Here is a 288,358-nt window from a genome sequence, read left to right as displayed (position 1 = left end):
GTGCTCGTCTCGATTAAACGAGCACTGACCATTAAATTTAATGGAGCCGGCAATACAGCCGGCTCCATTGAAAGCAATGGGCTGCCGGCTAGCGCGGGATGAATTTTCGGGAAGGGCTTAAAAATATAAGCCCTTACCTGAAAATCATCCTAAAATGTGTCAAAAATAAAAATCAAAATATACTCACCTTGTCCCGGCAGAACGATGTTAGCCCATTGAATTCAATGGAGCCGGCAATACAGCCGGCTCCATTGAAAGCAATGGGCTGCCGGCGATCACACAATGAATTTTCGGAAAGGGCTTAAATATATAAGCCCTTCCCTGCAATTCATCCAGAAATGTGTAAAAATAAAAAAAATATATATACTCACCTGGTCCCGGCAGACGGAGTCCAGCTGCGGCCAGCTGGCAGTTCTCCTGAACTGCTCTCTGCAGTATTCAGCAGCCGGGGATTTAAAATCCCCGCCTGTTGAATGAGCTGCCTCTGATTGGTCATAGCTGTTACAGCTGTGGCAGAGGAGAACGATCTTAATGCTGACATAATTTTTTTTTTATTTTTACACATTTTAGGATGATTTTCAGGTAAGGGCTTATATTTTTAAGCCCTTCCCGAAAATTCATCCCGCGCTCGCTGGCAGCCCATTGCTTTCAATGGAGCCGGCTGTATTGCCGGCTCCATTGAATTCAAAGGGCTAACATCGTTCTTCTCTGCCACAGCTATCACAGCTATGGCAGAGGAGAACGATCTTAATGCTAATATAATTTTTATTTTTTTATTTTTACACATTTTAGGATGATTTTCAGGTAAGGGCTTATATTTTTAAGCCCTTCCCAAAAATTCATCCCGCGCTGGCCGGCAGCCCACTGCTTTCAATGGAGCCGGCTGCATTGCCGGCTCCATTGAATTCAATAGGCTAACATCGTTCTTCTCTGCCACAGCTGTTACAGCTGTGGCAGAGGAGAGCGATCGTTATGCTGACAGTGGGGGGGGGGGTCTCACTCTTGCCACTATTGTGGCTTAATAGTGAGACCTCAGAGCCCTGCATGTTGCTCCTCGCCTGCACTATACATTTCTGTGTTTTTTACATGACTTTGGTGATTTGCTAAGATTTTCACAAATGAAAACTTTAGCGGAGCACCAGTCATATACAAAAATGCTCGAGTCGCCCATTGACTTCAACGGGGTTCGATACTCGAAACGAACTCTCGAGCATCACTGAAAGTTCGACTCGAGTAACGAGCACTCGAGCATTTTGGTGCTCGCTCATCTCTAGTGAGTATACATTTTTTTATTTTTACACATTTTAGGATGATTTTCAGGTAAGAGCTTATATTTTTAAGCCCTTCCTGAAAATTCATCCCGCGCTCGCCGGCAGCCAATTGCTTTCAATGGAGCAGGCTGTATTGCTGGCTCCATTGAATTCAATGGGCTAACATCGTTCTTCTCTGCCACAGCTGTCACAGCTGTGGCAGAGGAGAACGATCTTTATGCTGACAGTGCGGGGGGTGGGGTCCTCACTCCCGCGCTCGCCGGCAGCCCATTGCTTTCAATGGAGCCAGCTGTATTGCGGGCTCCATTGAATTCAATGGGCTAACATCGTTCTTCTCTGCCACAGCTGTTACAGCTATGGCAGAGGAGAACGATCTTTATGCTGACATATTTTTTATTTTTACACATTTTAGGATGATTTTCAGGTAAGGGCTTATATTTTTAAGCCCTTCCCGAAAATTCATCCTGAGATCGCCGGCAGCCCATTGCTTTCAATAGAGCCGGCTGTATTGCCGGCTCCATTGAATTCAATGGTCAGTGCTCATTTAATCGAGACGAGCACCTCGAGCACCCTAATACTCAAACGAGCATCAAGCTCGGACGAGTATGCTCGCTCATCTCTAATCTTTATGTATCTTTGTGTGTGCATGGAATGTGTGTACATGTGCCTATACATGTATGTAATGCATGTGTGTTACATGTATGCACATGCCTATATATGTGTGTAATGTATACAAATTACATAACACAAAGGTGCATAAGTATACACATGTGTAATAAAGTATACTTGGTTCTTTTAATGTATCTATGTAGTAACTTCGGTTCTAGTACCATATCTACACAGTAAGTTTGGTTCCAATACAGTCTCTATACAGTAAACTTGGTTCTGTTATCATATCCATGTAGTCGGTTTTGTTCTGTTACTATATCTGTGTAGTAAGCATCAGAACAGTTTAAAATTTTAGAATGGTGTGCGCCAACACTTTTAATACAGTCCAAAGCACACGGTAAACTTAATCTATCCATGCGTGTAATAGTACGATTAGCAGCTTCAGTGATCTAGAAATTACATTTCTACAATTGCATCATTTTAAGTATTTTGAACTGAATGAACAGTTATTTCTAATAAATTAATCCAAAATATTTTTCTAGCACTTTCACTTTAAATGTATAGGCTCATTTATCAAGTATCAAAATGTTACAAATTCAGAATCATTACCAGTCAAGCAGCAGCAAGAGCTATGTCACAAAATCCAATTGAGTGGAATAATTATGCATGATTGATAATTCACAGTAGCAAATTATCACATTACTCTTTAGGGAGAGAAACTTGTATAATCAAAGAATAAAAATATTCTTCTTGTGAATTAATTCAGCTGCCAGGATGATACAAAAAATCTGATTTAGTTTGCATGTTGGATTGCACTTGACATTAACTAAAACATTATTTTGTACCTGTAAAGGTTCCCATAATCTAGAAACAATATCAATCTTGTACATCTACAACTTAATTTAGCACATGTTCTATTAATTCAGCTAATTTGACCTCTTTGTCGTTCACTTTTAAAACATTTTCTACTGTGAAAGCATCACAATGTAATTTTTGCTATATACAGTATTATACCTTTTTCATTTCATTTTCTGTAAGTATGGCATTCATAATACAGCAACTGGAAAGTAATAATGAGATGGCAGCTTAACCAGCTGTACAAGACCAATGAGGAATAAAAAATTCCCAAATGTGGGGATTTCTATGATCTCAGTAGTATTGGTGCCAAAAATCAGTGAGTTTGAATCTTTATATTTAGCAAGACCCGAAAATACTGAGTTCCAAACACATGAAAGGTAGCATCATTTTAGCCCGTATCTGAAGTAAAGCACAGTTAATTTATTGCTATATATTGTTGACTGTGACAAATTTATGACTGCATGTGCCTTCTTTGATATTCTTAAATTGACATTTTTAAACTATTTTATCTAATTGTACACTCTCCATTAAACAGGATCAGTACAGTAAATCTGCCCCTGTGTCTACATTTTGTATATTTATCTTAGCAAAAATCAAATTCTAAACTTAGTATTTACTTCTTGGTGCAGAAAAAAATGTTCAAATATTTATTATTTCTCTATACATTCACAATATCTGTGTGCTGACATAACTCTCAATAATAATTTATCATTGCTAGACTTAAAGTCTACAGATAATTCCACTGACATCTGCTGAAAAATGTAAGGGTGACCCAATTACTGACCTACTCTTCCTTGGAATCAGATATCCCACTGTATCTCACTTCAAAAGATTATTTATCTTCTCAGCCAATGTTGTCCACTTAAAAGTTGATTTATGACTTAATCTTTTATAGACTTTATAATGGCAATCAACAACTTGAAACGGAACACTTACAATGTAGGACTTTTGTATAGAGAGGGAGTCTTAATAGCATCCAACTGTAGTGTAGATATATGTATAGTAGTATATAGGCCAATATACTATAGTGCAAAATCTAAATACTAAATACCCCTATGGAAAAAAAAGAGTAAACTGAATAGAAAAAGTAATAAAAAGAATCGGTTAAACTCACAAATGCACAGTTTTTGCAATAAATACATGTTATTAAATATAAGTCACTAAATTTAAAATAACATACACATATTGGTCATCATTTTAGTTGCAACCAAATGTAGAATAAATTTACAGCATTGTATATAATGATCAGTGTATCCAAAAAAATGTATAGAAATTGTAGCTGAATGGCATTTCTGCATTTTTGCCAATATAAAAATTTGGATAAATCAAAAACTAATGTATATGTACTAAACAATGTAAGCTTTATACAGCTATACAACATTTTGAAAAGTTATGATCGCCAGCATGCAAAAAGGGAAAATTCAAAAATTGTTCTGGTCCTCAATGCTAAAATTGTCCTGGTAATTAAAGAGGATGTTTCAAGATAGAAAGTTATACCTACATTATTATTATTATACTACAAGATAGGGGATTACTTTCTAATCAGTGGGGTCTGACTGCTGGGACCCCCACTGATCCTGAGAACTGGGGACCTAAAGGTGCCCACATGAATAGAGCATTAGATGCAAGTGCATGCTTCTGCATCATACATTCCAATGGAGACTGCATGTGCTTTAATTCAGCAATATCATGAGTTCCCATTGATTGAATAGGATTCATTATACTGAGTGTTATGCCTGCATGCGTATTGTCTTTGTAAATGTTAGCAATCTAACTTGACACATTAAGAATTTCGTGCTTCGAATTTTTTCACTGAAGATTTTAGGCAGAAAAACATCTTGAATTGTAAAATTCACTTTAATTGATCTTATTAGAGCTCGATTGGCGTTCCTGTATTTTTAACAGCAAAAAAACTGATGTAAACTGTTGTCGCTTGTCAAAAATATCAGGAAGCTTGACAGAGTTCTTAAAGTATTGTATAAACAACCTTAGGTAGTGATTTCAGAAAGATACCTATGACAATTAAGAAACTAACTGGTTATATTTTTTTTGTATGTATACTTTGTCATTAAAAAAACCAGCACGTAGAAGGAGTTGTCGTTTTGCTGCAAAACTCGGTATACAGCTACATCTCAGGCAGATATGCAAATGATTAGAGTTGTGGGGTGATTAGATGAACGGTCTCGCGACCTGAAGCGCTAAAAGTGGTTCTACCCTTGGCCTATTAAAAGGCTCTCAGAGGCTGTTTGTGTGTAGTAGTGGACTTCTTTTACACTTGTGTAGGGCTTTTTGATAACTAGACATGCCTCTATGATGCAATCAAAGAGATTTCACCTAGTTAACACAGTTTGAGAGCGGGGGGGGCATTATTGGAATGCGAGAAGCTGGATGGTTGTAGCAACAAATTGTCTGCCACGTGGGCCATTCTGACCAGACTATTAGGTGTTGGGACCAGTTGATGGGTATAGGCACGCACACAAGGTGACCAGGCTCAGGATGCCCTCAACAAACCACCAGTAAAGAGTAACGTCTGATCGCCTGACAAGCGCAAGCAAACTTTGTTGTATGTCATCCAGAGACAGGTGTCACCATTGTTACAGGCCTCTATGTCTGTTGAAACCCTTTCTAGCTAAAGGAAATTTGGTCTCATGGTGCCCATTATGGGTACTACCTTTGACACCCACCCACCATCGCCTCTTTTTGCAATGATGTAATGAACCACAAAACTGGACTGCTATGTATTGTCTTCAGCAATGATTCCAGGTTTAGTTTGGGCCCTGAGAGCCGTGTTTGTGTCTGGAGACCTAGGGGTGACTGCCTCAATTTGTTGGTCATCCCTAGTAGTGATATAAGGCAGAATGACAGTTCAGCAATATGTTCAGGACATCCTGCAGCAACATTTGTTTTGCCTCTCATGGCAGGGCTTCCAAGAGGCATCTTCCAGCAAGATAATGCTCAGCCGCACAGAGCAAGGCTGTCACAGGAATGTGTTTGGGACCATTGTGAATGTCAACTTTGACAGCCTATGATTTTGCACAATCTAGAAGCTCAGTTACAGAAAATGTGGACCGATATGCTACAGGTTACCATACGGACCTTGTATGCATCCATGCCCACCTGTATCCCATCTTGTGTCCAAGCTAGAGGCGGCCCAACAGGGTACTAGAGCCTCTCTTCATGTGTTCAGTTTTCCGCAATAAAGTATTTTTTTGCTCTGATATTGTAGTCACTTACTTATATCAACATTACAATCACACATAGAAAGTTTTGTTTGATTCCAACAACAACTTCTTGGTGTTTGATTTTTTTTTGACAATGGGTGTATTTTGAAAACAGAAAGCATAGAAGTCTGTTCAGTTGTGGTATGGAGATGTGAAAAATCATGATGACATTTAAAAATGTCAAACTAAAGTTGGCATAATCAAAATTGACATTTTTAAATGTTATTATGCACAATTTCTACTCTACCACCACATGGTGAGCTTTCATTTTGGTCAGCCTTTGTAATTGATTGCAGGTGGCATCCAAATCAACTGCTTATGACAATCAAATTCTATCCTATAAACCATCATCATATAAATCATCATCTTTACTGCCATTCTCAAAAATCATGAATTGTGAAACTATAGAGAAATGCAAATACTTTAGAAAGCAGCCACAACTTGTTACTAATGGAAGACTTGTGTATGATTTAGAAGGAAAGTTTTTGACAGCTTGATAAATTATCAGCATGACATAACTGCGTATACAAATAAAATATTTGCTGGTAGTATAATTCTACACCAGAAACTAATAGACATAGAGCAGACATTATACTAGATATGATTTTATTATTTAGGAGACAGTTTGTATTTGACTCGTTCGGTTACAGTTTGGCTAAAACAATTAGGATATTGCATACAGGTCAATATAAAAATAAAATAAATCAATAATTATTTTAATATTCTGTGTTTAAAAATAAATAGCGCAAAATAATATTGGTTGGTTGTGCTAAATATATCTGTTTAATTAAAGGTGATTATTTAAAGGTTATGTATAACTTTGCAACCATTTGCTTACTTCAGTGCATTGAAAATATCAAAATAAAGCAACTTTGTGAACAGTGTTCATTAGAAAATGTCTTATCTATCTACAGATACTATACAGACTCTGTAGTCTAATACTGTTATTAAAGGGAACCAGTCAGTTCCTATAAGTACCATGAGTTCCTTTATTTGCCTATTAATTGTCTCCTTTAACCCCTTGAGTGGCGGGTTTCCTACCACCCTGTCGTGTCCACCAGGGCAGGTTTTTTAAAATGGTCTAATCATTGAATTTCAACTAATTTTGCAGTTGCTTCTCAAGAGCCATAACTTTTTCATTTTTCCATTGACATGGCCATATAAGGGCTTGTTTTTTGCGGGACAAGTTGTGATTTTTTAAACAGGGGGGAGGAAAAAAAGAAATGGGGAAAAAAGAAAAAAGGGGCCATGTCATTAAGGGGTTAAATAATGTATTAACTTCCTTCTCTGGGTCATTACGATGCAAGGATACCACATGTGTGATTGTATTTTTGATTTTTTACAAAGTTAAGGGAGACAAGTGTTTTTATTATTTTTTTTATAATTTTTTTACTTTTTTTATTTATTTATTTATTTATTTTTTTGTCCCTTTAGGGGACTTCCACAGGGACCCATTCAGGACCCCTGATCACATTCCGGGGGTTCGATGGTGACAGCCCTTTACATGCTGCAGTGACAGCCCTTTACATGCTGCAGTCACATAGACTGCAGCATGTAAAAGGTTAACACAGCAGAGATCGGAGGTTTTCTTTGATCTCTGCTGTAAGAGCAGGTACCTAGCTGTCCTCTCACAGCCAAGCACCAAACTCTCCCTGCCACAGAGAACATCGGCTTGCTTCTGACAAGCCGATGGTCTCTATGGCAACCTGTAAACAAAGCAGGAGATTGCCGGCATATCGGCAATATCTTCTGCTGGTTTTTCATAGCCCTTGCTTTGTTCTCTATGGGACAGTGCAGGCAGAGCACAATGTCACAGCTTGTGGCATTGTGCTCTGCAGCTCCCATAGTGATACATAGCCCGGAAATCTTCCAGGCTATGTCGCTATGAGCAGTGGAGCTCGACCCAGAAAATTTCCGGGCGTGCCACTCAAGGGGTTAAATATTGTATTCTTTATAATATCAAACTACTGTAGCATTTTACTATTTTTCTTTTGCATACAGAATGTGTTAACTTAGAGATTATTTAAGCCTTTTTTTGCCTTGTCTGATGTAGTTTGAGATTCCACTGATCACTAGAAAATATCCACAGCAAGTAAAATGTCTGTATTGCTCTCAAGTGTAAAGTGCTTATAAAAGTACTGCCCTATTACACCATAATTGCCACATTGATTATACCAGTTTTGTCCATAACTGCAACACCAAATCTAGCCCTCCCTCATAATTGCAGGAACCAGTCATCATCTGATTATGCCCCTGCTGACTAAATAAAACTGTACATTGGTCATAAGAGACGTGTCCTATCTTGATTACAATAGCTCTGCCTGCACTGATTATTCCACTCCACTAAGTACTATTCAGATTAAAAGAACCAGATGTAAGTGTTAAATCTTGAAAGGTAGAATACAAATGTACAGTATACCAAAGTATAGTAGACTAAATGAAGCAAAGCAGTAAAAGAGGAAAAAAATATTATTTCAGTAAACCACAAGTCGAATGATTTGGATCCTCCCCCATTTAGAGGTCTTCAATGCCCCTTAGGATGACTCATAGTAAAGATTAACTGCAACCACCTGCTGTACCAATAACTAGAGGCTTGACAACCTGGGTATATTTATCTATGTCACTCTTTTTTTGCAGATGGTAAGGTAATATTAGGTTATATTGACATGCAGAAGATTTGCTGCAGAAAGTACTGCGACAATCCTATTCAGGTGAATGGGGCCTGCAAAAACCATCTGCCCGCTGCCGAAACAACTTCATTCAGATTAACTGAAAACCTGTTCCATTTAAGAAATTTCTTCACCCTAAAAGTAGTTTCACACGGGTGACAATGATATGGTCACGAGAAAGTTGCAGCAAAATCGCTTCTTCGTTCACGCTATTTTTGAGTGTCAGCGCTGCTTTTTTTACAAAAACATTGCTGCCACTTTTTTGAGTGAGAAAGATAATAGGACTTTCTAATGCTCAGCAGGGATCCTGAGTGGCGGACTTCCACCAATCAGTTACGGATGGCCTATCTGGAGAATAGGCCATCAATTTTACAAGGTTAGATAACCCCTTTAAGATTTCTTATTGACTTACAGCTAACATCTGGCTATGACATTTTTACCTTTACAAAATGCTGAAAAAAAGCCATAGAAAAGGCACATAAAGTGGTGTTTTGCTAAAAATGCTGAATGTTTAACCCTCTTAGCTATAGACCTATTTCATTGCTATATGTTCCCATTATAAACAGCACTCATTGGCAGTATAATTTGGACACTGCATGATATTTGTAATTGAGCTCTAGAACAACTATTTTAAGTAGTCGTGCTGTGATAGGGCTACTTTTTGAAATCTTTTAATATACAGTAGGTATATAATTTTCATGTTAACCATTTTATGATTAACTATTTGATGGGATTGTCCAGGGGTTAATGCTTGTTGTATATGACTTACATTATAAACATTGTTAGCGGGTGAACATAGTGTTTCTTCTAAGACTGTGCTCTTTAACCCCTTAAGGGTGCCTGTCCACAGACATGATTTCACCAGCGGTAAATCGCCAGCAAATCACGCCCTCTGAAGCTTTCCATAGCGTTGCAATGGAAAGCGCTGGCCCCGTGTCCACGAGCGAAGAATCATTGCGATTCTCCGCTCGTGGCCGGCAATTCGCAGCATGCTGCAAACTGCCGTGATTTTTTTCATGGTCAGCCTGACAGATAGGCTGGCCGGTGGAGATTCATCTGCCAGCTCCTGCTTCCGGGCACCGGAGATCCGCCTTGGGATACCGCAACGCCCGTGGACAGGGGGCCTAAGGGTGCACCCAGTTTTGGTCCTTATGACGCTAGATATTATTTTGTTTTGACTCAATATATTATGTTATAAAACTATGAGGCTCGATTACTAATAAGGTTATTGCCACAATTGTAAACACTCAGCTGAGCATGCATGTGTATGGAGGGGAGTTGAATGGGTGGAGGGATAGCATTTGGCCAAAAGAGTTCTAAAATGTAAGGCATGCCTAACTCCCTGTATGGAATTTGCAATTACTGGTGGTAGTTGTTTGCATATACGTAAGAGTCAAAATGAAGCTTAGTTCTAAAATAGTTTTGCTTTTAAGTCAGAAATAAATTTCAGAAATATATTTTAGCATTACCATCATGGATATATCTATTATTAATGCAATTCTAACATTCACATTTCATAGTCTGTCAAATATGCTGTCAGTTTTGCCTATTTCAATGTTATTACAATAAGAATACTTAAATGCCCATTTCCATTTGTGTGATTTCCAGTAATTTAGATTACACACCTCTTTGGAGACTATAAAGCTGTTATAAATTGTCATAAATGTTTTTATTAACTCTGGAATTATTTTACTGCAGAAAATTGAAGATATCTTAACATTCAGATCAGTGCTAACCCCTAAGCAATATCATTTTTTGCAATATACTTTCTTATAGTTATTAAGGTAGACAAACAAGGCTTTAAAATCTTCATATAATAATTAATTTTCTATTATTAATTCAAGACATTCTCCTATAGCTCAGGGATTTAAATCTTTATTTTTCCTTATTTCCTGGATGAAATTAGTGGACCAATTTTAATTTTGGATTTAAAACTCATTAATGCAAAGTACATTGAACTACTCTGTTTGAAGATTAAACTGACATTAAAATTAGCTAAATGGCTCTTTTGAAGCAAAGGTAAACACTAATCAAAATGTTTTGAAATAATCTTGGTGTTAATGGTGCATTTTTATGAGATCGGTTATTTCATTTTTTCAGTAAGTACTAGAAATATCAGGTCAACTTAGACAGCGAGCAATTATGCAGTAAGGACAGTAGAACATTACAAATAGCACTGGTTATTAAAAACATTCGCAAAGACAAGGAAAGATTGCAAGCAGAATAAACTGTTGCTTAATAATATATGTATAGTGCATTTCACCCTAAAATCATTAAGTCAGCAGTAAATATAAATCTTGTCTTAGTCCTATTAAATTGGTAAAAAATATTATTCAGCCTTTCCTTATATACAACAATATATATCTATTTCTGGGAAAGTTAGGTGACAATTACTATGGCTAACATTAAAGGGGCATTGATTGCTCACATTTATTATTCAAAACTTTAGTGGATCTAAAAGTAACTGTATTGAATGGAACACAACTTTTTTAAAGGGATTCTGTCATCAGTGTGGTACGGAACATTGACATATCTTTGTACACAGGAGAAGATTTATCATTATTGTAAAAACTGACTTTTATATTGTTATGTCTTGTATGCAAATCGGCCTGCCTCAAGTTACTGATGCGGGCTACCTGAGCCCCAAGTCACATCGGCTGGCATCTTCTTATATCCCCTTCACTGTTGCGTGGGTGGTGCAGCAATGACAGACGGTGGCAGAGGTGGCACATTTTTATAAAGGTAGAACTTTACCTAATGGAACTTGCATTACGCATCACTCTATGGAAGGGTATGAATGCTTTTAACATTTCATATAATTAACCTGGCCTCATACTTTTAACAAAACTCTTCCTCTCAATTTTCCATAGCATGGGGGTTAAGTACACCGTAGATGCAAAGGTACATTTTTCTCATTCCTCGGGGTGACAGGACAGTCCTGTTATTGCTCTAACATCATCATCGTATACCTCGTATTACTGAAGGTCATCCTTATTGCCAAATGCACCGTAGGTGCCAAAGTATGTACTAAATTTCAGGGGTCTGCATCAATGCAAATTTGCATGTAACATAGGTACAAATCAATGTCCCAGATACATTGTTTTTTACATTACAATATTATGGTTTCTTGTACACTTGCATCTCACTTGAATCTCACTTTTAGCACACAGCCAAACCACGCACACTACTCCTGGCACCTTCTGCTCTGGCTCTCTCTGCTGCAGTGAAGCAGCTCATCTCCTATATATCTCCTATATAGTGTGCCTGGAGTAGTAAAAGTCTCCCATGCTCAGGTTTGGGGTGGGGCTGGGCTTCAGCGGTCATTATTCCCCTAACAGTGTAGCTGGTCTTCTGAGTGGTGGCGCTCTATTTGTGTCACTATAGGAGGTGGAGCTTCCTGCAAAAAGCCTCCATGAGACTTACCCAAAATACCATCACCCACAGGACTACAATATGGTGCCTAATGCACCTGGTCCTCTACTTCCTCTCCTTGGTGGAGGAAAGACTGTTGCACAATGCGGAGCACTCCCTTACAACTCAGTACATTCCCTTGCCGCTGATGTCAGCGTAAGCAGTGAAATCTTGCACTTGTATTTATATAATCTATATTACTAATTTGCTTAGGTATTCAGGCAGCAAATTACTATAACTTTAAATAATACATGTAACTTTACCTATTAGCCAATAGTAAACTGTATATGCTTATTCTAATAGATGAATAGATACATGAATTAATTAACAATAATTCAGAGTCACATGTAATTTATCAGTCATGTATCAGTCAGGTGTCCCATTTGTAGGCCTCATGAGTCAGAAATCTGACTTAAACTTGATTGTTTGACTCTGACATCAAACAGTACCTTAAAAAGGGAAAGTGTTATATGAACATGATCTACTATATAAATCACATTTTTGGGTTAAACAGAATTAAACAGAATTGTACTGAAAGGTAAGCATCATTGTGTAGGTAAAGGCCCATTTAGACACAACGATTAACGCTCAAAATTCAGTCAAAAGCCATCTTTTGAGTGATAATCGTTGTGTCTAAACGTGCCCATCTTTCCGTTTTCTGTCGAGCGATGGTTTTTACTTTTGCTTGACATTCATCATTCCTCAGAACAGCTGATAAGCAGGACTGCACCCTGTGCTCTGCCTGGGGTCGAGCTGATAACAGTTGATTGCTTTGTCTCAGCTGTTCTCAGCTGTCAGCCCCGAAGGCAGAACAGTTGATAAGCAGGACTGCACTGCTGTCCATGGTGCTGAATTCTCCACACGGAGCTAGAGATGAACGATGGAGTTGATTACAGAGCTTAGATCTCCTGCAGAGTTCTGCAACAGCTCCCAGAAGCTCATTTGCATGCAAATGAAGCTGATAAAGTACTAATACCAATTAGTACTTATTAGTATTTTATGCAAAATGATCGCTGATCTTTCAATCTTTTGAAAGACTATCTGTGTGTTTAAATGGGCACACAGAAATCACCATTCACAATTGGTGATAAGCTGTGATTATCTACCCCCCCCCCTCAAGGCAAAATGACCTCTGCACAGGTCACAGAACATGTCTGGAACAGTCTGACATAAAGGTCAATGGGTCACCTCCTGTCTTCTGTGTGAATGGCCCGTGAAGCTACTGTAACACATATCTCTATCTGTTAAATGTACCTCAGGAAAGATGGCAGCCATGTACAGACAATAGTTTAAAAAAATCTACAATCAGAAAATAAAACATTGGAAAAATAGAAAGTTTCTCTATTTGAATTCAAATAGTAAAAAATGATTGATGTATTCCTTTAAATATGGACAGTGTAGAAAGCAAACACGCATTATAAAGTTAAAATAATCGCATACGCTATATTTACTTTACACATATAAATATATAGCACATACTTATTCTGCAGCATTGTACATCACTTGATGTTCCTTTTGGGGCTCACATTCTAAGTTTATTTATTAGAATACTTTTGGAGTGTGGGGGAAAACCAGAGTACCTGGCTAAAACCCTTGCAAACACAGGAAGAACATTCAAATTCCTTGCAGTTGTTGACCTTGATGGGATTTAAACCCAGGACCCCAGTGCTGCAAGGCAACAGTGCTATACTAAATAAATGTCAGAACATTATGTACAGTGAAAACATTTACAAAACACAATTTAAAGTTATATAACTGTCACGGCTTGGTGGTCGCAACAGCAACGTGGCATGGTTGCCTTGATGCAGGGGCAGACCTGTCGCCTTGTTATGCAGGACAAGGGTTAATTGCACATTGTGCAGAGATTGCTGGTTGCTGCCTCTCTGTGCTACATGGGTGCATGCTGATTATTAGTCATTGTTAGGAGAAGGTGGGAGGTGTAATTCTCTAGTTGTTCTTCCAATCTACAGGTGTGGAGGGCTTTATATTCATTGCTGCATATTCAGTTCTCTAGAGAGGTTGGAGTTTGGTTATCCTCTAGCCGGGGTGAATTGCTTCCTGATTCAGACAAGTGCTACTGAATCCTTTCAGTTGTATTTTGGTTATTTTTATTGTTTTGCGGCATCAGTTCATCTCTCCTAGGATTTCTATAGGGATAGTCAGGACCCAGGAAGAAGACAGCGGGGCTGTCCTTATCAGGACAATTACTCTGCTTTCAAGCAGGGACCCCCTCAACTCCCTGTTAGGTAAGGGACCGGTTTCCATCTTCCTGGAGTGGTGCTCACTGTCCTGCATTGCATGGTGTACAATTGCATTCAGTGTAAACATCACCCTGCATCAGTGCTGAGTGTGGTGCTCTTGTACCACATGGACATGACATACAGGCTTTCATATTCCTGGTGTGGTGCTCACTATCCTGCAGAATGTGGTGTATTACTATAACATTATTTGTGAGCATCAGCCTGCACCTGTGTTTAGTGTGGTGCTCTTGTGCCACACGGATGTGACAATAACACCTTAAGATCTACTCTATTTTGAGTTTTCATGACAGAACTTTATTTTTATTTTTTTATTTTTATATTGATAAAGCTATATGGGGGTTTGTTTTTTGCTAGTACCAAAAAAATTGAAAATTGTTTATCTCCAGGTAAATATGAAAATAAAGTTTTATCAATGATTTATTTTTTTTGGGGGGGGGGGGGGAGGGGGGTTGGAAAAAACTACAGTTATGCCAATGCTTTTTTTTAGGCCACTGATTGTACGGCATAAATAACATGTTACCTTTATTTTAGTTGAGAAAGCTTACTCTGCTGCTCTCGAGGACATGGAGAAAGTACCGAATTTAGGACAAACCTTCCCCTCCAATCGCTGTGGTAGAATCTGCCTATCTCAAATTGGACTCATCAGCTGCCAGCAAGCCTGTGGTAGATGTGGACAACCCTCCACTTAAATCTTTGATCGCGAAGCCAAGACATCCTTAAACTATCCTAGTTGGTACAATTATGGTGATACAAAGTTTATCGTTTTATTTTTACTTTTTAGTACTTTTGATGAGCAGGAGTATGTTTTAAGGAAGAAAAGCAGATTTGTGTTGCCACTTTTTTAACTTATAGCTGCATTGGGTCTTTTTTTTCACCACTTTGGGAAAAACAGCATTCTACTGTAGCATATTTTGATGCTAAGTATAATATGTTTTAAATATTATTTGTGTATTGAAATCATTAATCATTTTTGTCCCTCTAGGGGGGGTTAAAAGTTGTGATTCTTTGTTCACTTGTATAAGGCTTAGGAAACACAGTATTTCAAAGCATTATTGCTTGTGTAATGGCCCTTTTATACTGGATCACAGGAATATGAATAATTATTCAGTGTAAATGCTAGCAGCAGCTGAAGACAAATAATTTGTTAATTATTCAGTTTCCGCATAGCATAGAAATCAAACGACGATCAGTCTGTGTGAACGAGCTGTCATTGATCTATGCAATTGCCTATTTCCTGTGAATAGAGGTGGACAGCTAGAATGAACGCTAGCCTGCCTCTTTGCTCTGAGCTATCCTCTTCCTGTGTGAAAGGACAGGCCTGATTATTGTTGGGACGACTCTTAGGTGCTGAAGCTAATCAGGTACGCACTTCCTGGTACAGATATGGTTAGGATTGAATAGGAAGGGAGTGGAGGAGCCCTGGAAATGCTATCCCTGAGGGAAGGAGCAGACACCTATGTACATTTTAATGGGAAAGTGACACTTCCTATTAGGACATGAATAGGCAGTGCTGCAATGGGAAGTGATTAAACTGAAAACTAGGATTTCCTTTGAACATCAGAAGATAATTAAATAAATGGTAACATTTATTAACAGAGCATAAAGCTCAAGTCATATGGCTGGTGAACATACCAGAGGGTCAAATTTACATATTATTGTGTTCAGCATATAAAGACAGAGAAGGTAATGAGAGATTAGAGAGGTGTTACAGTGTCAAGACTGTTATATATGAAAATCACCCCCGCATTTTTCTTAGTAAGGGTGCTTCATTCACTAGACAAAAAAACTGTGTGCTAATAAGCATAAACTCTAACCTTCCTATATTAAAATATTCCTATTATGAAGAAAAGTCTGAATTTGCACACTACTATACTTGCCTTTTTTCTCAGTAAAACTCAGTTCATACTCTACATGAAATATATACATTTTGGATGTGCTGCCCATGTCTAATCACTATATATGAGCTATATGCTTTATCTTTTGTATTACTGAAATGTAACATGAGAGTTTGGTAAATGTCGAGGTTATCATTCTTTTTCCCACTGGAGGAAAAGCTTTATTAGGAAGGAAGGCTGAGTGAAGCAAAATAGACGCTGTTGAACTGTGATGTTGGAGGAAAATTCTGAGAGTGCCTTGGGCCACAAGAAGATCAAACCAGTCCATACTCCAGGAAATAAAGCCAGACTGCTCACTGGATGGAATTATATTAAAGGCAAAACTGAAGTACTTTAGCCACATAATGAGAAGACAGGATACCTTGGAGAAGATGCTGATGTTGGTGAAAAAAGTGGAAGGTAAAAAGAAGATGGGCCGACAAGGGCAAGATGGATGGATGATATCCTTCAGGTGACGGACTGGACCTTGGTGGAGTTAGGGGTGGTGACAGCTTTGGGGTGGGCTGGTCCACGAGGTCACGAAGAGTCGGAAGTGACTGAACGAATAAACAACAATATACTGTGCAGTCAAGACCTCAGATGACACGTTAAGGCTGGGTTCATATGGGACGGATTTGCCACGGGAATTCTGTGTGGAATTTCTGTGCAGCAAATCTGCCCATGGCTCCTAATTAGAGATGAGCAAACGTACTCGTCCGAGCTTGATACTCGGGCGAATATTAGCGTGTTCGGGATGCTCGGTACTCGTAACGAGTACCACGCGATGTTCTGGTTACTTTCAGTTTCCTCTCTGAGACGTTAGCGCGCTTTTCTGGCCAATTGAAAGACAGGGAAGGCATTACAACTTCCCCCTGTGACGTTCAAGCCCTATACCACCCCCCTGCTGTGAGTGGCTGGGGAGATCTGATGTCACCCGAGTATAAAAATCGGCCCCTCCCGCGGCTCGGCTCAGATGCCTTGTGAGTTAGCTGAGGGAAAGTGCTATCGTGCTGGAGCTGCTGTAGGGAGAGCGTTAGGAGTTAGTGTAGGCTTCAAGAACCCCAACGGTCCTTCTCAGGGCCACATCTAATAGTGTGCAGTACTGTGTTAGCACTGTATTTTTTTTTTTTTTTTCAAAATTGGATCTGCAGAGCATTGCGCCCTGCAATAGGGACAGAAGTGGTGGTTAGGCAGGGAGAGTGTTAGCAGTGAGTGTAGGCTTCAAGAACCCCAACGGTCCTTTCTAGGGCCACATCTATCCGTGTGCAGTACTGTGCTGGCTGCTGTTAGCAGTGTTGCATTTTTTTTTTTTTTTCTCAAAACCGGCTGTGCAGACCATTGCACCCGGCATTAATACTACAGGGATAGAATTGTGTAGGCAGGGCCAGAAGACATACATTATTCATTGAATAGACGCAATGTGGCTTTTCCTTTGAAAAACAAGGGAAAGAATTCTATTTCGCCTGCCTCTGACAGTCCTCAGGGCTCTGGGTACGTGTGTGCTGCGTGCAGAACGTTAAAAAAAATCAGACGCAGCCAGCTACGTTTTACTGCAGGCTTGCGCCAATTTTTTTCCTGCTTGGGAAATCCCTGATCTGCTGTAGCCAATAACTTTGCATCACTGCAGTTCTGTGACACATTTGCAGGGCCACAACACAGTTATTAAACTTAGTAGTATTCATTGAATACACGCAGTGTGGCTTGTCCTTTGAAAAACAAGGGAAAAAATTCTATTTTGGCTGCAGGCTTGCGCCAATTTTTTTCCTGCATGGGAAATCCCTGATCTGCTGTAGCGAATAACTTTGCATCACTGCAGTTCTGTGACACATTTGCGGGGCCACAACACAGTTATTAAACTTAGTAGTATTCATTGAATACACGCAGTGTGGCTTGTCCTTTGAAAAACAAGGGAAAAAATTCTATTTTGGCTGCAGGCTTGCGCCAATTTCTTTCCTGGCTTGGAAATCACTGGTAATACAGCATGCTGAGGGGTAGGGGTAGGCCTAGAGGACGTGGACGCGGCCGAGGACGCGTAGGCCCAAGTGAGGGTGTGGGCACAAGCCGAGCTCCTGATCCAGGTGTGTCGCAGCCGACTGCTGCGCGATTAGGAGAGAGGCACGTTTCTGGCGTCCCCACATTCATCGCCCAATTAATGGGTCCACGCGGGAGACCTTTATTAGAAAATGAGCAGTGTGAGCAGGTCCTGTCGTGGATGGCAGAAAGTGCTTCGAGCAAGCTATCATCCACCCAGAGTTCTGCGCCGTCCAGTGCTGCAAATCCGAATCCTCTGTCTGCTGCTCCTCCTTCCTCCCAGCCTCCTCACTCCACTACAATGACACATGCTCAGGAGCGGGAAGACTCCCAGGAACTGTTCTCGGGCCCCTGCTCAGATTGGGCAGCAGTGGTTCCTCTCCCACCAGAGGAGTTTATCGTCACTGATGCACAACCATTGGAAAGTTCCCGGGGTCCGGGGGATGAGGCTGGGGACTTCCGGCAACTGTCTCAAGACCTTTCAGTGGGTGAGGAGGACGATGACGATGAGACACAGTTGTCTTGCAGTGAGGTAGTAGTAAGGGCAGTAAGTCCGAGGGAGGAGCGCACAGAGGATTCGGAGGAAGAGCAGCAGGACGATGAGGTGACTGACCCCACCTGGTGTGCAACACCTACTCAGGACAGGTCTTCAGAGGGGCAGGCAAGGGCAGCAGCAGGGCAGGTTGCAAGAGGCAGTGCGGTGGCCAGGGGTGGAGGCAGGGCCAGACCGAATAATCCACCAACTGTTTCCCAAAGCGCACCCTCGCGCCATGCCACCCTGCAGAGGCCGAGGTGCTCAAAGGTGTGGCAGTTTTTCACAGAGACGCCTGACGACCGATGAACAGTGGTGTGCAACCTTTGTCGCTCCAAGATCAGCCGGGGAGCCACCACCAACAGCCTCACCACCACCAGCATGCGCAGACATATGATGGCCAAGCACCCCACAAGGTGGGACGAAGGCCGTTCACCGCCTCCGGTTTGCAGCGCTGCCTCTCCCCCTGTGCCCCAACCTGCCACTGAGATCCAACCCCCCTCTGAGGACACAGGCACTACCGTCTCCTGGCCTGCACCCACACCCTCACCTCCGCTGTCCTCGGCCCCATCCACCAATGTCTCGCACCGCACAGTCCAGCCGTCGCTAGCGCAAGTGTTGGAGCGCAAGCGCAAGTACGCCGCCACGCACCCGCACGCTCAATCGTTAACCGTCCACATAGCCAAATTTATCAGCCTTGAGATGCTGCCGTATAGGGTTGTGGAAACGGAGTCCTTCAAAGCTATGATGGCGGCGGCGGCCCCGCGCTACTCAGTTCCCAGTCGCCACTACTTTTCCCGATGTGCCGTCCCAGCCCTGCACGACCACGTCTCCCGCAACATTGTACGCGCCCTCACCAATGCGGTTAGTGGCAAGGTCCACTTAACTACGGACACGTGGACAAGCACAAGCGGGCAGGGCCACTACATCTCCCTGACGGCACATTGGGTGAATTTAGTGAAGGCTGGGACAGAGTCAGAGCCTGGGACCGCTCACGTCCTACCCACCCCCAGAATTGCGGGCCCCAGCTCGGTGGTGGTATGTTCGGCGGTGTATGCTTCCTCCACTAAAGCACCCTCCTCCTCCTCAACCTCTGTCTCGCAATCTAGATGTGTCAGCAGCAGCAGGACGTCGCCAGCAGTCGGTGTCGCGCGGCGTGGCAGCACAGCGGTGGGCAAGTGTCAGCAGGCCGTGCTGAAACTACTCATCTTAGGAGATAGGAGGCACACGGCCCACGAACTGCTGCAGGGTCTGACAGAGCAGACGGACCGTTGGCTTGCGCCGCTGAGCCTCCAACCGGGCATGGTCGTGTGTGACAACGGCCGTAACCTGGTGGCGGCTCTGCAGCTCGGCAGCCTCACGCACGTGCCATGCCTTGCCCACGTCTTTAATTTGGTGGTTCAGCGCTTTCTGAAAAGCTACCCACGCTTGTCAGACCTGCTCGTAAAGGTGCGCCGGCTCTGCGCACATTTCCGCAAGTCCCACACGGACGCTGCCACCCTGCGCACCCTGCAACATCGCTTTAATCTGCCAGTGCACCGACTGCTGTGCGACGTGCCCACACGGTGGAACTCTACGCTCCACATGTTGGCTAGGCTCTATGAGCAGCGTAGAGCTATAGTGGAATACCAACTCCAACATGGGCGGCGCAGTGGGAGTCAGCCTCCTCAATTATTTTCAGAAGAGTGGGCCTGGTTGGCAGACATCTGCCATGTCCTTGGTAATTTTGAGCAGTCTACCCAGGTGGTGAGCGGCGATGCTGCAATCATTAGCGTCACCATTCCTCTGCTATGCATCTTGAGAAGTTCCCTGCAAACCATAAAGGCAGCCGCTTTGCGCTCGGAAACAGAGCCGGGGGAAGACAGTATGTCGCTGGATAGTCAGAGCACCCTCCTGTCTATATCTCAGCGCGTTCAGGAGGAGGAGGAGGAGCATGAGGAGGATGAGGAGGAGGGGGAAGAGACAGCTTGGCCCACTGCTGACGGTACCCATGCTGCTTGCCTGTCATCATTTCAGCGTGTATGGCATGAGGAGGAGGAGGAGGAGGATCCTGAAAGTGATCTTCCTAGTGCGGACAGCCATGTGTTGCGTACAGGTACCCTGGCACACATGGCTGACTTCATGTTAGGATGCCTTTCTCGTGACCCTCGCGTTACACGCATTCTGGCCACTACAGATTACTGGGTGTACACACTGCTCGACCCACGCTATAAGGAGAACCTTCCCACTCTCATTCCCGAAGAGGAAAGGGGTTCGAGAGTGTTGCTATACCACAGGACCCTGGCGGACAAGCTGATGGTAAAATTCCCATCCGACAGCGCTAGTGGCAGAAGGCGCAGTTCCGAGCGCCAGGTAGCAGGGGAGCTGCGGAGATCGAGCAGCATGTACAGCCCAGGCAGTGCAACAGTCTTTAAGGGCCTGGACAGCTTTATGGCTCCCCAGCAAGACTGTGTCACCGCTCCCCAGTCAAGGCTGAGTCGGCGGGAGCACTGTAAAAGGATGGTGAGGGAGTACGTAGCCTATCGCACGACCGTCCTCCGTGACGCCTCTGCCACCTACAACCACTGGGTGTCGAAGCTGGACACGTGGCCTGAACTAGCGCTGTATGCCCTGGAGGTGCTTGCCTGTCCTGCGGCTAGCGTCTTGTCAGAGAGGGTGTGTAGTGGGGCTGAGGGAATCATCACAGATAAGCGTACCCGCCTGTCAACCGACAGTGCCGACAGGCTAACACTCATCAAGATGAACAAAGCCTGGATTTCTCCAGACTTCTCTTCTCCACCAGCGGACAGCAGCGATACGTAAGCAATACGTAGGCTGCACCCGCGGATGGAAGCTACGTTCTCTCTCACAATCCAAAACGGGGACATTTCTGCTTCATCAATCTGTGTCTAATATTCCTCCTCCTCCTCCTGCTCCTCCTCCTGAAACCTCACGTAATCACGCTGAACGGGCAATTTTTCTTAGGGCCACAAGGCTCACTCATATAATTTTTCTAAAAAATTTTTATACGTTTCAATGCTCTTAAAAGCGTTGGAACTTTAACTTGAACCAATTTTTCGTTAAACTGGGCTGCCTCCAGGCCTAGTTACCACTTAAGCCACATTAACCAAAGCGATTAATGGGTTTCACCTGCCATCTTGGTTGGGCATGGCCAATTTTTCTGAGGTACATTAGTACTGTTGGTACACCAATTTTTTTGGGCCCTCACCTACAGTGTAATCATAGCAATTTGTATGTTCTTCGCCTGCACTCATGGTACAGAAAGGTGTGTGGGGTTGGCCTACACTTTAGCTACATAAATGTAACTTGGGCCTTGGCTATACTGCAGCTACTGAAATGGAACTAAGACTGCGCTCCCACTATACTGCTGCTTCGGAATTGTTCCTGGGGCCTGTGTAGGCTGCTACTATTACTTAAATGGAACTTAGACTATGCTCCTCCTATACTGCTGCTTTGGAATTGTTACTGGGGCCTGTCTTGAGTGCTACTATTACTGAAATGGAACTAATACTGTGCTCCCCCTATAATGCTGCTAGTGATATGTTAGTGGGGCCTGTCCTAATGCTACGGCTGAAATGTTACGAATTCTGGGCTCTGCCTATACCGCTGCTAATGGTATGTCTCTGGGGTGTGGAAACAGAGGCTTCCCAAAGACATGATGGCGGCGAGGCCATTTCCCACCAACGCGGTTACTGTTAAGGTGCATATAACCACGGACACGTGGAGAGGACACGTAGTGCCTCAAAAACATCCCCCTCCTCCTCCAACAATGAAAACATTCTTGGCAAATGCCTTTGCATTGGTTCGTCTGGTGGCAGTCCAAGAATTTCACCTTTACCGACACAACAAGAGAGCCCCCCCACCATCCACCCGCCACGGCCCACTTAATCCTGGCCACATTCCGAAAACCAACAAAATACAACTGTGCTACTAGGTCCGCAGTCACCACCACATTACCACCAACGCGGTTACTGTTAAGGTGCATATAACCATGGACACGTGGAGAGGACAAGTAGTGCCTCAAAAACATCCCCCTCCTCCTCCAACAATGAAAACATTCTTGGCAAATGCCTTTGCATTGGTTCGTCTGGTGGCAGTCCAAGAATTTCACCTTTACCGACACAACAAGAGAGCCCCCCCACCATCCCCCCGCCACGGCCCACTTAATCCTGGCCACATTCCGAAAACCAACAAAATACAACCGTGCTACTAGGTCCGCAGTCACCACCACATTACCACCAACGCGGTTACTGTTAAGGTACATATTACCAGTCTGACTGGGGCATACAGACACCTTGACAGAATGAATAGTGTGTGGCACATAGGTTCCCCATTGCTATGCCCACGTGTGCAGCTCCTGATGGAGGTGGCACAGGATGGGATTTCTCATTGCTTCTGTACAGCATTGTGGGCTATCGCCCCACCACTTTTAAAGAGGGTCGCTGCCTAGCCGTGCCAACCCTCTGCAGTGTGTGCCTGCAGTTCCTCCTCATGGCAGACGCACTTATAAATAGACATGAGGGTGGTGTGGCATGAGGGCAGCTGAAGGCTGCGCAGGGACAGTTTGGTGTGCGCTGTGGACACTGTGTCGTGCAGGGGGGAGGGGGGTTGGGCAGCATGTAACCCAGGAGAAGTGGCAGCGGAGTGTCATGCAGGCAGTGATTGTGCTTTGTTGTAGCTAGTGTGGTGCTTAGCTAAGGTATGCCATGCTAATGAGGGCTTTTCAGAAGTAAAAGTTGTTGGGAGGGGGGGGGGGGCCACTCTTGCCGGTATTGTGGCTTAATAGTGGGACCTGTGAACTTGAGATGTAGCCCAACATGTAGCCCCTCGCCTGCCCTATCAGTTTCTGTGTCGTTCCCATCACTTTCTTGAATTGCCTAGATTTTCACACATGAAAACCTTAGCGAGCATCGGCGAAATACAAAAATGCTCCGGTCGCCCATTGACTTCAATGGGGTTCGTTACTCGAAACGAACCCTCGAGCATCGCGATAAATTCGTCCCGAGTAACGAGCACCCGAGCATTTTGGTGCTCGCTCATCTCTACTCCTAATCCCAGGATTAGCCACTCATGTGGATGAGATTTTGCAAAAATCTCATCCACATGGGGTGGCCAATCCGTCATGGCAAAGCCGGGTGGAACAGGTGATGTGGCACGGAATTAACAGCTGCAGCATGTCAATTCTTTTTTTTTTCTTTGCAGCCTCACTCTTCTCTATGGGAAAGGGGGTCGTAATGGAATGCTGTCAGCCGAACTACTCCAAAACTCATGGCAAGATGCCGTGGGTTTTGAAGCTGCAGCTCTCCCACGGAAATCGACAAAGAAAACTAGGGAAGGTAGTGTTAGGACCTATCTGAGATCTTGGTCACCTGGCTGTTGGTAGATGGGCCAATGTAATTCAATCAAATTATATACCAAGAAACTTGCATTATTTAATGTGGTTAGAGTATTGATTATAGGTATGTATACCTCTGATAGTAAATTAATTTTCCGTGCTGTTGTAATTTTTGGTTTTTGCTTCTACCATATGTTGCAGCCATGGTTTAACGTGCACCTATATATTTCTATTGAGATATATTTCCATTAAGTAGTGCTGACCTATTTTATCTTTTTTTGTACAAATATTGTGACGTTTTGGCTGTCTTCACTTGGTCATGCACACCTGCCTCCCATTTACCTTCTATGGCCTTAGTCAGACGGGCTTTTTTTCGCGCGATTTGCGGATCGCATGATGGATGCGCATCCGCAAATCGCGTGACCGATGCCCGAAAATCGCCCGAAAATCTGCTCCTAGCCGCATTTCATTAGAAACGGGCTGGAGCTGTCCAGCGCATTGCATTCAATGGAGCCGGCAATACAGCCGACTCCATTGAAAGCAATGCGCTGCGGGCAAGTGTGGGATGAATTGTCGGGAAGGGCTTAAATATATAAGCCCTTCCCTGCAATTCATCCAGAAAAGTGTTAAAATAAAAAATATATACATACTCACCTGCTTCCGGCAGCCGGAGTTCCGCGCAGCCGGCCTGCAGTGGGTGTGAAGGGGGTGTGAGTCAGACCTGCCCCCTGATTGGCTCAGCGCTGAGCCAATCAGGGGGCAGGTCTGACTCACACCCCCTTCACACCCACTGCAGGCCTGCCACGCGGAACTCCGGCTGCCGGGAGCGGGTGAGTATGTATATATTTTTTATTTCAACACTTTTCTGGATGAATTGCAGGGAAGGGCTTATATATTTAAGCCCTTCCCGACAATTCATCCCGCGCACGCCGGCAGCCCATTGCTTTCAATGGAGTCGGCTGTATTGCCGGCTCCATTGAATTCAATGGGCAAACATCGTTCTTCTCTGCCACAGCTGTTACAGCTGTGGCAGAGAAGAATGATTTGTCTTCTATATGTTCTCAATGGGGTCGGCACTGCTGCCGCCGGCCCCATTGAGCGCATATAGTGAAGAGAACAGGAATCGCAGATCGCAGATAGGTGCGATCTGCGATTTCTGTTCTATAATTTATCGGACGAGCGCATAAAAAGCGCTCATGTGTCCGATACCATTGCAAAGCAATGGTTTTAAAAAAATCGCCGGACGCATGCGCATGCGCAAATCACGCAAAAAAAACGCCCGTCTAAGGCCTATAGAAGTAAATATATGGATAGCGCTCCAAAGCATAGTAGATAAGTGGATTGAAAAAAGAACTCACCTGTGGGGACTGCCCGTCGTCTGACAGGCATCCACAATGCTAGTCCAAGTCGGCTTTTTATGTATTTAAATATCCAAAGCACCGAATCCCTGTAGATATCGTCAACACTCAGGGAGAGCATTGTAGGGGGAACCCTAGGGTATATGATACACCTTGTTGGTATGAAACAGAACAGAAGAAAATAAAATTCTTACATTCTAGTCGAATGATTAATCAATGAAAAATGAAGTTAACTTAAGCTTCATAAAGGAGGCATTCAGAGGGCCTCTGAAATGCATTGCTTTACACCACTTAATGTGACTGTCCCCAGTCCAGTTTGATTTCCTATTTTATTTGTTGTTTTGTTTCTGTCTGACTTGGAACAGTAAAGAAGAAAATTCAATATCTTCCCAAATTTACTTGGATTTACTACAGGCTAGTCTCCTTTGTAAAGGAGTCCCATCCCACACTGGACTCCTCTACAAAGTAAGTTAACTTCATTTTTCATTGATTACCCATTTGCCTACAGCATGCAGATTTTATTTCCTTTTATTCTGTTCCACAGCTAGCATGATATATCAAAATAAGACCCACTCATGCTCACCCTGAATAGTGTCCAGAGATCAATGCTCACTAGAGATGAGCGAACGTACTCGTCCGAGCTTGGTATTCGTGCGAATATTAGGGTGTTTGGGATGCTCGTTACTCGTAACGAGTACCACGCGGTGTTCTGGTTACTTTCAGTTTCCTCTCTGAGACGTTAGCGCGCTTTTCTGGCCAATTGAAAGACAGGGAAGGCATTACAACTTCCCCCTGTGACGTTCAAGCCCTATACCACCCCCTTGCTGTGAGTGGCTGGGGCGATCAGATGTCACCCGAGTATAAAAGTCGGCCCCTCCCGCGGCTCGCCACACATGCCTTGTGACTTAGCTGAGGGAAAGTACTATCGTGCTGCTGCTGCTGTAGGGAGAGCGTTAGGAGTCAGTGTAGGCTTCAAGAACCCCAAAGGTCCTTCTTAGGGCCACATCTACCTGTGTGCAGGCTGCTGCTAGCAGTGTTTTTTTTTTTTTCTTCTCAAAATCGGCAGTGCAGAGCATTGCACCCGGCATTAGGGACAGAAGTGGTGCATAGGCAGGGAGAGTGTTAGGAGTGAGTGTAGCCTTCAAGAACCTCAACGGTCCTTTCTAGGGCCAAATTTAAGCGTGTGCAGTACTGTGCTGGCTGCTGTTAGCAGTGTTGCATTTTTTTTTTTTCTAAAAATCGTCTGTGCAGAGCATTGCACCCTCCATTGATACTACAGGGACAGAATTGTGTAGGCAGGGCCACAACACAGTTATTGTTCATTGAATATACGCAGTGGGTCCTTCCCTTTGCAATAAAGGAAAAGAAATTATATTTGGCCTGCCTGTGTCAGTCCTAAGGTCTCCGTGTACGTGTGTGCTGCGTGGACAACGTACAAAAATCAGACGCAACCAGCTACGGTTTACTGCAGGCTTGCGCCTTTGTCTTTCCTGACTGGCAAATACCTGCTCTGCTAGAGTTAATAACTCTGCTACACTAAAGTTGTGTGTCACTTTTTCAGGGCCACACTACAGTTCTAAAAGTTATTGTTCATTGAATATACGCAGTGGGTCCTTCCCTTTGCAATAAAGGAAAAGAAATTATATTTGGCCTGCCTGTGTCAGTCCTAAGGTCTCCGTGTACGTGTGTGCTGCGTGGACAACGTACAAAAATCAGACGCAACCAGCTACGGTTTACTGCAGGCTTGCGCCTTTGTCTTTCCTGACTGGCAAATACCTGCTCTGCTAGAGTTAATAACTCTGCTACACTAAAGTTGTGTGTCACTTTTTCAGGGCCACACTACAGTTCTAAAAGTTATTGTTCATTGAATATACGCAGTGGGTCCTTCCCTTTGCAAAAAAGCGAAAACATTATATTTGGCCTGCAGGCTTGCGCCAATTTATTTCCTGCCTGGGAAATCAAATCACTGGTAATACAGCATGCTGAGGGGTAGGGGTAAGCCTAGAGGACGTGGACGTGGACGTGGCCGAGGACGCGTAGGCCCAAGTGAGGGTGTGGGCACAGGCCGAGCTCCTGATCCAGGTGTGTCGCAGCCGACTGCTGCGCGATTAGGAGAGAGGCACGTTTCTGGCGTCCCCACATTCATCGCCCAATTAATGGGTCCACGCGGGAGACCTTTATTAGAAAATGTGCAGTGTGAGCAGGTCCTGTCCTGGATGGCAGAAAGTGCTTCGAGCAACCTATCGTCCAGCCACAGTTCTGCGCCGTCCACTGCTGCAAATCCGAATCCTCTGTCTGCTGCTCCTCCTTCCTCCCAGCCTCCTCACTCCACTACAATGACACCTGCTCAGGAGCGGGAACACTCCCAGGAACTGTTCTCGGGCCCCTGCTTAGATTGGGCAGCAGTGGTTCCTCTCCCACCAGAGGAGTTTATCGTCACTGATGCCCAACCATTCGAAAGTTCCCGGGGTCCGGGGGAAGAGGCTGGGGACTTCCGCCAACTGTCTCAAGAACTTTCTGTGGGTGAGGAGGACGATGACGTTGAGACACAGTTGTCTTGCAGTGAGGTAGTAGTAAGGGCAGTAAGTCCAAGGGAGCAGCGCACAGAGGATTCGGAGTAAGAGCAGCAGGACGATGAGGTGACTGACCCCACCTGGTGTGCAACGCCTACTCAGGACAGGTCTTCAGAGGGGAAGGCAAGGGCATCAGCAGGGCAGGTTGCAAGAGGCAGTGCGGTGGCCAGGGGTAGAGGCAGGGCCAGACCGAATAATCCACCAAGTGTTTCCCAAAGCACACCCTCGCACCATGCCACCCTGCAGAGGCCGAGGTGCTCTAAGATCTGGCAGTTTTTCACAGAGACGCCTGACGACCGACGAACAGTGGTGTGCAACCTTTGTCGTGCCAAGATCAGCCGGGGAGCCACCACCAACAGCCTCACCACCACCAGCATGCGCAGACATATGATGGCCAAGCACCCCACAAGGTGGGACGAAGGCCGTTCACCGCCTCCGGTTTGCACCGCTGCCTCTCCCCCTGTGCCCCAACCTGCCACTGAGATCCAACCTCCCTCTCAGGACACAGGCACAACCGTCTCATGGCCTGCACCCACACCCTCACCTCCGCTGTCCTCGGCCCCATCCACCAATGTCTCGCACCGCACAGTCCAGCCGTCGCTAGCGCAAGTGTTGGAGTGCAAGCGCAAGTACGCCACCACGCACCCGCACGCTCAATCGTTAACCGTCCACATAGCCAAATTTATCAGCCTTGAGATGCTGCCGTATAGGGTTGTGGAAACGGAGTCCTTCAAAGCTATGATGGCGGCGGCGGCCCCGCGCTACTCAGTTCCCAGTCGCCACTACTTTTCCCGATGTGCCGTCCCAGCCCTGCACGACCACGTCTCCCGCAACATTGTACGCGCCCTCACCAATGCGGTTAGTGGCAAGGTCCACTTAACTACGGACACGTGGACAAGCACAGGCGGGCAGGGCCACTACATCTCCCTGACGGCACATTGGGTGAATTTAGTGGAGGCTGGGACAGAGTCAGAGCCTGGGACCGCTCACGTCCTACCCACCCCCAGAATTGCGGGCCCCAGCTCGGTGGTGGTATCTGCGGCGGTGTATGCTTCTTCCACTAAAGCACCCTCCTCCTCCTCCTCCTCAACCTCTGTCTCGCAATCTAGATGTGTCAGCAGCAGCAGGACGTCGCCAGCAGTCGGTGTCGCGCAGCGTGGCAGCACAGCGGTGGGCAAGCGTCAGCAGGCCGTGCTGAAACTACTCAGCTTAGGAGATAGGAGGCACACGGCCCACGAATTGCTGCAGGGTCTGACAGAGCAGACGGACCGTTGGCTTGCGCCGCTGAGCCTCCAACCGGGCATGGTCGTGTGTGACAACGGCCGCAACCTGGTGGCGGCTCTGCAGCTCGGCAGCCTCACGCACGTGCCATGCCTGGCCCACGTCTTTAATTTGGTGGTTCAGCGCTTTCTGAAAAGCTACCCACGCTTGTCAGACCTGCTCGTAAAGGTGCGCCGGCTCTGCGCACATTTCCGCAAGTCCCACACGGACGCTGCCACCCTGCGCACCCTGCAACATCGCTTTAATCTGCCAGTGCACCGACTGCTGTGCGATGTGCCCACACGGTGGAACTCTACACTCCACATGTTGGCTAGGCTCTATGAGCAGCGTAGAGCTATAGTGGAATACCAACTCCAACATGGGCGGCGCAGTGGGAGTCAGCCTCCTCAATTATTTTCAGAAGAGTGGGCCTGGTTGGCAGACATCTGCCAGGTCCTTCGAAACTTTGATCAGTCTACCCAGGTGGTGAGCGGCGATGCTGCAATCATTAGCGTCACCATTCCTCTGCTATGCATCTTGAGAAGTTCCCTGCAAACCATAAAGGCAGCCGCTTTGCGCTCGGAAACAGAGCCGGGGGAAGACAGTATGTCGCTGGATAGTCAGAGCACCCTCCTGTCTATATCTCAGCGCGTTCAGGAGGAGAAGGAGGAGGATGAGGAGGATGAGGAGGAGGGGGAAGAGACAGCTTGGCCCACTGCTGACGGTACCCATGCTGCTTGCCTGTCATCATTTCAGCGTGTATGGCCTGAGGAGGAGGAGGAGGAGGAGGATCCTGAAAGTGATCTTCCTAGTGCGGACAGCCATATGTTGCGTACAGGTACCCTGGCACACATGGCTGACTTCATGTTAGGATGCCTTTCTCGTGACCCTCGCATTCAACGCATTCTGGCCACTACGGATTACTGGGTGTACACACTGCTCGACCCACGCTATAAGGAGAACCTGCCCACTCTCATTCCCGAAGAGGAAAGGGGTTCGAGAGTGTTGCTATACCACAGGACCCTGGCGGACAAGCTGATGGTAAAATTCCCATCCGACAGCGCTAGTGGCAGAAGGCGCAGTTCCGAGGGCCAGGTAGCAGGGGAGGTGCGTAGATCGAACAGCATGTACAGCCCAGACAGTGCAACAGTCTTTAAGGGCCTGGCCAGCTTTATGGCTCCCCAGCAAGACTGTGTCACCGCTCCCCAGTCAAGGCTGAGTCGGCGGGAGCACTGTAAAAGGATGGTGAGGGAGTACGTAGCGGATCGCACGACCATCCTTGGTGACGCCTCTACCCCCTACAACTACTGGGTGCCGAAGCTGGACACGTGGCCTGAACTAGCGCTGTATGCCCTGGAGGTGCTTGCTTGTCCTGCGGCTAGCGTCTTGTCGGAGAGGGTGTGTAGTGCGGCTGGGGGAATCATCACAGATAAGCGTACCCGCCTGTCAACCGACAGTGCCGACAGGCTAACACTCATCAAGATGAACAAAGCCTGGATTTCCCCAGACTTCTCTTCTCCACCAGCGGACAGCAGCGATACGTAAGCAATACGTATTATGCACCCGCGGATGGAAGCTACGTTCTCTCTCACCATCCAAAACGGGGACATTTCTGCTTCATCAATCTGTGTCTAATATTCCTCCTCCTCCTCCTGCTCCTCCTCCTGAAACCTCACGTAATCACGCTGAACGGGCAATTTTTCTTAGGGCCACAAGGCTCACTCATCTAATTTTTCGAAACAATTTTTATATGTTTCAATGCTCTTAAAAGTGTTGAAACTTTAACTTGAACCAATTTTTCGTTAAACTGGGCTGCCTCCAGGCCTAGTTACCACTTAAGCCACATTAACCAAAGCGATTAATGGGTTTCACCTGCCATCTTGGTTGGGCATGGCCAATTTTTACTGAGGTACATTAGTACTGTTGGTACACCAATTTTTTGGGGCCCTCACCTACAGTGTAATCATAGCAATTTGTATGTTCTTCGCCTGCACTCATGGTACAGAAGTGTGTGTGGGGTTGGCCTACACTTTAGCTACATAAATGTAACTTGGGCCTTGGCTATACTGCAGCTACTGAAATGGAACGAAGACTGCGCTCCCACTATACTGCTGCTTCGGAATTGTTACTGGGGCCTGTCTTGAGTGCTACTATTGCTGACATGGAACGAAGACTGCGCTCCCGCTATAATGCTGCTAGTGATATGTTAGTGGGGCCTGTCCTAATGCTACGGCTGAAATGTTACGAATTCTGGGCTCTGCCTATACTGCTGCTAATGGTATGTCTCTGGGGTGTGGAAACAGAGGCTTCCCAAAGACATGATGGCGGCGAGGCCATTTCCCACCAACGCGGTTACTGTTAAGGTGCATATAACCACGGACACGTGTAGAGGACACGTAGTGCCTCAAAAACATCCCCCTCCTCCTCCAACAGGGAAAACAAACATTCTTGGCAAATGCCTTTGCATTGGTTCGTCTGGTGGCAGTCCAAGAATTTCACCTTTACCGACACTACAAGAGAGCCCCCCCACCATCCCCCCGCCACGGCCCACTTAATCCTGGCCACATTCCGAAAACCAACAAAATAAAACCGCGCTACTAGGTCCGCAGTCACCACCACATTACCACCAACGCGGTTACTGTTAAGGTACATATTACCAGTCTGACTGGGGCATGCAGAGACACCTTGACAGAATGAATAGTGTGTGGCACATAGGTTCCCCATTGCTATGCCCACGTGTGCAGCTCCTGTTGGCGGTGGCACAGGATTCTATTTCTCATTGCTTCTGTACAGCATTGTGGGCTATCGCCCCACCACTTTTAAAGAGGGTCGCTGCCTAGCCGTGCCAACCTCTCTGCAGTGTGTGCCTGCGGTTCCTCCTCATGGCAGACGCACTTCTAAATAGACATGAGGGTGGTGTGGCATGAGGGCAGCTGAAGACTGCGCAGGGACACTTTGGTGTGCGCTGTGGGGGGGAGGGGGGGCGGTTGGTCAGCATGTAACCCAGGAGAAGTGGCAGTGGAGTGTCATGCAGGCAGTGATTGTGCTTTGTTGGAGGTAGTGTGGTGCTTAGCTAAGGTATGCCATGCTAATGAGGGCTTTTCAGAAGTAAAAGTTGTTGGGAGGGGGGGGGCCCACTCTTGCCGCTATTGTGGCTTAATAGTGGGACCTGTGAACTTGAGATGCAGCCCAACACGTAGCCCCTCGCCTGCCCTATCCGTTGCTGTGTCGTTCCCATCACTTTCTTGAATTGCCCAGATTTTCACACATGAAAACCTTAGCGAGCATCGGCGAAATACAAAAATGCTCGGGTCGCCCATTGACGTCAATGGGGTTCGTTACTCGAAACGAACCCTCGAGCATCGCGAAAAGTTCATTCCGAGTAACGAGCACCCAAGCATTTTGGTGCTCGCTCATCTCTAATGCTCACCTCATTCAAATGAACCTTATCAGTTAACCAGTAGTTCCCATGCCCAGATTATAAGTTGATGTGCCTCACTCCTACACCCGTGTTTCATGCCATATAGCTGTCTTTTGCTGGGTTGCACTTTCGCCTGAGTTCCCAAAAATCCATACCAGGGCCGGTCCTCGACCTAAGACAATAATAACAAAATGCAAAAACCTTAGTGCCAAAACAACATGCAGACAATCAAACATAAGCCCCTCCCCCTTTTATTTTGGCTATTGTTACAACAACTGAGGGCAGATATAAGACTTATATTGCTGGGAACCCTACCTTCCGATCCTCTGAATATATTCTGAACTTATTCCCTACCCTGCTGCCTCAGTCACCACCCCATCTGAAAAGAGTGAACCGCATAACTACAGTCAAGACCCAAAAAGCACAGAGCCGTCCTGAAGACTGTTGTCAATCTGATTGGTCCCGCTGAGCCAATGAGAGGCAGCAGTCACTCACCCATTCATAAATTCATGAATGGGTGTGTGAGTGAGATCTGCCTCTGATTGGTCAGGCTGTGACCAATCAGAGGCAGCTCATTCAGCAGGCGGGGATTTTAAATCCCCGGCTGCTGAATACTACTCACAGCTGTTCAGAGCATTGCAGGAGGACTGCCGCCGGCCGCGCTGAACTCCGTCTGCCGGGACCAGGTGAGTATATATATTTTTTTTATTTTTACACATTTCTGGATGAATTGCAGGGAAGGGCTTATATGTTTAAGCCCTTCCCGACAATTCATCCCGTGATCGCCAGCAGCCCATTGCTTTCAATGGAGTCGGCTGTATTGCCGGCTCCATTGAATTCAATGGGCTAACATCGCTCTGCCGGGACAAGGTGAGTATATATTTTTTTTATTTTTACACATTTTTGGATGAATTGCAGGGAAGGGCTTATATATTTAAGCCCTTCCCGACAATTCATCCCACGATCGCCGGCAGCCCATTGCTTTCAATGGAGCCGGCTGTATTGCTGGCTCCATTGAATTCAATGGGCTAACATCGTTCTTCTCTGCTACAGCTGTTACAGCTGTGGCAGAGAAGAACGATCTTTATGCTGACAGTGCGGGGGGGGGGGGAGTCTCACTCTTGCCTCTATTGTGGCTTAATAGTGGGACCTGGGAATTTGAGATGCAGCCCAACATGTAGCCCCTCGCCTGCCCTATCCGTTTCTGTGTCATTCCCATCACTTTCTTGAATTTCCCAGGTTTTCACAAATGAAAATTTTAGCGAGCATCGGCGATATACAAAAATGCTCGAGTCGCCCATTGACTTCAATGGGGTTCGTTACTCGAAACGAACTCTCGAGCATCACTGAAAGTTCGACTCGAGTAACGAGCACTCAAGCATTTTGGTGCTCGCTCATCTCTAATAAGGAGTTAACTGCATTTTTTATACCAGGAATGTGCACCGTCACCACCCAAGCATTCAGCGACAAACACTGTAATACCAAATGACATAACAGGCAAACCACAGAAGGGAATGATGGTGTTGTACTGTAAATTGCCTGAATCACCCCAAAATTGTCACAGTTAAACCTGAACCTTTTGTTCCAGAACCTCTTGCCCCAAATTGTTACTACCAAGATGATGGGAAAAATTTCCAGAGCAACAAAATTTTTACCAGTCACTACACAACTGAAGATTCTGGCCACTGGGCATCACACTATTGCCCCCAATGAAAGGCACCAAAACTTGTGCTGCACCGCATCTGTAAACAAATCCCAATCAATATTGTCCTATAAGTCAGCCATCATTAAAGATCTCCGGTCGAGAAACTGCCCCCAAACCATAAAGTCATCTTTTTTTTGGCAATTGAATGTAATGATGTGCAGCTTTAACCTCTACAGTTATGCCAACAGAACACCCTCCCCATAAGCATGATCCAACAAGAGAAGTTAAGTCTGCCTAAGAGGGCTTGAAGCTCCCTAAGGGGATTATTTGGAGTCATCAAACCTGACAATCCTCCCTCTGCAAAAATGACAGTTTGTTTTCTGGCAGACGGCATTCCATAGTATTTTTATCAATAGTAATCCCAAAAAAACTGATGCACCTGGAGGGGCCTTTCATCTTTTCAGGTGCAAGAGGAATGCTGAATCAATCCACAATCCACTGCATAGCTTTCAACAGGCAGGGGTATACAGGGAAACTCATTGGGCCTAAACACAAAAAGCCATCTAAGTAATGGGTAGTAGACAACAACATTGCAAACTGATTCAAAAAATGAGCCTCAAAATTGGCACAGGAGCTTGACCAACTCATCAGTATACACTGATCTACAAATAGGACTCGTCCCAATAGCACCCCAATAGTCAAATGCTGTCAGGGTGTACCAGAAGAAGCTGAAAAGCTGACTCAATGTCAGTTTTTGCTAACAACGCCATCATGCCATACTTACGTACCAAGTTAACAGCCACACAAATTGATATATATACTACAAATAAAAGCTCCGACGTTCCCCTGGGATAGAACAAATGATGAATGAGTCAAAACTTGTTTGAATCCTTTTTTTTATACTACACCAAGTAGGGAAACAACCAAATCTGAAAAAGGGCGAGAATGAAAAGGCATGGCCAAGGGGACTTAAACTAATCTCCTTTTTTAACTTTTCTGAGACTGTTACTGGATATTTTATTGCAAATTTGTCATGAAAAAAGCGACCTGATGGAATGGATGTGGAATTCAAAAATAGTACTGAAAAACAAAAAGCAATAAATGAGTCTTTTCTCTATCAAGAAACCTATTTAGATAATGGCCCATCTCTGCAAGTCTCATTGCAGTCATTCTTTTAGTAAGCATTAGTGGATCTCATGCTATATCCCTTTTTGTAACATAGCATGTATGACTGAAAAAAAGACACATGTCCATTCAATTCAGCCTATTATCTTCCCCCAAGGTTGATCCAGGGGAAGGCAAAAATCCCCAATGAGGCAGAAGCCAATTTTCTCCATATAAAGAAAAAAAAAATCACTTCCTGACTCCAATTTAGCAATCAGAATAATCCCTGGATCAACAATTCTTAAGTTATTAGTGATTATAACTCTTTTATCGAATTTGCAATCACCAAGTGCTCAAGGAGAGAGTTCCATAGCCTCACTGCTCATACAATAAATAACTAACTTCTATGTCAGTGTAGAAACCTTCTTTCCTCTAGACCTAGAGAACTCCTCCTTGTTACAGTCAGTGTTCTGGGTATAAATACAGTATTTATATTGGGCAGGAATGACGAAAATAACCCAAATGTTATTGGAGCACATACAATCCTAAGCTAAGAGAAATAATGGAGGAAGAAGGACCCGTAAAAAAAAGCCAAGTGCATTTGCTCGATCAAGAAACTGCAGTCTCCCAAAATGAGGCAGCTACATTGGGTATATTTAATCTTTCTAAAAACATCTTTAAACCCTTAGTGACCACCCTATCGTATTTTTACGTCCTGCCGTTGCAGGGCATGTATGGAGGGAGATCACTCTGCTATCTCTCTTTATACATCGTGTCAGCTGTTTCTTACAGGTGACACCCATGGGCAACAGCCCCAACAAGCAGCATTTAAATACGGATCCCGTATGCCCCCCACCCCACCTCGCGATGAGATCGGGAGAGTCGTGCCGGTGTCATGGCAGTCAGTGTCCTTCTGAAAGGCCCCAGGGCTGTCACGGCAGAATGCCTATCAAGTCATCCCCATGGAATGTTTTATTAATTATTAAAGTTTTATTAATTAATAAAAAATTTTTAAAAAGGTATAAACGTTAAAAAAATACAAAACGTTTTGCCATATTTACAATAAAAAATCTAAATAATAAAACAAAAATACATATTTGGTATCATTGCGTCCGTAAAAGTCCAATCTATCAAAGTAATACATTATTTACCATGCACGGTGAAAAATAAAGAATGCCAGAAATGCAGGGTTTTTTTGGTCACCCTGTTGCCAAGAAAAAAATCTTATAAAAAGCGATCAAAAAGTCATGTATTTAAAAATTCTGCCAATGGAAACTACAGGACGTACCACACAAAATGAGCCCTTGCAGAACTATGTTGACTAAAAAATAAAAAAGTTATTGTGTGGAGAAGATGGAGACAGAAAATAATTTTAAAAAATTAAATATCTTTAGAAAAATATATAAGTAGTACAGCAAAAAAAAAAAAACTATACAAGTTTGGTATCGTAGTATAGTGACCCATACAATAAAGTTATCATGCACCAAAAGATGGCGGAATGTCGTTTCTTTTCTATTTCTCTCCACTTAGAATTTTTTTAAAGTTTCTTAGTACATTATATGGTACATTAAAAAGCACCATTGAAAAATACAACTCATCCAGCCCCCATACAGCTACGTTGATGGATAAATAAAAGAGTTACAATTTTTTTAAATGGGGGAAGAAAAAAATGAAAATGGAAAGAAACAAAAAAGCTTGGTAACTAAGAGGTCCTCTTGAAGGGACTATCCTTTATTTCCTTTAGTGAACCTGACTTGTTTGTACTATGTGTAGACCTAAATCGATTCATTTGTGAACTGACCCTAAAGAGATTTTTTGCACATAAAACGTTAATAATTATATGGTTAATGCATTACACAATATTCAGGAGGCTGCTTAGAAGACACTGCTGAGATTTTCTTAGAAGCTCTAATCACTACTGATTTAAAGTGTTACCACATTTTACCCAACTGAATATAAAGGCCCCAATATAGATACTTTTTATAATAGGGTCCTGTATGATTTTAGAAAATTGTCTGGAACGAAAAAGGGAAAGAAACCCCATAGCACTTAAAATCTTTACCCATAACAACTGAGTCTGGTTAAAAAACTATCTTAAAATAGGAATTTAGTGGTAAAAAGCACAGATAAGGGTGGGGTGGTATAGTTAGAATGGACAAAGAATACTATGATTTGAAAGCCCTTAGAATCTTAGCTCCATCAGTACTATAATAGTCTTCCCTCAGACCCCACCCTGAACCTTTAGGACGCCTTGAAGTGAATAATTGAAGAAGCTTTTAGTATGGAATGTATAGCCAGAGATGAGAGAGATTTTCTATACCCGAAACACCGAGAGACAGCTTATTTCTATTTTCTGTCTAAAATCCATAAATCTCTGAAAAGGCCCCCAGGTAGGCCAATTGTAGCAGGTATGGGATCATTCACTAGTAATCTGTCTGCATAGGTGGATAAACAATTACAGAGATTCGTCAAATATCAACCTACTTACCTTAGGGACACTAACCCTAAGGTAATCTTTTATCCCTGCTACAGGATATCACTTGGGAGAAATCTTACATAAGGGTTTGTCTTGATGTAAGTCATTATATTTAAATATCCCACATGACAAAGGGATTCAAGCAATAAAGTGTTTTTTAGACCAGAACCCATTGATGCCTGAGCACCAGAGGGCTTTTATACTTGAGGCTATTAGCTTTATTTTGAATAACTATTTTTATATTCAGACAAAGGGGACAGCCATGGGGACCAGGTTCACCCTCAGTTATGCCAATCTTTTTATGGTGGCATTTGAATAACAGATAAAATTTTATAAACGATTTATAGATTATATTCTTTTTATATGGGAAGGTACACTTGATGAAGCTAAATCTTTTATTAGGTACCTTAATTCCAACACCTGCGGCCTAAAATTTTTGAAGACCACCAACCCCATGCATATAACATTTTTGGACTTGAAGATTAATGTGATGGATGGGGCTATTCATAAAAAGCCCATTTCAAGCCTGTGGACTCTAACAGTTATCTTGATTTTTTTTAGTTGCCACGTGAAAAAGTGGAAGACAAATGTGCAATTCGGGCAATTTAAGAGAATCAGGTGAAATTATTCCTCCACATAAGTCTTTAGGAAACAGCCTGAGATCTTAATCAACCACTTCAGAGAGAAGAGATACCCTTAGAGCTTGATCAAATCTTCCTATAAACAGACAGAGTTGGAGGGGAGGGAAACACTTACCCCTAAGCCTAGAACGCAGCAAGACTAAAACATTGGAATGTATTTTGTTACCCATTACAACTCCAAACAACTTGAATTAAAGAATGTTGTTAAGAAACATTGGGGTATTTTGAGTGGGGACCCCTTCTTATTAGGGGAACTCCCAGTGAAACCCAACATTATTTTCAGGAAGAAAAAACTCTTAAAAACATTTTGGCGCCTTCACGGCCCTTGAAGAAACCATAATTCTCCCCCCGCTTTCAGCATTCTTGGACCTCCCATTCAGGGTTCATATAAATGTGGAATAAAGGGGTATAAATGCTGTTACAATATTTGCCACAAACGTAAAGAGATTCCATGGGAAGCAGAAAATACCTCTCTAAGTTCGAAACTATTTTTGAATTGTGAATCCAGCAATGTTATTTATATGATCGAATGCTTGTATAATTTAAGATATGTAGGGTGAACGACTAAAGCCTTTAGGATAAGAGCAAATCAACATAGATCAAATATTAAACGCTGATTTTTAAAACACAGCATGTCAAACATTTTTTTTTTCAGCATCACATATATCCATCTGGAATGCGAATTACATCATCGGCCCAACGTGGAAAGTCACAGCGAGCATCAGCCAATCAGCACCTGTGGGTGTCACCTGCCTGTCCCCTGTATCTCAACCCAGCTAACCCATGTCTCCACCACTACTTCCGATGGAGACATAATGCACCAGTACCATTATTGGCTGGGTGACGGTCTGAGGTCCTGCAGAGTGCGGCAAGCTCAGATTGCCTCATAGTAGGGGCTTCCCTGCTTATAGAAATCAAAAACTAGATGAAATCAATGTGCCTAATACAAATAACATAGTTATACATTATTTTCATGAATTAAATCTTGAAAGTTTAAAATAGTAGAGAAAAATTAACACATTTCAAAGAAAATAAACAATGTTAACAAAGCCAGAAATAGAATTACAAATTGCTTAAAGTTTTATCTATTCAGAGAATAGTCTTCAAATGTAAATAGTACAATAATTAACTCTCAAGAGTAGTCTTCCTGAGCTGGTTGAGAGAGATAAGAAAATAGATGAACTGTTGAATGCATTCTTTTTAACAGTGTTTACTGAAGAAGAGAAAATACCAAATGCTAATATTGTACATTTATTTATTAATTTTCAAAAATTTGGTACACTTTAAATATGCTTTCCAAGTGTTTCCATCCATGATGATCTTAAGGAAAATAAACCCACAATGCAATATCAGCATAGCTTTAAAGGGGTTGTCTCGAGGAAGCAGTGAAATTTTTTTTTTGCCCAGTCCCCCTTATTAAGCATACATTACTATGCACCCGTGTAAATGACTTTTCTAGCCGGTTTCTACTTACAGTTCTAGCGTTTCAGCAACTTATAAAAAGTTTCCCTAAGATGGCCGCCGGCTCTTTTCCTGTCGCTTGCTGTAGCCCGACGTGCGCGCTCCCGAGACGCTACCAGCTGTGTCTCCCTGACAACCAGATGCCCCGCAGCCGCCGACCGGACCCACCGCGGCCGCCAACCACGGCACACGCTCTTGGGCCACAGTCACCCACCGCCAGGCAGCAGGTAACCGGCGCTAGGCCCCGGCGCCCCCGCGCTAGGCCCCGGCTCCCCCGCGCTAGGCCCCGGCTCCCCAGCGCTAGGCCCCGGCTCCCCCGCGCTAGGCCCTGGCTCCCCCGCGCTAGGCCCCGGCTCCCCCGCGCTAGGCCCCGGGGTCCAGCGGTAGGCTCCGGGGCCACAGCGGTAGGCCCCGGGGCCCAGCGGTAGGCTCCGGGGCCACAGCGGTAGGCCCTGGGGCCCAGCGGTAGGCTCCGGGGCCACAGCGGTAGGCTCCGGGGCCACAGCGGTAGGCCCCGGGGCCCAGCGGTAGGCTCCGGGGCCACAGCGGCAGTCCGTCACCCCCGTCAGTCCGTCACCCATCACTTGGCTGGGCGGCTGGGCGGCACGGCTGGGCGGCTCAAGTTTCTGCACCTTCCTCTAAGAGAGGATGGTAGCAGAATGGCCACTCCAGCGCGCTCCCGAGAAGATACAGCTCGTCTGCGCATGCGCAGAAGAGCTGTAGCGGCGAGCACACTGAAGCGGCTCGTGCTCAGAGCAGAAGACCGGACAGCGCAAGCGCGTCTAAAAAAGCAAGCCGCCAGCGAAATTAGACGGAACCATGGAGACGAGGACGCTAGCAACGGAGCAGGTAAGTGAATAACTTCTGTATGGCTCATATTTAATGCACAATGTATATTACAAAGTGCATTAATATGGCCATACAGAAGTGTATAACCCCACTTGATTTCGCGAGACAACCCCTTTAAGAAGAAACTAATCACATTAGCTTTCACTTTTCCACTACATTTTACTAAAAAACAGCTTATTTGTTGTAGACATATATTCTATACTGATAGGCTGCCTACACACGGGCGGAAATCCCGTGGCGGGATTTCCTGTGGGATTTCCGCCACTGAAAGCCTGCATAGGAGTGCATTACAATACGCACTCCTATGCAGACGGCCGCGGTTTGGCCGCGCGAAATCTCGCGAGGCAAACAAACCGCGGCATGTCCTATTTTTGTGCGGGGCTCGCAGAGCCTCGCACAGAAAAGTCACTCACCAGGCCGCCGGCTCCGGTCTGCGCATGCGCCGGATGCCCGGCAGCCGGCACATGAAAGAGTCGGGGCCGCCGGGCGCGGGTGAGTACGCGCTCGTCTAGGCAGGCGCTCGGGTCGGGTCCCGCGGCGAGAATTCTCGCCGCCGGATCCGACCCGCTCGTCTGCAGGCGGCCTTACACATAGACAAAACAGTACCTAAGAACAATGGAGGTTTGAATAATGTGTTTGCAAGTAAATAAATGACTAAAAGATATTTAAAAAATAATGACTTGTGATCAAATTTGTCAGAAAAATAATTTTGGTTCTGGATCTGAGATCCCCACTGATGTTAAAAACAGAGTTCTAGATACCTATTCTCAGAAGTGACCAATATGAAATCTAAAATGATTTAACCCCTTGAGTGGCGGGTTTCCTACCACCCTGTCAGATCCACCAGGGCAGGTTTTTTTAAATGGTCTAATCATTGAATTTCAACTAATTTTGCAGTTGCGTCTCAAGAGCCATAACTTTTTCATTTTTTCATTGACATGGCCATATGAGGGCTTGTTTTTTGCGGGACAAGTTGTGATTTTTTAAACAGGGGGGAGGAAAAAAAGAAATGGGGAAAAAAGAAAAAAAGGGGCCATGTCATTAAGGGGTTAAATAATGTATTAACTTCCTTCTCTGGGTCATTATGATGCATGGATACCACATGTGTGATTTGATTTTTGATTTTTTACAAAGTAAAGGGAGAGGAGTGTTTTCATAATTTTTTTACTTTTGTTTTTTTTTTTACTTTTTTTTTTTTGTCCCTTTAGGGGACTTCCACAGGGACTCATCAGGACCCCCTGATCACATTCCGGGGGTCCGATGGTGCAGTGACAGCCCTTTACATGCTGCAGTCACATAGACTGCAGCATGTAAAGGGTTAACACAGCAGCGATCGGAGGTTTCTCTGATCTCTGCTGTAAGAGCTTGTACCTAGCTGTCCTCTGACAGCCAAGCACCAGGTCTCCCTGCCACAGAGACCATCGGCTTGCTTCTGACAAGCTGATGGTCTCTATGGCAACCTGTAAACAAAGCAGGAGACTTAGAAGCAGGAGATTGCCAGCAGATCGGCAATACCTTCTGCTGGTTTTTCAAAGCCCTTGCTTTGTTCTCTGTGGGTCTGTGCAGGCAGAGCACAATGTCACAGCTTGTGGCATTGTGCTCTGCAGCTCCCATAGTGATACATAGCCCGGAAATCTTCCGGGCTATATCACTACCCGCAGTGGAGCTCGTCCCGGAAAATTTCCGGGCGTGCCACTCAAGGGGTTAAATGGTCACTAACTTTACACATTTCTGCTTTTATGATAGCCAGTGGGATAACTAGAAAAAGTGCAATTCACTATATTTACTTAAAATGATGCTTTTGCACTGAAAAATCAGTCTAAAGTAATGTCCACTGCCTGTTGTCAAAGATGGGAGAACAGGAAATGGCATAAGGAGATGATTCATCCTGCTTATTAACATATATGGAGAACAGAGGGGAGGGGAGAGGGCAGAGGAAAAGGTGAGAAGCATACAATTGAGTGTGCAGCTAATGGTAAGTAAGTAATTATTTACTGTGTTTCAGCTACTGGAGTCTCCATAACTCCATATTCTTTATTGTCCGCAATGTTGCTAGATCTGCATTATGCATTACAGACAGGGAGAAGAATCTTCCGTTTTCTCCATGTGCAGTATTTAGAAAACAGCAAAACAGCAGTCGCCTCCCATGAGCTCAGAGACAACTGAAAATCACAGATGCAGTCTGCATATGGAAAAAGGTGATAAATGCATGATACGAGTCATGTATTTGCCACAAACAATGTTATTCGTCATGTACACACATAGCAGCTTATTCTGAAGAGTTATCTGAAAGTCAAGTATGCTGTACTATGGTCTTAAATATATTGTTAGGCACAACTCCTACAGATTAACTTTCAACTTTCTTTTAATGAAGAAAAATAGCAAATGCTATGCAATCATTGACTGTATGTTTGAAATGATGCACTGTGATATTTTTAAAATTGGGAAAAATATGTGATGTTGGGCTTATGGGTAGCCACTTGTCCATGGTAACCCTTCACACGCAGTTCACTATGAATGGCTCTGGTGCTAAAAGATGCTCCAATGGCCTGTGAGTAGAGATGAGCAAGCATCAAAATGCTCGGGTGCTCATTGCTCGAGTCGAGCTTTCCGCGAAACCTTAGCGAGCATTTTTGTATATGACCGATGCTCGCTAAGGTTTTCATTTGTGCAAATCTGCAAAACCTACGAAAGTGATGGAAACGACACAGAAAAGGATAGGGCAGGCAAGGGGCAACATGCAGGGCTGCATATCAGGTTCCCAGGTCTCACTATTAAGCCACAATAGTGGCAAGAGTGAGCCCCCCCCCTAACAATTTTTACTTCGGACAAACCCTAATCAGCAAGGCACACCTTAGCAAAGCACCACACTACCTCCAACCAAGCACACACCGCTGCCTCTTCTCCTGGGTTACATGCTGCCCAAATCCCCCTGCACGACCCTGCATCCGCAGCGCACACAAAAGTGCCCCTGCGCAGCCTTCAGATGCCCTTATGCCACACGCTGGCCTCATAGCCACACCATCCTCATGTCTATTTATAAGTGCGTCTGCCATGAGGAGGAACCAGGGGCACATACTGCAGAGGGTTGGCAGTGCCAGGCAGCGACCATCTTCGAAAAGGGGGGGGGCGATAGCCCACAATGCTGTTGAGAATTGATAATAGATTGACGTTCCATCTTCATTCCAATCCTTTGCCACCTCTGTCAGAAGCTGCAAAGCTGGGCATAAAGGGGAGTCCGCTGCCAGCCCAGCACTTCTACACATCTCCACAATGCAGCAATACTCGGTGTGGGAAGTATGTGAGCGGGCCCTGGGTCAGCCTCAGTCACAGCAAACACCTTGTGTGGTCCAAGGTGCTGCGAGTGACATAGCAATGGGGACTCCATGTGTCCACACACTACTCATTCTGTTTGGGTGTTGAATACCTCATCGACAACGCAAGGGGTAAACCATCTGCACTCTGCACCCTACCCAAGTCTGTCAGTGTTTTGGGGACAGACAGGTACAACTCCGCTATGGCAAGTCTGTGTGCACCCGCAGCATGGGTGGCTAGCAGGTACACACAGATGGTACAGAAAGAAATCCCATTGCAGTGCCCCGGATAGCTGAGGTTACGTGAGAGGGAATACATGTTGGCTGCAACCCACACGCCATGCCCTAGTCAGTCTAGGTTTTTTTTTGGACCAGATAGGTAGAACACCGCAATGGGAAGACTTAGGGCACCCATAGTATACACAAACCCCTGTAATATTCCTGTAGCAAAGGTATAAGCTGACCCCAGTAACAGTTATGTTGCAGAAGTCTAGGGAGACCCCAGTAACATTTCTGTAGTAACAGTATAGACAGACCCCAGTAACATTTCTGTAGTAACAGTATAGACAGACCCCTGTAACATTTATGTGCCAGAAGTATAGGCAGACCCCAGTAGCATTATAGTAGCAGAAGTATACGCAGACCCCCTAGTCACATTTGTGTAGCAGCAGTATATGCAGACCCCTGTAACATTTCAGTAGCAGCAGTATAGGCAGAGCCCAGTATTTGTAACATTTCAGTAGTAACAGTATAGACAGTATAGACAGACCCCAGTAACATTTCTGTAGTAACAGTATAGACAGAGCCAAGTAACATATCTGTAGTAACAGTATAGGCAGACCCCAGTAACATTTATGTAGCAGCAGTATAGGCAGATCCCACCACCATTTCTGTTGTTGAAGTATAGGCAGACCCCAGTAACATTTTTGTAGCAGAAGTATACGCAGACCCCTGTATCATTTCAGTAGTAACACTATAGACAGATCCCAGTAACATTTCTGTAGCAGAAGTATAGGCAGACCCCTGTAACATTCACGTGGCAGCAGTATAGGCAGACCCCTGTAACATTCAAGTGGCAGCAGTATAGGCAGACCCCTGTAACTTTCTCATAGCAGAAGTATAGGCAGGCAGGCAGACCCCAGTAAAATTTCTCCAGTAATAGTATAGGCCAACCTCTGAAACATTGAGATACCATGAGCGTAGGCGAAGGCCAGAAAAATTAGTTGGATAAGAGTGTAGGCGTGGGCCCCAAAAATTAGTGTACCAAGAGTACAAGTGTACCTCTGAAAAATGAAACCCATAAACATTTTTTTAAAGATACAGCTCACTGTTGCTTAATTTGTAACAGAGCTTGTAGGCAGCCCTGTTGAAAAAATTGGTTCATGTTACAGTCTCAATACTTTTGAAACTTAGAAAAATTGTAAAAACATTGGTAGATGTAGATGAGTCTTTTGGGCCGCAGAAAAATTGGCCGTTCAGCACGATGACATGTTGTTTCTGGAGATGGAGTAGCAGGAGGAGGACTAATGTCAGAGACAGATTGACAAAGCTAAATGCCCCTTTTTACCAGTGACAGAGAAGAGTGCTTTTATCTGCGGTTGCAGCGAAAAGAATCTTTAGGTTCCGCTGCTCTCCGCCGGTGGAGAAGAGAAGTCTGGGGAAATCCAGGCTTTGTTCATCTTTATGAATGTAAGCATATCGGCACTGTCAGTTGACAGGCGGGTACGCTTCTCCGTGATGATTCCCCCAGCTGCACTAAACACCCTCTCTGACAAGACGCTAGCAGCAGGGCAAGCCAGCACCTCCAGGGCCTACAGCGCAAGTTCGTGCCGCGTGTTCAGCTTTGACACTCAATAGTTGTATGGTGCAGAGGCATCACGGAGGACAGTGGTACGATCGGCTGCGTACTCCCTCACCATCTTTTTACAGTGCTTCCTCTGACTCAGCCTTGACTGGGGATTGGTGACGGAGTCTTGCTGGGGAGCCATAAAGCTGGCAAAGGCCTTGGACAGTGTTCACCTGCCTGCGCTGAACATGCTGCCTGATCTCCACATCTCCCCTGCTACTTGGCCCTCGGAACTGAGCCTTCTGCTGCTAGCGCTGTCAGATGGGAAGTTTACCATCAGTTTGTCCACCAGGGCCCTATGGTATTGCATCACTCTCGAACCTCTTTACTCTTCGGGAAGGAGAGTGGAAAGGTTCTCCTTATACCGGTGGTCGGCTGAATGCTTCAGATAGGAATAATGGAATAGGACCCTTGTTCTATTTTGTTGGTTTTCGGAACTGGGGCCATGATTAAGAGGGAAGTCCGGGGGCATTCGTATTGTGCCGCTAGAGGTGAAATTCTTGGACTGGCGCAAGACGGACCAAAGCGAAAGCATTTGCCAAGAATGTTTTCATTGTTGGAGGAGGAGGAGAGGGAGGGTTTAGAGGAGGTGGCATAGATGCAGATACCAGAACCGAGGAAGGACCCGCAATTCTGGGTGTGGGTAGGATGTGTGTGGTTCCAGGCTCTGACTCAGTCCCAGCCACCACCAAATTCACCCAATGTGCCGTCAGGGAGATATAGTGGCTCTGCCCGCCAGTACTTGTCCACGTGTCCGTGGTTAAGTGGACCTTCCCAGTAACCGCGTTGGTGAGGGCACGATTGATGTTGCGGGAGATGTGCTGGTGTAGGGCTGGGACGGCACACCGGGAAAAATAGTGGCGACTGGGGACCGAGTAGCGCGGGACCGCTGCCGCCATCATGTTTTTGAAAGCCTCCATTTCCACAAGCCTGTACGGCAGCATCTCCAGGCTGATCAATTTGGTAATGTGCACGTTTAATGTTTGAGCGTGCAGGTGCGTGGCAGCGTATTTGCGCTTGCGCTAGCGACAGCTGGACACTGCGCTGAGAAACATTGCTGGATGGGGCCGAGGACAGGGGAGGTGAGGGTGTGGGTGCAGGCTGGGAGGCGCTCGTGCCTGTGTCCTGAGAGGGGGGTTGGATCTGAATGGCAGGTTGGGGCACAGAAGGAGAGGCAGTGGTGCGACCTGGAGGTGGTGAACTGCCTTCATCCCACCTTGTGGGGTGCTTGGCCATCATATGCCTGCGCATGCTGGTGGTGGTGAGGCTGGTACTGGTGGCTCCCCGGCTGATCTTGGCGTGACAAAGTTGCACACCACTGTTCGTCGATCATCTGCGCTCTCACTGAAAAACATCCACATCTTTGAAGACCTAGGCCTCTGCAGGGTGGTTGGCGCGAGGGGGTGCTTTGGGAAACAGTTGGGGAGTCTTCGCTCTGGCCCTGCCTCTACCCCTGGCCACCCCACTGCCTCTTCCAACCTGTCCTGCTGCTGCACTTGCCTCCCCCTCTGAAGACCTTTCCTCACAGATAGACAACTGTGTCTCATCATCGACTTCCTCACCCACTGAAAGCTCTTGAGACAGTTGCCGGAAGTCCCCAGCCTCATCACCCGGACCCTGGGAACTTTCCAAAGGTTGGGCATCGGTCACAACAAACTCCTCAGGTGGGAGAGGAACCATTTTTTCCCAATCAAGGCAGAGGCCCGAGAACAGTTCCTGGGAGTCTGCCTGCTCTTCAGAATGTGTCATTTCCATGGAGTGAGGAGGCTGGGAGGAAGGAGGAGCAGCAGCGAGAGGATTCAGAGTTGCAGCAGTGGACAGCGTAGAAGACTGGGTGGTCGATACATTGCTGGAAGCATTTTCTGCCATCCACGACAGGACCTGCTCACACTGCTCATTTTGTAATAAAGGTCTACCACATGGACCCAAAAGTTTTGATATGAAGGTGGGGACCCGAGAATTTTTCCTTTCTCGTAATTCCGGATCAGCCGGCTGCGATTCACCTGGACCAGGAACTCGGCCTGTGCCCACACCCTCACTTGGACCTCCGCGTCCTCGTCCGCGTCCACGGCCACGTCCTCTAGGCCTACCCCTACCCCTGAGCATGGTGTATTACCAATAGAGCAGACACAGACCGGACTGAATAATTATGCAATTAGTGTCGTGCAGTTGGAGGCTGACAGCGGTTATGTTACACACACTGCAGTCCGTAAAAAATTATACGCTAGGCTGCAAAAAGGCCTAGCTGGGTAATAGTGAGCCACTACAACTCCCAGCAGCCACGCAGTAAAATGCACACGGTCACAGGTAGTCCTAAGAAGGAGCTTTTTTTCAAATTTTTTTGAAAAAGCAAACAGCCAAGTTAGTGTGTATATGTCTTTTCCTCTATCAGTGGCTGTGGGCGTATGCTGTGCGTGAACTTGACGGGACACACACAGCGGTGTAAATAATTAGGCAATTATTGGCCTGCACTTGGAGGGTCACAGCGGTTATGTTACGCACACTGTAGGCCGAAAAAATATACGCTGGGCTGCAGAAAGGCCTAGCTGGCTAATAGTGAGCCACTACAACAGTAATGCACACGCTCACAGGTAGCCCTAAGGAGGAGTGTTTTTTCAGATTTTTTTGAAACAACCAGCAGCCTAGATAGTGTGTATATGTCTTTCTCTCTATCAGCGGCTGTGGGCATACGCTGTACGTGAAGTTGACGGGACACACAGAGCGGTGTAAAAAATTAGGCAATCATTGGCCTGCACTTGGAGGGTCACAGCGGTTATGTTACGAACACTGTAGGCCGAAAAAATTATACGCTGGGCTGCAGAAAGGCCTAGCTGGCTAATAGTGAGCCACTACAACAGTAATGCACACGCTCACAGGTAGCCCTAAGGAGGACCGTTGGGGTACTTGTTGACAGGATTCTACACTACCACTGTCTCTGCCTGACCAGTACTGCCCCTATACTCTGTATAATTGGCTGCAGACTGAGAACGCAATACTCTGCACAGCCCAAGATGAAAAAAAAAAGAAGTGCAAAACTGCTCCCAGCTGCCACAGCAGTAATGCACACGGTCAGAGGTAGCCCTAAGAAGGACCGTTGGGGTTCTTGAAAACGCTAACACTCTCCCTATAGCAGCAACAGCAGTCTCCCTAATCTCTGCCAGCATGTGTCTGAGGCGAGCAGCGGACGGGGCTGCTTTATATGCTCGGCGGTCACTTTATCTCGCCAGCCACTCACTGCAGGGGGGTGGGATAGGGCTGGAATGTCACAGAAGGAAGTTGTAATGCCTTCCCTGCATGTCTATTGGCCAGAAAATGGCGCTAAACATGCAGGAAGGGAAATGGAATTGACTCGAGTACCGCCTGGTGCTCGTCTCGAGTAACGAGCATCTCGAGTACCCTAATACTTGAGCGAGCATCAAGCTCGGACGAGTACGTTCGCTCATCTCTACCTGTGAGACCTCCTGAGTGAGTGTTTCAGTAGATGATGCACATGATGCCTTCACAGCTTGTACACGTTCTGTCAGTTTACAAGATCTCTCTGTATGTCACTAAACTGCACACACACCAGATGTTTTCCATTTCTGAATAACATTGCCCACAGTGGACTTTGGAAGGTACAAAAGCGCTACAATGTCTCATAGTGATTGGTTGCTCAGGTGACATTCCACCACCATACCCATTAGAATTCTGTCAGCTTTACACCTCATGACATTCTGATTGTTTCTGTACTTGCATGTGCCCATGTGATGCTCTTCTTTATACCTAATGCTCACACATCCGATTTGCAAATCCCCTTCACCGACAGTACAGGATTGGTAGGTGTCACAATACTTTTGTCAGCATGGTGTAATTTTGAAAGATTTACAGATCAGTGACTCTTGACTTTGACACGTTTTATTTGCAACAATGAAAATAGTTTCTTTACAATTATAATAGTTATAAAGATCATTTAAATTTATACAATGTGGTCTTTAAAGGAAGAGTATAATCATGAAAGCTTGCTTTTTGTTTTACTTCTTCAGTTACTCATTGAATGCATTATGTTAATGTCACCGAGGTTTCTTTGTTCTTTCATCTGAGGAGTAAAGTGCCTACTTCTGCTTCTTACATTTTTAGCACAAAAACGTTACTGCACAATAAATATTATGGAAACAGAAAAGAATTGAAAACTGACAAAGGTTTAGCTCAAATGATTTTGTGGAGAAAAACAATTGGTGAATCATTGTTATGCTAACTAAATTTTTAAGAAGCATTTACATCTTAAAAACTTCTTTCATATATTAAATCAACGAGATTGTAATGTCTATACAGCTTGAGTAATAGGAGTCTAAGTGAAGCCTAGAGAGTCTGAAGTGGGCACTGAATTCACAAGAGAGCTGTAGCCTCCCTAAAGAGAACATCTTCTGACCCAATGATATGTCATAAGATATTTAGGCTACTTTCACATCTGTTTCGGGGGTTCTGATTTCTTGCTCCATTATGAGGGTAAAAAAGGGGAATCTCCTGGTTGAATGGATCCGTCTTATGACGGAACTGAACTGCACCGTACGAATCCCATTGACTAAAATAGGGTCTGTTTGGTTTCTGCTCAGCTGACCGGCATTTTAGTGGATGATAGGCTAGGGAAGATGTCCAGCCTTATTGATGTATGTACCCATTAACAATATTTTATTACATTCAAATCACTGCAGATACAATATAACACAGAAGAAACAAACATACAACATTGTTCCACAAAGACATGGTGCAGATAGAGCAATTGCACTGTCCTCTCTTTTATACTGAATAAAGTAATTGCTGAATTATTTCAAAGATTTTATTGTTGAGTGCCGCTTTTTCACTCAAATTTGAAGATTCCGCTTCAATTTGAAGATTCACATGCTTTGTTGTCTTTACTGAGCAGCACTTTTTGCCACATTAAACTGCAGTTTATATCCGGTTGTGTCCATAGTGGTTGGCCGTTTTCCTTCTGCAATTTTTTTTTTGTATAAATTCTTTTATGTGCAACATTATTGTTAACATTTCTGCTACTTGAAATTTGAGTTTTATATCCTTGTCCTATGCTTTGTAACTTATACTTCACATGTTTATTACACTGATATGACAAAAGTCACTGGATATCAGTATGTAAATTAATTATAAAGTGCCATTACCTGAGCTTTGGTATGTTCACACCTGCATAAGTTGTGAGGTGTCATCTTGTGGGTGAGGCTGAACACTTGCCAGTGTACTCATGGCAAAATGACAAGAATTATCAGAGTTTGAAGGAGGCATGATTGTGGGTGCTAGATAGATGGGATGCTCTATTTCATAAGTTGTGCAGGCATTAAAAATTCCTTGATCCGTGTGTAGTGCGAAAATGTGATTGAAGGCACTACTACCCACAGTGGATAGTGCAATGGCCACCTGTAGAAGCTTAAGGATCGCAACCAGCGGTATGTGGCTAGAATTGTCCATGGCAACAGACAACTCTGCAGGAGATCCCTGCAAGAATTGTCCATGACAACTCTGCAGGAGACTCCCCTTGCACCACAGGTCAATGCAGCACATTTTAGTTTCCATGGGATATGAGAACAGATGACTCATCAGAGAGCCTCTGTTAACACCACAACGCCAGACACAGCATATCACTTGGGCTTGTCAGTGGACTTGCTAACTGGAACCTAGAGGACTGGCTACATGTGGTGTGGTTCAATAAATGATGGTAGTGTTTGTGTCTGGTGCAGACCACATGAGCACATGGAACCCACTTGTCATCAAAGCACTGTGCAGGCTGGCGGTGGTTATATACTGGTGTAGGGTGTGTTCACTGGTCAGCCTAAACACTTTATTGACCACTTTCCACTATGTTTCACTGCTTAGTGACCATTTGAAGCCTTTCATGGACTTCATGTATCCTCACAATGATGGGATATTCCAGCAAAATAATATACCGTTCCATCTGGTCCAATTTGTACAGAACTAGTTCGAGGACCTTTCTGGAAAGTTCTTATGAATGGTGTGACTGACCGACATGTTCACCAGGCATAAGCTGAATTGGGCATTTATGGGATGTGGTGGAGAGGTCCATCTGTACCAAAGATTCTGCACCTACAAATACAACAGAGCTATGGGTGGCTATCTAGACAGCATGGCTCAACATCCCTTCAGGTATATTGCACTTGTGATATTAATTAAGGTTGAGTTGCTACAATTTGCTGGGCTAGGTTTCCTATATGATATTAGTTCCTGTCCCCTGACTCTTGGCATGTCAGTGTATATACATACTGTAGTACAGTATATAATATAGCTATATAGCCAAATAAGTTAGTTAAATAAGTAGATAAATACATAGATATTATTTTGAGCTTTTAATTTGTATTGTGTCATTTTGTATTTTACACTGGTCAGCAAATTTTTACAAAGGTCATGTTACTGAAATAATATTAGTCATTTCTTATCAAAGCTGAGGACCCACAAAACTCCCCCTTTAATCTTTGCCTTGCTGAGTCAAGGGAATTTTTCATGAAGGTATCGGAAAGCTGGCGAAGTCCGATACATGGCTTTCGCGAAGTACTTCTTCAAACCTAGTTTGATGTGAAGGGGTTATAGCAGGATTTTGTGAGCCTCGACCAGAGCTTGGAGCTGGATATTCTTCTCTCTAACTGCTACATTTTGTCTGCAAGTCTATTCCTTCCACAAGTAGTGCAATTCCCTTGCTCGGCTATCCCAATCACATAAGAAACACATGTATTTTCTATATTCCATGGAACTGGTTTCAATGCAGATGGAATGTTTGGGGAGAGTATTCTCAACTTCTTTTGCCTCATTATCCCACTTGAAAGAGGAGGAACCAAGCTGAAGTAACAGTAATTTGTATGGTTGCTTGGCTTTCTCCACACCATGGGGACTGCAGATGGCATTGATGGTCTTTTGCCATTCAACCACTGTGGAAGCTGTGTTGCATATATAGCACAACATATATGCGGGGCCCAAGGATTGTCTTGGTCGCCAATCTTGCATCCAAAGTAAAGATGATATGCTTTCTTTACTTGAGAAGTGATACTTTTCTTCTAGTTGGCAAATGTCACTTCCCCACATATATAGCAAAAATTGTCAAGGGTATTAACGCACTTTCGAGGCATCAGTGTTCTATATTGTAACTAAATGGATAAAATAACAGTTTCATTTTTAATGAACTTAAAGTGTAACTTAAACTGTATCCCACGAAGCCTGAAATATTTTAAATGCTCAACCTTTTCAAATGAGCTTTATATAGTACACTAGTGATTAGGTGTTGATATGTAAACTGGTAATGTGGGAGTTAACATGATGTACTGGTTATGTTGGGGTTAGGTGTGACGTAATGAGCTCAGAGGCAGTGACTGATCACATGGTGGTGACATCATCACAAGTCCTGTAAGCACACGGCTGCTGTCTGGCTCAAACTGTAAGGATGTTGTTATAGTCCTGCTGGATAAATTTACATGGTGAAAGACAGAAAATGAACTATATGAAATATCTTCAAAATGAAATCCAATAAAAAAATGTCATGGTCATATTCGTATTTAGCACACCAAGATACTACAGATTGAGACCTTTTTAAGTCAGTAACACTTTCAGTGTTAACTAGTAGAGATGAGCGAGCATACTCGCTAAGGACAATTACTCGATCGAGCATTGTCCTTAGCGAGTATCTGCCCGCTTGGGAGAAAAGGTTTGGCTGCCGGCACGGGTGACAGGTGAGTTGCGGCAGTCAGCAGGGGGGAGAGAGGGAGAGAGAGATCTACCCTCCGTTCCTCCCCACTCTCTCGATCGAGCAATTGCCCTTAGCGAGTATGCTTGCTCATCACTATTGACCAGTGTTATCATTATAGCTATTTATGTCAATAAAGATCGTAAATAAAGATCATCATAGTAGCAAATATTTGAAATGGAAAACATAACATCTCACAATATTGCTGCCAATAACTAGAAGTCTTCAAATTATCAAAAGTACCATATGCTTTAAAAGGCAACTCTTCATTCCAGGAACACCAACATCAAATGTGTGAATGTTTACCACAATTTTTCACTGGCACAGATTCCAAACAAATAAATGTAAAATACATAACATTTGTAGGAAAAAAAAATCACTACATTTTGAAAACTTCCTAAGGGTGCCTGTCCACGGGTTTACCGCTGGCGAATCACGCCGGCCGAAGCTTTCCATAGCATTGCTATGGAAAGCACCGGCCCCGTGTCCACAAGCGGAGAATCATTGCGATTCTCCACTCACAGCGAGCAATTCGAGCCTATCTATCAGATTAGGTTGACCGGCGGAGATTCGTATGCGGCTCCTGCTTCCGGGCGGCGGCTGCCACGGTGGAGATCTGCCGCAGGACATCGCAATGCCCATGGACAGGGGGCATGAGGCAGAAAAGACACAAAACAGTTAGAGGGGTTATCACATAAAAAATATGCTTATTTAAATGCTCACCGCACTTTGTGACACCTTGTGTTAACATGATAACTTGCAAAAATGCAAATCGCTTTATTGACCCAAAATTACATTTTTGTGCTGTCCACTTCCTGTTGTAAGTAATTTACTGCATTACAGCTGCTGAAATCACATCTACATTGCTGATTACTGCTGTACACTGCCCTATATGTTCTTATTTCTCGGTGTTCTACATAGGAGCATAAACTGCCGCCCCATAAAAAAAATGCACAAAGTGCTACAAACAATGTCCAAAGTGAGTGCTACTACATGTACTGCAAGTACCCAGTCATACTCCCTCCAGCATACTTATCTACAAATAAATTCACTGTGGGGTAGAGATGAGCGAATATACTCGTTTCGAGTAATTACTCGATCGAGCACCGCGATTTTCGAGTACTTCCTTACTCGGGTGAAAAGATTCGGGGGGCGGGGGAGGCGTGGCGGAGCGGGGGGTAGCAGCGGGGAACAGGGGGGAGCTCTCTCTCTCTCCCTCTCCCCCCCACTCCCCGCTGCAACCCCCCACTCACCCACGGCGCCCCCCGAATCTTTTCACCCAAGTACGGAAGTACTCGAAAATCGCGGCGCTCGGGTGAAAAAGGGGCGTGTCCAAGTAGGTTCGCTCATCTCTACTGTGGGGGCATGGCCTAGTGCAGGACCAGAACGGAGACTGAAGCAGGAGCTCTTCCATGAACACTACTCTCTAGCTACTTCACAGCACACAGAATCAGCTGTTGGAAGTCAGTAGTAACAGAATGCCTCCTAAAAATAAGCATCGTATACCACGTATGGATGCGGCACTCTATCAAAAGCACCCTCTAAAAAGGGGAGCACTTATTGGCAAAAAAATGCAAGCTTCAACGGATGAGGACCCACCATCCACAAAGTCACGTAGTATAATTCAATAGTGAAGCAGCATGTAGGGTACAAAAAATCTACACAAAGCAGCAGAATTCATCTCACCAGATCCTTGCTTTATTGCCAAGATAAATGCAACATCTTGGCAATAAAGCAAGGATCTGGTGAGATGAATTCTGGTCTTTTGTGAAGATTTTTTTGTACCCTACATGCTACTTCACTATTGAATTTTCCTAAAAATAAGCAGCTTAAAGCACCTCCATGGAAGCTGGAAGAGTTTTTTCTAGCACTGGAGGAGACAGCAAAGAGGGTGTCAGCCATGAGGGCAAGTGCTGCTACTGCTGTTACGGAGGAAAGTGAAGAGGAGGATCTGTGTACTCGATGTCAGAGTCACATGAGAGAGCTCTGCTGGCACAGAGAAAAGAGAGGATTTGCATAATAAAAGAAGTAAAAGTGATGCGGTGCATTTATCCAAGATGGCCCCGCGGCTGGATCTACATTCTAATAAGATTCCATCTACTTCTAGCCTCAAGCCATGCAGAGCTCCCTCACCAGAGCAGCTGAGGAAGGAGTCCCCCCAGCCTCCTGCCAATGTGCAGATACAAAGCCCAGAGCATTTATTAGCAGGAAGGGGTCAGAGTGAACTGCTAACACACACATTCCCAGGCCTGTCAGCCCCTGTAGTTGTAGACGATTACATAAGCCATTTCACACGTCTAACCTACCAGCTACAAACAATTTTATTAAATTAATCGTTTTGGCTTTGAGGGATTCAATCAAAGCTGAAATGATGACTATTTCAGTTAACTCCTCTATACAAGAAATAGAGTTGATCAGACTGAGGGCTCTTTCACAAAAGTGTGTATACGGTGCGTTTGCACTCCTGGACATACATATGCTACAGATGTGAAGCATTGGTTCCCAATGCATTTGATCACATGAGCAATTATACGATGCGTAAATACGTTAGCACCGTGAAAAATTAAACATATGCGACTGAAAAATGCGGTGATGTTTATACGGCGGCCAAATAGATAGATAGTTCTTTTTGCCCAATATACGTTGGCGGCTCCCAATAGACTCCTATGGGAAGAGCTACGGCAGGTGTGGGGGAACGTTCTTCTCGGCTCTCTAGGACCAGGCAAACAAGTGTCACTTTGTGCTTTTCTGCGAGGCGGTTTTTAAACTGCAGGCGTGGCTTTGTGAACAAAGTTTTCAGGCGCCTCAAAATCTTTTGCTATGCAAATGGTCAGCCCTATCTCCCACAGGTGTAGTTACTGCTACTAATTGCCTTTATTTTCCCCTTTCACCCACTATGTGGCCAGTGTTGCACAGCTAATTACTCTACATAGGCGCACGGGTGCGCGTTTGTGGGCGAACACTATCACAGGGCCACCAGGTAATGTCTCCACCTGTGCCGCAAGACATCACTTTACAATTGCTGGTTGTTTTATGTCCAGAGGTATGTCTCTGCTGAGAATTATCCCAGCTGTTGAAGCAAGCCCTGCCCTGTGGGACACCAGCCACAAGGGCTATAAAAACAAAAAAACTTTGAAAGAACAGCTATGGCGGGAAGTTGCATGTGCAGTGCATTTTGTACAGTGGGAGTTCACTGATGCTGAGGCTAGTACAGACTTTGGTAGGTTTTTTTTCCCTGCTGTTTCTTATTATATTAGTGAGTCTATTAGTGAGTCGTGTTTCAAAACGTGCCCCCTTGATAACGTATACTCTGTAAAATGTTACATAGTGTAGTTTGTTCATTATGGGGAGGCATTTTGCAACTTATGTTAAGGGTCCATTGTTTGGAGGCTAGTGTGACCTTGTTCCTAGAGGGCTTGGGGGGGCTGTACTATACCCTCACACACAACTTAGTATTTTTGAAGTGACGTGCCTCTGTTTAATTCTTGGTGAATGTAGCATGTGGTAGTGTTGTGGAGGTTTTTTTTTTAGGGGGTAGGGGCCCATTGGCCACCACATGTTGCAATTACTGATAGTCTTCTCTACCCTATTTTTTTTTCCTTTTTCTTATCTTCAGTGCTGCTGTGGTGTGTGTTTTTTCTAAATAACAGCCGATGCAGTTAATTGGAGCCGGAGATCTGCCCGGGATCAATACTGGCGCAAGTTTGGCCGGCAGCCTGCTCCTGGTCAGTGCCATGAGAAACCACTGCAAATATGCCCACCAGCTTGGATTCCTAGACAGTATGCTGGAGTTAGGCACGTAAGTATATTGTGGTTGGGAGTGCAATAGTTTTGTCTTTTTTCAAAGGACACACACTGTTTGTAGTAATTAACACTTTACTTTGCTAGATTGGATTTTTTGGTCACAGTGATACCCATTTTTTGGGAAGTCTTAACTGTTAAATTCTGCTATTACAGCCCTGGGGGCATTACAGAAGGCCCTGTCTGCCATGCTACCCACAAAGTTCACTGGAATGTCATCACATCGGGCCGTATGGGAACCCAAACAGTGGTTACAAGTTGTAAATGCCACTATCAGATTTGAGAGCACCATTTAAAGGGTAATCTGGGTAGACAACCCGCGCGGCTCATCAGAGCTGATGTTCATGGTGACCAGCTGTAAATGAAGAGCTTACATCTACAAAGTATGGAGAGAGATAGGCGCATACATTTCAAGCATCAAGGACTGCAGTGGCAGGATATGTAAACACTCTAGGATGGTCACTAAAGGGGTTAAGTTACAGCCATGGGCCTTGGGCCCAAACGTATCCAGCCAAAGGCCAACTTAGGCGCATGATTATCCAAAGCTGGCCATTTAAGAAAGAACACCTCTATCCTTTTTTAGGAACATATATGTGTACACATCTGGCGTGACCTGTTTGCATGCAGCCAAAGTGGAATCCCTTAGGCCTTTCAGCAACACATAAGGTGCCCTGCAGCAACTGCCCATGCGTTTATTGCGGGTTTCTTACACCCTCCCACAGCCGATGATTGTTCACAAGCCTTTGCTTGAGCCTGTCTTTTTTGCCAGACACATTGCCCAGGATCATGACAGCAAGACAGGGCTGTGACAGTTAATCTTGCAGACTCTCCTGCACTTGCTCCCCTTTGCCCTGTCTGTGGTTGGTGGCCTAGTTGGATCTCTAATTTTTAACTCCATGTCTCTTTTTCCCGCTGTAGGACCTCAACCAATGTTCCAGCCAGAGACAACGACACTCAAGATGCCTTTCTGGAGCCAGAGCAGCCAGGCTGCCTGCATTACAGTTGTCGCCCTTTTCTGGTCATTCCTCTATGGGAGCTGAGGCAGGGGGGAGGAGGAACGGGTTAGGCCTGTGCAAGGCCAGGGTGGGCAGAGGCCCCCTACTAGGAGCGAGAGTACCGCACGTCCCAGCCTTTCTCCCTGTTTGCAGGTTAACCAGGCCATCGTTCGCTTCCTACAGGGCAGGGAGGAGTACGACTGGGTGGTGCAATACTGAATAGAAAAAGGAGGTTCTCAGCAGCACAGCATATATCCTCATATAGAGCCAGGCAAGACGATATGCAAACGCCAGTCAGGAAGCCTAAACCAGAAAGGCTCCGGGGGTGCAATCCAGATAGAGAAAATAGTGACTGGCAGCATTCAGCAATGTAGAAAAATACAAAATTTATTTCCCCATTACAAAAATTTCAGCAACGTTTCGGTCGCAATGGACCTTCCTCAAGCCAAGGAATAGCTTGGGTGGTGCAATACTGTCTTTCCTTAGAGGACAACTTCTGCTGGCTCCACCCCCACTTCATCAGCAAGATGAAGGTGGAGTTGGAGACTTTATTTGATGCTGTGTTGCAACCTGTACCTACTGAGCAGTGTTTTTTGCTGCTCACAAACTGGAATCACCACAGCCGCAGGAGGTTTACAGAGAGGGACAATTATGACGCTGTCCCCCAACCTGGCCCTGCATAGGCTGGGCCAAGCACGCTGCATTCCCCAGGGCTTCCCAATCTTTGCAAAACTTTTTCTCCCCCCCAAGGGGATGTCGTAATGGGTGATTGCCTTACAGCCCTGCCAGATAGCGGGAACTCTGCCATGTCCTTACAACGTCACGCTCTGCCCCCACTATACCACTGCAAGACTCTCAGCTTTCCCCCCAGGAGACTGTGGTCCATAGGGAGTCTGGTTTGAAAAGCCCCCCCCCCCCCCCCCCACACACCCTCCAGTCACTTTCCTCCCAACCACACTGCAGCCTGTGTGCCCCAAAGCATTGTCTGGCAGCCCACATCTATGACCCTCTCCTACAGAGCATGTGTCTGTGCAGAGATGGCCGTATTTGCATGCTTGCCAAGTCCATCAACCTCTGCTGCCCATTTGCCAGAGCTAAGGAAAGGCCTTGCACAGCCACAGATGGTCATGTGCCCCCCCCCCCAACACCCCCAGCATCTCCAGCAACTGAGTGCGATGCCTCAAACCCATCCTGCGCACAGCAGCCACATAGCCTATCCTGTCCTCTATTGCAACTCAGCTATCCACCACCGCCGTGCTGGGTGGTCATATGTGGAGCCAAGCAAAGAATTGGCTTTAGGCTTGGGGGCCCCCATGCCGTTGGACACAGGAGACACCAGGCTAAGTCAGGCATCAGTAGCAGGGATGCCACAGGCATTCCCCATACTCTGCTGCTCGTGGCTCCTTGTCATTTACAAGTCAGGGACAGGGACCGTTGGGGTAGCTGACCAGCTCCTTTGTTAATGTTGTTTTGTGAGTTGCAACAGCCTGAGAGTTAAGTTCTGTAATGTGGGATAAACATTTACTATGTGTTGTTTGATGTTGGAATTATTTTTTCATGCAAAGTAAAGTTTTGTTTTTTTGTGCAAAAATCTGTTGCCTGCTTACATTTTATCTACCAAACATGCAGGAAGGCCAGAAGTGTTAACAGTTTGGCCCGGTAGCAAACCATCACATTAAATAGGTATTTGAATGGTGACACCCAAAAGGTATACGTGTGGCTACCCAGAGCCTATGCCTTGTTCTTAGGTTGTAGTTGGCATTTGGTGAGCACAATTTCCCACCCTCTCTCTCCCCCATGCGCTTACCCACCATTTGTGAGGTTCAGGGCCACAGCTTGTCTTCCAGTAAACGTGCCCTATGTGCTAATACCATTGGTCATTTCCAAATGAGCACCCCATTGTCTCTCTTTCTGAACTACGTGTTTCTTTAAACGTGTTTAGGCGGGTTTTTTGGTATTGAAATTAAAGTTTCTTGCTTCCCACCAAAGCAGCTATCTGTATTCCCCCAAGCCAAGTTATTTTTTTTGTAAGCTTGCTGTAACATCATGCATTTTGTCAGCCACTAAAAGGTATCATATCTACAAGATTGTCTGGTTTCTCTCACTGAGAACATACACATAAAAGGCAGACCAGCACCCAGGGCAGCCACAATGCTGTCCTAATTTAATGTCTGCAACGAGAAATATGGAATGCCTCTTATTCCCCTTCACGAGTTACTAATTTTACAGATCTTTCACGTGATTAGATAATGAATAGAGATGAGTGAGCACGCTCGGTAAGGTCAGTTACTCGAGCGAGCCTCGCTCATCTCGAGTAACTGCCTTTTCCTCCGAGCGTGCTCGGGGGAGAGGCGGGGAGAGAGAGATCTCTCTCACTCTCCCCCCGCTCTTGTCCGCTCTCCCCCGCCACCCCCGCTGCCCCCCTCAAGCACGCTCGATGGAGAAGGCAGTTACTCGAGATGAGCGAGGCTCGCTCAAGTAACTGACCTTACCGAGCATGCTCGCTCATCTCTAATAATAAACACATTTTTATTGAAAATTGCTAAATATAGCAAAATAATTATAGGGGAGCTAAAGGATTACTTAAAATGGAAGAATATGGAAGATACCAACCCAATTACTATTTAGCTAGCTTAAAAAGCGTATATGAGAAGGATTCTGATCAAGCTAGGCTCACAGTACAAAAAAGACAAAGCATTGGAATTGGACAAATTTATAAAAGATATCAAAGATGTAGAACTTAAATTCAACATCCCCCTCAGACGCAAATTATAACCAACTTTTTAAACTCAGATTGTTACACGTTAGTACCTCACTCCAGCAGTTCTAAAAAACAGAGACCTACACGATGACGACAACTGCTGGAGGAAGTGTGACCATCCAGGCATGCTACTCCACATCTTTTGGGGGTGCACTGGTGTGAAACCTTTCTGGAAAGTAGTATTTAATATAATAAACACTATAGTGAATACCCATGTGCCCAAAAGACCTGAAACAGCATTACTTCTATTAAATCTAGAGGGTTACCAGGCTGGGCTTAGGAAATGGTTAGGTCATATCTTTATGGCAGCTTCTAATTTAATCATCAGGAACTGGAAGGTCAAACTACCACCAAAAGGGGAAGACCTTTACACCCTACTGTCCACTCATGCCACAATGGAAAAATTGATGGCTTTCAGATCAAACACTTTTCACAAGTATCAAAAAGTGTAGAACGTTTGACCTTCTCATTATCCAAATTAATGCCAAAAGAGAGCAGTTATTGTTTGTTGTTATAGTTATTTAATTAAATGTTTATTTACATATAGATTCCTAGGAATAAAGATAAGCAACTGTCAAAAATGGTAAAAATTCTGTGTGGAGAAATGGGAAATGTTGAGCCTTGTGTGATATTGAGATTGTTGTCTCACTTGTGATGTCGACAGAGCATAATTGTTTTGTATGCCCAATGTTTTATATCACAAAATAAAAAAAGGTTCAAAACAAATGAATTCACCAATGTAAACAATCAACAAGCAATAGTAGCAATACAAAAAGATATAGCTCATGCCCAATCCAAAAATGGTAGATATAGTGTAGATATTTTAGAAGACAAACATTATCAAGACAAAAAGTCAGCAATACTTAAGAATAATGCATCCTGAGGGCTCTTTCCCATGAGCATAGGCGTTTTTACGTGTGCCCACCGGAGCTCTGAAAAAAAACGCGTGAAGGGGTGCACAAATCTAACGTTTGTGCACCTGTTCAGACAGCACTGGACTCAGCACATATGTACTGAGGCTGCAATGCCATTGCCTCCCTTTCCCTCCCCCTCACCGGCTCACCTTCTCTCTCCTTCCCTGTGGCTGTTTGCAATGGGAGTGAGCAGGATAGGGGTGGAGCTAAGCACCTGCCTTTTGTCCACAGCCAGAAATGGGAGGGGGTGGGACGAAGCTCAGTCTCCCCCCCCCCCCTCTCCCATGGCAAACAGCCGAAGGAGAGAAGGGGGAGGGAGTTTAGCAGTCACGCTGCTAAACTACCTCCCACCTCTGGCGACTGTAATTGGCTCCCATAGGAGCCTATGCAGAGGCTGACATATTCTCGGCACAAAGATAGTTCCAGGACAATATTTGCTGCCTGGTGCTATATTGGCCGGCAGTGGTCTAATGCATTGGAATCCAATGCATCAGATGGGAGCATATATCAGTCGGCCGTGAAAACGGCGGCCGATATACCCTCATGTGAAAAAGCCCAAAGGTTAACAAGCCAAGCATGCTAATACCCTCATTATTTTTAAACTGTCACATCTCTTTATTGCTTCTTTATATGTTTTAGCTAGTTTGTTGCCAGTTATTTATTCAGCACTGACCGCCTTTTTTCTTTTTATGTTTTTTACTCAGAAGATAAGGTCAATAGTTTTTGCATGAAAAACTACTTTGAAGCTCCAAGGATCCAATTTTCATCAAGGTCACCAATTACCATGTACCACCTATAATACTAGTGTCTGCCATATGGAAGATAAGTGTAAACTTCGACCAACAGGTGAGCCAACATGGCGTCCACGATGGTGCATGCTTGATTGGTTTTTTTTTACTGCATGTAATGTAGACAATGGGGATCTCTATTTTAAATATGGCCCTGCCTGCCATGAAAAGTAATTTTCCTGAAGGTAAATTAAAAATTTAAAAAGTGGAAAATGAAGAGTGAAACACTATGGAAATAATTAAACTCCTGCACTTATTACATTAGTAATACACATCTTTAAAAAACATCTTGGCAGTTTTGGTGCTTGTTTAAATGCGTTATCTCATCAATGAACCCTTTTTTGAATCAGCAATCAGTTTATTTCTTTGCTTCCAGCTTCTGAAGATCCTTGTGATCAGCTTTTAGCGAGATACAATGCATTCAGAAAGTCTTGAGACCCTTTCACTTTTTTTTTTACATTTTGTTATGTTATGGCCTTCTCCAAATTAAAAAAAAAAAAGTTTTTCCCTATCATTCTGCACTCAATATCCCATGATTACAAAGTGAACACAGAATGTTAGAAATCTTTGTACTTAAAAAAAAAAAGAAACATTTGCATTGACATAAGTATGGTATGGTATGATACTTAAAATTTCACTCTAAAGGATTCCGATTTCTCTTGATCATCTTTAAGATGTTTCCACACCTTGTTTGGAGTGAATCTGAGGTGAATTCAGTTGATTAGAAATCATTTTAATAGACATACTCCTGTCAATAAAAGGTCTCACAGCTCACAATGCATATCAGAGCCAAATCCAAGCCATGACAACCTTCTTTTTAATTTGCACAAGGCCAAAACATATCAAAATGTAAAAAAACGTGAAATGGTCTGAAGACTTTCCGAATGCATGATGGATAGAAAGATAGATAACTTATACAAAATTTTATGTGAATAGTTTTATTCTAACTTTTATGTGACTGAATTATTAATTTTAGCAAATGTAAAATTAGGGGGCCACTGTGTGAGCCTGTGCCAGATATGTACAGGACTAGTTATCGTATAAGCATTGTGTAAATAAACTTGGTATTACACAGTCACAGTATTAATTTGTGCCAGGCACATTACGATGTGAACGCAAGGCAGTCTACTGCACAATTTGACAAACTAAAACAATTTAGCATTTATCATGTAATTTCAGGGTTCCCAAAACTTAGCCTTGCCAGCTCTAATCACAATTTATCATCTTCTCTGCCAGTGTGTTGTAAATTTGTATAGATTTTGTTACAATATGAGAGCCAACTTAACAGCTAATGGAATTAAAATAAGATAATTGCCAATAAAACTGGCTTTAACATTGCCAAATCAATGAATCAGTAAAGGAGTCTAGCAGAGGATGTAATGAACATCTTATACCCAGACCTTGCATTACTATTTGCTGTGCAATATAGTTTTCCCACTTTAGGTAATAATGTCAGCTTGATAATAGTAGTGAAGAACTATAAAGGCCTAAAAAGATTTTCAGGACAAGCACATTTTACATTTAGTAGTTGCATCTTAGAATATTTGTGCACAACATGCATTCCTTCTGCAACAATCAATGTTTTTACAAAGTCATAAATGTTCATTTAATAAGTCGTCCTTGAACAGGTCCAACCACTAGAGATGAGCGAGCATACTTGTCCGAGCTCGATGCTCGTTCGAGTATTAGGGTGTTCGAGATGCTCGTTACTCGAGACGAGCACCACGCGGTACTTGAGTCAATTCCATTTCCTTCCCTGCATGTTTAGAGCCATTTTCTGGCCAATAGACATGCAGGGAAGGCATTACAACTTCCTCCTGTGACGTTCCAGCCCTATCCCACCCCCCTGCAGTGAGTGGCTGGTGAGATCAAGTGACCGCCGAGTACTTAAAGCGGTCCCGCCCGCGGCTCGCCTCAGACACACACTGGGAGAGATTAGGGAAGGTGCTGTTGCTCATTCAGGCATAGTGTTAGCGTCTTCAAGAACCCCAACGGTCCTTCTTAGGGCCACATCTGACCGTGTGCATTACTGTTGTGGCTGCTGGGAGCAGTTTTGCACCAAAATTTTTTTTTTTCATCTCGGGCTCTGCAGGCTATTACAGCTATAGCGTTCTCAGTCTGCAGTCAATTATACAGAGTAGAGGGGCAGTACTGGTGAGGCAAGGACAGTGGTAGTGTAGAATCCTGTCTACAAGAACCCCAACAGTCCTTCTTAGGGCCACATCTGACCCTGTGCATTTTACTGTTGTGGCTGCTGGGAGCAGTTTTCCACCCCCAATTTTTTTTTTTTCATCTCAGGCTATGCAGGCTATTACAGCTATAGTGTTCTCAGTCTGCAGTCAATTATACAGAGTATAGGGGCAGTACTGGTGAGGCAGGGACAGTGGTAGTGTACAATCTGTCTACAAGAACCCCAGCGGTCCTTCTTAGGGCTACCTGTGACCGTCTGCATTTTACAGCGTGGCTGCTGGGAGTTGTAGTGCTTCACTATTACGCAGCTAGGCATTTTTGCAGCCTTGCGTATAGTTTTTTTCTGGCTGCAGTTTGTGTTACATAACCGCTGTCAGCCTCCAACTGTATGCCAACAATTCCCTAATTTTTTACACCGCTCTGTGTCTGCTGTCAGCTTCAGACACAGCGTACGGCGACACCCCCTGACAGAGGGAAAGTCATATACACGCTATATAGCCTGTATTCTTTTTCAAAATTTTTTTTAAAAAAGCTCCTTCTAAGGGCTACCTGTGACCGTCTGCATTTTACTGCATGGCTGCTGGGAGTCGTAGTGAATCACTATTGCGCCGCTAGGCCTGTTTGCAGCCTTCTGTATTCTTTGTTTCTGCCTGGAGTTCGCGTTACAATACCGCTGTCAGCCTCCAACTGTACGCAAATAATTCCATAATTATTTACACCGCTCTGTGTCTGCTCTATTCATTATCCACCATGCTGAGGGGTAGGGGTAGGGCTAGAGGACGTGGACGTGGGCGAGGACACGGAGGTCCAAGTGAGGGTGTGGGCAAAGGCCAGTTCCTGGTCCAGGTGTATCACAGCCGGCTGCTGCGGGATTAGGAGAGAGGCAAGTTTCTGGGGTCCCCAGCTTCATATCACAATTTTTGGGTCCACGTGGTAGACCTTTATTACAAACAGTGCAGTGTGAGCAGGTCCTGTCGTGGATGGCAGAAAATGCATCCAGCAATGTATCGACCACCCAGTCTTCTACGTCGTCCACTGCTGCAACTCTGAATCCTCTCGCTGCTGCTCCTCCTTCCTCCCAGCCTCCTCACTCCCTAAAAATAACACATTCTGATGAGCAGACAAACTCCCAAAAACTGTTCTTGGGCCCCTGCCTTGATTGGGAAAAAATGGTTCCTCTCTCACCTGAGGAGTTTGTCGTGACCGATGCCCAACCTTTGGAAAGTTCCCGGGGTCCGGATGATGAGGCTGGGGACTTCCGGCTACTGTCTCAAGAGCTTTCAGTGGGTGAGGAGGACAATGATGATGAGATACAGTTGTCTATCTGTGAGGTAGTAGTAAGGGCCGTAAGTCTGAGGGAGGAGCGCACAGAGGATACGGAGGAAGAGCAGCTGGACGATGAGGTGACTGACCACACCTGGTTTGCTAAGCCAACTGAGGACTGGTCTTCAGAGGGGGAGGCAAGTGCAGCAGCAGGACAGGTAGGAAAAGGCAGTGGGGTGGCCAGAGGTAGAGGCAGGGCGAGAGCGAAGAATCCCCCTACTGTTTCTCAAAGCATCCCCTCGCGCCAAGCCACCGTGCAGAGGCCTAGGTGTTCAAAGGTGTGGATGTTTTTTAGTGAGAGAGCGGACGACCGACGAACAGTGGTGTGCAACCTGTGATGCGCCAGGATCAGCCGGGGAGCCACCAGTACCAGCCTCACCACCACCACCATGCGCAGGCATATGATGGCCAAGCACCCCACAAGGTGGGACGAAGGCCGTTCACGGCGTCCGGGTCGCACCACGGCCTCTCCCTCTGTGCCCCAACCTGCCACTCAGATCCAACCCCCCTCTCAGGACACAGGCACGAGCGCCTCCCGGCCTGCACCCACACGATCACCTCCGCTGTCCTCGACGTCATCCAGCAATGTCTCTCAGCGCAGCGTCCGCTTGCGCTAGCGCAAGCGTTGGAGCGCAAGCGCAAATACGCCGCCACGCACACGCACGCTCAAGCTTTAAACGTGCACATTGCCAAATTGATCAGCCTGGAGATGCTGCCATACAGGCTTGTGGAAACGGAGGCTTTCAAACACATGATGGCGGCAGCGGTCCCACGCTACTCGGTCCCCAGTCGCCACTATTTTTCCAGGTGTGCCGTCCCAGCCCTACACCAGCACGTCTCCCACAACATCAATCGTGCCCTCACCAACGTGGTTACTGCCAAGGTCCACTTAACCACGGACACATGGACAAGTACTGGCGGGCAGGGCCACTTTATCTCCCTGACGGCACATTGGGTGAATTTGGTGGAGGCTGGGACCGAGGCAGAGCCTGGGACCGCACACATCCTACCCACACCCAGAAGAGCGGGTCCTTACTCGGTTCTGGTATCTGCGGCGGGCTATGCCACCTCCTCTAAACCCTCCTCCTCCTCCTACGCAACCTCTACCTCTCAATTAGGAAATGTGAGCAGCACGTCACCAGCAGTTGGTGTGGCGTGGCAGCACAGCGGTGGGCAAGCGTCAGCAGGCTGTGCTGAAACTACTCAGCCTAGGTGACAAGAGGCACACGGCCCCCGAGCTGTTGCAGGGTCTGACTAAGCAGACCGACCTCTGGCTTTTGCCGCTGAGCCTCCAACTGGGCATGGTCGTGTGTGACAACGCCCGTAACGTGGTGGCGGCTCTGCAGCTCGGCAGCCTCACACACGTGCCATGCCTGGCCCACGTCTTCAATCTGCGCACATTTCCGCAGGTCCACCACGGACGCTGCCACCCTGAGGACCCTGCAACATCGGTTTAATCTGCCAGAGCACCGACTGCTGTGCGACATGCCCACACGGTGGAATTCTACGCTCCACATGTTGGCCAGGCTGTATGAGCAGCGTAGAGCAATAGTGGAATACCAACTCCAACATGGGCGGTGTAGTGGTAGTCAGCCTCCCCAATTCTTTACCAAAGAGTGGGCCTGGATGGCAGACATCTGCCAGGTCCTCGGAAACTTTGAGGAGTCTACCCAGATGGTGAGCGGCGATGCTGCAATCATTAGCGTTAGCATTCCTCTGCTATGCCTGCTGAAAAGTTCGCTGTAAAGCATAAAGGGCTAACGCTTTGCGGTCGGAACAGGAGACGGGGGAAGAGAGTATGTCGCTTAATAGTCAGAGCACCCTCATGTCTATATCTCAGTGCATTTTGGAGGAGGAGGAGGAGGGGGAGAAGCAGGAGGAGCAGGGGGAAGAGACAGCTGGGCCCACTGCAGAGGGTACCCATGCTGCTTGCCTCCCATCTGTTCAGCGTGTATGGCCTGTCGACTAGGAGGAGGATCCTGAAAATGATCTTCCTAGTGAGTACAGCAATGTGTTGCGTACTGGTACCCTGGCACACATGGCTGACTTCATGTTAGGCTGCCTATCTCGTGACCTTCGCGTTAGACGCATTCTGGCCAACATCAATTACTGGGTGTACACCCTTCTTGACCCACGATATAAGGAGAACCTTTCCACTCTCATTCCCGAAGAGGGAAAGTGATGCAATACCACAGGGCCCTGGTGGACAAACTGATGGTAAAATTCCCATCTGACAGCGCTAGCGGCAGAAGGCACAGTTCTGGGGGAAAAATAGCAGGGGAGGCGCGGAGATCAGGCAGCAAGTTCAGCGCAGGCAGGGGAACACTCTCCAAGGCCTTTGCCAGCTTTATGGCTCCCAGCAAGACTGCGCCACCAATCCCCAGTCAAGGCTGAGTCGGAGGGAGCACTGTAAAAAGATGGTGACACGTGGCACAACCATGCGCTGTATGCCCTGGAGGTGCTGGCTTGCCCTGCCGCTAGCGTCTTGTCAGAGAGGGTGTTTAGTGCAGCTGGAGGAATCATCACGGATAAGCGTACCCGCCTGTCTACTGAAAGTGCCGACATGCTTACATTCATAAAGATGAACAAAGGCTGGATTTCCCTAGACTTCTTTTCTCCACCGGCGGAGAGCAGCGGAACCTAAAGATTCTTTTCGCTGCAACCACAGATAAAAGCACTCTTCTCTGTCACCGGTAAAACGGGGCATTTAGCTTTGTCAATCTGTCTCTGACATTAGTCCTCCTCCTGCTACTCCTCCTTCAGAAACAACATGTCATCGTGCTGAACGGCCAATTTTTCTGCGGACCAAAAGGCTCCTTTACATCTACCAATGTTTTTACAATTTTTCTAAGTTTCAAAAGTATTGAGACTGTAACATGAACCAATTTTTTCAACAGGGCTGCCTACAGGCTCTGTTACAAATTAAGCAACAGTGAGCTGTATCTTTAAAAAAATGTTTATGGGTTTCACCTGTCCTCTCGGTTGATAAATTTTTCAGAGGTACACTTGTACTCTTGGTACACTAATTTTTGGGCCCACGCCTGCACTCTTATCCAACTAATTTTTCCGGCCTTCGCCTACGCTCATGGTATCCCAATGTTTCAGAGGTTGGCCTATACTATTACTACAGAAATTTTACTGGGGTCTGCCTGCCTATACTTCTGCTACAAGAAAGTTTCAGGGGTCTGCCTATACTGCTGCCACTTAAATGTTACAGGGGTCTGCCTATACTGCTGCCACTTCAATGTTACATGGGGCTGCCTATACTTCTGCCATGTAAATGTTACAGGGGTCTGCCTATACTGTTGCCACAAGGATGTTACAAGGGTCTGCCAATACTGCTGCCACTTAAATGTTACAAGGGTCTGCCTATACTGCTGCCACAAGGATGTTACTGGGGTCTACGTATACTTCTGCCACGTAAATGTTACAGGGGTCTGCCTATACTGCTGCCACAAGAATGTTATTATGGTCTGCCTATACTGCTGCCACAAGGATGTTACTGGGGTCTGCGTATACTTCTTTTTTTTTTTTTTTTAAACTCAAAGTTTTTTATTGAATTTTTTCCGGATAGCATATACAATAACCACAATGCTCGTGAATTACAGATACAGAAAAAAATTATTGGTACTGCATATGTACCACAAATATTTTGGTTAGGTGATGAGTCTCCCTCCCTAGACCACCCCTAACATTGGGTTCGGAACTAGGGGAGGGAGTCAACAGAAAACACTGTGAAATATCTCATTACATGAGTAGGATACATGGGATAATAGTCCCAGGATGAGATATGTAGCGTATAGTTATAGAGGCCATTAGAGGCCAATAGAGGGGGGCAGGTAATGGTAGGGTGTGGGGAGGGGAGAGAGTGGGTCGGTTGGGTGGGAAGGGGGGGGGGGGAATTAAGGGAAGGGTTATGGGTTCCTGGTTATGAAGCGAGGGTGGAGTCTCATGCCAACTCTCTCCGGGGTCTTCCCTCTCTTACCTTCCACCTGTCGAAGCCACATGCTCCAAATCCTGAGTGCGCCATCGCTCAACGCCCGAGGCCAGCCCCAACGCTCAGATACTGCGTATTATCGCCTGACTCTTCCACATCAGGCGGGTGCCGGCGCGGGCAGGTCGTAGCACCTGCTCCGTCCAGATCCGAGACCCGATGTTGATTCTCGGAAGCTTTCCTTCTCAGGTCTCTCCAGGGGTGCCATGTAATGATAAAGTCTTCCTGATTTCCCCTTGACCAGCTCGTGATTTCCTCGAGGTTGCATATTAAGTCTGCTTTTTCCCTCCATTGGTTTACTGGGGGTGGAGTTTGCTGGAGCCAGTACAGTGGAATTAATGCTTTGGCCGCATCGATCAAATGTGCTATTAGTTTGTTTTTGCGTGGGTGAAAATGGGCCGATGGCCTCCACAGGAAGACCATGTCAGGTGTTAGGATGAGATTAGGAGACAATGCTCTCAGGTCTCTCTCTATTTTGATCCAGTATCCCAAGATGACTGTGCATTCCCACCATATGTGGAGGAAAGAGCCCACTTCCCCTCCATACCTCCAGCATTTATTGTGTGGGGCTAGTTTGTAGCTGAAGAGCCATTGGGGAGTTTTGTACCACCTGACTAATAATTTATAATGGCATTCCTGCATAAGGACGCAGGGGGATAAGCCGTAGGCCAGGCTCAAGATTAGTTTGGTGTCAGCAGTGGAGAGTGAGATCCCTAGTTCTTTTTCCCAAGTAATTAAGAAGGTGGGTTTAGCATGCAAAGTGGGCGCTATGAAGCTCTTTCTTATGATGGAGATTTTCTTTGAGCCCGGTGTATTTGTTTTTAGAGCGTTTTCAAATTGCGTCTTAGGTCTGGTTGATATGAAATTAGTCTGGTAGTCGCCAAGTACTTTTTTGACATGTGCTATTTGCAAGAAGGAGAGGGAGTTATTGGGAGCTAGAGTAGATATGATCTCCTCTGGTGACTTGTGTGCTAGGTTCTGGATGTCTTCCAGCTTGCTATTTTCAAATTGTTTCCAAATACTCATGGAACCTGGGTCTTGATGGATCCCCACTAATCTACCTATCCCTCTGATGGGTGTCAAAGGGGAGGGGTCTGGCGCAAGCGATTGTTTGAGTTTATCCCATGTTTCACATGGGCCTCTAAGTAAGGGGTTAAACCCTTTTGCTCTAAATTGACGTTTTATTGGGAACCACAGGTCTTCCGATAGTGTGTTGCTCTGGGAAGCCTTCGCCAGGTTTTGAAGTATTGGGTCTCTCGACGGGTGTGTCAGGTCCACCCAGTAGCTAAGTTGGGTAGCCTGATAGTAGTCCTGGATGTTTGGCAAATCCATCCCCCCCTCTGTTCTCCGTCTTGTCATTAAGCTGAACGCTAATCTGGGTCTTTTACATCTCCAGACAAAGTTTGTGAAAAGCGATTTCAGCAATTTAAAGAAAGATAGGGGAAGATAAATCGGGATCATGCGTAGTTTGTAGATAATTATAGGTAGCACGTAAGACTTTAAGATGTTTTTCCTCCCGAACCATGATAAAAGCGGAAGGTCATAAAGCCTCAGAAGGGATTTTATATGGGGAATTAGCGGTTGGAAGTTATGTAGGTATAGATCTTCTATCTTTTTGGGGAGCTTCACTCCCAGGTAGTCAACCACCGTCTCTGACCATTTGAAGGGTGAACTGGGTCTCAAAGAGTCGCTTTGTGCCTTCGGGATTGAGATGTTTAAAATTATGGATTTATCAAAGTTTACTTTGAAGTTTGAGAGAACTCCGAAATCTTTTAGTATTGAAGTGAGTCTGGGTAGGCTCCTTTCTGGTTTGGTGATCACGATCATTATGTCATCCGCAAATGCCGCCGTTGACAAGGTATGTGAGTGGACCTTCAGTCCCCTGATTACTGGGTCCTGTTTTATCGATTGGAGGAGCGGTTCTAACGTAAGGATAAAGAGCGTTGGGGACAGAGGGCAGCCCTGCCTAGTCCCGTTATGTATATTAAAGGGTGGCGATAGGGATTCGTTCACTTTAAGTCTGGCATGCGGTTTTGAGTAGAGGGAAAAGATAGCTGCGACCAGGGCCTTGGGGAACTTAAATCTAAGCAGCACTCTCTCCATAAAGACCCAGTTCACCCTATCAAACGCCTTCTCAGCGTCAGTACTGACGAAGGCCGCTGGAATTTTACGTGATTGTGCATATTTTGCCACGTGGAGGAGTCTTAGACAGTTTTCTCTTCCCTCTCTCCCCCGTACGAAGCCTACTTGTTCGGATGTTATCAATGTTGGGATGAATTCTCCCATTCTCTTAGCCAGGAGTTTAGCCCATATTTTTACGTCTTGATTTATAAGCGAGATGGGTCTGTAGCTACTACACTGCTCAGGATCTTTGCTGTCCTTCAATATAAGGGTGATATGCGCTTCCTGTGCTTGCCTAGGAAGTTCAGATCCGCTCAGTAGGGCGTTGAACGTTTCGGCCAGTCTGGGGATTAATTGTTTCGGGAAAGCCTTATAGTAGGTTAAAGAGAGGCCATCCGGCCCTGGACTTTTGCCGAGGGGGAAAGATTTAAGAACGTCTTCTATTTCTTTTTCGGTGATCGGGTCTGTTAGTGATGAAGCTTCTGCTGCTTCTAGTACAGGAAGGTTAAGAGACCCGAGGAACGCGTCTATATTTTCCATCATGTTCTGTCCCTTTAGGGGGGTCTTGTTTTCCTCCAGGTTGTAAAGCTTCGCGTAGAAGGTCTGAAATTCTTGGGCGATTTCATGTGTGGAGGAGACCAGGGTCCCTGCTTGCGTTTTTATGGAATGGATTGCATTCCTAGTTCTGGATTTCTTTAGTAGGGCTGTCATAAGTTTGCTGCCTCTATTTCCGTGGGCGTAATATGCCTGTTTGCGGTACATGTGTTTTTTATTGTATTTGTCAGTGAGGAGACAACGAAGTTGGTGTCTTTGGGCGGTTAGTGTATCTAGATTGTTTTTTGTTTGCAAGTGTTTTGTGACCTGTTCCGTTGTAGCTATTAGGGCTAGCAGGTTGTCTATCTGTTTCTGCCTCTGCTTTTTAACTTTGGAGCCCAGCGCAATCAGTAACCCCCTCACGTAAGCCTTGTGGGCCTCCCAGACTACAGGCTTTTCAACGCTCCCCTCTGAATTGATTCTAAAGTATTCCTCCAACAGAGTTTCTATCTTGGATTTTTCCTCCAGGGAATCTAGTAAAGAGTCATTGAGGCGCCATCTCCATTCGCAGGGGACTGGCTGTGGTAAAGAGACATCTAAGTGAATTGGAGCATGGTCAGAGACGGTAATTGGGTCAATGCTGGCGTTCTTGATGTGGGGTAAAAGGCCTGGTGAGGTGCAAAGGTAGTCGAGCCTATGGAAGGAGGCGTGTACCTGGGAGAAGAATGAGTAGTCCCTGGTGGAGGGGTGGCGGAGACGCCAAACATCCAGGACCCCCACTTCTTGCATGGCTCTGTGCAACCTTCTCAGTTTCACCTGGGAGATTTGAGAGCGGTTTGTAGAGGAGTCTAAAAGCGGGTTCAGGGTGACATTTAGGTCTCCCCCTAAGATGATGTGACCTGTCGCAAATTGTTTTAGAGTCTCTAGTTGTCTTATTAACCAGGGAATTTGGTCTTCATTTGGTGCATAAATATTGGCTAACGTTAATTTTGTGTTGTTGATTGAGCCTTTTAAAAATAACGCTCTGCCCTCTCCATCCTGTAGTAGGGAGTCTAGTTTAAAGGGAACTGACTTATGTATCATAATGGCAACCCCTTTGGAAGACGAGGCTGGGTGGGTGCTATTAAAATGTTGTTGAAATCCCAACCCTGGAAGGGTAAAATGTTTATCCTTTTTAAAATGTGTTTCTTGTAGCATTAGGATTTTTATCTTAAATTTTTTGAGGAGGTGGGCGACGGCATGCCTCTTGCTTGGCGAATTCAGACCTCGAGCATTGAGCGACGTGATGCGCACAGGAGTCATAGTGGATCCGATTCCTAAGAGAGGTTCTAGACCTGTAAAATCAAACAATGAGAGAGAAATAGGATAAGGCCTCGACCCAAAGAGTCCGCTCCTTCAGTCGCCTAGAAGCTTCATAGACTGCAGGCGTCAAAGGGGTGCGTCCAAGATATCCTCAAAGAGGGTAGGGGGGGGGGGTGAGAGCAGGAGCAGGAGCCTGAGCAGGGGAGCAAGAGAGGGGGGGGGGGGGCGGAGAGGTAAAGACTATAGAAAGTAACCGACCGATAGGTCAGTTAATGACTACTAAACACTAAAAGGTTGCAAGTGGGACTGTGGTATTGGCGGACTTCTCGAGCAAGTGCCGAGTATGGGGTACGGTGTCTCGTTAACGAGGGGGACACCCGTCCGACAGGGAGTCTCACCTGACCGCAAACCGACTGATGCAAGAAAAGGACTAACAGCAGTCAACAGGTTCGCAACAGTTAGGTTAGGCCTGGACCCAAATGGGGCAGGCCTCGTCACTGCCAACAAGTCATGTTATCAATGAATATATAATATCAAATATTATCAACTCTATAGAGAAACTGTCAGACAACAGGGGAGTGAACATCTCCTCCGTCAAAGTTCTGAACATTAAATTTGCCGTGAATTCTTGGCCAAACAGATACTCAAGTGGCTTCCTGGAGTGATCCCTCTTTGTTTTTCTTTTTCTTTCCTCTAGGGGATCTGGTGTCCCCTAGGTTCTGGTCGCCCTCTGCCAGGTACAAAGAGGGAAGTGTGGGGAACTCCGGGAGCGGAAGCCAAGAGGGAATGTCAATAGGCTCCATCTCTAGGATATGCCAGCATTTCTGTAGGTCTTCCGGCGTGCGAATGTTATATCGACGGCCTTTGATGTTAAGTCCCAGTCCAAAGGGGAAGAGCCAGGAGTACCTAATGTCCCTGGCTCTCAAAGCCTCTAGTAAGGGTCTCATTAGGCGCCGTTTGGCTAGGGTTGTTGGAGCAATATCTTGGAAGAACTGTATTGGAGCTCCCTCATACAGTATGTCCTTGTTGCGCCTTGCTGATTCCAGTACTGCCTGTGTATCTGCGAACGTAAGCAGCTTGCAGATTACATCCCTCGGTGGCTCCGAGCCCCCAGGGGGGGGGTCGCAGGGATCTGTGAATTCGCTCTATTATAATTTGCGCGGCTCTTTCTTGGCCTAAGAGTGATGCAAACAGTTCTGTCGCCACCTTGGGAAGGGCCTCCGCAGCCCATGTTTCCGGGATGCCCTTCATCCTGATGTTATTTCGCCTGTTGCGATTTTCCAAATCTTCTTGTAGCAGTAAGGCTCGGTTTAGCTGAAGGTGGTGTTCTCTGATCGTTTGCTCGAGCTCTGTTGAATGCGAAATTATTGAGGTTGAGGAGGCTTCCAGGGCCTCTACTCTTCTGTTTGTGTGCTTAACCTCTTCTTTAATCTCTGCAAGATCTAAAACAATTGGTTGTAAGGCTTTGGTGATTAGGTCTCTCATGAAGCTTCTGGATACTTGCTCCGTTTCTTCTCCTTCTGATGACGCTTCTTCGTCTCTGTCTATATTGGCCGGCGGTGGTACTGTTAGATTTAAGGCTTTTTTGCTGGAGGGATGTGGGGATCTGGAGGATCTCTCCTTGAGAAATTTCTGCATGTCTGACTGGCCTTTTGTTGGTTGGGGAGTACTTAGAGAATTGCTGCTTTTGTCTCTGTTATTTTTCCCCATGCTGTGGAGGAGTTGATTCAAGCTTGTTTGTGCGACGAGGTCCGCCCCCTAGTGTGGTTTTATTCTCGGTTCATCGGGTGGGCCCTATTGCCCAATGTCGCTGTGAGGAAAACCCTGGCTGGGGTGGTTTGTTTCAGGGTTTGACTGCGTGGATGATGCGGTCTGCGTGGCGCTTTATGGGTTGGGGAGTCTCCACTCGATCGTCTGGGCAGGGTATCAGTTGTACCCGGAAAGAGCTTTTTTAGTGATTCGAGCTCACGAGGGGTCCGTGGTCAGGGTCCCCCTTAAAAAATTCAGGCTGGGCCTGTGTAAAATCTTTTGTGCAAGCTGTCTTCTGGTGCCCTTCTGGCTGCTCTCCCTTATAGGGAGTGAAGAGATGGTGGTGGGAGAGAAGGGGGGGAGGGGAGGTGCGTCGTATAGGAGTGACCTCGTACGAGGGTTACAAGCAGGAGGAGAAAGTCTCTCAGCGCCTTCAGAGCAGCTGGGTTCACTGATGAGTTTGTTTTCTGCTCTGCAGCAGGGGGTAGTTCTGCGCTTGGAAGCTGGGGCTGCTCCACGGGAGATGTTAGAGACCCCTTTATGCTTGGGAACAGGTGCAGTGAAGAGGGGTTGCTTTGCAGTCCCCGGGGACTGAGCTGTGCTGCCTGATGGGCTTAGCCTTTGGCCTCTTTTTATTTATCCCGTGCGGAGAGGGGGGCCGCTTCCAGCCCTCCACTTGGGTCTGGCTGTATTTCTCCTCTCTCCCAGCTTTAGTCGCCGCGGCCGCGGCGCTGCTTAATACTGGTCGGCCTGGGCCTCCCTCCTTCAAACCTTTGTCCGGGTAACCCCTCTGGGGGTTGCCGGACCGTGCCGCTTGTAGGTGTAGCCGCGGGGGCTCCCACCCGCTTCACTTCCCGCCGCGCGCCTCCGGAGCGGCGCAAAAATCTACTCCCCGGCTTCCTTCTCCTCGCTAGGCCCGGATGAATTCTATGGCTGTGCGGGGCCCGGGGCGGCTCGTCTTGATCCTCGGCCTGCGGAGCAGCTTGTGCCGGTATTTGGCAGACTGTACCGGTGTCAGGAGCGCCGACAGAAGAGGTTTTCCTGATGGGGTTGCAGGAACTAAGATCCCACGCGTCTGCTCTCTCCGCTGGCTAGGCCACGCCCCCGTCTGCGTATACTTCTACCACGTAAATGTTACTGGGGTCTTCCTATACTGCTGCCACATAAATTTTACTGGGGTCTGCCTATACTTCTGCTACAGAAATGTTATTGAGATCTGTCTATACTGTTACTACAGAAATGTTACAGGGGTCTGCACATACTTCTGCTACAAAAATGGTACTGGGGTCTGCCTATGCTTCTGCTACATAAATGTTACAGGGGTTAGCTTATACTGCGGCAACAGAAATGTTACTGGGCTCTGCCTTTACCTCTACAGAAATGTTACTAGGGTCTGCCTATACTGCTGCTACAGAAATGTTACTGGGGTCTGCCTATACTGTTACTACAGAAATGTTACTCAGCTCTGTCTATACTGTTACTACAGAAATGTTACTGGGGTCTCCCTAGACTTCTGTAACATAGGTGTTACTGGGGTCAGCTTATATCTTTGCTACAGGAATATTACAGAGGTCTGTGTATACTATGGGTGCACTAAGTTTTCCCATCGCGGTGCTCTACCTATCTGGCCCAAAATAAACCCCAGACTGACTAGGGCATGGAGTGTGGGCCGAAGCCAACATGTATTTTCTCTCACGTTACCTCAGCTATCCGGGGCACTGCAATGGGATTTCTTTATGTACCGTCTGTGAGTTCCTGCTAGGCACCCATGCTGTGGGTGCACACAGACTTGCCATAGCGGAGTTGTACCTGCCTAGCACTTTTAAAAAACCCCAGACTGACTAGGGCATGGAGTGTGGGCCGAAGCCAACATTTATTTTCTCTCACGTTGCCTCAGCTATCCGGGGCACTGCAATGGGATTTCTTTATGTACCGTCTGTGGGTTCCTGGGAGCCACCCATGCTGTGGGTGCACACAGACTTCCCATGGAGGTGTTTTACCTGTCTGTCCCCAAAACACTGACAGACTTGGGTAGGATGCAGAGTGCAGATGGTTTACCCCTTGCGTTGTCGATGAGGTATCTGACACCCAAACAGAATGAGTAGTGTGTGGACACATGGATTCCCCATTGCTATGTCACTCGCAATACCTTGGGCCACACAAGGTGCTTGCTGGGACAGAGGCTGCCCCAGGGCCCGCTCACATACTTCCCCCACTGAGTATTGCTGCATTGTGGAGATGTGTGGAAGTGCTGGGCTGGCAGCTGAGTCCCCTTTATGCCCACGTTTGCAGCTCCTGACGGAGGTGGCACAGGATTGGAATGAAGATCGAACGTCAATCTATTATCAATTCTCAACAGCATTGTGGGCTATCGCCCACACTTTCAACGAGGGTCGCTGCCTGGCCCTTCAAACCCTCTGCAGTGTGTGCCTCCGATTCCTCCTCATGGCAGACTCACTTATAAATAGACATGAAGGTGGTGTGGCTATGAAGTGAGCATGTGGCATGAGGGCAGCTGAAGGCTGCGCAGGGACACTTTTGTGTGCGCTACGGACGCAGGGCCGTGCGGGGGTGTTGGGCAGCATGTAACCCAGGAGAAGAGGCAGCGGAGTATCCCGCAGGCAGTGATTTGACTTGGTTGGAGGTAGTGTGGTGCTTAGCTAAGGTGTGCCTTGCTAATGAGGGTTTGTCCGAAGTAAAAATTGTTAGGGGGAGGGTCCCACTCTTGCCGCTATTGTGGCTTTATAGTGAGACCTGGGAACCTGAGATGCAGCCCTGCATGTTGCCCCTCGCCGGCCCTATCCGTTTCTGTGTCGTTTCCATCATTTTCGTAGGTTTTCTAGATTTTCACAAATGAAAACCTTAGCGGAGCATGGGTCATATACAAAAATGCTCGAGTCGGCCATTGACTTCAATGTGGTTCGTTACTCGAAATGAACTCTCGAGCAAGGCGGAAAGTTCAACTGGAGCAACGAGCACTGGAGCATTTTGGTGCTCGCTCATCTCTACCAACCACCAAACCACCCCACACCGCCAGAACATCGCAACCCAAAGGGAAGACATATTTGTCTGTAGCTGGTTTGTGATGAATATGGATCTATTTAGGCAAATATATACTGTTATCACAACTATGTAGTGTCAAGTGAACTGAAACAGTCGAACTTTACTAAAAGTTCAATTCGGCACAAACTTGAACCTCGGGTTGTCAGTCTTGGCCAAACCTGCTAAAAGTCTTCTTCTACTTTCTTCTTTTTCTCCTTTTTCTTCTTCTTTTCCTTCCTTTTCTTTATATTCATTAACTTTGCCTTAAAAACAGCTCAAAAGTCCTTAAATACACTCCTAAGTGACCTTCTATGTCCCTTGGACAGTGTTATTCAGTTTTAGGGGTATTGGTCAGGTTCAAACTAAACAAAACTTTTTGCTGAAATTTGGTGATCAGGCCTAACTGAATTTTCCAAAAGTTCAATCATCGCTACTGCTAAGGGTTGATACTTTGATGATGAGAGAAAAATGTAAGAAAATCACAGCTCAATTTATTTGTAAAAAATGAATATGAGTACAATGCATGTTTATTTGCCTAATTTTTGGTTCATTTATTTAGCTGTAATCAAGAAGTCTAGAGCGTAATGTAAGCAGTAGGGACACACCAGGAGCGCTCCCACCATTTATGCTAACTGACTAGCTTGTTTTTCTTTTTGAGGCAGTGTTTTTGACTATGCTATGCTGCCTGCCTTGCTGGTCTCTGGATCTTTGGTTGAGCTGCACCACAGTTCCTGGTGAGCGGACCAGAGATAGCAGAGGCTAGACTGTTTAACCCGGTTGCGATAACAGTTTTATCGAATTTTGAGCGATAATCATTGCATCTAAATGGGCCGGCCTTTAGCAATGTATTTGCACAAGGAGTTAATGGCCATTGACAGGTTATCTTCATTTGCATGTAAAAAAAACTCCAGAAGTTCTTTGCTTAGTTGGCCTTGTGGTTAAACACTTGCCCAGCTGTGCAAATAGCTGCCAACACATTCCATTGTTCTCCTTGTGACTAGTGTATGTGTGTATGGGGTTTGTATGGCGGGGTATTTTTTTCTCCTCCACGTCTTTCTGTATTTCCTCCTCTACCATGCAATGAATTAAATAGATTAATAGAATTTTGTGAAATGTGCAGGATATGGGGACAAAACTAAAAGATGCACTGTGTTGTCATCAATTCAGCAATTTTAACCAGTTATTCTTTGTCTATTAGAAACACTTAACAGGAGATACTGTATACTTACTTCACCATTATGTATGGACACATTCTTTTCATTCTGTGTACTCTAGTTATTTGCCAGAAATAAGTGTACCGATATATAAAAATATGTCTTAAGCGTGTGTCATTGTTTATAGATTCTATGGGAAAATTATTTAGTCTTAAATGTATTATATATATATATATATATATATATATATATCCCCTCTGTATTCCAGGGAATGTATTAAGAAGGTGATGTAATTTGTGGATATATCCCCTGCTGTTCTTACATTAATTGTGGGGATTTTAATAATTGTCTGGAACCCTGTTTGGATAGATTTAATAAAGGCTTTATAGTGGCTTCTCCTTCCCCAACTGCTTTTACACACTTATTAATTAAATTGGGTTTATATGATCTTGGTTGAGAAATCTTGAAGCTAGACAACACTCTTGTTATTCCAGTTTACATAATACACTTTCTAGGATAGATCTCCCAATAGGAACTCCATCTATACTTCCTTATGTTCATAGAGTGGAATATCTACCACGAACTGTGTCTGATTACTGCCCACTCTATTTGTTATTGATTACTAGGCAAAAAAATTGTTTTTGTGTGTCCAGGAAATCAGTGGTATTTTGACATTATTCGGAAAACAAAAAAATGGTTATTAACAGTTGTTGAGCCAAAGCTTTGATTGTCACATTGCTGACTAAGATTATATGTACAGTGCAGGTTCATGATTATACATGTACAGTAATTATTTTGTATGCTAATATAATTCTGTTATTTTTTGGGTTTTTTTACATTTGTAGTTAAATTGGTGATTATTTGAATCAAGTATGACATCAAGAGGTCCTGCAGCTGCTTTCTGTTATGTATGTGGAGATTTCATCAAAACATGGGCAAAGCAGCACTCTTTGGCAACAATGGCAAAAATGAATGCAGCCTACAAAGCATATTTTGGGATGGCTGTGGGTGATCAAGATAAGGAATGGGCACCTCAAGATAGGAATGGTTCAGAGGCGAAAATAGACCCGTGAAGTTTGCAATACCAAGAATTTGTCGGAAGCCAACTGATCATTCCACCAACTGCTATTTCTGCATGGCAGACCTCTCCAAACATTGAAGTGGAAAGATGTAGTTGCTGTGATGTATCCAAACATTTCTTCGTCTATGGCCTCGGTACCACATTACTCTGATCTCCCAATTCCAAAGCCTTCACAGATCATGCATAGCATGCAGACATGTTCAGAAAACATCAGCTCAGACAGTGAAGAGGCAACTGATCCTTTCCATGCTGGCGAAGATGACAGAAGACCATACTACCCAAACCAGAAGGATGTTAATGATTTGGTAAGAGATCTTAGTCTTACAAAACCTAAAGCAGAAATTCTGACATACAGGCTGAAACTGTGGAACTTGCTGGCTGATGGCGTGCAAATTACAAGTCAAAGAAAACATCTCCAAATGTTTTCTACCTTCTTCACCCTTCAAGATGGACTCTGTTACTGCCATGACGTGACAGGTTTATTTAGTGAAATTGGGATACCTTGTAATCCACAGCATTGGCGCTTTTTCATTGACAGTTCTTCCAAGAGTCTGAAAGCAGTTCTGCTCTACAATGCAAATCAACTTCCATACCTTGCAGTGGCTCACTCTGCACATCTCAAGGAGGAATACAGTAGTGTCAAATTCCTGTTGCAAGTTCTGAAGTATGATCAGTATGGTTGGGAGGTAATTGGAGACTTCAAGATGGTTGCTTTTTCTAATATTCTTCACAGTGGTTACACCAAGTTTCCTTGCTATTTTTGTCTATGGGATAGCAGAGCCAAAACTCAACATTACCATCAACGAGACTGGCATGAACGTATTGACTTCACTGTCGGACGAAGCAATGTCAAGTGGGAACCCCTAGTAGATCCTAAGATATTTCTGATGCCACCTTTTCACATAAAACTCGGGCTTATGAAACAGTTTGTCACAATTCTAGATAAAGAATCTACAGTGATGAAACATCTACCAAACATCTTCCCGAAGCTGATTGAGGCCAAGGTAAAAGCTGGCATCTTTGTGGGACCACAAATCAAGAGGATCATAGAATGTCTGAAATTTCCTGACATGCTCAAAGTACAGAAAGCAGCTTGGAACAGTTTTGTTGCCGTCGCTCAGGGGTTCTTGGGACATCACAAAGCAGACGACTATGTGGAGTTGGTGGAAACAATGGTGAAGAAATACCACGCTATGGGCTGCAGGATGTCGCTCAAGATTAATATCCTGGATTCTCATCTACATAAATTCAAGCAGAACATTGAAGCATACTCCAAGGAACAAGGAAAAAGGTTCCACCAAGCAGTTTGAGCATCGCTATCAAAGGCAATACAATGAGAATATGATGGATGACTACATCTGGGGGCTGGTAGGTGAATTGGAAAGAAGCACAGTCTCAACGTGTTGATCATCTAAGAGGTGTTGCATAAACATAAGCTTCTAATGAAGCTGAAGATCTTTGAGGGGGGAAGTAGAGGGTCATTTCTTGGCTTGTATTTTAAGGCACAGGAATCATCATCTTATGTTGGAGCATTGAGAAGGCCTAATCACTTTTTGTATATAGGGGAGGATGAGATTTTGGAGAAATTTTTTCAGTATTTTAAAAACCTACAGTATATGCTTCTAAGCTGAGAGTGCTTTGTGAAGATCTTTATTTGACTCAGGTTCAAATGCCAACTTTACAACTAGAGGCTTCTTTGATACTGAATGAGTTAAGGGGTAAAGTAGCAACACTTCATAATGAAAAGACACCTGGGTTAGATGGTCTTCCATATGAATTTTTTAAGCATTACCAGAATATGCTTCTACCTCACTGTCAGGGTTTGAACTTGGGAAATCCCATGCTTCAGGCAGTGTCTCTCCTTAGTGAGCTATTTAGCCTCTTACCGATTCTTAACTTTCTTTGACCACGCTATCTGCCCGCTCAGGTTACAACACGAGGCTTCAAAACAGCTCCTGACCGTAACACACTTATTGACACATGTTTAATGAATGAATGCATGAAGGCATGTTTCTACCGTCAATGAGAGATGCTACGATTGTGTTAATTTCTAAATTACGAAAGAAATCGGGAAGAGAGAAATTCTATCGTCCAACATCTCTGTTGACCACTGATGTTGAAATCTTGGTGAAGGCATTTACAAATAGATTACTTTTAGTAATCACTCATTTAATACATAAAGATCATTCTGGCTTCATGCCAAAAAACCTACTGCTAATAATTTAAGCAGGTTATAGCTGAATATTCAGCAGATCATCTAGTTTGTGGGAGCTGGCCTGTTTTTTTTTTGCTCAACACTGCAAAAGCATTTGACAGTGTAGAGTGGAATTATTTGTGGGCTGTTCTTCATAGGATGGGTTTCGGTGAGAAATTTGTGGCATGGTTTAAACTGCTGTATTCAATGCCAGAGGCAAGATTTAGGGTAAATGGGTAAATGGTCATATTTTGGTATGGTGTTGGAGAGGGAAGCAAGGCAGAGGTAACCTCTGTTCCCTCTCCTCTTTGCCTTATCAAACCAGCCAGTGGCTTGATTGCCAAGGTAAGCCTCACCCACTTTTCCTCACAACTTCAGAAAAGTATAGAGAAAAGGTTCCAAAGGGCAAAAAGTCACACATTATTGTGCAATTATGTCATCCGTCATAATTTGCGACTTTCTATGCCAAAATTGTGGGACACAGCTTAAATTCATGAATCTGACATCATCGCGGCAGGACAAGTAACTGTAGACCAGCGAGAGCAACCGGAGCATCAGCACTGGATGTGACAGGTGAGTACTGGCGGATTTGTTATTTTATAACATTTGCAGCAGATATTATCATTTATTATTCATTCCTGCAGGTACTATCATTTATTATTATTCATTCTCACAGAATCCCTTCAGATTGTAAAGTAGAATTGATTGAGCCTAGATCAATGCAACAAAATCTATGATCGTTGTGTGTAAAATAAAAAATAGGATTTGTCATCACAAACATAGCATCTAAGAGTGAATTACTATATGCACCACGGAGTTTAACAACCTTATATCAATATTGTTGAGTGCAAAGCATTTTTGCTATGCAATGAAAAACTGAGTTCACATATTGAAAAAAAAAAGTTTCATTTTATAGGCTTCCTGTAACAGTTTAAATTATATTGATACTGAGTGTGACCCCTAAGAAAAATCTATACTCACCTTTATGTCTTTGACAGAGGCATTTTAAAACAAATGCAGATCTAGAAAAATGACTATTCTTCACATTTCACCTATTAACAGTTAATCTTACATTTGAAACTGACCTTAACAATATTCAGTACTCAGTGCTAATGCCAGGAATTGTCACTGGACAATTATTATTTTGCAATTGTTTTGTTAATAAGAGAAATGGTTTTCACATCATTTTTTGTAAATTCTATTTTACTTCATCAAATGCATTTATGAATATCTCATGTGCACAGATAAATGTATAACAACTCAAAATGTACTGTAGCTGCCACCAATATAGGCTCTATAACCACACTTATAATTCTGATGCCTATTGCTTGGAGCAGTGTATGTTTGGATTTCTTTTGCATTGCTTGGATTAGAAGCAGGTGTTTTAAGGAACTCTTAGGTCAAAAGCTACAGAAACGTATTTTCAGATTGTGTGCTGTCAGAGTTTATAATGAACTAGACTCAGACAGCACACAAACCCGTACTAGTCAATGTACTAAAACCCACATCAGTTTTTTTCACATAAACACATGGATCATGCAAAAAAAAAACATAGCACACACTGTTCTGATCTGAAGCAGTATAAAGAAAAAAGACCCCCGCGCTCCGAGATCAGGAACTCCGTGACATAAATTAAATGACTTTTATTGCGACGCGTTTCAACGGTACACAGCCGTCTTTCTCAAGCATTCATTCAAGTTGATGGAGATGTAAAAAAACTGACAACACTCAGATACCATGCATGTGTGGTCTGTTTTTCATGAATCCGCTGATAAGAAATGCAGAAAAAAATAATTCTGTTTCAATTTTTTACAGACTTAAGAAACCGATGACATACTGAAATAAAAAAAATGGACACAAGGATGGCATGGGAAACTGTACAAGGATGAAAAAAAGGTCTGTTTTTAGCAAACACAACACAGACAACTTTATATGCTCATGTGCATTTAGATGTAGCATAAGCTGCCAAAATGTATACTTGCCCACACTGCATGAGACACAGTTTAATGGTTGGTTTTGAGTTCCATGGGATCCTGGTAATGTTCTGCAATCCAGCTCTATATTTTCCAAAACATTGCAAAATGAGAAATATGCTGCTGTATAAAAAAGGAGAAAGTTTGACATGTTGAAAATGAAAAGTTTCAAAGTCAGATGGGGCTAGTTGTGTTCAGTAATACTAAAAATAGATCAAGTCCTCCTCGCATAGTTTTGAAAAAGCCAGGTCTCTTATTTCTTAGTTTCTTTGTTTCACAGTAAAATAAAGATGAAGACAGCGCTACAAAATACTGTTTGCCTCCTTACAATATAATAGGCTATTATCATTCTCCTTGTCTTCTCAAAGACAGCACCATACATTGGGCCATATTTGCCACTAGGGACTGGAAGTCCAATGCCTACGGTGGCTCCTTTATGAGGGGCAGCGCCAGCTTAAAGAGATGAAAAAATATATTTTTTCAACCCCCTCAACTGCCTCCTGCTGGCTTTGCTTGTATTGGTGGGGGTGATGGTCAGTGTAGTCTATTCATATACTTATCAGAGAGGCAATACTCTGGTCACCTAACTGTTCTGCAGAACGATCAGCTACTTGTGGAAATACAGAAATTGTTGAACAAGGAATATGGGGGCTTTTATATGGGACAGCAGTCGGCTAAATGACTGCATGAGTGCTGGCGTCACTGCTAAGCTCGCTAGCGCTCGTGTGGAGTGTTTAGACTGACAGACTTTGCCGCTGGATCGCGCTGGGTTCTCACTCAGCTATAGTTTTTATGTTGACTGAAAGTCAGCGATAATGACTTGTGAATGAATAGTGAGCTTTTTTGCATTTACACTGTACAATTATCGCTCAATTTGTTCGTTTGAATGAATTTTGAGCAATAATCGTTACATGTAAAGGCCCTTTTACATGCAAAAGACTAAAAAATAGAAAGATTTAGCAATCTATTTGCATAAGGTGCTAATGGACATTTGCATGTAAAAGGACCTTTAGGAGTTGTTCACAGAGCCCAGTGTGTGTTTAAACACACACCCAGCTGCATTGTTCTCCTCATGGCTGACAGCAGATTGCATTGTTCTCTCCCAGCTAGTGTAAACATGCCTAGGGGAGAACATCCTGCAGTCTATTGAAAAATGAGCGAAATACATTCAAATGGATGTATTTGTTCAGTCTTTCAGAGGTGTGAATGATGGATTGAAGTGAACTGAAATCCATTGTTCAAACGAAAACTGCATGATGCCCGCGTTTACATGTAATGCTTTCTGCTGTGCTCTCTGCTGTTTTGACCCACTATTTGACTCCTCCTTGTTTCACCACCCACCCAATCACCGACCACTTTCTTCCACTGATATGCCCACATTTTTCCTTCTTCCTACTGATCCTTGAGCCAGCAGCTATGTAGTCAGGTCACTGACACTTCTGACACCCACACTTGACCTCTGGCTCACCAAAACCTCCTGGAAGACTTTATACTACCCTAGACTTATTTCTTTATAGCTCCTTGAATGTATATAAACAACCTGTCATCACACAGTTGGGTGAATGATAGTATCTAAGGGACTGTTAATATCTTGTTTGTGTATACCTTTCATGTATAGTGGCTGCCCACATTTTTCTTTATGGCACAAATGCCGGAAGCAAACAAGCAAACAACATTCTGAAGGCTATTGCTCTGTTTCTCAGTGGATTCAGGCATAACTTCGAGACGAAATCTAAAAACGTACAGAGAAACGAGATGTGCTGGTTCCCTAAATCTAGGTTCTGAATTACTTTTAGATCTGGCCTACATTGGAATTCTGTCTGGAGTATGAATTAAGTAAGGGAGTGGAGTCTCGGATATCAATTATTTTGGGGGGTCCGGTCTGCCGTATGAAATATATATGGAGGGCTGGGGTCTTTTTGAATTTTAGAGGCCTGTCAATTTTAGCGATCTGTCTGCAGTCTGAGTTAATTTGAGCATTGTCCAAAGATGGGATCTGAATTAATATATGTGCTTGTGCAGTAAGTGTATGCAAATTAATATCATAACAAAAAAGTATGTCAATTTATAACTTATTTTTCACTCATGAAGTTTAAATGTGTCACTTGAAAACTGTGGGGAATTTGGAAGAGAGCCTTCCAGTGTCATACAGTTTCTAAACCCGTCTCAGGCACATTTAGTGTATAATCACTAGAGATGAGCGAACGTGTTCTTCCGAGCTTGATATTCGTGCGAATATTAGGGTGTTCGGGATGTTCGTTATTCGTAACGAACACCATGCGGTGTTCTGGTTACTTTCACTTCCTTCCCTGAGACGTTAGCGTGCTTTTTTTGGCCAATTGAAAAACAGGGAAGGCATTACAACTTCCCCCTGTGACGTTCAAGCCCTATACCACCCCCCTGCTGTGAGTGGCTGGGAAGATCAGGTGTCACCCGAACATAAAAGTCGGCCCCTCCCGCGGTTCGCCTCAGATGCCGTGTGAGTTAGATGAGGGACAGTGCTGTTTGTACCGGAGCTGCTGTAGGGAAAGAATTGGTAGTTAGTGTAGGCTTCAAGACCCCCCCAAAGGTCCTTATTAGGGCCACTGATAGCTGTGTGTTGGCTGCTGTTAGCAGTGGCAATTTTTTTTTTCTCAAAATCGGCTCTGCAGAGCGTTGCACCCGGCATTAGGGACAGAAGTGCTGCATAGGCAGGGAGAGTGTTAGGAGTGAGTGTAGCCTTCAAGAACCTCAACGGTCCTTTCTAGGGCCATATTTAACCGTGTGCAGTACTGTCCAGGCTGCTGTTAGCTGTGCTGCATTTTTTTTTGCTTCTCAAAATCGCCTCTGCAGAGCATTACACCCTCCATTGATACTGCAGGGAAAGAATTGTATAGGCAGGGCCACAACACAGTTATTATTCATAGAATATACGCAGTGCTGCCTTTTGGTGCAAAAAAACGGAAAATAATTCTATTTGTCCTGCCGCTGTCCGTCCTAAGGGCGGTGGACACGTGTCGGCTGCGTGTGCAACCTGTAAAAATCAGACGCACCCAGCTACGTTTTACTCCTGGCTTCGCCATTTGCTTTCCTTAATTGGGAAAAAAAATACCTGCTCTGCCACAGTTAATAACTCTGCTACCCTCACGTTCTGTGACACATTAGCAGGAAAACAGCACAGTTATTAAACTTAGATTATTCATTCACTAGAGGCAGTGGGCCTTTCGTTTTCAAAAAAGGGAAAAAATTATATTTGGCCTGCAGTCTTGCGCCAATTTATTAGCTGCCTGTGAAATCAAATCACTGGTAATACAGCATGCTGAGGGGTAGGGGTAGGCCTAGAGGACGTGGACGCGGCCGAGGACGCGGAGGGCCAAGTCAGGGTGTGGGCACAGGCCAAGCTCCTGATCCAGGTGTGTCGCAGCCGACTGCTGCGCGATTAGGAGAGAGGCACGTTTCTGGTGTCCCCACATTCATCGCCCAATTAATGGGTCCACGCGGGAGACGGTTATTAGAAAATGAGCAGTGTGAATAGGTCCTGTCCTGGATGGCAGAAAGTGCTTCGAGCAACCTATCGTCTACCCGCAGTTCTGCGCCGTCCACTGCTGCCAATCCGAATCCTCTGTCTGCTGCTCCTCCTTCCTCCCAGCCTCCTCACTCCACTACAATAACACCTGCTCAGGAGCGGGAACACTCCCAGGAACTGTTCTCGGGCCCCTGCTTAGATTGGGCAGCAGCGGTTCCTCTCCCACCAGAGGAGTTTATCGTCACTGATGCCCAACCATTCGAAAGTTCCCGGGGTCCGGGGGAAGAGGCTGGGGACTTCCGCCAACTGTCTCAACAACTTTCTGTGGGTGAGGAGGACGATGACGATCAGACACAGTTGTCTTGCAGTGAGGTAGTAGTAAGCGCAGTAAGTCCGAGGGAGCAGCGCACAGAGGATTCGGAGGAAGAGCAGCAGGACGATGAGGTGACTGACCCCACCTGGTGTGCAACGCTTACTCAGGAGGACAGGTCTTCAGAGGGGGAGTCAAGGGCATCAGCAGGGCAGGTTGCAAGAGGCAGTGCGGTGGCCAGGGGTAGAGGCATGGCCAGACCGAATAATCCACCAACTGTTTCCCAAAGCGCCCCCTCGCGCCATGCCACCCTGCAGAGGCCGAGGTGCTCTAAGGTCTGGCAGTTTTTCACAGAGACGCCTGACGACCGACGAACAGTGGTGTGCAACCTTTGTCGCGCAAAGCTCAGCCGGGGAGCCAACACCAACAGCCTCACCACCCCCACCATGCGCAGACATATGATGGCCAAGCACCCCGCAAGGTGGGACGAAGGCCGTTCAGCGCCTCCGGTTTGCACCCCTGCCTCTCCCCCTGTGCCCCAACCTGCCACTGAGATGCAACCCCCCTCTCAGGACACAGGCACTACCGTCTCATGGCCTGCACCCACACCCTCACCTCCGCTGTCCTCGGCCCCATCCAGCAGTGTAGTTCAGCGCACCGTCCATCCGTTGCTTGCGCAACTGTTGGAGCGCAAGCGCAAGTACGCCGCCACGCACCCGCACGCTCAAACGTTAACCGTCCGCATAGCAAAATTCATCAGCCTTGAGATGCTGCCGTATAGGGTTGTGGAAACGGAGTCCTTCAAAAGTATCATGGAGGCGGCGGCCCCGCGCTACTCAGTTCCCAGTCGCCACTACTTTTCCCGATGTGCCGTCCCAGCCCTGCACGACCACGTCTCCCGCAACATTGTACGCGCCCTCACCAACGCGGTTACTGCCACGGTCCACTTAACTACGGACACGTGGACAAGCACAGGCGGGCAGGGCCACTACATCTCCCTGACGGCACATTGGGTGAATTTAGTGGAGGCTGGGACAGAGTCAGAGCCTGGGACCGCTCATGTCCTACCCACCCCCAGAATTGCGGGCCCCAGCTCGGTGGTGGTATCTGCAGAGGTGTATGCTTCCTCCACTAAAGCACCCTCCTCCTCCTCCTCCGTCTCGCAAACAAGATGTGTTAGCAGCAGCATGTAGCCAGCAGTCGGTGTCGCGCGGTGTGGCAGCACAGCGGTGGGCAAGCGTCAGCAGGCCGTGCTGAAACTACTCAGCTTAGGCGATAAGAGGCACACGGCCCACGAACTGCTGCAGGGTCTGACACAGCAGACCGACTGCTGGCTTGCGCCGCTGAGCCTCCAACCGGGCATGGTCGTGTGTGACAACGGTCGTAACCTGGTGGCGGCTCTGCAGCTCGGCAGCCTCACGCACGTGCCATGCCTGGCCCACGTCTTTAATTTGGTGGTTCAGCGCTTTCTGAAAAGCTACCCACGCTTGTCAGACCTGCTCGTAAAGGCGCGCCGGCTCTGCGCACATTTTCGCAAGTCCCACACGGACGCTGCCACCCTGCGCACCCTGCAACATCACTTTAAGCTGCCAGTGCACCGACTGCTGTGCGACGTGCCCACACGGTGGAACGCTACGCTCCACATGTTGGCCAGGCTCTATGAACAACGTAGAGCTATAGTCGAATACCAACTCCACCATGGGCGGCGCAGTGGGAGTCAGCCTCCTCAATTCCTTTCAGAAGAGTGGGCCTGGTTGGCAGACATCTGCCATGTCCTTGGTAATTTTGAGAAGTCTACCCAGGTGGTGAGCGGCGAGCGTCACCATTCCTCTGCTATGCATCTTGAGAAATTCCCTGCAAACCATAAAGGCAGCTGCTTTGCGCTCGGAAACGGGGGCGGGGGAAGACAGTATGCTGCTGGATAGTCAGGGCACCCTCCTGTCTATTTCTCAGCGCGTACAGGAGGAGGAGGAGGAGCATGAGGAGGATGAGGAGGAGGGGGAAGAGACAGCTTGGGCCGCTGCTGACGGTACACCGCCTGATTGCCTGTCATCCTTTCAGCGTGTATGGCCTGAGGAGGAGGAGGAGGAGGAGGAGGAGGAGGAGGAGGAGGATCCTGAAAGTGATCTTCCTAGTGAAGACAGCCATGTGTTGCGTACAGGTACCCTGGCACACATGGCTGACTTCATGTTAGGATGCCTTTCTCGTGACCCTCGCGTTGCACGCATTCTGGCCACGACGGATTACTGGGTGTACACACTGCTCGATCCACGGTATAAGGAGAACCTGCCCACTCTGATTCCCGAAGAGGAAAGGGGTTCGAGAGTGTTGCTATACCACAGGACCCTTGCGGACAAGCTGATGGTAAAATTCCCAGCCGACAGCGCTAGTGGCAGAAGGCGCAGTACCGAGGGCAAGGTAGCAGGGGATGTGCGTAGATCGAGCAGCATGTACATCCCAGGCAGTGCAACAGTCTTTAGGGGCCTGGCCAGCTTTATGGCTCCCCACCAAGACTGTGTCACCGCTCCCCAGTCACGGCTGAGTCGGCGGGAGCACTGTAAAAGGATGGTGAGGGAGTACGTAGCAGATCGCACGACCATCCTTGGTGACGCCTCTGCCCCCTACAACTACTGGGTGTCGAAGCTGGACACGTGGCCTGAACTAGCGCTGTATGCCCTGGAGGTGCTTGCTTGTCCTGCGGCTAGCGTCTTGTCGGAGAGGGTGTTTAGTGCGGCTGGGGGAATCATCACAGATAAGCGTAGCCGCTTGTCAACCGACAGTGCCGACAGGCTAACACTCATCAAGATGAACAAAGGCTGGATTTCCCCAGACTTCTGTTCTCCACCAGCGGACAGCAGCGATACGTAAGCAATACGTAGGCTGCACCCGCGGATGGAAGCTACGTTCTCTCTCACCATCCAAAACGGGGACATTTCTGCTTCATCAATCTGTGTCTAATATTCCTCCTCCTCCTCCTGCTCCTCCTCCTGAAACCTCACGTAATCACGCTGAACGGGCAATTTTTCTTAGGGCCACAAGGCTCACTCAAATAATTTTTCTGAACAATTTTTATAAGTTTCAATGCGCTTAAAAGCGTTGGAACTGTAACTTGAACCAATTTTTCGTTACACTGGGCTGCCTCCAGGCCTAGTTACCACTTAAGCCACATTAACCAAAGCGATTAATGGGTTTCACCTGCCCTCTTGGCTGGCCATGGCCAATTTTTGGGATGTACATTAGTACTGTTGATACAGCAATTTTTGTGGGCCCTCGCCTACAGTGTAATCAAATTAATTTTTAGCCCACCTGCATTCCAGCTGACGTTACCTCAGCTGTGTTGGGCAATGCAATGGGATATTTTTGTGTACCGCCGGTGGGTTCCAGGGAGTCACCCATGCTGTAGGTGCACACGGAGTTTTTAATACATCTGTACACTTGTAAAGAACCCCAGTCTGACTGGGGCATGCAGTGTGGGCCGAAGCCCACCTGTATTACGCACGACATTACTACCTCAGCTGTGTTGGGCAATGCAATGGGATATTTCTATGTACCGCCGGTGGCTTCCTGGCACCCACCCAGGCAGTGGGTCCACAGGGAGTTTAACCTACATGTGTCCACTTCTAAAGAACCCCAGTCTGACTGGGGCATGCAGTGTGGGCCGAAGCCCACCTGTATTACACACAACATTACTACCTCAGCTGTGTTGGGCAATGCAATGGGATATTTCTATGTACCGCCGGTGGCTTCCTGGCACCCACCCAGGCAGTGGGTCCACAGGGAGTATAACCTACATGTGTCCACTTCTAAAGAACCCCAGTCTGACTGGGGCATGCAGTGTGGGCTGAAGCCCACCTGCATTATGCACGACATTACTACCTCAGCTGTGTTGGGCAATGCAATGGGATATTTTTGTGTACCGCCGGTGGGTTCCAGGGAGCCACCCATGCTGTAGGTGCACACGGAGTTTTTAATACATCTGTACACTTGTAAAGAACCCCAGTCTGACTGGGGCATGCAGTGTGGGCCGAAGCCCACCTGCATTACGCACGACATTACTACCTCAGCTGTGTTGGGCAATGCAATGGGATATTTCTATGTACCGCCGGTGGCTTCCTGGCACCCACCCCGGCAGTGGGTCCACAGGGAGTTTAACCTACATGTGTCCACTTCTAAAGAACCCCAGTCTGACTGGGGCATGCAGTGTGGGCCGAAGCCCACCTGCATTATGCACGACATTACTACCTCAGCTGTGTTGGGCAATGCAATGGGATATTTTTGTGTACCGCCGGTGGGTTCCAGGGAGCCACCCATGCTGTAGGTGCACACGGAGTTTTTAATACATCTGTACACTTGTAAAGAACCCCAGTCTGACTGGGGCATGCAGTGTGGGCCGAAGCCCACCTGTATTACGCACGACATTACTACCTCAGCTGTGTTGGGCAATGCAATGGGATATTTCTATGTACCGCCGGTGGCTTCCTGGCACCCACCCATGCTGTCGGTCCACAGGGACTTCACAATAGGGAGTTGTACCTGCCTGTGTCTATGAATTAAAAAGCCCGGTCTAACTGGGGCATGCAGACACCTTGACAGAATGAATAGTGTGTGGCACATAGGTTCCCCATTGCTATGCCTACGTGTGCAGCTCCTGATGGCGGTGGCACAGGATTCTATTTCTCATTGCTTCTGTACAGCATTGTGGGCTATCGCGCCGCCCCTTTTAAAGAGGGTCGCTGCCTAGCCATGCCAACCTCTGCAGTGTGTGCCTGCGGTTCCTCCTCATGGCAGACGCACTTCTAAATAGACATGAGGGTGGTGTGGCATGAGGGCAGCTGAAGGCTGCGCAGGGACACTTTGGTGTGCGCTGTGGGGGGGAGGGGGGGCGGTTGGTCAGCATGTAACCCAGGAGAAGTGGCAGCGGAGTGTCATCCAGGCAGTGATTGTGCTTTGTTGTAGCTAGTGTGGTGCTTAGCAAAGGTATGCCATGCTAATGAGGGCTTTTCAGAAGTAAAAGTTGTTGGGAGGGGGGGGGCCCACTCTTGCCGGTATTGTGGCTTAATAGTGGGACCTGTGAACTTGAGATGCAGCCCAACATGTAGCCCCTCGCCTGCCCTATCCGTTTCTGTGTCATTCCCATCACTTTCTTGAATTGCCCAGATTTTCACACATGAAAACCTTAGCGAGCATCGGCGAAATACAAAAATGCTCTGGTCGCCCATTGACTTCAATGGGGTTCGTTGTTCGAAACGAACCCTCGAGCATCGCGGGAAGTTCGTTCCGAATAACGAGCACCCGAACATTTTGGTGTTCGCTCATCTCTAATAATCACACATAGTGGAAGATGGTGCGGATTTTGCAACAAAACCACAATAACAGAAAAACGTGTCAAAATCCAAATTGTGCAGACTTTGAGGCAGTTTTTGATGAGGATCTACTACAGATTTCAACCCATCAATTTAAAGGGTGAAATCAGTTGTGGATCCGCATCAAAAACAGTGTCAACATCCACACCACTGGCAGATTTTAATGCTTTTTTGGTGCGGCTTTGATGGGGATTTTGTGGCGGATTTTCAGCTGGGAAAAATCCACACCATTTCGCTACATATCAACGTACCCTGAAACTTTAGGTACCGATGCCAATCAAGTTAAACCTGGAGGTACATTTTAATGGTAAGTCCACATGTACCAGAAAAGCTGTGGCAGTGAAGTCTACCGTAATCTGCAGCAAAATCCACATGTTGATTTTAAGGATTTCTTTGTGGATTCACTACATATTTGCAGCAGAAAAATTTAGTGCATGTAAACCAAAGCTAAATGGGGCAAATGCAGCCTCAGTGCCTAGGGCAACACGAGTTGTAAATACAGCCCTGGCCATACATCATCTTGCAGTTATACTAGGCACAGCCACAACTGTTTATACGGTGATGTACTGGATTATGTAGTAAAGAGTATGTGGTGCTATATGGAGCACCATTCAGTGAGGATGCTGGGAGTTAGAACCTGTGTATGAAAAGAGTATTTTTGCCTCTATACCTTTAATTCATTAACACATGTTTAGAGAAATTCAACATATACTTATAGCTGGAAAGCCCTTATCTTTCACCTAGCACAAGCTGACATTTAAAAACATTCTTTAATCATGGCATGAGTACTGCACACACACCTGTTTAAAAGAACTCTTAGAAACTATGGGTTAACCTGATATTCATGGATTACCAGATTAGTTGAAAAGTTAAGGAATGTAAATTATTCTAACCTGTGCAGTGCTTCTCTAATAGCTGAGGAAAGCTTTGCCTTACAACAGCTAACAGAATGATTGTACAAGATCTAAAAAGGATAATTTCATAGAACTAATATGTAATGTCAGCCATGGTTTATAAGTTCACTGCAGACAGAGACAGGAGGGAGTCCACTATGGAATGGTGTTGGTGATGTCTACTCTCAACCTCTGGGACTTCCACCAATGGGGCTGATGAATATTGACAGATTCCCCCACCACTCAGATTGATTTACCACATACTATGAATGCTAAGCTCAATATTGTTTGTTTTGCTTTGAGTATGCTGCTGATGCAGGCTTTGTAAAAAAAAAAATTAAGCACTTAGAAGGAGTTGTCATTTTGCTGCAAAATTTGGCATGAAGTTACATACAGTTTAAGAGAGGGTGCATTATTAAAATGTGAGAAGTTCGATGGTTGTATTCACGAATTGCCCACCACCTGGGCCGTTCTGACCAGACTGTTAGGAGGTTTTGGGACCAGTGGATGCTTGAAGGCATGTACACAAGGCAACCTCGAAAGACCACCAGTAGAGGGGATCATCTGATCGCTGACAAGCAAAAGCAGCTCCAACTGTTTCATTGTCCACCATCCAGAGACAGGTGGCACCATCGTTACACCCCTGTGTCTGTCAGAACCATTTTCAGGCACCTGGCTGAAGGATATTTGGTCTCACAGAACCCATTATGTCTACGGACTTTGACACCCACTGTCTGCTCTGTTTGCAGTGATGTCATGAATGATGAAACTAGATTGCTATGGAGTGGAACCAGGTTGCCTTAAGCAACGAATCCAGGTTTAGTTTGAGCAGTGACGAAGGCTGTGTCCATGTTTGGAAACCTAGGGGTAAGCGCCTTAATCATGCCTTTTCTGTGGAGCGGCACACTGCTGGTGTGATGCTCTGGGGGGCCATTGCAAATGATAGTCCGTCCTCCCTGGTGGTAGTATGATGGACAATGACAGCTCAGCGATATGTTCAGGACATCCTGCAGCTACATGCATTGCCTCTTATGGCAGGGCTTCCGAGAGGCCAGCTCTGCCTGCCCAGTCATCAGATTTATTGCCAATAGAACATGAATGGAATTATCCAAAATGCCAGCTTTAATAGCCTATAAGTTTGCACCATCTGGGGGCTCAGTTACAGCAAACGTGGATCAATATGCCACAGGATACCATACTACTTCTATGACTTCCATACCTTCACAACTTGTATCCAATCTAGAGGTGGCCCAACAGGGTACTAGAGACTTCCTTCAAGTTTTCCGTTTTCCACAATAAATTATCTTTTTGCTCTGATATTGCAAGTACCATGGTAAAATGCTGACAAAGCAAATTTTCAAGGCTTGGTCCTTTTTTCAGGGATACATGCATAACAATTATGTATTTTTTTCTCAATAAAAAACTAAATAGGAAAAAGGAGAAGCCAAATGACACACGTTAGTAGAAGGACGAATGTGATTGATCACTCTGGCAAGTGCATTCATTCAACAGCACATATGTTTTATTTCTGTTTAGTCGATTAGCGGAATCCTATTTATGTCTGGTTTAAAAACATTTAAAGGTTCTTTTTGACAAAGACCCATGCTAATCCTTTTACATGACATGAATGTTAAGCATTCGTTTTAATTTGCCCGTGTAAAACAGCTCATACTTACCATGTTTCCCCCACAAATGGTGACTCCCCCCCCAACAGTAATTCAGGGATCATAAAACTTTCACTCCCTTATCAGTGCCTAGGCAAAAAAAGTTGGTTTTCTGTTGCAGTATTCATTTTAAGTGCAAACCAATCACATCCATGTCTGTGCCTTGTCATAAGTATGTATGTTATAAGTGTGTATAAATATTCATGCCTCTTCAGATCTATTCCGTTTCAGCCTGACGAAGAGCCCGAGAGGTTTGCAAGCTCGCTATTACATCATGTATTTTTGTTAGCCATTAAAAGGTATCATATCTACAAGATTACGTGGTTTCTCTTGCTGGGTACAATCAAATTTTTCCCAAAAAATAAGACACTGTCTTTGATTAATTTTTGCCCCAAAAGAGGCACACTATCTTATTTTCAAAAGGGGATGGAGGGTCTTATACTCCCCTGGCCCATGGCGTCTGGGTCCCTTGCGCTGGTCTTCGGTGCTGTGGCAGGTGGCCATGTCCTCAGCGTGGACACGGCACTCTCTTTCTGGTGATGGGGCTTTGAATACCCCGCCTCCAGCAAGAGAGTGCTGTGATTGGATCACAAGCGCCGCTGGCTCAGCCAATCAGAGCTGGTGCACAATGAACCAATCACAGCCACTCAGTGATGTCATTCACTGAATGGCTGGGAATGATCGAGCGCCAGCTCTGATTGGCTGGAGCTCAATCTAATCACAGTGCTCGCTTGCTGGAGGTGGGGTATTGAAAGATTTTCATCACCAGAAAGAGTGTGCTGTGTCAACGCTGAGGACACGGCAGCCTGCCGCAGTTCACTGTACAGTATGTTCTTTCTGCTTGCAGTAATATTCTATATACATTGCAATTCCAACATATGCTTATATAAAAGTTTAAAAGGTTATTTTTCAGTGAAAAGAATTTGTGAAGATTATAAAAATATGCTTTTATTGTAACAGATTTTCCTCTTCCTGAAGATTTACCTCTTCACTGACATCAATTATATTCATAGAAACCTATATGTCAATGCTGAGGACACGGCAGCCTGCCGCAGCACTGGTGACCAGCGCAAGGGACTCAAGCACTGCCGGCTAGGTGAGTATAACGTTTTTGGTTTTTTTTCATGTAGTTTAGAAAGGGCTTATTTTCGGGGAGGGTTTATATTTCAAGTCCCCTCCCTGAAATTTAGGGGAGGGCTTATTTTTGAGGAAACACAGTATATGATAGCTATTTGATAAGTAGCAAAACTGCTGTTTATTTACATAAAATGATGTTAGCCACTAGGGGGTCTCACTTCCATCAAGGCTACTTGTCTTCTGCATCCAGCTGATCTCTGCTCAAAGGGCTCAGCTGTTATATAGCTAAGCGCTCCAAGAGGGGTATGCAGAACACAGCTGGACCGCTGTGTTCTTCATACCCCGGCTGTTCACAGAGCGCTCAGCTGGTATACAGCTGTGCGTTCCGTGCGGGGTATGCAGAACACAGCAGAACGGCTGTGTTCTTTATACCCTGTCTGTTCACGGAGTGGGATACAGCTGAAACAATAGTATCAGCTGTATCTCGCTGTGAACTCCTGAGGAGGCTGATCGTTGTCTTTCAGCACGCTGAAAGAGAGCGATCCGCCACTGGTTAACGAAAACTGCACAAAGTTAGTGCAGTTAGACACAATGATTATCGCTCAAAAGACAGCTTTGAGCAATTTTTGAGCAAGAATCGTTGTGTTTAAATCAGCCTTTACAGACAGCTTTCTGAAAAGTAAGGTACACTTTAACATCATCATTGTTCCAATTAAAAGAGACAATGGATTACCTGCCTTTAGGGACTTTTATATATGTGGTTTGCTATATGCAGTTTTTAAAACTCCTACTTTTGGTTTCAAAAACTGCATTGAAATATTGCACGTTAAACCATTCTTTTATGAGTAAAAAGCTCAGTTTTCTGGGCTTTTTTTAATATGGAGTGAGAACAATGTCGTAGGCCAAATCTATTACTATGCTGGCCTAATGTTTCTGAATATAGACTAAATTAATCTATAAGAATCACCTGGAAGAGCTTGCAGCTAAACTGTGTTTGTTAACTCAGCACAAGTCTGAAAGTTCCTGGAGGAAACTGAAGTATGATATTCCAGCAGAGAGATAGAGTTTATGAACTTAATCTGTAGCCAGAAGAAAGACATAGAAAAAAAAGTCTTGTATAGAGAATGAGGACTGAATTACTGGTGAATTTAAGGATACATAGCAGAAGACCAAGTTGTAGTTACTCAATATAAACTTTTCAAGAGAAAGTCGTCAAAATATTAGAACCATGTTAGGCCAGTTTCACACAGGCGATGGCGATATCGCAGCGAGGCAATCACGGCAATATCACAGGTTCGTTCCTGCGAGTTTTGAGCATCAGCGTTGCTTTTTCATGAGAATAATCTTGCATCACACATGCAATTTTTTTTATCGCCGAAGTCATTATGACTTTCTAATGTTAAAAAATGCATCACATGAAAATCGCAAGTTCGGGCTTTGTGATGTAATGAACAAGGAGGCTTCATAGGGAAACATGAGTGGTAAAGTATGCTGTCATTTTTTTTCTCTCAACATAGCATCAGTGAAAACATTGCTAATGTGAAGGAAACCGTTGAATAGCATTGGATTCACAAACATGCGTTTTCTCGCTCTATCACGTCACTGGAAAATCACCTGATTTTATCGCCCATGTGAAACCGGCCTAAGAGCCGGCATTTACAGGCTGTAAACATAAGAGGTATGTTTAATATGCCATAAAATGAATGTAAAAAATTGAATTTTAATAGGGTATTGCCTTTTGGAAAGTATTTAAATTCCATTGACGTTACTCTGCTAACCCCCCAGATGCTTAACTGATGAACAACCAAGAATTGCATACAGATCACATACAGTAGGATAAAGGTGCCTACACTTAAAAGGACCTCCTACATCTCAACTGACCCAGGACACTAAGGTTTGCACAAAAAACACTATTGCAATTGGTGTTAAAGGGGTTAAACATATACTTGATAGCATCAATGAATGTTTTCTAGATACATTACTGCCCACACTGAAGTAAGACTGTATATGGCCTCTTTCACACGGGCGACAGCGATATTGCTGCTAGATGATGACTGCGATATCGCTGCTGTATACACATGATTTTATAGCGTCAGTGATGCTTTTTTCTTGGGAAAAATGCAGCATTGCATTTTTTGTAAAATCACGTGATTTTTTCAGGAGAAAGTTAATAGGAGTTTCTAATGTAAAAATCGCATCGCACGTTCGTGCAATGCAATGCGATAAACAAGGAAGCTCCATAGGGAAACATGGGCTAAAAACAAATCGCGGCTATATAGAGCATGCCATGATTTTGTATTCTTGCAATGTTGCAATTCTACAAAACATCACTAATGTGAAAGAACTCATTGGACAGCATGGGCTTCACATACATGTGATTTGTAGTGCTGTTGCATCACTACAAAATCGTGCAATTTTATAGCCCATGTGAAAGCGGCCTAAATCCAATATGTAACAGGCCTGGAATACTATATACTGCATGTTGTAAAGCATTTTATATAACACTGGGAACCAGAACTACTGTAGAAGAACACTCCCGTAAAAGAAAATGTATATATTATTAGAGACTAAAGATGAGCGAACACCAAAATATTCGGGTTCGCGTTATTCGAAACGAACTTCCCGCGATGTTCGGGTGTTCGTTTCGAATAACGAACCCCATTGAAGTCAATGGGCGACCGGAACATTTTTGTATTTCGCCGATGCTCGCTAAGGTTTTCATGTGTGAAAATCTTGGCAATTCAAGAAAATGATGCGAACGACACAGCAACGGATAGGGCAGGCGAGGGGCTACATGTTGGGCTGCATCTCAAGTTCACAGGTCCCACTATTAAGCCACAATAGCAGCAAGAGTGAGACCCCCCCCCCCCCCCCCGCACTGTCAGCATAACGATCGTTCTCCTCTTCCACAGCTGTAACAGCTGTGGCAGAGAAGAACGATGTTAGCCCATTGAATTCAATGGAGCCGTCAATACAGCCGACTCCACTGAATGCAATGGGCTGCCGGCGATCGCGGGATGAATTGTCGGAAAGGGGTTAAATATATAAGCCCTTCCCTGCAATTCATCCAGAAATGTGTAAAAATAAAAAATATATATATACTCACCTGGTGCCGGCAGACGGAGTTCAGCGCGGCAGGCTGCAGTTCTCCTGAACTGCTCTGAACAGCTGTGAGTAGTATTCAGCAGCCGGGGATTTAAAATCCCCGCCTGCTGAATAAGATGCCTCTGATTTGTCACAGCCTGACCAATCAGAGGCCAGCCCTCACTCACACCCATTCATGAATTCATCCTGCGCATCCGCCGGGCCGAAGAAAGATGATCCGGCCGCGATGCAGAGAAGATGACGCCGCAGCGAAGGGAAGATCCGGAGCGGGCGAGAAGTAAGTTTATTCTTATTTTTATGCCTCATGTCCGCAGGGCAGGAGGGACCCGCTACGGATTCTCCATGGAGAATCCGGAGCGGGCCTGATTTTCCCTGTGGACATGAGGCCTTAGTTTGTTTGCTATTGGTTTTATGCTACAGAAAATACGCAGCAAATCTGCCCCGTGAGAACATGGCTTTTGAGGCAAACCAGCAGCAATTCAATGATTTCATATAGAGACCCTGAAAAGAATTGTGGGAGTTTCAACTTATGTAAAGGGTCACAAACAGGAATAAGGAGGTAATTAAGCAAGAGACTGTGCAGAGAATGTGTCTGAATTAAAGAACTTTCTGGTTTTGCCCATGTAAAGATGCAGTGCTTCAATAAACACCATATGGTTTTTAGCAAAGCAAGGTCTATTGCTCCTTTGAAAATCCCAAGCTCTACAGATTTCTTGCAAAAATTTCTATGATTGTCCTATTTAAGTGAATGGAGCTTGCATGTTGGTGAAACACCGCCATTCAGAGATATGATAAAATAGAAAAACCAAGCACTCCATAGTGCAGAGGGTCACTGGAATGCAGGGAAAGAGGAAGGAATATGAATACCATGGGAGATTGTGCAGCCGCAGAACACTTTAAACAGCCCATATCAGCAGCAGCCTTACCAGCCGAAATGCAGTGGCCTCCAGTACAGTGTCAGTAGAAAAGAAACCAAAGAGCCACAGCTAACTCAGGGATCCAGAGGTAGAACAAAAAGATTTATTTGGCAATGGTGTTTTTGTACCGGACAGGCACCTTCATCAGGCCATTGCCAATCAATATAGACACACTATTAATGGTAATCTTTGTTAATCAAAAAGAGAATCAGATCCCCGAGACTCAAGGACATCTGGGAGAGTAGATTTCCAGAACATGTTATACTTCTGTATAAAGGAGTTATCTAAATTGTAGGAAAAGCCTGCTCAACACAGGCTTGGAAAAGCTAAAACCAAAGTTTTATTCTTTGTTTATAAAAAATTATAATAATTTAAATATATTTATGTGTATAAATTGCAATCACAGCAGAAAAGCTCTGTTGACGCATTTCTGGCACTTCACTGCGACCTTATTTGTGACCAAATATTAATAAAGCGCCTGATGGCTGCCTCTATCGTGATAAGGATAAACATTTGATATCAATGCAGTTCTGTCTAATATCATCAACTATGTTAGCCATTATGCTGATCTCATAGCTTTTGACAACTTTTACTTGATGGGCAAAACTATACGGAGAGCAGAGATTGTAGTCACTGATCTGGCTCAATAGTCCTTCCATCATAAGTGAAAAACAGAATTTGATACAGCATATGATGGCTAAATAGGCACTACTGCAGATTTAGCCAAGAGCTAAGCTCTGCCAGTCAAGATGTAAGGATATTCGAAAGTATTGCTTATATTGTCAATATTTTAATTGTTTTGGTAAGGAAATTATTCCTTTAGAACATTAATAACTCATTGAAGCAGTTTTCTAGAAATAATGTCTTAAAGTGGGTACTATTGAAGTGATCACTTTTCAGACAACTTATATGATAACTAGAGATGAGCGAACGTACTCGTCCGAGCTTGATACTCGTTCGGGTATTAGCATGTTCGAGATGCTCGTTACTCGTGACGAGTACCACGTGATGTTCGAGTTACTTTCACTTTCATCTCTGAGACGTTAGCGCGCTTTTCTGGCCAATAGAAAGACAGGGAAGGCATTACAACTTCCCCCTGCGACGTTCAAGCCCTATACCACCCCCCTGCAGTGAGTGGCTGGCGAGATCAGGTGTCACCCGAGTATATAAATCGGCCCCTCACGCGGCTCGCCACAGATGCATTCTGACAGAGATCAGGGAAAGTGCTGCTGATTCCGGAGCTGCTATAGGGAGAGCGTTAGGAGTGATTTTAGGCTTCAAGAACCCCAACGGTCCTTCTTAGGGCCACATCTGACCGTGTGCAGTACTGTTGAGGCTGCTTTTAGCAGTGTTGCACAATTTTTTTTTTTTGTATATATCGGGCGTGCAGAGCATTGCGTCCTCAGTCTGCAGTCATTGTACAGAGTATAGGGCCAGTACTGGTGAGGCAGGGAAAGAGATATCCAGGCTATATAGGCAGTGGGCTTTTTCAAAAAAATTGGGGAAAAATACTATTTTTGGGCTGCCTGTGACCGTCTTCAGTTTACTGCGTGTCTGCTGGGGGTAGTAGTCCTAATTAATACGCAGCTAAGCGTTACAGCAGGCTTGCACAAAATTGTTTCCTGGGTCTGCTGTCTCTGTTACATCACCGCCGTCATCCCGCCAGAGGGAAACAGCATACATAATATTATACGCTGCCTACAGTATCTGTCTGCTGGGGGTAGTAGTCCTAATTAATACGCAGCTAAGCGTTACAGCAGGCTTGCGCAAAATTGTTTCCTGGGTCTGCTGTCTCTGTTACATCACCACTGTCATCCCGCCAGAGGGAAACAGTATACATAATAATATACGCTGCCTACAGTATCTGTCTGCTGGGGGTAGTAGTCCTAATTAATACGCAGCTAAGCGTTTCAGCAGGCTTGCGCAAAATTGTTTCCTGGGTCTGCTGTCTCTGTTACATCACCGCCGTCATCCCGCCAGAGGGAAACAGTACACATAATATTATACGCTGCCTACAGTATCTGTCTGCTGGGGGTAGTAGTCCTAATTAATACGCAGCTAAGCGTTACAGCAGGCTTACGCAAAATTGTTTCCTGGGTCTGCTGTCTCTGTTACATCACCGCCGTCATCCCGCCAGAGGAAAACAGTATACATAATATTATACGCTGCCTACAGTATCTGTCTGCTGGGGGTAGTAGTCCTAATTAATACGCAGCTAAGCGTTAAAGCAGGCTTGCGCAAAATTGTTTCCTGGGTCTGCTGTCTCTCTTACATCACCGCCGTCATCCTGCCAGAGGGAAACAGTATACATAATATTATACGCTGCCTACAGTTTCTGTCTGCTGTATCAGCTCAGTATTTTAAAAAAATAGAAGCTAAATACTTAAGGCCTACTACTGGCCTTTGGCCACTTGACTGCTTCTGTGCTGTGAATTCCACTAGCTCAGTCATACGCACCTACGTCTCACTACAGGTGTGCGCAAAATTGTTTCCTGGCTCTGCTGTGCGTTCCGTAAGGGAAGTCAGCCTACAATCACAGGCCAATAAGCGGCACATTTAATTACAGCGTTCTGTTTCTGCACTACTGGTAATACAGCATGCTGAGGGGTAGGGGTAGGCCTAGAGGACGTGGACGCGGGCGAGGACGCGGAGGCCCAAGTCAGGGTGTGGGCACAGGCCGAGCTCCTGATCCAGGTGTATCGCAGCCGACTGCTGCGGGATTAGGAGAGAGGCACGTTTCTGGCGTCCCCACATTCATCTCACAATTAATGGGTCCACGCGGTAGACCTTTATTAGAAAATGAGCAGCGTGAGCAGGTCCTGTCGTGGATGGCAGAAAGTGCATCCAGCAATCTATCGACCACCCAGAATTCTGCGCCGTCCACTGCTGCAACTCTGAATCCTCTGGCTGCTGCTCCTCCTTCCTCCCAGCCTCCTCACTCCATTACAATGACACATTCTGAGGAGCAGGCAGACTCCCAGGAACTGTTCCCAGGCCCCTGCCCAGAATGGCCAGCAATGGTTCCTCTCCCACCGGAGGAGTTTGTCGTGACCGATGCCCAACCTTTGGAAAGTTCCCGGGGTCCGGGGGATGAGGCTGGGGACTTCCGGCAACTGTCTCAAGAGCTTTCAGTGGGTGAGGAGGACGATGATGATGAGACACAGTTGTCTATCACTCAGGTAGTAGTAATTGGAGTAAGTCCGAGGGAGGAGCGCACAGAGGATTCGGAGGAAGAGCAGCAGGACGATGAGGTGACTGACCCCACCTGGTTTGCTACGCCTACTGAGGACAGGTCTTCAGAGGGGGAGGCAAGTGCAGCAGCAGGGCAGGTTGGAAGAGGCAGTGCGGTGGCCAGGGGTAGTGGCAGGGCCAGACCGAATAATCCACCAACTGTTTCCCAAAGCGCCCCCTCGCGCCATGCCACCCTGCAGAGGCCGAGGTGCTCAAAGGTCTGGCAGTTTTTTACTGAGAGTGCAGATGACCGACGAACAGTGGTGTGCAACCTTTGTCGCGCCAAGATCAGCCAGGGTGCCACCACCACCAGCATGCACAGACATATGATGGCCAAGCACCCCACAAGGTGGGACGAAGGCCGTTCACCGCCTCCGGTTTGCACCGCTGCCTCTCCCCCTGTGCCCCAACCTGCCACTGAGATCCAACCCCCCTCTCAGGACACAGGCACTACCGTCTCCTGGCCTGCACCCACACCCTCAACTCCGCTGACCTCGGCCCCATCCACCAATGTCTCTCAGCGCACTGTCCAGCCGTCGCTAGCGCAAGTGTTGGAGCACAAGCGCAACTACGCCGCCACGCACCCACACGCTCAAGCGTTAAACGTGCACATAGCCAAATTTATCAGCCTGGAGATGCTGCCGTATAGGCTTGTGGAAACGGAGGCTTTCAAAGGTATGATGGCGGCCGCGGCCCCGCGCTACTCAGTTCCCAGTCGCCACTACTTTTCCCGATGTGCCGTCCCAGCCCTGCACGACCACGTCTCCCGCAACATTGTACGCGCCCTCACCAACGCGGTTACTGCCAAGGTCCACTTAACAACGGACACGTGGACAAGCACAGGCGGGCAGGGCCACTATATCTCCCTGACGGCACATTGGGTGAATTTAGTGGAGGCTGGGACAGAGTCAGAGCCTGGGACCGCTCACGTCCTACCCACCCCCAGAATTGCGGGCCCCAGCTCGGTGGTGGTATCTGCGGCGGTGTATGCTTCCTCCACTAAACCACCCTCCTCCTTCTCCTCCTCCTCCTCCTACACAACCTCTGTCTCGCAATCAAGATGTGTCAGCAGCAGTACGTCGCCAGCAGTCGGTGTCGCGCGGCACGGCAGCACAGCGGTGGGCAAGCGTCAGCAGGCCGTGCTGAAACTACTCAGCTTAGGAGAGAAGAGGCACACGGCCCACGAATTGCTGCAGGGTCTGACAGAGCAGACCGACCGCTGGCTTGCGCCGCTGAGCCTCCAACTGGGCATGGTCGTGTGTGACAACGGCCGTAACCTGGTGGCGGCTCTGCAGCTCGGCAGCCTCATGCACGTGCCATGCCTGGCCCACGTCTTTAATTTGGTGGTTCAGCGCTTTCTGAAAAGCTACCCACGCTTGTCAGACCTGCTCGGAAAGGTGCGCCGACTCTGCGCACATTTCCGCAAGTCCCACACGGACGCTGCCACCCTGCGCACCCTGCAACATCGGTTTAATCTGCCAGTGCACCGACTGCTGTGCGACGTGCCCACATGGTGGAACGCTACGCTTCACATGTCGGCCAGGCTCTATGAGCAGTGTAGAGCTATAGTGGAATACCAACTCCAACATGGGCGGCGTAGTGGAGGTCAGCCTCCTCAATTCTTTACAGAAGAGTGGGCCTGGTTGGCAGACATCTGCCAGGTCCTCGGAAACTTTGAGGAGTCTACCCAGATGGTGAGCGGCGATGCTGCAATCATTAGCGTCACCATTCCTCTGCTATGCCTCTTGAGAAGTTCCCTGCAAAGCATAAAGGCAGACGCTTTGCGCTCGGAAACAGAGGCGGGGGAAGACAGTATGTCGCTGGATAGTCAGAGCACCCTCCTGTCTATATCTCAGCACGTTGAGGAGGAGGAGGAGGAGGAGGGGGAAGAGACAGCTTGGCCCACTGCTGAGTATACCCATGCTGCTTGCCTGTCATCCTTTCAGCGTGTATGGCCTGAGGAGGATCCTGAAAGTGATCTTCCTAGTGAGGACAGCCATGTGTTGCGTACAGGTACCCTGGCACACATGGCTGACTTCATGTTAGGATGCCTTTCTCGTGACCCTCGCGTTACACGCATTCTGGCCACTACGGATTACTGGGTGTACACACTGCTCGACCCACGGTATAATGAGAACCTTTCCACTCTCATACCCGAAGAGGAAAGGGGTTCGAAAGTGATGCTATACCACAGGACCCTGGCGGACAAGCTGATGGTAAAATTCCCATCCGACAGCGCTAGTGGCAGAAGGCGCAGTTCCCGAGACCCAGGTAGCAGGGGAGGCGCAGAGATCAGGCAGCATGTACAGCACAGGCAGGGGAACACTCTCTAAGGCCTTTGACAGCTTTCTGGCTCCCCAGCAAGACTGTGTCACCACTCCCCAGTCAAGGCTGAGTCGGCGGGAGCACTGTAAAAGGATGGTGAGGGAGTACGTAGCCGATCGCACGACCGTCCTCCGTGACGCCTCTGCCCCCTACAACTACTGGGTGTCAAAGCTGGACACGTGGCCTGAACTCGCGCTCTATGCCCTGGAGGTGCTTGCTTGTCCTGCGCCTAGCGTCTTGTCAGAGAGGGTGTTTAGTGCGGCTGGGGGAATCATCATGGATAAGCGTACCCGCCTGTCAACCGACAGTGCCGACAGGCTTACATTCATAAAGATGAACAAAGCCTGGATTTCCCCAGACTTTTCTTCTCCACCAGCGGACAGCAGCGATACCTAAACAATACGTAGGCTGCACCAGCGGACAGCAGCGGTACCTAAACAATACGTAGGCTGCACCCGCGGATGGAAGCATCGTTCTCTATCACCATCAAAAACGGGGACCTTTTAGCTTCATCAATCTGTGTATTATATTCATCCTCCTCCTCCTGCTCCTCCTCCTGAAACCTCACGTAATCACGCCGAACGGGCAATTTTTCTTAGGCCCACAAGGCTCAGTTATATAATTTTTGTAAACAATTTTTATATGTTTCAATGCTCATTAAAGCGTTGAAACTTGCACCTGAACCAATTTTTATTTTAACTGGGCTGCCTCCAGGCCTAGTTACAAATTAAGCCACATTAACCAAAGCGATTAATGGGTTTCACCTGCCCTGTTGGTTGGGCATGGGCAATTTTTCTGAGGTAGATTAGTACTGTTGGTACACCAATTTTTTGGGGCCCTCGCCTACAGTGTAATCCAATTAATTTTTTGCCCACCTGCATTAAAGCTGACGTTACATCAGCTGTGCTGGGCACTGCAATGGGATATATTTATGTACCGCCGGTGGGTTCCAGGGAGCCACCCATGCTGTGGGTCCACTGGGAGTTGTAACTGCATGTGTCTACTTCTAAAGAACCCCAGTCTGACTGGGGCATGCAGTGTGGCCCGAAGCCCACCTGCATTAAACCTGACTATACCTCAGCTGTGATGGGCAATGCAATGGGATATATTTATGTACCGCCAGTGGGTTCCAGGGAGCCACCCATGCTGTGGGACCACAGGGAGTTGTAACTGCATGTGTCTACTTCTAAAGAACCCCAGTCTGACTGGGGCATGCAGTGTGGGCCGAAGCCCACCTGCATTAAACCTGACTATACCTCAGCTGTGATGGGCAATGCAATGGGATATATTTATGTACCGCCGGTGGGTTCCAGGGAGCCACCCATGCTGTGGAACCACAGGGAGTTGTAACTGCATGTGTACACTTCTAAAGAACCCCAGTCTGACTGGGGCATGCAGTGTGGGCCGAAGCCCACCTGCATTAAACCTGACTATACCTCAGCTGTGATGGGCAATGCAATGGGATATATTTATGTACCGCCAGTGGGTTCCAGGGAGCCACCCATGCTGTCGGTCCACACAGAGTTGTAACTGCATGTGTCTACTTCTAAAGAACCCCAGTCTGACTGGGGCATGCAGTGTGGGCCGAAGCCCACCTGCATTAAACATGACATTACCTCAGCTGTGCTGGGCACTCCAATGGGATATATTTATGTACCGCCGGTGGCTTCCTGGCACCCACCCATGCTGTCGGTCCACACGGAGTTGTAACTGCATGTGTCCACTTCTAAAGAACCCCAGTCTGACTGGGGCATGCAGTGTGGGCTGAAGCCCACCTGCATTAAACATGACATTACCTCAGCTGTGATGGGCAATGCAATGGGATATATTTATGTACCGCCGGTGGCTTCCTGGCACCCACCCATGCTGTCGGTCCACAGGGACTTCCCAATAGGGTGTTGTACCTGCCTGTGTCTATGAATTAAAAACCCCGGTCAGGTTGGGGCATGCAGTGTGGGCCGAAGCCCACCTGCATTTAATCTGACGTTAGCTCTGCTGTCCAGGGCACTGCAATGGGATACATTTATGTACAGCCGGTGGGTTCCAGGGAGCCACCCATGCTGTGGGTGCACACGGAATTCCCATTACAGAGTTGTACCTGCCTGTGACTATTAATAAAAAACCGCGGTCTGACTGGGGCATGCAGACACCTTGACAGAATGAATAGTGTGTGGCACATAGGTTCCCCATTGCTATGCCCACGTGTGCAGCTTCTGATGGAGGTGGCACAGGATTGGATTTCTCATTGCTTCTTACAGCATTGTGGGCTATAGCCCTGCCCCTTTTAAAGAGGGTCGCTGCCTAGCCATGCTAACCCTCTGCAGTGTGTGCCTGCGGTTCCTCCTCATGGCAGACGCACTTATAAATAGACATGAGGGTGGTGTGGCATGAGGGCAGCTGAAGGCTGCACAGGGACACTTTGGTGTGCGCTGTGGACACTGGGTCGTGAGCGGGGGGGTTGGGCAGCATGTAACCCAGGAGAAGTGGCAGCGGAGTGTCATGCAGGCAGTGATTGTGCTTTGTTGGAGGTAGTGTGGTGCTTAGTAGAGATGAGCGAACGTACTCGGATAAGCACTACTCGTCCGAGTAATGTGCCTTATCCGAGTACCGCTGTACTCGTGCTGAAAGATTCGGGACGTGCTGCGGAGCGGGGAGCTGCAGGGGAGAGCGGGGAAGAACGGAGGGGAGATCTTTCTCTCCTTCTCTCCCGCCCGCTCTGCCCCGCTCCCCGCTGCGACTCACCTGTCAGCAGCGGAGCGCCCCGAATCTTTCAGCACGAGTACAGCAGTACTCGGATAAGGCACATTACTCGGACGAGTAGTGCTTTTCCGAGTACGTTCGCTCATCTCTAGTGCTTAGCTAAGGTATGCATTGCTAATGAGGGCTTTTCAAATGTAAAAATTGCTGGGAGGGGGGGGGCACTCTTGCCGGTATTGTGGCTTAATAGTGGGACCTGGGAACTTGAGATGCAGCCCAACATGTAGCCCCTCGCCTGCCCTATCCGTTGCTGTGTCGTTCCCATCACTTTCTTGAATTGCCCAGATTTTCACACATGGAAACCTTAGCGAGCATTGGCGATATACAAAAATGCTCGGGTCGCCCATTGACTTCAATGGGGTTCGTTACTCGAAACGAACCCTCGAGCATCGCGAAAATTTCGTCCCGAGTTACGAGCACCCGAGCATTTTGGTGCTCGCTCATCTCTAATGATAACCAATGTGATAATGAGCAAGAGTACAAATCACTTTATTTCCCCAAAATGCAGTTTTTGTGCTGAAAAATCACTCTAAAGTGCTGGCCACTAGGGGGCTCCCTGCCTTTTAAATTAGCTGTTCACTGCCTGCTGTCTAGTGATGGGTGCTTTGCTACTAGAGACCACAATATGGACAGCAGAAAGTGTAGGAGGGTAATGAGTCCTGTTCCTGATATGTTCACACACACTGGATTAGCTGTGAATTTTACAGAGCGGAAAAAATCCTCAGCAAATCCACACCAAAATATCCACCATAAGGAACAGACTGTGAGCGGGATTTTGATGCAGATCCGCCACGTGTGAATATACCTTAAATGCCATCTATTCTACAGTTTAAATGTTTAAACTGTAAACATGTAACTTTATTACAAAAGACAGTTTCAAAGAGGTCAAGAACTAAACAGATGTTTATTTTTATTATACTCAGAAATAGGACATTCTACTATGAAATATAAGCTTTCCATGTACAGTGTCAGTGTTATAATGCATTATTTCCCATTGACTATTTTAAAGGAAAAAGTACATACTGCACTTAGCTTTATTTTACTGTACGGTTGTTTTTCTTTCAAATGAAAGGTGCATGTACACAGCCTGAAGAAAGTGCGTGATACTATTGAAGAGGGACAGAATTGGGTCACCATGTATTGTCATAAAACAAAAGAACAAAACATTCCATAGAGTTCACTGTACAGCATGTTCTTTCTGCTTGGAGTAATACTCTATATGCATTGCAATTCCAACATATGCTTATATAAAAGCTTAAAAGGTTATTTTTCAGTGAAAAGAATTTGTGAAAATTATAAAAATCTACTTTTATTTTAACAGATTTTCCCACATGCGCAGATACCTCTTCACTGACATCAATTATATTCATAGAAACCTATATGACAACAGTATTTTTGTTCTACAGTTTAAAGGAGTTTTCCAAGATCTCAAAAAGATTTCAAGACCTTAAGATAAAGAAAAATTGAATACTCACCTATCCCAGTGGCTCCACATCCAGCGCTGCAGCTCCGATGCCCGGCGCACAGAGCCCGGTAGGGGCAGCAGGCAGTTTTGTGCCATTCATTGTGCACATGACTACACAGCCAATCACAGGCCTCAATGGTGATTCTTCTATGGCCATTGAAGTCTATGAATGACTTAGAGGTCAGGTGCACAATGAATGGCACGTGACCACCTGTCACTTCTTCCGGGTTACGGGTCTACAGTGCTGGACAAGGAGCTGGCAGGATAGGTAAGCATTTGATTTTTCTTTATTTTAAGGCCAGGTAACCTTTTTTTTAAAGTCCTGGTAAACCAATTTTATCTTCCAAGAGTAAATTTTATAACTTCAGTCAGTAACATAAATTTGTAGCTCAATTAGAATACTTGTATAATTATGATATAATTGGACCAGCTATTTTTATATGACTAAGTTTTATAGGGCCATTTCTTTATATAGTGTTCAATTTCTCCCTTATTCTTCTTCTAAATATTGGAAGAGATAGTTGTAGATAAACTAAAGCATAACGAAAGCTGGACCTGTAAGTTTCACTTTGTCATCTTTTTATTATATATGTTTTATGTGAAATTTTATGCACAAAATTTGTGAAGGGGAATTTGAGGACTAAATTCTATCTACTCAACCTATTTTTTATCCAAGGAACCCCATTTCTGAAGCTGCTGCTAAAAAAAAAAAGCATTGAGGTTGTAATGGACACTGTTGTTTCCTATTGCCAAGAGGCGCTTGTATGAAGTGAGATCAGACATCCCCAGCTGAGTTAAAAGAATGCTAGAATTTGAAGCAAAATCTGGAACACTGTTACAAATTATTTTCAACAGTGACACAATATTTTCAGTCTTTCGAAACTGGGTTTATTAAGCAAAATACATCATTCAAACTATCTTTCCCTTTTCCTTTAGGAATTAATTAGCAACACACTTTTTGAATATTACATGCAGTCATTGCTGGACAATCTAGCAATCCTTTTACTGCCTCTAATGCTTTGGTACAATCTCATTGCCTGTTCCAATGACATAAAAAGTAAATGTAATACTTATGTGTAAAACACGGAGCCAACATTTTTATCATTCTGTATTTTGCTCTTTTGTAAACAAGAATAGATTTTTATAATTCGTATGTAAATACATTGACATACTGTAAGCTTAACACTTTTGAAGACGTAAACAATAGCAATAATCAAAATACATCACTCAATGCAAACGATCAGGATTAGACTGCACTGCAGCTCTAAAAATACTATTATAATTATATGTACCCAGATCTGTTCACTTTTATTTTCCTAGAATATTGAACCAAAACAACAGGAGTGACTGAAGATGCTGTTATTTGATTACGTTTGGGTCAGAAAGGGTAACATTTCTCCTTAGGAAGAGCACCTAGAAGGTGTAAAGAGACTTATAAGGCTATCCATGCTCCTCTGGGAATATGCAAATGGTAAGATGGAACAATGCCTTTACAACACCACCTATTGGAAGGCAGCATTCCTGCAAGTCAATATCAGACATCTTAACAAGCCTTGTAACATTGACTTAGAATATTAGCCAAAGCCAGAATCTTCTCCAGAAGGAACAGATAACCATGCACAGACTGACTGTTTTGGGTGATTGCCCCTCATCAGTGTTATGTAGGTTTCTGGCTTGGCTGGTGAGAGTCCTGACCCATGTCTATAGTATGATTTAGCAGAGCCCTTCTTTATTGTAGTGAGCTGCAGGACCTTAACCTAGCTGCTGAATTGCTAGGCTTAAGGCCTCGTTCACGCGGGCTACAAAGTGATCGCTACAAAATGCATGTATGTGAAGCCCAGGGTTTCCAATGGGTTCTTTCAGGCTACAAAACATAGCGATGATTTTGTAGTGAGATTTTGTAGCCCATGTGAACGAGGCCTAAATACCAGGTCCTGTTCCTAGGCAGTGAGTAATGACACAACAGAAAACAGATGTGAGACAAACAGAGTAGTCTGTGTATTTGCATGCAGAAAATGTTGCTGCGATTAAGAAAGGTTTGCTGTTCTGAAGAGGTTGCACTAACCAGAAGAAACTCTGCTGGTGAGAGAATGTTCTTGTTTCAGCAATGGCCTTGAATCGCTTATTGTTGAATTCCTGTACCTTACTGCTAGCTGTTCCGTTAATAAAAGTTACTTGCAAGATCATGTGGCCAAATTCTGGTAACCTGCCTCCCTACCATCTCCTTCCCCTCAACCCATCAGGCTGCCCATTCACAACAAACAGGTAATCGTTCACTGATGAATGACTGCCTCTTTGCACAGGCAACAGTCGTTGATTTTTTGTTCAGCTAAAAACTAAGCAATTCCGACAAGTGAGCAATTTCTCATCAGTGCCCTGTCAGCGGCCATGTGTACAGGGGGTGACTATCGACTGAAGTTGCTGTTTCCAGCAATTATTCGGGTAATCATCACCCAGAGTAAAAGTACCTTAAGGCCTGCTTTGTTTTTCCTATTTAATTTCTTTATCTATTTATTACGTTTTCCTTCAATTTACTGAGATTTAATCAGCATTGGATACATAAGCCCCACCAGAGAAATGTATTCTAAAGCCACCTTTCATTTACAGTATTAAAAAAGCAATGCAAATTCAGTTTTGGTTTTTCATTAGCATTAAAGTTTATATCTAATTATATATAAAAATGCTTATATTGCAGGAGTGTGCATAATAATCATTTTTCTAAATAACTTTTATAGCACATTTTGTTTCTAAAGAACAGCTTGAACTGGCTGAGGTCAATGGTGCAGACTGTTCAAAACTGTTTATTAGGAGGTTTCCCAATTCATGAGAAGAGCTAGTACTGTGGGGTAAAATGAGATTCTACAGTACTCTACTAGAAATGGCAGCCTAGGAGTCAGAGCAGGACACTCTGGCTACTATTAACCCCAGACCAGACTCTTAAACACATAAATATTCTAGAACCACTAAATAAATACAGATTGACAAAATAAATACAGACCCTAGAACAGACTTCCCTTAAATACAGACCCCAGACCAGATTCCTTCTCCTGTTCCCTCTGACTAATATTGCTCTTCTTGATTGGCCGAGCGTAAAAATCACCACTATTTTCGCCAAATCAGGTCAAGTAAGTCTGACCTGATTTTTGGCAGAAATCATGGGAAAAATGAATTTCCCAAAATACCTACTACAGGGTCAGAGTGCAAGCAATCAGCAGCCAGGGTGGCTTGATGATGTCACCAAATATGTTCTCCATCTTGCAAATGAGCCACATCACATGACCTAGCTATATATAACATAGGCACAGTATTACTAGTGTCCATTATACATCTGAGCACAGTACAGAAAAGCTGAATCACATTTATATGCCTATATAAAATGAGGTCTGTTCTTAGGGAGAGATATTCTACGTTGCTGCTGGTGTGAAAGTTTGCATACCAGCAGAGAAATTAAACAGGGTTGTATTCAATTGACCACAGAAAGAAGTTGTATGTCATTTATGTGCCTATAAAAAACATGATCTGTTGTTAGGGACAGATATTCTACAGAGGATATATTGCTGCTGGTGTGAAAGCTAGTAGAAGTTAAATAGGGTTGCATTGGAGGGACCAGAGAAAAAATTCTACATCATAATTATGTGACTATACAAAATATTGTCTGTACATTGGGAGAGGGTATATTTCTGCTGATGAAGCCTTATATAGCAGCAAAGCAGACAAACTATGCTTTTGCAAATTATTTCCAGACGTTACACAGCTACCTGTAGGGTTAGGGGAATTAAATTACACTGCACAAAACATGGGTAGTTCACAAAGATCCAAGCTATACTCTATGGCCTTCTGTTCTCTTATATTGTGCTGCCAAGGGATTGTGGCCCAGTTGGTTGTCGGTATTTTCTGCTGAAAATAAACCCTAAAAGAATCTTAAATAGGGAAACAGCAAACACACAGTGCATGTCAGCGGTCTCAGACATTTACTGTCACTTTTATGGCCATGATGAATGATTAGCAGGCCATATGCAGCTAGCAGTGGGATGAGGGGCATTAAATTAGGCTTCGCAAAACAGGGTCAGTTCACGATACGCAGTTTACACTATTTGGCCTTCTGTTCTCACAAATCGTGCTGCCCAGCCATGGCAGCTCTGTTAGCTGTGGATGGTCTTTATTGAATATAAATAAAAAATAATTTCACATAGTGCGTGTTAGCGAGCCTAGCCATTGCTTAAAGTCGCAAGTTCAGCCACTACAAACTATTTGCAGGTCTTACGCAGCTACCTGTGTTTTTCTGCAAACTACAAACCTAGCCAAAATGCTACATAAAACTACACTAAAAAGTTAACAAAAAAAAAAAGAACTAAATTAAAAAAATAAAAAGGAAACATGAAGAAAGCAATTGGGTAGGAGATGTGTCAGTAGTGGAGGTGTAGAGAAGGGGCCAAGTTGGCACTTCAAGCAGCTTCCACTGACACAACAGTTCTATGTTTTGCAGGTGGTGAGACAAGAACGCTGCCATGGCTTAAAAGGGTTTCTGTCCATGATTTACATCTGCAGCAAGCAGAACAGGTCAGAGTGGATAACACAGCATGCCTCAACTGCCATCACCTTCTCAGTCAGCAATCAGTCTAGACGAGTCAAACATGAGCATTTCCCCTCTACTTCACCCTGTGCCAAATCCCATGCACACTCCAAAGCAGTCCACATGGTTAAGTCTGAGGAGCTGTTTGGTCATTCAGGGCTTCAATGGAGCATTCTGAACAACTAGAGGAAGAAGACCAAGACATTGAATGCATTGATGCCCAACCATTTTTTTCGTTCAAAGAGGAGGATGAGGTTGTGTTAGTGTGTGCGGTCAGCCCTCCACAGGCAATGTGTACTCAGAGGGAAACAGAGGTGCCAGCTTCCAGTGGTCACTGTGACATGAGTTCTCTCAGGAGGAGAAGGATGATGAATAGGAAGAGGAGGTGGAAGATTATAAGGTGCTTGATCCAAAATGGCTGGGAGACGCATCATAGCAATTTGTAGGGAGAGGGGGAAGAGGCAGACAGACATTGCTGGGCAGCACCCTGCTAAGACAGGGAGCAGGATGACAGAGAAAAACATAAAGGGCAGTACCATCACCTACTACTAGTCGCAGCAGCACAAACTTCAGGTCCAAAGCTAGGTCTGCTGACAGGACTTGTGCAGCCTGGGCATTTTTTGAACTGTATTTGATAACAGAAGAGTGGTCATCTGAAATATCTACAGTAAGCATTTAAAATATGGCAAGAAAGTAAGCAACCTAAATAAAATGTATGAAAACTGCCATGTGAACTCCCACCATCTGCTACCTTGGAGAGCATACCTCACACCTGGGCCATTAGACAAATAGTCAGCTTCATCCTGCTTCCTCTTCTACTGCTGTAGCTGCATCTTCCTCCGTCTCCCTCCGTGTTAATGCAGTAGCCTCTGAGCAGAGAGAGGCAGTTTTGTGTAGGGACAGTAGTATGCCTATTTCAGGCCTCTCCTCCTCAATTGAAGACCGGGACATAGGCTTCAGAGCCAGGAGTGAGAAACAGAAAACAGAAGTTGAGCCACCAAAATCTTCAATAGCATTGACATCTACCCCATATTCCAGTGTGGTATCCAAGGTGAGCAGCTAGACCTCCATCCCTCAGCTATGGGAATGCAGAAAAAAAAACACCCAAACCATGCACGAGCATAAAGCCTGAATACAAGCATTGCACTGCTGCTTGCAATGGAAATGCTACTTTTCAGACTGCCTTGCACTGCCATGTGAGTGATAACATGTCCTTGGCATTGCAGAATGCTCTCAGGGGCAGGGTGCATCTGACCGCACACATGAGTTCCAGCATGCATGGCCAGGGGCTTCACATATGATTAACAGCACATTGGGTCAATGTCCTGCAGGTGAAGTATGAAGATGAAAGTGGTGGTTCATGTTTTGTGGTACCTCCAAGACTTGTGGAGCATTTATCGGTGTCTGAAACCTCCTTACTCCCCTTCTTTTCTACCTCTTCATACCAACTTTCAAAACCCTCTACAACAGTACACATATCCGTATGTGATAAAACCTGACCTCCATACAGGACTGCACATGGTAAAAGCCAACATGCTGTCCTAAAACTCATATCTCGGGGAGTGCAGCCACATGGCCGAAGAGCTACTGATGGCTCTGCAAGCTCAGGCTGACATATAGCTGACCCAGAAAAATCTGAATCCAGGAAAGGTCATGTGTGACAATGGGGCCAACCTGCTGGCAGCCATTGACCTTGGAAATCTCTCACACTTACCTTGCCTGGCCCATGTGATAAACCTAGTAGTACTGAGAATCCTAAACATTTGTCCAGGTTTACATCCAATGCTGGAAAAGGCCAAGAACCTGTGCTCACACTTTTGGCATTTACATCCAGCCACCTCTCAACTGGTGGAGGTGCAACAACAGTTTGGATTACCTCATGTCTGTTGCATATGTTGCAGAGGTTAACCAGCAGCAGAGAGTGATCACTGAGTACCAGATGGTGTATGCCATTAACAGGTGCTGCATTGAGGTTGGTCACTTGACTCCTGTGGAGAGGCTGCAGATCAAAAATGTTTGTGCAATTTTAGCCTGCTTTGAGGAAACAATCAAAATGGTCAGTTGTGATGATGCACTGATCAGTGTGACCATCCCTGTTGTCTGCCTGCTGAAATACATGATACTGGGCTTCAAGGACAATGATGTGCTGTTGTCACAGGAAGAGGAGGAGAAAGAGATACCAATCTCCCAACTATCTGACCAGTTTTCTATTACTTTAGACTATAGGGAGAATGGCTTTGGACAAGAAAGGGGGTGTCTTCAACATGTTTCTTTACCCATGGGAGAAGTATAGAGGAGGACAAACAGAAAGAGAAAGAAAAGGAGGAAGATGAAGGTGATATTATAGGTCCAAAGGTAGGGGAAGGGGCTACACAACTTTCCTTCCATCTATCACTTATCCCAGCAGGATGGTGGGACTAGCTGGAGGACATCTTAGGGCTGACCCTGAGGAACGTGGGCCATTACCTTTAGGTGCTTTTAGGCATGAGTGCTTTCATGCTGCAGTGCTTGCTGAAGGACTGTCAATAGCTCACATAAAAACATCAGATCATTAAAACTGGGTGGCCACCCTCCATAATTCCCATTATAAGGCCAAAATATCAATTCTTATTCTAGTAGCGGAGAGGGACCTCAAAATGCAGCAGTATCAAGACGGGCTATTAAGTAGCTTGAGCAGAACATTTCCTACAATGGATTGCAGCTCTACATCTCTGCAGCTCATAGCGGACGGGCAGGAAGCTACCTCAGCAGCGTCACATACGGTGGCAGGGGAAATCTAACAGAGGTGTGGCAGGGTTTTTTCCGGCTGTTGCAACCTGCAGCAGTAGCACAAGGTAGGACTCACAATCCCATGCAGTACTCATCCATCATCCTGTTTGGATGTACTCAGACATGGAGTTGGCCCCTTTGACTTATGGGTGACTAAGCTTGCACAACATGCTTTAGGAGGTGCTTGCCTGCCCCATGCGATATGCTATCATAAAGGGTTTTATGCACAGCTGGGGGTGTGATAACTCACAAAAGCATCCACTTGTCCACAGAAAATGTGTATCACCTAAAGTTTATGAAAATGAACCAGGCATGGTTTTCACCTGACTTCTGCACTTCCATGTGAGATTCCATTGAGTAGTTAGCACACTGGCAATTTTTACTTATACATGATTGAGCATAAATTTATATCAAAGATCAAACTGTGCTCTCAAGGTGCTGGTGGTGGAGGTGCTGCTCCTTCTCCTGCTTATGCCATGTTTCCTCTTTTTCCTCCTCATTTTCTGCAAATGAAAATTTTCTAAAGCACAGGAAACAGTTGTAGCTCTACAGCTTTTCCTTGGAGAAGGCCTGTGCTTGGGTGTTCTATTCACTTGGTAAAATTTGTCATTTGACAAATTTATGACATTGCTTTTAAAACAAGCAGCACACCAGCTATTTTGCATAATGTAATGTTTGGTAACTCTACAGTTGTTCCTTGGATAAGGTTCGTGCTTGAGTGTTCTGTTCAACTGGTACAATTTGTCTTATGAATATTTAATGACATTAAAACATGCTTTTAAAATAAGTACCACACCTGCTGTCTTCCTTGGCTCAATTTTTGATCTAGGAGACCCTATGTGGGCCGCCTTTTGTGTTCAGTGACACCTCTGTGCTACAATTGACCCCTATACCACTGTATACTATTTTTACCAAGTTTTGGGAGGAGCATGGTGTTCCCCACATGTGTGGCTGTATTCCTATGCAATTTGGGGGAACTTTGGCTACATTAAGGACCTTCTAGGGGGCAAATTAGTGAACCTAATCTTTACTCCCCATGACGTTATATCAAATGATTATGATCTGTTAATTGTTCCAGTAAATATCATTTAATTGGCTGGTCTTGAAGAAATGACAAACGTTTTACCTTACTAACCTTTTGCTTGTTAAAACATCTTTTCCCTGTGCCTTTATACCTAAGGCTACCTTTTGTCAGTCTTCCGTGAAAGTGATTTCTAGCATCAGTCATTGAGGTGATGTGGTCAGCTAAATGGGGATGACAGGAAGGTTCGAGTATAAAAATATTCACTTTCCCTGTCCATTGAGACATAAAACATGAATTTACAAATGTGTTTATTACAGAAAGGTTTGAGAAAATCTAGTGCTCTGTATCTCCTCAAGCCTATGTATATCACAAGAAGAACAGTATTTATGTATAACATGTAATTAGCTTTCCTTTTATACATTCCCATCACTGGAAGTGAATAATGGTAATAACAATATTATGTTGTCTCTGCCATAGTTCTGCACATGAGATTGATTGTGGCCTTTGTAAATCATTGCCTTTGTAAATTTTAAACTATTGTTTTCTTCATAAACCTATGGTACAGTGAAAGCATTGCTCGCAGTCTGTTATTTATTTCTGTCATACTTCATTTTTAGCAATGGTGGAATGCAATATTACTGCCGATAAACCTCCAACACATTCATGCCCCATTAGCCATCCATAATTAGTTCAATGAGTACAGTTCCAAATCTAACATTAAAGCATGTATTTGGCTGCAGGTCAATCCTTACATCACTACATGATAAAGTAAATAGAAAAATAGCATTTTCCAAGCTACAGTACCTGAGCTGCCGTCTTCTACCAGCTGCTCATCCTAGCTTTAATTCTTTTCATTTCACCTGCATTTACCAAATGGCTTTTTCCTAGTTACATCAACACTCCAATTTTATGCCCATGATTGCACAGAACAATCATATTTTGTATGCAGAGGTAATTTTTAGCAGATTTTATTCAGTGCAAAATTTTATATGCAATTGAATGGTATTATGAACATAATTAATTCAGCTGCTCACTTTAGTCAGAGCCTTTAGTGATTCCATAGTAAAACCCAGGTCATAGCACCCACTAAATAGCGGATATAAAGTGAAGGCTAATCATTGCTAAAATTTTCTATATTCTGTTGAAAAGCTTCTTAGTTGCTCCTTACTTGCTCCTTTCAACATATTCAACAGATTACAAATGGACAGCTTTTATATTAAACTTAATGCATACACTGTAACTTCTTGTAGTCTGTTGCTAAGATGACAGTAAGAAGCAATCAACATGACCTATACTCAGGATAGGTCAGCAATATCTGATTGGTGGGAGTCTGCCATACATGACCCCTTCTGCCACCTCAGTGTAATAGGCCAAATTAACCCCCAGTCTGGAATATACCCAGGGATAAAAGGGCCTAGGCTAGATTATACCCTGGGTATATTACAGCCTAGGCCAAACTATACCAGGGGGTGTAAAATAGCCTAGGCCAGACTATACCCCCCCAGGCCAGAATATACCCCTCTAATGGGCACTGGGCAAATGATGATCGACACTCGTCCCCACATACACTCACTCTCGTGCTGTTGCACAGAAGCTAGTATCACTGGCTCACTCACAGAGTGGCCAGCAGGGCAATGGGGCGGCTGCAGAAGATTTCTCTCCTCTCACTACCCTGACCCTCTCCATTGACTTAACATAGCGGTTGCTCAGTACAGCGATCAGGATTTTATGCTGCATAAACGATGGACGATGAGCAGATCACTGATTGCTCAGTGTAATTAGCAGCTGTTCAGTACTAAATGGCTGCTATATTAAGTGAGCCAGCGATACTAGCTCCCGTGCATGTGCACAGGAACAAGAATGTGCGGGGACGAGTGCCGGGCATGGTTTGCCCAGCTTTCGTCGTGTCTTAATGGGCCTTTAGAAGACTCCACAGAATACTGAATTCACAATAAGTACGGCTTCAGATGGACATATCTGCGTGCATTTTTTGCACATGCAAAATATACATGCACAATACTGGAGAATAGACTGATGTCAATTTGTGTGCATTTTGGTTGTGTGCAAAAAAATAAGTCCTGCTCTATCTTTCTGCGTATTTGTGTACCAAAAAAAGTCCACTGCTTTCCTACATGTGGATGGCTACAGGAGGCCTCAGGAAGACCAAAACTCCACTTAATAGCAAGGAAAGATCTGTCAAAGACTTCCTAGAAATGGCAACTACCCGCACAAGTATGCATGATAAACAACAACCACCGACAAATCAGCAAACAGATGCGACACTGAGATCCTCCTCTACATTGAGCCAAATGTTCTCTAATCCTTTCTCTTTACCCCCACATAGTCCTGATTCAGATTAACTGTCTCAAGACTTCTTTGTAGAGATGAGCGAGCATACTCGTCCGAGCTTGATGCTTGTTCGAGTATTAGGGTGCTCGAGATGCTCGTTACTCGAGACGAGCACCACGCGGTACTCATCTCGATTAAACGAGCACTGACCATTGAATTCAGTGAGCTTTCCAAAACTACGGCAACTATAACCAAAACCCTCAGGCAGGACCTTTCAGATATTGGGAGAAGACCGGATTCACTGGATTCTAAAGTAGACTCCACAGTATCCAGAGTAAATTGAAATTCAAAGATGGTGATCAACCTACAAGATTGCCTGGAGGCTGCTAATATAAAGATAGAGGATCTAGAAAACAGATATAGAAGAGAGAATTTTAGGATCAGAGGCTTACCTGAAAGTATCACGAATATACTTAAAGCTGTCTCTGAACTCCTCCTATCTCTCATTCCACACATAGCGTCTTCTCATATGGAACTGGATAGAGCTCACTGGGCTCTGGCAGCACAGCATAAAGATGGTCCCCTGCGAGATATCATTGTGAAACCTCACTACTACTCTATGAAAAAGAAGGTGATCAAAGCTTCCAGAGCTAGAAGTTCCATCTCCTTCAGAAAAGCTCCTGCATATGAGCTGAAATGTTGCCGTTCTTTTTCTGTATATGGAGGAATAAAGCTATCTTTTCCCTTATCTGCTGCAGGACGCTCTTTGTCTTTTGGATTGCTGATGTGCACACTTTGTGATTCCTCTGCAGAGGGTGAATCTCTTCTTGTCCAACTTGGCATTCTTTCAAATGAGTTTACCGCACCAGCTAATTCTACTGAGGACTCAAGATCAATCTTTTTTTCTGTTTGATAATTCCCTTTCTATGTTTTTATACAAACTAGATTCATCCCCAAAATTACCCAAGCAAAAATTCTAACATGCCCTTGGTCAGATTATTCTATGTATTTTATATCCTTTACAGAACTGGCCAGTTATAAAACTACGGTATATGGGTGCGTAAATCTCATGTGCTATTAATTGGGAGGCACATAAGGTGGTGGTTAGAGGACGATTCATTCAATTAGCTTCCAAGATAAAGGCTCAGCAGGTTTTGGAGCTACAGCAAAAAAAGGGCGATTATTGTTCCTTGATAGAACGTCATAAAACTTATCTCTAGCAGAAAAACAATAGCTATAAATACTTTTCACAGGGTGACTGACAAGGTAGACCCTTCCTCTCAGCCCTCCCCAAGCTATGTCTCCAGAATTGTACCCAGAGCCAAAATCCATTAGAGAATGGTGGAGCATTTGGTTTCTATAATAACCTATATACTAAAGAACAATTACCACAGCAAATGTGTAGGAAATTGTTAGACAAGGTCCTTTCAAGACTAACACCAGAACATAGGGACATTCTTGAAGGGGAGGTATTCATAGAGGAAATGTGGGAAGCAGTAAAATCACTCAAACCTTTCAGGGCTTAAGGCCAGGGTGGCTTTTTCAATATATATTATAAGAAATTTTTCGTACCTCTGGGCGGTCCAGTCATGGGGATTTTCAGCTCTCTCCTACAAACTCCATACTTATCCACCAATGCCAATAAAGCCTTCATCCACATAGTCCCTAAACCTAATAAAGACCACACAACATGTGAAAATTATCATCCGATTTCCCTAATCGATAATGACCTTTAGATTCTCTCCAAAATCATGTCCATTAGATTTAATACCTTTATCAGACAGTAGAAGTCACAGTGGCCTATAAGTCCCTATGAACGTTTCAACAATTCTTCACCGACAAGAACTTTACTAATGTTAAAATTTAAACTTTTATTAATCTTTCGTTAAAAAAAGGGGGGGGGGGAAAGGACCCCATGCACATTTAAACAAAACAGAAAAAGACTTTTTGAACATACAAATCTATCCTTGTGATGATTAGGATATAATTACATTGGCTATCATGCTGATTTATATATGTAGCCCAATTTATTATTTCTTTGTTCAATACCCACATACATTACGGGTGCCGCAGATAATTTATGTCTGTGACCCCACGTAATGTTTGGGAACTATACACAATCGCTATAGACGTTAAAGCAGATTAGACCTGCTACAACACGTTGTGTATAAAGATTTGCTCTTTTTGTCACATAGCACAGTAAGTAAAGCAATTTTTTAGACTTTCTTCTTATCACCACAAATCAAATGGGTCTAAATTTTTCAATGGAATATAAGCACCTCGTATCGTGCTTTTTGTGTGTATACACTGTCGCATCGACGCGTTTCTATGACACTACTAAAGCGTGTCACTTCCTCAGGATGGAGTGACTGTGTACACTTCAGATCGTACGTGACTTATATTTTCGTTGGTACTCTCAAAATTATTTTACTTTCAGTACCCCAATAGGCTGCACTGATAGTGACAGCTCTAAGTTGGCTGTGTCGGCATAAAAGTGAATCGCAGACGCATTATAGAAAGCAAACCCACGAATCACTATCGCCTGACACTTCCTACTCCTCTTAGCAACCAACTTCTCCAGGGTGAATGACGACCCCGCTTGTAAGAGGTCAATGAAAATGTCCACAATTGATAGCAGTGGACATTCAATACATTCACCTCTATTTGCTAAGGTTTAAGCACATACAAGCTACTAGAGCTGAGCACTTGATTTTGTGTGCATGCTAAAGAAGCACACATTTATGGGGCTTATTGATATAAATAGAGCCTCCACAGGTGTAACCAGAATCACCTGCCAAAGCCTCAGCTGTGTAGCAAACAAAGCTTAGAAAGCCCACATTTACGGGGCAGAGAAGTAGGGAAGCCCACATTTACGGGGCAGAGGAGTAAAGAAGTAAAGAAGCCCACATTTACGGGGCAGAAAGGTTAAAGAACCCACATTAATGGGGCAAAGAGAGAGATTAAAGGCAAGCTGGCCGCAATATGTAACCGACAGCCAGCGTGAGCATGGTGAGACAGAGTTTATCAGACAGTACCGTATATACCGGCGTATAAGGCGACGGGGCGTATAAGACGACCCCCCAACTGTCACCTTATACGCCGGTATTCAGTGGAGAAAAAAAAAAAAATTTTATTACTCACCTCCCCCGGCGTCCTGTCGCGCTCCGGCAGGATGTCGCTCGCTCCGGCAGGCTGTCGCTCGCTCCTCGTCCCCGCCGCAGCATAGCTTTCTGAATGTGGGGCTTGAAATCCCCGCTTCCAGAAAGCTAATACACACGCCGGCAGCCATGACATCATTGAATGGCTGTGATTGGCTAAAGCACACGTGGCTTCAGCCAATCACACTATTCAATGACATCATTGAATGGGTGTGATTGCTAACACGTGCGCCTTCAGCCAATCACAGCCATTCAATGATGTCATTGAATAGTGTGATTGGCTGAAGCCACGTGTGCTTCAACCAAATGGATATCCTATTGTTTCCTGGCTGCATATATTGCAATTTCTTGCTCCTGGAGGAAAACCTCAGCATTGACTTTGTGAAAATAAAATTATCTTGGATCATAGTCAATGAGAAGTTGGCATCTATCCTTATGGATCGTGAAGTATTACATGAGAAAACTTGGTCGTCCTGGTATTATTATTGGCAGTCTATACATCTATGGAACCCCACAGGCAGAGCTTTGTCCCTTCCAGGACAATCCAGTTTACCCTCAAGCATTTAATCTACTCCCCCAATAGACTTAGAAGATACATGAGTTCCAACCAGGTCAATAGAAGAAGTTCTCATCTCAGGTTTACTCACATAAGCCATATTACAGCCTTAATCCTTCCCCCCACCCCTCTCCTGATATTTCCTTATGTGTTCCTCCTACCTTCTTTATCCTCCCCCATTCATTACTTCCGTTTGTGGTCTTCCTGTGTTTTAACTAATTCAGTTTTAGAAGAAGTGGAAAATGTGTGTTTTATTTGAATTTAATTTAATATTTTATTAATTGCACAAGAAAAAGTTTCAGACAATGTAACTCTTGATTTATTTGTTACGTTTTGCTGCATCTTGACTTTACACATGAATGTAATGCTGTAAATCTTGATTGATTTGTTAAGACCATTACAAAATTAATAAACATTTTGTTAACCAAATCCCAAATTTGTACGACACGGGGAAGTTAGAGAATTAGTGGCCAGTCAGTCAGGGCTTTTGCCTTTATATAGATAGATATGGAAACCCTACATCCTTTTTGTCTAAGGCCCCGGGAATCCTACCTTCTCTAGCTGAGAATTCGCCTTGCTTAATAAACTATTGCTTGCACCTTTAATTATTTCTGCACAATGTACCATATCTATCACCCCACTAATCAAGAAGAGAGACAATGAGATTACGATCAAGAACTATATATAGAGGTGTGTTTCCAGTGTACATTGACGACATTGCAAGTCATCAGGCAGTTATTATTTAGCAATATCCCCAGGACACATCGTAAATACAGTTACTGCAACATCTTTCCAGCAGGTGAACATATGTTGAATGGCAGGAATTCTGTTACAATGATGTAGGAATTTAACACCTGGAGCATAAACCTGTCTCTATTCATTCTTCAGGATCTCTGCTACTCCCATTCTTTCCTCAATCACTGACTTAATATTACTTGTTTCTCAAGCATGCCTTCCATCACTGTAAAGACAGTTCAAAATAAAAGCAAAGCTCGGCATTAACAGTACTCTGGGGATTATTTATTCCTTCTCAGCTAGAGATTAAATGGCACTGAATAATCTTCCAGCATAGAGAAGACTGCTTTATAGCATACTGAACAAGGGCCAAAATGGGGACAGAACATATTTGCAACCTTTTGTCATTCATTTGTTCTATATAAACCTTCATGAATATTTCACAACTTAGTGTGAACAGTGGAAATTATACAGTACATTGTGAGGTTTAGTAGACTGAGAATAGTAACACATCTTGTTTGACAGGCACTGTAGGCTTTTTAATTAAAAAAAAAATAGACATTTTATTTGAGAGAAGAGAATACAGCATACAGAAGTGGCCACTCGTATCTTTGCACGAATTGTTTTAAAGAATGTAATCTCTAGCAATACAAAATCAATCACAATATTATAGCATAACCCTCAACAGGCTGCAGTTCATATATTCCATCTCAACCACTGGATGGCCACATATAGACAGAGTATGGTAAAATCATGTTTTGCTTTTTAAACCTAGTAATTTCATGCCACTTATCACATATTTCAAACCAGTAACAGGTTCCACAGGGTTGCAAATATCCTCGATACTCTACTCAACCCATGCTACCGCAGCTCATCAGTTGGTGCCCATTTTGTAGATATGTATGAGCAGATTTCATAGCCCTTTCCAGTATATCCCAGGCATGTTCAATGGGGTTATAGTCCAGTGAGTTTGGGAGCCAAGTCAGTGTCGAGAATTTATTGTTGTGTTCTTCCAACCACTCCCTAGTGATCAGAGCTCAATAACATGGAGTTTTGTCCTGTTGAAAGATGGTACATTGGTCGGGGAAGACTTAACATAGTAACACAGTAGCATAGTAGGTAAGGCTGAAAAAAGACGCATATCCATTCAGTTCATCCTATTACCCCCCAATGTTGATCCAGAGGAAGGCAAAAAAAAGAACCAAAGAGGTAGAAGCCAATTTTCCCCATTTAAGGGGAAAAAAATCCTTCCTGACTCCAATCTGGCAATCAGAATAACCCCTGGATCAACAACTCTTTTGAAATTAATGATTATAACATACAATATTGTATTGCTCAAGAAAGGCGTCCAGGCACCTCTTGAACTCTTTTATTGAATTCACCATCACCACATCCTCAGGCAGAGAGTTCCACAGTCTCACTACTCTTACAGTAAAAAACCCCCTTCTATGTCGGTGCTGAAACCTTCTTTCCTCTAAAGGTAGAGGATTCCCCCTTGTTACAGTCACAGTCCTAGGTATAAATAGATGATGGAAGAGATCTCTGTATTGTCCCCTGATATATTTAAACATAGTTATTAGGTCGCCCCTCAGCTGTCCTTTTTCTAAACTAAATAATCCCAATTTTGATAACCTCTCTGGCTAGTGTAGTCCTCCCATTCTGTTTATTACTTTGCCCTGAAAGTTTGTCATCCTGCTTTACTGCTATGTATGTTGACAGCAGCAGAAATATACCCTTTTCCAATGTACAGACCATGTTTTGTATAGGCATATAAATGTGATATAGCTTTTTTCTCTGTTGCTTCCAATAAACCCAATTTAAGTTCTCTGCTGGTATACGAGTTTTCACACCCAGCAGCAATATACTCTCAGTAGAATATTTGTGCCTAACAATAGACCACATTAGGCATAGAGGCATATGAACATGATGCAGCTTATTTTTCTGGTACTTTCAATATAACCCCAAGATACAAGCTTTTACACTAGCAGCAATATGTCCTCTGTAGAATATCTGGCCCCAACAATTGACCACGGATTATGTAGGGATATAAATGATATGTAGCTTCTCTGTCCTATGCTCAATTGTATAATAGCCACTGGTTACACTGTGCCTATGTTATATATTGCTATGTCATGTGATGCAGGCATCCAAAGATACTGCTGCCCATATGCAAGATGGAGGACACATTTGGTGACATCAGCAAAGTAAACTGGCAGATGATTGGCTGCATGCTAACTTCTGCAGCTCTCTCACTCTCCCCCTGCCGCCTCCCTTTCCCCCCCCCCCCCCCACACACAACAACATTGTGGTGATCAAGGCTCGCACAGAGCAAAAACGCGTCCCGAGTCATCTGGACTTTTGTAAGGCACATATGGAATAAAGTAAGACATTTTCTTACGTATGGAGAGCAGCTTTTCCTCTTTCTTTTCCTGGGAAAGAAGAAATCTATACAGTTGTGAACGCCAGAAGCCTGGGCGATAAAAGCTGCACACATAGAAGGACTTACTTGCTGGAGATGAAGTCAGCTGTAAATGCCGAGTGAGTGAGCTACTCCGTACACATACTTTCTCTATGATAGACATAATCCTGGGCATTTGTTGCCTTGTATGTAAGTTTGGTACAACTTACTTGGTGGTTCAACTCTGTTCTGTTTGCTTTTCTTGCCCTGGAGTCTCAGTGACCTCATTATTTGTCAGGGCCAGTATTTCAACTAGAAATTCGATTTACAATATCTTTAGGGATTTTCTGGGACAGTGGTGTCTAGTGTTCAGGTTAGCATCAGAAAAAGCCTAAGGAAGAACTTAGGAAATGCTAGAATTAGGGTTATTGTCCATTTGTTGTTATCTGTTCACTATCCCCCATTTGCTTCATTATGTGCTGCCATCATTTATTTGTGCCATCATCTGACGAGCATGACCATTCTGTTCCTGTCAGCTGTTAACGAGTGTCTATTTTTGCATATACAGGACATAGTAAAAAGGTCCCCATGCTCAGGATGGTCCTTAGAAGAGCAGTCATATAGATAAATAGGAAAAATACACTTACTTGGGGGGAGAGTTTAATTGTACAAAGAGACCCTCCTGATGGGATTCCTAGAGGTGTATGGATAACCAGTAGAACAGAGGACTTCCAATTTAAAGTGGTTTAATAAATTCAATAGTCATGCAGTGGGACAAACAAAGCCTATAGAGTCATATACAATGCATTTCAGGGTCCACCCTCTTTTTCAAGCAAATATATTTTTGCATATAAGACTGCCTGTCCACAGGCGAGGTGTCATAGTGAGATCCGCGGCAATAAATTGCCCACGGAGCTCGCATGACACGCTTTCCATAGGATAACTATGGAAAACACAAGCCGACATCTACAAACAGAGAATCATAGCGATTCTCCATTCGCGTGATTAAAATCGCGGCATGTCGTGATTTACCGTGATTCTCTGTGGTGAGCCTATCAATTAGATAGGCTCACTACAGAGACCTTACAGTCCGCGACGGAATATTGCTAGCGATATTCCGTCGCAGCCGTGGACAGGCGGCCTCAATGTGTTTCATATTGTTGCTCATTGGACTGTTGATTGTTACATAATTTGGCCCCAACTGTAAGTGCTGGGGGTATCAGAGTACAGAGAGATACTATTAGTACCAAGCAAAGGCAACTGCTTTGATGAAGTCAAGTTCTCACATCTTGAATCCAGTTGCCATCATTACAGGGGTGCTGCTTGTGTTTGAAGGAAGTGCAGTTTCATCACAAAGTTTGAAAGCTTTACTTTACCATCCCAACTGTATAGGTATGGAACATGTTTAGGAATGGCCATGGTAAGTGTGGATTCATTTACAAAACGGTTAGCCAACTTTATTGAAGAACACATTATATACAGTGATTGGTATTAATGTAGAATGTTCTCCGATTGCCAGTAGGCATCAGGTAGGATTTTTTTTTCCAAATGAAGGCACATTAGGTTTATTTATACAATTTAAAACTGTGTTTGCCTTTCACTGCATCAACTGAGGTTTGTTAGTATAAAAGGTTGTACTTAGGTCTTTTTTCACGCACTAACTATGCAAATATGTAATTAGCTTAATTATACATTAATGAATATAAGGTACAGGAAATTAATTCTGTAAAATCCGTTAACATCCATTTACAGTAAATATTTGAGATATATGCAGGAAGGCTACATATAGGCTAAAGATTATATTGTTAATCGATAATGCAAACACCAATATGTCATACTTGAAATAAATTTGTGTATTACATTGTTGGGCAACCCTTTATGACCTAGCGGCTGACCACCACAGGTCCTCTTTTGTCATTTTTGTTGAGGGCGTTAATTTCTGCTCAACTGAATTTTTTCATGCATTAATGCAATAAGCATTTTTCTGAAATCGGTACTATAGGAACTACAAGTATAGTCTTGAGTGTTGTATTAGGAGTGGCTAAGAAGATGTCATCAAAGTATTCAAAGGTACCATTTACATATGAAAACCCATGCATCACTTGTTATTTCCATTTTACTTTCCAGGAAGCAAAGAGACTACAAATCAACCCAACTACAGCTCTATACAATTAAAGTACCTTTACATGAGTTGATTATTGCCCAAATAATTGCCGGAAACAGCAAATTCAGGTGATAGTTGTCTCGTGTATACATGGTCTCCAATAAGGTACTGAGCGCAAAATTGCTCACTTGTTGGTTTCACTTGGTTTTTAGCTCACCTAAAAACCAAGCACCTATCAGCCTTTGTTCAACTATGAACATAGCCTCTTTGCAGTGAATGGAGATTGGCAGCCAGAAGAGATCTCAAGTGTGCTCCGCCTCTGTTTTCTGAAAAACTATCATTCCTGTATATCTTTATACACATTTTATGACACAGGTCTGATTTAGGCGAAGATTGCAAAAAATCATGCAACCTCTACATAAAATCTGCAAGTCAAGTAGGAGCATTACTAGAATAAAAGCATGCAGTACTATACAATCATTGTAGTAATTGGAAAGGTTGAGGTTATGTTAAGTAGGAAGCAGAGATGATTTTAAATTTGTTGTGTTTTGCGTGTGAAAATGTGACAGTTCCAATAGTGGATAACATAATACACATTGACTTGTTTAATTTTCATTTTTCTAGCACTGTATCAATGTTATATATGCATTGATTGATTGAGCGAGTATACAGTGTATATCTGCTTAGTGTGTCTGGTCGTTAAAAGGGTTGTCCAAGAACATAATAAACGATAGTACCTACAGAAAACGTTTTAAAATAGCAATCCAACAATCACTCACTTGTCAAATCCAAAGAGTGATACTCCAATGGTCCCCACCAGTCTCTGATTACCTTTCCTGTAGCGATGACATCCTGAGCAGTGCATACACATGACCACTACAGGACATCGCTGACCACAGCATGTATGGCATGTGTACTCTGAGGCCAGTGATTGATTGCAACAGTCACATGGATGTCCGTGACATCATCATTGTAGAGCAAGTGAACACAGACTGGTAGGGACCACCACGGCATTGCCACTGGATTTCACAGTTCGATAATAGTTGGTTTATTATTTTGGAACATTTCCTGCCAATTCTTTCATTTATTATATTCTCAGACAATCTCTTTAAGTATGTTTGCTATTGAACACATTAATTATAAACCAGCCTGGATTAGCAGTGTTCAAGTCAATATGTCTCTGAAGGATTAGTGCTCTGATATTGGGTTGATGTGCATGGTAGATGATTGATGTGGATGATTCTCAGAGTAAACTTGTGTTTAAATACACAGTTTATAAAGTCTTTGTACATGTGTGCCAGAACACATGGGACTTCTATAAATGGATATTGTTTTGTTTTCCTACTTTGTAAGTGCATTACCATTACATCCAGCACAGTCTCTAGAGGGTACAATTTGTTTTATGTAAGATTCTCTTAATCTGTCAATTATAAATGGTGTCCCAGTTCACTAGGTATTCTTTTCTTTTTATAATTACATTTGAAATGAAATCCAAGGTATTCTAAATATATTTCTTTTAATATGAATACCAAGGTCTTGAATGAAGGTCACATTTCAGAACAATATCTAAAGTAAAATGTTATCTCAGCTAAATGTTTAAAAAGAAGAATAATTTCCAATTGTAGTTTCTATATGAGATTTTGAGGCAAATATTACTGATGATTGCACACATTTACATACGGTGTATTTTATGGAATTTTACAACTCCCATCCTATAAATCACCATAAAACCAATATTTTATGAGCATTGACAGAAAGCACCTACCGTGAGGTGAGTTGAGAACTTTGCCTCAGCTGGCAGCTTTCCAGTGCTGTCAAATTCATATTCATTGTGTGAAGCAAAGTGAACTACTCCTTTGTTCCATTGACTATGAGGAAAAGACTATGACTGGATAATTCTCAAGGTGAGCCTATCACCTGTTTTTGCTATCAGTCTGGGGGTTTTTTTTCGTTTTTTTTAAGATAAGTGCATATTATTTCATAATGACAGGTATGTTGTGCTGTGAAACATTGGTTTTCTTCTGCATTAAATGCCTATGAACACCTCCATTCAGATTAAAGGGTCTTTTACATGGCCTAATAATCTGGCATGAACGTTCACCTCATTTTCCCAATTTCAGGGTCCTTTAAATGTGCCAATTATTAGATCAACTAACAAATGAACAAACAGTCCTTTGTCATCTTATCTTCTCATTTATGCTGTAGAAAAAGTTATCCGTATCAGCAGCACATTCCCTTGTGTGAACAACAATGATACTGCATTGGAGATGAACAATCGTTAATACAGTTATTCATCTTCACTGCAGCTGGCATTGGCCTATGTAAATGCCACATAAACAAGCACTGATCTCAATAATTGGTGCTTATTTAAATGTCTGGTGTTGGTCCATGTATAGGGGCCTTTAGAAGACTAGAGGTACCCATACACATTAAACTAAAGTTGATGAAAATGGGGGATTTAAACCAAAATGATCATTCAAAGGATGAAATTTAGCAATGAACAATTATTTTAGCTGACCAAGGACGGACCTATTGTCTGCACACAAGTCAATTGTGTTTAAAACTATCATCCGAAATGTGGACAAAAAATGTTTTGTCCATGAAAGATCTTTCTTTAAAAGAACATTCCCAAAAGGATTGTTCGTCCATCTCCTGGTGTCATTGCAGAGGTATGGCCAGTATGAATAACCATAACAGCCAATATGGACTAAAATGTTTATAGCTCCATTTGAAAGACTATCATTTTCCAAGCCATTGTTAGTTTTGACAGTTGCTCAACCATAAATCTACTTTTTTCTAAATGTGAATGCCCACCTTCGGATAAGCTGTGCCCCCTTCCACATCTGCTAGCAATGGTTATAGGGGTATAATGAGAGTGAGAGAGAGAGAGAGAGAGAGAGAGAGCAGAATGTCTTACTAGCTAGCTGGATGTCTGGTATTCAAAACAAATGTCCAAAACACTTCTCAACTGATGAGTAGCCTCTTATGCACTACCCTCTGCTAAATACTGTTCAATTACTTTGAGCCGAAAAATTGTATCCAGCAAAGGGTGAGAGAATAGCAGGTTAAGAGGAGCATTGTATTACATCTCTACACATGGAGATATTGTTGTGAGTGGGACATTTGTAATTGGGAACTTTTGGCATCAGGTATTTTGTGTCTTCAAGAGCTAAAATATAATCTGGTATGGATAATGAAGCTGCAGCCTTACTGAGAATCAATATATTATTTGAGAAGATAGTAAGCTATAAGTGCATTCTCTCAAACCTAATACATATGGTGACATCTTACTATGATAGAAATAGTATTACACCCCTTATTTCCTAGCTGTACTACTCTAACACATCAATAAGATGACCTCTCCACTCTATTCTTAACTAATTATATCAATTAAGGACCATTTAGATGGGACGAATGTTGGCCACAAAATGCTCGACACTCGTCCCACATACATTCACTCCCATGCTGTTGCATGGGAGCTAGCATCACTGGCTCACTTACATAGCAGCCAGCAGGGGGGCGGGGATGCTGCAGGAGATTTCCCTCCTCAAGCTCCCCCGCCCCTCTCCATTGACTTAATATAGCAGCCATTCAATACTGAACGGCTGCTACTTATACTGAATGGTTACTATTTACACTTAACCATGATCTTTCAGCTCATCATCCATTGTTTGTGCAGCATAAATGAGCTGAACGATATTCATTCAGTGTAAATAGCAGCTGTTCAGTATTGAACCGCCGCTATGTTAAGTCGATGGAAAGTGGTGGGGGAGCACGAGGAGAAAAATCCTAAGAAACTGAGCTTTCTCCAACCTGCTCCTTCATTTCAATACACCAAAAATAAGGCAAATAAAAATGCTCACAAATGAAGCCTTGATTTCCTCTAATTTTTCTGTCCTCAAAGAAACCACCCTTAACAGAGATTACAGTGTTTATTTGCTTGAAAAATTGCATGTTCATCACAATCTAGCTTCTTTGTTCTTTTCTAAAAAAAAGACTGCAATTTTGGTGGCATAATGAAATTGATGAGCTGTACTCTACCAACCTAATTGTAACCCTTCTTTGTGCACAAGACTTCCTATGTGCACCCCTCCATATTCTCTGCCTCAATACTCCTGCTGTTTCTCCTTTACTCCAGGACTTCCAAGGGCCCTTCAACATTTAAGGCTCCTGTCGGACTGGAATTTTAACTCCACTCTCACTCTCCATCTTCGGTTTCCATCTCAAATGTCATAAACGGCATTGAGATAGAAACCTGCATAGAACCATAGGATTTAAATGTGCTCTTCTCTCTTCTTAAAAGGTCTGAAGGGGATGGAAACCTTGTGAAATGGAGAATAAAGTGGTCACTGTTTCACACATTAAATGCTATAATTCCATCCAGGTTTCCATTACAATATTATTTTCATCATGTGAGATGGAAACCCAAGGCATAGGTAGAAGAGCCTAAGAAAACCTAAACACTCAACCCTTAGAATAACATATAAACTGTCAAATAATCTAAACACTCACTACCATGGCACTATTACCTTCTAACTAGTAAGGTGTATACTGTCACCAATCAGTAATGCAGTTTTGTCATATGTAATCATTACTCTCTACCAGATGGATCTTTCTAAGGATAATTTATATTTTCTGAGAATTTCTTTTCTGTTTGAGGTTATTTATGCATTGAATATTATACTTCTATTTGTTTCATTCTTTTACTCTTGTTTTGTACTGCAATGTACAGCACCATGGACAATAACTGGGCTATAGAAATTTTAATGTCACAAGAGTGGTCATTTATATAATATATACAAAGTTTACATTTCTGGAATATAATAGTTTGAGGAAGGCTTCCTTGGGGTGCATTAGATTATGACATTATCCTAATCTCCTGATATTAAGAAGACAGCTGGAAAAACTTCTATGAATATCTGGTCTAAACAATTTACTGTATGAAATCATTGCAGAGGATATTGTCCAATTCTGCCCAATAGAATTACCTAACATATGTTTTCTTTTAAATGTGACAAGTCAGTGTATGTATGAATGGACCAATAGTGCATTTAAGATTATTTATTGGTTAACAGTCAACTGTATTTTCACGTTTGTATAAAATGTGTTTATATCCAATTTATATGATTGTGTGATAAAACTGTATTTTACGTAATGTATTTCAATTCACTTTTACTATTAAAAGTTATTTTGGGGAAAAGAAAGATTAATGTATGTAGTAAAAAAAAAAGAATAGTAATTTTATACTTCTAATTAGTTTTTGCAGTCAACCTAATGACTTAATATCCTTTTCTAATTCTAAGCACTTTTAAATAGAAAGGTTGCATTGTTTCATGTGAACTGGATGGCTTATTAAACAGTGTAACAATCATCTTCTCCTTTTCATCTGTGCAATTAAAACTTTACCAGGGTGTTATTAAATTCACTAGGATGACATGAAAGATATTGCCTGTGATCCTCAATGTCCTTTTTATAAATAGATAAAAAATAGAAAATCTCTCTACATTTCTCTAGATAGGAAGACTCCAGGGATCTAATTAGTGCAGCACCCAATTCTTGGCTTAGCAAAATGTGACATGTACAGTGTATTTGAGTGAAAAAGCAAGGCTGATTTAAGAGTTTCCAAGGGAGTTGGTGTAAATATGTGTTCGACAGAAAGGCTAAAGGTAGGGCTGGAAGGAAAGAAGAACTTGCTTAAATCTCTTTTTTTCCGCAAGTCTACAATCAACCTTTCCACTGGGTATACGACTTCTGACATCCTTGCTCAAATACTTCCTTTAGTTAAATCAGTCATAAAATGGGAAAATTGATAAATAAGCTGCTCATAAAGATGATGTCTTGCCCGACACCATTAGCGGCAAATTTGATCCTAATGCCAATAGCACAATGATGAGTAACAATATTTGCGGCTAGTTTACTGTGCCATGTTGAGGATCTTGTACACCAGTATTATTTCTAAATGTAAAATGATTCACATAGAGAACATATATATATATATATATATATATATATATATATATATATATATATATATATATATATATATAAAACAACAACTTATCTATATTAATTTCTTCACACTGCAACGAGATTTGGCCTCTCAAACCAAGCATCATTTTTCAAATTCGACATGTCATTATATAACATTGGAATGCTTTTAATTATCCAAGTGATTCTGAGACTGTTTTTTCATGACACATTGCACTTTATGTTAATGATCAATTTTGGTCAATATGTTTTGTGTTTATCTAAGAGAATATTTTTGAAATTCATAATTTTCAAATTTTACATTTTTCTGCTTGTAAGACAGATAGTCATGTACATAAATTGCTTAATAAGTGACATTTACCTTATGCCCGCATTATGTTGGCATAATTTTTAGAGTTGAGCGAACATACTCTGCCGAGCTTGATGCTCGTTCGAGTATTAGCGTACTCGATGGTGCTCGTTACTTGTGTTAGACCCCACCCCAATTTTTGGCTCCTCCCCGCTGTGACGTGCCTGTTTTGGCCCCTCTCCACCTCAACGCAGCGCGCGTCATTGGCAAATGTTTTGTCTGGCAGGCAGGGGGGAGAAAGAGAGCGAGAGAGACGAACCTAGGGGAAAAAAAAGCTTGGCTCCCGGCGTCCCACATACAAAAACGCTCGAGTCTCTCATTGTAGTCAGTGGGGTTCGTTACTCGAGTACAGCTCTCAAATATTACGAAAAGCTCGACTCAAATAACGTGGACTCAAGCATTTGGGTGCTCGCTCATCTCTAATAATTTTGTAAGTGTCCCTTTATATTATTGGAGAGATCAGAATGGTCAACTTGCCTATCAGGACTGGATATTATATCGGAATAGGTACCAAGCCTGACTGTGGACTGCATCTTGGTGACTTTGGACACATAACTATATCTCCCATGCAATTGGAAAGGGAAATGTTTTTTTATGCACAATACTATATTGCTATACGGAAATGATTTGGACATTATTTGAGGAGATTATTTGTTCTACATCTATTAACATATGGAGATGAGGAAAATGTATTTAATGCATATCTAACAACATATGGATATGAATTGGTAAGATATTGATCTCATCTTTATCGACACCTGAATTGAGGATAACATTGAGCTAATTCAGGGATTATTTTGTGTGTTTCATTTCAATTCATAGATAGACCTGCATGCTAGGGGAAAGAGGTTTGTATACATGGTTACATGGTACCAGAGCATACATGAGAGACTGGGATTTTTCCTGTATTCATTATCCAAGAATACATATGACAGGCTAAGATTTGATAAGTGTTGGTGGGAGTATAACATCCTTGTATCTTTGCATGAACACCTTTTTAGCAAGCTCCTTTTTATCGGGATAATATGATATTGTAAGTGATCTTTGTCTCTTTTCCCACATTGGAATATTATTGCTGCAATATATTTATGTATACTGCATTCCCACATACTGTGAGTGAATATCGGTCTGTTGTGCATTATTAGGGCAAGTTCAGATTGACTACATGTTCTTGGTTATATCCCTATGTTGTATCAACTAATTTAATCTATTGCACCTAATTATGTAACATAGTATGCTAGACTGAAAAAAGACAAACTTCCATCCAGTTCAGCTGGTTTCCACCCCCCCCCCCCCATTGTTGATCCAGAGGAAGGCCAAAAACACCCAATGAGGTAGAAGCCAATTTACCCCTTGTTGAGGGAAAAAATTCCTTCCAGACTCAATAATAGCAGTCAGAATAATCCCTAAATCAACATTTGAAAAGTTCATACCTGACTCCAAGACCGGCAGTCAGAAGATACCCGGATCAACTGACCCTTCTGGTTATTTAATGTCTACATCCTGTAATGTCGTAGTGCTCTAAAAAGACATCTAGTCCCCTCTTAAATTCTGTATCGATTTTGCCATCACTACATCCTAAGGCAGAGAGTTTCACAGTCTTACTGCTCTTACAGTAAAGAACCCCCTACTATGTTGGTGATGAAACCTTCTTTCCTCTAAATGTAGAGAATGCCCTCTTGTTACCGCAACAGTCCTGGGTATAAACAGATCGTGGGAGAGATCCTTGTATTGTCCCCTCATGTATTTATACATAGTTATTTGGCTGCCCCTGTTAGGAATCTGCTCTTCAACTGTTGTCTCCAGTCAGCCAGCTTACAAGCTTCAGATTAATTCTCTTTGCAAACTAACTAGTGTTTCCTTTAAGAATGCTATTGCCCTTTTAGATCAATTCCCTTTTACAAATTTCTAGGCCTGCAGCCAGCATCACTAGTACAGCAGATTCTCAGGCCTGTATATCAGTTGTTATTACTCTTAAGTTTAGTGAATGCATTGTTTGTCTTTAGTAACGAGCCAGTCTGTTTCTCATGGATACACTGGCTATATGTTTAGACTATGTACATGTTATGCAGCGATGCCTGTTATCATTTGTCGTCTCGATATTTCTCAAAACAACTTGTATACAGCTTTGGCATAAAGCCACTCCCTTTCTTCTTCCATAAAGGTCCATGTTCTTACAATAAATTTTAGACTTATTTGGAATACAGAGAACGGTCTGTATTTCATTGATTCCTTCCGGCCGGATATACAACAATAATTTGGAACTCGACAACATATCATTTGGGGTCCCTGGAATATCCCTAACACCCTTTAACCGTCTTTTTTTCTAGAGTGAATAATACCAATTTTGATAGCCTCTCTGGGTATTTCAGTTCTCCCTTCTTCTGTTTATTAATTTAGTTACCCGTTTTGAACCCCCTCAACCTCCTCAAAGTCTTTCCTGAGTACTGGTGTCCAAAACTGTACACGGTATTCCATATGAGGCCTGACAAGTGCCTTATATAGTAGAAGAATAATGTTCTCATCCTTTACCCCTATACCTCTTTTAATGCACCCAAAACTTGATTTGCCTTTGCAGCAGCTAACTGGCATTGATTGCTCCAGTTAAGTCTACAGTCAACTAATATGAGTGCTGGATGGAAGTTAGATGGACCCTGTTACAGTCAATAGGGTTCTCTTGGTGCAATTCGGTTCAGTAACAGGACATTTCTGTTGTAGCCAGTGATTCTGTGCCAGGATGGAGCAAGAAAATGGAAACAAACATAGATGTTACCAGAGCCTATGGGTTCATTCACAACAGTGCTAAAGGGCTTCTGAGCGAAATCATCATATGATGGAACAAAATGGCACTGAACGGACCTCATTAACCCCTTAATGACAGGTTTTTGTTTTCTATTTTCTTTTCTTCCCCCCTTTTAAAAAATCGTATCTCCTTTATTTTTCCATCAATGTCACTGTATGAGGGCTTGTTTTTTGCGGGACGAGTTGTATTTTTCAATGGTACTATTTAATGTACCATATAATGTACTGAAAAACTTCTAAAAAATTCTAAGTGGAGAAAAATGGAAATTTCGCCATCTTTTGGTGTGTCTTGTTTCTACGGCATGCAAATGCTAGCAAAAATGATATGATAACGTTATACTATGGCTCAGTACGATTACTACGATAGCAAACTTAAATTGTTTTGTTTTTTTTTTGCTATACTACTTGTATTGTTTTTTCAAAGATATTTAATTTTTTTTAATTATTTTCTGCCGCCATCTTCTACGCGCAATAGCTTTTTTATTTTTCCATTGACATAGTTGTGCAAGGACTCATTTTTTGCGGAATGTCCTGTAGTTTGTATTGGTATCATTTGGAGTACGGATGACTTTTTGCTTGCTTTTTATTGCATTTTTTCTTGGAGACAAGCTGACCAAAAAAGCACATTTCTGGCATTCTTTATTTATTTATTTTTTTCGGACGTATATCGTGCGGGGTAAATAATGCATTGCTTTGATAGACCGAACTTTTACAAGCGCAGTGATATCAAATATGTATTTTTGATTTATTATTTTGATTCTTTTATTATAAATATGGCAAAAGGTTGTTTTTTTTTAACTTTTATTCCTTTTTTTGTAATAACTAGCAAAACTTTATTGATCTTATATTTACTTCTTTTTTAGTCCCAAGAGGGGACAACAACCACAGCATTACATCATACTGCAATCTGACAGGCCACGAGGTTGGCTTGATAGGCATTCTGCCATGACAGCATGGGCCTTTCAGAAGGAGATCAGATTAGATTGCCCATGGAAGCAGCTACCTTTACCAGAACGATATTGAATGCAGCAATAACAGGGAGAGGCAGTCAGAGGCAGCCTTGGACTTTGTCTGCCAGGGTAGGTGGCCCAGGAGTGCCTTGTATTTACAAAACTTCATTATATCGTAAATTTTAAAAGCAGCTGGCCAAGCAGCCCACTCAGTTATCCCCCAGAGCACTACACTGGGAATTTGCCTGATAAGGCACACTGTCAGACTGGACTTCGATGTAGTGAGTGTTTTTAACATTGGACTGTGTAGATGAAAGATTACAATTTTTATTTATTTTTTTAAATACATAGAAAAGTGGGGCTAAACCTATGTTCACGAGCCATATGAGAAAAAGCACCACAAAACTGGCTACCCAATTCCTCCTGAGTATGAAAAGGGGATAGAGTGAATAAATACCATGAAAGGATGCCACAGGCACAGTGGGATTATGAAGTAGTGCAAGCAAGCCTTATTTTTTTTATAGGGAGCTGCAGAATCTTGGTGATTATAATTCACGGACAGCACAGTGTTAAACAAAATAGACATAGGACAACAAGTTCTCAGCCATAACACTAGTACCCTCTCAGGCAGAACAGGGCCGGCCCTTGGGTAAATGGCTCGCTGTGCGGAATAACCATTGGGTGCTGTTCCCTCCTGAGATTTAGATAAAGTTTACACTTTAGTTTGCTTTTTCACACATTTTTTGCCTAATCACTTGACATACAATAATATATATTGTCATCATTGTGTTAGTGTAGGGGACATAGCAGCTGTGACCACACAATCACTTTAAGGCCTTATTCACACAAACATCTTTATGCAGCCACGTTTTATGCATTAGCCAAGAATCACGGTCATCCGGAGCATTGGTTTCCAAGGTATTCATTCAGATGAGTGATTATTAACCACATAAAAATGTTGCGCCAGGAAAGATAGGAATTTTATAAGTGGACAGAAAAGATAGATCTTGTCCTGTCTTTTAATCGATATATGCTGGTGGCTCCAATAGACTTCTATGGGAGCTTCTAAAAAAGGAAGGGGGGGGGGTTATCAGCGTCCAGTGCTATGAAATGTTTACAAATGCCTCTATTGAACCATTAGAAGTTATCTCGAGGATTTATGCCGACCGAGGGATTTCCAGGCTGCAGCATATTTTTTTGCTAATAAGCCGCACGGATTTTGGTCGCGACTTGATTGCAACTACTCTTCATTAGAGATGAGCGAGCACCAAAATGCTCGGGTGCTCGTTACTCGGGACGAAATTATCGCGATGCTCGGGGGTTCGTTTCGAATAACGAACCGCATTGAAGTCAATGGGCGACCCGAGCATTTTTGTATTTCGCCGATACTCGCTAAGGTTTTCATGTGTGAAAATCGGGGCAATTCAAGAAAGTGATGGGAACGACACAGCAACGGATAGGGCAGGCGAGGGGCTACATGTTGGGCTGCATCTTAAGTTCACAGGTCCCACTATTAAGCCACAATAGCGGCAAGAGTGGGCCCACCCTCCCAACAATTTTTACTTCTGAAAAGCCCTCATTAGCAAAGCATACCTTAGCTAAGCACCACACTACCTCCAACAAAGCACAATCACTGCCTGCATGACACTCCGCTGCCACTTCTCCTGGGTTACATGCTGCCCAACACACACCCCCACGACCCAGTGTCCACAGCGCACACCAAACTGTCCCTGCCCAGCCTTCAGCTGCCCTCATGCCACGCCACACTCATGTCTATTTATAAGTGCGTCTGCCACAGGAAAAGCAGGCACACACTGCAGAGGGTTGGCACGGCTAGGCAGCGACCCTCTTTAAAAGGGGCGGGGCGATAGCCCACAATGCTGTACAGAAGCAATGAGAAATATAATCCTGTGCCACCGCCATCAGGAGCTGCACACGTGGGCATAGCAATGGGGAAGTTATGTGCCACACACTATTCATTCTGTCAAGGTGTCTGCATGCCCCAGTCAGACCGGGCTTTTTAATTCATAGACACAGGCAGGTACAACTCCCTATTGTGAAGTCCCTGTGGACCGACAGCATGGGTGGCTCCCTGGAACCCACCGGCGGTACATAAAAATATCCCATTGCATTGCCCAACACAGCTGAGGTAGTAATGTCGTGCTTAATGCAGGTGGGCTTCGGCCCACACTGCATGCCCCAGTCAGACTGGGGTTCTTTAGTAGTGGAAACAGATGCATTTATAATTCCCTGTGGACCCACAGCATGGGTGGGTGCCAGGAACCCACCGGCGGTACATAAAAATATCCCATTGCATTGCCCAACACAGCTGAGGTAGTAATGTTGTGCTTAATGCAGGTGGGCTTCGGCCCACACTGCATGCCCCAGTCAGACTGGGGTTCTTTAGAAGTGGAAACAGATGCATTTATAATTCCCTGTGGACCCACAGCATGGGTGGGTGCCAGGAAGCCACCGGCGGTACATAAAAATATCCCATTGCATTGCCCAACACAGCTGAGGTAGTAATGTTGTGCTTAATGCAGGTGGGCTTCGGCCCACACTGCATGCCCCAGTCTGACTGGGGTTCTTTAGAAGTGGAAACAGATGCATTTATAATTCCCTGTGGACCCACAGCATGGGTGGCTCCCTGGAACCCACCGGCGGTACATAAAAATATCCCATTGCATTGCCCAACACAGCTGAGGTAGTAATGTTGTGCTTAATGCAGGTGGGCTTCGGCCCACACTGCATGCCCCAGTCAGACTGGGGTTCTTTAGAAGTGGAAACAGATGCATTTATAATTCCCTGTGGACCCACAGCATGGGTGGGTGCCAGGAAGCCACCGGCGGTACATAAAAATATCCCATTGCATTTCCCAACACAGCTGAGGTAGTAATGTCGTGCTTAATGCAGGTGGGCTTCGGCCCACACTGCATGCCCCAGTCTGACTGGTAATATGTACCTTAACAGTAACCTCGTTGGTGGTAATGTGGTGGTGACTGCGGACCTGATAGCGCGGTTTAATATAGTTGGTTTTCGGAATGTGGCTAGGATTAAGTGGGCCGTGGCGGGGGGATGGTGGTGGTGCTCTCTTGTTGTGTCGTTAAAGGTGAAATTCTTGGACTGCCACCAGATGGACCAATGCAAAGGTATTTGCCAAGAATCTTTTCATTGTTGGAGGAGGAGGGGGATGTTTTGGAGGCACTATGTGTCCTCTACACGTGTCCGTTGTTATATGCACCTTAACAGTAACAGCGTTGGTGGGAAATGGCCTCGCCGCCATCATGTCTTTGTGAAGCCTCTGTTTCCACACCCCAGTGACATACCATTAGCAGCGGTATAGGCAGAGCCCAGAATTATTAACATTTCAGCGGTAGCATTAGGGACAGGCCCCACTAACATATCACTAGCAGCAGTATAGGGGGAGCGCAGTCTTAGTTCCATTTCAGTAATAGTAGCACTCAATACAGGCCCCAGTAACATTACCATTGCAGCAGTTTAGGGAGATAACAGTCTCTTTCACATTTCAGTAGCTGCAGTATAGACAAGGCCCCAGTTACATTTATGTAGCTAAAGTGTAGGCCAACTACACACACCTTTCTGTACCATGAGTGCAGGCGAAGAACATAGAAATTACTATGATTACACTGTAGGTGAGGGCCCAAAAAAATTGGTGTACCAACACTACTAATGTACCTCAGAAAAAATTGGCCATGCCCTACCAAGATGGCAGGTGAAATCCATTAATCGCTTTGGTTAATGTGGCTTAAGTGGTAACTAGGCCTGGAGGCAGCCCAGTTTAACGAAAAATTGGTTCAAGTTAAAGTTTCAACGCTTTTAAGAGCATTGAAACGTATAAAAAAATTTTAAAAAAATTATATGAGTGAGCCTTGTGGCCCTAAGAAAAATTGCCCGTTCGGCGTGATTACGTGAGGTTTCAGGAGGAGGAGCAGGAGGAGGAGGAGGAGGAATATTATACACAGATTGATGAAGCAGAAATGTCCCCGTTTTGGATGGTGAGAGAGAACGATGCTTCCATCCACGGGTGCAGCCTACGTATTGCTTAGGTATCGCTGCTGTCCGCTGGTGGAGAAGAGAAGTCTGGGGAAATCCAGGCTTTGTTCATCTTGATGAGTGTAAGCCTGTCGGCACTGTCGGTTGACAGGCGTGTACGCTTATCTGTGATGATTCCCCCAGCCGCACTAAACACCCTCTCTGACAAGACGCTAGCCGCAGGACAAGCAAGCACCTCCAGGGCATACAGCGCGAGTTCAGGCTACGTGTCCAGCTTCGACACCCAGTAGTTGTAGGTGGCAGAGGCGTCAGGCAGGATGGTCGTGCGATCGGCTACGTACTCCCTCACCATCCTTTTACAGTGCTCCCGCCGACTCAGCCTTGACTGGGGAGCGGTGACACAGTCTTGCTGCGGAGCCATAAAGCTGTCGAGGGCCTTAAAGACTGTTGTACTGCCTATGCTGAACATGCTGCTCGATCTCCGCACCTCCCCTGCTACCTTGCCCTCGGAACTGCGCCTTCTGCCACTAGCGCTGTCGGATGGGAATTTTACCATCAGCTTGTCCGCCAGGGTCCTGTGGTACAGCAACACTCTCGAACCCCTTTCCTCTTCGGGAATGAGAGTGGAAAGGTTCTCCTTATACCGTGGGTCGAGCAGTGTGTACAGCCAGTAATCCGTAGTGGCCAGAATGCGTGCAACGCAAGGGTCACGAGAAAGGCATCCTAACATGAAGTCAGCTATGTGTGCCAGGGTACCTGTACGCAACACATGGCTGTCTTCACTAGGAAGATCACTTTCAGGATCCTCCTCCTCCTCCTCCTCCTCAGGCCATACACGCTGAAAGGATGACAGGCAAGCAGCATGGGTACCGTCAGCAGCGGGCCAAGCTGTCTCTTCCCCCTCCTCCTCATCCTCCTCATGCTCCTCCTCCTCCTCCTGAACGCGCTGAGATATAGACAGGAGGGTGCTCTGACTATCCAGTGACATACTGTCTTCCCCCGGCTCTGTTTCCGAGCGCAAAGCATCTGCCTTTATGCTTTGCAGGGAACTTCTCAAGATGCATAGCAGAGGAATGGTGACGCTAATGATTGCAGCATCGCCGCTCACCACCTGGGTAGACTGCTCAAAGTTTCGAAGGACCTGGCAGATGTCTGCCAACCAGGCCCACTCTTCTGAAAATAATTGAGGAGGCTGACTCCCACTGCGCCGCCCATGTTGGAGTTGGTATTCCACTATAGCTCTACGCTGCTCATAGAGCCTGGCCAACATGTGGAGCGTAGAGTTCCACCGTGTGGGCACGTCGCACAGCAGTCGGTGCACTGGCAGATTAAACCGATGTTGCAGGGTCCGCAGGGTGGCAGCGTCCGTGTGGGACTTGCGGAAATGTGCGCAGAGCCGGCGCACCTTTCCAAGCAGGTCTGACAAGCGTGGGTAGCTTTTCAGAAAGCGCTGAACCACCAAATTAAAGACATGGGCCAGGCACGGCACGTGCGTGAGGCTGCCGAGCTGCAGAGCCGCCACCAGGTTACGGCCGTTGTCACACACGACCATGCCCGGTTGGAGGCTCAGCGGCGCAAGCCAGCGGTCAGTCTGCTCTGTCAGACCCTGCAGCAGTTCGTGGGCCGTGTGCCTCTTATCTCCTAAGCTGAGTAGTTTCAGCACGGCCTGCTGACGCTTGCCCACCGCTGTGCTGCCACGACGCGCGACACCGACCGCTGGCGACGCGCTGCTGCTGCTGACACATCTTGATTGCGAGACAGAGGTTGCGTTGGAGGAGGAGGAGGAGGAGGAGGGTGGTTTAGTGGAGGAAGCATACACCGCCGCAGATAACACCACCGAGCTGGGGCCCGCAATTCTGGGGGTGGGTAGGACGTGAGCGGTCCCAGGCTCTGACTCTGTCCCAGCCTCCACTAAATTCACCCAATGTGCCATCAGGGAGATGTAGTGGCCCTGCCCGCCTGTGCTTGTCCACGTGTCCGTTGTTAAGTGGACCTTGGCAGTAACCGCGTTGGTGAGGGCGCGTACAATGTTGCGGGAGACGTGGTCGTGCAGGGCTGGGACGGCACATCGGGAAAAGTAGTGGCGACTGGGAACTGAGTAGCGCGGGGCCGCCGCCGCCATCATACTTTTGAAGGACTCCGTTTCCACAACCCTATACGGCAGCATCTCAAGGCTGATAAATTTGGCTATGTGGACGGTTAACGCTTGAGCGTGCGGGTGCGTGGCGGCGTACTTGCGCTTGCGCACAAACACTTGCGCTAGCGACGGCTGGACGGTGCGGTGCGAGACATTGCTGGATTGGGCCGAGGACAGCGGAGGTGAGGGTGTGGGTGCAGGCCAGGAGACGGTAGTGCCTGTGTCCTCAGAGGGGGGTTGGATCTCAGTGGCAGGTTGGGGCACAGAGGGAGAGGCAGCGGTGCAAACCGGAGGCGGTGAACGGCCTTCGTCCCACCTTGTGGGGTGCTTGGCCATCATATGTCTGCGCATGCTGGTGGTGGTGAGGCTGTTGGTGGTGGCTCCCCGGCTGATCTTGGCGCGACAAAGGTTGCACACCACTGTTCGTCGGTCGTCAGGCGTCTCTGTGAAAAACTGCCAGACCTTAGAGCACCTTGGCCTCTGCAGGGTGGCATGGCGCGAGGGTGCGCTTTGGGAAACAGTTGGTGGATTATTCGGTCTGGCCCTGCCTCTACCCCTGGCCACCGCACTGCCTCTTGCAACCTGCCCTGCTGCTGCCCTTGCCTCCCCCACTGAAGACCTGTCGTGAGTAGGCGTTGCAAACCAGGTGGGGTCAGTCACCTCATCGTCTTGCTGCTCTTCCTCCGAATCCTCTGTGCGCTCCTCCCTCGGACTTACTGCCCTTACTACTACCTCACCGATAGACAACTGTGTCTCATCGTCATCGTCCTCCTCACCCACTGGAAGGTCTTGAGACAGTTGCCGGAAGTCCCCAGCCTCATCCCCCGCACCCCGGGAACTTTCCAATGGTTGGGCATCAGTGACGATAAACTCCTCTGGTGGGAGAGGAACCACTGCTGCCCAATCTGAGCAGGGGCCCGAGAACAGTTCCTGGGAGTCTTCCCGCTCCTGAGCATGTGTCATTGTAGTGGAGTGAGGAGGCTGGGAGGAAGGAGGAGCAGCAGACAGAGGATTCGGATCTGCAGCAGTGGACGGCGCAGAACTGTGGGTGGACGATAGGTTGCTCGAAGCACTTTCTGCCATCCACGACAGGACCTGCTCACACTGCTCATTTTCTAATAAAGGTCTCCCGCGTGGACCCATTAATTGTGCGATGAATGTGGGGACGCCAGAAACGTGCCTCTCTCCTAATCGCGCAGCAGTCGGCTGCGATACACCTGGATCAGGAGTTAGGCCTGTGCCCACACCCTCACTTGGCCCTCCGCGTCCTCGGCTGCGTCCACGTCCTCTAGGCCTACCCCTACCCCTCAGCATGCTGTATTACCAGTGATTTGATTTCCCAGGCAGGAAATAAATAGGCGCAAGCCTGCTGTTAAACGTAGCTGGCTGCGTATGATTTCTTTACGTTCTCCACCCACCACACACGTACCCAGAACGCTGAGGACTGTCAGAGGCAGGCCAAATAGAATGTTTTCCCTTTTTTTTTAAAGGAAAGGCCCACTGCGTATATTCAATCAATAATAAATATGTCTTCTGGCCCTGCAAATGTGTCACAGAACTGCAGGGTTGCAGAGTTATTAACTACAGCAGAGCGGTGATTTTTCCCAGGCAGGAAATAAATTGGCGCAAGCCTGCTGTTAAACGTAGCTGGCTGCGTATGATTTCTTTACGTTCTCCACCCACCACACACGTACCCAGAACGCTGAGGACTGTCAGAGGTAGGCCAAATAGAATGTTTCCCTTTTTTTTTAAAGATAAGGCCCACTGACTATATTCAATCAATAATATATGTCTTCTGGCCCTGCCTACACAATTCTGTCCCTGTAGTATTACTGCAGGGCGCAATGCTCTGCACAGCCGATTTTGGAAAAAAAAGAAATATGCAACACTGCTAACAGCAGCCTGCACAGTACTGCACACGGTTAAATGTGGCCCAAAGAAGGACCGTTGGGGTTCTTGAAGCCTACACTCACTCCTAACACTCTCCCTGCCTAACCACCACTTCTGTCCCTGTAGTATTACTGCAGGGCGCAATGCTTTGCACAGCCGATTTTGAAAAAAAAAAAAATGTGCGACACTGCTAACAGCAGCCTGGACAGTACTGCACACGGATAGATGTGGCCCTAAGAAGGACCGTTGGGGTTCTTGAAGCCTACACTCACTCCTAACACTCTCCCTACAGCAGCTCCAACACAACAGCACTTTCCCTCAGCTAACTCACAAGGCATCTGAGGCGAGCCGCGGGAGGGGCCGACTTTTATACTCCAGTGACATCTGATCTCCCCAGCCACTCACAGCAGGGGGGTGGTATAGGGCTTGAACGTCACAGGGGGAAGTTGTAATGCCTTCCCTGTCTTTCAATTGGCCAGAAAAGCGCGCTAACGTCTCAGAGATGAAAGTGAAAGTAACCCGAACACCGCGTGGTGCTCGTTAAGAGTAACGAGCATCCCGAACACCCTAATATTCGCCCGAGCATCAAGCTCGGACGAGTACGTTCGCTCATCTCTACTCTTCATTCACATGCTTTTCATACGTGATGCGGTCAGCATTAGAACGCATTGCAGGTGTGAATGAAGCTTCAGGGTTCGTTTACACGTAGCTGATTTGGTGTGGATTTGCAGCTGATTTCACCCTTTCAATAGAAGTAATAAAGTGTGCTGCAGAATAACACTAAAAACTGCATGAAAATCCATACCAATGCTGCAGATTTTGGCCCAGTTTCTGAAGCAGAAATGATGTGGATTAGGAAAATCTGCACCATTTCTGCACATATTCGTTATATGTGAAAAGTCCTCAGTGGCCCTTCCACACAGGCAGAACATTTCACACTAACAAACAAGGGAATGCCACCCAGAACCTCATGCATGCAGCTACAGTACAGCAGACCATGCATGACTCCAAGCACCAGAGTTCTGAGAGATAATTACTAAGAGTGGGCTGGTATTTATGTGCAGAAATCCAGTGGTAATTGGCTGACTGTGGAACTCCACACCCAGCCAGCTCAATCATCCCACATCTGTGGAAGTGTTCTCCTGGAAACCCAAAGAACCACAGGTTCCAGCAGCATTACCTGACAACAGGTGTTTAATGTGAGAATCCAAATGGCTTCATACACAATGTGACAATAAACCCAAGACTGTGCAGTAATAATACTATAGGTGTAATGACACAGTGAATACAGTAAAAAAAAATGCCAGAATTGCTTTTTTTTTTTAAACTCCCCGACAATAAAATAAATATTTACAATATATTATATATACTCCAAAATGGTACAATTAAAAAAAACTGGTCCTGCAAAAAACAAGCCTTCATACAGCTATGTTGACAGAAAATTTAAAAATCTATGACTCAGGGCTTATTCAGACGACTGTATATCCGCCGTGTATTCATGCCAGCCGATATACGGCGTGTCTCTCTGCAGAGGGAGGAGGCTGAAAGAGCCAGGAGCAGTGCTCTGAGCTCCCGCCCCCTCTCTGCCAACTGTCCACCCCCTCTCCACCCCTCTGCACTATTTGCAATGAAGGGAGGTGGGATGGGGCGGGACTAATTCCCAGAACTTAGCCCCACCCCTGTTCCACCTCCTCTCATTGCAAATAGTGCAGAGGGGCGGAGAAGGGGTGGAGAGGGGACGGGAGCTCAGAGCACTGCTCCAGGCTCTTCCAGCCTCTTCCCCCTGCAGAGAGAGACGCCGTATATCAGCTAGGCATGAAAACCCAGCCGATATACGGTCGTCTGAATGCACCCTTAGGGCTTCTACACACTAGCGTTTTTTTTCGCTGCAAATTCGCTGTGTTTTTTTTTCCAAGTGTCAATAGGACTTTCTAATGTTAAAAACGCAATGCAGAAAAATAACGCACGTTTGTGTTTTTGCGCGTTGTGTTTTTAACATTAGAAAGTCCCATTGACACTTGGGAAAAAAACGCAGCAAAAAAAAAAAGCTACTGCGTAAAAGCCCTAAGGGTGCCTTCACAATTGCAGTTGCAATATCGCTGCGGGTTTTTTGCGCGAATGTCAATAAGACTTTCTAAAGTTAAAAACACATCACACAAAAATCGCAAAAATGTTTTTTTTTCACATTTGCAATGTTTTCACTCATGCGATGTGGTGAGAAAAAAAAATTGCGGCATACCCTTCTTGAGTTTTTTTTTGTATCTCCCATGTTTCCATATAGAGCCTTTATCGCATTGCAACACAAGAACTTGCGATTTTCATGGGATTTGTTTTTAACATTAGAAAGTCCTATTAACTTTCGCGATAAAAAATTGTGGCAAAATCATGCAGAAAAAAACCCGCGAGAAAATAGCAAGCAGCAGCGATGTTTTTGTAAGAAAAAGCAGTGCTGACGCTCAAAAATCGCTGGACAAAAAAGGCGCGATATTCTCGTGGTGATATCGCGATCGCCTGTGTGAAACTAGCCTTAGTTACTGACATTTTTGGAGCAGATTTTCCTGTGCAGCAGAAAGTTGCAAGACAAAATCTGCATCAAAAACAGAGTCAAAATCCAAAAGGAGTGTATTTTATCTTGAAATCAGCGGCAGATCTGCAACTGATTTCAGACTACAATGCAGCTCCTCTCATCTTTCAATCAGCAGCCCCTCAATGCAGCGCACAGAGACCCTCACATCCCTCACCCAGCAACCGCTAATAAGGCTGGGTCCACACGGGGCGGATTCGAAAAACCGAGAGATTTCCGCCGGGAGAACCGCTGCTTCAAAATCCCGCGGCGGTTTTGAAGCGGCCAGGCCGCTCGCGCTTCCGCTGCGGCCGGCGCTCCCATTGAAAATAATGCAGAGGGGTGGAGGGGAGGCAGAGAGGGGGCGGGAGCTCAGAGCACTGCTCCCGGCTCTTCCAGCCTCCTCCCCCTGCAGAGAGAGACGCCGTATATCGGCTGGGTGTGAAAACCCAGCTAATATACGGTCGTGTGAATGCACCGTAAGGGACAATACTCGAGCGAGCATCGTCCTTTTCGAGTACCTGCCTGCTCGTCAGAAAAGATTCGGGTGCCGGCGGGGATGAGTGGTGAGTTGTGGGAGTGAGCAGGTGTGAACGGGGGGAGAGAGAAAGATCTAGAGATCTCACCCCAGTTCCACCCCCCACCCCCCACTCTCCCCCACTGCCCCCCGCCAGCACCCTAATCTTTTCTGACAAGCAGGCAGGTACTTGAAAAGGACAATACTCGCTCAAGTATTGTTTCTTAACGCGTATGCTCGCTCATCTCTAGACCTGACCTATCTTTGTTGTGAGCTGCGCAGGAGTTTTCATAGACTTCTATAGGAGGTGGATAACACAGAACACAGCTCCCAATAGTGTGAACGGGCAATTTCACTGCTAATTAAGCTCAAGACTTAATAGCTGGAAATCACCTGTTCCTGCTATTTTTAGTGCAGTATAGCCGGGATATTTTCATACTAGAACCCACTCCCTGAACGAGCCCTTAAATGCACATTTTACCTCTGCGGCTTTGCAGTGGGTTTTCTGCTGCAGATACACCCCATGTAAAGGCTGCATAAATGCTGCAGATTTTTTGTAGCATTTATGCTCTATGTGACCATACCCAAAAGTGTTTTAATGTAACGTACATTATAAAGAAATCAAGTTAAATTTTCTATGAATTTTTTTTATTCTTATTACTTTTATTACTAAAGATGAGCGAGTATACTCGCTAAGGCACATTACTCGAGCGAGTAGTGCCTTAGCCGAGTATCTCCCCGCTCGTCTCTAATGATTCGGTGGCCGATGCAGGTGACAGGTGAATTGCGGGGGGGGGGGAGAGGGAGAGAGAGATCTCCCCTCCGTTCTCGCTCGAGTAATGTGCCTTAGCGAGTATACTCGCTTATCTCTATTTATTACCCATTCATGACCAATGGTCATTTCACATTTTGCAGTTGTGGCATGCACTGCTATAAATGATACGATTTTTGTAACTGCTTTACATGTTATAACTATTTTTATTTTTTTGAGACATATGGGGCTTTCATTTACTTGATTTGTTTAGTAAATTCCAAGTTTTTTTTAAATTATAACAAGAAAGATAAATAAAAACATGAAAAAATACATTTTTTGGTTATTCTTCTCGACTAGTTGTGGAATTGCATATACCTATTCCAAAACATGTTACCTCAATTCTCTGAAGAATATCTGAATTGTGTATTTATACAAATGTAAAGTAGATATCTAGAATTACATAGTTGGATGTTGGCCTTGAGTACTTGAAATGTAAATATGGTATAAAAAAAAGAATCTGCCTCATTGGTCCACATGCATCATTATGTTACATGAATGCTAAGCAAACAATTCTCCATGAATAATTTCTTCTGCAATATCATATTTACATAATATGAGAAAAATTGGCTGTGAAGCTACCCGTATTATTGCTTTGTGTCAGATAGCATGTTTATTTATATTACATATTAGTTGAAGGCTTGCAACTTCCAACAGGAGTGCACAGCAACACACATTCTATGGCCAAATATATTGACATTGTTCTCTCTGCTTTGCTTGAGGGCTTATTTACACGAGCGTATATTGGTCCGGTTTTCACGCCCGGCCGATATATGCTTCCATCTAGGCAGTTCCCCCTTCCCTTATCCTAACTGGCTCTTTGCCTCTCTCTTCCTGCCCACTCCTATTGCTGGCTATGTACAAGGGGTTCGGGAGGGGGCAGGAGCTTAGCTCCACCCCCGTCCCACCCACTCCCATAGCAAGCCGCTTGGAGGGGAGGAGAGAAGCAGAGAGCTGGTGAGTGGGAGGAAAGGGGGGGAACTGCTTAGATGGAAATGTATATCGGCCGCCGTGAAAACGCCGGCCAATATACGCTTGTGTAAATAAGAACTTCATGTGGTGGTTGCATTGTAAGGCCTCATTCACACGAGTATGGTTTTAGTGCAGTATAAGCATGTAAAAAAAATTGAGTCTATTAGAACCAATAGTTTCATATGGAAATGTTCAGAGCAAGGAATTTTAGAAGCCAAAAAAACTCGCACCTTCAAAAGAAAGGACGTGCATGGCTACAATGTCCACATGTAAGGCCTCCCTCACACAGGGCATTTTGTACAGCGTTTAGCGCTGCCTTTCCAGCCCAGCGCTAAACGCTGTACAACACTCCCATTCATTTCAATGGGGCTACTCACACAGGGCAGAAAACGCAGCGCCTTCCAACGCCGCGCTTTGACAGCGATGCATGTTCTATTTGGGGGCGTTTTCAACCCTGCATCGCCCCTTGAAATGAATGAGCAGCAGTTTCAGCACTGCTGCAAATGCGACAACACTTGGTGCCGCGTTTTTGGCAGCGTTAACCGCTCGCCGATTTTCAGGGTGAGGGCTTGCAATAGAAGCCCTACCCCAAAAATCAATCCCAGCTAGGCTAGAGGAAAAAAAGAAAATAATACTCACCTAGCCGCTGCGGTCCGGGTCGCGGCCGCTGGTCTCTGCCGCTCACCCGGGCTTCTCCAACACTCCCAAGTCTATTGCCGTAGGCCAGGTTTGAGAACCCCGCCTCCAGCAATAGAGTGCTGGGATTGGTTGTCGGCGCGCTCGATGCCCAATCACAGCCCTTCATTGACTGTCTCAGCCAATCAGCGCCGGCAAGCTCTGATTGGCTGAGACAGCCAATGAAGGGCTGTGATTGGGCATCGAGCCAGCGCTGACAACCAATCACAGCACTCTATTGCTGGAGGTGGGGTTCTCAAACCTGGCCTACAGCAATAGACTTGGGAGTGCAGAGGAAGCCCGGATCAGCGGCAGAGACCAGCGGCCGCGACCCGGACTGCAGCGGCTAGGTGAGTATTGCTTTTTTTTTTCTTTTCAGCATCCTTGGCTGTGTTTTCAGCCGAGCTGAAAACGCAGCCAAAACGCTGGCATAAAGTATGAAATGGGGCGGAATCTGCAGTAACGCAGCGTTGAAAAACACTGCGTTTCTGCAAACGCCCTGTGTAAGGGAGGCCTAAGGTGCGTGCTGCGTGAAAAGGTAGGACCTGACCAATCTTTGGTGCGTAATGCGCAGGAGTCTCCATAGACTCCTATTGGAGCTGAATAACACGCAGCTCCCGATCGTGTGCATGGGCAATTTCACCGCTAATTAAGCTCAGGACTTGATCACTGCTCACACTAATAGCCTGTTCATGCTATTTTTCAAGCAGTTAGCCGCGCTTTTTTCACGCGCCTATTCTGCATGAAAACAATATCTGTGTAAATGAAGCTTAACTTACAAGTTGCAATGTCCGCAACATGACAGTCTCTATGAATCTGAACCTGCTGAATTTCTTGTTACTGTCATGTTGCAGTTGCAACTTGCAAGTTCTAATACAACAAAATTCATTTACATTATATGCAATGCAGAGAGGGCAACACTGTGATCTTCCGCTGTTTGATGTGTGTCGACATGTAGTCGTAGCCTGAATAGAGTACTGTATAATGTAATCTATTTTTAAAGACTGGTTCGATTGTGGTAAAAATACATGTAGAAAGCACAACTTCTTGTTGATTTAATGAATTAGTTACTTTAGTTTATAAAAAAAAAGAAAAATGTCCATTATTGTAATTACCTTAAATTACTTGGAAATTGGATTCTTTATCAAGCACTGTGAGAGGTACCCCTTATTTTAACCATGCAGAAACAAAGATATGTTAAGAGAGCTATATAACAGTCAGGCTGCATTCAGACTTCATTAGGCTGTCAGTTATAATTCAGTTTCTGTTCCGTTTTTGGAACAAAGAAACGGAATTAAAACTGAAATTAACAAATCCGTTTTTTTACCCATTGATTTAAATGAGTTTTTTTAATGAAAAAAAAACAGAGCAAACGGAAAGCTTTCGGTTTGCTTCTGTTTGTTTCCGTTTTTTTAACTGAACAAATAGTGTAGTCTGCAGTCCTATTTGCTCAGTTAAAAAAATGGAAACTAATGCATAAGCACATAACAGGCGTCCCACAAACTACAGCCAGACTATCGCATCTGTGCTTTACACAGGAGCGATAGTCGTTCTGTGAATGGAGGCGGAGTGGTTCAGAGATTTTTCTAGCCACCCGCCTCCATTCACAGTAAACAGGCATGCATAGTTGATCAACTGCCTGTTTATGCAGCGCAACAGTCACTTGGCTTTAAAGGGGTTGTCTTGCAAAAGCAAGTGGGGTTAAGTACTTCTGTATGGCCATATTAATGCACTTTGTAATATACATCGTGCATTAAATATGAGCCATACAGAAGTTATTCACTTACCTTCCCTGCGCTGGCGTCCCCGTCTCCATGGCTCCGTCTAACTTCAGTGTCTAATCTCCCGATTAGATGTGCTTGCGCAGAAGGGTCTTCTCCCATCTGTTCAGCCCGGCACGAGCTGCATTCTGGCTCCGCCCCCTTCTACGCATCATTGCGTAGCTCCGCCCCATCACATGTGCCGATTCCAGCCAATCAGGAGGCTGGAATCGGCACATGTGACGGGGGCGGAGCTACGCGATGATGCGTAGAAGGGGGCGGAGCCAGAATGCCGCTCGTGTCGGGCCGAACAGATGGGAGAAGACCCTTCCGCGCAAGCGCGTCTAATTGGGCGATTAGACGCTGAAGTTAGACTAAGCCATGGAGACGGGGACGCCAGCGCAGGGAAGGTAAGTGAATAACTTCTGTATGGCTCATATTTAATGCACAATGTATATTACAAAGTGCATTAATATGGCCATACAGAAGTACTTAACCCCACTTGCTTTCGCGAGACAACCCCTTTAAGTTCTGTTAAAATCCAAGCAACTCTGACAAATGAGCAATTTCTCTCCTAGTGCCTTGTCAATATCCACGTGTACACAGAACGATTATCACTCGAATTAGCTGTTTCCACTGATAATTCAGATGATGATCGCCCCATTTACCTTCAAAATATGCCTACATAACTTTGTCTAAAGCAAAACAGTATTGTCTTAGAACTTCAGGGCTCATGCACAAAACATATTATGGCTCCCTATGATACAGCCATAATGTGAAGTTCAGAAAATTCTTTGGGTCTCTACTGTACCCCCCCCCCCCCCCCCCCAACACCCTATCCGTAAGCACCTAATTTCATATAAAGTAATACAGTTTTTTCCTCTGTGGGATTAAGTCTGAATCCAACAGAAAAAAAATTGGACTAAATAGTTTGTCACCTATAAGTCTTTCACTGTTGTAAGATCTAGTGTGTAGATTGCTGTTACCACATTGAGGGCTCTTTCACATGGGCGCTCTCAGCCCACAGTGTAGCTGCCTGCATAGCACGCGGCTACACTGCTCTAAAGATCGCGTGAACGGGCTAATTCCAGCTACTTGAAGTAGCCCGTTCACATGATCCGAGTTGCGGGCTGCGTGCTTTCGGGCTCCCATAGGAGTGTATGGAAAGCACGCAGCAAAGTTAGGACAGGTCCAATCTTTGCGCGCACCTTGGAGCAGACATGTGAGTTTGCACTCAAATGTCCTATCTTTGTTAGGTACTGCCTTATTATTCTCGCACATAGAAAATCTACATACGAGAAAGATAAAGCAAGTGCTGCCTTTTCTCGTGCGTAGTATTAACATATGAGAATCCTGTTAGTGAAAACGAAACTATTGAAACCAATGGTTTCATTTTGTCCCATTATGTTCAGAAGAACCTGACCGGTTCATAACCAAGGTCTTCATTCTCATAATGCTTCACTGTCGATAGTGGCGATGTTAGGACATAACATGATATCAGTATTGCCTTTAAACTTTTTAGAAAATTGTTGGCAGAAAAAGCCCACATAGTCCATCTAGTCCGCCCTCATATTACTTCCTTTATACTTTTCTCTTAGTATATATATATATGGTTATCCTATGCATGCTTGAATATGTTTATTGTTTTTCCAACCACTTCTGCTGGAAGTTTGTTCCAAGCCTCTACTAATCTTTCTTCCAGTAAAGAAATATTCCTTGATGTTGCTTCTGAGTTTTATGACAAATTTTTAAGTATTTCAAGAAATAATAGAATTTTAAAAAACACCCCTTTTCCACATCTTCCAAGCATGAAAGCCTGCAGGGTGCCCTCTGACCTCTGTAGGGACAGGAATACAGAGAATTTAAAGGGCAATTCCAGTGTTCTTTCTGTCTCTGCAGAGGACACAGACAAAGAAGAAAATCCTCCAGAAGAACTTAGAGCTCATTCTAACTAAGCTCACTCAACTTCATGAACTGAACCAGCTGAGACTTCGGTAGAAGCAGCTGCATGGATTAATATGCACTCTTTTTCAAAACATTATAAGCCAATGAAAATATGGCTTTGGACATAAAGTTCTTCAGGTTGTGGTTCCCCTCTGAGATGGTAATCTTGTATTGCGTGTTGTCATGACTGGACAATGTGGAATATATGTCCTACCTTTAATTCAGTTTCCACAAGCCGTCACAGAAGGGTAAATATAAAAACATAAAAACAATCACAGAAAATGGCCATATACTTACTGACTCAGGAGGGGAGATAGCTGCATCCTCTCAACATGCAGGTAGCAAATTACCAAATGAGGGAGCCTAATTACACTTGTTTTGCTACCTGCATGTTAAGAGGATGCAGCTATCTGCCCTCCTTAGTCAGTAAGTATATGGCCATTTTCTGTGATAGTTTCCACAAGCCCATCTACTTAAAGGGGTTGTCTCGCGAAATCAAGTGGGGTTATACACTTCTGTATGGCCATATTAATGCACTTTGTAATATACATCATGCATTAAATATGAGCCATACAGAAGTTATTCACTTACCTGCTCCGTTGCTAGCGTCCCCGTCGCCATGGTTCCGTCTAAATTCGCTGGCAGCTTGCTTTTTTAGACGCGCTTGCGCAGTCCGGTCTTCTCCTTTCAGCACGAGCCGCTTCAGTGTGCTTCCCGCTACAGCTCTTCTGCGCATGCGCAGACGAGCTGTCACTGCTCGGGAGCGCGCTGGAGCGGCCATTCTGTACCATCCTCTGTTAGAGGAAGGTGCAGAGCCGCCCAGCTGTCCCGAGAAGCCGCCCGGCTGTCCCGCCATCCTGCCGTCCTGCCGCCCAGGTAAGTGATGGGCCGGGGGGGCTGCCGCTGCGCCGGGGGGGGGCAGCGCCGGGGGGGGGCTGGCGCTGTGTCGGGGGGGCTGCCGCTGTGATGGGGGGGCTGTCGCTTTGATAGGGGGGCTGTCGCTGCGCCGGGGGGGGCTGTCGCTGTGCCGGGGGGGCTGCCGCTGTGATGGGGGGGCTGTCGCTTTGATGGGGGGGCTGTCGCTGCGCCGGGGGGGGCTGCCGCTGTGATGGGGGGGCTGCCGCTGTGCCGGGGGGGCTGTCGCTGTTCCGGGGGGGGGCTGCCGCTGTGATGGGGGGGCTGTTGCTTTGATGGGGGGCTGTCGCTGTGCCGGAGGGGGCTGTCGCTGTGCCGGGGGGGGCTGTCGCTGTGCCGGGGGGGGCTGCCGCTGTGATGGGGGGCTGCCGCTGTGATGGGGGGCTGTCGCTTTGATGGGGGGGCTGTCGCTGTGCCGGGGGGGCTGCCGCTGTGATGGGGGGGCTGTTGCTTTGATGGGGGGGCTGTCGCTGTGCCGAGGGGGGGGGCTGCGCCGGTTACCTGCTGCCTGGCGGTGGGTGACTGTGTGCCGTGGTCGGCCGCGTTCAATCCAGGGGTCCGGTCGGCGGCTGCGGGGCGTCTGGTTGTCAGGGAGACACAGCTGGTAGCGTCTCGGGAGCGCGCACGTCGGGCTACAGCAAGCGATGGGAAAAGAGCTGGTGGCCATCTTGGGAAAATTTTTATAAGTTGCTGAAACGCTGGAACTGTAAGTACAAACCAGCTAGAAAAGTCATTTACAGGGGGGCTTAGTAATGTATGCTTAATTAGGGGGACTGGGCAAAAAAAAAAATTCAGTGCTTCCTCGAGACAACCCCTTTAACTACCCTTAATTTAATTTAATTTATTTATACAAGTGATGTAACAATGTATAACTTGTTTGCATAATAAATAGATTGCATCCATATCTGGTGGAGTTATTGGAAAACACTGAAATGGGTGGGAGGGAGGAATCCTTTAAACTCACTCTCTTCCTGTTCCTTCAGAGGTCAAGTGGCATCCTCCAGTCCTGCTGTCATGATAGACTCATGGAAATCGAATTAAAGGCATGATGTAATTCCTATATTACCAGTTATCAAATTAAAAAATACAATTACATTTTTGCTAAACAATTAAAAAGCGATAATTAGTATCTTTGTATCTGTAAATGTCTAAAATTATCAAACCATCCCTTTATTCTAAATCACAGTATACACTGTAAGGGCTCTTTGACACAGTGTGACGATTTTCGGCAGGCCGTGTCATGGCCAAAGTGTTGCCAAAAATCGCGTGAATGGGTGTTAAAACTCCGTTTTAACAACTGTTCAGACCGCCGGGGTCAAGTGAGTATACGTCGAGCCCGAGATACCGTCGGGCAGGGGTAGACAGTTTAGCTCTGCTAAACTGCCTCCCCGTTTCTGCCTCATCACTGGCTCTTGGTACTAGTGTGCTAAGCTTAGCAACTAGCTATCGCCCCCTCCCATTGCAAACAGCCAGCAAGGGGTGGAGAGAAGGAGGAAATGGGTGGGAGTTTAGCAGACACCTCCCACCTTCCTTCTCTGGCAGCTAGGAGTCTATGGGAGCCGCCGTCATATTCTGGGAAGGGGGGGAGTTTAACAGACACCTTCCTTTCCCGGCAGCTACCATAAGAGTCTACGGGAGCCGCTGCTGTATTCTGGCCAGGAAGATAGTTCCTGAACTATCTTTCCTGGCCGATGTAAAAGCACCCAGCTGAAATGCGCTATCTTGGCTGGCCAGGTGCTTTTACGCCACAGGAGTACGCTTATCTGAACTGATGCATTGTAAACCAATGCATCAGATGGGAAGCATATATCGGTCGGGCATGAAAGCGCAGCTCGTGTGAATGAAGCCTAAGGCAAACAATATGCAATGCCAGGATTGCATTTTTTTGTCAAAAAAATTAAACTAAAAAGTAGAAATATTTTTTTTTGTATTTTCAGAATATTATAGCATATCAGCCCAAAGGAAAAGTTTCCATGCCATTTATGCTACACGATTAACTCTCCAAAAAAGTCATAAAAGTTTTACAATACATTATGTGTACCCAGAAATGATACCAATAAAAACTACAGTTTGTCATGCTAAAAACAAGCCCCCATAGAGCCAAGTCGACGGAAAAATAACCAAGTTATGGCCTTTGAAAAGTGGAGATGAAAATCACCCAAAACTTATGGCGTCCTTATAGCTAACATAGGCCATGTCCTCAAGGGGTTAATAGGCAATCTTCCATATAAGCTTTGCTTATCTTCTTGACATGTTTGAAAAAATATATGGAAAAATGTCTGTTACTGTTTGATATAATACAAAAGAACGGATAACCATTAAATATGAATTTGTATGAGGAGTCTAAATTGTCATATCAAAGTTTTATAACAGAAATCTCCTATTACTGTACCTGTCATCAGGAACAGCAGACACAGCCTATAAATTATATTGCATTGCAATAGCAATAGAAAAAAATCTCCAGCCATTATTTTTTCAAATTACAGTACTTCTTATCTCTACAGAGAAGTTCCAGCTGTCATACCATTGTAAATTAAGTGTTGGAAACTTTTATTTCTTTAGTTTCAATCCTGGAAAGGAAAAAAAAAATAATAAAATCTATATAAATATATATATATATGTTGAGTCGAACAAAAGGTCTGACCCCTTTTCAACATTTTCATATTTCTTCCAAGCCATTCTTCAGCTGTAAATTGCTGGTATGTTTTCAATTACAATAATATAATTTAACATTTTTATTCTGTAATGTTTTTTGTCACGTGTTGTAGAGAAGTGTCAAAACAAATTTCAAATGTAAGAAAATGATGCCATTGAGCAAGCAGCGGTGATTTAATTGGATTATGTTTTGTGGCAATTCCGCAGGTTTCACAAATGCATTCCAGAAAGCAAAGTATTAAAATGAACCAAGACAAAACATTCTGATGCTGTATAAAATGACTAATACAAGGGGAGATTCACACGTAGTAAACTTTTATGCAATGGACACATTTTCCACAAAACCTGTATGCCTTGCATGAACGTGTTTTGCATGTACATTTCATGTGTGTGCAAACAAATAGGACCTGCTCTATCTTTTTGCGTATTGCTCAGCAGAGGCACCCATAGAAGTCTATAGGAGGTGCGTAAACGCATGCACAAATGTGCAATGCGCTGCACAATTCCGTGAAAAACAGAACACATCTGGACCTCTTTAGGCTAAATAGCCTTTTAAAACAGGGAGGGGTGTTATACATGTGAACAGGCTCTGCGTACGCAAAAAGTACAACATTATGCACCAATATGCGCATAAATCAACCTTGTTCCCTGTGCAAATACCATTATGAATAAGCCCTTAGGCTTCACTGAATGAAGTACATATTTTAAAAAAAGCTAGCTTTTTTCTATTAGGCTGCTTTCACACAGGTAACAATTTCGCTCCATTTTTTCGTGATACGACAAAGGTTTTGTGAAACCCATGCTTTCCAATAGGTTCCTTCATATTTGCAATGTTTTCTCTGATGCTATGCTGCGATAAAAAATCACAGCATTCTCAATATTTGAGCAATTTGTGTTTTTTTTTGTAGCCCATGTTTCCCTATGAAACCTCCTTGTTTATCACGTTGCATCTCATGAACTAGCGATTTTTGTGAGATGCGATACATTTCCCTACCCCTAAAAAAAAACCCTAGCTGCATTCACAGAAAAAAAAGGAATACTTGCCTAGCAGGCTCAGTATGGGTCCTCCCACTGTTCTCCAGAGCTCCGCCATGCTTCCTGCAGTCCTCATTCGCCCACAGAAGATCACTTCCTGGTTGCGGGATTCTAAAATTCCGCCTCCAGGAAGCGATGGCTCTGATTGGTTCATCCAGCACTACTCAGTCAATCAATGCAGTACTCCATGAACCAATGCAAGGGCTGTGATTGGTTTATCCAGCTCTGCATTGATTGGCTGAGCAGAGTTTGAAGAACCAATCGCGTTGAGAAGGCGCTATTTATGAATTGGCAATTTTTAACTGCTCCCCAGGTTGCATAGAGAGCTGCAATGTGTGCGCAGACAGTTAAGCAGAATGTAGGCTTGCACAGTTGCCTTCCTGTGGAAAAAAGGGGTGAAAACACAATGTGCATGTGTTTAGCAACATTTAGTTACAGCTGTAAAATAAGTTAAGTTTAAGCTGTAGTTTAGCAATTAAAACAAAAAAATTATTTTTATTAAAATCTGAAAACACTGCAGAAAATTTACTATTGGTACTTAAATAGAATACAACACTACTGTTACATTCACGTGGTGCCCAACAGCTTCACTCCTCAGAATGCATGCAGGGTTGTGTCATTTTTAAACCACAATTAGAGATGAGCGAGCACCAAAATGCTCGGGTGCTCGTTACTCGGGACGAAATTTTCGCGATGCTCGAGGGTTCGTTTTGAATAATGAACCCCATTGAAGTCAATGGGCGACCCGAGCATTTTTGTATATCGCCGATGCTCGCTAAGATTTCCATTTGTGAAAATCTGGGCAATTCAACAAAGTGATGGGAACGACACAGCAACGGATAGCGCAGGCGAGGGTCTACATGTTGGGCTGCATCTCAAGTTCACAGGTCCCACTATTAAGCCACAATAGCGGCAAGAGTGGGGCCCCCCCTCCCAAAAACTTTTACTTCTGAAAAGCCCTCATTAGCATGGCATACCTTAGCTAAGCACCACACTACCTCCAACAAAGCACAATCACTGCCTGCATGACACTCCGCTGCCACTTCTCCTGGGTTACATGCTGCCCAACCCCCCCCTCCCCCCCCCCCCCCGCACGACCCAGTGTCCACAGCGCACACCAAAGTGTCCCTGCGCAGCCTTCAGCTGCACTCATGCCACACCACCCTCATGTCTATTTATAAGTGTGTCTGCCATGAGGAGGAACCGGAGGCACACACTGCAGAGGGTTGGCACGGCTAGGCAGCAACCCTCTTTAAAAGGGGCGGGGCGATAGCCCACAATGCTGCACAGAAGCAATGAGAAATATAATCCTGTGCCACCGCCATCAGGAGCTGCACACGTGGGCATAGCAATGGGGAACCTATGTGCCACACACTATTCATTCTGTCAAGGTGTCTGCATGCACCAGTCAGACCGTGTTTTTTTATAAATAGTCACAGGCAGGTACAACTCCGCAATGGGAATTCCGTGTGCACCCACAGCATGGGTGGCTCCCTGGAACCCACCGGCTGTACATAAATGAATCCCATTGCAGTGCCCTGAACAGCAGAGCTAACGTCAGATTAAATGCAGGTGGGCTTCGGCCCACACTGCATGCCCCAACCTGACCGGGGTTTTTAATTCATCGACACAGGCAGGTACAACTCCCTATTGTGAAGTCCCTGTGGACCGACAGCATGGGTGGGTGCCAGGAAGCCACCGGCGGTACATAAATATATCCCATTGCATTGCCCATCACAGCTGAGGTAATGTCATGTTTAATGCAGGTGGGCTTCGGCCCACACTGCATGCCCCAGTCAGACTGGGGTTCTTTAGAAGTGGACACATGCAGTTACAACTCCGTGTGGACCGACAGCATGGGTGGCTCCCTGGAACCCACCGGCTGTACATAAATGTATCCCATTGCAGTGCCCTGGACAGCAGAGCTAACGTCAGATTAAATGCAGGTAGGCTTCGGCCCACACTGCATGCCCCAGTCAGACTGGGGTTCTTTATAAGTAGACACAGGCAGGTACAGCTCCCTATTGTGAAGTCCGTGTGGACCGACAGCATGGGAGAGTTCCAGGAAGCCACCGGCGGTACATAAATAAATCCCATTGCATTGCCCAGCACAGCTGAGGTAATGTCATGTTTAATGCAGGTGGGCTTCGGCCCACACTGCATGCCCCAGTCAGACTGGGGTTCTTTAGAAGTGGACAAATGCAGTTACAACTCCGTGTGGACCGACAGCATGGGTGGCTCCCTGGAACCCATCGACGGTACATAAATATATCCCATTGCAGTGCCCAGCACAGCTGAGGTAATGTCATGTTTAATGCAGGTGGGCTTCGGCCCACACTGCATGCCCCAGTCAGACTGGGGTTCTTTAGAAGTGGACACATGCAGTTACAACTCCGTGTGGACCGACAGCATGGGTGGGTGCCAGGAAGCCACCGGCGGTACATAAATATATCCCATTGCAGTGCCCAGCACAGCTGATGTAACATCAGCTTTAATGCAGGTGGGCTAAAAATTAATTGGATTACACTGTAGGCGAGGACCCCAAAAAATTGGTGTACCAACAGTACTAATGTAAGTCAGAAAAATTGCCCATGCCCAACCAAGAGGGCAGGTGAAACCCATTAATCGCTTTGGTTAATGTGGCTTAATTTGTAACTAGGCCTGGAGGCAGCCCAGTTAAAATAAAAATTGGTTCAGGTGCAAGTTTCAACGCTTTAATGAGCATTGAAACGTATAAAAATTGTTTACAAAAATTATATGACTGAGCCTTGTGGGCCTAAGAAAAATTGCCCGTTCGGCGTGATTACGTCAGGTTTCAGGAGGAGGAGCAGGAGGAGGAGGATGAATATTATACACAGATTGATGAACCTAAAAGGTCCACGTTTTTGATGGTGATAGAGAACAATTCTTCCATCCGCGGGTGCAGCCTACGTATTGTTTAGGTATCGCTGCTGTCCGCAGGTGGAGAAGAGAAGTCTGGGGAAATCCAGGCTTTGTTCATCTTGATGAGTGTAAGCCTGTCGGCACTGTCGGTTGACAGGCGGGTACGCTTATCTGTGATGATTACCCCAGCCGCACTAAACACCCTCTCTGACAAGATGCTAGCCGCAGGACAAGCAAGCACCTCCAGGGCATACAGCGCGAGTTCAGGCCACGTGTCCAGCTTCGAAACCCAGTAGTTGTAGGGGGCAGAGGCGTCACGGAGGACAGTCGTGCGATCGGCTACGTACTCCCTCACCATCCTTTTACAGTGCTCCCGCCGACTCAGCCTTGACTGGGGAGCGGTGACACAGTCTTGCTGGGGAGCCAGAAAGCTGTCAAAGGCCTTAGAGAGTGGTCCCCTGCCTGTGCTGTACATGCTGCCTGATCTCCGCGCCTCCCCTGCTACCTGGCCCTCGGAACTGCGCCTTCTGCCACTAGCGCTGTCGGATGGGAATTTTACCATCAGCTTGTCCGCCAGGGTCCTGTGGTATAGCATCACTCTCAAACCCCTTTCCTCTTCGGGTATGAGAGTGGAAAGGTACTCCTTATACCGTGGGTCGAGCAGTGTGTACACCCAGTAATCCGTAGTGGCCAGAATGCGTCTAACGCGAGGGTCACGAGAAAGGCATCCTAACATGAAGTCAGCCATGTGTGCCAGGGTACCTGTACGCAACACATGGCTGTCCTCACTAGGAAGATCACTTTCAGGATCCTCCTCCTCCTCCTCAGGCCATACACGCTGAAAGGATGACAGGCAAGCAGCATGGGTATCCTCAGCAGTGGGCCAAGCTGTCTCTTCCCCCTCCTCCTCATCCTCTTCATGCTCCTCCTCCTCCTCCTCCTCAACTGAGATATAGACAGGAGGGTGCTCTGACTATCCAGCGACATACTGTCTTCCCCCGCCTCTGTTTCCGAGCACAAAGCGTCTGCCTTTATGCTTTGCAGGGAACTTCTCAAGAGGCATAGCAGAGGAATGGTGACGCTAATGATTGCAGCATCGCCGCTCACCATCTGGGTAGACTCCTCAAAGTTTCCAAGGACCTGGCAGATGTCTGCCAACCAGGTCCACTCTTCTGTAAAGAACTGAGGAGGCTGACTCCCACTGCGCCGCCCATGTTGGAGTTGGTATTCCACTATAGCTCTACGCTGCTCATAGAGCCTGGCCAACATGTGGAGCGTAGAGTTCCACCGTGTGGGCACGTCGCATAGCAGTCGGTGCACTGGCAGATGAAACCGATGTTGCAGGGTGCGCAGGGTGGCAGCGTCCGTGTAGGCCTTGCGGAAATGTGCGCAGAGCCGGCGCACCTCTCCGAGCAGGTCTGACAAGCGTGGGTAGCTTTTCAGAAAGCGCTGAACCACCAAATTATAGATGTGGGCCAGGCATGGCACGTGCGTGAGGCTGCAGAGCCGCCACCAGGTTACGGCCGTTGTCACACACGACCATGCCCGGTTGGAGGCTCAGCGGCGCAAGCCAGTGGCCGGTCTGCTCTGTCAGACCCTGCAGCAGTTCGTGGGCCGTGTGCCTCTTCTCTCCTAAGCTGAGTAGTTTCAGCACGGCCTGCTGACGCTTGCCCACCGCTGTGCTGCCACGCCGCGCGACACCGACTGCTGGCGACGTGCTGCTGCTGAAACATCTTGATTGCGAGACAGAGGTTGCGTAGGAGGAGGAGGAGGGTGGTTGAGTGGAGGAAGCATACACCGCCGCAGATACCACCACCGAGCTGGGGCCCGCAATTCTGGGGGTGGGTAGGACGTGAGCGGTCCCAGGCTCTGACTCTGTCCCAGCCTCCACTAAATTCACCCAATGTGCCGTCAGGGAGATATAGTGGCCCTGCCCGCCTGTGCTTGTCCATGTGTCCGTTGTTAAGTGGACCTTGGCAGTAACCGCCTTGGTGAGGGCGCGTACAATGTTGCTGGAGACGTGGTCGTGCAGGGCTGGGATGGCACATCGGGAAAAGTAGTGGCAACTGGGAACTGAGTAGCGCGGGGCGGCCGCCGCCATCATACCTTTGAAAGCCTCCGTTTCCACAACCCTATACGGCAGCATCTCCAGGCTGATAAATTTGGCTATGTGCACGTTTAACGCTTGAGCGTGCGGGTGCGTGGCGGCGTACTTGCGCTTGCGCTCCAACACTTGCGCTAGCGACGGCTGGACGGTGCGCTGAGAGACATTGGTGGATGGGGCCGAGGACAGCGGAGGTAAGGGTGTGGGTGCAGGTCAGGAGACGGTAGTGCCTGTGTCCTGAGAGGGGGGTTGGATCTCAGTGGCAGGTTGGGGCACAGAGGGAGAGGCAGTGGTGCAAACCGAAGGCGGTGAACGGCCTTCGTCCCACCTTGTGGGGTGCTTGGCCATCATATGTCTGCACATGCTGGTGGTGGTGAGGCTGGTGGTGGTGGCTCCCCGGCTGATCTTGGCGTGACAAAGGTTGCACACCACTGTTCGTCGGTCGTCTGCACTCTCAGTGAAAAACTGCCAGACCTTTGAGCACCTTGGCCTCTGCAGGGTGGCATGGCGCGAGGGGGCGCTTTGGGAAACAGTTGGTGGATTATTCGGTCTGGCCCTGCCTCTACCCCTGGCCACCGCACTGCCTCTTCCAACCTGCCCTGCTGCTGCACTTGCCTCCCCCTCTGAAGACCTGTCCTCAGTAGGCGTAGCAAACCAGGTGGGGTCAGTCACCTCATCGTCCTGCTGCTCTTCCTCCGAATCCTCTGTGCACTCCTCCCTCGGACTTACTCCAATTACTACTACCTGAGTGATAGACAACTGTGTCTCATCGTCATCGTCCTCCTCACCCACTGAAAGCTCTTGAGACAGTTGCCGGAAGTCCCCAGCCTCATCCGCCGGACCTCGGGAACTTTCCAAAGGTTGGGCATCGGTCACAACAAACTCCTCCAGTGGGAGAGGATTCGGAACCATTGCTGCCCATTCTGGGCAGGGGCCCGAGAACAGTTCCTGGGAGTCTGCCTGCTCCTCAGAATGTGTCATTGTAATGGAGTGAGGAGGCTGGGAGGAAGGAGGAGCAGCAGCCAGAGGATTCAGAGTTGCAGCAGTGGATGGCGCAGAAGTCTGGGTGGTCGATAGATTGCTGGATGCACTTTCTGCCATCCACAACAGGACCTGCTCACACTGCTCATTTTCTAATAAAGGTCTACCGCGTGGACCCACTTATTGTGGGATGAATGTGGGGACGCCAGAAACGTGCCTCTCTCCTAATCCCGCAGCAGTCGGCTGCGATACACCTGGATCAGGAGCTCGGCCTGTGCCCACACCCTGACTTGGGCCTCCGCGTCCTCGCCCGCGTCCATGTCCTCTAGGCCTACCCCTACCCCTCAGCATGCTGTATTACCAGTAGTGCAGAAACAGAACGCTGTAATTAAATGTGCCGTTTATTGGCCTGTGGTTGGAGGCTGACTTTGCTTACGGAACGCACAGCAGAGGCAGGTAAGAATTTTGCGCAAGCCTGCTGTAAACTTAGCTGGCTGCGTATGAATTAGGACAACTACCCCCAGTAGAGACGCAGTACACTGAGGACGGTCACAGGCAGCCCAAATAGATTTTTTTTCCCAAATTTTTCTGGAAAAGCCCACTGCCTATATAGACTGTATATGTCTTTCACTGTCCCTGCCTCACCACCACTACTGGCCCTGGACTATGTAAAATTACTGCAGACTGTTTCACTCTGGACAGGATGACAGCGGTGATGTAAGAGGCAACGCAGAGCCAGGAAAGAATTTTGCGCAAGCCTGCTGTAACACTTAGCTGGCTGCATATGAATTAGGACAACTACCCCCAGCAGAGACGCAGTACACTGAGAACGGTCACAGGCAGCCCAAATACATTTTTTTTCCCAAATTTTTTTGGAAAAGCCCACTGCCTATATAGACTGTATATGTCTTTCACTGTCCCTGCCTCACTACCACTACTGGCCCTGGACTATGTAAAATTACTGCAGACTGTTTCACTCTGGACAGGATGACAGCGGTGATGTAAGAGGCAACGCAGAGCCAGGAAAGAATTTTGCGCAAGCCTGCTGTAACACTTAGCTGGCTGCGTATGAATTAGGACAACTACCCCCAGCAGAGACGCAGTACACTGAGGACGGTCACAGGCAGCCCAAATAGATTTTTTTTCCCAAATTTTTTTGGAAAAGCCCACTGCCTATATAGACTGTATATGTCTTTCACTGTCCCTGCCTCACTACCACTACTGGCCCTGGCCCTGGACTATGTAAAATTACTGCAGACTGTTTCACTCTGGACAGGATGACAGCGGTGATGTAAGAGGCAGCGCAGAGCCAGGAAAGAATTTTGCGCAAGCCTGCTGTAACACTTAGCTGGCTGCGTATGAATTAGGACAACTACCCCCAGCAGAGACGCAGTAAAGTCAGGACGGTCACAGGCAGCCCAAATAGATTTTTTTTCCCAAATTTTTTTGGAAAAGCCAACTGCCTATATAAACTGTATATGTCTTTCACTGTCCCTGCCTCACCACCACTACTGGCCCTGGACTATGTAAAATTACTGCAGGACGCAATGCTCTGGACGCAATGCTCTGCACGGCCGATATACAAAAAAAAAATGTGCAACACTGCAAAAAGCAGCCTCAATAGTACTGCATACGGTCAGATGTGGCCCTAAGAAGGACCGTTGGGGTTCTTGAAGCCTAAAATCAATCCTAACACTCTCCCTATAACAGCTCTGGCATCAGCAGCACTTTCCCTGATCTCTGTCAGAATGCATCTGTGGCGAGCCGCGGGAGGGGCCGATTTATATACTTGGGTGACACCTGATCTCGCCAGCCACTCACTGCAGGGGGGTGGTATAGGGCTTGAACGTCGTAGGGGGAAGTTGTAATGCCTTCCCTGTCTTTCTATTGGCCAGAAAAGCGCGCTAATGTCTCAGAGATTAAAGTGAAAGTAACTCGAACATCGCGTGGTGCTCGCCTCTAGTAACGAGCATCTCTAACCACAATCACCCACAAAGTATTGCATAGACCAATTGCACCTCTCCAAGCTAAGATGGAAAGCCCCGTGTCCCTTCCCTTACTAACACGGGAAAGTGGGGAACCCCCCTGCCTAAAAGCGGTATCATCGTCCTGATATGGTTGGCCCCACAGTCTTCTTCTAGGACCTGAAAAGATGCAGGAGAGATGCACTAAACACTCAGGACATTACACTATTCACACACACATATATGCACACACACACTGTACACAAAACAGGACAGCACATAAAGCACATGTCTGGCACCCTGCACAGACCTTACATATGTTGCTTTTCACACCAACATACAGTGTAACACATACCACATAGAACAGGACTGTACACACCACATGTATGGCCAGTTGCACAGACATACAACACAAGTCCCTGTTCACACTAACATACAACAGATAGGGTAAACAACACTGACCCCACCCAGAGCCATACCAATGGCACACCAAAACAGTCCAATTGTCCTCTCTCCACGGGAATAGGGAGAAACCTACAGGTTGCTTGCACCTGTGTGGTCACTGTAGGACACACTACACAATGCATGCACCCCAGAAACAGTAAGGAGGGAAAGGACAGCAGGTGCTCAGACCTTCTTCAGAGGAGGAGAGAGACACTTTAAACCAGCATGCAACCACCAGCTCTGAGTGGGATAAACAGTGATACATAAGCAACTAAAATGACCAGCAATCTCTCCCAAGAGTTTGCTAGTATTTATCTGGCTGCTGGAGAATACCACACCCAGTCAGCTCAATTAACCCCTGCCTATGAAGGTGTGCACAAGGAAGCCTGTAGAACCACAGGTCTCAGATGCACAACCTCAACAACTACTATTTTATTAAGACCAGAAACAACAATGATCTGGAATTTATTAATGAAGGTACATCAGATACAGGTACTATGCATGGCAAAAAGCAATGTGCTAATGTACAAATGTTCAAATCATTTGACTTGCCAATCCTACATTGGCCTAGTAAAAATCCTCCATTGCCCCATCAGTATTCGAAAAGCACACTCGATCAGCCAACTCGCTTAGTGTTAGTCGATAATTGAAAATTATTTTCCGATATTTCAGGCCCTGATTAGAATACAGCTTCAGCAAGTTTCCACATATCTGGAATGCCTCATTGCCAACCAAAACATAGGGGAGAAAAGAGGCAAGGGCCTGGAATTCCAAAATCTCCTGAATAGAGTCTCTGTCCCATTGAAAGTTTCTTGAATAGTCTGAAGTCATTTGCCTGTCCATATGATTTAATTGCAATTAGAATTACGGAAAAGTATTTTTTCATAATTGTAGAATTCCAATCCACTCCTGGCATGTTTCTGGATTCGGATGTGCTTGCTGTCAACCACTCCAATACAGTTTGGAAATTGCACAACTTTTTGAAATTTGACTGTAATCTGGTTCCACTGCTTAGTCGAAGGATGTGGAATAAATTCTTCCTGCAGCAATCAAACAAAGCCTGGCAAGTATCTTGCACAATATATGAGATAGGTGATTTCTCCAGCCTGAAGTGCAGTGAACTGAAGCTTTATTTAGTTGCCAGAAACCTAAATTGAAAAAATAAATAAATATCCTATCATTAAATTGTCAAATGAACAATGCAAAAAAGGTTTAAATATATATAAAAAAAATAATTAAACTATCCCATTCAGAGCAATAAAAAGATTATAACTCACCTCAGAGTGACTATAAGATGCTCAGCTGGTGGAATACTCCTCCGCAAATTGGTGTGTTGTCCCTGGAGTCAATGTGAAATCCGGGGCAGAACATCATTAAAACTTGCCATGGTCATACAGAGGCAGTCCCTGAACAACCCTGGATTCTCACATACCTCCAGGTACAAAGTGGAATAGACACCATAGGTCATCCTGGCAGACGTAATGGGGTGGACACAATATAGTCATTGTTGTCTTTCCTGAGCCAGTCATTTTCTTCACATCTTCAGAGAAGGACATCTAAGCTATAAAGTATACGTAAAGGAAACGTGATTACATCAAAGATGCAAGGCAAAAAAAGTGGAGAAAGAAATATTGACATTTTTAAAAGGATCGATTGCAAACAAACACTAAAAGGCATAAAAACTGAAAGAAAAGCATCAATTTTTGATGGGTGCGATAAAAACGGATGAGGGGTAAAAATATGTTAATATTGTTTTCCGTTTGCTTCTGTTTCTACCTATAATTCTCTTGAACTTGGATGGGCAGCCTCATGCATCCCATGAGAGGAAAACTGCATGCAAGACTCTAATTACCTTACCCGTTCTGCTTTTGCTGAACTCCTATCCTCCTAACCTAAACAAACATTTGATATTCCAAGATATATGGATTTAACCTTTGTGATACAGCATCCTTAACATTTTATGTGTGTTCATTCCCTTCTTATGTTATATTTGACAGATGAAAAATGTTTGGGCAAGCTTTATTTTGACTTAATAAAAACATACAGTGGTGCCTTGGCTTATGAGTTTAATCCATTCCGTGTTGGAGCTTTTAGGCCCAAACACTCGTATCTTAAATCAATGTAACCCATTGAACTGAATTGGAACAACATGCGTTCCGGACCTCCCCAAAAATAAGCCCTAACTATAATACAGTACAGTACATGTAAAAAAACAAACATCAATACGCACCTACCGCCAGCGTTCCAGTCCTCGTGATGGTTTCCGTCGCTGCTGCAGGCTGTCGCATCCTTCTCCATGCTGACAGAGCATTTCTTCTTGGAAGCGGAGCTTGAATACCCCGCCTCCAGCAAGCTAATGTTCTGATTGGTTGATCTAACTCCGCATCAGCCAATGAAAGCAAGCGCTGGGTTAACCAATCACAGCCATTCAATAATGTCATTTATGAACAATTATGGTGCTCATAGGGAAGGCTTCCAAGAGATGTTTGCATGCATGTATGATTGAGATCATGAACAAAGTGGTGCTATCCTCTTCAAAATGGCAGATTTTTCTCGGAATCCTGAGAATAATATTTTATTAGTCTCTAGTGTTTCTGTAGAAAGGAGATGTCAACATAGAAGGATGTCAGAGGGAAATATTAGTGATATTATGGATGTTGCATTGGTGTATCAATATTTTTTCAACCCCTTTCTTTCTTCCCCTCTCCTTTGTTTTCCTTAACATTAGGGAATTTAAGGGTGATTATGGTTTAGGCTCTGGGTGCAGTTGTCCTTATCAGGATGGGTAAACCCACATGTTTCAGAAAGTTATCGTTCTCAGAATGCGAGGGAACAAAACACCTTAACGACGCAGTTTGTTTGTTTTTTTAATCCTCACAAATGTAGCTGTATGAAGACCTGCTTTTGTAAGGATTTTGATTTTCAATGTCATAATTTTGGTGTACATACAGTTGCAATCAAAATTATTTGATCACCTTTGCAAATTAGGTTTGTTTGCCAAATTTACAAACTTTCAGCTGTTTGCAAAAAAATGAGAACAATTTACCTAGATCTTAATAACTAATCTACAAAAATGCCACTTAATTAATTACTGTAGTCTTAGAATTATTTAACCCCATGGAACAAATGTCTTTAGCCCTTAGTAGAGCACCTTTTGCTGTTATGACTAGTGTTGCTCGTCTTGGTCGGCTGGATGACAAAATTCCCCCGGTTTTACCAAAATCAGGTTAATCGAAACCAATTTTTGGTGAAAATCATGGGAAAATCAAATTTTCTATAATGCTAGCTGCAGAGGTCAACGTCCAGCCAAAAATGAGCCCTTACAGATATCAACAAATGTGTTTTCCATCTTGCATATGACAGCAGTTTCCTTGGACGCCTGCATCACATGATATAGCCATATATAACATATGGCTCTATGTTATATATGGCTCATATCACTATAGCCCTGTTTGTTGTTCCCCCTGAGGACCGGCAAGGCAAAACATGTCAGGGTGGCTATAGATTAGATTTTAACAGAGTTTAGGTGGTGCTGACTTATTAATTTCCACATAAGCTTTTGGAAGTTGTTTTAGTGTGTATATGCACAATTACGCACATAATATTAATTGATGACTGCTGGTCACATTGCACTGCTACCACCATTTGTCCCTTTATTTTAAATATCATTCAAAGTTGTCTTTGTCTTTTTTGAATGATAAAGTATTTCAATTAATTTAGGGTATTTTACCTATAAGTGTTTTTTGCCTTTGGCAATATATAACATAGGCACAGTATATCCAGCAGCCATTTACAGTTTAGCACAGGACAGTGAGGCTGCATTGTGTTTCTATGCCTATATAACAAGTGGTATGTTGTTAGGGACAAATATTCTACAGAGGATGTATTACAGCTGGGTGTGAAAGCTTGCGTACCAACAGAGAACCAGCAGAAACAATAGGAGAGATTTTAAAAATATTTGACTCCAGCCCACTGCAGTCAGTTTTGTCAGTGACTTTTTTGATACATCATGCCTACCTTTAACCCCTTAATTTCCGGGCTGTTATGTACCTTGAGGACCAGACACATTTTAGCGATTTTACCAATGTGGTGATTTAAGGCCTCAGTCACACGGGCGCATCGGCACCCGTACACCGGCGCCAATGCGCCCGTGTAACTGACACCAGCAGACGGACGTACCTGCAGACGGCCGTCTCTCTGCAGCGCTGGAGGAAAGAACATGTGACCGGCTTCATTGCCAGTCATGTGTTCTTTCCTCCGGCGCTGCAGAGAGACGGACGTCTGCAGGTACGTCCGTCTCCTTCTTGCAGTCACACGGGCGCATCGGCGCCAGTGTACGGGTGCCGATGTGCCCGTGTGGCTGAGGCCTAACTGCCCTATTTTTTTTCCTACAGCTACCAAACGTATTTTTGCAGCGTTTTTTTTTCTATGATATATAGGGCTATTTTTTAAATATCTTTTTCACTGACATTTTTCTGTTTTTTTAGTTTTATTGGGGGTAAAAAGGTAAAAAAATGATTTTTTTTTAACATTTATAGTTATCTTTTTTTAAATTAGTATATTTACGCTAAAATAAAGCATGGGAATGGGTTTATCCTTTTGTTTAAGATGTTTTGATATATAATGCGTATGATTTTGAATTACAGGGCGCATATGGCAACGGTTTTGGTTTGCATCAGCTTTTGTTTTTTTTTCTTTTTTATGTATATTTTTTTATTTTATTCTGTAATTTTGTTATATTTATTTATGTAATTATTTTTTTTACTATCTATGTCCCTCATGACATCTTATAAGACCTTTGGGGGACATTCACATGTTTGTTTTTTTTTATTACACACTTTTCCACTGTAGCTGGAGCATCCATAGGATCCCCAGTTACAGGGAAAACATCCCCTGTAGTGACATTAGTTACTGGCAGAGCTGATCAGGGTCTTCTAGGACCCTGAAGCTCTGCTGTCCCAGGGATTCCCAGTGGTCACGTGACTGCCGACTCCCGTAGTGAAAGAAACACTTCCACTTTCACTTGTTAGTACATAGCGCTTATTGAGCACTGTGTACTAAAGAAAAGAGAAGGCAGAAAGGGTTAAAAACTCCCCCTGCCTTTTCCTTGAGGGTTCTCAGCGTTGACTAAGAGCTGACAACCCGACATTCTTTTGATTGATTGCAGAAGCAGGAGCTTTAAACCCCTCCGTGTTTTTACTATCGCTTGAATTAAAGCCCAGGAGCAAGTGCTGTAAATTTACGGTGCTTGGTCCTAAATGGATTAAAGAACCATAACCTTTTATTTTTCTATCAACATACCCTAATAACAATTGTTTTTTTGAATAAATAATAATGAATTGTATTTTTTAATGAAACAATTTAATAAACTACATAGGGTAATTAAAAATGGGAAAAAAGTTTTGGGGTAGAATGGAAATATAAAGTAACTGCAACTTTTGGGGGTAATGTTTCTTGGGTTTCATTTTTCAGCATTCACTATGTGGTAAAATGACATCTTAAATTTATTTTACAGACCAGTATTATAACAATAGTGGTAGAACTTTTTAATAAGTCACACAGTATGCAACCCCTCGTAATGCCCTCTTTTTCTGACACTTGAAAGGACTTTATGAGATTAAAAACTGCTTTTATTCTTGAGCTCAGGGCCACTCAACTGAATTACGGTTGAGCTACAATATTAAACACAGCCCCAGAGCAGAAATGGTCACTTTGTTATTGATTGAGCATGGTGGCAGAATGACTGCTTGCAATTAGTTTTATAGTATACAACCAATACTGCACTTACTAATGTCCCTTCAGTAGAACTTTCTGTCGTAATGAAGAAGTTACTAATATATTTGTAAACAAAACTTACATAATTACCAAACTTTAGCTATTGATCTAACTTCTGATTTACTAATGTATGGACAATTTTACATTTCGATTAAACTAAGACATAAAGATGGGGCCTTCCTTAAAGGTAACCCGTCACATCCAGCAAGCACCATTAACTAAGTTATAATGCTTAGAGGACTGGCTCTGAGGCGTCCAGGGGTGCTTTTTTTTTACTTACCTGACTCCATATTTTCGTGCTGTTACTGATGGAAGTCGGCGCACAGTCAGTCAGTCTGATTGTTTTCTTAAGTCAGTGAGTGCACATGTACTTAATTTAATAGCAAATTATTAGTTAATATTTATTTAGCATATAAAGCTATGACTTGTCAAACTTAGTTTGTAACAGTTCAATCACATCCTAATATGTGAAAAGTTGTCCTATTTGGGGTTTGTAGTCCTAGATAAAATGAAATTTAATTTCAAAATGAAAGATGCTGCATAAAATACAATTTAAATATCTACAAAATTTACTAAAAGCATTTTGATTCAATTACCTTTGTACTTATTAAGTCATCATAGGTTATGTGACAGTTTAGTGACAAAATGCATTATAAAAATTAGCACTAACATTAAACATCATGAACATTTATGTATTATTTAAATTTGGTATTTCATTATGTTGTTCTGTATTATGGTATAATTTGCTTGGGCACATTCTTATAAGACTCCTAGCACTTACACATCCAAAATTGCGCAAAGTGAAATTTACACATTGAATGGTCTGGGAATCATGCCAAAATCAAATTACAGTAATACAACTGTGGTATTATAAAAGAATGAATCAAGGACTCGGCATCCTGCTGAGACAGCACTCATCTTAACCTTGTTGAAAGCCTGAAAGGGAACTATGAAATCTTATCAATATGGTTGATATTGCTCTCAGAGGAAAAATGAGGTCAAAAATTGCTGAAATTCATCATGAATAAAATTGCATTGCAAGATGTCCTGCAAGAGTATTCATTGTAACCAGACATTGTTTCTCTAGAATAACAGAAATATAGTTTAAAGACTTTTGGTAGTCCTCCAAAAAAGCTGAGAATGAGGTGGAATTAAAGCAATATGTTATATATTCGAAAACTTCTTAGGATTATTTCATTTATATAGTATCTTAATCTTTCTCAAAAGGTGCGAGGATACATATAGTTTCAAAACACTTTGAAGTTTTATGTTACTCCTCTGGTGCAAAATACTTAAAATCCTACAATAGTCTTGTAGATGTTAATTGTGTTATTTAGGGTTAAATGAGGATTTTAGAGATTTACTTTAAAGGGGTTGTCTCGCGCCGAAACGGGTTTTTGCTTTTTTTCCATAGGCCCCCCGTTCGGCGCAGGACAACCCCAATGGATGTGTTAAAAAAAAAATACATATTACTTACCCGAATCCCCGCTCTGCGACGTCTTCCTTCTCCCTACTTCTTCCTTCACCAAGATGCACCGCGGGTCCTTTCCCATGGTGCACCGTGGGCTTTGTGCGGTCCATTGCCGATTCCAGCCTCCTGATTGGCTGGAATCGGCACACGTGACAGGGCGGAGCTACGATGACCAGCTCTCCGGCACAAGCGGCCCCATTCACCAGGAAGAAGACCGCACAGCGCAAGCGCGTCTAAAAACGCCAGAAGAAAGCGAAATTAGACGGATTCATGGCGACGGGGACGCTAGCAACGGAGCAGGTAAGTGAATAACTTCTGTATGGCTCATATTTAATGCACGATGTACATTACAAAGTGCATTAATATGGCCATACAGAAGTGTATAACCCCACTTGCTTTCGTGAGACAACCCCTTTAATCATGCTAATTAACAGGAAATGTGGTGATGTTTGTTTTTTAATGTCTGTTTTAAATTCTCACTACATTTATAACTTAAGATATCTCATAAAGTGTGCAAAGGGAACACTGACACTTTTTTGTTTGTTTTTTTCTGCACTTCTTGGCTATAACATTTTCAGCTACTAGGCTAGCTAGGTGATTTGGGGGTAATTTTTGTTTCATGAAAAGATAGTCTTTCTATTACACATCATTATTATATGCATTGTCATTACACTTAGATTTTTTTGCTTCAACTTCTAAAGTGAATGGAAACAGAAAAAAAGCATTACATTTATGTGAAGATTAAAGGAGTTTTATCAATAAAAAGTTAAAATTCTATACTCACCTAATCCTCCACAGGCAGTCTTCTTAAGGCATCTTCTCCTCCCTGAGCTTCTGCACGTCACCTGCAACCGGGCTGGGCTCGGCACTCTCCTTCTAAGGCCTAATGTCGCAAAGTTTTAATTATAAAATCTGTGCGTGTCTTCCGCATGGGAGATCCGCAGCTCCAGAAGCCCATAGGGATGCATTACAATCCGCAGGGCAAATAAATGTATACGGATGTGATTTTTTTTCCTGGCGTGCGAGTCACATGCGCAGGAAGAAATCGCAGCATTCTCCATCTGGACCAGCAGCTGTTTTTGTGCTGTGCCGCGGATCCGCGGGAGAGCAAGAGATTAAATAAAAGTGTGCACGTCGCATGTGCATGGCACACTGCTGCTGTGCCAAGCACATCCACCCTGCTGAAGAAAGAAATCTGGCCACGACAGAGGGGAGACCCACAGCTTCCGGACAGTGAGTATGCTGTCATCTTTGGCCTCATAGCTGCGGGCACGGGTGGAAACCGCCGCGGGATTGCACCGTGCGAGCCTGTGAACATGAAGCTTAGGCTGTGAGCTGTGGCTTAACTTACATTGGCTGGCAGAAAAGAGACTGTCTGTGAATGTATGTAACCTCATAGGAAGAAGAAGAATCAGGCAGCTGGAGAGGAAGTGACCCCCCCCCCCCCTCCCTCCTGGACTACAGGAGACAAATAACACAAACACAACAGCACTTGCGCGTACCTTATCACATAAGGGAGGCTCCTTTCGGTGTGTGTTGCGAGCTCACTAAAGGAGTCTGGATACGTGACTCCTATAAAGTCCAGCAAGAAATCATATATTGGAGACGCAAAACTGGGTGCTCAAATACCTCAATATATAGAGTTAAAAGAATTCCATCTTTATTGAAGCCACACCAGGGCTTGATGCCAACGTTTTGGCTGCCGCCACAGCCTATGCCATGACAAAGATAATTTTTTAGATGTCCTTTAAGAAGTCCTTTTATAGAGGGAGCTTAGTCCATTAAAACCTGCCATTCTGAAATCCAACCTTGAGGTCTGAGTCTTCTCAGGTCTCCCTCCCATTATTACCCAAAATTCAAGCACATCATGATCACTGTCTCCTAAGGTCCCAGCCACTAGTACTTCATCAACCATTTCCTCCCTGCTGGTAAGAATTAGATCTAAGATAGCAGATCCCCTTGTTTTCTCTTCTACGTTTTGGAAAGATAAAATTGTCAGCCAAGAGCAGATAAGAATTTGTTGGATCCATTACTTTTGCCTAAAAGAGATTCCCAACAATGTCTGGGTAGTTAAAAACTCCGATGATCACTATGACCCTGCACCACAAAAACAATATAAACCACCCAAAGAAGACACATTGAGTAAAATAGATACTGTGTGGTATACAATAAGGGGTATAACGTAAATCAATTTATTTTCCACTTTTTGTTGTTGGATGGTACATAAAAAAAAAGTATATATATATATATATATATATATATATACATTTTTTTTAATTTTTCTTACTTAATATCAAATGAAAGATAATTTTTTAGACGCCCTTTAAGAAGTCCTTTTATAGAGGATGCTTTTCCGACTGTTCTTTAACTTAAAAAATTAGAGATCAAAGTATTCAATGAGGGGAAAATTGTAGTTTTTCTAATTATTGTTGGAAATGTAAAAAAAAAAGTGTGCCTGTATATGATACATTTTGAAGCAGCCTCCAATACACAATGCTGGCAATGAATGATAGTTTGGGCAAAAATATCTTGTATCACATCTGATTCCTCATTTCGTGTAGACATGGCACCGCCTTTGCGGACGTCTTTCGTTTTATGTTGGAGGTATAGCCGCAATAAAGTGCCTTTCTATCAACCTTCTTATCTCCTCTACTTCTAGTGGTAATGTGCAGTCTCTAACAGGGTATATTAATTTCTCAATTGTCACTTAGTACGAAAGAAATGTATTTGTAAACCATGTATATGAAAAATATTATATTATCAACATATAATTTGTACCCCTTTCCCCACAGTGGTCCCATCAGCTCCCAAATGATTTTTTCATTCATCCCTAATCTGTCTGGGCATAGAATCCTACAATGGTAGAGTTGGAAGGGACCTCCAGGGTCATCTGGTCCAACCCCTTGCTCAATGCAGAATTTACTCAATCATCCCAGACGGATATCTGTCCAGCCTCTATTTGAACACTTCCATTAAAGGCGAACTCACCACCTCTCATGGTAACCTGTTCCACTCATTGATCACCCTCACTGTCAGTAAATTTTTTCAAATATCTAATTTGTGTCTCCTCCCTTTCAGTTTCACCCCCTTGCTTCTAGTCTTTCCTTGTGCAAATGAGAATAGGGCAGATTTCTCTGCACTGTCACAGCCCTTCAGATATTTGTATACAGCTATTAACCCCTTAATGACGTGTCCCCCTTTTTTTTCTATTTTCGTAAATTCTTTATTTATCCATCGATGTCGCTATATGAAGGCTTGTTTTTTGCTAAAAAAAAACGACATTATGCCATCTTTCAGTGCGTCTTGTTTCTACGGTGCATAAACTGCAACAAAAATGACATGGTATCTTTATTCTATGGATCAGTACAATTGCTACGATACCAAACTTGTATAGTTTTTTTTTTACTCTATTTTTTTATTTTTCCGTCAACATAGTTGTGCAAGGGCTCATTTTTTGCAGGATGTCCTATAGTTTACATTAGTACCAATTCGGAATACATACGATTTTTTGATTGCTTTTTATTGCATTTTTTCTGGGAGACGGCAACTAAAAAAGTGCATTTCTGGCTTTCTTTATTTTTTTTTTCGCACAACGTTCACTGTGCCAGGTAAATATTGCACTGCTTTGATAGATCGGACTTTTACAGACGTGGCGATACCAAATATGTATTTTTCTTTTATGATTTAGATTTTTTTATTATAGATATGGCAAAAGTGGGGTGATTTAAACTTTTTTTTACAATTAATAAAACTTTATTGCTCTTATTTTCACTTTTTTTCAAAGATCCCCTGGAGGACAACAACATGCAATGCTTTGATCGCTCCTGCAGAATGACGTAATGCTATAGCATTTCTTTATACTGTGATTTGACAGGCAGTCTATGAAGCCACCCCAAAGATTATGCGAGTGGCTCAGCAATTACCTCTGCTGCTACCTTTAGTATCCTAGGATGTAATTCATCTGGACTTAGAGACTTAAATTCATTTAAGTTAGCTAAGTGTTATTTCACCATCTCTCTGCTTATAGATAGCCTGCATTCTTTTATTCTCCCAATAACACAAAGAAGATCAGTTGATGTTCCATCTACTTTCTGAGAGAAAATGGATACAAAATAGGAATTTAAAAGTTCAGCCTTCTCAACATCATTCTTAACCAATTCACCATTTTCATCCTATAAGCATCCGATAGCATCTTTGACTTTTCATTTGCTTTTAGCATACCCCAAAAATCCTTCTTTATTTTTTTTGGCCTGTGTTGCAACAATCAATTCATTATCAGCATTAGCTTTTCTGACATTTTCCCTACAGTTTCTGCAGACTGCATTATATTCTTCTTTAGCTATTCCACCTTCCTTCCATTTGATAAACATATTTTTCTTCCTTTTTAACATGTGTGCAATTTCCGTGTTCATTTATCTTGGGTTCTTTAAATGCTTCCCATTTTTCCTTCTTTTAGGGATTGTTAACAATTGTGCTTTGAGAATCTCATTTTGCAATATTTGCCAATCTTTTTGGACATTTCTGTTCTTAAGAACATCCATCCATTGGATCCTTCCAACCATCTTTCTATGGGTGGCTTCACACGAGCGTGTTTTTGTGTGTACATAGGTGCGTACATAAGTGTGCACCCATGTACGTGCAAAAACACGCATGAATGCAGGTCCGTGCATTGTTTTCATTGGAGCCACGGCTGCTGCCAGTGGCTCCATTGAAAACAATGGTCTGCCGGCACTCCTGCACTCTTTTTCAGGGAAGGGCTTTACATATAAGCCCCTCCTGAAAAAACAAAAATTTTAGCGTAAAAAAATAAATAAATAAACTTACCCTCCGCCGCTGTTGTGTCCCCCGCGGGGATGAAAAACACATCTGCCACGTGCGGCAGATGTTTCCTTCATCCCCACTAGTAAAAAGAATTCCCTGCTGCTACATCAGCCACATCTGTGACAGATGCAGCAGTGGAATTCTTCAATACTCTACTGCAGCTGTCACACATGACAGCTGCGGTAGAGAATTCTGCTGCTGGCACCCCATTAATTGCTTTCAGGGAAGGGCTTTAAATATAAGCCCTTCCCTGAAAATCATGTAAAAGTGCTGTAAAAAACAAAATAAATAGATACTCACCTTGCTTCAGCTGCTGGGTCTCAGTCGCGTTTTCTCCTGCTGTCCCCTGCACTGTGGTGCTGATCTATCAGCAGTCGGGGATTTAAAATCAGCACCACAGAGCAGGGGACAGCAGGAGAAGATCTCTATGTCACGCTTTTTTAGTGCTTGGCCATCTGATGTAGAAAGAGCTCAACGATATCTTCTGCTTGTCTAGGCGACCTATGGTAAATGCCTACAATGGTGTCTTTTCCGTTGTTCTCAACCTTGAATTCTTACCCAAACAGTTTCTACAGAACTACTGTTCTCTGAAGCCTGAATCTCTGTGGAGATGAATGTTTTCCTAACATACAACGCAATACCTCCTCCTCTTTTTTTAGGTCTTTTCTTGTAAATAAGTTGTATCCTTCAAGCCTTGTATTCCAATCATGTGTATCATCCCACCAAGTTTCCATGATGCTTATGACATCATATTTCTCTTCCTGTTAGGAGCTCCAATTCCCCTTGTTTGTTTCCCATGCTCTGTGCATTTGTGTAAAAACATTTTGTTTGGTGTCTCTTGCGAATTTTGTAACTTTTTTGTCTTTGTTCTTTCTTTCTACTTCTAATAGAAAGGTTCTCAAATGTATTAATTAGTTGTATATTTGTATCTGGCCTTTCACTTTCCGACCCATATAGCTCTAGTTTGGCATCCTAGGGTTTTTAGTTGTCTGTCCCACCCTTGGTACACTCGAAACACAGAAGTGTAGCCTGTTGTGTTTTCACACAATTTGTAAAGTTTTATTCCATATCTGGCCCACTTCAATGGAAGGAGCTGTTTAAAAATACAACCTTCCTTTAACTTTAACAAATGATTTGTTAATTGATATTTTTCAGACAGGATTTGGAACAGGAAACATTTTTTAGACAGAGTGATAATCAGAAGAAAATCTTGGGGAGCGCTGACTGTTGTCATAGAAATGAAAAAATGTCTGGGCATTACAGTTGAACAACTTGGGATGCTATGGATGGAGACCCCCAATAAGACCATAATGAAGGGGTTTTATTTATAATACTTATTGCCAATGTTAAACCCAAAAATTTTTAAAAATTCACATATATTTCTGAATGTCCGCTCTTCAGGCCTGGCATAGAAGGATGAGAAATTTGGGGAAATATGTTGAGCACAATAAAAATGCATCTCTTTAACAATAATTCTAAGTATCTTGTCAGTTATGAACAACTGAACAAAAATGAACTAGGCCAAATCCCGTTACATCCAAATTAACACATTGAGTAATATTAAATTCTGGGACAAAAGGGATGCTTGTATTTGGTGGTTGCTAATTAAGTAAGCCAATTTCATAGAAGATATGCAACTACGGTGTTCTCCTCTCCCTCCCTAACCACCCAAATTAATGATAGTGGGACAAGGGGGGAGATATACAATATATATATATATATATAATAGCAACTTTAGATCTACCTCTCTACCTGTCTAACCAAGTTAATGAGGGGGACAGACTGGGATATATATATATATATATATATATATATAAAAATAAATGAGTGTATATAGATATATATTGTAGCACTTGAAACTTTTTTGCAGCACCAATCTCTAATGTGTTAAGACTGTGACAACTGAAGGGGAATATAATCGTATGTAACTGCACTCCTGGTGGCAGGAGATAAGTAGTCCTATGTATAAGCACGCTACAAAAGAGCACTTCAATCTTATTCCAGTGATTTAAATATGAGAGATAGAAGGCTTTGCAAGATTGTTTTCCCCATGGAAACCTATGTACATTGTAATAGGTCCTCAGTGAAGACAAAGCCCAGCTATATTTTTGAGAACATCTTGTTAGGCTCTGCTCACGTAGCTGCTAGGCTCAGTTCCCTCGGGTGTCAGTAGGCTTTCTTTTGTCAGCAGGAATAGCATAATCTGTGGAGCTATTCTTGCCATAAAAATTGAAATCTGACAGGCCAATTGTAGGTCAGTGGTTTTCATCATGATTTCCCAAGATTCGTGTCAAATAGAACTATCAAAGCTGTCCTTTTAAAAGCCATAACATCACTGGGTGCATTATAGCAGAGTTGCCATGTTACTGTCTTCATGACTTGCGCAGTGTGACTTCACTGTGTGCATTATTCCTGTGCACTGACATCACTCTATACATTGCGCAGTGGCTTGTTTTAGTACTGCAGGCTGAGTCCTATTCATTTCAATGGAACTCAGTCTGCAGTACCAACCTGGCCCACTACACCATGTATAGAGCTCTCTGCTTCCTGCAGCAAAATAGGTAGAGGTGGGATAACCCCTTCAATAGTAAACTCTGTCATTAGATACTAAACACAGGGCTTGGACGAGGAACACTGAGCACTACCAGGCTAAAGCTCAAAACAAGTAGGTCAGAAAATAAGAAGCAATTGTAAATATCATTTATTAGATGCTTGGAATCACACAGAGTATAGGGATGAAGAAATGTGCTCTTCATTGTTATAATATTTCCATCTCCCAAAATAATGCATGGCGTAAAGGTAGAGTATACATTAGGGAACATTCACATTTCAATTAGGGCTGTTAGTGCTAATTCTATCTGTCTGTTTCATTTTTGGAGCAGAGAAACAGAAGTAAAATAGAATTAAAAATTTCCGTTTTTTTCCTCCATTAATTTTAATGGGTTAAAAAAAATGTAAAAAAACAAACAAAAATCTTTTCATTTACATCTGTTCCGTTAGCTTTCCATTTTTTTAATCACATTGAAATGAATGGGATTTTAATTGTTTTTGCAATTCAGTAAATTGCCATGAAATACATTAGCAGCTTTGGAAATGCATATGAGTAGTAGCTAAATACGTGTACACTTTAATAGACATGTCCTGCTTACAATATGTGGCATTATGTGTTTGCAGTCTGTTTTTACAAGACATTGTCTTGATGATGTTTTTTTTTCTTGTTTCTGGGATATTCTTTAAAGGAATGATGCCTTTGAATTGTTCCCAAGCATCATTATGGTTTCCCTTTTTATTGTGCAGCCTTGGTTCGAACAATCGCTATTGCAAATGAAATATGTGGAATAAGTACAGCAGACACACATTTACAAGCGAGGAACATGAATCATACATGGGTTATTAGTGTGTCAGATCGCAGTCTCAGCTGACAGATGGAGATAAGCTTTGATGTTCCCCAAACCGATTTAAATGCTTTTTTTCTGGTTGATTTGACTGAACAAACTGATTTTTAAGGAAAGAGAGAAAGAACCTTGAAGGTTTCATCTTCAAGTCAGAATCATTAGTAGCTATTTTACATTCTCACTGTCTTGTTGGGATGACAGTACATTATCCAATTGAAAACTGATGACCAAAACCTTGTCAAATGAAATGCTGTGGGAACGATTTATTCTCACATTTTCTCTTTGTAAGCATAAGTTCACTCTGTAAACTTGATGGGATGTGACATTTAATTTGGTGTATGTGTGTTGAAGGAACCAAGAAAATAACATTGTCCCAGGAGTAGCTGTGATCCAAGTCTTTAAGATAATGTGTCAAAATGAACAGAACACTTCAAGATTTCTTGATTTGTCACTGTGGTTAAGTTAGCTGAGCTCTTAAAAGGGAATTAAACCATGCAGAGTTATTTTTCATTAGTCTGCATTTTAAATTGTAATGTGAAAGATTAATTAAACATTAACTACATAATTGCAATTTTGATTCCGTAACAACATATCCTGCTTGATGTGACATTTACAAAACCTTTCCTAAAAATGCTAGGTATACTTTATTATTGAATAATCATTTGTATTCCTTCATAACAAAGAAAAGGGCATGGATATACATGTAAAATAAATTACAATTAAGAAAGGTAGTATTTATAGCTTACATCCCAGGTAACAATACATGCCTCCTAAAATTCTGTGTATTTCATTAACTGATCAAATTAAAACTCCAAATTTTTAGAACTGGTAAAATGGATGCTATTGGTATAATGTACCGTACTAAGGCTGTAACGGTATTTCTTTTAGTCTAATTCCCTAAGTGCGAGTTTCCAAGGTGATCTGTACGCTGCAGGACATTTACACCACGGGCAATGACAAATACTGCTGCATGCTACTGGACTGTACAGACGAAGATCTTCTGTAAGGCCCAGTGGACATCATCCAGTACTCTGAAGCTGTTGACCAAAACTGCTATTCAAATGATCAATCCTGCTATTTCCACCATCTGCAGTCCCTCTGTACATAGCATTGTTGAAGGGGCTTTTTCAGATTTATAGAAATTATTACATGGGGCAGATAATAGTGTGAAATATAGAGAAAAAGCTATACTCATCTTTCTAATGGCCTCCTCAGCCTAGTGTCGCCGCTCTGGTCCCAGCTAGTCTAGACATGACTGCAGTGATCACGTACTATTAATCACTCAAGCGAACGCTCATCATTCACTGGTGTAAGAGGGCATGTCTTCAATAAAGATGGAACTCAGATGGAACTGCAGAACTGCAAAACGGACTTCATTGTCGCTGACAGATGAACTCAGGTGGAACTGCACAACTGCAAACTAGACTCCATACTCGCAGACAGACATAAGCCAACGACTGACAGGTGCTCAAAACACTCACCTGCCTACCTGCACACAAATGCCAGGTGGAATAACTATAAAATGTATGAGGTATTGGTTCATATTTTGGCCAAGATACTTAAGCCTGCAAGCCCACTACAAGGGTCCTTGTTGTCTCGCAGGTCCCTACTTTAACGAGACAACTTCCACATGAAACCTGCATGCATGCGGGGTGATCATTCTGACAAGTGCAGCCCCGCACTGGAACCTAGAGAAGCAAATGGAGTGGCAACATCAGTGGTGGATTTAAAATAAAAACAACTTTTATTGCTCCATATTAAAAATACAGGCACCGTTTCGACTGTAAGAAGTCTTTTTCAAGCCTGGCTAGACCTAGATGACAAATCACAGCAGGACTGAACACGGCTCACACCAACATGCCAGGGATTTACATACAACACAATACACCATGCACCCTGAACAGGACTGTTCACACCACACATCCAGCACATGCACCAACACGTAGAACCATGACACTGTTCACACTGAACAAACAGAGGAAAGCCCAGCAGCCTCTAGAAGAGGAGCTGGTATATATGAGCAGGAGACCTGGGAATTGGCTGTCTGGAGAAATCTACACCCAGCCATCTCAATCAACCCCACCTGTGGGGCTGTGCTACTGGAACCCCATGTAGAACAACAGATCCCAGCAGCACATCCTAACACCTGGTGAGATAATCGGCTGTTTTTGAAGTGTGTGTCTCCTCTGATGGCAGGAGAGATGCTGAACAAGTGATAACAGAGTGAGATAGTGTTACTGCAGAGAAGCAAGACTGAGTAGGTGTGACTACCTTGGAGGTGGGCCAAACACAGAAGCTTTTCAATAAAAACACCAGGTGGCACTATTCTAGCATTAGTCCTGAATATCTGTAGATAGAAACATTTTTGAATAAGTATAAATACAAAAATTGTTTATAATCATGGACTGAATATAGCTATAATAACATTTATCTTGAGACAACCCTTTTTAAGCTGCTTCTATGTTCACACTAAAAACCATACAAGGGGTGACAAAAGGAGGAAAATGCTAATTTGGGCATTTGGAGATGAGAATTTATCTAGTAATATGCGTCGATAAGCCTCCAAGAATGATTACTCTGGTGGAAGAAACTGATTTAAGCATCATGAAAGAATATTAGATGATGTGTATTTCCATGTTTGTGACATTGTTGGCTAACCTTACATTGAAAGCTGGCCTTGCTGAGGCAAAAAGTGGCAGACTGGTCAGACTGTAAGCATATTGCTTAAATATTATGATAAGTTGAAGGACTCATATGAAGACTATCACTAAATGTAAGATCTAAAATAAATGGTTGATTGTTTGCTAAAATTGAAAGTATGGTAAGAGAAAACAGTATAGCATTGGCATCATAGTATCTGACTAACATTGTTTTCTGCTGTTACAAAATCTATTGCAGTGCCATATTAATAAGCTTATGGTATTTATAATAATTCAGTAGATATGTTTTAAAATCTTATATGTTGAGCATATTTCCGTATTAATATCTGACGCCACACAGATGTGAGGTAAGAAAATAAAGAGCATGTATACTATGTTTAAACATTAACTAATCTTCTTCTGACATCACGTTTACAGGCTGCCCCAGCCTGTTTGCAAGATGTCACAGGCGCTGCAACCAATAACAGAGCACATTGCTTGATCACGGGACTGCAACCTGTAAGCAAACACAGGCGCCAAGGACTGAGAACTGGCATGGGACGCAGCAGGAGCATGGAGAGGCGAGTATATTACTATTTGTTATTTTAGTGCATGCAGAAGGAATTTTACAGATAAACTATAAATTGGACAACCCCTTTAATGAGGCTGACCTAAGGTATGCGCTCATGCTGAAGAAGTAATCATTGTTCTGATTTTAATCTTTGTCTATGGTCTCATTGCACAGATCCACCTGATAGTTTGCTAATCATCCCTGGGTTGAAGGCACAATGACAAACGTTAGGGTCATGACAAGTTCCTTTTATTGCTTATCTGCTATTCATATTCTTCAATTTAGGCTGCTTTATATCTCTGCTCAATTAGGACACAGTTTTGATGAATGACTGGCATTGAGCTACATTGTTAAAAACTATGGACACCTTTGGATGCATTTTTTTATTTAATTGCATGCATTTTTGGCTGATAATCAGTTTTGCATTGTTTGGCTTCTACAGCTTTTATATATTCAGTATAGTGCAAGATGCAGAATGCTGTTCACAGTCAACAGTGAGCTTGCCTGACAGCTTAGTTAACAGCCCCTCTCTGTTCCTAACCAAAATTCTAAGGTGATTTATGACCAAGCTTTTAGTCAAAAAATCAGCTTAGAAGTTTGAGGTAAATTAAAAAATCCACTTCCTGGTCTGTGGCTATATTTTCCCCTTTGCTCTTAACTGCAGCTCTGCTTTTTTCAAAATGACTGCTATGTATAAGCACAGGCTCAAAATGAAGTTTGTTTCCTGAGGGTTGATTTCTATTACAAATAGGACAAAATACTTATAAACTTCAAGCAATTTAGCAAATAAACCACCATTGAAAAAAGCAATCAGGAAAAAAGCAACACATACTGTGGCAAATGAGTCTCAACTAAAGGGATCCCGTAGATTTTCTTTAATATTATTTTATTGGCACTAAAACTATGAACTGTGTGACATCGGGTCCCATTTTTCAGCTGGTCAAACACAATCAATGCGTTAACTTTGTTGACTATTTTCTATAGAAAAAAATAGCTGCAAAGAATAAACTGAAATGTATCTCATAATGCTTAACAGCACAGCAGTGAGGGTAACAAGGGCGCTGGTTCAGACTCTTATGTCAGTTCATTGCATGTAGCTAATGTTATATGATTTCTGACAGTGTTGCTAGTAGTATAAAACGAGGGGGAAAGTAAATGACCTGCGATTAACCAAGTTCTGGAAATCAAAATCCGCCTGAAGCACTTATTACTCAGCATCTGTTGGTAGTTGTTGATATTGCTTGGTCACTTGTGGCATCTGTATGTGATTTGATTGTAATAGTAAAGTTAAAAATAAGTAGATTCATGTATTTCTTTTTTCTTGTTGGAATGGTTCTGGCAATTACCCCAACATGCATGCATTGGATGCATGAAAACTTTAAAGATTTAAAGTAATTCATCAATATTTTTTGTCTAGAATACCAAAATAATAAACTGATACTAGGTTAAATGGTGTACCACTAATGTATTTTGGGGGTTTTAAACTACAGTATATAAAATATCTCTAAATTATTCTATGGAAAAAGATATGTCAAACCAACCACAATCTATAATAAATAGAGATGAGCGAACGTACTCGTTTCGAGTACTTACGCACCCGAGTACCGCCATTTTCGAGTACATCAGTACTCGGGCGCAAAGATTCGGGGGGCGCCGGGGGGCGGGGAGAGGCGTGGCGGTGCGGGGGGTAGCAGCGGGGAACAGGGGGGAGCCCTCTCTCTCTCCCTCTCCCCCCCACTCCACACTGCTACCCCCCGTGCCGCCACGGCGGCCCCCGAATCTTTTCACCCGAGTACTGATGTACTCGAAAATGGCGGTACTCGGGTGCGTAAGTACTCGAAACGAGTACGTTCGCTCATCTCTAATAATAAAGTGTCTAGCAGAATAAATCTAGATCTTAAAGAGGTCATCCAACTGGAAAATCCCTTCTTAAAAAAGTAGCAAACTTCTCTGGAATTAACATACAATCACGTCCATGTATTAAATATTCAGGAAGTTTAGTCTAAAGGCCCATTTACACAAGCAGATAATCGCTCAAAGATCACTCAAACGACAGTTTGAGCGACAGCTTTGAGCGATTGTTTTGTATGAAAAATAATTGGTATTTAAGTAGCTACTCAGCTACTTCTTAAATACCAATTAGGTATGCAAATGAAGGCTTCACTGAACGCAGCTAATAGCCCAAGCCTATTATCTGCGCTCAGATCCTTTGTTCTCCATTGAGAAACAATGCTATCAGCACTCACCCCATGGAGAACTAAGATAAAAGTGAGTGATAATTTTTAGGTGAGCTTGATTTTAATGATCACCTAAAAGTGTCCAAAATGTGGGTGCCCCGCACCCATTTACACAGACCGATTATTGCTAAAACGATCGCCGATTAGCGGATTTTTAGCAATAATCGTCCAGTGTAAATGGGCCTTTAAGGGCAGTTTTCACCTGTGTTTAACAGGTGATACTGTAGTCACAATAGTAGACATCATTTCTTGGTATATACTTACCTCATAGACTCTTTATAGTCATTCCCCTCAGAGCCATTTTAAGACCCTAGTGTGCCCAGTGCACATGTACTATGATGCTCCCCCTTTCATCCCATCGGCACCCCTAAATCCGATTGTGAAGTTCTGGTGGTTGCCATTAGTATTAAGTGAACTAAAACTGTCAAACCCTGTTTTTGGGTCAAACCTTGCTAAACATTAGGTTCAGCACAAACCTGAGACTCAGATGGCTCGTCTTGGCCAAACACCTTAAAATTAGGGATGAGCGAGCATACTCGTCCGAGCTTGATGCTCGTTTGAGTAATAGGGTGTTCGAGATGCTCGTTACTCGAGACGAGCACCACGCGATGTTCGAGTTACTTTCACTTTCATCTCTGAGACGTTAGCACACTTTTCTGGCCAATAGTAACACAGGGAAGGCATTACAACTTCCTCCTGTGACGTTCCAGCCCTATACCACCCCCCTGCAGTGAGTGGCTGGGGAGATCAGATGACACCCGAGTATTTAAATCTGCCCCGCCCGCGGCTCGCCACAGATGCATGCTGACATAGATCAGGGAAAGTGCTGCTGATGCTGCTGCTGCTATAGGGAGAGTGTTAGGTGTTATTTTAGTCTTCAAGAACCCCAACGGTCCTTCTTAGGGCCACATCTGACCGTGTGCAGTACTGTTGAGGCAGCTGGGAGCAGTGTTGCACAATTTTTTTTTTTGTATATCGGGCGTGCAGACCACAGCGTCCTCAGTCTGCAGTCATTTTACAGAGTATAGGGGCAGTACTGGTGAGGCAGGGACAGTGGGAAAGGTGAAAGAGTTTACTGCGTCTCTGCTGGGGGTAGTAGTTGGTGAATTAATACCCAGGCTTGCGCATAATTGTTTCCTGCCTCTGCAGTGCGTTACGTACGCGAAGTCAGCCTCCAACAGGGAAATCGAAATACAGTGTATATCACAGGCAGTGTGGTTGTTCCCAAAAACTTCAAAAAAATACTGTATTTGGCCTGCCTGTCACTGCCTTCAGTTTACTGCATCTCTGCTGGGGGTAGTAGTTGGTGAATTAATACCCAGCCTTGCGCATAATTGTTTCCTGCCTCTGCAGTGCATTACGTATGCGAAGTCAGCCTCCAACAGGGAAATCGAAATACAGTGTATATCACAGGCACTGTGGTTGTTCCCAAAAACTTCAAAAAAATTCTGTAATTGGCCTGCCTGTCACTACCTTTAGTTTACTGCGTCTCTGCTGGGGGTAGTAGTTGGTGAATTAATACCCAGCCTTGCGCATAATTGTTTCCTGCCTCTGCAGTGCGTTACGTACGCGAAGTAAGCTTCCAACAGGGAAATCGAAATACAGTGCATATCACAGGCAGTGTGGTTGTTCCCAAAAACTTCAAAAAAAATACTGTATTTGTCCTGCCTGTCACTGCCTTCAGTTTACTGCGTCTCTGCTGGGGGTAGTAGTTGGTGAATTAATACCCAGCCTTGCGCATAATTGTTTCCTGCCTCTGCAGTGCGTTACGTACGCGAAGTCAGCCTCCAACCACAGGCCAATAAGCGGCACATTTAATTACAGCGTTCTGTTTCTGCTAATCTCGTAATACACCATGCTGAGGGGTGAGGGTAGGCCTAGAGGACGGGGGCGAGGACGCGGAGGCCCAAGTCAGGGTGTGGGCACAGGCTGAGCACCTGATCCAGGTGTATCGCAGCCGACTGCTGCGGGATTAGGAGAGAGGCACGTTTCTGGTGTCCTCAGATTCATCTCACAATTAATGGGTCCACGCGGTAGACCTTTATTAGAAAATGAGCAGTGTGAGCAGGTCCTGTCTTGGATGGCAGAAAGTGCATCCAGCAATCTATCGACCACACAGTCTTCTAGGCCGTCCACAGCTGCAACTCTGAATCCTCTGGCTGCTGCTCCTCCTTCCTCCCAGCCTCCTCACTGCATTAAAATGACACATTCTGAGGAGCAGGCAGACTCCCAGGAACAGTTCTCGGGCCCCTGCTGAGATTGGGCAGCAATGGTTCCTCTCCCACCAGAGGAGTTTATCGTGACCGATGCCCAACCTTTGGAAAGTTCCCGGGGTCCGGGGGATGAGGCTGGGGACTTCTGGCAACTGTCTCAAGAGCTTTCAGTGGGTGAGGAGGACGATGACGATGAGACACAGTTATCTATCAGTGAGGTAGTAGTAAGGGCAGTAAGTCCGAGGGAGGAGCGCACAGAGGATTCGGAGGAAGAGCAGCTGGACGATGAGAAATGAGATCAGAATCAAGGAGAGCGCCAAGCACCTTTTAATCGGTCGTTAATGTGATAAAATATAATCACTCACCTGGTGCCAGACATGTCACCCTAAGGTGATCATGTCAGCACCCGATGTCCAGATAGGCTTATCGCAGTTACTTTATCCAGCAATCAGCAAATCGTTAGATCATTGGAACTACTTAACTCAGAGCTCTGGAGAGCTGCAGGTCACAATAATACTCCGCTCCTCATAAGAGGTCGGATAATACAAATGTGCAATAAAAGCAAGAAAAAACTGTAGACCTGCGCTGCTTTGCTTATCAGAGACCGTTTTAGATCTCAGAAAAAAATATAATCAGTCTCAAATTAGAGACAAAAGAATTTATTTATACGTACAATAAGAGGTCAGAGCCTCATGCAAATGAAAACAACACCTGATAAATCCTTGCAACGCGTTTCGGCGTATTATACGCCTTTCTCAAGCATAGGAATACATAGACAAATAACGGTATATATAGAATAAAAGTAAATCACATACCCGTGGTAGGAAATGATTGAACATGTGCTCATTCCGCTGTGCAGCGCCATTTTGGCTGTATGAGATGACGTATCCCTTTAAGTGACGCGCTGATACGGCGCTCTGTATACGGCATCAGAGGCCAACGTCCGGAGCCCTCGGGACTCTCCTTCCCGGGACACGCCCCCCTAGAATGTAGAGGAGCGCAGCGATGCGTTCCATTAGACGTGTCACGTGACCCATGACGCTATGCCGTACAGATAGAGTGCAACGTGCGCTCCATCCCCTATATTCACTCCTAGAGTAAATTTCTCAAAGGCTTCTGTATGCCTCTAGTGGTGATTCAAGGTATAGATTACTACATACAGGTATATTTAACACTATGTAATACTATCACAATCAGAAAATATAATAAATATAATAGGGATGCATATCGCTTTAATGCCATATCACAATTACAAGAAAACAATGTCCTTATTTATACTCTCAATAAAAATTCATAAATATATATAAATAATTGAATTTTTTTTAAAATAATTAATTTTTTAAATAATGAGCTTCTACATAAAGGTAAAAAAGATGACCTTAATAATTAATATTTATAATTAATATTTATAAGTTTTATAATATCTATAAGCTTTACAAAGCTTTTTTATTTTCTACCTAAAATACATAAGGATGCAAATGCTACCCCCGGTTGCCCTATAATCGCAGGAATCAATTCAATCACGAGTAACTTATCTCACTTTATTGATTATCATTTACAGAAGCTCGTAACAGCGTTGCCTTCATATATTAGGGACACGGCATATTTTGTCAACAATCAAACAAATATCATGGAAAAACAGTTATGTATGGTGTAGTTTGGATGTTACTTCATTATATTCGAACATCCACCACCACCAGGGGATCAGAGCGGTACAATATTTTTTGGAACAAGATCCTTTGATGCCAAAACAACAAAGGGATTTTATATTAGATGCAATCCATTTTATATTAACAAATAACTATTTCACATACAATAAGGCTTTCTTTCAACAAACTAACGGTACCGCCATGGGTACAAAATTCACGCTAAGTTACGCGAATTTGTTAATGGGTTACTTCGAATAATCAGCTTTTAAGGACGATCGTATTATTTTACATAGACGTTTTATTGATGACATTTTATTAATTTGGGATGGCGAGAGTAAAGATTTAGAACATTTTATCATAGGGCTAAATAGTAATGATTTTAACCTTAAGTTTACTAGCCATATCAGTAAAACAGAAGTAGTCTTTTTAGATCTAGTAATATCATCCGAAAGAGGTCATATAAGCACAAAAACACACTTTAAGCCAATGGATTGCAACAGCTACCTTAATTTTGGTAGCTGTCACCAAAAAAAGATGGAAACTGAATATATCCCAAGGACAATTCAAAAGGATTAAAAGAAATTGTTCCTCAACAGCGGATTATGAACAACAATCAAAAGTTCTTATAACTAGATTTAGAGAAAAAGGCTATCCTCTGGAATTGGTCATGTCTGCATATGAAAAAAATTTACATGATCCATACCCGGAGGAACCACTTAGGAGGGATAAGGACAGTATAAAGAGTAGTGAAATAAAGAAGGATTTTAACAACAAAAAATCGTTATTTATTACTAAATTTAATGCACAACATAAGGACATCAAAAACATTATGAAGAAACATTGGTCAATTTTAACCCCTTAGTGACGAAGCCTGTTTGCGCCTTAGTGACGGAGCCAAATTTTGGAAATCTGACATGCGTCGTTCAACGTGGCATAACTCCGTAAAGGCTTTACATATCCCAGTGATTCTGACATTGTTTTTTCGCCACATGTTGTACTTCATTTAGATTGTAAAAAGAGACCGATATAATTTGTGTATATTTATTAAAAGTACCAATATTGGAAAAATTTTGAAAAAATTGTCATTTTTTCACATTTTCAACCGTAATATCTCAAATATGTCCAAACATACTGTACAAATTTTTGATAAGATATGTATTTCCATCTGTTTACTTTATTCTGAATGCACACTTGAAAAACTTTTGTTTGTTTTTAACCATTTAGAGGACGTACAAATTTAACATTACTCTTCAGCATTTTGAGGAGCACTTTGTTTTCCTGCACCAAGCCAAGTTTGCAAAGGCTCATAAGTGTCAGAATAATAGATACACCCACAAATGACCCCATTTTAAAAACTACACCCCTTAGTGTATTCACTGAGGGGGGTCATGAGTATTTTGACCCCACCAGTTTTTTTCAGGAATTAGTTCAATTTAGGGGAGAAAAAATAAAATTTCATATTTTTCAAATATGTCATTTTAAAGACATATTTTTTTCCTATAGAGCCCATGAAAATGAGGATTTACACACCAAAATGGATACCCCCGTTTCTCCCGTGTTCAGTAACATACCCATTGTGGCCCTAATCTTATGTCTGGATGCATAACGGGAGCCAAAATGAAAGGAGTAGTCGGTGTCTTTCAGAACATAAATTGTGCTTGAAGGCGTTTTAGGCCCAATAGCACTTTTGTAGAGCTCTTGAGTGGCCAAAACCAAAGAGAACCCCCACAAGTGAAAACTAGACCCCTTAACGAATTTATCTAGGGGTGTACTGACCATTTTGACCCCACAGTTTTTGAATGAATTCAAGCCAAGCAAAAGGAAAAAATTGTGATTTTCATTTTTTCGGCAATTCTGTCGTTTTAAAAACTGCTTTTTTGGTACAGCACACACATGAATGAAGACTTGCACCCCAAAGTGGATACCCCTGTTTCTCTCGTGTTCAGAGACATACCAATTGTGGCCCTAATCTTTTGTCTGGATGCACAACGGGGCCCAAAATGAAAGGAGTAGTCGGTGGCTTTCAGAACAGAAATTTAGCATGAAGGTGATTTAGGCCCCATTGCCCTCTTGTAGAGCCCTTGAGCGGCCAAAACGAAAGAGAACCCCCACAAATGATCCCATTTTGAAAACTAGACCCCCTAACGAATTTATCTAGGGGTGTACTGTGTATTTTTACCCTACAATTTTTGAATAAATCTAAGCAAAGCAGTAGGAAAAAAATTACAATTTTCATTTTTTTGGCAGTTGTATCAATTTAAAAACTGTTTTTTTTGTACAGCACACATAGGAATAAAGACTTTCACCCCAAAATGGATACCCCTGTTTGTCCCGTGTTCAGAACCATACCCCTTGTGGCCCTAATCTACTTAAAGGACACATGGCTAGGCCTATAATGGAAGGAGCACCCGTTGGATTTTAGGGTACAACGGAATAAATTCCAGGCCCCATTGCCCACTTATAGAGTCATTGAGCGTCCAAAACTATAAAGAACCCCCACAAATATCCCCATTTTAAAAACTAGACCCCTTAACGAATTCATCTAGGGGTGTACTGCGTATTTTGACCCCACAGTATTTGAATAAATTTCAGCAAAGCAGAAGGAAAAAATTACAATTTGCATTTTTTTGGCAATTTTGTCAATTTAAAAACTTTTTTTTTTGTACAGTGTACATAGGAATGAAGACTTTCACCCCAAAATGGATACCCCCGTTTGTCCCGTGTTCAAAAACATACCCATTGTGGGCCTAATCTACTTACAGGAAACATGGCAAGGCCTGTAATGGAGGGAACACCCGTTGGATTGCAGGGCACAACTGAATACATTCCAGGCCCCATTGCTCATTTGTACGGAATAAAAATTGACTCCCTAAAATCCCCCCCCCCCTCCACGCCCTTTTCGGCGTTCCCCAAATCTTAGATAAAAGTAATAATGTGAACTGTGTAGTATTTCCAAAGACGGGTAATTATGGAGGCTGGTTGGGATGGGCACATAGGGCAATAAAATCGGGTATCCCCCCTCCTCTCATGCTTTTTGGGGGTCATTTCTTGACCTCAGTGGCGGGGATGGGGTGTAAAAAGTGGCGTTCCGTGAGCCTCCGTAAGCTTGATGAGGTGCGGCGATCTCACACAGAAGATGCTCAACAAGCTGCTCCTGGAACTGCAGGAAGGCGAGCGTTCCCGGGGCTTCTTGTAAATTGCGTATTACAGGTAGCGGTCTGAATAACGCCGGGCTTACGCAGCCGTAGGTGGATCCCGGCTGTGAGCCGGCCGTGACCCTACGTACGTCCGCGTAATGTACTGCGCATAACTGCGTACTTACACGGGTGGTCATGCGCAGTACACTTTTTTTTTTTTGTTTGTATTTCCCGCATCGTCGCTTAGCGATGACGCGGGTACCCGCAGCCCGTATACAACGTAGTTGCGTATGGGCTGCAGGTATATCCATGACCATGGAGCACAATGGGCTCTATGTTGCGGATATCCGCGGTAAAATAGAACATGCTGCGTTCTCTTTTCTACGAGTGGATTACACAATTCCAACCCGCTAATGTGAGCAGAATTGTGTAATCCAATGCGATTGATCTGCATATTACCGCTAATCAAACGCATGCGGAATCCGTAATTCCTATCCGGTCATGTGAGACCGGCCAAAGGTAGATCGCTACCATTTTTTCACGTGACCGGGGACCGCTCAACGAGGCCACCCGTCACTGCTCCAGGCTCTCGGCGACCGTTGCTCGCCGAGAGCAAGGAGGTATTAAGTTTCCTGTGCTCCCCGACTCCTGCGCATGTGTCCGGTGTTTTGCCGGCGGTCGCATGCGCAGAATACGGGAAAGTTCACGGAAGAAGATTGCGTCGGGGTGCAAATATGGAGGCCTCCGGTAAAAAGTTTTATCTCCTCTCACCGATCGCATCGCTGAGGGGAGATGAACCTTCCCCTTTTTTTAACTTTTACGTGATCGCCATTATTCTTTGGATAACGGCGAACACGTGATCAGGAACCGCTCACTGCGGCCCTCCGTGAAATCTCCAGGCTCTCGGCTAAGTTTTGTAGCCAGGAGCAGGGAGATTTTAAAAAACGATGGCTTTTGCGCATGCGCCTGCCACATTGGCGACGGGCGCGTGCGCAGAAGTTGGGGTGAGGTCCGCGGATAAATCCGCAGGCCTTAGGTACGTCATTTCATCCTCCCTCACGGATATGATCCGTGGGGGGAGATGAAACACAAGCTTTTTTTTAACTTTTTAAAACTTTTTAAAACTTTTTTTTACTTTTTGTACTTTTTTTTTTTTTACCTTTTACCCCTTTTTTTATTTATTTATTTTTTACTTTTTGCACGTTTTTTTTTACTTTACATGATCACTGTCATCCATTGGATGACAGTGATCATGTCTCTGGTGACATCCCTCTGCTCTTGGCTACACATGGCAGCCAGGAGCAGAGCAATTTTGAATTTCCCGGGGCTTGAGCCCCTCCGTGCACGCGCCCGATGTCAATCATCGGGCGCGCATGCGCAAACGGGGATTTCGGGTCCCGGGACATCGGGACATCGCAGAGGACCGGGGGTGAGTATCTTCACCTCCCCTCATGGATCCGATCCATGAGGGGAGGTGAAACTTTACTTTTGTTTTACTTTTTCAACTTTTTTGCGATCACCGCTATCGCAATGGATAGCGGTGATCGCGGGCCCGGGGACCGCTCACAGTGGTCCCCGGTAACACCTCCTGGTTCCCGGCTACCTTTAGGAGCCGGGAGCCAGGAGATTTTAAATTTGCCGGGGACACCCGGGCTTCTGCGCGTGCGCGTGACGTCATCGTCTGGCGCGCATGCGCAGAAGGCCGCCGGCGGGTCCGGGAGGACCAGATCTCTGGGGAACAACGCCGACAAGCCGTGTGAGTATTTTCAGCTGCAGTGATGGATCCGATCCATCATAGCAGCTGAATTACTACTTTTTTACACTGTTTTATTTACTTTTTTGCGATCGGCGCTATTCATTTTATAGCGCCGATCGCAATGCCGGGGGGGACTGCCCGCATCCTGGGATGACGTCTCCATGCTGTTGGCTACCTGCGGGCACCGACAGCATGGAGCTGTCACGTCCTCAGGCCAGTGGGCATCAATCCAAAGAGGATGCATAAAACTACGTCCTCTAGGTTTAAGGCCCACTTTCTGAGGACGTAGTTTCCCGATGGGGCGGTCGTTAAGGGGTTAAAACAAGATCCTTTTCTTTAGGAGAACATTTTAGATATTCCAAAAATAATCTATCATAAAAATAAGACGCTACAGAATATTTTGGCGCCTTCAAACCCAGATAAACCACATCACACCGAACATAGACATATATCTTCGAACATGGTGGCAGGCACTTATAAATGCCTGAAAGCCTGGTGTAAGTGCTGTTTAGTACTGGCACAAGGTAAAAAGGATATTTATTTGAATCTGGAAAATAGTTCAATGGAGATTAGTCAATTTTTGAATTGTAGTTCTTCTTTCCTTATATATCTTTTAGAATGCACGTGCGGCTTACAGTATATTGGACGCACGACTAAAACGTTAAGAATTAGAATCAATCAACAGGCACAATATTTTGAAAGGCTTCCAAAAACACAGCGTTTCCAGGCATTTCTTAGAGAAACATCAAAAAAATGCATCTCTACTGAAAGTCACCCCATTGGAATCCATAACATCTAGGTCTTTCTTTCGTTTAAAAGCACGAGAAATGTTTTGGATATTTCATATGGACACCTTGTTCCCAAGGGGAATGAATGATTCATTGGAAAAAATTTTCTGATAAGAACTTTTGATAAGAATATAATTTTTAAAAAAACTAATCCTTATTTATTAATATATCTAATTAAACTCCTCAATGCTATTTATAGTAAAGTATGGTGTTCTATTTATTTTTTATTTATTTTAAATAATGAGTTTATTACGATTAGCATAAAGTATTAAATAATTTTAGTTTTGTAAAGCTTATAGATATTATAAAAATTATAAATATTAATTATAAATATTAATTATTAAGGTCATCTTTTTTACCTTTATGTAGAAGCTCATTATTTAAAAAATTTATTATTTTTTCAAAAATTCAATTATTTATATATATTTATGAATTTTTATTGAGAGTATAAATAAGGACATTGTTTTCTTGTAATTGTGATATGGCATTACAGCGATATGCATCCCTATTATATTTATTATATTTTCTGATTGTGATAGTATTACATAGTGTTAAATATACCTGTATGTAGTAATCTATACCTTGAATCACCACTAGAGGCATACAGAAGCCTTTGAGAAATTTACTCTAGGAGTGAATATGGGGGATGGAGCGCACGTTACACACTGCTCAACCCACGGTATAAGGAGAACCTTTCCACTCTCATACCCGAAGAGGAAAGGGGTTCGAGAGTGATGCTATACCACAGGACCCTGGCGGACAAACTGATGGTAAAATTCCCATCCGACAGCGCTAGTGGCCGAAGGCGCAATTCCGAGGGCCAGGTAGCAGGGGAGGCGCGGAGATCAGGCAGCATGTACAGCACACGCAGGGGAACACTCTCTAGGGCCTTTGACAGCTTTCTGGTTCCCCAGCAAGACTGTGTCACCGCTCCCCAGTCAAGGCTGAGTCAGCGGGAGCACTGTAAAAGGCATACAGAAGCCTTTGAGAAATTTACTCTAGGAGTGAATATGGGGGATGGAGCGCACGTTACACACTGCTCAACCCACGGTATAAGGAGAACCTTTCCACTCTCATACCCGAAGAGGAAAGGGGTTCGAGAGTGATGCTATACCACAGGACCCTGGCGGACAAACTGATGGTAAAATTCCCATCCGACAGCGCTAGTGGCCGAAGGCGCAATTCCGAGGGCCAGGTAGCAGGGGAGGCGCGGAGATCAGGCAGCATGTACAGCACACGCAGGGGAACACTCTCTAGGGCCTTTGACAGCTTTCTGGTTCCCCAGCAAGACTGTGTCACCGCTCCCCAGTCAAGGCTGAGTCAGCGGGAGCACTGTAAAAGGCATACAGAAGCCTTTGAGAAATTTACTCTAGGAGTGAATATGGGGGATGGAGCGCACGTTACACACTGCTCAACCCACGGTATAAGGAGAACCTTTCCACTCTCATACCCGAAGAGGAAAGGGGTTCGAGAGTGATGCTATACCACAGGACCCTGGCGGACAAACTGATGGTAAAATTCCCATCCGACAGCGCTAGTGGCCGAAGGCGCAATTCCGAGGGCCAGGTAGCAGGGGAGGCGCGGAGATCAGGCAGCATGTACAGCACACGCAGGGGAACACTCTCTAGGGCCTTTGACAGCTTTCTGGTTCCCCAGCAAGACTGTGTCACCGCTCCCCAGTCAAGGCTGAGTCAGCGGGAGCACTGTAAAAGGATGGTGAGGGAGTAGGTAGCCGATCGCACGACCGTCCTTCATGACGCCTCTGCCCCCTACAACTACTGGGTGTCGAAGCTGGACACGTGGCCTGAACTCGCGCTCTATGCCCTGGAGGTGCTTGCTTGTCCTGCGGCTAGCGTCTTGTCAGAGAGGGTGTTTAGTGCGGCTGGGGGAATCATCACAGATAAGCGTACCTGCCTGTCAACCGACAGTGCCGACAGGCTTACACTAATCAAGATGAACAAAGCCTGGATTTCCCCAGACTTCTCTTCTTCACCAGCGGACAGCAGCGATACCTAAACAATACGTAGGCTGCACCCGCGGATGGAAGCATTGTTCTCTATCACCATCAAAAACGTGGACCTTTTAGCTTCATCAATCTGTGTATAATATTCATCCTCCTCCTCCTGCTCCTCCTCCTGAAACCTGACGTAATCACGCCGAACGGGCAATTTTTCTTAGGCCCACAAGGCTCAGTCATATAATTTTTGTAAACAATTTTTATACGTTTCAATGCTCATTAAAGCGTTGAAACTTGCACCTGAACCAATTTTTATTTTAACTGGGCTGCCTCCAGGCCTAGTTACAAATTAAGCCACATTAACCAAAGCGATTAATGGGTTTCACATGCCCTCTTGGTTGGGCATGGGCAATTTTTCTGAGGTACATTAGTACTGTTGGTACACCAATTTTTTGGGGCCCTCGCCTACAGTGCAATCCAATTAATTTTTTGCCCACCTGCATTAAAGCTGACGTTACATCAGCTGTGCTGGGCACTGCAATGGGATATATTTATGTACCGCCGGTGGGTTCCAGGGAGCCACCCATGCTGTGGGTCCACAGGGAGTTGTAACTACATGTGTCCACTTCTAAAGAACCCCAGTCTGACTGGTGCATGCAGTGTGGGCCGAAGCCCACCTGCATTAAATATGACATTACCTCAGCTGTGATGGGCAATGCAATGGGATATATTTATGTACCGCCGGTGGCTTCCTGGCACCCACCCATGCTGTCGGTCCACACGGAGTTGTAACTGCATGTGTCCACTTCTAAAGAACCCCAGTCTGACTGGGGCATGCAGTGTGGGCCAAAGCCCACCTGCATTTAATCGGACGTTACATCAGCTGTGCTGGGCACTGCAATGGGACATAGTTATGTACCGCCGGTGGGTTCCAGGGAGCCACCCATGCTGTGGGTCCACAGGGAGTTGTAACTGCATGTGTCCACTTCTAAAGAACCCCAGTCTGACTGCGGCATGCAGTGTGGGCCGAAGCCCACCTGCATTAAACATGACATTACCTCAGCTGTGATGGGCAATGCAATGGGATATATTTATGTCCCGCCGGTGGCTTCCTGGCACCCACCCATGCTGTCGGTCCACACGGAGTTGTAACTGCATGTGTCCACTTCTAAAGAACCCCAGTCTGACTGGGGCATGCAGTGTGGGCCGAAGACCACCTGCATTTAATCGGACGTTACCTCAGCTGTGATGGGCACTGCAATGGGATACATTTATGTACAGCCGGTGGGTTCCAGGGAGCCACCCATGCTGTGGGTGCACACGGAATTTCCATTGCGGAGTTGTACCGGCCTGTGACTATTTATAAAAAACCGCGGTCTGACTGGAGCATGCAGACACCTTGACAGAATGAATAGTGTGTGGCACATAGGTTCCCCATTGCTATGCCCACGTGTGCAGCTCCTGATGGCGGTGGCACAGGATTATATTTCTCATTGCTTCTGTACAGCATTGTGGGCTATCGCCCCGCCCCTTTTAAAGAGGGTCGCTGCCTAGCCGTGCCAACCCTCTGCAGTGTGTGCCTGCGGTTCCTCCTCATGGCAGACGCACTTATAAATAGACATGAGGGTGGTGTGGCATGAGTGCAGCTGAAGGCTGCGCAGGGACACTTTGGTGTGCGCTGTGGACACTGCATCGTGCGGGGGGGGGGGGTTGGGCAGCATGTAACCCAGGAGAAGTGGCAGCGGAGTGTCATGCAGGCAGTGATTGTGCTTTGTTGGAGGTAGTGTGGTGCTTAGCTAAGGTATGCATTGCTAATGAGGGCTTTTCAGAAGTAAAAGTTGTTGGGAGGGGGGGCCACTCTTGCCGCTATTGTGGCTTAATAGTGGGACCTGGGATCTTGAGATGCAGCCCAACATGTAGCCCCTCGCCTGCACTATCCGTTGCTGTGTCGTTCCCATCACTTTCTTGAATTGCCCAGATTTTCACAAATGGAAACCTTAGCGAGCATCGGCGATATACAAAAATGCTCGAGTCGCCCATTGACTTCAATAGGGTTCGTTACTCGAAACGAACCCACGAGCATCGCGAAAATTTCGTCCCGAGTAACGAGCACCCGAGCATTTTGGTGCTCGCTCATCTCTACTAATGAGACGTGCACAGCTACGCTAGCATAGGAGTCCGCTGTAGGCCCCCGATTGCTGAGGGTTTGTGCAGAGGCCTATGTCCTTGGTGCAGTGAAAGTCCGCTTCCTGCCTAGGATTGCTGAAGCTGTGGGCCGAGGCCTATGTCATGGGCGCGGTGTAAGTCTGCCATGTTTTGCCGCTCAGATCAATTTTTTGTTCATGTCTTGGGCTTCCTAGGACCCCCCTATGCTTTTGGTGCAAACTTAGTTCCCATCGCGGTGTTTGACCTGTCTGGCACAAAGGCACTGACTGTCTTGGGTAGAGGGCAGAGCGCTGACGGCTTTCCCCTTGCAGTGTGGATTGAGCTATGCGACCCCTTGACAGAATGAATACTGTGTGGCACATGGATTCCCCATTGCTATGCCCACGTTTGCAGCTCCTGATGGAGGTGGCACAGGATTGGAGTTCTCATTGCTTCTGTACAGCATTGTGGGCTATCGCCCCGCCCCTTTTAAAGAGGGTCGCTGCCTGGCCCTGCCAACCCTCTGCAGTGTGTGCCTCCGGTTCCTCCTCATGGCAGACGCACTTATAAATAGACATGAGGGTGGTGTGGCTGTGAGGCCAGCGTGTGGCATGAGGGCAGCTGAAGGCTGTGCAGGGACACTTTGGTGTGCGCTGTGGACACTGGGTCGTGCACGGGGGGGGGGGTTGGGCAGCATGTAACCCAAGAGAAGAGGCAGGGGTGTGTACCGCAGGAAGTGCTTGTGCTTTGTTGGAGGTAGTGTGGTGCTTAGCTAAGGTGTGCCTTGCTAATGAGGGTTTGTTGGAAGTAAAAATTGGTAGGGGGGGGGCTCACTCTTGCTGCTATTGTGGCTGAATAGTGGGACCTGGGAACCTGAAATGCAGCCCAGCATGTAGCCCCTTGTCTGCCCTATCCGTTTCTGTGTTGTTTCCAGCACTTTCTTGGGTTTTGCAGATTTTCACAAATGAAAACCTTAGCGAGCATCGGCGATATACAAAAATGCTCGGGTCGCCCATTGACTTCAATGGGGTTTGTTACTCGAAACGAACCCTCGAGCATCGTGAAAAGTTTGACTCGAGTAACGAGCACCCGAGCATTTTGGTGCTCGCTCATCTCTACTTAAAATCCTTCTTCTTTTTTCTTTTTTTTTTCTCTTAAAAAAAGAAGAAAAAAGCAGAAAGAAAAAGGGGAAGAAGAAAATAATCTTTTTCCTTCCTTTCTTCTTCCTTCTTTTTTCTTTTACTTCATTATCTATGCTTTAAAAACATTCAAAAGTACTTAGATACACTCCTAGGTGACCTCAGAGTGTTATACCAGGTTTTTATGGGTCTTAGACAGTGTTATACACCAGTTTTAGGGATATTGTAAAGCTCTGGTTCAGTTCAAATTAAATCGGACTGGACCAAATGTTTTGCCCAAATTCATCCAACTGGCCAAACCAAACTTTTCAAAACTTTGCTCATTAGTAATTGCCATGGCAGCTAAATAGAGTCTGCCATGAAGGGTGCCCTAGGCTGGTCAGTGATCGTGTTAGATACAGTGTATTACTTAAGTGATCAGACAATCAAATCTCTTGCAGAACAAATAAATGTGGTATAAATAAAAAATAATGGCAAAGATTTCATGCGCAAACCCCTTCCCTAAAAAATAAATCCAAAAATTGCCATTTTTCCAATAAAGCTCTTTATTATTGGAAAAATGCAACTAAAAAAACAGATTTGGTATTCACATATTTGTAACAACAGTTACTATAAAATAATTACTGTATGTCTTCTATCCCATACAATGAATTGTTGCTTTTGATCATCCTGCCTCACAAAAAAATCAAAATTAAAAGCGATCAAAAAGTCATATGCACCTCAAAAAATAATAGCAACTTTTACAAAGAAACACATAGCATATTGACCAAAATTTACCACTTTTGCCAAACTGCAGTCCTCATGACCCTCCCAACATGTCAGGCATTCAGGATTTCCATAGTATTGTACAGGTGCTGTAATTATTGTTAGTGCCTCAGAATTGTTACAAGCCTCCTCTTTATAGGATATTCTTAAATTAGGACCTGTTGGGGGTTATGAGGACTGGAGTATAGGAAACACTGACATGTCCAAATTCAAAAAGTGGAAATTCAAATCATCGATTTTTCAAATGTGAACAAAACTATTTTGTGATAAATATGAATTTAAGCGGATAAATACTTTGATTACTGCTAAAAATGGATACTTTGATGAGAAAAAAATGTAAAGAACTCAAGACTCAATGCATTTGTAAACAATGTGTACGAGTAGAAAGCGTGTTTATTTACCTTATTTGTGATGTACGGAAATTAATGAGCTGTAGTCTACTTTCCAATTGCATCCTCATCCTGAGGACAAGGATACAGTTTACAGTGATGCCACTGCCAGGGGACCCACCATTTGCCCTATGGTTAAAGCAACCCTGATTCTCCTAGGTATTATTAAATCAAATACCAATTAGCAATTATCTGTTTAAATCTGTTCACTATATTTGCTGTATAACTGCAGCATAGAACAGAAGAGACTTGTATAAGATTTTCTTAAACTATTGCATGTGTAGCAGTGGTCAGACAGGATTCTATTTATGTTTGATTGCTTTTTAGGTCATTATTCGTGGTGACTGTTTATAATGAAATTCAGCATGTAAAAAATCTAACGACACAATTTGTCAGAGGTCAACTACCAGCATCTAAAGGAAACCCAGGAATGTGATGAAACATATAACTCATTTTGTTGAAATGTGCTTTATATTTTCTTTTGAACATACATCATGCATAATTATTAATTAATCTAAGCAGCTGATGGATTGCTTTCATCATCATTAAGATTTAGTTGTATTTTATAATTGTACCTGTAGCAATCGTACGGTAATGGAATGACCTTCTACTAAGCTTCTGCTGGAATTCAGTATCGCACTTTATTATCACTACGAGGAATTCAATTCATATTCCTGAAACATTCATTAATCAGGAAAAGAAAGTGATAACTTGTTCTTTCTATACCTTAAAGTATTGTTAATTTACTCTTGTGTTGTTTTTGCATATCCATTATATAAATGCAGCAGCCGCTAGAAGTGTATAATTCGATTGAATTTGTATGATATTCTCCAACAGCCAATCCCGCTCATCTGCAGCAGATAAATACCAGCAAACTCTTGTGAAGAGATTGCTGGTCATTTTAGTTCTTTACTGTTGTACTCTGTGTTGATCCCACTCAGAGCTTTGTCTGAAGTGTCTCTCTCCTTCCCTAAAGACGGTCTGGACAACTGCTGTCCCTCCCTTCCTAGCGTTCCGGGGTGTGTGCATTGAGTAGTGTGTGGTATGGTGACTGCACAGGTGCACATATCTGCAGGTTTCACCCTATCCCCAGGCAGGTGCGGCCTCTAAATGTCTGATGCCCTATGTGTGTCAGATAGGTGATGCCTGACACTTTCCCCTATGTCAGCATGGTAGAACTCTCTTTATTTCCCTGGTGTGAGGACACTTGGACTGGTCATGGTTGACCATCTGTATGCATGTCAGCTCTGGGTGGGGTTCCCTGGTGTGTAGGTGTGAACGACGTGTGTTATATGTCTGTGCAAATGGCCAGACATGTGCTTTATGTGCAGTCCTGTTCTGTGTGGGTTGTTTTAGTCTGTATGTTGGTGTGAGCAGCGACATGTTTTGGATGTCTATGTAGGTGGCAAGACATGTGCTTTATGTGCAGTCCTGTTCTGTGTTCAGTGTGTGTGAACAGTGTTGTGCGCGTTTTTAGGGCATCTCTCCAGGTTCCTGATCAGGAAGAGTTAGGTCCCAGATGAAGACAGTGGGGCCGACCTTATCGTGTAAGCACCCCGCTTTTAGGCAGGGGTGCCCTACGTTCCCTGATTAGAAAGAGACAAGGGTCCTTCTATCTTAGCCTAGAGAGGGGAAATTTGTTAGTGCCAATGCTGAGTGAGTGTTTGCAGTTTTAAAAGGACACAATCCATTAATGAACAGCTAAGTGCTGCCTGTAATTGGCTGAGCACTCAGCCAATCAGCACAGCCCTTTTGGGAGGCGAGGATTTTTAAAATGAATAGCTAAGCGCTGCCTGTAATTGGCTGAGCACTCAGCCAATCAGCACAGCCCTTTCAGGAGGCGGGGATTTTTAAATCCCCGCCTGCTGAAAGTGCTGGACAGCAGTGCAGGGGAGCCAGCTGGAGGACGCGTCTGAGCGGCGGAGAGGTGAGTAAAGTTTTTGTTTGTTTGTTTTTTTAACCAGCTAGGGATGATTTTCAGGGAAGGGCTTATATTTCAAGCCCTTCCCAGAAAATCATGCTGCAGGGGTTGCTACAAAACCACTGCTTTCAATAGGGCCGGCAGCAGCGCCGATCCCATTGAAAGCAATTGGATAGCATCCTGGACTTCTGCCACAGCTGTCACAGTGGTGGCAGGGGATTCCTTCATCCCCATGGTCCCCGTGGGGATGAAGGAAACTCCTGCCACAGCTGTCACAGCTGTGGCAGAAGTTTGCGGTATTCTCCCTATGTTTTCAACGGGGCTAGCGCTGCTGCCGCTGGCCCCATTGAAGACACTGAGCGGTATCGCATATTTCTTCTCTGCAATGCGAAGCTCTGCTGAAAAATCGCAAATAAGTATAAAACCATTGAAAATCATTGGTTTCATAATCATCGCTGTTGCATCGCAGGGAAAAAAATCGCAAGTGGGTGTGCACTCTAAGGGTCTACTTTTAACTTTTATTACTTGTAGTTCCTAAATTAATGATACAAATTCAGTGCTTTGTAACACATTAGATGAAATAGAATAACATATTCTATTTTAGCACATCATTTTGTAGTCATCTACTATTGAAATAAAGCTTGATGTGTAATTCTTGAATCTGTCAAGTTTCTTTTTTTGTCACCTGAGATATCAATAATACTTTGCAATATAAATAATCTACTTGATATGTACAGATAATTAGGTCAATCAAGCCCTGACAGTGTCACAAAATGATGTACTACAAAACTCGCAGATACATGATGATACTCTGAATATATCAATCAAACTCCAGCGGTGTTGCAAAGTGATATACTGTGACACTCACAGAACCAAGATATTAGCCAGATTAAATCAAACACATCTTGTGATTGTCTCATTTAAAAATCTAAAATGACATGTACAGGTTCAAGAGAATTGTTTGATCGCTGTATGAAAAAAAATAATTGCATTGTGGAAATATTTTATACAGGTACAAAGGATTAAAAAAGTTGTCCCATGAACAGATTTTATCTCCTATCCATAGGATAGGTGATAAGTATCTGATCGGTAAGAGTCCACCCACTAGGAACTCCACTATTTCCCAGTATGGGGGTCCGGAGTATCCTCGTATGAATACAGCAGTGGCCGCACATGTCCACTACCATGCAATTAATTTTAATGGGACTGCCAGAGATACTCATGTACAAGCGCTTAGCTTTCTCCAGCATCATGTCTATATGCGCCATTGGAACATGTCTGCCATCTTACATCATTGGTTAAGAAATGTTTACAAAAATCATGTTACTGAAATAAAATTACCGTATATACCGGCGTATAAGACGACTTTTGAACCCCGAAAAATCTTCTCTGAAGTCGGGGGTCGTCTTATACGCCGGTAATTCAAAAAAAAAAAAGTGTAAAAAAAAAAATCATTACTCACCTCCCCCGGCGTTCTGTCGCGCTCCGGCAGGATGTCGCTCGCTCCTCGTCCCCGGCGCAGCGTTGCTTTCTGAATGCGGGGCTTGAAATCCCCGCTTCCAGAAAGCTAATACACACGCCGGCAGCCATGACAGCATTGAATGGCTGTGATTGGCTGAAGGCGCACGTGTGTTAGCAATCACACCCATTCAATGATGTCATTGAATAGTGTGATTGGCTGAAGCCACGTGTGTTTTAGCCAATCACAGCCATTCAATGATGTCATTGAATAGTGTGATTGGCTGAAGCCACGTGCGCCTTCAGCCAATCACAGCCATTCAATGCTGTCATGGCTGCCGGCGTGTGTATTAGCTTTCTGGAAGCGGGGATTTCAAGCCCCGCATTCAGAAAGCAACGCTGCGCCGGGGACGAGGAGCGAGCGACATCCTGCCGGAGCGCGACAGAACGCCGGGGCAGGTGAGTAAGGATTTTTTTTTTTATCCTCTGTATACCGGCGTATAAGGTGAAAGTTGGGGGGTCGTCTTATACGCCCCGTCGCCTTATACGCCGGTATATACGGTAGTAATTTCTTATCAATTTTTATGTGCTCACATGAATATGACAGTCAAAATGCAAAATTGGCTATTTTTTGTAGTTTGCAATAATTGTTTACATCACACAATGCATGCCAATAGTAATAGGCCTATGGTTAATACCTGACAAAAATCTAGTCATAGACTACGTCTTGGATTTTCTTGCCCGTCTCTTGTCCAGCTGTTCGGGAGCATCTCTCTGGAGTGTCCAGCAGTAGTCAGCCAGCATGGTAGCGGACCATTTTCCATTCTATCTTTGTTCCATTGTTGCAATATCTTGATGAAAAGGTTTACCATTAGAGATGAGCGAACGTACTTGTCCGAGCTTGATACTCGTTCGAGTATTAGCGTGTTCGAGATGCTCGTTACTAGAGGCGAGCACCACGCGATGTTGGAGTTACTTTCACTTTCATCTCTGAGACGTTAGCGCGCTTTTCTGGCCAATAGAAAGACAGGGAAGGCATTACAACTTCCTCCTGTGATGTTCCAGCCCTATACCACCACCCTGCAGTGACTGGCTGGCAAGATCAGGTGTCACCCGAGTATATAAATCGGCCCCTCCCGCGGCTCGCCACAGATGCATTCTGACATAGCTCAGGAAAAGTGCTGCTGATGCTGGAGCTGCTATAGGGAGAGTGTTAGGAGTGATTTTAGGCTTCAAGAACCCCAACGGTCCTTCTTAGGGCCACATCTGACCGTGTGCAGTACTGTTGAGGCTGCTTTTTGCAGTGTTGCACTTTTTTTTTTGTATATCGGCCGTGCAGAGCATTGCGTCCTCAATCTGCAGTAATTTTACATAGTATAGGGCCAGTAGTGCTGAGGCAGGGACAGTGAAAAAGGTCAAAGACATATACTGTATATATAGGCAGTGGGCTTTTCCAAAAAAATTTGGGACAAAAAAATCTATTTGGGCTGCCTGTGACCGTCCTGAGTGTACTGCGTCTCTGCTGGGGGTAGTAGTCCTAATTAATACGCAGCCAGCTAAGTGTTACAGCAGGCTTGCGCAAAATTCTTTCCTGGCTCTGCGTTGCCCGTTACATCACCGCTGTCATCCTGTCCAGAGGGAAACAGTCTGCAGTAATTTTACATAGTATAGGGCCAGTAGTGCTGAGGCAGGGACAGTGAAAAAGGTGAAAGACATATACTGTCTATATAGGCAGTGGGCTTTTCCAAAAAAATTTGGGACAAAAAAATCTATTTGGGCTGCCTGTGACCGTCCTGAGTGTACTGCGTCTCTGCTGGGGGTAGTAGTCCTAATTAATACGCAGCCAGCTAAGTGTTACAGCAGGCTTGCGCAAAATTCTTTCCTGGCTCTGCGTTGCCCGTTACATCACCGCTGTCATCCTGTCCAGAGGGAAACAGTCTGCAGTAATTTTACATAGTATAGGGCCAGTAGTGCTGAGGCAGGGACAGTGAAAAACGTGAAAGACATATACTGTCTATATAGGCAGTGGGCTTTTCCAAAAAAATTTGGGACAAAAAAATCTATTTGGGCTGCCTGTGACCGTCCTGAGTGTACTGCGTCTCTGCTGGGGGTAGTAGTCCTAATTAATACGCAGCCAGCTAAGTGTTACAGCAGGCTTGCGCAAAATTCTTTCCTGGCTCTGCGTTGCCCGTTACATCACCGCTGTCATCCTGTCCAGAGGGAAACAGTCTGCAGTAATTTTACATAGTATAGGGCCAGTAGTGCTGAGGCAGGGACAGTGAAAAAGGTGAAAGACATATACTGTCTATATAGGCAGTGGGCTTTTCCAAAAAAATTTGGGACAAAAAAATCTATTTGGGCTGCCTGTGACCGTCCTGAGTGTACTGCGTCTCTGCTGGGGGTAGTAGTCCTAATTAATACGCAGCCAGCTAAGTGTTACAGCAGGCTTGCGCAAAATTCTTTCCTGGCTCTGTGTTGCCCGTTATATCACCGCTGTCATCCTGTCCAGAGGGAAACAGTCTGCAGTAATTTTACATAGTATAGGGCCAGTAGTGCTGAGGCAGGGACAGTGAAAAAGGTGAAAGACACATACTGTCTATATAGGCAGTGGGCTTTTCCAAAAAAATTTGGGACAAAAAAATCTATTTGGGCTGCCTGTGACCGTCCTGAGTGTACTGCGTCTCTGCTGGGGGTAGTAGTCCTAATTAATACGCAGCCAGCTAAGTGTTACAGCAGGCTTGCGCAAAATTCTTTCCTGGCTCTGCGTTGCCCGTTACATCACCGCTGTCATCCTGTCCAGAAGGAAACAGTCTGCAGTAATTTTACATAGTGTAGGGCCAGTAGTGCTGAGGCAGGGACAGTGAAAAAGGTGAAAGACATATACTGTCTATATAGGCAGTGGGCTTTTCCAAAAGAATTTGGGACAAATAAAACTATTTGGGCTGCCTGTGACCGTCCTGAGTGTACTGCGTCTCTGCTGGGGGTAGTAGTCCTAATTAATACGCAGCCAGCTAAGTGTTAAAGCAGGCTTGCGCAAAATTCTTTCCTGGCTCTGCGTTGCCCGTTACATCACCGCTGTCATCCTGTCCAGAGGGAAACAGTCTGCAGTAATTTTACATAGTGTAGGGCCAGTAGTGCTGGGGCAGGGACAGAGAAAAAGGTCAAAGACATATACTGTCTATATAGGCAGTGGGCTTTTCCAAAAAAATTTGGGACAAAAAAATCTATTTGGGCTGCCTGTGACTGTCCTGAGTGTACTGCGTCTCTGCTGGGGGTAGTAGTCCTAATTAATACGCAGCCAGCTAAGTGTTACAGCAGGCTTGCGCAAAATTCTTTCCTGGCTCTGCGTTGCCCGTTACATCACCGCTGTCATCCTGTCCAGAGGGAAACAGTCTGCAGTAATTTTACATAGTATAGGGCCAGTAGTGCTGAGGAAGGGACAGTGAAAAAGGTGAAAGACATATACTATCTATATAGGCAGTGGGCTTTTCCAAAAAAATTTGGGACAAAAAAATCTATTTGGGCTGCCTGTGACCGTCCTGAGTGTACTGCGTCTCTGCTGGGGTTAGTAGTCCTAATTAATACGCAGCCAGCTAAGTGTTACAGCAGGCTTGCGCAAAATTCTTTCCTGGCTCTGCTGTGCGTTCCGTACGCGAAGTCAGCCTCCAACCACAGGCCAATAAGCGGCACATTTAATTACAGCGTTCTGTTTCTGCACTACTGGTAATACACCATGCTGAGGGGTAGGGGTAGGCCTAGAGGACGTGGACGCGGGCGAGGACGCGGAGGCCCAAGTCAGGGTGTGGGCACAGGCCGAGCTCCTGATGCAGGTGTATCGCAGCAGACTGCTGTGGGATTAGGAGAGAGGCACGTTTCTGGCGTCCCCACATTCATCTCACAATTAATGGGTCCACGCGGTAGACCTTTGTTAGAAAATGAGCAGTGTGAGCAGGTCCTGTCGTGGATGGCAGAAAGTGCATCCAGCAATCTATCGACCACCCAGAGTTGTGCGCAGTTCACTGCTGCAACTCTGAATCCTCTGGCTGCTGCTCCTCCTTCCTCCCAGCCTCCTCACTCCATTACAATGACACATTCTGAGGAACAGCCAGGCTCCCAGGGACTGTTCCCGGGCCCCTGCCCAGAATGGGCAGCAATGGTTCCTCTCCCACCGGAGGAGTTTGTCGTGACCGATGCCCAACCTTTGGAAAGTTCCCGGGGTCCGGGGGATGAGGCTGGGGACTTCCGGCAACTGTCTCAAGAGCTTTCAGTGGGTGAGGAGGACGATGACGATGAGACACAGTTGTCTATCACTCATGTAGTAGTAATTGGAGTAAGTCCGAGAGAGAAGCGCACAGAGGATTCGGAGGAAGAGCAGCAGGATGATGAGGTGACTGACCCCACCTGGTTTGCTAAGCCTACTGAGGACAGGTCTTCAGAGGGGGAGGCAAGTGCAGTAGCAGGGCAGGTTGGAAGAGCCATTGCGGTGGCCAGGGGTAGAGGCAGGGCCAGACCGAATAATCCACCAACTGTTTCCCAAAGCGCCCCCTCGCGCCATGCCACCCTGCAGAGGCCGAGGTGCTCAAAGGTCTGGCAGTTTTTCACTGAGAGTGCAGATGACAGACGAACAGTGGTGTGGAACCTTTGTCGCGCCAAGATCAGCCGGGGAGCCACCAGCCTCACCACCACCAGCATGCGCAGACATATGATGGCCAAGCACCCCACAAGGTGGGATGAAGGCCGTTCACCGCCTCCGGTTTGCACCACTGCCTCTCCCCCTGTGCCCCAACCTGCCACTGAGATCCAACCCCCCCTCTCAGGACACAGGCACTACCGTCTCCTGGCCTGCACCCACACCCTCACCCCCGCTGTCCTCGGCCCCATCCACCAATGTCTCTCAGCGCACCGTCCAGCCGTCGCTAGCGCAAGTGTTTGAGCGCAAGCGCAAGTACACCGCCACACACCCGCACGCTCAAGCGTTAAATGTGCACATAGCCAAATTGATCAGCCTGGAGATGCTGCCGTATAGACTTGTGGAAACGGAGGCTTTCAAAAGCATGATGGCGGCGGCGGCCCCGCGCTACTCAGTTCCCAGTCGCCACTACTTTTCCCGATGTGCCGTCCCAGCCCTGCACAACCACGTCTCCCACAACATTGTACGCGCCCTCACCAACGCGGTTACTGGCAAGGTCCACTTAACAACAGACACGTGGACAAGCACAGGCGGGCAGGGCCACTATATCTCCCTGACGGCATATTGGGTGAATTTAGTGGAAGCAGGGACAGAGTCAGAGCCTGGGACCCCTCACGTCCTACCCACCACCAGAATTGCGGGCCCCAGCTCGGTGGTGGTATCTGCGGCGGTGTATGCTTCCTCCACTAAACCACCCTCCTCCTCCTACGCAACCTCTGTCTCGCAATCAAGATGTGTCAGCAGCAGCACGCCGCCAGCAGTCGGTGTCGTGCGGGGTGGCAGTACAGCGGTGGGCAAGCGTCAGCAGGCCGTGCTGAAACTACTCAGCTTAGGAGAGAAGAGGCACACGGCCCACGAACTGCTGCAGGGTCTGACAGAGCAGACCGACCGCTGGCTTGCGCCGCTGAGCCTCCAACCGGGCATGGTCGTGTGTGACAACGGCCGTAAGCTGGTGGCGGCTCTGCAGCTCGGCAGCCTCACGCACGTGCCATGCCTGGCCCATGTCTTTAATTTGGTGGTTCAGCGCTTTCTGAAAAGCTACCCACGCTTGTCAGACCTGCTCGGAAAGGTGCGCCAGCTCTGCGCACATTTCCGCAAGTCCCACACGGACGCTGCCACCCTGCGCACCCTGCAACATTGGTTTAATCTGCCAGCGCACCGACTGCTGTGCCACGTGCCCACACGGTGGAACTCTACGCTCCACATGTTGGCCAGGCTCTATGAGCAGTGTAGAGCTATAGTGGAATACCAACTCCAACATGGGTGGCGCAGTGGGAGTCAGCCTCCTCAATTCTTTACAGAAGAGTGGGCCTGGTTGGCAGACATCTGCCAGGTCCTTGGAAACTTTGAGGAGTCTACCCAGATGGTGAGCGGCGATGCTGCAATCATTAGCGTCACCATTCCTCTGCTATGCCTCTTGAGAAGTTCCCTGCAGAGCATAAAGGCAGACGCTTTGCGCTCGGAAACGAAGGCGGGGGAAGACAATATGTCGCTGGATAATCAGAGCACCCTCCTGTCTATATCTCAGTGCGTTGAGGAGGAGGAGGAGGTGGAGGAGCATGAGGAGGAGGGGGAAGAGACAGCTTGGCCCACTGCTGAGGGTACCCATGCTGCTTGCCTGTCATCCTTTCAGCGTGTATGGCCTGAGGAGGAGGAGGAGGAGGAGGATCCTGAAAGTGATCTTCCTAGTGAGGACAGCCATGTGTTGCGTACAGGTACCCTGGCACACATGGCTGACTTCATGTTAGGATGCCTTTCTCGTGACCCTCGCGTTACACGCATTCTGGCCACTACGGATTACTGGGTGTACACACTGCTTGACCCACGGTATAAGGAGAACCTTTCCACTCTCATACCCAAAGAGGAAAGGGGTTCGAGAGTGATGCTATACCACAGGACCCTGGCGGACAAGCTGATGGTAAAATTCCCATCCGACAGCGCTAGTGGCAGAAGGCGCAGTTCCGAGGGCCAGGTAGCAGGGGAGGCGCGGAGATCAGGCAGAATGTACAGCACAGGCAGGGGAACACTCTCTAAGGCCTTTGACAGCTTTATGGCTCCCCAGAAAAACTGTGTCACCGCTCCCCAGTCAAGGCTGAGTTGGCGGGAGCACTGTAAAAGGATGGTGAGGGAGTACGTAGCCGATCGCACGACCGTCCTCCGTGACGCCTCTGCCCCCTACAACTACTGGGTGTCGAAGCTGGACACGTGGCCTGAACTCGCGCTCTATGCCCTGGAGGTGCTTGCTTGTCCTGCGGCTAGCATCTTGTCAGAAAGGGTGTTTAGTGCGGCTGGGGGAATCATCACGGATAAGCGAACCCGCCTGTCAACCGACAGTGCCGACAGGCTTACACTCAGCAGCGATACCTAAACAATACGTAGGCTGCACCTGCGGATGGAAGCATCGTTCTCTATCACCATCAAAAACGGGGACCTTTTAGCTTCATCAATCTGTGTATTATATTCATCCTCCTCCTCCTGCTCCTCCTCCTGAAACCTCACATAATCACGCCGAACGGGCAATTTTTCTTAGGCCCACAAGGCTCAGTCATATAATTTTTGTAAACAATTTTTATACGTTTCAATGCTCATTAAAGCGTTGAAACTTGCACCTGAACCAATTTTTATTTTAACTGGGCTGCCCCCAGGCCTAGTTACAAATTTAGCCACATTAACCAAAGCGATTAATGGGTTTCACCTGCCCTCTTGGTTGGGCATGGGCAATTTTTCTGACGTACATTAGTACTGTTGGTACACCAATTTTTTGGGGCCCTCGCCTACAGTGTAATCCAATTAATTTTTTGCCCACCTGCATTAAAGCTGACGTTACATCAGCTGTGCTGGGCACTGCAATGGGATATATTTATGTACCGCCGGTGGGTTCCAGGGAGCCACCCATGCTGTCGGTCCACACGGAGTTGTAACTGCATGTGTCCACTTCTAAAGAACCCCAGTCTGACTGGGGCATGCAGTGTGGGCCGAAGCCCACCTGCATTAAACATGACATTACCTCAGCTGTGCTGGGCACTGCAATGGGATATATTTATGTACCACCGGTGGCTTCCTGGCACCCACCCATGCTGTCGGTCCACACGGAGTTGTAACTGCATGTGTCCACTTCTAAAGAACCCCAGTCTGACTGGGGCATGCAGTGTGGGCCGAAGCCCACCTGCATTTAACATGACATTACCTCAGCTGTGATGGGCAATGCAATGGGATATATTTATGTACCGCCGGTGGGTTCCAGGGAGCCACCCATGCTGTCGGTCCACACGTAGTTGTAACTGCATGTGTCCACTTCTAAAGAACCCCAGTCTGACTGGGGCATGCAGTGTGGGCCGAAGCCCACCTGCATTAAACATGACATTACCTCAGCTGTGCTGGGCACTGCAATGGGATATATTTATGTACCGCCGGTGGCTTCCTGGCACCCACCCATGCTGTCGGTCCACAAGGACTTCACAATAGGGAGTTGTACCTGCCTGTGTCTATAAATTAAAAACCCCGGTCAGGTCGGGGCATGCAGTGTGGGCCGAAGCCCACCTGCATTTAATCTGACATTAGCTCTGCTGTCCAGGGCACTGCAATGGGATACATTTATGTACAGCCCGTGGGTTCCAGGGAGCCACCCGTGCTGTGGGTGCACATGGAATTCCCATTGCGGAGTTGTACCTGCCTGTGACTATTTATAAAAAAACGCGGTCTGACTGGGGCATGTAGACACCTTGATAGAATGAATAGTGTGTGGCACATAGGTTCCCCATTGCTATGCCCACGTGTGCAGCTCCAGATGGAGGTGGCACAGGATTGGATTTCTCATTGCTTCTGTACAGCATTGTGGACTATCGCCCCGCCCTTTTTAAAGAGGGTTGCTGCCTAGCTGTGCCAACCCTCTGCAGTGTGTGCCTGCGGTTCCTCCTCATGGCAGACGCACTTATAAATAGACATGAGGGTGGTGTGGCATGAGGGCAGCTGAAGGCTGCGCAGGGACAATTTGGTGTGCGCTGTGGACACTGGGTCATGCAAGGGGGGGGGGTTGGGCAGCATGTAACCCAGGAGAAGTGGCAGCGGAGTGTCATGCAGGCAGTGATTGTGCTTTGTTGGAGGTAGTGTGGTGCTTAGCTAAGGTATGCATTGCTAATGAGGGCTTTTCAGAAGTAAAAATTGTTGGCAGGGGGGGGGCCCACTCTTGCCGCTATTGTGGCTTAATAGTGGGACCTGGGAACTTGAGATGCAGCCCAACATATAGCCCCTCGCCTGCCCTATCCGTTTCTGTGTCATTCCCATCACTTTCTTAAATTGCCCAGATTTTCACAAATGGAAACCTTAGCGAGCATCAGCGATATACAAAAATGCTCGGGTCGCCCATTGACTTCAATGGGGTTCGTTATTCGAAACGAACCCTCGAGCATCGCGAAAATTTCGGCCCGAGTAACGAGCACCCGAGCATTTTGGTGCTCGCTCATCTCTATTTACCATATTCATCACTAACCATACCACAGTTGTCTGGAAAGAAATCCAGATGGGAATGAGGGAAGTGGATCTTTAGAGACATATTGCAGCCAAATTACTGTAATCAGCATGTCTTGTACGAGTTCCTGGTAGTTTTCTGCCCCAACATTCCCGAGAAGGTTTGTAGAGACTAGGTGAAGAGCATTTCATGCTTGCTTTGCATCACCCTGCAGCAAGTTGTTGAACCGATCATCTTTGAAGAGCTCCCAAATCAGAGGACCCACAAAAACTCTTTCTTTAATCATTGCCTAGCTGATTCGAAGGAATTTTTCATGAAGGTATTGGAAAGCTGGCAAAGTCCGGTCTATGCCTTTTACGAAGTTCTTCATCAAACCTAATTTGATGTTAAGGTGTGGTAGCAGGATTTTGTGAGCCTCAACCAGAGCTGGGTGCTGGATATTCTTCTGTCTAACTGCTACATGTCTGCGAGTCCATTCATTCTGCAAGTAGTGCTATTTCCTTGCTCGGCTATTCAACACATATATATTTTGTATATCCTATGGAACTAGTCTCAATGCAGATGGAATGTTGGGGTAGAGTATTATCGACTTCTTTTGCTTCGTTATCCGACCAGAAAGAGGAGGAACCAAGCAGAAGTAACAGTCATTTGTATGGTTGCTTGGCTCTCTCCACACCATGGGAACTGCAAATGGCATTGATGGTTTTTTGCCATTCAACCACTGTGAAAGCTGTGTTGTACATATAGCACAACATATATGCAGGGCCCAAGGCTTGTCTTGGTTGCCAATCTTGCATCCAAAGTAAAGATGATATGCTTTCTTCACTTGAGAAGTAATACTTTTCTTCTGGTTGGCAAATGCCACTTCCCCACAAATATAGCAAAAATTGTCCACGGTATTAACGCACATTCGAGGCATTAGTGTTCTGTATTGTAACTAAATGGATAAAATAATAACTCTTTCATGTAACAGTAGCTTAAACTGTATCCTACAAAGTCTGAAATATTTCTGACCAGGCTTCATATAGTACACTAGTGATTAGGTGTTGATACATACAATGGTAATCTGGGAGTTAACATGATGTACTGGTTATGTTGAGTTTAGGTGTGAGGTAATGAGCTCAGAGGCAGTGACTGATCACATGATGGTGACATCATCACAGGTCCTGTAAGCACACGGCTGCTGTCTGGCTCAAACTGTAAGTGTAACTGTAAGGATGTTGTTACAGTCCTTCTTTATACATTTACACGGTGAAACACAGAAAATGAACTGTATGAAATATCTTCAAAACCAGCTAATATTAAATTTTCATGGTCATATTCGTTTTCAGCACACCAAGATACTACAGATTAGGACCTTTTTAAGTCAGTAACAATTTTAGTGTTGACCAGTATATTATTACCTTTTTATTTTTCTCTTAGGATAGATCTATGCTTATTCTAGGCATGCTTGAATTCATTTATTGTTGATTTTCCAACCCATAGCTGCTCTAAGTTTTTTCCAAGAATCTACTAATTTCCTGACATGTTTATACCTTTAATATATTTTAAAGTTTTGATCATGTCCCCCCTTTCCCTGCTGTTCTCCAGGCTATACAAATTAAGTTCTTTAACTCTAATAAGTTTTGTTCTTAAAAATCTTCCACCATGTTTGAAGCCTGTCTTTGGACTGCTTTTATTTTATCAATGTCTTTCTGTAGGAGGTCTCTAGAACTTAAAACAATATTCCAGATGTGATCTCACCAAGCTCTATACAGCGAGATCACAATCTCTCTTTCTACTAGTTATACCTCTAGCTATATAGCCAAAGATCCTATTTGCTTTCCTTACCAGATGTACTGTTTATATGTAGAGCCTTGTCTTGAGGTCTGGGTAGTGGTCTGTTTCCCAAAAGCCATATAGAATGTCCAAGCACAGAAGACTAGCACTCGACTATCCAGATAAAATTCTTCTTTATTAGGTAAGTATTAAAAACATATGAACAGCAATATTAACAAATGAGGTTCACATACCTTGTGCATCTCAGACCTTACTCATATCTGAAGAAGCACTAATTACGGAAGTGCTGTATAGCCAGGTTTGTGTACATGCCTTCAATCACCTATTGCTTAATGAGCTATGAACACAAAGAAAGCTGAGATAGAAAACAATAAAATCCCTGTTTTAAGAGGAGAGCTTTTTTCACCTATTAAAGACCAAGCATTGTAGATATATGATGCTTGGTCCTGAGCTCTTATCCCGGCCAATAGTAAATATATGGCGCAGAATTAAAGCTCCTGCAATCCAGACACAGCGAAGGACCTGAAGGAGAAGACAGAATCAGTTTTTAACCAATTTTGCCTTCTCCTTTACAAGTTACGTAGTACTTAATAAGCTCTATGTAGAGAGTGCAAGAAGTGACATTGCGGCTTCCTGCACAGGACCTGACAATCATGTGATCACCAGCGAACCCCAGCATATCGGAGCTGCAGGGTCTTAGCAGACTCTTGACCAGCTCTGACAGTGACTACTATCACACTAGGGAGATGTTTTCACTTGTAACTGGAGCACATGTGGATGCTCCAGTTATGGTGGAAAGGTATCAAATGAAATACAGCATTAATACTGGCTACTTATTTTGAATTTCACCTTCTCTAAGGGATTGAATCACTAAACTGAGTTAATTCTAAACTATTGAATTTATATATTTTATGATTTTGTATTTCAGCCTTCTTTGTGATCACAGCTAAATAACCCACAGGTATACAAGATCGGGCATTATGTCCACTGTGGAATGCTAGGTGACGCCGGACGCCTTGCGCCGTTGAGAAATCCTTTGTTACATCATCACGTAGCATCCCACGTTACCAGGACTGAGACGCACGGTGGAACGCATGGCAACTACACACGTTACATGCGCCCTGGGCAGTGACTGACATCAGACCTATACGCCACGGGCTCATACGAAGATGCCACTAGGATGTGCAGACCTAGATATATAAGTAAGTAAGATTTTATACTACTGTTAGGCTTAATAAAGGGGTATGCGAACCCCGAAATGTGTTGCCTGTGACTACTGTCTTGTTATGCTGAATGCTGACTACTATTTGGAAACTGACTAAATAGAGAAACTAAGGAAGAATTACCATGGTTTCTACACTTTTCAAAGCAAACCTGCAGCGGGGGAGATGGCTGATCCCAGATCCCCCCAGTGAAGTAAGTGACTTCCACTTTGCATAAGAATTTACCCATAGGTGGCTAAATAGAGAAAGGGGTTGAGCTTTTTTTTTCTCTTGTTTTTACATTGTTTATTGCTGAGGCTGGATACTCCAGTTTACTTCCCCATGCTGCTGTCCTGATCTGATTAGAACATACACCTGGGGGAGTATAAGGCTGAAGTGGACCCTTTGGTGTGAAGTTCTGTCTAATGACGGACCCCACACCAGACAAGTAAGTCCACCCTCTTCTGGATTTTCCAAAAAAATCTTCACCACTATTCTCTTTTCCATATTTGGAGTGCAGAAACCTCACCCTGTTGTACTTTGTTCTTTTTGGGTTTTAAGAATTTTGTGCATTGATGATTGTTTATTGGCGGTTTTTGAAAAATGTGGCTTGTAAATATTATTTGAAAATAATGCATTTTTCTAATTTTTACTGGAAGTTAACTTCAATGATAAAGGGGTTGTTTTACAATCACAACCTATTTTTGAAAAGAAGCCAGCCTAACAATCAGCTGATTGGAGCAGGTCCAGCTATTCTAGCTCTCAATAATTAGCTCTTATTGTCATGGGAAAATTGTGTCTGACTTTTCGATGAAAATGTAAAATTTTATCATTATTCCATAATTATATTTTTTTATCTTAACTTGTATTAGGAAAATTTACATTTATCTGCAACAACTTTGTACATTTTCATTATTATTTGTTTACTGGAGTATGCCAGTGCCCTCAAACTTTCATCTTGATTGGCCAGGCCATAAAGTCATCCCGATTTTACCAAAATTAAATTGGGTTAGATTGAACAGATTCTTGGTGAAAATCGCTGAAAAATCATATTTTCCATAATACCTCTAGCAAAGATCAGAATGCAGCCAATAAGCAGCCAGGGTGCCCTGCTAATGTCACCAAATGTGTCCTCCATCTGGCATATGGGCAGCAGTTTCTTGGTCTGTTGTTAGGACTAGATATTCTACAGAGGATATATTGCTGCTGGTGTGAAAGCTTTTTTGATGAGATTATATTGGAGGGAAAAGAGACTGCTGCATCAATCTTTTATATCCCTCTATAAAACGTGGTCTGTTTTTAATAGAGACACGTGTTATATAGAGGATATATTAGTGCTGGGTGTGAAACCAGCAGAGCACTTAAGCGGTGTTTAATTGGAGGAAGCAGAGAAAATTGCTGCATGACGTTTATATGCCTATATGAATCATGGTCTGTACATTTGGAGAGTATATATTTCTGCTGCTGTTAATGTATATAGCAGCAAAACAGACAGACAAAATGTGCTTTGGCATGGCGAATATTTCAGTTCTCTGTTTGTGGTCTCAAACGTTGTTCAAAATCACCATTCAGGCCATCACAATTTATTTGCAGACCTTATGCAGCTAGCAGTGGGTTTGGGGAATTCAATTATGCTGCACCAAACAGGGACAGCTCACAAAAGATATAATCTATACTCTGTGGCATTCTGTTCTCACACATTCTACCTCCCAGGGATTGCAGATTATTTAGTTGTCAAAGCTTTTTTGTTTATATAAAACAAAAAAGAAAACCAAACAGGGAAACAGCAAATGCAAACAGTGCATGTGAGCAGCCTCAGATGTCTTTGAAAGTCACCAGTCTGCTCACATGACTTGTGTAGCCTGGGCTTTCTTTGAAACTGCGCATGATGACAAAACAGTAGTCATCTGTAAGATCTTCGGTAAGCAATTAAAACGCAGCAAGAACATAAAAAAACCTCAACACAATGTGTCACATGAAATCATAAAATCATAGAATCATCAAATAGTAGAGTTGGAAGGGACCTCCAGGGTCATCAGGTCCAACCCCCTGCTCAGTGCAGGAGTCACTAAATCATCCCAGACAGATATTTCCCCACCCTTTGTTTGAACACTTCCATTAAAGGAGAACTCACCACCTTCCAAGGTAACCTGTTCTACTCATTGTTCACCCTCACTGTCAGAATTTTTTTTTCTAATATCTAATTTGTGTCTCCTCCCTTTCAGTTTCATCCCATTGCTTCTAGTCTTTCCTTGTGCAAATGAGAATAGGGCTGATTCCTTTGCACTGTGACAGCCCTTCAGATATTTGTAGACAGCTATTAAATCTCTTCTCAGCCTTCTTTTTTGCAAGATAAACATTCCCAGATCCTTTAACCGTTCCTCATAGGACATGATTTGCTGACCGCTCTCCATCTTGGTAACTTTTCTCTGAACTTGCTCCCATTTGACTACGTTTAATTTAAAGTGGGGTGCCCAGAACTGGACACAGTATTCCAGATAGGGCCTGACTAAGGAAGAGTAGAGGAAGATACTTACCGCACATGATCTAGACTCTATGGTTCTCTTAATATATCCCAGAATTGTGTTTGCCTTTTTGGCTGCTGCATCACATTGTTGACTCATGTCCAATCTATGATCTATTAGTATTCCAAAGTTCTTTTCACATGTGCTGCTGCTTAGCCCAATTCCTCCCATTCTGTATGGGCATTTTTCTTGCCCAGATGTAGGACTTTGCATTTCTCTTTGTTAAATACCATTCTATTAGTCACCACCCACTGTTCAAGCTTTTCTAGATTTTTTAAAATAGTCTCGCTCTCTCTTCCTTAGTGTTAGCTATCCCTCCTAGCTTTGTGTCGTCGGCAAATCTGATCAGCTTCCCATCAATTCCCTCCTCCAGATCATTTATAAAAATGTTGAACAACACTAGGCCTAGGACAGAGCCTTGTTACCCCACTTGATACATTCTTCCACTTGGATGTGCAGCCATTTATGACCACTCTTTGAGTACGATGACTCAGCCAGTTGTGAATCCACCTAACAATTGCCTTGTCAATCCCATATTTAGTCATTTTTTCAATAAGCATGCTATGAGATACTTTGTCAAATGGATATACTATATCCACTGCATTTCCCTGATCAACCCAGTCAGCGATTCTGTCATAGAAGGAAATTAGATTCGTCTGGCATGACTTTTTTGTTACAAACCCATGCTGGCTCTGGTTAATTATTCCATTTTTATCCAAGTACTTGCATACATACGGTTTAATAATTTGTTCAACATTCTGCTGCCTCTTCCATTGCCTCTTCCTCCATCTCCCTCCCTGTTCATGCAGTAGTTTCTGAGCACAGAGAATCAATTTTCTGTATGGCAGTAGCACCCCTACTTCAGACCTCTCCTCCGCAATTGATAATTCGGCGGCCGTCTTCAGAACTAGGAGTGGAAAACAGAGAACAAAAGTTGAGCCACCACCTTCACTGACATTGACATCTACCCAATATTCTAGAGTGTCCCAGGTTAGCAGCCAGCCCTCCATCCCCTTATGGGTAAGTAAACAAGAAAAAATGCCACTCCAATCATAGCACAGAGCCTGAAAGCAAGCATTGCACAGCTGCTTACAATGGAAATGCTGTGCTTCAGGCTAGTGGACACAGACAGTCCATGCTAACCCACAGTAACAGATGCCCAGATGCCATTTCTTTGCCCAAAAAGCCATCCCTGTCCTGCCATGATAACTTGGCCCTGGCTTTGAAGAACACTGTTAGTGGGAGGGTGCACCTAAATACAGACACATGGTCCAGTAAGCATGTCCAGGGGTATAACATATCCTTAACAGCACACTAGGTCAATGTCCTGCAGGTAGGGCAAAAAGTTGAGAGAGGTGGTCAAGATTTGTGAGACAATTAAAGGGGTTGTCCCGCGGCAGCAAGTGGGGTTGTACACTTCTGTATGGCCATATTAATGCACTTTGTAATATACATCGTGCATTAAATATGAGCCATACAGAAGTTATTCACTTACCTGCTCCGTTGCTGGCGTCCCCGTCGCCATGGTGCCGTCTAATTTCAGCATCTAATCTCCCGATTAGACGCGCTTGCGCAGAAGGGTCTTCTCCCTTCTCTTCGGTCTCGGCACGAGCGGCGTTCTGGCTCCGCCCCCTTCTACGCATCATCGCGTAGCTCCGCCCCGTCACGTGTGCCGATTCCAGCCAATCAGGAGGCTGGAATCGGCAATGGACCGCAGAGCCCACGGTGCACCATGGGAGAAGACCCGCGGTGCATCGTGGGTGAAGATCCTGGTGGCCATCTTGGCTGCAAAGAAGAAAGAAGCTGCAGAGACGGGATTCGGGTAAGTAAAATTATTATTTTTTTTTTATCACGTCCCTTGGGTTTGTCCCGCGCTGAACGGGGGGGGGTCTATGAAAAAAAACAAAAAACGTTTTGGCACGGGACAACCCCTTTAACATTATCTGTCCTCACCACCCTCCTCCTTCTCTTCCTCCACCTCTTAATACCACCTTTCAATACCCTCTACATTGGCATTGATATCGATATTGGACAAAATCTGACCTCCACACGGGGCAAGTACCAAAATGCAGTCCAAAAAACTAATTTGTCTAGAGCAGAGTTTCCTAAAATGTGTTCCATGGAGCCCCAAGGGCTCCGCGAGCAACAGTCAGGGGCTCTGAGTGATGGTCTAGGTTTCTTAGCACTACTAACCACTGTGGCAGTGTTCGGACAGGCTTTAGTGAAGAACAGGACCTGCAGTGGAATATCAAAGCAGATCAGACGAGCCAGCTCCGGTCATGTGATCCGCTTTACTGTGTCACCACAGGTCCTGTACCTCACTAAAGCCTGTCCAGCCGCTGTTGCAGCAGTGAGTAGAGCAGGGACCAATGGCGGGGGCATATTACCAAAGGAGGCCTGAGTTCTCCTATGCGGCCGATTCAGCCAATCAGCTGGCTGGAATCGGCACCACGTGACACAGCGGCGTGCCCGCGCATTGCCGTGCACAGGATTGTGCGGCCTGAGTTCTCCTGTGCGGCCGATTCAGCCAATCAGCCGGCTGGAATCGGCACCACGTGACACAGCGGCGTGCCCGCGCATTGCCGTGCACAGGATTGTGCCTTGCCCGCGGTTTACATGCCACTCGTGTGTGTGCACAGACAGTTAATGATTTGGCAGGTATTTTTTGTGCTTTTGCCAAAGGTGATTATTTCTTTTGCGCAAGTGGATTTGCCAGCGGAAGTTTTACACAGGACTACTAAAAGCCAAGGTAAGCTGCTGCATCTGCTCATTTAATTGCGCTCTTACTTCCCCTGCGCGCATTGGCGGAGAGGCGGCCAATTCTGCATGACGCTGCATTGTCGCCACGATCCCCAGCATGCCGCTGCATGCATTGTCGCCGCTGCATTGTCCACAAGCGCGATCCCCAGCACGCCGCTGCATTGTCTCCGCGATCCCTAGCATGCCGCTGCATGCATTGTCGCCGTTGCATTGTCCACGAGCGCAATCCCCAGCATGCCGCTGCATTGTCGCCGCGATCCCCAGCATGCCGCTGCATTGTCGCCGCGATCCCCATATGCACGCCATGCGGCCTATTCACACGCCGTGCGGCCTGCATATTACCAAAGGAGGCCGCAGTTCTCCGGCGCGGCCGATTCAGCCAATCAGCTGGCTGGAATAGGCACCACGTGACACAGCGGCGTGCCCGCGCATTGCCGTGCACGATGAGCTGTGCCCGCGCGTCACGTGGGCTGTGACGTCACCGAGCCTTGCATTTGCCCGCGGATTTTGAACAGTATTGATCTACGGAGGAAGCAAGCTGATGGTTGGAGCCTTTGCCCCAATTTACAAGATGGGAGAGTATGATTTGTGCGCTACGTGTGGTGAGTACTCACCTGAGATTTGTGCGCTGTGCGCTACGTGTGGAGACGCCGTCACCTGAGATTTGTGCGCTGTGCGCTACGTGTGGAGACGCCGTCACCTGAGATTTGTGCGCTGTGCGCTACGTGTGGAGACGCGGTTACCTGAGATTTGTGCGCCGTGCACTGCTACGTGTGGAGACGCGGTTACCTGAGATTTGTGCGCCGTGCGCTACGTGTGGAGACGCGGTCACCTGAGAGTTGTGCGCCGTGCACTACGTGTGGAGACGCGGTTACCTGAGATTTGTGCGCTGTGCGCTGCTACGTGTGGAGACAACACCCAAGATTTGTGCGCTACATGTGGTGAGTACGTCACCTGAGATTTGCGTGACGCCACCTGACACAACCTGTCTTTTTTGGCAGATTTGTGCGCCTTATTGCAAAATTACGTGTGGAGAGGATCCTGACGTTTGGACGCGTTTCGAGAAGAATTTCGCTTCGCTCGGACACCATCTGACATCACTCGGCGAGGTAAGCAGCTGCTGCATCTGCCAAATTTTTCATTGCTTGCATCTGCTCATGTGTACATGCAGGCCTGCGTGTGTACATGCAGGCCTGCGTGTGTACATGCAGGCCTGCGTGTGTACGTGCATGTGTGTGTGCACATGCATGCGTACGTGCGTACATGTATGTATGTATGCATGTATTTATGCATGCATGCATACATGCATGTATGTATAGATGTATGTGTGCATAGATGCATGCATGTATAGATGCATGCATGCCTGTATAGATGCATGCCTGTATAGATGCATGCATACATGTATGTATAGATGCATGCATACACGCATGCATGCGTAGGCGCATGCGTGTATGCATGCACAGCCGTATGCATAGACGCATGCATGGATGCAGGCACAGATGCATGCATGTATAATTATTCTGATCTGGTTGGGGGAGTAGTGGTCATTGTAAGTGGGTTGAGCGGATCTAGGAATCAGTAATAATGGTGGGATGTGACTGTTAACCTGCTGATTTCTCGTCATTTCCTGCAGATCTGACGTCCTTGAGAACGGGAAGGCTGGCGGACAGTGAAGAGACCCTCGACGTTCAGCAATCTTGAAACCCTTCTTTTTATGAACTGTTTTTTCCCAGTGACTCCCTTTTTTTTAATACGTTTTTAAAAAAAAAAAAGAATTATGACGCAGGATCATGAAAAACTGCGCAATATTTTACTGCAATGCAGTAAACAGAAAAGACCCATAAACACAGCCGCCTTTGGTCTATATCACGGAATGAACCTTGTTGTAACATCCACACTAGCAATAAATTATAAAATCTGAATTGGGTGGAGTCTGTCGTGTTTTGACTATACGTTGCAGTTGGTGGTGTGCCCTGTCCTGCTCCTGATGCAGTTGGCGGTGTGCCCTGTCCTGCTCCTGATGCAGTTGGCGGTGTGCCCTGTCCTGCTCCTGATGCAGTTGGTGGTGTGCCCTGTCCTGCTCCTGATGCAGTTGGCGGTGTCTGTTATGTGGCATGTGTATGACTCCTGTTCTGTGGTGTGGCTCCTCGGATCTGCTAGGGCCCAGTTCTTAAGATCGCTGGGCCGCCCTCTTACTGGGCTGATGTCCCCGCTTAGGTAGGGCCACTGTCATCCTCCCTGTAGCACAGGCTTGGTTGCCTGGATTCTGTGTGACTCTCCTGTGTTCCCTGTGTGCGTGTATACTACTAGACTACCACTCCTTTAGTCACGATCGTGTGGGCCCTCTGCTTTATCTGCTCACACGATTGTAACAGTCAGTTCAGAAAGCCACTGACTACTCCTTTCTTTTTGGGCCCAGTGGTGCATACAGACATAACATTAGGGCCACACTGTGTATACTTGTGAACACGAGACAAAACAGGGGTATCCATTTCGGAGGTTCAATCCTTTTGATGTACAATATAGAAAAAAAAAGGTCTTGAAAAGGACATGTTTTCTAAAAATTAAATATTATTTGGTCTCCGAAATTGCATTAATTCCTAAAAATAAATGTGGGGTCAAAATACTCCTGACCCTCTCAGAGAATACATTAAGGGGTGCAGTTTTTAAAATGTGGTAATTTGTAAGGGTATCTATCATTATGACTAAGGATGAGCGAGTATACTCGGTAAGGCACTACTCGTTCGAGTAATGTGCCTTAAACGAGTATCTCCCTGCTCGTCCTTAAAGATTCGGGGGCCGCCGCGGGGGAGAGCGGGGAGGAACGGAGGGGAGATCTCTCTCTATCTCCCCTGCGACTCACCTGTCAGCCGCAGCGGTCCCCGAATCTATATGGACCAGCAGGGAGATACTCGTCTAAGGCACATTACTTGAACGAGTAGTGCCTTAGCGAGTATACTCGCTCATCCTTAATTATGACACCCAGCAGCCTTTGCAAACTTGGATTGGTGTAGGAAAGCTAAGTGTTCCTCAAAATTCTGAAAAGTAATGTTAAATTTGTACGTCTCCTAAATGGAAAAAATAAATTTACAAAAGTTTTAAACCGTGCATCCAGAATAAAGTGAACAGATGGAAATCTAGATGTTCGCAGAGATTTGTACAGTATGTTTGCACTTATTTTATATATGACATTTGACAATGTGAAAAAATGAAAATTCAAAATTGTGCAAAGTAGCAATTTTAATAAATATACACAACTTTTAACAGTCCTTTTTTACTACCTAACAGAAGTACAACAAGGGGAAGAAAAAAATGGCACAGTCACTTGGATATGCAAAACCTTTACGGACTTATGATATGTCAAGTGACACATGTAAAGTTCCAAATTTTCGGTCAGTCACTGAGGCGCAAACAGGCTTGTTCTCTAAGGGGATAAATAGCTTAGTGTATAAACTTTGAACCGACTAACGAGGGACAGTGAGCAGCATCACATGCAACCTGACAATCTTCATCGTCCTGCTCCATCAGATCCTGATGATGTATTTCCATAGCAGGTGATGGGCCATTTCCAGCTTTTAAGCGTCCTCCTGAGCCAACATCTGGGAACTTCTGGCTCTCTGGTGATTCAACTCCTGTGGTTGCGAGCACCAGAAACGGTTACCACAGTGCAAGATTCTGACCAAAACGTATCAGCTGACCTAGAAGGAGGAAGAAAAAAAAAAATTAACCCTGCCTGCAATTAGCTTAATTCCGTGGGTTTTCATAGTTATTGCACTGTCCCTGCTTTTCTTCACTCCTACTTTAATAGATAAAGACATCGTATTTGGACAATTGGTATGTTTCTCCGAAGGTTTGTTCAGTTAGTGCAGATTAGGTGCAGTATTGGGATGGAACCTGTACGTTTGCTAAAAAAAGGAATTAAATACTCAAATCTAATGTAATGTCTTTTTCGGCCAATAAGACGAATTTAACACAGCAAGTGTGTGTGTGAGAGAGAGAGAGGGGGTGGCTGAGTAAGTGGGTGAGCATACATGCATGTATACAGGCCTGCATGTACGCATACAGGCCTGCATGTACGCATACAGGCCTGCATGTACGCATACGGCCTGCATGTACACATACGGCCTGCATGTACGCATACAGGCATGCATGTACGCATACATGTACGCATACAGGCATGCATGTACGCATACAGGCATGCATGTACGCATACAGGCATGCATGTACGCATACGGCATGCATGTACGCATACAGGCATGCATGTACGCATACGGCAGGCATGCATGTACGCATAAGGCAGGCATGCATGTACGCATAAGGCATGCATGCATGTACGCATAAGGCATGCACGTACGCATAAGGCATGCACGCACGCATACAGGCATGCACGTACGCATACGGCATGCACGTACGCATACGGCATGCATGTACGCATACGGCATGCATGTACGCATACAGGCATGCATGTACGCATACGGCATGCATGTACGCATAAGGCAGGCATGCATGTACGCATACGGCAGGCATGCATGTACGCCTAAGGCATGCATGCATGTACGCATAAGGCATGCATGTACGCATAAGGCATGCACGCACGCATACAGGCATGCACGTACGCATACAGGCATGCATGTACGCATACGGCATGCATGTACGCATACAGGCATGCATGTACGCATACGGCATGCATGTACGCATACGGCATGCATGTACGCATACGGCAGGCATGCATGTACGCATAAGGCATGCATGCATGTACGCATAAGGCATGCACGCATAAGGCATGCATGCACAAGGCATGCATGCACGCATAAGGCATGCACGCACATGGCATGCACGCACGCATAAGGCATGCACGCACCTAGGCATACAGGCACGCACGTACGCATACAGGCAGGCACGCACGTACGCATACAGGCAGGCACGCACGCATACAGGCATGTACGCATACAGACACGCACGCACGTACGCATACAGACACGCACGCACGCATACAGACACGCACGCATACAGACACGCACGCATACAGGCACGCACGTACGCATACAGGCATGTACGCATACAGGCACGCATGCATGTACACATGAGCAGATGCAAGCAATGAAAAATTTGGCAGATGCAGCAGCTTACCTCGCCGAGTGACGTCACGTGATGTCCTAGCGAAGCGAAATTCCTCTCCAGAAGAGTCGTCCTCTCCAAAAGGCGGGGGGCAAATGTGAGATCAGCACCTAAAACGCCAATCTCCGGTTCAGTACGTTGTACAAAACGCAGCCAAATGTCAGGTTCCTCTCCACACGAGTCGTCCTGTGGAAAACGGAGAGCATATCACCAAATGCAAGCAAAAATGCACATATCTGGTGATGCAGGAGAAAACCGGCAAATATGCGCATATCAGCAGATGTAAGCGAACACCTGCAAATATGCGCCAAATATGCGCATATCAGCAGATGCAAGCGAACACCTGCAAATATGTGCCAAATATGCGCATATCAGCAGATGCAAGCGAACACCTGCAAATATGCGCCAAGTATGCGGATATAAGCAGATGCAAGCGAACACCTGCAAATATGCGCCAAATATGCGCATATCAGCAGATGCAAGCGAACACCTGCAAATATGCGCCAAATATGCGCATATCAGCAGATGCAAGCGAACACCTGCAAATATGCGCCAAGTATGCGCATATCAGCAGATGCAAGCGAAAACCTGCAAATAAGCGCCAAATATGCGCATATCAGCAGATGCACGCGATCAAAATTTGGGCAGATGCAGCAGCTTACCTCGCTGAGGGATGTCAGATGGTGTCCGAGCAAAGCGAAATTCTTCTCGAAACGTGTCCAAACGTCAGGATCCTCTCCACACGTTATTTTGCAATAAGGCGCACAAATCTGCAAAAAAAGACAGGTTGCGTCAGGTGGCGTCGCGCAAATCTCAGGTGACGTACTCACCACACGTAGCGCACAAATATTGGGTGTTGTCTCCACACGTAGCAGCGCACAGCGCACAAATCTCAGGTAATCGCGTCTCCACACGTAGCAGCGCACAGCGCACAAATCTCAGGTAACCGCGTCTCCACACGTAGCAGCGCACAGCGCACAAATCTCAGGTAACCGCGTCTCCACACGTAGCAGCGCACAGCGCACAAATCTCAGGTAACCGCGTCTCCACACGTAGCAGCGCACAGCGCACAAATCTCAGGTAACCGCGTCTCCACACGTAGCAATGCAGCGGCATGCTGGGGATCGTGCTCGTGGACAATGCAGCGGCGACAATGCATGCAGCGGCATGCTGGGGATCGCGCTCGTAGACAATGCAGCGGCGACAATGCATGCAGCGGCATGCTGGGGATCGCGGCGACAATGCAGCGGCATGCTGGGGATCGCGCTCGTGGACAATGCAGCGGCGACAATGCATGCAGCGGCATGCTGGGGATCGTGCTCGTGGACAATGCAGCGGCATGCTGGGGATCGCGGAGACAATGCAGCGGCATGCTGGGGATCGCGCTCGTGGACAATGCAGCGGCGACAATGCATGCAGCGGCATGCTGGGGATCGCGCTCGTGGACAATGCAGCGGCGACAATGCATGCAGCGGCATGCTGGGGATCACGGCGACAATGCAGCGGCATGCTGGGGATCGCGGCGACAATGCAGCGGCATGCTGGGGATCGCGCTCGTGGACAATGCAGCGGCGACAATGCATGCAGCGGCATGCTGGGGATCGCGGCGACAATGCAGCGGCATGCTGGGGATCGCGCTCGTGGACAATGCAGCGGCATGCAGAATTGGCCGCCTCTCCGCCAATGCGCGCAGGGGAAGTAAGAGCGCAATTAAATGAGCAGATGCAGCAGCTTACCTTGGCTTTTAGTAGTCCTGTGTAAAACTTCCACTGGCAAATCCACTTGCGCAAAAGAAATAATCACCTTTGGCAAAAGCACAAAAAATACCTGCCAAATCATTAACTGTCTGTGCACACACACGAGTGGCATGTAAACCGCGGGCAAGGCACAATCCTGTGTGCACACGAGTGCATGGCAAGGCACTGAGCACGTGAAAGCGCGGGCAAAGCACAATCCTGTGCACGGCAATGCGCGGGCACGCCGCTGTGTCACGTGGTGCCGATTCCAGCCAGCTGATTGGCTGAATCGGCCGCACAGGAGAACTCAGGCCTCCTTTGGTAATATGCATGGCGGGGGGTGGCAATGGGGGACCTTATTACTACTGGGACTATAATAGGGGGTCATCTATTACTACTGGGGCTGCAATAGTGGGTCGCCTATTTCTACTGGGGCTGCCATCGGGGTCACCTATTACTACTGGGGCTGCAATAGGGAGTCATCTATTACTACTGGGGCTGCAATAGGGGTCACTATTACTACTGGGGCTGCAATAGGGGGTCAACTATTATTACTGGGGCTGCAATAGCGGGTCACTATTACTATTGGGGCTGCAATAGAAGTCGCCTATTACTTCTGGGGCTGCAATAGGGGGTCACCTAGTACTACTGGGGCTGCAATAGGGGGTCACCTAGTACTACTGGGGCTGCAATAGGGGTCACCTATTACTACTGGGGCTGCAATAGGGGTCACCTATTACTTCTGGGGCTGCAATAGGGAATCACCTTTTACTACTGGGGCTACAATAGGGGTCACATATTACTACTGGGGCTGCAATAGGGGTAACCTAGTATTACTGGGGCTGCAATAGAGTCACCTATTACTACTGGGGCTGCAATAGAGGGTCACTATTACTACTGGGGCTGCAATAGGGGTCACCTTTTAATTCTGGGTCTGCAATAGGGGGTCACCTAGTACTACTGGGTCTGCAGAAGTGGGTCACCTACTACTACTGGGGCTGCAATAGGGGGTCACCTATTGCTACTGGGGCTGGAATAGGGGATGAGCTATTACTACTGGGCTGCAATAGGGGGTCACTATTACTACTGGGGCTGCAATAGGGGTCACCTTTTACTTCTGGGTCTGCAATAGGGAGTCACCTAGTACTACTGGGGCTGCAATAGGGGTCACCTATTACTACTGGGGCTGCAATAGGGGATCAACTTTTACTACTGGGGCTACAATAGGGGTCACATATTACTACAGTGGCTGCAATAGGGGTCACCTATTACTACTGGGGCTGCAATAGAGGGTCACCTATTACTACTGGGGCTGCAATAGTGGGTCACTATTACTACTGGGGCTGCAATAGGGGTCACCTTTTACTTCTGGGTCTGTAATAGGGGGCCACCTAGTACTACTAGGTCTGCAATAGGGGGTCAGCTACTAGTACTGGGACTGCAATAGGGGTCACCTATTGCTACTGGGGCTGGAATAGGGGATCAGCTATTACTACTGGGGCAGCAATAGGGGGTCACCTATTACTACTGGGGCTGTAATAGGGGTCACCTATTACTACTGGGGCTGCAATAGGAGTCATCTATTACTACTGGGGTTGCAATAGTGGTCACTTTCTCATATTGAGGCCGAAATAGGGGATCAGCTATTACTACTGGGGCTGCAATACAGGGTCACCTATTACTACTGGGGCTGCAATAGAGGGTCACCTATAACTACTGGGGCTGCAATAGTGGGTCCCTATTACTACTGGGGCTGCAATAGGGGTCACCTTTTACTTCTGGGTCTGTAATAGGGGGCCACCTAGTACTACTAGGTCTGCAATAGGGGGTCAGCTACTAGTACTGGGGCTGCAATAGGGGTCACCTATTGCTACTGGGGCTGGAATGGGGGATCAGCTATTACTACTGGGGCAGCAATAGGGGGTCACCTATTACTACTGGGGCTGTAATAGGGGTCACCTATTACTACTGGGGCTGCAATAGGAGTCATCTATTACTACTGGGGTTGCAATAGTGGTCACTTTCTCCTATTGAGGCTGAAATAGGGGATCAGCTATTACTACTGGGGCTGCAATACAGGGTCACCTATTACTACTGGGGCTGCAATAGAGGGTCACCTATAACTACTGGGGCTCCAATAGTGGGTCCCTATTACTACTGGGGCTGCAATAGGGGTCACCTTTTACTTCTGGGTCTGTAATAGAGGGCCACCTAGTACTACTAGGTCTGCAATAGGGGGTCAGCTACTAGTACTGGGGCTGCAATAGGGGTCACCTATTGCTATGGGGGCTGGAATAGGGGATCAGCTATTACTACTGGGGCAGCAATAGGGGGTCACCTATTACTACTGGGGCTGTAATAGAGGTCACCTATTACTACTGGGGCTGCAATAGGAGTCATCTATTACTACTGGGGTTGCAATAGTGGTCACTTTCTCCTATTGAGGCCGAAATAGGGGATCAGCTATTACTACTGGGGCTGCAATACAGGGTCACCTATTACTACTGGGGCTGCAATAGAAGTCACCTATTACTTCTGGGGCTGCAATAGGGGGTCACCTAGTACTACTGGGGCTGCAATAGGGGTCACCAATTACTACTGGGGCTGCAATAGGGGTCACCTATTACTACTGGGGCTGCAATAGGGGATCAACTTTTACTACTGGGTCTGCAATGGAGAGTCACCTATTACTACTGGGGCTGCAATAAGGGGTCACAATTACTACTGGGGCTGCAATAGGGGTCACCTTTTACTTCTGGGTCTGCAATAGGGGGCCACCTAGTACTACTAGGTCTGCAATAGGGGGGTCACCTACTAGTACTGGGGCTGCAATAGGGGGTCACCTATTACTACTGGGGCTGGAATAGGTGATCAGCTATTACTACTGGGGCAGGAATAGGGGGTCACCTATCACTACTGGGGCTGCAATAGGGGTAAACTATTAGTACTGGGGCTGCAATAGGGGTAAACTATTAGTACTGGGGCTGCAATAGGGGTCACTATTACTATTGGGGCTGCAATAGGGGTCACCTTTTACTTCTGGGTCTGCAATAGGGGGTCACCTAGTACTACTGGGTCTGCAGAAGTGGGTCACCTACTACTACTGGGGCTGCAGTAGGGGGTCACCTATTGCTACTGGGGCTGGAATAGGGGACCAGCTATTACTACTGGGCTGCAATAGGGGATCACTATTACTACTGGGGCTGCAATAGGGGTCACCTTTTACTTCTGGGTCTGCAATAGGGAGTGATCTAGTAGTACTGGGGCTGCAATAGGGGTCACCTATTACTACTGGGGCTGCAATAGGGGATCAACTTTTACTACTGGGGCTACAATAGGGGTCACATATTACTACAGTGGCTGCAATAGGGGTCACCTATTACTACTGGGGCTGCAATAGAGGGTCACCTATTACTACTGGGGCTGCAATAGTGGGTCACTATTACTACTGGGGCTGCAATAGAGGTCACCTTTTACTTCTGGGTCTGTAATAGGGGGCCACCTAGTACTAGTAAGTCTGCAATAGGGGGTCAGCTACTAGTACTGGGGCTGCAATAGGGGTCACCTATTGCTACTGGGGCTGGAATGGGGGATCAGCTATTACAACTGGGGCAGCAATAGGGGGTCACCTATTACTACTGGGGCTGTAATAGGGGTCACCTATTACTACTGGGGCTGCAATAGGAGTCATCTATTACTACTGGGGTTGCAATAGTGGTCACTTTCTCCTATTGAGGTCGAAATAGGGGATCAGCTATTACTACTGGGGCTGCAATACAGGGTCACCTATTACTACTGGGGCTGCAATAGAGGGTCACCTATAACTACTGGGGCTGCAATAGTGGGTCCCTATTACTACTGGGGCTGCAATAGGGGTCACCTTTTACTTCTGGGTCTGTAATAGGGGGGCACCTAGAACTACTAGGTCTGCAATAGGGGGTCAGCTACTAGTAGTGGGGCTGCAATAGGGGTCACCTATTGCTATGGGGGCTGGAATAGGGGATCAGCTATTACTACTGGGGCAGCAATAGGGGGTCACCTATTACTACTTGGGCTGTAATAGAGGTCACCTATTACTACTGGGGCTGCAATAGGAGTCATCTATTACTACTGGGGTTGCAATAGTGGTCACTTTCTCCTATTGAGGCCGAAATAGGGGGCCACCTAGTACTACTAGGTCTGCAATGGGGGGGTCACCTACTAGTACTGGGGCTGCAATAGGGGGTCACCTATTGCTACTGGGGCTGGAATAGGGGATCAGCTATTACTACTGGGGCAGCAATAGGGGGTCACCTATCACTACTGGGGCTGCAATAGGGGTAACCTATTAGTACTGGGGCTGCAATAGGGGTCACTATTACTATTGGGGCTGCAATAGGGGAACGCTATTACTACTGGGGCTACTAATATATGGGGTCATTATCACTACTGGGGCCACCAATATAGGGGGTCACTATTACTACACAGGGCGGATTTGCTCTGGAATTCACAGTAACTGTAACAGCAAAGTGGATGAGATTTGCATCTGTGGAAAAAATCTGCAAAAAAACGTGCGTATACTGACATGTGGTGCAGGATTTAATTTCGCAGTATGTTAATTTTAAATATAATGTATATCAATAGCTCTTCCAGTGCTCCAGCGTTCCTCTCTGTTTTTTTTTAAACAGCCCTGTCCTTTTTATAATGACTGAAGTAAAAATAATATGCTTTGATAAGCCATGCCCCTAACTCCTCCCTTGACCACACCCTTCAAAAAGGGCTCCATGGCTGAAAATGTTTGGGAAACACTGGTCTAGAAGAACAACGCCACATAGATGAAGAGCTGTTGACTGTCCTGCAAGCCCAGGCGTAGATGTGGCTGACCCCACACAATCTGAAGCCAGGCAATGTTGTGCCTGACCCTGAGGATTGTGGGCCATTATCCTTAGGCACTTTGAGGCATATGAATGCTTTTATGTTGCAGTGCTTGCAGAAGGACCATCACATAGCCCATGTCAAAACATCAGATCATTACTGGGTGGCCACCCTCTTTAAATCCCTTCTACAAGACCAAAATGACAAATCTTATTTCAGCAGTGGAGAGGGCATAGTGCAACACTGTCAGAACAGGCTTTTAAGCAGCTTCAGCACTGCATTTCCCCATCACCACGGGGATGCATCTGCAGTGGATCGCAGCTCTGCGGCTCATGGCAGATGAGCAGGAAGCCGCAACAGCAGCATCACCACTAGTGGCAAGGGACGTCTAACAGAGGTGTGGCATAGTTTTTTCAGACCATCGCAGCCTGCGGCAAAAAGCACAGGTTAGGAATAACAGTCACAGTCAGCACTAATTCATGATAGTCCAAGAGTATTTTAGCTCCTGCATGGATGTACTCAGATATGGCGGTGGCCCTTTTGACTTCTGGGTGTCTAAGCTGGATGAGTGACCAAAGCTTACACAACATGCTTTAGAGGTGCTTCCCTGCCCTGCTGCCAGTGTGCTATCAAAAAAGTTGTTCAGCAAAGCTGGCAGTGATTTTCTGCTCGACAACGGTTCTTTGGAGCAAGCCCATGCTTCAGTGTTGTGCTCACCTGGCAGAATTTTTCTTTGTAAAATTTATGACATAGCTTTTAAAACAAGCAGCACACCTGCTGTCTTCCTTGGTAAAATTTTTGATCTAGGAAACCCTATGGGGGCCTTCTTTTGTTTTCACCCATATGTTGCAATTGACCCCTTGCACCACTGTACAGTAGTTCGAGCAATTTTTGGGAGGAGCACAGTGTTCCCCAAATGTGTGGCTGTATTCCCATGCATGTGAACCCGATTTTTACTCCGACTGACTTTAATGGGAGTCTGACTCTACCATCTCGATTCACCATGATTTTTTAAAACCATCCCAATACCGACATGAACCAATTATTCCACTAATCACTCATCACTATCCACAAGTAAGTGCAGTCCTATGAAATATTTTCTCCTGTGTGAGATAGGGTCATTAAACTGTGAGCCGGTGAGTCCTATGATAATGAAACTGGTGTGTTATCTACAGAAATGTCAAATATGTTCAATTAAATAAGTAATTAAATAGATATTAAATAAATCACCACCTCAGGCCTGTCAAAGCCTCTAGCAAGTTAATATTACATAGCTGGATAACTGAACTTTTTCTATCACATGATGAACACTTAATATGGATATTTTTGATACCCATCTGAAATGAGTGACACTGATACACGAACAGAAAAAAGTCATTTAAATAATACCTTTCTTACATTTAAATGATGTAATTATGAAATGTTCTTTTTTGCATTTATAATCAGATGCAAGAACAGATGGGATATGCTCATTTTAATGTGATGTGTCAATTATACTGCCAAGAGATTGTTCACTGTAACTAAAACTTTTCAGCTTAATTGTTACTAAGAAACTGTGCTGATTCCATGTTCTGTTTTCCCAAAAGGAACATCACGCAACCAGTATCAAGTATGAGGGATCTCAAGGAACTGAAAGTGACAGCTTGTTTCAAACTCTGGTGGAGCACTAGTAATGGGGAAGTGTACAGATAGCAGATCATGAGGACAGCTATATTAATTACATTCCCGGTGGTACTGCAGTTTTAAATAATGGCTTGCAAAAAAGTAAGCTTATTATGCAACAGTTGAATTAAAATGATGCATGAGCCTCATTATAGCCTTTGGTGGAGAGGGGAGTCTACAATAGTTGATGAGTTTCTAGGATCTTGGCAGTTGGCTGAAAAATGTGTGGCATAGGACATCCTAAACTATGCATAGTCTGGGAATAAATAAGTAATCAGAAAGTAAAGTATTGAAGCCTCAGCATTCTGTATAATGTTCTTAAGGTGATTACAGTTAATGATACTTGTCTTTAAGCTAGATAAGTTGTGGGGTAATGGATATTGCATTCAGAGATGAATTGAACTCATGTTAGGAGTTCTGTGCATGCATAAAGCTAACCTAAATATAAAATCAACATTCATTTTCCGGAACACTGCAGAATTCAGCTCTGTATTCACTGAATATAAAACTTATAGACAAAATCAATTGTAAGCTGAGAGTTTAATTGACACAAACGCCCTTCAATATCAGAAATTATATAAAACACCATTACATCAGAAAGGTAATATATAGATGAAATGCCTGACACATATGTCTAGGTTTCCATTTATTTACCCTTTTTATACGGCACTGCATGCATTGAGGTGAAGTAACACAAGCCATTGCTAAGTGGCTATAATGTAATAAGGATAATGTCTCTTTCTCTTTAACAGCAAACTCCTGCAGGCTTTTCTGCATAGTATAGTAGGGATTTAATCTAGAGAAGCTTGAGAAGATGGCTTTTTAAATGTATCGCTTAAGGTGCCAAATAGCATTTTTTTTTAAGCACGTGTTACTTTTTTCAGTCAATGATTACAACTTTCAAAGGCCACCTTGGCGAAAACACATTTTTCCATTCTTCATCCTGTCCCCTGATTGCTTGTCACACTGTGGAGGTCTCCTATGTGTATTCCAGTCACATCTATGTAGTGCAGCACCATCTTGAGGCTGGATTCAGACAAACGTATATCGGCTGGGTTTTCACGCCCAGCCGATATACGTCGTCTCTCTCTGCAGGGGGGGGGGGATGGAGGAGCCAGGAGCAGGAACTGAGCTCTCGCCCCCTCTCTGCCTCTTCTCCGCCCCTCTGCACTACTTGCAATGGGGAGAGGCGGGACGCGGTGGAGCTAATTCTCGGAACTTAGCCCCACCCCACCGCGCCTCCTTTTATTGCAAATAGTGCAGAGGGGCGGAGAGGAGGTAGAGAGGGGGCGGGAGCTCAGTTCCTGCTCCTGGCTCTTCCATCCTCCCCCCCCCCCCACAGATGAGGACACCGTATATCGGCTTGGCGTGAAAACTGAGCCTTATACGGTCGTATGAATCCACCCTGAAGGTGAGATTTTTTACTTTCCATTTCACATCTATCCCATGATGCATCAGCGCAGCATGAGTTGAACTATTCACCCTGCAGGCAAAATGGTATAGCTTTAATTATAATTACATTCTGTATGCACCTAAATAAGCTGTAGACTATAAGTATACAGTCAGGAAGATGATGTGATCTCCTCAATTATAACTGTGTGACAAGAGCTGTGCAATTATCATCAGAGCCACACATCTAGGCAACACTGTGCTGCTCCCAAAAATTGGTCAAAAAGTGTACAGTGGTATAGGGATCAATTGTAGCATACAGGTGTTACTGAAAACTACCAAAAAGTACACTACACAAGATAGCAGGTATGCTGCTGGTTTGAAAAGCAATGCCATAAATTTTACAAAGAGAAATTCTGCTAGATGAACACAACACTCAAACATGGGCCTTGTCCAAGGAAAAACTGCAGAGCTACAGCTGTTTCTTGTCCTTTAGAAATTTAATTTGCTAATTTTTTTAGCTGTCAAAGGAATCCTTACCAATACCACTAAATGTAGTCCCATTGTACTAAAGTACCAAGGCACATGTCCCTGCTGTGAACATGGGACCTTGCTAGTAAATGTGACCAAAACAAACCATACTTAAGCCCTTAAACGTTCACGACCCTTTTTTTTCCCATTTTTGTTTTTTCCTTTCCCCTTTAAAAAAATGTAACTTCTTTATTTATCCATCAAAATAGTTGTATGAGGGCTTGTTTTTTGTGGGACGAGTTGTATTTTTCAATGGTACTATTTAATGTATCATATAATGTACTGAAAAACGTCTAAAAATGAAGTAGGATTAAAATAAAATAAAAAAACACATTCCGCCATCTTTCGTTTCTACGGCATACACACTACAACACAAATGACATGTTAACTTTATTCTATGGCTCAGTTTGATTACTAGGATACCAAACTTGTATAGTTTTTTTTTTTTTTGCTGTACTATTTTTAGGTTTTTTCAAAGACGTTTAATATTTTAAAATAATTTTCTGCCACCATCTTCTGCGTGCAATTACTTTTTTATTTTTCTGTTGATGTAGTTGAGCGAGGGCTCATTTTTTCAGAGACATCCTGCAGTTTATGTTGGTACTAGAGATGAGCGAACGTACTCGTCCGAGCTTGATATTCGTGCGAATATTAGGGTGTTCGGGATGCTCGTTACTCGTAACGAGTACCACGCGGTGTTCCGGTTACTTTCAGTTTCCTCTCTGAGACGTTAGCGCGCTTTTCTGGCCAATTGAAAGACAGGGAAGGCATTACAACTTCCCCCTATGACGTTCAAGCCCTATACCACCCCCCTGCTGTGAGTGGCTGGGGAGATCAGATGTCACCCGAGTATAAAAGTCGGCCCCTCCCGCGGCTCGCCACACATGCCTTGTGAGTTAGCTGAGGGACAGTGGTATCGTGCTGGAGCTGCTGTAGGGAGAGCGTTAGGAGTTAGTGTAGGCTTCAAGAACCCCAACAGTCCTTCTCAGGGCCACATCTAATAGTGTGCAGTACTGTGTTAGCACTGTATTATTTATTTTTTTTTCAAAATTGGATCTGCAGAGCATTGCGCCCTGCAATAGGGACAGAAGTGGTGGTTAGGCAGGGAGAGTGTTAGCAGTGAGTGTAGGCTTCAAGAACCCCAACGGTCCTTTCTAGGGCCACATCTATCCGTGTGCAGTACTGTCCAGGCTGCTGTTAGCAGCGTTGCATATATTTTTTTTTTCTCAAAACCAGCTGTGCAGACCATTGCACCCGGCATTAATACTACAGGGATAGAATTGTGTAGGCAGGGCCAGAAGACATACATTATTCATTGAATAGACGCAGTGTGGCTTGTCCTTTGAAAAACAAGGGAAAAAATTCTATTTCGCCTGCCTCTGACAGTCCTCAGGGCTCTGGGTACGTGTGTGCTGCGTGCAGAACGTTAAAAAAAATCAGACGCAGCCAGCTACGTTTTACTGCAGGCTTGCGCCAATTTTTTTCCTGCATGGGAAATCCCTGATCTGCTGGAGCCAATAACTTTGCATCACTGCAGTTCTCTGACACATTTGCAGGGCCACAACACAGTTATTAAACTTAGTAGTATTCATTGAATACATGCAGTGTGGCTTGTCCTTTGAAAAACAAGGGAAAAAATTCTATTTTGGCTGCAGGCTTGCGCCAATTTCTTTCCTAGCTTGGAAATCACTGGTAATACAGCATGCTGAGGGGTAGGGGTAGGCCGAGAGGACGTGGACGCGGCCAAGGACGCGTAGGCCCAAGTGAGGGTGTGGGCACAGGCCGAGCTCCTGATCCAGGTGTGTCGCAGCCGACTGCTGCGCGATTAGGAGAGAGGCACGTTTCTGGCGTCCCCACATTCATCGCCCAATTAATGAGTCCACGCGGGAGACCTTTATTAGAAAATGAGCAGTGTGAGCAGGTCCTGTCGTGGATGGCAGAAACTACTTCGAGCAAGCTATCATCCACCCAGAGTTCTGCGCCGTCCAGTGCTGCAAATCCGAATCCTCTGTCTGCTGCTCCTCCTTCCTCCCAGCCTCCTCACTCCACTACAATGACACATGCTCAGGAGCGGGAAGACTCCCAGGAACTGTTCTCGGGCCCCTGCTCTGATTGGGCAGCAGTGGTTCCTCTCCCACCAGATGAGTTTATCGTCACTGATGCACAACCATTGGAAAGTTCCCGGGGTCCGGGGGATGAGGCTGGGGACTTCCAGCAACTGTCTCAAGACCTTTCAGTGGGTGAGGAGGACGATGACGATCAGACACAGTTGTCTTGCAGTGAGGTAGTAGTAAGTCCGAGGGAGGAGCGCACAGAGGATTCAGAGGAAGAGCAGCAGGACGATGAGGTGACTGACCCCACCTGGTGTGCAACGCCTACACAGGACAGGTCTTCAGAGGGGGAGGCACGGGCAGCAGCAGGGCAGGTTGCAAGAGGCAGTGCGGTGTCCAGGGGTAGAGGCAGGGCCAGACCAAATAATCCACCAACTGTTTCCCAAAGCACACCCTCGCGCCATGCCACCCTGCAGAGGCCGAGGTGCTCTAAGGTCTGGCAGTTTTTCACCGAGACGCCTGATGACCGACGAACAGTGGTGTGCAAACTTTGTCGCGCCAAGATCAGCCGGGGAGCCACCACCAACAGCCTCACCACCACCAGCATGTGCAGACATATGATGGCCAAGCACCCCACAAGGTGGGACGAAGGCCGTTCACCGCCTCCGGTTTGCACCACTGCCTCTCCCCCTGTGCCCCAACCTGCCACTGAGATCCAACCCCCCTCTCAGGACACAGGCACTACCGTCTCATGGCCTGCACCCACACCCTCACCTCCGCTGTCCTCGGCCCCATCCACCAATGTCTCGCACCGCACCCTCCAGCCGTCGCTAGCGCAAGTGTTGGAGCACAAGCGCAAGTACGCCGCCACGCACCCGCACGCTCAATCGTTAACCGTCCACATAGCCAAATTTATCAGCCTTGAGATGCTGCCGTATAGGGTTGTGGAAACGGAGGCTTTCAAAGCTATGATGGCGGCGGCGGCCCCGCGCTACTCAGTTCCCAGTCGCCACTACTTTTCCCGATGTGCCGTCCCAGCCCTGCACGACCACGTCTCCCGCAACATTGTACGCGCCCTCACCAATGCGGTTAGTGGCAAGGTCCACTTAACTACGGACACGTGGACAAGCACAGGCGGGCAGGGCCACTACATCTCCCTGACGGCATATTGGGTGAATTTAGTGGAGGCTGGGACAGAGTCAGAGCCTGGGACCGCTCACGTCCTACCCACCCCCAGAATTGCGGGCCCCAGCTCGGTGGTGGTATGTTCGGCGGTGTATGCTTCTTCCACTAAAGCACCCTCCTCCTCCTCCTCCTCAACCTCTGTCTCGCAATCTAGATGTGTCAGCAGCAGCAGGACGTCGCCAGCAGTCGGTGTCGCGCGGCGTGGCAGCACAGCGGTGGGCAAGCGTCAGCAGGCCGTGCTGAAACTACTCAGCTTAGGAGATAGGAGGCACACGGCCCACGAACTGCTGCAGGGTCTGACAGAGCAGACCGACCGTTGGCTTGCGCCGCTGAGCCTCCAACCGGGCATGGTCGTGTGTGACAACGGCCGTAACCTGGTGGCGGCTCTGCAGCTCGGCAGCCTCACGCACGTGCCATGCCTGGCCCACGTCTTTAATTTGGTGGTTCAGCGCTTTCTGAAAAGCTACCCACGCTTGTCAGACCTGCTCGTAAAGGTGCGCCGGCTCTGCGCACATTTTCGCAAGTCCCACACGGACGCTGCCACCCTGCGCACCCTGCAACATCGGTTTAATCTGCCAGTGCACCGACTGCTGTGCGACGTGCCCACACGGTGGAACTCTACGCTCCACATGTTGGCTAGGCTCTATGTACAGCATAGAGCTATAGTGGAATACCAACTCCAACATGGGCAGCGCAGTGGGAGTCAGCCTCCTCAATTCTTTTCAGAAGAGTGGGCCTGGTTGGCAGACATCTGCCAGGTCCTTCGAAACTTTGAGCAGTCTACCCAGGTGGTGAGCGGCGATGCTGCAATCATTAGCGTCACCATTCCTCTGCTATGCATCTTGAGAAGTTCCCTGCAAACCATAAAGGCAGCCGCTTTGCGCTCGGAAACAGAGGCGGGGAAAGACAGTATGTCGCTGGATAGTCAGAGCACCCTCCTGTCTATATCTCAGCGCGTACAGGAGGAGGAGGAGGAGCATGAGGAGGATGAGGAGGAGGGGGAAGAGACAGCTTGGCCCACTGCTGACGGTACCCATGCTGCTTGCCTGTCATCATTTCAGCGTGTATGGCCTGAGGAGGAGGAGGAGGAGGAGGAGGAAGATCCTGAAAGTGATCTTCCTAGTGCGGACAGCCATGTGTTGCGTACAGGTACCCTGGCACACATGGCTGACTTCATGTTAGGATGCCTTTCTTGTGACCCTCGCGTTACACGCATTCCCGTCACTACGGATTACTGGGTGTACACACTGCTCGACCCACGCTATAAGGAGAACCTTCCCACTCTCATTCCCGAAGAGGAAAGGGGTTCGAGAGTGTTGCTATACCACAGGACCCTGGCGGACAAGCTGATGGTAAAATTCCCATCCGACAGCGCTAGTGGCAGAAGGCGCAGTTCCGAGGGCCAGGTAGCAGGGGAGGTGCGGAGATCGAGCAGCATGTACAGCCCAGGCAGTGCAACAGTCTTTAAGGGCCTGGACAGCTTTATGGCTCCCCACCAAGACTGTGTCACCGCTCCCCAGTCAAGGCTGAGTCGGCGGGAGCACTGTAAAAGGATGGTGAGGGAGTACGTAGCCGATCGCACGACCGTCCTCCGTGACGCCTCTGCCACCTATAACTACTGGGTGTCGAAGCTGGACACGTGGCCTGAACTAGCGCTGTATGCCCTGGAGGTGCTTGCTTGTCCTGCGGCTAGCGTCTTGTCGGAAAGGGTGTTTAGTGCGGCTGGGGGAATCATCACAGATAAGCGTACCCGCCTGTCAACCGACAGTGCCGACAGGCTAACACTCATCAAGATGAACAAAGCCTGGATTTCCCCAGACTTCTCTTCTCCACCAGCGGACAGCAGCGATACGTAAGCAATACGTAGGCTGCACCCGCGGATGGAAGCTACGTTCTCTCTCACCATCCAAAACGGGGACATTTCTGCTTCATCAATCTGTGTCTAATATTCCTCCTCCTCCTCCTGCTCCTCCTCCTGAAACCTCACGTAATCACGCTGAACGGGCAATTTTTCTTAGGGCCACAAGGCTCACTCATCTAATTTTTCTAAACAATTTTTATATGTTTCAATGCTCTTAAAAGCGTTGGAACTTTAACTTGAACCAATTTTTAGTTAAACTGGGCTGCCTCCAGGCCTAGTTACCACTTAAGCCACATTAACCAAAGCGATTAATGGGTTTCACCTGCCATCTTGGTTGGGCATGGCCAATTTTTACTGAGGTACATTAGTACTGTTGGTACACCAATGTTTTGGGGCCCTCACCTTCAGTGTAATCATAGCAATTTGTATGTTCTTCGCCTGCACTCATGGTACAGAAGTGTGTGTGGGGTTGGCCTACACTTTAGCTACATAAATGTAACTTGGGCCTTGGCTATACTGCAGCTACTGAAATGAAACTAAGACTGCGCTCCCACTATACTGCTGCTTCGGAATTGTTCCTGGGGCCTGTGTAGGCTGCTACTATTACTGAAATGGAACGAAGACTGCGCTCCCACTATACTGCTGCTTCGGAATTGTTACTGGGGCCTGTGTAGGCTGCTACTATTACTGAAATGGAACTAAGACTGTGCTCCCCCTATAATGCTGCTAGTGATATGTTAGTGGGGCCTGTCGCTAATGCTACGGCTGAAATGTTACTAATTCTGGGCTCTGCCTATACCGCTGCTAATGGTATGTCTCTGGGGTGTGGAAACAGAGGCTTCCCAAAGACATGATGGCGGCGAGGCCATTTCCCACCAACGCTGTTACTGTTAAGGTGCATATAACCACGGACACGTGGAGAGGACACGTAGTGCCTCAAAAACATCCCCCGCCACGGCCCACTTAATCCTGGCCACATTCCGAAAACCAACAAAATAAAACCATGCTACTAGGTCCGCAGTCACCACCACATTACCACCAACGCGGTTACTGTTAAGGTACATATTACCAGTCTGACTGGGGCATGCAGTGTGGCCCGAAGCCCACCTGCATTAAGCACGACATTACTACCTCAGCTGTGTTGGGCAATGCAATGGGATATTTTTGTGTATCGCCGGTGGGTTCCAGGGAGCCACCCATGCTGTAGGTGCACACGGAGTTTAACCTACATGTGTCCACTTGTAAAGAACCCCAGTCTGACTGGGGCATGCAGTGTGGGCCGAAGCCCACCTGCATTAAGCACGACATTACTACCTCAGCTGTGTTGGGCAATGCAATGGGATATTTCTATGTACCGCCAGTGGCTTCCTGGCACCCACCCATGCTGTGGGTCCACAGGGAATTATAAATGCATCTGTTTCCACTTGTAAAGAACCCCAGTCTGACTGGGGCATGCAGTGTGGGCCGAAGCCCACCTGCATTAAGCACGACATTACTACCTCAGCTGTGTTGGGCAATGCAATGGGATATTTCTATGTACCGCCGGTGGCTTCCTGGCACCCACCCATGCTGTGGGTCCACAGGGAATTATAAATGCATCTGTTTCCACTTATAAAGAACCCCAGTCTGACTGGGGCATGCAGTGTGGGCCGAAGCCCACCTGCATTAAGCACGACATTACTACCTCAGCTGTGTTGGGCAATGCAATGGGATATTTCTATGTACCGCCGGTGCCTTCCTGGCACCCACCCATGCTGTGGGTCCACAGGGAATTATAAATGCATCTGTTTCCACTTGTAAAGAACCCCAGTCTGACTGGGGCATGCAGTGTGGGCCGAAGCCCACCTGCATTAAGCACGACATTACTACCTCAGCTGTGTTGGGCAATGCAATGGGATATTTTTGTGTATCGCCGGTGGGTTCCAGGGAGCCACCCATGCTGTCGGTCGACAGGGACTTCACAATAGGGAGTTGTACCTGCCTGTGTCTATGAATTAAAAAGCCTGGTCTGACTGGGGCATGCAGAGACACCTTGACAGAATGAATAGTGTGTGGCACATAGGTTCCCCATTGCTATGCCCACGTGTGCAGCTCCTGATGGCGCTGGCACAGGATTCTATTTCTCATTGCTTCTGTACAGCATTGTGGGCTATCGCCCTGCCCCTTTTAAAGACGGTCGCTGCCTAGCTGTGCCAACCCTCTGCAGTGTGTGCCTGCGGTTCCTCCTCATGGCAGACGCACTTCTAAATAGACATGAGGGTGGTGTGGCATGAGGGCAGCTGAAGGCTGCGCAGGGACACTTTGGTGTGCGCTGTGGGGGGGAGGGGGGGCGGTTGGGCAGCATGTAACCCAGGAGAAGTGGCAGTGGAGTGTCATGCAGGCAGTGATTGTGCTTTGTTGGAGGTAGTGTGGTGCTTAGCAAAGGTATGCCATGCTAATGAGGGCTTTTCAGAAGTAAAAGTTGTTGGGGGGGGGCCCCCACTCTTGCCGCTATTGTGGCTTAATAGTGGGACCTGTGAACTTGAGATGCAGCCCAACATGTAGCCCCTCGCCTGCCCTATCCGTTTCTGTGTCGTTCCCATCACTTTCTTGAATTGCCCAGATTTTCACACAAGGAAACCTTAGCGAGCATCGGCGAAATACAAAAATGCTCGGGTCGCCCATTGACTTCAATGGGGTTCGTTACTCGAAACAAACCCTCGAGCATCGCGAAAAGTTCGTCCCGAGTAACGAGCACCCGAGCATTTTGGTGCTCGCTCATCTCTAGTTGGTACCATTTCAGAATACATCCAACTTTTTGATAGCTTTTTATTGCATTTTTTGGGGGGGAGACAGGGAGACCAAAAAAGTGCATTTCTGGCATTTTTTTTTTTTCGGACAACGTTCACCGTGCTGGGCAAATAATGCACTACTTTGATAGATCGGACTTTTAGGTACACGGCAATATCAAATATATATTTTTGTTTTATTATTTAGATTATTTTATTATAGATATGGCAAAAGGAGGTGATTTAAACTTTTATTACTTTTCTTTACAATTAGTAAAACTTTATTGATCTTATTTTTACTCCTTTTTTAGCCCCCCTCGGGGGCCACAACTAGCTCCGTGATCTCTCTTCATACATAGACCAGTGATACAGGACATCAAAAGGCATAAGGCGTATCAATGTTAAGGGGTTAAAGCATTACATGTACAGCCCCCATGTCATGTTTCACCAGTGAGCTGGCTTCATCAGAGGAACAAGGATATGTGCAAGATACCCACAAGTTGATAATAATCAACTTGTAAATATTAGGAAATTATAGTACCAGTGTTTCTGGTGGCACTCTGCACTACACAGCTGTGCTACATGCACGTCACACACACAGCACTGTTACATACATTGTTCATCCCATACAACAGGGATTAGGAGCAGCACAGCACTGGAGATGAAGGACCTGTGATCATGCCACCGTCATGCTCCAACCCTGATCACATGATGGTGATAATCATCCTGAGGGAATGACTTACATGCTCCGCCCCATATCACATGATGGTGACATCATGAAAGGGGGAGTTACATGCTCTGCCCCTTATCACGGCGGTGACATCATCAAAGGTTCTGCATCCTTGTGCCTCGTGCAGATTACGGGTAGACTACAAACCCCTGCGGCCTAAGTTGCTATGGAATACTAATGAACACCTAGTCGGATAGCAGCCATATTCGTACAATACCTGTGATCATGTCACAGCCATGTGATCAGGGGTGGAGCATGTAACTTCTTCACTAGGGATGGAGGACCTTTGATGACATCACTGTCATGTGAACAGGGGCGGAGCATGTAAGTCACTCACAAACCCACTCACTCACCCATAGATGGACAGGTCATTGTTAGTATTTTCATTGCTTGAGGGATGTATCATCCTATAGAATAGACCAATCAAAGACCAAGGGATCCTTACCCAATCAAAACTGATTCAGGTTGAGAGACAAACAAAGCAACCAATAATAATCTCCAAAGTTATCCATAAATGATTGTATCCTCAGTGACTGTGTCCTTTCTTCAGTATGGATCATGTAATAAAATAAAAATAAATAAATCTTCGTATTTGTATAGCACCAACTTATTACGCAGCGCTTTCAGGTAATTATTATTTATTACCCCCCACCAAGCTGGGTTTTCATTTTACCAACCTCGAAAGGATGGAAGGCCGAGTCAACCTTGAGCTGGCTACCTGAATCACAAGGGGATTGAACTTGCAACCTTCAGGTCATAGGCGAGAGCTTACACTCTGCACTACACAAACTGAGAAGCAGACATGTTCCAGTTATCATAACCCCTAAATTGCCCAAAAACACAACCTCTACTCTGCATAAGGCCGGGCTAACACAACCGTACAGTAATACGATGTGTAAACATTGCAACATTTTACCGGTGCAGGGAACTGTGTATCCCTGCATATTGTCACATTTCTGCCTGCACATCCAAAGCGTATTTTATGCATGCTGTCTTGCACTGGATTCCTGGTTTCTCTTTTATTTTTTTTCATCTCATTCTCATAATGATTTGAGTGTTACAACCAAGGCAAAAAACAATAAAGAAGGATTTTGAGAGTATGTCAAAAGCAAAAGACATGTCCAAGATGCTATAGGTGTTTACAGGATGAAAATGGTAAATTGGTTAAAATGATTTTAGATGGTCGAAATTGTAAATTTCTATTTTATATCTGTTTTCTCTCAGAAAGTAAATGTATCATCAACTCATCAAATAATGCAGGCTATCTATAAACAGAGAGATGGTGAGGGAACACTTAGCTAACTTAAATTAATTCAAGTCTCCAGATCCAAATGAATTGCTGAACCACTCGCAGTTATCTTTGAAAATTCCTGGAGAACAGGAGAAGTCCCAAAAGATTGGAAAAGGGCAAATGTTGTCACTATCTTTAAAAAAGGGAATATGATGAATCCAAGGAACTACAGGCTTATGAGCCTTACTTCTATACCAGAAAGATGTTTTAATAAACTATTAAACAGAATGAATGCAAGTACTTGGATGCGGGTAGGGTAATTAAGCAGAGCCCGCATGGGTTTGGTTAACAAACACGCCATGCCAGACTCATCTAATTTTCTTCTATAACAGACTCACCAACTGGGCTTATCAGGAAAATGTGGTGGATATAGTATATCTTGACTTTAGTAAAGCATTGGACAAGGTATCTCATAATATCCTTATTGAAAAAATGACCAAATGTAGGATTTACAAGGCAACTGTTAGGTGGATTCACAAATGGCTGAGTGATCGTACTCAAAGAGTGGTCATAAACAGCTACAGATCCCAGTGGAATAATATCTCAAGTGGGATACCACAAGGCTCTTTCCTGGGCCTAGCTTTTAAACCTTTTTTTAAATAATCTAGAGAAGTGAATTGAGGGAAAACTGATCAAATTTGCTGATGATACAAAGCTAGGAGGCATAGCTAACACTAGAGAAGAGAGAGAAGATTCAAAAAGATCTAAACAAGCTTGAACAGTGCGCAGTGACTAACAGAATGGTATTTAACAAGGAGAATTGCAAGGTCCTACATCTGGGCAAGAAAAATGCACATACAGAATGGGAGGAATTGAGCTAAGCAGCAGCACGTGTGAAAAAGACTTGAGTATGCTAATAGATCCCAGACTGAACATGAGTCAACAATGTGATGCAGTAGCAAAAAGGCAAACACAATTCTAGGATGTATTAATAGAAGCATAGAATCTAGATCACGTGAGGTAATTATCCCCCTCTACTCTTCCTTAGTCAGACTTCATCTGGAATACTGAGCTGAGTTCTAGGCGCCCCAACTTAAAAAGACATTGACAAACTGGAGCAAGTTCAGAGAAGAGTTAACAGGATGGTGAGCGTTCTGCATGTCATGTCCTATGAGGAATGGTTAAAGGATCTAAGAATGTTTAGCTTGCAAAAAAAAACCTTACAGGAGTCTTAATAGATATCTACAAATATTTGAAGGGCTGTTACAGTGCAGAGAGATCAGCCCTATTGTCAGGGCTTGAACACACTGAGCTATCCAGCCATCTAGACAGCTTCCCTGCTGTACATTAGCCTTGTTTCTGAACTTCTGATCTAGTCCCCTGTCTTGGCTCTGCCCTGCTCTTGATTAAACATACTATAAAAGTCCAGCTCTTCCACTGCATTAATGCTTGATTATTGTGCATCCCAACCCATATTCAAGCTCCACCTGCCTGCAACAACAGCTACAGCCGTGCACTGACCTATGGCTTCCTCTGACTACGCTATGGGCCTGCTCCTTTGTACTGCAAATTGATACTTCTTGTTACCGACCTCTGCCTTCATCCAACTATGCTATCTGTCTGCTTGGGTTACAACACTGAGACTCCAAACCAGAACCAGATCATGACATCTATTCTAATTTGCATAAGAAAATACTAAAAGCAATGGGCTGAAATTGAAAGGGAGGAGACACAGATTTGATAGTAAAATAAACTTTCTGACAGTGAGGATGATCAATGAGTGGAACAGGTTGCCACAGGAGGTGGTGAGTTCTCCTTCAATGGAAGTATTCAAATAGAGTCTGCACAGGTATCTGTTTACAATGACTTAGTGACTCTTGTTTTGAGCAGGGGGTTGAACCAGATGACCCTGGATGTCCTTTCCGACTCGACGATTCTATGAGTACAGTACAAGTATTGGGAAGGTGCACTGGAGATACATGGTGGGCTGTGGGATGCTTGTTAGTGGTGTGACTAAGGACTAATGTTTAGCAAACTGAACCAGTAAGCCCTGTAAAACCAAGCTTTTAGCAAAGTTCTAACCGAAACAGGGTTCTGCTGGTTTGGTTTGCTCAACAGTGCACACAGTGTTATTAACTGAGTGCTAGTGAATAACACTGTCTAAGAGCCATAAGAGCAATGTATAACACTCTCACAGTATTATAAAGGATCTTCATAACTCTTAAAGAGTGTTATACACTAGTCTAGGGGTTTTGGTGAACTTCCAGTTCGATTTGAACTAATTAGGACAAAAACTTTTTACAAAAATTTAATTGAAATAGCCAAACCAAACTTTGGACCATATGCTTGGTTTCAAGTGTGCATCCTGTACTAATGTTCCTGTACACTCTGACTTAATGATTTTAAGTTGAAGTGAATAATGTTTTTGGTTTTATCGTGACAAAACAAGCTCTGGACATTTATATAATTTTGTAGTCAAGGGAACTAGTGCCTCATGCAACATAAGACTCACAACGCAAAGTTCTTTGCTCCTTTAAATTTGTCTTGGCTTTCCTATTAATACTATCTGGACTGCAAAAAAGGGGCAGTTGCGTGTTCTTCCCCTTCTCTTTGCTCTCGGCATTCGCCCACAAGTGCCTGCATTACCTTGTGCATCTGACAATAGAATGCGACTCTCTGCTCTAACCATTTCATTTTCCTGTAGGTGCATACATACTGTGACATATTCACAAACTTCACAATGCTTTTTCTAGCTAGACTAAATAAAATAAAATGAACACGTTGACATAGTACATAACAATTACTTTTGAAGTATAAGCTCGCCATGCCTCTACCACAATCTTATAAGATTTGATCAACTCTTACTGTGCTATAAGCATAAAAGGTATTTACACAATGCAAAAGAGATCTCTTGCTAAATAAGCCTTTTATCAGCCTGCATCTACATGCTTATATAACTCTATGATTCATTGCATCTCATGCAGCTATTAGTCACAGAGAATGAAAAAATAGACATAATTGTAGGCTACAAACACAGCTGGCTCTCTCGTCTGCAGCAAGCTAATTCAGGTGTGATATGTGGGTTAAAACAACTGGATCAAAGAAAGTCTGGACACTGTTGGTGTTGTAATTAAGCATAATACATCAATCAGTAAGTTAGCAATGCCACAGTACCCGGCCAACAATTAAATCTCTACCTATAAATCACAATGTCTGGCTGTCCACTCATAACTCAAGAACCTTTGGTCTGATTTTCTTGCAGTTTTCTTTATCACGAAGCTATACTGTCCTATTATAGGCTTAGGACTCTTTCCCATGGACGGATTTCCGCCGCGCATTACGCGGTGGAAATCCGCTGCGTTGCCCGCAGCTATTAGGTTCTATTGAACCTAATAGCTCAGTGCTTCCGCTGTGGAATTCCGCACTGTAAAATCACCCGTCCTCACCCGCAGCATGCTCTATTTGCCGCGGGTGTAGCACAGCGGAAGATAGCGTGAAACCACTTCCCCGCCTACCGTCATGTGACGCTGTGGGCGTGTCATGTGACGTGGCCGGCGTGTCACATGACGCTGCGGCGAGTCATGCTGAAGCATCATGCGGGACTTAGGACGCCGGATCCGCAGGTTAGTATTGGGGTCTCTGGGGGGCGCCGTGACGGCCGTGTGCAGCCGGCCTTAGTGTTATCAAAATTTGTTTGGTGCTTTCAAAGTAATAATTATATTTATGCCCAAGGGTATCTGTATTTTTCAATGAAAATATGCTGTTTCTTCAATATCAAAATAGTTAAGTGATTTAAACACTACATTTTCAGCATGAAAAACTTTATTTAGGCTGCCTGCACACGGGCGGAAATCCCGCGGCGGTATTTCCCACGGGATTTCCGCCCCTGAAAGTTTGCATAGGAGGGCATTACAATACGCTCTCCTATGCAGACGGCCGCGGTTTGGCCACGCGAATTCTCGCGCGGCAAACAAACCGCGGCATGTCCTATTTTTGTGCGGGGCACGCACTCACCCGGCCGCCGGCTCCGGTCTGCACAGCCGGCACATGAAAGAGCCGGGGCCGCCAGGCGCGGGTGAGTACGCGCTCGTCTCTGCAGGCTCTCGGGTCGGGTCCCGCGGCGAGAATTCTCGCTGCCGGATCCGACCCGCTCGTCTGCAGGCAGCCTTAAATTGATATTTATGCACACATGTAATACAAAATCTATTGTTTCCATTTTCAATTTACATCCATCACAATGTATGAAAGAGAAACTGTCTTCGCTGGCCACAGCAATCAGTCACAATGCTCCATTTATGTTGTAAGTTTACTATGAGAAATGAAAGCTGTATTGTGATTGGTTGTTATGTGCAACAGTTTCTCTTTTTGAAGCCCTTCCCTGAAAAGCCATTGATGGCTGCCGGGGCTCAGCAGCGACTTCTACCGCTATCCCCTGCTCTATAGTTCTCAGCTATCAGCAGCCGGGGATTTAAAATCCCCGCCTGCTGGTAGCTCTGATTGTGATTGGCTGAAGCGTTCAGCCAATCACAATCAGAGCTACCAGCAGGCTAGGATTTTAAATCCCCGGCTGCTGATAGCTCAGAACTACAGAGCCGGGGACTGCGGCAGAAGTCGTCACTGAGCCCCGGCAGGTGAGTATGTATTTTTTTAATTTTTGACACTATTTTAAATGGCTTTTCGGGGGAGGGCTTATGAAGCGCTTCAGCCAATCACAATCAGAGCTACCAGCAGGTGGGAATTTTAAATCCCTGGCTGCTGATAGCTCAGAACTACAGAGCGGGGGACAGCCAGGAGAAGACGCGTCTGAGCTCGGCAGCCGAAGGGAGGTGAGTATGGTTTTTTTGTTTTTTTTTGTTAACACTTTTCTTTGTTTTTTAGGGAAGGGCTTATATTTAAGGCCCTTCCCTGAAAAACATTTTAGGGGTGTCGGCAGCAGGATCCTCCACCGCAGCTGTCAGGTAGAGAATCCTTTATTCCCCGCAGGAATTTAGAATTCCTCTGCTGCATCTGTCACAGATGTGGCAGGTGCAGCAGGGAATTTTTTTTCCTTGCCGGCATGCAGGAAACATCTGGCATACGTGGCAGATGTGCTCTGCATCCCCGCGGGACATGGCAGCGGTGGAGAGGTAGGTTTTAAAAAAATATATATTTTTTTTTTACACTAACATTTTTGTTTTTCAGGGAAGGGCTTATATGTAAAGCCCTTCCCTGAAAAACATTTCGGGGGTGTCGGAAGACTATTGTTTTCAATGGAGCCGCCCACAGCAGCCGCGGCTCTATTGAAAACAAGTCAGGCAGCTACAGAGCATCGGTCACCCTGAAAAGTGCTCGGGTCTTCCATTTACTTCAATGGGTTCGTTACTCGAAACGAGCTCTCGGGCATTACAAAAAGCTCAGCTCAAGTAATGAGCACCTGAGCATTTTGGTGCTTGCTCATCTCTAATAGCGGCTTAACAGTTAGTGGTGTTATCTTGTAGTGCTGGAGTCCTAGGTTCAAATCTGACCAATGACAGCATCTACAAGAAGTTTTCCAATTCTATGCAAATGTTGATTTGAACTTAAGACCCCAACATGGTAGGGCAACAGTGCTAACCACTAAGCTATATTTATTGAACCACCACCACCGTTAGTACATGCTTTATAACTTTCTAATAAGTTCTGGTTTGGTTCAAACAAATTTGGACTGAATGGAACTGTTTGATGAAATTTGTTGCATTGACCAAACCAAGTTTTTGAAAATTTTGCCAATTTCTAATGCTAACATTTTTTGGCATAGAAATTAGGTATTTAAAATTGCAGTGTACAAATTAGTTATGAAAATTATATTCTTCAGCATATATGCCAGATCAGCCTCTAAATGTGCTGTATGTATGTATGCAGGATTTTCCACTGAAGACATCTATGCCATATATGGTCATAATCTACTGCCTGGGCATACAACAGGACTCAAAAATTAAAAAATGGTTGGGATGATAGGGGTTTTATTTTGTCAGTCATAGTCAGTTCTCTTTATATCTCCTCTAATCTCAGATGTTGCCTTCCCAGGGCTTGTTTATCCATGTCTCAAGTGTTCAATTGTGTATATACAAGTACTGCTGTGTAATATTCTTGAAGACTGCCACATTCCCAAAAGTATATGGTGTGCCTGCAGTTTACTCAAATACATGTGTTAGTCTTATTTTACTACCAAGATCTTCTCAAACAGGCACTGGTGTCATGTTCAGTTAATTCCATTAGTCGTCCATATCTTGTTGTTCACCGTCATCTGTGCGCAAGATTACATAGAGAGCACCCACTCATCGTCACCATGACACAGCTCTTTAGCCACCTCTTAGAAACTGCTCAGAGAGTGCAGGCCTCTACCCGCTTGTCACACGTTGCATTATGTGCACAGCTGTTTCATTGTACTTTACTTGATCCTTGATCAGCCCTTGATCCTAGAGATTAATGGAGTTTTATGAGGGTGGAGGGGAAAAGAATTATATATGTATAAGGTTAAAAATAGAAAATAACTCTTACTCACTTTTCTGTCCCCCTGATGCAGCACAGAAGCTCTAGTCCCTAATGCTTTAATCCTAGAAGGAGTTGAGGCAGTCACATGCCGTTCATTGATGGAAAATCCTGCAACATGTGAAAGCACCGTAATACATCAGTGGAGTTCAAATGTTCCAATGTCCACACCATGTACTAATTGGGTTTATGTTCCAACTTCATAGCATTATACAATAAGACATTGCCACAATGTCATGATGTTGTAACAGGTTGCAGGTAAGGAGCCCTGGTTCTTTTAGGATATGACGTGAAATAAAGAGATATGGGAACAAAAGTAAAAGTGTATTTGCTTGAGGGTAGATAGGATGGAACAGTGCACACCAGCGAAACAAATGAATAGTACAGCTAATTATAAATGCCTGTCAAAATACTAGCTACTGGCACTTCTGTCTATCTCCAAACTCAGCAATATCTTCATGTTAATACTGATAACCATTGTATTCGCAAGTGTCAGTTTATGACAGGAATTAAAGATATCACTATAATAACTTTTAAACTGCAAATTGGTGACCACAGATGACACTATCAACACAGTATGTTAGTCACAGTTCTCCTAACTTGTCTCAGTCAAGAGAAGGGGTAGCACAACTCCGGTCCTCAAGGGCCTCAACAGGTTGTTTTCAGGATAGCCTATAGTAAGAACACCTGTGGCAATGTCTGAGGCACCAACAGTAATTACATCATCTGTGCAATACTGAGGAAATCCTGAAAACATGACCTGTTGGGTTCCCATGAGGACTGCAGTTTAGCACTCCTGGTGTAGAGTAATCAGGCCTTCATGAGCCAAAAAGTCCATAAAGAAATAGTGCCTTTTAGTGTATACACACAAGCTAGTCGGAGGCCAGTATGGTAAGTAACTGGGAGTTCCTTAATGTGATGGGCAAGCAGCTCATGAAGTAGGGTGATCCATCAGCTTGCTGAAGCAGAGGTTCTTGGCAGCAGCAGTCCTCAGCAACAGCTCTTTTGCCCAGCAATCAGTACAGCATGACAGTTTTCCCCATACTCTTCACCAGCTACTACCACCATTGCTCTGCTCAGCCTCCTTATATAACTCCTCTGCACCCCCTTTCTAGAACGTTTCAGTACATTTCTATTAAGTATGCTCAGCAAAGTTCATAGATTATAATGGCTACTATTCATTTCTATTGGTAATGGTCTCTGCCTGTAATGAAGCTCCCTCTAGTGGCTAACTTTAATAATAGTCTGAACCACTGTCCATTGACTTCAATTGGCCTGGTTTTATCCTAATTGTACCTTGGGCAGCCTCCCACCCTGTTGCAAAGCTCTTCATTACCCACGCAAGGATTTCTTGGGATCACAGTAGCTATTATGTAACTAAAGTAGATAATTATCCTATTATAATATTTAATAAGAAAGTTTGACTTACCTGTCCTTGGAGATTCAGATATCATGTGTTGCATTTCCATAGCAGGCAAGCTGATGAGCACTCTTGTTTAGTGGACAAGTATGCTGATATACACTATATAGACAAAACTATTTGGACACTGCAGAAAATCAGCAAATACTGAGTTTCCCGAACAGCATGCTGGGAAGGGCATGGTAAAATAAAAAGCTGTTCATTTTGTAATAACTATTCATTCATCTGATCGAGCACTTGTGGGACGAACCGGAGCGACGGGTACGAAACCGGCACCCACGCCCATCTTCACAACAATCTCTTCTCACAGCCTTGTACGAGGAATGGCGAGCTATTCCTGCCCAGACTTACAGAGAACTTGTGGATAGTATGCCTCGACGTGTTACCGCTGTAATAAAAGCAAAAGGAGGGCCGACATGTTACTAAATAGAAGAATAAAGCAATTTTCCTGAAGAACATGCAGTGTCCAAATACTTTTGTTCATGTAGTGTATATAAGGGCTCCTTCACACAAGCATATGCTATTTTACATTCGCTTGTCCGCGCCGTCAAATCACATGATCCGAGGTGCGGGCCGCCTGCTTTCAAGGCTCCTATAGGAGTGTGTGGAAAGCACACAGCAAAGATAAGACATGTCCTATTTTTTCACGCACCTCGGAGCCGACATGCGAGTTTACACTCGTCTGTCTTATCGTTGTTAGATGCACTGACTGAGTGCGTCTAACAATCATGCATGTCAAAATCATGTAAGCAGCACGAGGGGTTAAATTATCCACAGCACATCTCCATAAAAAGCATAGTTCTTGTTTATTCAATCCATTCTTTGGATTTTTCTGTCGCAACGTTTCGACTGCTTGCCACAGTCTTTATCAAGCAATACAGGAAAACGCATACAGCTGATTGTATAAATAGTTAAAAGTACCATCTTAATAAACCAATCACCAACACCCACATAAAACAGACAAATAAATCGGCAACTTCATTGGGACAGGTGCTTACTTACCAGCTGGAGGCACCAATTTAATCAGAGCAAACCAATCACCATTAGTATGGCATCCAGCACTGATAAACATAATAAGCTCAATGGCTGTACATCCATCTTACACCAGGGACCGGCCTATTCACTTCCGTGTCACATGACCCGGAAGTCAGCAGGGCATATTGCCACCCCTCACTGTAGCCTGATGTACATGACATACCAGATGTCATCCACAGAGCTATTGAAATGTCACACATGCAACTGGTGATCACAGCCCTGCACATGCTCAGTTCATTTGGCCCTTCTGTGGGCAGATTGGGCATTCTAATATGTGCATGTGCTGGGCTGCAATCTTCAGATATAATGAAAATGCTATTTTTGGTGCAGTTTTTGCATTTCACTTTAGTCAAAAACATAATAGAATCATTAAAAAGGAAAAGTATAGGAAAATCGTATTCATTTATTCACTTTTGCATTCAGTCCCAGCTCTGAGTAAAGAAAATGCATTTTAAGACTGTATTAAAATGCGCAGTATGAATGAGGTCTTACAAAGTGATATTAACAGGACTTTTCCTATTTGCTACTAGCGCAATCTGAAAATAGAGCATGGCAGCTTGGGGACTTGGGGACATTCTCATAACTTTCTCTGTTATTCATCAATAAGTTATAGACTTTTCTACAGCAGTCTATGGTCTCCTATTTGAAACTAATATAGACTGATGACAGATACCAGACAGACACTAAAATACTACTGCACATTGATTTGTAGTGCAGAAGTAGAGATAGAAAAGGTAAAAACTGTTACTTTTATGTAATCATTAGTTAGAGATTTTCTCAGATTATCAAATGAATATTTTTTTTAGCTGCATTGCTTTATATACCAGTGGCCAGGTGAGATGGTTGTCAGAACCAGACCCAGAGGAAATGTAGCATTATATGCCAGTCATTAATATGTATGGCTGACCATGTAATGCATGGATTTGTGGTCACTTTTAGATAGTGACTCTCCATTGGGTTATAACTTTTTTTTACGACCTCATATTCCTATATCCTAATATTGTTGTACTTTTGCCTAAAAACAAAGAATTTAATTGTTATTTCGATATTTTTTCCGTAAAGGTCACCCGAAATCAAATAATTGAATATATGGGTGTATAGTGATTTTCATGATGAAAAAATATCAAAATAATTAAATTCTTTGTTTTTTGGTAAAAGTACATCAAATCAGGATACAGGAATATGAGGTTGTAAAAGAAGTTATATCCCTACTCTCCATCCAGGTTTACAAAAGGGAACTGACTGAGGAACATCTGATATAAAATGGCATACAGGTGACAATATTGTTACATAACTTAAATGTAAAAGAGGGCCACACCGGTGATTTTCATTCATTAAGAAGCTATCCCCCCAGTATATATAAGTGAGCTAGTGTTACCTTGGTTAGTTATTCCTTTTTATCTGAAACTCATTTTCTCTTTTTCCTCAGATGGTCATGTGATCTCAGCTCAGATTTATGTGTTCAGTTTCTAGTCTACTGCATAGACTCTACCACAGAAGCTAACTAAAGGAGGGACACTCCTGTAACCGTTACTGATGATGATTACACAGCTTAGAATAGAGGAGATCGCAGCTCTGTAGCTTATTTAGGTGAATATAGAAGGTAATGATAATTAGACAAGCCTCCCTGCAGGCAAAAATGGTACAGCTTCTAGCTAATGTTGTGCTGATGCATCATGGGATTGATGTGAAAGTGAAACAAAAAAATCTCACTATTAAGATAATGTCTGATAAGCTTCACACAGGAGGCTGCACTGCATGTAAGTGACTGTAATACACAGAGAAGACCTGCAAAGTGTGACAGGCAATCAGGTGAGGGGGCAGGGATTGAAAAATGTGGTTTTGCCTTAGTGGCCCTTTTAAATAAAAGCCAGGCCAGCAATCAGCTGATTGCAGTTGTTCCAGCTTACCTATTTCCCAGTGATCAACTGTTTACTAAAGGAAGCGTCACCTAGCCACATATTTCCTCTGCAGTGGATGCAAATTAATGATGGACCATGTAATGTCCAGACGGTTGAGTCCACCAAAACAGCAGCGGCTCTTCATTTTGACTCATAGAGAGGTGCCTTATAAGACGTATAGGCAGGGATTCTCCTTATGAGAAAACCACTTTAGATATATGCTATCCCTAGTGAAGGTTTATGACACCACTTAAAAACCTGTCCTATTCACCAATATCCATTAATCAATGCCAAAAAAAGTTTAAACAATTCTTCCCGAAAATGTTTGCAGCAACTTTACCTTCTTAAAAAACAAAAAACAGATGGATTGCAGCTCACCTCCTAATGTCTATAGCTTGGATTCAGATTCACATGTGTTGTAGTGCAAGGGAGACCTGCCAGACTGATTAGAGCAATCGGAGCTAAGTTGCAAAAGAAATTCCAGCACTCATCCTATTAAAAAGATTAATTATTTCAAGAACTTTAAAAACATAATGTGCACCCTCCAAAAAAAATCGCTTAGATATTTCGAACTATGTCAGTTCTTATTCATAGCATAACATAATACGCAGAATTATCAACTTACATAAACCCTTCCATCAAGTAAGTTCACAAAAGCCACTTTAATAATTAACCATTTCCAGCCCAGTGAAAACTGAGTAAGAGATATACCATACTAGAAATGTATAGCAATGATATTTAAATAATTCAGATGTTCTAATATAAAAGGCACAAATCTGTTTAATAATTAAGCCCCTAGGATAACAAGTGTCCAATGTGAGAATCCAAAAGGCTTCACACATAAAAACCCTATGATTTAAATCACTTCCCCTTAAGGGATGATACACTTTTTCCACTGCTGTTACTGTAAACATCCTAAGAGCCTTGATGGCATTCCGAGAAATGGCGTGAAACACCTGACAGGCTGCAAGTGGCGGCATTTCTTATATCAAAATATGCTCCCCAGTATGTTTATACAGGTTGCGGGTGGTACACCCGAGTTATTGAAGACTATATTGCGCACACAAGATAATATAAATCACATTTGAAGAATCACAGTTGATGAAAGATTTGATACTAAAAAAGTTTTTGACTAAAATATTTTGGTTTCTAAGGCAAATTTGTACAATGCACACCAAGCAGTACCACAACTAAAAAAACATTAGATCTCAACGAAGTGTTACCTATTGAACTGGCTTTTTTGCAATAAATATATATCCCTGATCCAGTATGTTTTTCAATATTTTAACCTTATCTAAAATTAGTACGTATATTTTAATGATATTACATATCTGATAATAACCTCTAGTGTACTGTACCTGTCTGTGCTTCAGGCTTCATTCACATGAGCGTATATCGGCCACGCTTTCACATCCGGCCGATATACGCTGCCCATCTGATGCATTGGTTTACAATGCATCAGTTCAGATGGGTGTATTCCCACGGCGTAAAAGCGCCCGGCCGGCCAAGATAGCACAATGGTGCGCATTTCGGCTGGATGCTTTTTTGTGTCGGCCAGGAAGGATAGTTCAGGAACTTTATTCCTGGCTAGAATACAGCGGCAGTTCCCATAGACTCCTATGGGAGTCTATGGTAGCTACCGGAGAAGGGAGGTAAAGAAGGAAAAGCATGTCTGCTAAACTCCCACCCCCTTCCCTCCCTCTCTCCACCCCTTGCCGACTGTTTGCAATGGGACGGGGTGGGCTAGCTAGTTGCCAAGCTCCCACCTGGTCCTGCCCCTCCCATTGTTGGCAGCTGACAAGGCGTGGGCGCTTAGCACACTAGCCCCCACCCCATCCCACCCCTTTCCCTTGCTGAAAGCCGGAGAGGGAGGTGGAAAGGGAGAGGCAGTTTAGCAGAGCTAAACTGTCTCCACCCACCCGATGGCAATCCGGACTTGGCGTTTACTTGCCGGGACCAGGCCGTCTGCACAGGCACACAAACAGCAGATTTGTGCGCCCGTTCACACAATTTTCAGTCGCGCTGTGGTCGCGACACAGCTGATCGAAAATAGCTATGCTCTTGTGAAGGAGCCATCAAGGAGAGAGAGAGAGACTGCACAATTCCTCTGCCTTTTTTAACACATGCCTACTGGAGCTTGCCATTAATTACCTAGCAGATGATCCTGCTACCTGCTGCTTCATAGAAGGATAGGAGTCTAGGAGAAATATACCTCCCATCCACTACAACTCTTATCATCCTGTCATGGGCAGACTGTCAATGATATGGTGAGGATGACAACTGACAGCATGTAATATTGGTTGGCCAAAAATACGTTTCTTATAAACACTACATTCTACTTTTCTTGTGCTCACATTCCCTACCAGCAAAAGAGCCAAAGAAAGGAACTTGATGGAATCAACAGAAAATAAAAAACCATAAATTGTCATTATTATTATTAATGTATGTAATAAATTCAGAGATTATCTGTGTTGGACCTTTCCAGATTAACAGTCATCTATGAATCCTCCAAAGTGTACAATATACTCCGCAACACCAGTATGCACACTAAATACGTACTGCTTCACCCAGCAATTGACATATAGATTGGCCAATGAGGGCAAAATCCTTGCCCTCATCAGACACCCATACAGCTTGAGGAAAAAACGTCCATCAAAAGTGAAAAATTATGGGACAGATTTGAAACTGTGTAATGAAACTTAGTTGCCCATAGCAACCAATTAATGTCTTTTTCACATGTGGCACTGCTCGGGGTGCATTGTCCAATTTGCTTGCCAGACCAAAATATTTCAATCCACACACTCAAATATAGTTTTTACTATCAAATTTTTCATCAACTGTAATTCTTCAAATGTGATTTATAGTATCTTGTGCAGGGGCGTACCTAAAGGCTCAGGGGCCCGGGTGCAAAAGTTCAGCTTGGGGTAGTAGTAATAGTGACCCGCTACAGGGGTCTCAGTAGTAATAATGACCCCCACAGTGGCTTCAATAGTAATAGTGTCCCCGATATTAGCCCCATTAGTTATAGTGACCCCCGAAGTGGCCTCTGTAGTAATAGTGTCCTCTATATTAACCCCAGTAGTAATAGTGACACCCACAGTGACCCCTATATTGGCCTCAGTAGTAATTACCCTAGCTGGTAATCACTTTCATGGTGACCCAACATCAGCATGCATGCCCAGAGAGAGGGCTCTGAGTGCCCCCTCTAGCACGTGTGCCATAGGCTTTCCACCACGTGTAACGTCTTACCGGCGCTGGATAGGAGCCGAGGGTGTAGTAGCCATGCCGGACTAAAGAGTAGTCAGGAGAAAGCCGAGAGTCATTATCAGGTAGTCACTCCAGGAAAAAGCAGCAATGCAGGACAGCAAACTCTGATGCAAGAGCTGGTATTAAAACATCCAAAGATGTGTCTTTATTGGCTCACATATCGTTAAAAGATAGTAACGTTTCGGCTACCCACTGTAACCTTTGTCATCTTTGGATGTTTTAATACCAGCTCTTGCATCAGAGTTTGCTGTTCTGCATTGCTGCTTTTTCCTGGAATGACATTTGGATTTGAATCCAGTCCTGGTGGGGCGTGCATCTAATTTACCGGTGAAGGTGAAAAAAGCAAGTGCTGCAGCTTTCCTATTTCTATCAGGTAGTCACTGTCACGTCTGTGTCCTGAGACCTGTGGTTTTAAAGGTACTCTGGAGTTCTCCTGCTCAGATGTTAAGGATTGAGATGGCTGGGCGTGTGTGTCTCCAGTCAGCCAATCACTCTAGTCAGTATGCATAAAAGCTGTATTCCCAGGTGTGGGTGTGGTCAGCTTTCTGTGTTCACCAATCCACTAGTTATTGGATGCCTGGTTCTTGTTCTCTATGTCTACCTGTCCACTGGTGGGCGGACGCCCGATCCGTATCCTGTCCCCTTTGTCCGTTGGTAGGCGGACGTTAGGGTTTTGTTTTATCTGTTAGTTTCATGTCTGTGTCCAGGTGTGATATGTTAGTAACACGTCTATGTTATACTATGTTAGTTACATGTCTATAAACAGGTGTGATATGTTAGTCCGATACCACAGGAGTAGAGACTCACAAGACAATGAGGATCCTTGACGTGGGCTTGTAAGCTTACATATTGTGGCCAAATTAAGATCCAATGCCTAGTACTTATTAACTTATTAGATATTTCCATCTGTCTGGGTGTTATGGCACAGTGGTAAGTATTCTGGAGTCTGTTGCCTGTTGTTGTTTGTATGCACATCCTAACTCCTCTTTCTTTCCCCCAGCCCTTATTTGGGTTGCGTCCATGTTGGTTGCATTTCAAACGGCTTGCTCGATGTAACATAATAATCAGCATTACTTTATGCATTAGACGATTGCGTGATATTACCTGTGTTTTATTTTGACATGGGTGCATCCGCACTAGGCTCATATGGATAAGTCATCTTTATGTTCCCTCTGAGTTCATGCCCTCTTTCTGTATAGTCTACTGTGACTGAGGCCATTTAAGTAGGGAGCAATAGTTCTGTCTAAGGTTGCACAATTAGTATACTAGCTCCTTTTATGACAGATGTATCTGTACTAAGCCCATATGGATAAATCCTGTGTGACATAGTGTCAATTGGAGGATTTGCTTTTTTTTATGCCTTAAGGGTCCAGTGGCCCCTTTTTTAAAGGGGGTACTGTCATGTTGTGCCCCTGGGACCTCCAGTTCTACGGATTTCCAGGAGCAAACTTCCTCAGCTTGGAAGTTTTAAGCTGTTTTAACTATTAGGGTATATGGAATTGACATAAAGGAGTACCTCTGAAAAGACCCCCTTTCTACAAAGAGCCTCTCTCATTCTGAAAGACATGGCATGTTTTTTTTAGTCAGATCATTTTTATTGAAATTATATTTTTAAATAAAACTACTGCTTAATTTCAAGACATGCATAAGTATAATATACATAAAACATATCATTACCGCTGTGACATTAGTGCTGTATACACTAAGTTGTTGCTACTGCCAGATTTCCTGCTTTAAAGGGAATAGCATATTGTGGCTTTGTCAAATAATGATTTATGAATATTCAGTGGAAACAAAAATGGTTTCTAAGCATTAAAAAACAAGAACTTGCTGGTTATCTTGTGCACTGTAGTGCAGAAATAATCAAGCCTTTTTGGGCAGAAAGTCAGTTCTTAATGTAGATTCCTGCTGGATAAATAGATCTGCTAAAAGAGGTCATTAACTATGAAATCAATAAACATATGTAAAGGTTTTGTCCCCATCAAATTAATTAACATTCTAATATTATTCTGAGAATACAAACAATAATAATATTCCATGTCGATCTTTTCAAAACACCACAAATTAATGAATTATTTGGATGCACAGAACTGCTTTCCTATCATTTATGACAGTCATTTATGAGTCCTGTCTTTTCTTTTCTTTACATCAGTACCACTTGTGTCAAGACCCCTCTTAATAGTAAATTGAATGCAGTCACATTTTGTGTTTAAAATATTCGTTAAATAATGAGTGTCCTATTTAAATTTGCATTCATCTTATTTCATAGTTGGATGTTTTGAAAAATTTACATCTCAATAAATAAATTAGCATGCCCACAACCAAAACTGATTAGAAAATAAATGCATTTCAGTATCAACTTTAATTAGTAAAAAAAGGCCATACCCTTTAATATCCAAGTTCTGAAAAATAAACTAGATAACTAAGTAATCTCTAGCCTTTCTTTTAAATACAGCCAATTCCAAAAAAAAACCAAAGACGTTGCAGTTGAATAGGAAACTAGGTAACAATAATTTAGGGGCTCAATGCCAGAACGGCATATTCCAGCCCATGGCTAAAAATAAGATTCAATCGGCAATGTATTCTTTCGCCATTTATGAATGTATTCTGTAACTATCATCTATTTGGAATATTTCTCAAAAACAGTCTGAGTTGGGATGTGCTATTATTGCACTGAGCCCCTCAATTGGTAAAGAACTGTACTCAGAGGCTAAGAACTGCATTAGTATTTAGTTGAGTTTTCAGTCAAAGGTCCAGTCCAACTGTTGGCTCCCAGTAAAAGTATGTATTTTTATTGCACAGAGTAGAGAATGCTGTTTGTGTCATCAGTAGTATCTGGTATATACGCTCTCTTAGAACCCAGAAATATGATTTGAATTACATAAATATCTCATGGATAAATAGCAGTACTACTAATAATTGTTGACTTTAATACAATGATTGCACCATCAACTTGCAGGCTGTCAACTAGTAGTTTAAGTTATAAACTTGGTAGTTTAGGGTTCAAGAACTTGGATGGGTTGGTGCATGATATTTGTGTAACACTGAAAAAGCAATATTCAAGTTATTCAAAGTCATATCAATCTTGGCGCCATACCAAATGCTGAAAAAAATTGCTAATGTAAAACATATCGCCATGTCAATATCGAACCATTCACCAGAAATACAATTTGGACTGAGTTATGATGCTGTTAGGGGAAGTGACAATGCTCTCGGTTGTGGTCATTCTAGATCGGCGCTAAGGACCCTCATCCAAGCGAGATAACTAACTAACTAACTAACAGGGAGCCAGGTGATTTACTTTTTACACTTACCTACTCCCGTTACTCAGTGGTGTCACCCAGTGAAGTCGATGCGTGGTACAAAAATCTAAGTTTTTACGGGTTCCCGTGTGCATGCTCTTCCCTAGACTTGTATAGACTGAGTTATGGTGCTGTGGAGATATGAGAGGTTCCTTTGAAAAACCTTACAAAGTTAACAAACAGTAGAAAGAAAATCTAGATAGACTAATATATTTAATAGAGACAGGGTTTGCACTAAAATGATTTGGTGATAACAAGGCACCAGCTGACAGAGTTCCCTTTGAAATCTATAAAGAACTTAAACAAGTATTGCTTGCTAATTTGATGGAAACTTTTAACAAAGCTCAGGCAATCAGGAAACAGGAATTTTCCAGGAAAAAGGCAATTATTGTTATTCCAAAGGCAGATGAAATCCCACTAATCACTGAACGCTATAAGACAACATACATTTTAAACACAGATGACACAATATTATGAAAAGTTGACAAATTGGTTCACAAAAGTAATGGGAGCATTAAACCATAGAGTTAAGACAGGATTTATTCATGGTAGGAGCTTGAACTGAGACTGCAGTATATTATCTCTGGATGCCAATAAATCATATGATTACATGGAGAGGGTATGTTTACAGGAGGTTTGGCCATGAATTTATTAGCTGGGTGAAATTAATGCTAAACTTGAGCAAGGGTTGTGGTAAACATTATGTCCCTGACTTTTGCCCTCCTTAGATGCACTAGGCAGGGATGTCTCCTATCGCCGCTGCTCTTTCCCCTTGATGGTAAACTCTTCACAATCTGTATCTATAATTATAATATAATGAATTGTATATATAATAAGAAGTAAAGGAATAGTCAACAATTTTTTTGAACAATTTCACTTGTTTGAACAAATTTTGAGCAATAATCATCCCTGTAAATAGCCCTTTAGCTTGAACAGATATTAATATTTGAGGTATTGAAGACTGATATAATTAAATGTATAGGAATTCAGGCAAAAAAGTAAAAATGCACTTGATGAAAGAAGTATGGTGTGTGGTTAAAACATTTTTGGGATCAAGAAATTACTATTGTTTTGTCCCACTTTGGAATTATGTAAATTTAGTTTGAGTTAGAGATGAGCGAGCGTACTCGGAAAAGCACTACTCGCTCGAGTAATTTGCTTTATCCGAGTATCGCTGTGCTCGTCCCTGAAGATTCGGGTGCCGCTGCGGCTGACACGTGAGTTGCGGCGGGGAGCAGGGGAGAGCGGGCGGGAGAGAGGGAGAGAAAGATCTCCCCTCCGTTCCTCTCCGCTCTCCCCTGCAGCTCCCCGCTCCGTGCCGGCACCCAAATCTTCAGGGACGAGCACAGCGATACTCGGATAAAGCAAATTACTCGAGCGAGTAGTGCTTTTCCGAGTACGCTCGCTCATCCCTAGTTGGAATACAAAGTACAGAAATATGTGGATTGGGAGAAAAAGGGAATCTTGTTGAGCACATTTTTGGTGGCGAAGTGTTGAAAGTTTTATGTACTCAGACTCTTACCTTTATGGTCAGATGAGTGAGGTTTCAAAATGTGATTCTTTTTTTATAATTTGCACATTTATATTTATATACGGGTGGAGTGTGGCACTGAATGCTAAGGCAGCAGAAATGCAGTCTTAAGCTCTTGCTCATGACTTGAAGGTTGCGAGTTCAATCCCCACATGGTTCAGGTAGCCAGCTCAACTCAGCCTTCCATCCTTCCGACGTCGGTAAAATGAGTACCCAGCTTGGTGGGGGGTAATATATAAAGTACTTGAAAGCACTGCAGAATAAGTTGGCGCTATACAAATAATAAGATTTATTTTATTTTTATTTATTTCACATCTGTCTGCCTAATTCTTAATTGTATTTTTGCATATTTCCTATAAAAGAAAAAAAGATTTAAAAAATTTGTGAACCCACAACATTCTTCCTAAGACCTTAGTCACACGGGCGTTTTTTCCCACAATTTGCGGATCGCATGACGGATGCGCATCCGCAAATCGCGTGACCGGGGCCGAAAGATCGCCCGCAAAAACTGCTCCTAGCCGTGTTTCATTAGAAACGGGCCGGAGCTGTCCAGCGCATTGAATTCAATGGAGCCGGCAATACAGCCGGCTCCATTGAAAGCAATGGGCTGCAGGTGATCTCACGATGAATTTTCGGGAAGGGCTTAAAAATATAAGCCCTTCCCGGAAATTCATCCAGAAATGTGTAAAAAAAAATATATATATTCTCGCCTGGTCCCGGCAGATGGAGTTCAGCCGCGGCCGCCGGCAGTTCTCCTAAACTGCTCTGAGTAGTATTCAGCAGCCGGGGCTTTAAAATCCCCGCCTGCTGAATGAGCTGCCTCTGATTGATCACAGCCTCACCAATCAGAGGCAGCTCTCACTCACACCCATTCATGAATTCATGAATGGGTGAGTGAGTGCTGCCTCTGATTGGCTCAGCGCAGGGACCAATCAGGGGCAGCTCTCAGCTGTCATTCATAAATTCATGAATGGGTGTGAGAGCTGCCTCTGATTGGTGAGACTGTGACCAATCAGAGGCAGCTCATTTAGCAGGCGGGGATTTTAAAGCCCCGGCTGCTGAATACTACTCAGAGCAGTTCAGGAGAACTGCCGGCCGGCCGCGCTGACCTCCGTCTGCCGGGACCAGGTGAGTATATATATTTTTTTGTTATTACACATTTCTGGATGAATTTCCGGGAAGGGCTTATATTTTTAAGCTCTTCCCGAAAATTCATCGTGCGATCGCCGGCAGCCCATTGCTTTCAATGGAGCCGGCTGTATTGCTGGCTCCATTGAATTCAATGGGCTAACATCTTTTTTCTCTGCCACAGCTGTCACAGCTGTGGCAGAGGAGAATGATTTGTCTACTATGTGTTCTCAATGGCGTCGGCGCTGCTGCCGCCGGCCCCATTGAGCGCATATAGAGAAGAGAACAGGAATCGCAGATCGCAGATAGGTGCGATCTGCGATTTCTGTTCTATAATTTATCGGACGAGCGCATAAAAAGCGCTCATGTGTCCAATACCATTGCAAAGCAATGGTTCTATAAAATCACCGGACGCATGCGCATGCGCAAATCGCGCGAAAAAACGTCCATCTGACTGAGGCCTTAGAGCCATCTCCAAATGTCCATGTGGTTCTGGTAAAGCAAATCTCTAAAATACTGTTTACAGAGTAAATCAGGGAAAATGGTTGTCCTATAAACATGCATAGAAATAGAATTAAAAATATACAATAAATATAATAAGGATTGTGTTTCTGTATCCGGTTTCATTAGTTACAAAATAAATGCAATCTCTTCATTTCAATATCCAAGTCCTTAAATTTAGAATAGACAATTAAGAGATCTTCACCTTTTCTTTTTAAATACCAGCATATATCCAAGGTGACAAAATAAATACGAAAAATTAGTCAAAGAAGTGGCAGTAGAATAAGGAAGTAGGTGACAATTATTGTTGATGAACTGTACTGAAAAGCTTACATTCACTGCCAAATTCACAGGATCCAAATGAGGCAAGAACCCCATCAGTTTGGATGAGTTTACAGTGCAAACACCAGTCATCTGGTGGCTCCCAGTGATAGCCTCTGACTTGTGGAAATAGATAGTTGCACTGTTTTCTAATCACATTGAGTTCCTATAATGAAGCAGCAGCTGGGAAACCAGCCAACCTAATGACCGATGAGCAGACAGAATTACGAGACTTAATGACCAATGATCTGTACCACTACTTCTTGCCTGTGCCGGATCACTTCCAATAAGGAGGAGTACTGTATTATGGTGTTGTAGGAATCCTTGACTACATACAAATATAAAGCATCCAATTTCAGAGGGAAAACAGTACAAATTAAAAATAAATGATTATTTATCAATGTATACTTGTGAAAAGCAAGATCGTATATCACATAGTGGCCACATGGAGCTAATTTACAGCTCTTCTTGCATCCACTAAAATGTTTCCTCCAGCGCTAGTGACCACAATGAACTACAGAGTCTGATGGCTAAAAAGAAGCTATATTAGTATTAAATATACATAGCAGTCTAGTTGTACCTCTCACAATCTTATGGCAACTATTCTGATCTTGACTGTACACTTGACTCTATACTGTACATTGTCATGATAGTATATGCAGTAACATTCTTACATCATGGCATATATTTCACTTCATGTGATTTGGATACACACACTGATCAGCAGTGTGTCCACAAATATACTCGATGTCGGAAGTTAAATTATACAGTTACACCTGCAGCACAGCATATAAATTACTTCATCCTTTCAGGCTGAATTACACAAACAAATTATAATTGTGATTGGACAGAGATAATTGCTCAATTTTAGCGCTATTTTGGTCACATTTTTAAGCATAACAATTCCTATATTATCATGGCAAAATAACAAAAAAAGAATATAATTATATACATTCTCTACACTATCATCACTGGACTCTTTTCAATGATATATGATAAAAGTATTGCTAAAGACATTGACTGATTATCTTTAGGATAGGTCATCAGTACCTACGGGTAGCTTTACATGGGACAACTGTGGGACACTTACGCGTCCGGCAGCCATCCCATCACTTCTGCGTTCTCACTTCCAAGCCCTCCATTCAGAGTAAACAGACATTTGTTCAGAGATGAGCCGATGACTGTTTACACAGGCTGATAGCCGCTTGTTTTTTAGGTGAGCTAAAAACAAAGTGACTCAAACAGGAGAGCAATTCTTGTTCACTTGCCATGTCGGGTCCCATGTTTACACAGGTCGACAGTTGCCCAAAATTGCTGTTTTGAGTGATTGCTTGAGCAATTATTGGCTTGTGTAACATTGGCTTCGCGTAAGGGGTCCAAGGGCCTGTGGCCCCCATCGAGCAATCAAATAAATGAGATCACTGGAGCGCCATGGCCCTATCATTCTATTTCCTGGCACAGCAGCACATCTTTACCTGCTCAGCAGAATTCAAATAAGTTGGACCTAGCTGCAATACCTGCCACAACCAGATGAAAGGTTGAACCACTGTGCCTGCGTAAACTATGAAGTAGCTGCATCTCACATTGATAAAACACTGATCATCTATCCTGGGGACTTTTAGACCTGCTGATATGATAAAGAATGAAGTACTTACAACATATTTATAATAGCAAGATACCGCATTTTCCCTTACACGTTCTAATTATTTACTTGGAAGACTTTAATTACAAAACCAACCGGCAGATTTTTGTATAGCTCTAAAGTGTCTTATATCTGACCTTACCAAGTCTTCTTGTGAAATGTCAGATGGTATGACTCAGCTGCCATCCTTCATGCTGTACAGGAGCTGCCAATATCACTGAGTCCAAGTTGTGATTAAAATGTGATAGTTGGTGTGTATCCAGAAATGCTACAACTGTTTCTTTGATAATGAGAATCTGTCAGTTTTGGCATGAAAGTATGTCCCTGCATCTTACAATTGTTTTTATTTTTTTTTTTAAACCTACTAGTTACACAACATTCAATGTAAGAAATGTGAATTATTAATACTAAGTCTAGTACAATATAGTGATGAATCATTCTACATTATGCAGAATGTTCAACTTTTTCCTACATTGCATTTTTTGGAAATGTTCTTATTGGTGCTAAAAACATCCTTCTTTCTAAAACTCCCATACCAATTAGCATTTTTTTTCTAACAAGGGCTCTAACGTAATCGAGTTGGGAAAGCTAAGACTAACATATGTCAAGTAGGCTGGCTTCTCAGATGTCTAGTTATTTCGGTCCATGGAACTGATTACGTTAATAAATTCAACTATGAAGCTCTGTGAGTGTAATAAAACAACAAAATATTACGCTGCTCTGCACTCCGACCCTATGTTCCGATCATTTAGTAAAGCACCCTGAAAACAGAGCAACAATTAGCTGCTGAAGTTATCGTTAATTATATTGTACAGGCTGTTACAGACTGAACAGAAGAGGCAGGGTTATGACAAAGCTGCCATCATTTTCATGAAAAGAATGTATTTCACCATTAATAAACAAAATAGCATAACTGGGTCAGTGAGCGTGCCGGACTTCAGAAACAGATCAATTTCACAAGTAAACTGTGAATAACAAATTAAAATAAGATTTCAGAAGTAAAGTTAAATCCCACATGAATTGTCATATAATAGTAATTCTATGATTTAATGGTTCTTGCAGTGGAAGGACGACAGGGTTGGCTTTCCTGCTCATACATGCTGAGGGCTTGTGCAGTTGTGCACACGTGCAAATTTTGATGCAGGTTTTCTTGCTGATAACTAATTCATAAGTTAAGGCTCTTTACTTTTACTGCAAGAGTAGTGTTCACCCTCTTTTGTCTGGGAATTAATTAACGCTCATCTAGGCAAGGTGGGTGGTTCATTTGCCTTTCTTTATATGTTGACATTCACCTATACTACATATAAGAATCAATAGATTCTCCGGATGGCACTTCAGTAACTCGTCTTTATTGTACAACGCATCACGGCAGACGCAAGACAGGTACTGAGACGCCGCCGGGCACGGAAGGAGATGGAGGATCTGATGGGACTATACAGCATGTAGGTAAAGTACTATACTATTTAAACCATTGGGGATTGTGTTTGTTTTGTACTTGACCAAGTCACAGCTAGTGACGAAACGCGTTGTACAATAAAGACGAGTGTGTTTACTGAAGTGCCATCTGGAGAATCTATTGGAAAGGAGCGTGGATCCATTTTTATATATACTTACCTACCTTCTTTGGCTCTGTTCCCATTTCTGGAACACGGAGGATCCGCTTTGCTCTCCTGCGTTTAGCCCAGCAGGATTCTGGAAATATCTGGGAATTATACTACAGGCTTAACAACATATTGTGTGTCAGTGGAGACCCCCAGGTGGGCTCTGCTACACACAGGGTAAGTCACACCCACTTTTGTTTAATATAGTGTCTATTAGATCTCTGCACTCCTTGGAGCACTACCCTCACCCTATACTTTGACATATAAGAATCACACAGCTTCAAAACGCGTAAGAAAATGAATATCTTTTTTTATGCTAGTGTTTTAATTGATAAGAAATAAAGTTACTATTTTTATTATACATGCTGGATCTATTGCCAGAGTTTTCATCTGTTGTATTGAGATCTTCGATTGAGGTGTATGAGCCCTCTAGTATGCCTCCAAAGGATTTTCATTTTATACAAAGGCATTTGGAGGATGCCATTGCTTCTAGAAAAGAATATCTCCACATACTGAGAGTTTGACAGAGCCTATGCAGCAGGGCAGAGAGACTCTACAGTTCTATACAAAAGTAATCATACAGTCTTCTTGCACTGCCCTACAGGTTCCATGCACATGGCACTGGAATGTGCATGCGCCCTTATAGCGACATACTGATAAGTCCCTCAGGTACAGAGGATTTGGAAGGCCTTGATCATCTTAACATGTTGTTTATACAGTCTCAAGGAAGACACTTTAGGAAGCACACAGAAGCAAAGACAGAGCATACAAACCCCTTGTGGATGTTTCCAATGGTTAGAATTTAATCCAAGAACCCAGTGCTGCAAGACTGCAACACTACAATAGAGCCAGTTTGTCAAATTTGTGCCCTGCTAGAGTTTCAAAAGCTGGCAGCCATTACAGCTCCTACTGTATATGGGTTGTCATCAGACTTCTGGAAAGATAAAACCGCCTGATTATATATTGATGCGTTGTATTTTTAACTCCTTTATTATTTCTCATATTTTGGCATTAAGGACTATAGGAATGTTTTTGTTATCTGTCAATATAGCTATAGAAGGCTTGTTTTTGCTGGATGAATTGCATTTTTTAAAACAATTTTTTTTTCAGTTTTGCTGCAAAACTACATCAAAGGGAGCCAAAGTAAAGGAAAGTCACGTGGGTAAGGGGCAACAGTACATCATTAAAACTCTGAAGTCAGGGTTGCTGAAATGATACACTTCATTACTCATCTTGTATTTCATATTCGTATACCATATTTGGATAATAAAATATTAACACATTAACTACCCCACGCCCTACCCTAGTCTGGATGTCTGAGTTGGTCACTACTTCCAAACTCCACAATACATAATGTTCTCTAATCCTCTGTACAGTTCTTGAGAGCATAAATCTAGTTCTTTGTATTGTGCCACATATATTTATAAGATCTCCTCTATGGTATCTTTTTTTCTAAACTGAACAATTCTTCCATTCCATCATATTTATTAATCTAGCCTCTCATTTTTGAACTTTGGATTCTAAAACTGAACCCTACATTTAAGATATGATACTGAAACAGTTTTCCTAATATTTTTTCATTTAGCCACTTTCCTTGACAAAAGATCAATTTCTTAATAGATAAACTACTGGCCAAAAATTTTACAACGCATCAATTTTTCCAGTTATTTTTGACATTAATACAGTTCAAATTTAGCAAATAACCTGAAATGGCTAAATGGTTCGAAAGTAAGTTAAAAACAGGAAAATATTAAATTTTAACCTGAAACACAACAATTGTCTGAATTTATTATTTTAAGCAAAGTGTTTCTTCAGGGAACACATCAAGGACAGGTGCTCTGCAGCACAGAAAGCAAATTATAATTTGAAATTAGATGCAAATCATTTCTACAAGTGTCTCAACTTTTGTAGATTACTTTCGAACCCTCTGATTCTATATAACCAGTGTTGGAACAGACTGCATTAGAACACTCTCTAGGGTAGGTTTGGACATGTTTACCCTTTAGAACGAAGCCCATTGCTACCATAATGGCAAGAGAAAGAAAACTCTGACGAAAAGAGTCCTGGTACACCAAGGGCCACTACAGAATCAGATGGCAAGTTTCTGAGAGTCAACAGTTTGCATGATCCGTGCCTCACAGAACAAAATCCTCAAGGTCAACTTAATGCAGAAAAAAAATTAAACATGTTTCCATTTCAACTATGAAGAGAAGACTTCTATCTGCAGGTTTGACAGATACGGAGAGTATGAGTAAGAAAGCCACTGCTAAGATTGCAAAATAAAAAGACTTCCCTGGGCCAAGCACCACCTCCAGTGGACTACTGAAGAGTGGACGATATTATGGACTGATAAATCAAAATTTTATATCTTTGGTACATCATCACATAGGGTTGTTTCATACAGTCAACTATGTGAAATGATGGTTCCTGAGTGTATAACACCAGCTGTCAAACATAGAGGAGGAAACATGATGGTCTGGGACTATTTTGCTGAATCCAGAGTTGGCAACTTGCACAGAGAGACTGGCACACTGGGCAAAAAGGGATACCTCAGTATTTCGATATGCCATACCTAGTAGGACAGGGGTTTATAGTACAACAAGACAATGGTCCAAAGCACACCTCTAGGTTATGTCAGAGCTACTTAAGACAAGAAGAAGCTGTTAGACTTCAAAGAATGGAATGGTCTGCACAGTCTCCAGACTTAACCCCATAAAGCTTGTTTGGTGAAGAACTGGACAAAAGGGGGGAACCAAAGCAACCTACAAGTGCAGCACATTTGAGGAAACTTCTCAATGTGGGAATAAATTTCTGAACAATATCTGAATGCAATTGTAGAAATAATGCCTCAATTGTGTAAAGCGGTTCTGTAAGCTAGATGGGGCTACTGTGAAAAAAAATCTAGATTTAATTTGGTGAAACAAAGTTACTCCATTACTTTTATTATTATTTATTTAACTTGTTTTTTGTTCCATGTTTTCATTTCAAAGTACATTGGAGACATTAACTGTGTAAATAGCAATAAAAATTGGAAAAACGTAGATGTTCTAAAACTTTTGCCTGGTACCGTATATTCATTAAAGTTTCTTTAATATAAATTATTATGAGTTTCTAACATTGTAATTTTGTAAATACTTTGGAGTTTTCTATGTATTTTGTTGTTTATGCTATTTGGGTGGTTTTGTCTTTTCCCTATCTATACCAATTCTTGTTTTTAATATTCGATCATGTGCTCATGGAACTAGACATCACTTTATTTTCAGAAATGCGAACAGCATACCTAATGTTTGTAACATGACTCTACTACAACTTCTCTATTAAGATTGTGCAACACATTTCACCCACATGATTCTGGTCACTGAATGCAATCTTTCTTTTTCTTAGCATTAACTGTTCTGTCCTGACACACTGACATCAAAATTGCATTTATAACTTACTATCCAGGATCCTAATGTATTTCTATGGACTGTCACATCCATTGTACAATAACAAGTCTGTGGGTAGCTTCAACTTTAACAAATTCACTGCAAGCTAGTGACCTGAAATCAGCAGCATTGTGAATGCATGTTTTGCTACCAGAAGAGTTTATTATATGTTAAAAAGCAACCCTTAATGGAAATAATTTATTCAATTTTTCAACATTTCATACAGATTACTCTATGATGTAAAATATACTATATGCTTTTCTTGCCTCATATTTAAGAGACCTTTTTTAAATAAATATAAATATATATATATATATATATAATGCATTAAAGAACCAAATGAAATTTATTGGAACTTAGGAACACGATATAATTGCAAATGAAACATAAATATGGAACTCTCCAGTTTATATTCAGAGTGCTCTCAATCTATTTTGTTCATGCATTGAACACGCCATTGTTTGAGAGCTGCACAATCCTCCACTGTGGCAACTAATTTCTATACTGTGACCAGTAAGAGCGCTATTGATATTTTCCTTAGCATTGAGAATAAAACATGGCAAGTAGACCAGAAGTAAGATTGCCTTTAAAGTAGTTTTCCACAGTTGATATGATAAGACCTTGATTTATGTGACTAGAAGTTGGCTCATTGAACAGCTCTACACTACAAATCCTTAAATTTACTGTATAATTGGTCATTTTCATTGAACTGGTTTACAGCTAGAGTAAATGAAATGTAGAAGGATGACCTATCCTGGCTGCATAAAGAGGATTGTTTATTAGATTATCTAAGGAACTTTGCATGTCTAATAAGCTACTGTGCAGCCTATGAATTATTTAAGGCAGAATGTGAATAACAAATTTTCCTGGCAGAAGCTGCAAATCTCTTGTTTATTGAAAAAAGGCTTTTTTAATGCAGATGGTTTACATATTACAGAAATAGCACAGAGGTAAAAGGAAAGCTGGTAATCTTTAGTAAACATGAATCATTTGGGTTGTCCTGTATTGTTTGGCATTAGTTATTTGCTAATTAAAGCCTCAGGCTGAACCAGGAGACAACAGGAGCAGATCTCAGATCTAGGAGTAGGCCAGGTCACATCACTGGAAGGTGGTCATAGCACAGCAAAGCACAGGATATGTGGTGACAGTAGTGTGGAGCAGGCATATAATCATAGTATGTAGAAATTGGTCTAGAATAGGATCTAGAATGGATCTAAGGGTTATCAGCAGGAGAGAAGTTCAAGATTCATCCATAGTATACAATAGTTGAGGAAGAATCATATTCAAGAATAGCCAGAACCATAGATAGAACTACAAGTGCCAGAAATGACAATTGGAATTGGACTTAGAACAAACCAGGAACTTGGTGGCTTGAGGCAGAATCCACAAGGAGAAGAGGTCAGACAGCAGGGGTTTAGCTGCAGGCTTATAGGCCCAGGTGCAAAAGTTCAGCTTGGGCCTCCCTACTGCACCCCGATTACTTCACCAAGCTATTTTGCATGCTTACCGACTGTGGTTCACCCCAAGAAATAAAACCATTCTGCATAATCAGACAGCATATGTATAACATAGGGGATTGCTTGTAATCTTGGTGCAACTTGAAATTGACTTTTTAATCTAATCATTTATCTATACAATAAGCCTCTCAAGAATGTTTTACTTGTATCCCAGACCACATAATTTGTCACAGAACCCTGATTAGAAATGAAAAAGCTCCATCGTCTTACCAACTTTGTCATTTGACTTAAAGTGTCATGACTGTTATCCCTTGTGGGTTAAGCTGGAAATTTCTATGGCAGATAAAACTATCTATAACCAGATTCACCAAGAGTTATGTATAATCAGGAATGCTTCAAAAAAAATTTTGTGTGAATTTTATTGCACAAAGGGGATTGAAATCTGACTTCTAAGTATCAAGTCAATACTTGAAAACATTATGCATTGCATTAAATCAGGTATATTCATTAGAGATGAGTGAGCATACCCACTAAGGCAAACTACTCGATCGAGTAGTGCCTTATTCGAGTACCTGCCCACTCGTCTCTAAAGATTCGGCTGCCGGCGGGGGAGAGCGGTGAGTTGCGGGAGTGAGCAGGGGGGAGCCGGGGGGAGAGAGTGAGAGAGAGATCTCCACCCCACCCCCCCCCTCCTCGTTCCTCCCTGCTCTCCCCCGCCGCTCCCCGCCCCCTGTGGGCAGCCGGATCTTTAGGGACAAGCGGGCAGGTACTCAAATAAGGCACTACTCGCTCGAGTAGTTTGCCTTAGCGAGTATGCTCGCTCATCTCTAATATTCATGTTTTTCTGGATATAAGTAGCACCATAGTTCAAAGCACTGGAATTCTAACATTATTTTATGTAAAAGTGACTCTTGTTTTTCAAAACTCTGAATTTTTGAAGGCACATCCACAATGAGAACTTATATAGTTTAACTAAAATTTCTGCTGAAGAGGGAAGCTGAGTGGATATGAATGGTTTCAAATCACTAATTAAAATGACATATCTGTCCTCATCATCAATTTTTGCAATTTGCAAAAGGAGGCGTGCTATTTTTGTTTGAGAATCAGACAATAATAGGACATGCTATGATTTTTTTACTCAGAGTCTCCATCCAAATAAAAAAAGCCCATATACATACACTCATTCAAATGAATAGATGCCATTTCTGTTCAATTTTTCAGACCAGTTTTTAGAGGTCCTAGCGAGATGTGCATTAAAGAATTCACTGTCTACCATAAAAAAAACCTTTATTGCATATGCTTTTAAAAATCCCCATCAGTCAAACAAAACAAACCACTTACAACATACATGTGGAAGTTAAATATGACAATGAAGAGGATGATAAACTATACCTATTGTCACCCATTGTGGATTAAGTCTACCATGGACCCTGGGCTGTATGAAAATTGTGGGTCCCCACCAGTTTAAAGTTTTAAAATCATCAGACACTCACTATACAAATAGAGGTACCGGAACCACGTTTACTACATAGATATGATGCCAGAACCAAGCTTACTACATAACAATGGTACGAGAATCAAGCTTGCATCTGTCTTGTCAGAAAAAAAATATCCACTACTATTGTAAAAACGTCAACAAAAAAAGAAAAACTAGATACATCAGTCACAGCATATAGTTAACATTCAGTTGCATCTGCTTGTTTTGCAGTTTACCTGGATAAATTTGAACAGAGGGTGAAAATCTGTTGTGCCCTGGAATAGTTACTTGATATACTGTGTTGGTTTTACATTATTGTGTTATGTATTTTTATGTCCAGGTTTGGGTTGGTGGTTTTTATACAATAGAGTTTAGTTTAGAAGGCATGTTGGTGTTTATTCGTTCAGTCGCTTTGGACTCTTCGTGACCTCGTGGACCAGCCCCCGCCATAGCTTCCTGTCGGCTGTCGCCACCCCCAACTCCACCAAGGTCCAGTCCGTCACCTTAAGGATATCATCCATCCATCTTGCCCTTGGTCGGCCCCTCTTCATTTTGCCTTCCACTTTTCCCAATATCAGCATCTTCTCCAAGGTATCCTGTCTTCTCATTATGTGGCCAAAGTACTTCAGTTTTGGCTTTAACATCATTCCCTCCAGTGACCAGTCTGGCTTTATTTCCGGGAGTATGGACTGGTTTGACCTTCCTGCGGTCCAAGACACTCTCAGAATTTTCCTCCAACACCACAGTTCAAAAGCGTCTATTTTCCTTCGCTCAGCCTTCCTTATGGTCCAGCTCTCACATTCATAGGTTACTATGGGAAATACCATTACTTTAACTATGTGGACCTCCGTTGTTAGTGTGATGTCTCTGCTGTTGACTATTTTATTGAGATTGATCATTGCTCTCCTCCCAAGAAGTAAACGTCTTTTGATTTCCTGGCTGCAGTCCGTGTCTTTGCGCCTAGAAATATGAAGTCTTGATTGACAACTGGCAAGCAGAGGGAGAAAACGTGCAGGCAGTCATGTTTTCTCCCTCTACTTGCCAGTTGTCAATCAATCTGGTTGCCATAATCTTGTTTTTTTTTATGTTTAACTGCAACCCAACTTTTGCACTTTCTTCTATCACCTTGGTAATAAGGCTCCTCAGCTCCTCCTTGCTAGAGGGGATAGAACAACCTAATGACTCAGCTCATTCCCCAGCCAATCAGCATTAAGCTGTTGGGAGGGACTAAAGTTATATAAATCATTGCTGTGGTCCATAAAGTTGAGAAGGGAGGCAGGTGGTGTGGTGACCCATCACAGACAGCTGGCTTAAGGGACATAACCAACTAAAGTCCTAAACCAGTCGTTCCCTGAATAGGATAACTGAAAGAATAAAAGAGGCAAAATGCCAACTGAAAGAATCCCTGGGCCCTAATGAAAAATCCAGATGAGCAGTACGCAAGCAGGCAGAAAGTCAATGGCACAGGATAGCCACCAAGCATCAGAACGGGCATTGCTGACTGGAATGTAACAGGACAATGTACCTTCACACCACTTTAAAGTTGAATAAATGTGAGTTTTAAGTTAAAGTGCCTGATTCCTTGGACTCTCTTCCTCAAGGTAATGACCATACTACGACATCACACCAGGGAACAGCAGCCAGCCCATATCATCAATCCTCAAAACCTTTTCACTGTGATGTACCCAGGTGGGAGTTGTAACTCAACAGTCACCGTGATCCCAACCTCCCACTCTAGGACATTAAATAAAGTGTCAGGAACAGAATGTTCCTCTGTGCCTTAGCTAGAGATTGTTAAGCTATATATGGTTTGCCAGAGTGTATCCTGCTAATTGAAGAAAGGATTTATGCCTTAGCTAAACACTATTCAGCTATACTTGTAATGCAAGAGATTAACCTGTCGCTTGAAGAAAAAATGTGTATCTCTGTATCATTGAAAAGCAGAATTCCAGTATAGTATATATTGACACAGAAGATTGGAATTTGAGAGTTCACTAATAAAAAACTGTTGAAAAGACTGAGCAACTGTTGAAAATCTTTATAGTAAGGACATTATTGTACATCTATATTGGAAAATAAGTGATGTGTGTAATTATTACAGAAAAACAGACTGTTTGGAGAAAACTGTACTCTACTACTGTGGTTATGTCGCCTAGAGTCCGTTGTGACAGCTTTTACTGTGTCAAAGATGCTAAAATGGCGGCAGCCCATTTTCATATTTTAACTGCACATCAGACTCACGAAATGGCACTGAGCTGTCTATGGAATTCTAACTGCATCATTGCTGTGATAAAAAAAAGGGGAGGTGACAGCACCTTGTAAGACTCAGTGAATGGAAGAATTGTGCCAGCAGAGGGCATATTTTAGTGTCTTGGTGCCAGGAAGTGTGCCACAGAGTGTAAAGCCTCATGTCCATGGGCAAAATTGAATTGTGGAATCCGCGCGGGTCACCGGGGCGGATAATCCGCAGTTCAATATGCCTATAGACATTCACTGGGCATCCACAGGTAATTAAATACCTGCGCATGTCATTTTATCCCGGAGTACGGATCGCATATGTGGGATAAAAATCGCAGCATGCTACATTTTCTGCAGTTTCCCACATGGATGACTTACAATAAAAGTCAATGGAAGCCGTCCGATCCGCGGATGACACTGTGGCTGTACCGAGGATCTGCAAGAAAGCAGGAGATTTAAAAAAGAAAAAAAAGCACGGCATCCACCGTGCAGAAGAAAGAAGGGGTGGCTGCGACGGAGCAGACCCACACGGTCTTTTTTGGCCTCATGGCTGCGGGCAAGGCTGGAAACCGCTGCGGGATTCTGCACTGGGAA

At 44.5% G+C, this 288,358-nt stretch overlaps 2 long non-coding RNA genes across 3 annotated transcripts; one reads left to right on the top strand and one right to left on the bottom strand.

Annotated features, from left to right (window-relative positions):
• Nucleotides 1-230,176: 230,176 nt before the first annotated feature.
• LOC136610673 (uncharacterized) lies at nucleotides 230,177-231,814 on the top strand. Its single transcript, XR_010790144.1, has 3 exons — nucleotides 230,177-230,494; nucleotides 230,894-231,001; nucleotides 231,526-231,814. It is a non-coding gene; the product is annotated as an uncharacterized lncRNA (long non-coding RNA).
• A 1,478-nt stretch (nucleotides 231,815-233,292) lies between these two features.
• LOC136610672 (uncharacterized) lies at nucleotides 233,293-237,070 on the bottom strand. 2 transcript variants are annotated; one of them, XR_010790143.1, is made up of 4 exons: nucleotides 236,747-237,070; nucleotides 235,673-235,780; nucleotides 235,023-235,196; nucleotides 233,293-233,590 (listed from the first exon to the last, which is right to left on the bottom strand). It is a non-coding gene; the product is annotated as an uncharacterized lncRNA (long non-coding RNA). The 2 variants fall into 2 exon arrangements; XR_010790142.1 differs by lacking the exon at nucleotides 236,747-237,070 and having other exon boundaries at nucleotides 235,673-235,852.
• Between the last annotated feature and the right edge of the window lie 51,288 nt (nucleotides 237,071-288,358).

The sequence above is a fragment of the Eleutherodactylus coqui genome, chromosome 2, assembly GCF_035609145.1.
Source record: "Eleutherodactylus coqui strain aEleCoq1 chromosome 2, aEleCoq1.hap1, whole genome shotgun sequence".
NCBI classification, from domain to species: Eukaryota; Metazoa; Chordata; class Amphibia; order Anura; family Eleutherodactylidae; genus Eleutherodactylus; species Eleutherodactylus coqui.
Note: the sequence above shows the minus strand (reverse complement) of the source record. Positions and strands in the feature narration are given on the sequence as shown.